This window comes from Tamandua tetradactyla, chromosome 7 (assembly GCF_023851605.1).
Source record: "Tamandua tetradactyla isolate mTamTet1 chromosome 7, mTamTet1.pri, whole genome shotgun sequence".
NCBI lineage: Eukaryota > Metazoa > Chordata > Mammalia > Pilosa > Myrmecophagidae > Tamandua > Tamandua tetradactyla.
Genome location: NC_135333.1, coordinates 163,826,973 through 164,115,330, shown reverse-complemented (window position 1 = coordinate 164,115,330; position 288,358 = coordinate 163,826,973). Strand labels below are relative to the sequence as shown.

General features: G+C 38.2%; 2 protein-coding genes, 1 long non-coding RNA gene and 1 pseudogene across 19 annotated transcripts in view; 3 read left to right on the top strand and 1 right to left on the bottom strand.

Annotated features, from left to right (window-relative positions):
• The window catches only part of TMCC3 (transmembrane and coiled-coil domain family 3), a 346,055-nt gene extending 337,826 nt beyond the window's left edge, over positions 1-8,229 (top strand). For 11 of the 12 annotated variants that reach the window (XM_077111616.1, XM_077111626.1, XM_077111622.1 and 8 more), the window contains 2 exons: positions 1,731-1,866; positions 6,170-8,229. In XM_077111616.1, coding sequence (XP_076967731.1) covers positions 1,731-1,866; positions 6,170-6,448 — 415 coding nt within the window. In that variant the 3' untranslated portion in view covers positions 6,449-8,229. The other variant, XM_077111627.1, reaches the window with a different exon arrangement.
• Positions 8,230-74,180: 65,951 nt separating this feature from the next.
• LOC143642798 (uncharacterized) lies at positions 74,181-104,883 on the bottom strand. Of its 3 annotated transcripts, none has more exons than XR_013155871.1 (3): positions 104,288-104,883; positions 102,500-102,559; positions 74,181-74,283 (listed from the first exon to the last, which is right to left on the bottom strand). It is a non-coding gene; the product is annotated as an uncharacterized LOC143642798 (long non-coding RNA). The 3 variants fall into 3 exon arrangements; XR_013155870.1 differs by lacking the exon at positions 74,181-74,283 and having other exon boundaries at positions 102,076-102,559; positions 104,288-104,416; positions 104,497-104,883; XR_013155869.1 differs by lacking the exon at positions 74,181-74,283 and having other exon boundaries at positions 102,076-102,559.
• A 41-nt stretch (positions 104,884-104,924) lies between these two features.
• On the top strand, positions 104,925-287,419 carry CEP83 (centrosomal protein 83). Of its 4 annotated transcripts, XR_013155868.1 has the most exons (18): positions 104,925-105,401; positions 168,771-169,044; positions 169,521-169,671; positions 191,687-191,779; positions 193,719-193,850; positions 227,116-227,367; positions 229,494-229,625; positions 235,081-235,195; positions 237,308-237,452; positions 237,564-237,713; positions 261,897-261,972; positions 265,114-265,271; positions 266,826-266,955; positions 281,628-281,731; positions 283,264-283,453; positions 283,963-284,157; positions 284,606-286,268; positions 287,252-287,419. XR_013155868.1 is itself a non-coding variant. In XM_077111613.1 (16 exons), the coding sequence occupies exons 2-16, from the start codon at positions 168,872-168,874 to the stop codon at positions 287,354-287,356; spliced, it is 2,106 nt and encodes a 701-aa protein (XP_076967728.1). In that variant the 5' UTR covers positions 104,926-105,401; positions 168,771-168,871; the 3' UTR covers positions 287,357-287,419. The 4 variants fall into 4 exon arrangements, 2 of the variants coding, with proteins under 2 accessions (XP_076967729.1, XP_076967728.1); XR_013155867.1 differs by having other exon boundaries at positions 283,963-286,268; XM_077111613.1 differs by lacking the exons at positions 283,963-284,157; positions 284,606-286,268 and having other exon boundaries at positions 104,926-105,401.
• On the top strand, positions 272,179-276,481 carry LOC143642796 (proline-rich nuclear receptor coactivator 2-like; annotated as a pseudogene).
• Positions 287,420-288,358: the final 939 nt, after the last annotated feature.

The window sequence follows — 288,358 nt, the reverse complement described above, 5'->3', positions numbered from 1 at the left end:
ACCACTTTGTATCTGATCTAGGATTTTTTGTATGTATTAATTTAAAAATGTAGCTTTTTTCCAACTTATTTTTTATGAAACTATTTTTTAAACTTTCCATGTACATCTTTGAGTTTGGTATCTTTGTCATATAAGATCTATTTTTTTTTTTTTTTAAAGGAAAGACAGAGAGAAGGAAGGAAGGATAGAAGGAAGGAAGGAAGGAAGAAAGGGAAACATTTTTAAACATTTTCTTGTTTTATTGTATTCTGTTTCTCCGTTTTTGTTACATGGGCTGGGGCCGGGAATCGAACCGAGGTCCTCCGGCATAGCAGGCAAGCACTTTGCCCGCTGAGCCACCGCGGCCCGCCAAGATCTATTTTTTTGAGTCATAGTTTTTCCATGGTGTATTGCCTTTAACACCATTTGAATAGTTTGGGATACAAGCACTTTTTAGATGCAAATTTTATCCCAAGTCACAAATACCCAATTATGTAAATTTAGGGCAATTTTTGTTTTCATTTATCTCCTGGAGTTATATTTGTGATCTCAAAGATATAGCTATTCACAATACTGCTTACTTAAGAGACCTTTAGAAGATTTTTTTTTTTTTTTTTTTTAGACAGAGAGAAGGAAGGAAGGATAGAAGGAAGGAAGGAAGGAAGAAAGGGAAACATCTTTAAACATTTTCTTGTTTTATTGTATTTTGTTTTTTTTTGTTTTTGTTACATGGGCTGGGGCCGGGAATCGAACCGAGGTCCTCCGGCATAGCAGGCAAGCACTTTGCCCGCTGAGCCACCGCGGCCCGCCCTAGAAGATTTTTTATACCTCTGCCACCATTTAGTGCCTGTGAGCTCATAGCTAAGAATAATCATGAATCTATATTGAATTATTTTGATTCCTTTTTTTTTAATGATTCTATCAGATGACTCATATAAGCAGCTAAAACTAGCACTGATCAAAACCATTCCAGGCTAATGCATCTTCCCCAAACAGTGTTTCCTGTTTCAAAATAGACATTATAAGATTTCAAATATAAGACAAATCTCTCTTCTCTGAATGGGGGTTGGGAGGAGATGGAATTGTAAACTTTGGCGAACAATAAACTTTTCGAAATGCTACTGGATAAGCCATCTATAATTTATAGCAAACTTAATTTTTTATTGGAACTTGAATTCCAAGAGCTAAAACATTTATTCAGTATTGGAAAATAGTAACATTGATGCCAGAATAGAAAGAGCTAAAACATTTATTCAGTATTGGAAAATAGTAACATTGATGCCAGAATAGAAGTTGATACTAAAAATTGGTTCGTTCCTCATGCACTGTCTTGTGCAGGAGACCCCTGGGCAGAACGGAAGATGCCACTGTGAATGCCAGTGGGTCCTTGACTGCATACAGCCCTGTCTTCTGGCTGGCCTGGTGAACGGTCAGCTGATGACATTGTCCTGTCTTCACCACAGTCAGATAGGGTGCTAGTTGGATGTGGACAGAAAAGCCAGATTTGATTTGCATGAAACCTCAGAGATGGGGACAGAGAGTTAAGTGTGGGACCAGTCCTTTACAGAGCTTGTACTCAGGATAATCCAAAAGTTTTTCCCACAGCTAGACCTTTGGGGAAAAAGCACTGCCAGGGAACGAAAACAAGCCCAAGGACACGGCAGCAGTCAAATAAAAAGGCTGTAATTCTAGAGGGCTGTTAGGAGACCTTTGAAATGCTTTTCTCAGAATTGCCTCCTGTCTTTGAAAAGGTACGAAAGACTGGAAGACCAGCTCCATGACCTGACAGATCTGCATCAGCATGAGACGGCCAACCTGAAACAGGAGTTGGCCAGCATCGAGGAGAAGGTGGCCTACCAGGCCTGCGAACGGGCACGGGATGTCCAGGTGCTGTTCCTCCTCTGATCAGATTCCCACGCCAGGTCTTCCCTGGCTTTAATCCATTCAACAAATATGTGAATTAGCCCTAACCCCTAAAGGAGTCCTGGCACATGGTACAAATGTTTTCTCTGCACAAACATTTCTTTTCCACCTTGTTTACCTCATTAGCTCATGTGATGTTATCTAAAGACACTATATTCTCGATGTACTTTCTGTCCAAATCAGTTAACAAATGCTTATTATCTTGCCCAAGCCCATTACTAGTATATTGCCCTCCCTACCACCACTAAAATTAAAAAAAATTAAGAGTATCAGACAAACCCTGTCTTCAAGAAGTTGACTGCCTAGTTGGGGAGTCAGAAGTAGTAGTTCAGCTGCCAGACAGCTCAAGGCAACATGAAGCTGTGCCATATTACATCGCGCAGGCTCTGAAAGATGCAGAAATTCAGAGATGCAAGCTTGGTAGTGCTGGGGGTTCCGCCATTTAGTGGCAAAAATTCCAATTCCAGTCCCGTGTCTGTCATTTACTAATTGTGAGGCCCTGAGGAGGTATTGAGTCTATTATTATTATAAAGCAATAGCTTTCATATTGTAAGAATGTCAAGCCTTTAAGTGCATTCTACCTGCCAAGTACTAAAGAAGCACTTTACATGTATTCCCCCCATCTGCTCTTCACAGCAGCATATGAGGTAGTTCCTATTATCCCCTATTTCTCAGGCATGGAGACTGACATACAGAGAGCTTAGGTGACTTGATCAAGTTCTCACAAAAAGTCCTTCGATAATGAATGTGCTTGAATATCCTAAAGAAGGTGGCAAAGGGGTGAGTAGGATCCAGGCGGCTGAGCAGTGTAGACGAAGGCACATGCCTGCGTTTCCCAGTGTGTTACTAGCACTGTAGAGAAGCAGCCTTGGACTTCTTAATCTCCCTGTTCTTCATAGAGTGCTCAGCTTCGTAGTCACAAATCTCCTTTGTAGGCAGCGGTTATTTTCTCCAGCTCTGTGAAGGCTGTCAGCAGTTCGCCCCACTGTACGAGCCAGAAAATTGAAACGTAAAGATAGAAATTTCTCCTGTGATCTGTGAGCTAGAGTCCCAACTGCCCCTGTTTTATTCCACTCTGTGTCTAGGACTGAGCCTGTGCTAATCCCAGATGTCTACTTGGACAATTCTGGGGAACCAAAGCATCAGAGCTGACGGGACATGTTTGTCTCTGGAGACCACTGACCTTCCTTTGGAGCAGAAGACCCTTGGAGGATTCCTGGCCCTGCTGTGGGTCAGGAGACTTAGCTTCACCACTGACTGGTTTGAAAACATGAACCCGTTTAAATGTTGTGTTGTCAGGACTGGTATGACGGTTTATTAGGTCATTCTATTTTAGACATGTCTGGGCTGTCCCGGGGCCGTGTCTGAATGTATGGCTCACAGTTGGTTGTCTCTTATTTGGAAGATAGTTTAGGTTACTGTTGTTACCCCCTTTTTAAGAAACAAATATTTTACCGGGGGTAGGGGTCAAATAAAGGGAGATACTATACAAGAGCAACCTAACAGAATTCAGGTAAGTTCATTTCACCATTTTCTGGTTTCATCTCAAACTTAGAAGTGCAAAGACGGCGTGGGTGGGAGTTTCTAGAGCGGCTTTCTTGTCGTGATGGTTGGAATCCTGGCTCTTCCGCTCACTCTGTGTGACCTTGGACAGGTTAGCTCCCTGTGCCTCAGTGTGCCCATCTATAAAATGGAAATATCAGCAAGCTCTGCCTTAAAAGATTGTCAGGAGGATTCAGCGGGGTAATACATGTAAAGTACTTAAATCTTTGCTTGGCACATAAGCAGTCAATAAATGTTGGCTGTTCTTTTTAGGATATTGGTGAATGGTTGTGGTCCTCAGAGCTTTAGGACTTGGGTCTGCCCAACTTCATCTTTATTTCTTGTTTGTTTGTTTTTGTTCTTATGGGTAGGATATACCAAGATCCACTAGGATATACCTAGTGGATGAAGGTAGCTATTGGCAACAGAGAAGCAGGAGTTTTGTTGTAGTTGCAAGGAATTAGAGGTTTTTGTCTATTTGTTTTTTAACCCTGACTGCCCAATTAAAAGTATTTAAAGGTACTACTTTCCTCTTCCTACATACCCGGTATGTTAAATACCGGAATACCGGACAGGAAGAGTACTAAAGTTTGTGGGGCTGAATATGTCTTGGGGCTGTGACTAAAATTCCTTGCAATTCAGGGCTTAATTTTCTTGGATTTTACTTTTGATAAAAAAAAATTTGATGGCAGTTCAAAAATCAGTCCATTTGTGTATCTCATTCCTCCACCTAATAGTAAATTAATGGATTTGCCTAAAAATGTGGATCTTTTTGCCTTGTTCTGTCACCTTTTCCGTGCAATACCTAAGGTAGAAGAAACCTTTGGCCCAAGTAGTTGAAAAGAAAGCATTACTTCTAGGGCACATGTCTGTTATTGTAGTAAGTTTAAGTTTATAATGAACCTGAAAAAGTGAGCTTTTTTTAGAATGTGAGGATCTGAGGACAGTTTACCATTTTTGGTGGTAATGAAAGTTACTATAGTAACAGAAAAACCTTTTCTTTGACCTATAAAGTATATTCAGCAGAGGAAAAACAAATTAATGTGGGAGCCATTGTGCTTGTTTAAAACCTGTAAAGAGGACTGCATTTCAGTTGAGCAAATCTCTGTTGGTAAGTGAACAACAAGACAATAGACATGAGAACTTAAAGGGGCACGTTGCATTGCCTCTGGTTAGGTCCTTTCTCCCAAGAGGCTTAGGGATTTTCATTCTCAAGCCTCATATCCTGTTACTGGCACCCAATCTCTTCAATATTCAACACATGTGAGTTGGACAGGAGTGTTGTGTGACCCTCCCAGCGCTAGGTTCCTAAGCCTCATGCAGCCCTGGGGCTGCAGGGGCTTGAGGAAGGCGTGACCTAGTCGGATGGGTCTAGGCAGGCTTCCCCCAGGAAGTGGTCATCCAGGTGAGACCTGAAGGATGCTCAGGAGTCTACAGGTGAAAGGAGAGGGGGTGGGGAAGTGACTGTTTCAAAGTCTGAAAAGCCCTGAGGTGGATAGGTGTACCCATTGAGAACTGGGAAAGCTAGCCTGGGCAGAGCCTGTGTGCGTGTGGAGAGGGGGTGTGGGCTGGTGCTGGCATTCAGGGAAGCTGGAGAGAGTGGCTGGGCCTGAGCCATGCAAGGCTTCAGGGCCACTGTGAGGAGGTTTTCAGGAAAGAAGTGACACAGATATACATTGTCAAAAGACCCCTTGGGCTGCATTATAGACAACGGACTCAAGAAACAAAAGGGTGTTTGGAGAATCTAGTTTAAGGTTATCGCAGGCAAAAAATTCTGGTGTCTTAGATTGGGGTGGTGACCAGGGTAGGAGAGAGGAGGACCCTGCGCTCATCGGCAGGGCTGGGGGGTGCGTCAGACGAGCGTCTCAGGGCGCACCTCCCAAGACGTCTGCTTTGAGGAATGGGGTAGATCATGGTGCTGTTTTCTGAGAAAAGGAACACAGGGGGGAAAAGGATGGATTGTGGGGGTGGGAAGGAGTTTCGATATATGACTTCACATTTGGACATGTTGAATTTGGGGTGCTTTTAAGAGGCTCAGATGGAGATGCCAAGGAGGCGTGTGGGTGTATGAGTCTGTCTAGGACGAGTAGGCTGGGCGGAGGGATGCTGCCGGTTGTCCGTGCCTTGGGATTGAGTCCTCTGTGTGAGCGGGATCTAGGGAGAGTGTGTAGTTTAGGAAGGTCATCGCTCAAAGAGCAGGTGACAGTGAAATCCCCCAACTTGGTCAGTCCCCTCCCCTTCCCTCTATTCTCCACCAGTCTATAAATGGATACACATGCACTCTGAGCATTGGAAGGACTTGCAATTGAAGATTCCACCCACCCCGTGGCTGAAGGTAGAGTAGTCAGCTGTCACAGGACGGGACCCAGCCCTTGGGCTTGTCCCTCATGGGCACCCACAGGTGCCGATATTTTGGGTCCCTGTGTTTCAAGTGTAGGTGGAATCAAAACACGTCACCATAATTCTTCATCTGTATGATTTATGTATTTGCCGTACGGTTGTATCCACATCCACAGTCTATCCGTGAATAATACAGTAAACTAGACCCTGCAGTTCTGGTGTTACCACTTTGTCTACCATCATCATCGTCATCATCAGTTTGGTATTTGAAGTGCCTGAGCCTTTGGCGTGCCGAGCGCGCAGGCTTCTGTGCACACCTGAACATGCTCTCATCCCCCTGTGACGTCAACAGATGATGATCTTCCACTGTCCCTCTTGCCCGCAGGAAGCTCTGGAATCCTGCCAGACCCGCATTTCTAAGCTGGAGCTCCATCAGCAGGAGCAGCAGGCTCTGCAGACGGACTCTGTGAACGCCAAAGTCCTCCTGGGAAGGTGCATCAACGTGGTCCTAGCCTTCGTGACGGTGATTCTGGTGTGCGTGTCCACCATCGCCAAGTTCATCTCGCCCATGATGCGAAGCCGCTTCCACATTCTTGGCACCTTCTTCGCTGTGACTCTCCTGGCCATATTCTGTAAACACTGGGACCCATTCTGTGTGCCATAGAAAGGACAGTCCTACCGAGATGAAGCCACTGGCTCCTGTCTTCAGGGCCTTTCAGATTTCTATTTTAAAGAAAACTTTGGGCATACTACCACTTTTTTAAATGAACAATTGCGCTGCCTGAAGATGATCAGAAAGACCAGACCTGTGTGGTACAAATAACTCCACTGTAACTCATTAGCGTGGCTGGTTCAGCCCCTGTCATCCCCTGTCAGTGTGGATCTGTTTCAGAAGTCTCCCCACTCTGCCTTAATCAGATCAGATTTCCTGCCCACTGACTAGCCCGGCATGGTAAACCTCCCTGTATTGAGCCGTTGGCATAATTAGTGACCCAGAAGAAAAGGGTTTTAATCGCTCTCTCTCTTTTAAATCTCTATCAGAATTTGGCTTCACGGTTGCTAGTGGTTGCATTTTGCCTGAGTCCTGTACACAGCAAGGACGTGGCATCACTTGGGGAAATGAAGAAGCACAGGAGGTGATGGTACTGAATACCTGTGACCTCTTAAAGTACAGGAAATCCCCATGTAATCCCTCCTGTCTGTCCACAGCTGACTGGAGGTTCTGTTATGTTCCGGTGTCCAAAGCAATTGATTGTAGGGGACGCTGTAACATGGAAATCTCAAAGCACTCCTGTTTATCCAACAGAAGTCTAACCTGGGCAGTCTGCTGCACGGATTTCTGAATGGAGCTTTCCCCTTCTTGTACCCAGGGAACGGCACACCTGGTTTTATCCTAACTGGCTGGTGAACACCCTGCCTCCAAAGCATGCAGAGATGCTTCCAAATATCATGAAACTGTGGCTTTAACATTGATTTGGGGTCCTGAAAGCAATGCTCCAGAGGTTTGTGTTTTGGCAAATCTGAATTGTGATAAACCCCTCTTGAGGATATGATTCACTTAGTGATTCACTTTATTCACGGGTCTGTGAGGGATTGCAAAGCTTGCTCTGACAAATGAAAACAAATGATGCTCCTTTTGCAGGGTTTTGTTATTTTTTCCCCCTTTAACAAAGACAACAAAATCATAGCTTGTACGGCTGAAGTGCACTGAGGAAATCAACACTGGAAATGTGAGGGAAACATGACATCTGGTGTAATTGGATGGTGGCGTGATTAGTGTGTGCACCGTTCAGGTGGATGGAGATGGAGAAGGTCCCCTTAGGGATGTGACAGACCAGCAGGAATAAAATAAATGTAGTCTAGTGTCTGAGCCAAGACTGCCATCTGTCTCTCGTGATCTTACTGAAAATAACTTCTAAGGAATAGGATGGCCCCATTTCCCCTGAGATAAAAACATTCAAAAAACAACACCTTTGGCCTGTTTAGGGAATGCCATTCACTGTTTCCAGCCCAGAGGATATTTTGCTTTAAATATTTCTCTGTATACATAACAAAAAGAGAAGACCTAGAAGGCTTTAATTGAAACCATTTTGTTCGGCCCCTCTTCTCACTGCCCCATCCATTCTCTGAAGGAGTAAGGAAGCATGTTAGTATACATTTTATTCCAAAAGACATCAATCTCCTGAGCTTAAATTAAGTGCAATATTTTGCAAACAGCTGTTCTTAGGGAAATCTCTGGGAAAAAAATGTGACATAGTGTGATACAGTTTGAGAGAATGGAATAGTTTAGCCTTTAGTGCAAATTTAGTGTTTCAGATTCATACGACTTATGTTTTAAAAAAGTGTACAATTCAGTGGTTTTTAGTATATTTACAAACATGTGCAACTGTCACCACTAATTCCAGATTCAGTATTTTTTAAATAATAAACATCATTTCTGTCAAACCTTTGGTTATAAAGTATTTTGATTCATGGTAGAGGGAATTACTAGTCCCACCCCATCTCTGCGTGTCCCTCCATCATCAGGACATCCTCCTGATCCCCCAAGGTGGCTGTCCCTGCACCGTGATCCATCACACCAGGGGACAGATAAGGCTTCCTGGTCTAGGGAAGGGAGGGAAAGAGAATGGTGTGCCTTCTTCCTTTTGTTTTTATTTATTAATGGCCATGTCCCCTTTGTCAGTCATCCCTTCCATGTGAGCTAAGGCCTGGGTTAATTCACACCCTTGAATCAAGCCAAAACCTGGGTGGACTCCTTTCAATAACTGAATCTTTCTGAAGAACACTTGAGACGTGTCTGGGATGGGTTGAGTACAACTGCTGCTAGTTTAGAGTGAGATTCCTAGCCCTTGAGGTTAAGGGCTCTGTAAGGATCCAAGACTTGGGCCCCCTCCTCATGCCACTGCCTTCCACCCCATCACAACCTCCAGGTTTGTTTCTGTTGACACTTCTCAGACCTGTGGTCGAGTCTTCGCCCGGATTAGAGAACTAGAGAAGAAATGGAAAGCAGCATACTTTACCCACCCAGCATGGACCTGTTAACAGATTCTGGTAGAAACTGGCTATATCCTGAATTTTTATAGGGTCTAAATCATTCCACCTAACCCTGAATCACTTTTAAAAAAATTATATTTCCAGTGACTCTCATTAGATCTCAACAATGTTTCACTTGAATCTGTTCAACCGACATGGCATATTTATTTTAGAGTCTTATTGAAAATTCGTGATACTTTTTAATAAAATGATATATTCCAAGATGTCTTACACTTTTCTTAAGGAATAAACCCTCCCACAACTTATCTCTTTGCTGTGTAACAGATAAAATAAAAGTTTTGTAAATACACAATTAAAAATAGTGATATAGTTATGACATATCTTGAAACTGGATATTTAATTTTACATGTAAGTCAACTAATCCTTTTTCCCACCGCTTCACTTGTACTAAACATCTGTGCATTCCTGAAGATGAAGCCAGTGTTTGGATGGGTAAGGACCTGGGCGCTCTAACAGTGTGAAATGATTAAAGATGCTCAGCATTCTCTTGTAGCACTGGGTTTTTCATTACGTATGATTTTCATGGCCACTAGGAAAATGATGGCTTGCTGAGGACAAAGCAAAAACCTAAAAATACTCTCCCATGAGTACTGAATCATTTTTTTCAGCTAATATTTTGAGTATGATTAAGTCAGAACAATACATTCCCCCCCTACAACAACAACCTAGAAATTGGACCCACAACAAAAGCAGTAACTAAAGCACACCGCTGCTGACTTTTTAACAGTGAAGGCAGGATTAGTCTCAAGTTTCTAGCATGGAACTTTAAAGTTTTTACCTACAGGATCATTATAATCTATTGATAGACTGAAACCAGCACCATCCTTCATTTCAACCCTCAGTATCCCTCTCTGTCAAAGAGCATTTGTGTGATTTTTGGTCCTTCTCCTGCTTTGTCACCGTGTTTTCACTTAAATATTGTCCCCGTGGTGTGTGTTTATTGTCCTGCCATTTCTCTAGCATATCAGGTTTAATTAGGAGTTGAGTAGCAGTGACTAAAACTAGCTTCCCTTTGGCAACTAATTCACTTTTGTCCTTTTGGTTGGGTTTAGATACTGCTGGATTTATTATACTAAATTATTATTTTGCATCTAGTGGACATTTTGTATTGAATTCTAATACAGTTGGTTTGGAAAACATTTAAACATACTTATTACTTTGAATATTTGTGATTCAACAACCTATTTTGCATATTTCTATAATTTGGGTGAATGGGCTAGTAGTAGGAAGAAGTAGCATTGAAAATTCAACGCTATCTGGAAAGAGGTCTTTCAAGTAGAAATTTAGCACATGCACTAAGGATGGAGTTGATCTAAAAGGATAAATCATTTTGAAAAGAATGAAATTGGCCTATTTACATCAAAAGCAATTAAGAAGCTAGAAAAAGGGTAGGCCACGGTGGCTCAGTGGCAAGAATGCTTGCCTGCCATGCCAGAGGACCCAGGTTCGAGTCCCGGTGCCTGCCCATGTAAAAAAAAAAAAAAAAAGACTGAGAAAAAAGAAGCTAGAAAAAATGTTGCAGTTAACAAGAGCTTGGTAGCCCATAAAATGTGAGAACAGAACGTACATTTTTCTGAAGTCACTACAATTCCCTCTGTTCTAAGAAGCTGGAAAGTAATGTACCTTGATTGTTTCAGGAATGATTTATGTGATACAATTTTAATTTATTAAATCGTGTCTGCTGTGTTTGCCCTAAGAAAACTGCTTCCGCAAGCCATGCTCTGTGTTTAATACGTTTAGGTAGCCGTTAGCAGCTCTGGAACTAGAAACTGGAAATGTTTATTGTGGCCTCTGTGAGGCCTGTTGCAGGATTTCCATTTTGTAGAATACTGTGTAGTGTTGTGTCAGCCTAGAGGCATAAATTCTCTGTAAAGCTTCACCCTATGTGGTGTCAGCAATGAATTCAAAGCAGGTGCTGTGCATTTTTTAGACAAACACTTAATGTTAGCTTTGGTGTTAAATAAAGAGTTTGTCATGTTTGTCAGAGCCCCTCTCAGTAGCATGTGTGTGTGTGTGTGTGTGTGTGTGTGTGTGGTGGTGGTGGTGGTGGTGCAGGAGGGTGAACTTTTAAACTAATTTCAAGTCTTCTTTTCCATAGGAAATTGGCAGTGTGATGCTTAGCCCATCCTTAGGCTGTGTGTGTGTGTGTGTGTGTGTGTGTGTAAGGGGGGGGGCTCTTATTTGAAGCCAGGACTTGGAATGCCCAGAAATGTCCCCCAGCATTGTGGAAGGCAAGGGGGGGTGGGATGCTGAGAAAAAAGGAGAAGCCAGCAAGGGCTGGAGCAGGGAGGAGATGACAGGGGAGCGCATGGCGACCTGGTGATGCATGCCCAGGTGGCAGAAGAGTGAGGCAGCAGGCCCCTTGGGTGCAGGCAGCCTTTAAGGGGGGTTCTCTTGTTTGCCTGGAGCACTTTGTTCCATAAACAAGCTCATCTGAACCAGTCTCCTGAAGGAGGCACCACCGCCCCCATTATCTGGAGGAAACAATCTCAGCACACGAGCTCTTCTTCCAGCGTCACAGCTAGTGAAGAAAGGATTCAGGGCTCCTTCTTTGCCTTTTCATGACTGTGCCTTTTTAATCCTGTTTCCAGCCAACTGGAGGTCCTGAGCAGTTTTCTCCATTGGTTGTCAGCACTCAGCCTGTGCAACCAAAATAAGTAGAATGCTTGGATGATAGAAAAATTCTCCAATTCCCTGCCCTGGAACACAGAGCGTATGTGAATCTTTGGAAATCTTGCAGGACACAACTGTTAATTCTGCACACCCTTTGTCATCTGATGTTCTGGAGATGCAAATACAGAAGATGGGAAAGATGGCATGAGAAGTGTGCCCAGCTCAGCGTATTCCCAAGTGTTGCTTTGGGGAAAACACTGAGTTTGTATTTACCCGAAAAAAAAAGATGGAGAGAAAGTGATTAGTTGGAGACTAGCTAATAATGAAGATATTGCAATGGAATATTGCTTTTCAGTTTTGAGCAATTCATGGACCCCCTAATATAAAAGAAAAAATTATCTTGGACACCTGAGAATATCTGTGGTCACAATGTTACAACATCTTAATAGCCTGTCCTAACACCTTTTTCTTAATTTGCCGTCACAAGATTGCAGGTGATCTAGAGACCCACGTACAGAGTTACTTTTAATAGTTATGACCGTGAGATGTAGAAATTTCTAGGACACACAAGGGCCATGGTGATACCAAACAGTGTATTTCTGGGCATTCATAGGTGTGAGATGACAGCTAACATTCTTTGAGCCTTTACTGTTTACCAGGTGCTGTGCCAAGTGCTTTGAGTGCATTATCAATTATTTTCACCCAATAACCTAATAAGACAGACAGTATTATCCTTGTGTAACAGATAAGGAAACTGAGGTTCAGAGTGGTGAGTAGGTATTTATTCGTCCCCAAGCTTGTTGGGCTCTGAAGCATACAGTAGTGCCACCACCCTACACTGTAATAGAAAGACTTGAGTGATTGGTTTTGTCACTTGGAGGCTCCCAAGCACCTGCAAGGTAGATAACTCTCCCCTGGAACCCTAGAAAGGGTCCCTGTTATTCTAGATCTGGAGCCATCAATGCGTGACTGCACTTGGTACATCTACACCCTTGCACTGCTTGCTGTGCCATGGGAAAGGCGGAGAGTCCTGACGCCGACATCCCGGATCCTCCAAGAGTAGATTTGCAAACGAAAAGAAATGGAAAGCTATTAATTAAAAGAAATTTTGACACCCTCCTGGCTTCCCAAGGTTCTTGGGGTATATAATTGGCAGTTGGCTTGGATGAGTATTTATCAGCTTTTTCGCTCAGCTCTGAGCCTGTGAAGTCCCTGGTGGCTTTTACTCTGTGCTGCATGACATCTGCCACCATCTGTGGTGGCTACCTATGCAGTTTCTCTCCTTGCTAACCCAGCCAGAATTTCTCCCTGCCAGGCCTTTAACTTGACTACAGCAGTTAACAGAAGCCATCCTCTGCCACGTGAACAGCTGCTTTGTTGTTGGGTGTTCTACCCTGCCCCAGGCACTGGGAATTAGATACCCCACTACCCCATTTTATTTTTTATTCCTGTTCTACTTAAAAATAAGCTGCTGAGTAGTAGAAAGCAAGCCAAGTTATGCATTGGTCTGTACTGGCAGTTAGGTACTATATATAGGTATATGTAGGTATATATATATATATATAAAGGATATAAAGGATATATATATATAAATGTATAAAGGATCCATATACCTACATATGCCTTTCAATGAATAAATTTGCTTTTTCTTGTTAGAATTGAGTTACCATGAATCAGTTTCACAAGCACAATCACCTTTTCAAAACTCATGGTTTCTAGGCTATTATGCAACTTGTCTGGAAGCCCAGTCTGAAACCATGGGGGTTCCCCTCACCCGCAATCTGATTAGCCTAGGGAACAGCATTTGACCTCTCCGAGTCTCTCTTTCCTAAACTGCTGGCTGCTCAGGGCTGAAAGGTTTACCCGCAACCAAGTGCTCACGCAGGGCCTTACTGAGCGCCTGCTCTGTGCCAGGCACTGTTCCAGGTACAAGGACACCGAACAGCATCATGATGGAGACCGCAGCCTGGTAGGAGGACACAGTGAACGGAGGTGTAACACTCAGCAGAGGTAAGGGCCATGCCCTGAACATCTTAACCCAAAACTAACCTCACCTCTCTTCTCACAAAGGAAACGAACTTGCTGAGCACGCCTAGGCCTGGCTGAGCAGAGCCCTCCAAAGGGGGAAGAGCTCTCAGCCAGGGAGACTTAGCGCAATAGCAGGGGCCCTGGGGAGATCTGGGCTGGTTCTGTTTGGAAAGAGGATGAGATGCTCCTGGAAGGTCTGCCGGTTTGGGCTTGAAATGAATAACATGCAAATGAGCACCTGGCTCTGAGTCAGCAGTGAGTAACCCCCTCCGTGGGAAGCCGAGGGGAAGCCAGCCCTGTCTGCTCCCTCTAGCCCCGAGGGGGATGCTTATGGGTGGCCCCTGCACCCTGCCAGGTCACCAACCTGGGGCAGCTCAGCTGCTTGCCACCCCTGCGCCCAGGCCAGCCTCCGCCCTCCCTGGGTGCTCCTTCCCCCAAAGCTCTCACTCCACAGAGGCCTCATCCTTCCCCGCTCCTCTCTCCCTGTCCACCTGAGCCCCTGCCCCCTGCCCCGGCTCTTCTGAGAAATTGCTCCTGCGTCATCCCTTCCTGAGCCATCAATGCCTGTTCACCTCCAGTTCATTTCAGCCCCCGCAAATGTCCACACTGCTGCTAGCTAGCCGCAGCCCACCTTTCCTCAACTCACTCCTCGACTCACTTCCCCTTGGCCACCACGTTTCTTAAAGGATCCATCTCCACTCCCTGCTCCCAGGGCTCCCTAATCCATGAAAGGCTAGTGTCCACTCCCAGCACGCCCCTGGAACATCCCTCGGTGGGCTCGCCCATGGGCAGGCCCTGTGCATACTTCACACCCTGTTTCCTCACTTAAATTCTACATCATTTACCATGGCAGCTCTCCCCCCAACCCCACCCTGAAACACTTTCCTCCCACTGCTGTTCCCACCTCTTTGGGTCTCCTGCCACCTCGCCACCAATCACCATCTGCTTTGGCTCCATCATTTCCGTTTCACCCTCTCTGCACTCACGCTCGTGAGTTCAGCCACCATCTGCATGGCTAACACCGTCCTCTCTGTGCAGTGAGCTACTGCCTCCTTTCTGAGCCTCAGACTCATGCTCCCAATCATCTGCCCCTCATCTCTACATGGACACCCTTAGAGCACCTCAAAATAAAAACCAAGCTCAGCATTTTGTCCTTGCATCCAATCTGCTCTTTCTGATGCGCCTCATTCTATTAATGCAATACCACCATCCACCCAAACTAGGAAACTCAGAGCCAACCTCCTCTTCCTCATCAGCACCGCCAAGTGGTGTCATTCTACCTTAGTAAATACCCCCCAGCCTGTCCATCTCATTCCATCCCAGCTGCTGTTGGGAGGTTTGGGCCTGGCTGTTTCCCCCCTGGCAAGCTCCTAAATGGTCCCCCGGTCTCTGGTTTTGCCCCCACTCAATCCATCCTCTGTGTGAAGGCCAGTGCGAGCTTTATAAGGTACAAATCGGATCACCTTGTTCCTCTGCTTGAACCGTCCAGTGATTCCCCTGCCCACAGAGTGGGTCTGAGGTCCTCAGCAAAGCCCACAAGGTCCTCCAAGTCCTGGGGCCGACCTGGCTCTTCAGCATGACCCCCGCCCCCGCCCAGATGTCCCCACATCTGTCCCTGAACCCCTCTGCTAGTCCGCACCCCTCCCTTCCACCTGCAGTTGCATCCCTCCTCCTTGCTCTTCAGGACCTCCTCCAGGGTCAGCTTTTGCAGCCTCCTCCCCTATTGGTCAAGGAAGTCTCTGTCTTAATACCTTAGTCTAGTGCTGGGGAACTGAATGTTCTGTGTCTGTTTCCTATGGTAGATAGTGAGGTCCGTGTAGCCGGAGCTGTATGATCCTTCTCCTCTGCTTCTCCCCGCAGGAAGGACCTCACAGAGAGATCCACATGGGTGGAGGTCAGAAGACGCAATGAGCCAACAGGCCATAAACTGGGGAATGACATCACCACTGGACTACTTTTCTTACCCACTAGATTATGAGCCGTGGGTGGGCTGGGTCCTTGTCTTCTTCCTCCTCATGTGCCATGCCCAGACAGTGGTGCCCAAGAAGTGCCAGTGAATTGGAATTGGAGTTACTCAACCTGCCCCCCATAGGCCTCCCAGTGCCCAGGGAAAGTCATCTGCTGGACCAGTGCCACCTCTGAAAGGCTTCCATTCAATTTCACTTTCCCTGATACTGGTCGTTGCCATTCTTCTCCCACCCCATACTAAAAGGAACTCTGGAGCCAGTAAAGCAGACCTCATAAATCCTTGCTGAGGTCCAAAGTCTACACTGGCTAAAAATAGAGCACACCTCAGAGCCTCGCCCCAGACTGGCTTTAGGAAATCTGCAGTTTTATCAAAGTGGTGATCTCATTTCTGGAATCAAAGCAAGGAAACATGATTTACAAGGGACTTTTAAAAGATAAAGCAAACCAGCTCCTGTTCTTTAACTGTGCTATTTGCCAGGTCCACTGCTCACAGTTTCGTGTATGCTCTCACTTAATCCCCTCAACAGCCCTAGGAAGAAGCTGCTGTCGTCTTCTCATTTTACACTTGGGGAAACTGAGGCACAGAAATGGTGAGGCTGGATGGCAAACCCTCGTCTGCCTGATTCCAAACCATCACGTTACTTCCAAGGGCACGAGGCAGCTGGTGACATGCCTTTGGCTTTAGGGTCCTGAAATAAGAGAATTTCTGTAATTTCAATGATTTGTGAGGACAGTGGGACAGAATATCAGAAACTTTTAGCTGTGGAATCCTGAATTTTCTAGGATGTTCTAGGATGTTCCATGATTTGGAACAGGTTTTACCTAGAAGTTAGAGGCAGCGGCTGGCCCTCCCAGCGGCCACCGAAGGCCCTCTTTGGAAACTGCAGGAGCTCAGCTCCATCCAGAACGAGAGACCAAGGTCTGCTCCCATGACCCAATACCATATCTATTTTTAAATGCAAACAAAGGAAATAATTTATAATCACATATGCTATATTTAGGGATATGTCATTCATAGATTTTAATAGAATTTATTGTTGTTTTTTACACTTTGAGACAATCACAAACTTAGAGAAAAGTTGGATGCTTTTTCATACTAAGAATTATTTATTTTTTCTGAATCATTTGGAAGTAAATGCCAACGTTATGAGCAATTACCCTTGAATACTTTATTGTGTAATTCCTGCAAGTAACGACACCCTCCTACACAACCACAGCCCAACGATCAGAATGAGGAAATCCACTCAATGTATTACTGGCATCCAACGCGCAGCCCCCTTCAGTTTCACCTGTTGTCCCGTACTGTCCTCGATAGCCAAGGGCCCAGCGCAGAATCACAGGTTGCATTTAGTTATCTTACCTCTTGTTTCTCCTTCCATCTCAAAGGGCGCCTCAATCTTTCCTCGACTTTCCTGATCTTGATGCTTTTGAAGCTGACAGGTCAGTTATATTGTATAATGTCCCCAGATCTGATTTCATCTTGTAGTTAGGCTCAGGTTGTGCGTCTTTGGTGAGGATGTCACAGAAGTGACGCTGTGTTCGCATTGTGCCTGATGAGACGGTGTGCAGTTTCAGGTTGTCCCACGAGTGATGATTCCACCTTAGTCACTTGAGGAAGGCAGCAGCTGCCAGGCCCCCGCACCGTGGGGTCATTTTCCCTTGGTAATTACTTGTGGGGAGGGACTTGGTAACGCTTGTCTCTCGTCAAACCTCCTGTTTATTTATTTACTTGTTGGTTTATGTAAGAGTGGATAATCCACGCACCATTGTTCATTTTAATGCCAAGTTGCCTCCCGTTGGCCCCCTGATGGGCAGCCACGTCCGTGTCATTCTTGGGTGAGCACCTCCTTGCTTTTTGGCACAAAGGTGTTCCAGGCTTGTCTGGTTCTTTCCCTCCCCCAGACCTGGAAGCGGCCATTTCTGCAAGGAGCCTTGCGCTTTCCTTTAGTCGAAAATGGGATTCGAAAGTCCAGCTCTGAGTAGTAGGTGTGGTCTTGTGAAGCCTGCTCAGTGGCCAGAGCTAGGGGACTCACACGGCGTCTGGGTATGGGTGTGTGTGTGTGTGTAAATATAATAATATGATATGATATGATGTAATATAATATAAAAATATATACTTATGTGTGTATTCATATGAATGCACATTTTCATCTATACGAATATGTGCATCTAGCTGTGCACTGAAAACACGAGTTCCCACCAGTATTTCCGATTCCAATCTAACACCTCAGCGCTCATTCACATTTCCTCGCTTCCCGTATTTGTAACCCCTTCTCCAGCGATGAAAACGCTGACTTCCATTGCCGCTATGCTGTTCACTCATTTGATCAGACCCTGTATGTATCTGATTTCCCATCTCTGTACCCTGCTCCGAGAGTGTGGCCCTTCCACCCCACGCCGGGCTGCCTGTTCCCCGCGTTACCCTCTGCACCCTGCCTGGGCCCTGGGGAACCTTGGGCTATGCCCCGCGGGGGGCCCTCTGCACCCTGCTGGGCTTCGGCACATGCTCTGGGCTTTCCACCCCCTTCAGGGAAGTTGAAAATGGAATAGATGCACAGGCTAAAAGTCCAGATGTCACGTTCCCTCTACCCAGATCCCAGGGCTGCTTGCAAGAGGCCCCTGTCATGATGGGTCTCACGTATCCCTCCAGCTATTTGGGGCATATGTCATATACGGGGAGGTGGGGGGGGGCCCTACATCAACCAAATTGGACTTTTATCTCTCTGACAGATTTCTAGTTAGTCTTTTTTGCTCTGAAAACATATATATAATTTACAAAATTATATGAATATTTTTCCTATGTTCCTCTATTTGGGCTCTTCCAAACTTATCATTTTAAGTGGCTGCATAATTTTCTGTCATTTGTATATATAATTTGTTTAATCTGTTGCTGGATATTTCTGATTTTTTACTAGTATAAATAACTAGCTTTTAGCTTTAAGGTGCCAGGGAAATCTTGGAGCCAGCTCAGAGTAGAGAAAGAATTTGGCTGCTTTCAACTGTTGGCAACAGAACATTGAGCTAAAAGTGACTAAAACAATGATAGAGTTTATTTTCCTCGCTAATAAGCATTCCAGAGATGGTGGTTCAACTGAAGTCCTGACCAAGACACCAGAATGCAGAAGATAACATTCCAAAGCCAGGCCCCTGCATGTGGATATTCCAAGGGGAGTGACAAGGACCTCTCTTGCGCTCTTGAGTTGACTTTTTCTCCAGCCATTTCTGCAGTGGCTGAGCTGGGCGCCCAGCACCACCCTTTAGGACTAGTCTCCACGCCAGCTCCGGACACTTTCCTTGATGCCAGGTGAGAAAACTGGCCACAGGCACAGGAGGGGGTGCTGGGAATGCCACAGACATGCTCACTGTTTGTTTCTAGAGACTTTGGCAGGGCCAGCACAGGAGGGAGAGGCTATAGGAGATGGATTGGGGCCAGAGGAATCCCAGCAAAAAAGAAGCCACAGATGGGCACAGAGTCCCTGTGGGGTGAGGAAGGAGGTTGCAGGAGAGATGTGTCCACTCAGGTCAAGGGGGTCCCAGGGGAGAATCATCCAGAGCCGGGATCCCCTAAGGGCCCCCAACAGCACTCGCAACTCATCGCAGAGCAGCACCAGTCAAAGGAGACTCTGCCCGTCATGTTAGCGCTCTGTCACCCAGCAGGCTGAGAGGGGTGAGCAGTGGTTGGAAGTGGGAGAAGCACGAGGCAGAAAGAGAGAGAAGCAGCCAGCCGCGCTCCCCCTTCCACTGCAGCCGTCCAGCCTGAAGCAGGCCTGACCTGGTGGAGGGGATGCTTGGTGCTAAATCATGTCCAGGGTTTTGATGCACCTTGGACCAGCCATTCCAATTCCAGAACTGAGACTGTGCTTGCTATTGAAAGTGACTTCTGACTGCCCATAGGAGAAGTTCTGGGCTGGCCAGAGTTTTCATCAAGGCACAGGGAGATCTTAGCAGCAAATAGTTTTCAAGAACGGAGGGAAACGAGAGCTCATTTTTATCACGTCTCATGAACTGTACAGTCAACATGACCGTTATTAGCAGAGTAGCAGCGTCTTAAATGACAGAGATTTAGTTCTCTCACCTGAAAAGTTGACAAGTGGGTGGCTGCATGGTTGGCTCATTAGGACCAAGTCCATCCAACTTTTGCTATGCCAGCTTCAGTCCATCCATGATGTCTCCTCTCCTGGCCACAAGCTGGCCGCCCCAGATCCGGACATCACGTCCTCACACAGAAAGGCAGGAGGTGGCTCACAGGTTCTCCCCATGCATTCTCACCTCTCACCGAGAGGAAGATCTCTTCCAGAAGGCTCCCAGCAAGGTCAGCTTCTGACCCTTAGGCAAGAACTGGGTCACATGACCACACCCCACCAAACGGCTTGAAGGAATCATCTTCACTTCCTTATTTCCCAAGACTTCTCAACCGAGGGTAAACTGGAACCAGTGCTCCCCCCCACTGGACCGCTGTCAGTGCTGAGGTCAACAAAGACCTCATCGCCAAAACCAGTGCGTGTATTTTGTAGCCCTGGTTGTACTTGGTGTCTGGACTGTGGGCGCCATGGTTCTCTCCTGCTCTCTGAAGCTTTCTTCTCCCCCAGAGCATTTCCTTAAACCACTCTGCTGCCTCTCTTTCTGCCTCTCAACTGCTTTTCAGGGTTCTATGACTTGAAGATCTCTATGGCTCCTTTCTCCACAGTTTGAGCTGACACCTGTATGCCAAACACTATCTTAACTATATATGTATAGCACCTACCTCTTTTCTGAGCTACTGATCCCTATGTTTAATTTCGTGTATAATGTCTGTACCTGGATGTCCCTAGAGCACCTCAAACTCAAACATCCTACTTACTGTTTTCCCCTTACACCAGATCTGTGTACGCTCCTCTGCCATTAATAGTACCACTGCTTCCTACCTAGCCCCCAAGCAACAAACCTCAGAGCCATCCTCCTCCTCCCATCATTGCCACTGTTGAGTCATGTCAATTCTCCCTTCTAAATATATCTCCAAACTATCATCTTCTCTTCCTCTTACCTGCCACTATCTTGGTTCAGGGTATGTCATTCTTCCCAAGACAGTTATGACAGTCTATTAACTACTAACTGTCCCTTTCCCTTTCTGCCTGTCATGTACAAGGATGTGATGCCTGGAACTGTGGCAGCCACCTTGCAAACATGAGGTAACAAGTGTGAAGGCCAACAATGGCCAATGTGAGTTGGCTGAGAAGAGCAGTTGGAACACAGAGACGCTGATTCCCTGTCAGTCTGGCTGAGCAGCTGAATGAATGCCTGGAACATCTGCCTCTAGGCTTCTTATGATAAGAAGTTACAAATGTTCTGTCCTACTTATGCCTCTGTTGATGATCGTTACTGTTCTGTTTCTTGCATCTGAAGATATTCCTAGCTGACTTGGGTGTGGGAAGAAGGATGAACAGTAAGAGCAAACTTGTGACATATTGACATAGGTGGTCTTAAAGCAGCTATTTTGGTGTGAGGGATATTTTTAGGTCACGGGAAAAAAATCCAAATTATTGAATATTTGGGTTTTTATTGTTATCAGTACAGAGTAATGTGTTCAACAGATGTCATACTTCATCCCTCTATTCAAGCCCTCACCCAGTCCCTACATGTTCTCTTTCATTTGGCACAGCTTTTCATTTTTAGTATAAAGCACTGTTTTGAGTAGCTCTGTGGAGGGTGTTTCAAAATGGCCACATCCAGTAGGCCTCCATCCAATGTACAACTTCACTTTGAGTAAAAGTACATGGAGGCAGGAATATGTGATGTAGGTTATGGGTGCAGGGCAGGGAGCTAATGGGGAGGAGATGGCGCAGAGCTCTGGCTCCTTTGGCTGCATCCCATGCACATCCAGAAGTGCACATTGGTTTGAGTACATATGGGTAGCAATTGCGTGCACGTGGGCAAGGCCACCGAGTAGCCTCCGGTCACCGTCGTCCTGCTCCCGACCGGGCCTGCAGAATTGAACCTCGTCCCCCAGCTCGACCCCGAGGCCCAGCTGTCCAGGAGTCACCTAGTTCTTACCAACCACAGCCCGTTCCAGTCCTCCCCAAGGCGCCCCTTCGGCGGAGCTCCTCTCACTGCAGTATTTCCCACCCAGTTTTCCGTAGAGGATTGTGAGATTTTACTAACTGTGGCCGGATGGTTGTGAAGAAGGCATTTCAAGCCTGAGTGCCGAAGCTCTGCCCTGAGGACACCAAGAGAGATGCATTTAATAAATGTTCTGTCATCACTGGCCACTGGAGGAAAGTTCTCTTTTGTTCCTATCACTTCTGCTAAGATGGCATTTTTCCCCTCTGAGAAGGGTGTTAGAGGAGTGGCCCTTTCGCCATCAGACATTGGCAGCACAAAGCTTTCCTGACTGCCCTGACAGTGGGTGGCTGCATCCCCGCCACTGGCCAAGCCTGTCTGGGGAGCCGCATGGTGGCACCTCCATAGCTGAGGTTAGAGCAGCCTCTAGGGGCTGCCGCGGGTTACAGGGGGCTCGCTGGGGCTTGGATCAGTCTAAAGCTGGAATTCTGGGCACAGAGAGGATCTGATGGCTGAACCCCCACCCCACATCCTTCCTTCACTCCCTCACCCACTCCAGCCCTGACCACCCTCTGGACATGTTAGTGAAGGTGTAAAGGAAGGGACAGGCTGGACCTGTGAAAGTGGGCTTCCCCTGCCCTACCTAAGAACTACTCCAACTGTCAGTGTGTGCACACATGGACACACATAGACACACATGCACACACATGCACACGTGCACACATGCTCACACATACACGTGCATGCACACACACGCACATGAACACATGTGCATACTATATGCGCACACATCATGCACACATATACTAACACACTCATATATGCATGCATACATAGGCTCACATGCATATATGTACACACATGCATGCATGCACACTCACACATGCACCCACCCACATACACGTGCATAGAATCATGTGCACACATATGCATGCACGCACATACACGTGCACACACAGGCACACACACATGCACACAGAAACCTGCTCTGAATGGAGCCCCCTCAGCATCCCCAGCCCTTCCCCAGGCTCTCATCTCCTCATTTCCCAAGCACAAGCTTCTGGGGCCCTGGAGAGCCATGGCTGAGGGCATTCTGCTTTCTCCTGAATCTGTTGGCCCAGGGAGCTCTAGGCTCTGCGTTTTTATGCTCTGTCTCACAATCCAATCTTGTTCTCTGCCCGAGTATCTTCAGCAATTTCCCAGGACCCCTGGGAAGAAGGCAAAACTCCTCACCACGGCCCCCAGGGCTCCTGGGGCTCCTGAGGCCCAGCTCAGCCCATGCTCTGCACCCTCCTGGCTCCAGCTGGGCTCCCTTCCTCGGGCAGGTGGATCCTGTCGGGCATCTCAGTCGTTGTGTCCTCTCCCCCCCGCAGAGCTTACAGGGCAGACCCCCTCATCACAGCCACACCATGTGCGCCACTTACAGTTCTAGATATTAGTTGTGCGATAGTGTCTGTGTGTTTGGGTTTCTGTGTCTCAGCAAACATTTGGCAGGGCACCAGCTCGCTGCCCCTGAGGGCCCTGAGCTCCTGCTCTGAAAGACACCAGAGAAGGCACAGGTCCTGCCCTCCTGGAGCTGCCCTGCCACGTGGGTGAATAAGCCATTGTTCTAGTTTGCTGGCTGCCAGAATGCGATATGCCAGAAACAGAACAGCTTTTAAAAGGGGGAATTTAGTCAGTTGCAAGTTTACAGTTCTAAAGCCACGAAAATGTCCCGATTAAAGCAAGGCTATAAAAATGTCCAAATTCTTCCGCAGAAGATGGCGGCTTAGTAAGACACGCGGGTCTTAGTTCCTCCTCCAGAACAGCAACTAAAGAAACAGAAACAATACGAAACAGCTCCCTGAGCCACGACAGAGACCAAAAAGACAGCGTACCCCATTCTGGAACGGCTGAACGGGCAGGGAGAATCCGCTGCAGTGAGATACCCGAGGGGTGTGCGCTTTCCCGGGCCGGGGCGGCTGGCGACCGGGGTCCCTTCCACACATGTGGTTTCCCAGTCCGACTGGGAACGTTGGATAGCAGGGCCCTCCCGCCACACTTGGCGTCTCGGGCCAGCTGTGCAGTTTGGACCGGCAACCCCCCAAGCTGCCATGGCTGGCGACCCCCCCTCCACGCGCTCTTTCCCGGGCCGACTGCGAGATTCGGATTGGCAAGTTAAAGGAGCCACAGCATCTTTTACTGGTGGGACCCGCAGACAGACAAGCGCCACAAGCGCCACCTACTGGGCAGGAAAAGAAAAACAGAGCCCAGAGATTTCACAGATAAACCTTTCAACCAGCTGGGTCCCACACCCAGGGAAATCTGATCAAATGCCCAGACACCAGCAGAAAATAACGGATCACGCTCGGAAAATTGAAGATATGGCCCAGTCAAAGGAACAAACCAATAGTTCAAATGAGATACAGGAGCTGAGACAACTAATGCTGAATATACGAACAGAAAAGGAAAACCTCTTCAAAAACCAAATCAATAAATTGAGGGAGGACATGAAAAAGACATGGGCTGGACAAAAAGAAGAAATAGAAAATCTGAAAAAACAAATCACAGAACTTATGGGAGTGAAGGACAAAGTAGAAAAGATGGAAAAAAACAATGGATACCTACAATGGTAGATTTAAAGAGACAGAAGCTACAATTAGTGAACTGGAGGATGGAACATCTGAATTCCAAAAAGAAACAGAAACTATAGGGAAAAGAATGGAAAAACTTGAGCAGGGGATCAGGGAACTGAATGACAATATGAAGCGCACAAATATACGTATTGTGGGTGTCCCAGAAGGAGAAGAGAAGGGAAAAGGAGGAGAAAAACTAATGGAAGAAATTATCACTGAAAATTTCCCAACTCTTATGAAAGACCTAAAATTACAGATCCAAGAAGTGCAGCGCACCCCAAAGAGAATAGATCCAAATAGGCGTTCTCCAAGACACTTACTAGTTAGAATGTCAGAGGTCAAAGAGAAAGAGAGGATCTTGAAAGCAGCAAGAGAAAAACAATCTGTCACATACAAGGGAAACCCAATAAGACTATGTGTAGATTTCTCAGCAGAAACCATGGAAGCTAGAAGACAGTGGGATGATATATTTAAAATACTAAAAGAGAAAAACTGCCAACCAAGACTCCTATATCCAGCAAAATTGTCCTTCAAAAATGAGGGAGAAATTAAAACATTTATAGACAAAAAGTCACTGAGAGAATTTGTGACCAAGAGACCAGCTCTGCAAGAAATACTAAAGGGAGCACTAGAGTCAGATACGAAAAGACAGAAGAGAGAGGTATGGAGTAAAGTGTAGAAAGAAGGAAAATCAGATATGATATATATAATACAAAAGCCAAAATGGTAGAGGAAAATATTATCCAAACAGTAATAACACTAAAAGGTAATGGACTGAATTCCCCAATCAAAAGACATAGACTGGCAGAATGGATTACAACCCAGCAATACCACTGCTAGGTATCTACTCAAAAGACTTAAGGGCAAAGAAACAGATGGACATTTGCACACCAGTGTTTATAGCAGCATTATTTACAATTGCAAAGAGATGGAAACAGCCAAAATGTCCATCAACAGACGAGTGGCTAAACAAACTGTGGCATATACCTACGATGGAATATTATGCAGCTTTAAGTCAGACTAAACTTATGAAGCATGTAATAACATGGATGGACCTAGAGAACATTATGTTGAGTGAGTCTAGCCAAAAACTAAAGGACAAATACTGTATGGTCCCACTGATGTGAACCGACATTTGAGAATCAACTTGGAATATATCATTGGTAACAGAGACCAGCAGGAGTTAGAAACAGGGTAAGATAATGGGTAATTGGAGCTGAAGGGATACAGACTGTGCAACAGGACTAGATACAAGAACTCAAAAATGGACAGCACAATAATACCTAATTGTAATGTAACTATGTTAAAACACTGAATGAAGCTGCACCTGAACTATAGTTTTTTGTTTGTTTGTTTGTATCTTTTGTTTTTGTTTTTTTCTTTTTCCTTTTTATATATATTTATTATTATTATTTTAATTTTCTTCTCTATATTAACATTCTATATCTTTTTCTGTTGTTTTGCTAGTTCTTTTCCTAAATCGATGCAAATGTACTAAGAAATGATGATCATACATCTATGTGATGATACTAAGAATTACTGAGTGCATATGTAGAATGGAATGATTTCTAAATGTTGTGTTAATTTCTTTTCTTTTTTTTAATTAATAAAAAAAAAAAGTTAAAAAAAAAAATGTCCAAATTAAGACACCAGCAAGATGTTACCTTCATTCAAGAAAGGTCGATGGTGTTCAGGGTTTCTTTCTCAACTGGAAAGGCACATGGCAAACATTGCGAAGTCTGCTAGCTTTCTCTCCAGGCTTCTTGGGTCATGAAGCTTCCCCAGGGGCATTTTCCTTCTTCATCTCCAAAGATCTCTGGCTCCATGGTTCTCGTGGCTCTCTCCCTCTTTCCAAAAATGTTTCCTCTTTTAAAGGATTCCAGTAAAGTAATCAAGACCCACCTGGAATGGGTGCAGTTAATCTCCCTCTCATCCAAGATTAATCCCCACAAGTGGGTGAGTCTCATCTCTGTGGAGATAATCAAGTTTCCAACCTACTGTGCTGAATAGGGATTGAAAGAAATGGCCGCCTCCACAAGTGGATCAGGAGTAGAGCATGGCTTTTCAAGGGTGCATAATCCTTTCAAACCAGCACATACGTGGACACACAAAACAACCAGATAAGGAGGCATCCACCTGGTGGTCCCAAACTGCAGGCCGAGTCCAGCCCTCAGACATGCTTTGCTTGACATGAACAATTTTGGCCCATATGGTGTTTAATATTTTTTAAATATTTGCCAAAGTTTAAAAATCAGATTTTGTGCTAAAAATGATTTCCGACTTCTTTTGAAAAACTGGAAAATTCTGCAAAACACTGGCCTGCTCTTGCCATGGAGACGGTGGGCAGGAGCTTGGCAGTAGCTGCTTCCTGGAACAGGGCAGGCCCCAAGCTCAGCTCACCTGGCTACCTTCCTGGGAGCCCTGCGGGGACACTGAGGACAAGGGCATGGGCCTGTCACCCTTGGGCATCGTTGCTCTCCCCGTAGCACAGTCAGGAAGAGAGGGAAATGTTTCTCGTACCCATCTTCTGTCCAGGGTGGGAAAACTAAAGGCCACGAGCAGGGTGGATCCCCTGGGAGGCTGGGCAGTGGGTCTCACTGTGACAGTGTGGTCACCTCTGGTCAGTCTGCAGGCCCTGTGCTTGTCACACTCAGCTTCGTCCCTTGCGTGGTTACCTCCCAGACCTTCCCAGGAGCTGACGCCTGATCGGCCTGAGGGAGGGGCTATTGCCCTTTGCCTTCTGGGGAGGACCGAGTTGTCTGGTGGGCATGTCGTGTATTTTCTCAGCATCTGTGTTAGTTTCCTATTGCTTCTATAACAAATCAGCACAAACTCAGTGGCTTCAAGCAATGCAAATGTATTATTTCATGGTGCTGGGGGGTCTGAAACCTAAAATGGGTACAAAGGGCTGTGAAGCTTTGGGGGTCCTGGGGTAATTGAGGAATTAGGATTTAAGGGAGGATTTTGATTACTGAATCATTATGTAGATATTCCTCTTTGCTTTTGGGATATTGGAGTAGACAGAGGGGAATACCTGGAAGCCCTGAGCTACACCACCGTCATCTGAAATGATTGTAAAAGCCCTTATCTCGTGCCGTTGTAGGAGCTGCGACACCCTTTACCGGGTCATTTTCTTGGAGGGCAAAGGCCCTAATGCTGACGGAGAATTTGGAGTCAGCCATAACCAGCTTCAGTACCAGACATTTGTAAATCCTGTCAGCTAGACTCTGCCAGTGAAAGATCACTAGTCTCCTTCCCTTTGGGCTCACACCTTTAGTACTGAAGTGACAGCTCTGCCTCCCCTCCTGACAGCCTCTGTTCCCTATTGAAGTGATGATAACACTGTCTCCTTTTCTGCTTTGAACTTGCTATTCGAATGACCTCATCTCCCTTTGCTGAAGTCCTTAAAAACCTTGAACCCCCTAAACTCAGGGAGACAGATTTTGGGTCCCTAGGCCGGCCGCTCTCCTACTACGGACATAGTAAACTCTTTTTGTACTCCCCGGGATCTCAGGAGTTGATTACTGAGCCCATCAGGCACAAAAGCCCATGGCCTTTGTCCTGTAACACCAGGGACAGTGTCTTTCCTAGCCTCTCCCACCTTCCAGCGACAGCTCCACTCCTGGGCCTGGGCCCTGCCTGTCCCTGGCCCAGGATGGCCTCGTCATCCTGTCTCCTTCTCTGTCTCTGACTCTCCTGCCTCCCTGTTGTAGGGACCCTTGTGACTGCACAGGGCCTACCCGATGACCTGGGACACGCTCCCCATCACAAGTCCCTTTACCATGTGTGCCATTGGGTTCAGGGGTCAGCTTGGCCAGGTGATGAGGCCCCGTTGTTCTGTTGCTGCAGACTTGAATCATCAGCATGTGACATTCATCTATGACTGATGACAGCTGCGGTCAGCTAAGGGCAGTGCCTTCCACAACGAATGACGTTTAATTTAATCCGTTGGAGGCTTAAAATGGAGAGGTCAGAAGAGAGCTCAACGCCACACAGCCCACGCAGCTGAGCACACCTCGTCTGAGCACTCGCAGCTCAGCCCAGACGTGTGGAGATGCAGGAAGGGACTGCCCAGGGAAAGCTGTTGGAACCCAGAAGCCAGAAGAGAAGCCGGCAGACATCGCCATGTGCTTTCCGTTGTAACAGGACCTCAGGGAAAGCTAGCTGCCTTTCCTCCCAAGAACTAGATATATACATATTTTTTTGGCATGGTCAGGCACCGGGAAACAAACCCGGGTCTCTGGCACGGCAGGCGAGAACTGTGCCACCGTGCCACCATCGCCCACCAGAACTATACATACTTAACTAGATAAGTCCCCTTTTATTAAAAGCCAGTCTGTCACTGGCGTGTGGCACCCTGGCAGCTCTGGCAGACTAGAACACCATGTAGGGCGACGTCCTTGCAGCTGCCGGGGGTCGGGGCACACGCACGCATCGGGCCTTGTTCTCTCTACCACTGCTTTCCCTTTAGGGGGTCTGTTGCTCCCCACTGCTGCCTTGCAGTCCATCACAGTGCCCACAGAGCAGCCACGTGGCCCTGCTGGGCCCATCTGAATCCTTAGGGGGTCTCCAGATTGGAGCGAGGGAGAGAAGAGGCTGGGCCTGAGAGGCTGGCAGTGCAGGCCGCGTGTGGAGGGGGATGGCGCCTTCTGTGGGGGGGCCACACGGGGACAGGGGGGACCGAGGGGCGGGGAGGAGACAGGGAAGGTCCCCACAGCATTTCAGCCACTACTTCCAGTTGTTCCTGAGGCCGGCAGTTTAGGAATCAAGACATTCTCCATTTCTCCCTGAAATCAAAATCACCTTGACACATGCAGAAGGGACCTGGAGGAGGGCTCAGCAGTGGGGTGGGGGCAGCGGGAGTGGAGAGGAATCTTCTGGAAGCTGAAGGAGCCTAAGCAGCAGGGTCGTCCCTTGCACGGCCCTGGGTGGGAATTGTGGTCAAAGGTTTTTGTCAAAAGTTCAGAAAATACTTGAACTGCATTTATTAAGACCCCAGGGGTCTCTTCTCCTTTCCCCTTCTCCTCTATTAAAGACCCCTCACCACCCCCCAGGCATTAGAGTGACCATGGATGGACATTTTTGAAAACCGACTTGGGGAAAATTGAGTTGGAGGCACTTTAGTTTGCAGGAAAGGGGTGTACTTCTGTGGTTCATGCTCATTGCATCAGGTTATTGCCAGCTCACTGCATCTAGGAGGCTATGCTAGTGTGCTAGCTGCCAGACTGCAATATACCAGAAACGGAATGGCTTTTGAAAGGGGGAATTTATTAGGTTGTAAGTCCACAGTTCTAAGATTGTGAAAACATCCAAATTAAAGCAAAGCTATAATAAATGTCCAATCTAAGGCATCCAGGGAAAGATCCCTTGGTTCAAGAAGGCCAGTGAAGTTCAGGGTTTCTCTCTTAGCTGGAAAGGCACAAGGTAAACATGGTGACGTCTGCTAGCTTTCTCTCCAGGCTTCTTGTTTCATGAAGCTTCCCCAGGGGTGCTTTCCTTCTGCATCTCCAAAGGTCTCTGGCTGCATAGGCTCTAAATCTTTTCCGAGTGGTTCCCTCTTAAATGCTCCAGTAAGCACCCACCTTGAATGGGTGGAGACGTCTCCATGGGAACCATCTAATCAAAGGTTAATATCCACAATTGGGTGGGTCACATCTCCGTGGGAACAATCAAAAGCTCCCACCCAGCAATGCTGAATGAGGATTAAAGGACATGGCTTTTCCGGGGTCCACCACAGATTCAAACAGGCGCAGAGGGCTTCCTGGGGGGGGGGGGGTTCCCTCCCATACCGCCTCCCCTCATGCCGGGAAGGACAGGGCTGGGGGTGGCGCACAAGAGGAGCACATCGCCCAGGCCTCAGTGCTAGGACACATGGCAAGAAGGGTGGGGAGGGGCGGCAAGCGTGAAATGTCTACAGCCAGAGGCTGGCGCGTTGGAGAAATTTTCTGATCATCAGGCACATAAAACTGTAAACTGGTGAATTGGATTCTTCACTTCTGATCAAAATTAAAATTCTCTCCTCTCAGGATTATATCCAATAAAGCTGTGTGAATACACTAGCCTTTTTTTTTCTTTATCAATGGGAATTGTGCAAAATTGAATTGATCATAATTCCCATGTCCATAAGAAACAACCTGCATTTTTAGAGTAAATAGTGAGTATGTGTGTGAAGTTGTGTGATTCAGGCATCCTAATGTATCAGACTACGTCTTAGCATGGCATTGCCAATTGGAGGTTGTTAGGCTAAAATAAACTTTCCTAAACTATCAACCATGCCATAAAAAAAAAGCCTGAAGTCTCTGTATCCCCTTTATGGATAATGACAGCTCACACTATTGTCATAGGAAGAGGTAATCAAAGAGCAAAAAGGAAGGAAGTGTGTTCAGACAATTAATTAACACAAAATGATATTTTTCCACGTTATGTGTTTTTGTGGTATTTGCCAGCTTTTAAAAATTTGTAACTCGTTATGATTTCTCTTCTCATCCTGAGTAGACACTCGTTTCGTTTCGTACGTGTGAAGTTGCACTCCTTTTCTTTAAAGCAGCCCAGTCAACCTTGGCCTGGTCCCACGCGTGGGCTATGGTGAAGAGGTGGGAATGACCAGCCCAAGTAAAACAGGGGCTGACAACTGAGGCATCGTGGCAAATGGAAGGGAGGCTGGGAGTCATGGTGGAGGAGGGTATGGAGAGCCAGGAGGGAGTTGGGGGTCGGCTCATTGAGGTGGGCGCGAGGCAGGCTCCTATCTGGGACAGTGGTGTGGCAAGAGAGGGCCTCCTTTGCTCTGGGAACAGATGCTTTCCAGCTGCTTCAACCTTCTGTACCTGTAATGAGTGGTGAGCCGATTAAACACTAAAACAGGTGGTACATTCCAGAATCCTGAAAAAAAGTCAAAAAAATGTCAGTCTCCGAAACAGAGATTTATAAGCATTAACATCAAATGGATGAGGGTTATCACAGTTTGGTTGCTTTCCAAATCTCTCAAGGGTCCTCAAGGAATAGACCAGCCCCTCAGTTTCATCAAGAATTAGGAGTGTATCCTAAAAGCCCATCAGGGAAGCAGCAATTTAGCTGTTAACTAACAAAAATACGATTTCCAAAGACATAGCTTAATAGATAATGTCACGTGAAAAAAGTATTCAAAAACCAAATTAAGGATGCACTGCTAGAGAAGTAGATTGGTGAATGACGATGTGTACTTATGAATGAAGGTTGTGCTGCTGCAAAAAGAAACAATGTCCTGAGGCATGCAACAATGTGAATGAACACGTGGGACACTTGGTGGGACAAAATAAGCCAGAAACAAAAGAACAACAATGGTATGGTCACCTTTAGAAAATGCTTATAAGAAAACAGGGCCTAGATTGTAAGCTTTTAGAGCAGACACATTAAGTCCGGAGTGGTGATTATTTTTTCTGGATTTTCTGTTTTATGTATATAACTTGATATTTAGAGATAAGAGCGAAGCCGAACACATTGGGATTAAAGTAATTCAGAACATAGGGGTAAGGAAGACAGTGTCTGTATTTAGAATCGCACATACTCTTTGAGACCAATGGAAGAAATATTTATTTGATCTGGAACTGAAATTTTCTGTAGTGCACAATCTAATTCAACCTATCTGCATAGCTCATTTGAACAACTGAAACACCGAGAGTACAGAATAAGAAAGAGGTCTTTTAATCCTGTATAGATTATCCTAATGCCTGTGGGGTAGTTAGATTTAGGTGTCAACTTGGCCAGGTGAAGGTGCCTAGTTCTATTGCTATGGACATGAGCCAATGGCATGTGCACCTCATCTGTTGCTGATTACATCTGCATTCGGGTAGGAGGTGTGCCTACTGCAATGAATGATGTTTGATTTAATTGACTGGTGCTTAAATGAGAGAGCTCAATGTAGGACAGCCCAAGCAGCTCAGCATACCTCATCTCAGCACTCACAGCTCAGCCCAGGCTTTTGGAGATGCAGAAAGGAATCACCCCGGGAAAGTTCTTGGAATCCAGAGGCCTGGAGAGAAGGCCAGCAGAGACCATCCTGTGCCTTCCCATGTAAGAAAGAACCTCATTGGAAAGTTAGCTCCCTTTCCTCTGAAGATCTATTAACCAAATAAATCCCCATATTATTGAAAGCCAATCTCTCTGATGTGTTGCATTCCAACAGCTAGCAAACTAGAACAGCCTGAAAACATCCTAGAGTATGTTAAGCAGATAATCAAAAAGTATTGGCAAAGTCCCCTGAGGGAGGGGAGAAAGACTATGGAACTATTAAACTTTACCATCAGGGAATCTCCTGGTACTGTGTCAAACTTTAGGGACACCCAAATCAATAGGCCATGCCCTCGTGAGGCTTACTCTTGTGAAGCTTGTGTAGGTAGCATAGGAAGCACAGAAGCATGCTTAAGAGTTACTTCCGGAGGACCTCTGTTGTTGCTCAAATGTGGCCTCAGTCTATCAAAGCCCAACTCTGTAAGTGAAATCATTGCTCTCCCTCCTATGTGGGACATGACATTCAGGGGTGAAATTCTCCCTGGCAACGTGGGACACGATTCCCAGGGATGAATCCAGCCCTGACACCGTAGGATCAACAGTTCCATCCTGAACAAAAGGGGGAAAAGAAGTGTAATTAATAAAGTATCAGTGGCAGAGAGAGTTCAAATAGCTGAGAGGCTACCCTGGAAGTTGCTCTTATGCAAGCTTCAGGTTAGGTAGATGTTGCTACCTATCATATCCTGCCAACCCCTAACTAGGAGCATTCCAGCCAATCCTAAGGAACACCTAGGGCAATATATAAGATTCCACAAGGGTTCCATGCACTGGAGTAACTTTCCAGAAACCTACACCCTCCAGATGGGTCCCTGGTCCAGATAAGTCCTGAAACCTAGCCCAGCCCCTCCAGTTCATCAGATAGTTCCATATCCCTACCCCATATTAGTGACAGACCCTTCTGATATCAAAAATTTAGAATTGCCATAGGCCAAACAACCCTAAAGAAAGGTATGGAAAAATCAAAGGTGATGGTGGAATTATACATAAAAGATAGGACTAAACAAATGGCTATGAATGCTGAATTATTAAATTGATATCTCTTTTAGTCTCCAGTGTTTTAGAGCAGCGAGAAGTAAAAACCTAAAATTGTGAAATTGTAACTCATGTCAAAGACTGAAATGTGTTCTACAACTAATTGTGGTGCAGTGATTTGAAATTTATAGCTTTTTTTGTATGTTTGTTAACGTTCACAAAAAAAGGAAGGAAAAAAAACTCGATTGTAATGCTAAAGAAGTATTTAAGCCCTCTAGCCTCCTATATTCTGGAGCAGCTAGAAGGAAAAATCTGAGAGGATCGTATGGTAGCCCATGACAAACTTTGGGACTGTCCTGTAACCACTTGTTGAAGAGTGCTTTGAAAACTATTGCTTTTTTATTTCTTTGTTTTGCATTTATGTTATACTATACAATAAAAAAAGTTAAAAAAAAACAAATTAAAAGGTGGCTGCCTCACACACATCTATACACAGAGGAATAAATTAGACTAAAATATTCTATATTAGAATATTAGACTAATATTCTAATTAGACTCAATATAATGGTTTTTAGCCAACGACATATGGAGACAATATTGTCACAAATATCACAGCTAAAGACTAATTTTCCTGATACATCAAAGATCCTACAAACTGATACTTTAAAGACCAACAAAATGAACAAAGAATATGAATGGGCAGTTCATGAAAAGGGGAATACAAACACCTCTTAGATATGTAGGAAAACACTAGACATCATTCTCAATAAGAAAATGCAAAAGAAAATTACACCGCAATATCACTTTTCAACTATTTGATTGGCAGAGACAAAGAAAAGTTTGGTAAAGCTCTCTCATACACTGTTGGTGGAAATGCAGATACAATTTCTGTGAAGCGCAGTTTGGCAATTTCTACCCAAATTACAAGCACATATACCCTTTTGACTTCTAAGAGTGTATCCTACGGATGCAGTACCATGCATCACATGGCATGTGATGGTTACGTTCAGGTGTCAGCTTGGCCAGGATCTGATGTCCAGCTATTGGGTGAAGCAGGCACTGGCCCGATTGTGACAGTGAGGCTTTTTCGTGGACTTAACTCATCAGTAAGTTGATTGCATCTGTGGCTGATGACATCTGTAATCAACTAAGGAAACTGCCTTCAACAGTGAGAGAAGCCTCGTGCAATCATTCGGAGGCCTGGAAAGGAGAGGGGAGTCAGAAGGGAGGGCTGCCACCTCTGCTTCTGCCAGCTTATCCCAAGGGAGTCATCTGAGACCTTCACTGGAGTTCCCAGGCCGCAGCCTGCCCTGCAGAATTGGGACTTCCACCCCCAGTCCCACGAGCCAGTGCCTAGAACAGAGCGCACAGTGTGCACATATGTATCCCCTGTCAGTCCTGTTTCCCTGGAGAAGCCTGACTAATTCAGTAAATAAACAGTGTTATTTGCAACACTCTTTGTAATAGCAAGTGATAGGAGACAGTCTATAGGAACATCTAGATGGTCCTAATAAGTAAATCACTGTAATTCATACACTGCAGTATCACTCAGCGGTGCAAAAGAATGGGGAGCTCTATTTGAGCTGACAGGAAACTATTTTCAAGATATAAGAAGTGAAAAGAGCAAGGTACAGGAGAATTGGAGGGTACTCTACTATTACTCTTTTTAAAAGGGGAGGTGGGAGGAATGTAACTATGTGTGTACATTTGTTGAATAAGCATAAATTTCTGTAAGGATGCACCAGAAAAGCATCACATCAGCTGCCTCTGGGGAGAGGGAACTGGCGTGTGAGGGATAAGGATGGAGGTAAAGGACCAAGAGACTGCCTGGTGCTGGTGGAATCACAGCAACGATAATCAACTCCGCCCCCGTCAGCTGCCTTATGGCAGGTGCCGGCTGGTGCTGGGATGCAGCAGGGAACAAACAGACAAGTGTTCTGCCCTCTTGGAGCTTACATCCTTGTCAATGAAATAGGCAACAAATAAGTGCAATGTATGGATGGAAGGAAGATGGATGGACAGATGGATTGTCAGACAGACAGACAGATGGATAGAAAGCATAAGAGAAAAAGAGAGAGAGAGAAAGGGTCAGGCACTTAGAAGGAAATTAAAAAGGACCAGTGATAGAATGAAATACTGGTGGTCAATGAGAGGGAGGGGTAAGCAGTATGGGATGTGTGAGTTTTTTCTTTATTCTTTATTTCTTTTTGGGAGTGATGCAAATGTTCTAAAAAATGAACATGGTGATGAATAGACAACTATATGATGATACTGTCAGCCACTAACTGTACACCATGAATGGACTGGATGTGTGTGCAGATTTCTCAATAATAACATTTTTTGAAAAAAAGGACCAGTGGGCAGAGAGTCAGTGGGGGTGGACAAAGGGGGTGCCACCAGGGGACGTGGACAAGGCCTGGAGTGGGTCCTTGCCTGGTAGTTTTGAGGAACTGCAAGGGGGCCCTGTGGCTCCAGCAGGCAGAGGGGAGGGGACAGAGATGGGGAGCTGCACAGCCTGCCAGGGCCTGCTGTGGGTGCCTCCGGAATTCCCAAAGGAGACAAGCCCCCTTTCTGAACTTCCCACTTTTGACCCAAACAGGGCAGCACCGCCTTTAGAACTGTGGGAGGTCAATGGCTTGGTGCATCAGCATTCTGGGGTAACGCCTGGCTTTTTAGCCAGGGCATGTAATGACTATTCCCTGAAATAACCTTCCAGGACCGACACACCCTTTGAAAGCTGCAGAACTACATCGGAACCGTGGTACTTGTCCCAGCAGCACGGAGCAGTCCCGGTTCTCCTAGAGAGTTTATATATCTTAGATTGAAGCAGATGCAAAGGACTGTTCTGACATCGGCTGTTCCTGGGCCTGTGCATTCGCGACATGGTCTCAGCTGGCCCAGACCTCCGGGCTTGTCTTCCAGAAGACGGTGGGGCCCCTGAGACCCGAGCTCCCCCAGCGTCTCTGCGCGCCACGCGCCGTATGAACTCTCTGGCCACGCCGGGCCGCGCTCTTTAAGACAGCAAACAGCGAGGGCGGCAGGGCTGAACCTTGCGTAATTGGGCAGCTAGCTTTCTCCAGAAAGAAGTGTTTGCAGAGCACATTGACAGCCAGCCCAGGGCCCCACGTGTTTACTCAGCATCCACTTGGCAAACAGCAAGAGCTCCCTGGAATGCAGAGTCAGAGAGGGATTTTCCTCGAATCCGAGTGGGCGTCTCGGGCAGTGTGCGTCCGGAAGGCTGTGGTGTCCTGGACCCCTGGTGCCAGGCCTCCCTCATCTGGGTCTTCACGAAGATTCTTTTCTCCCTCATTTTGCTTTCCGGTGGCAGAGCTGATCCGGGATGTGGAGCGGCCTGGGCTCTTAGAGGTCTGCGTGCCTGGACCGGGAGCCCAAAGGCCATGGTGGGGGCCGGGGTGGGAGAAGGCAGGGGGCCCGCCAGCTGTGCTGAAAATCAAGACCGAGGCTTTTATGCTCATGATTAGGGATGAAGAGCTAGTTGCCTGGCAACAGCGGCCCCTCCTCCTTCTATCCAGACCCCTCGGGCTGCATGGCCTGTTTGGTGACATTTTTCTTTTCATATCAGAGAAAAAGAGCCACCCCTTCATTAACTGAAGACCATCCCCTCCCCAACCCCATCCCCACTTTGCCGCTTATGGATCATCCCCCCTAAAGCAGCTAACTGTTGATTGCACAGCGGGCTGGATGTTGTGCCAAGATAACCCCTTGGCCAGCAGTTCATGTCAGTGAAATGCTTAGGACAAGACTGGGCACAGAGGAAGTGCCATGTAAAAATTCACAATGTATCTCTTTCTTCTAGGAGATCTGAGTAGTAAGACCTGCGCTGGGCAGACTTTTCTCTTTTCTGGGGGACTCTGAGAAGACTACAGCGGGAAGAGTCCTTGGAGATCCCAGGCACCTCCTCGAGCAGTTGGCGAAGCCCAGGCCTGGTGAGGGGCAGTGAATTTGCCAAGGGCTCAAAGCTCATGACGCCAGAGCTGGGCTGAAGCCAGGCCTCCTGGCCTCCTTTCTCTTACCACCGTGACACCCCTGGGCCTCAGAACTTAGTGTGCTTCAGAGCAGATTTATGCCACAACCAAATCCTTTCCTATGGTTGCAGTAATAAATTAGCTCAAATTTATTCTATGAGGTCAGAAGTCTGAAAATGGGTCTTCTGAGGCTAAAGCAGGGCATCTGCAGGGCTGGCTCTGCGCTTTGCCTCCCCGGCTCCTGCAGGCTGCCTGCATTCCTTGGTTAATGGCCGCGTCACTCCAGTCTTTGCTTCCATCCTCCCCTCTCCACCTTGCCTGCCTCCCTCTTTCCCTTTTGTGATGATGCCTGAGAAGCCGGGATAACCTTCTCATCTCAGCAGCCTCAGCTTAATCACACCTGCAACGGAAGGGGCCGTACCTGCAGGTCCCTGGGACTGGGGCATGAACATCTTCGTGGACTATTATTCTGCCACCGCGCCTTGTCCCGAGCCTCCCAGTCGGTCATCCCAGGTGGGACCCAGGAATCAGCGTTGTCAATAGCTCCCTCTGATGGAGGTGGCGCCCCGAAATGGACCCCGCACCTGCTGCCTCTCGGGCACTGGTCACAACAAAGTGATGAGATTGACGAAGTCGTTATTTCCATTTTATGGGACGAGAAATCAGAGACTGAGATGGCTGCACAGCTAGAGCCGGGATATAACCCTGAACCCCCCCAGCTCCGCATCAGGGTTCTTTGTACTGTTTTCTCCCCCTGCTCAGGTCACACAGCACTGCGGAGTCGGCAGCCAAGGCCAAGGTGAAGTGAGTGCTCAAGACCCCACTTGCCGGCTTCAGGCTTCCCTGCCACTCCCTCGGAGGGGCCGGGGAGATCAGAGCGTCTCATGCATTCCCCCTGCAGATTTTACCCCTAGCAGTCTGCTGAGAATCACTTTTTAACATGAAACGCGATGCATGAATTTCAAATACGCAGAACAAAAGCCCCTGAGCCCTCACCTGCGCAGACAGACTGGTGTGAGTTAGGGAAAGAGGGGCTGGGGGCAGACAGCCCTTTCCTAGGCGTCTGCCGGGAGGCGGAAGGATGAACAAAGGAGGCCCTCCGGGGCGGGGGCGCGCGAGCCAGCGCTAGGGGGCAGCATCTGCCCAGGAATGAGGAGGCAAACGCTACTTTCCCTTTGGTTTTTAAGGGTGATTTTTTAAAAGACGAGCTTTTTTGTAGTGTGAAGGGTTGCTGCCTTTAGGGCAGCCTTAGCCAATCTGTTTCTGATGGAGCTTTTAATCTGGGAATACGTGTGAAGTAAGAGCCCCAGAGGGTGCCGTGAGAACCGGGCAATGTGCATAGTGAGTGTCCCATAAAGGAGGCTTTAAGAGTCAATTGTCTCATAATCTTTGTTCTCCTTTAATGGGAATTGACTCCTGACCCAACTGCTTGACAATTTGTCACAAGCAGTCGGTGTAAGGATTCAGAAGCATCAGATAATATCTTAGGAGTTTTCTAGTAATAGTTTCTGCAGCCGGAAACCATAGAAACGGTAGGGTTTTGTGGTGGTGGTTTGGTTTGGCTTTTTTGGTTCTTTCACAAATGCGTGTGACTGCCTGCGCCTCCTTCTCACCCACTCGCACTCCCAACACCTAATTGGAGCGATGGCTGCAGGGTGGAGAGACCCAGCATGGTGCTGCAGCCCTGGCCTGGGAATTAACACCAAAAACGCACAATTCAAACCATCTGCAAGGCAGTGACATTTAGATAGATTTGAATGCCGCGGTGGCTGCAGGGCCCTCTCCCATTTAAAATAATGCCTTTAATGAAGACCCATTAGCCACCAGGCACTGGGCTTTTCTGTGGGATCTCATTTAAGCAATACCGCATAGCACCCCTCTATGATGGAGGCTGTTGTTTTTATTATCATGATATTTTTCTAGATTCTCAGGGCAGACCCAGCATCGCCACAACAGGGAAAGAAGGAGGCAGGTGAGGCGGAGAGGGGAGGATGGAAGCAAAGACGTGAGCGAAGCAGCCATGAGCCAAGGACTGCAGGCAGCGTCCAGAAGCTGAGGGAGGCAAAGTGCAGACCCTCCGAGGGCCCCCGCAGGAAGCCAGTCCTGCCAACGCTCTACTTTTAGCCCCAGGAGATCCATTTTCTGACCTCCCAACTCTCAGGTCATAAATTTCAGCTAATGCGTTACTGCAGCCATAAGAAACAATTGTCTTCTGTTCCTCAGATGAAGAAACTGAAACTAAGATGTTTGTCCAGGATGACCAGCTAGGAAGTGGGAGAGCTGGAACCAGGCTCAGGTCTGCCTGATGCCTAAGCCCAGAGGTCTTCCTGGAGGCCGAGGCAATCCTGCCCTACTGGGAAAAACCTGGGGCATAAATTCTGATATTTTCCATTCTGACCCGAGCTTGGTGCTGATTTATTGGGGGTGGTCTTAGAAAAGTGACCCCACCTCTCTGCTGAGTCTGAATAATTTATAACATGGCAAATAATAACTCCATTGACCAAAGTGAATATAATAGAACCCCAACATTAAAGATGCATGGAGCACCAAGGGCCCAAGTCAAATGCATGGAGTCAGGAGCCTATCACCAGCCCTGAAGCTGCAGGAACCTGGCGCTGGGGTCACAAGGAAGTGTTTTATCAAATGGAGATGTAACGGGATGGTGTAGGGTGTTGAGTGTGGGATTATCCCTTCCAGTTGCTGATTCCTGAAGGGTACAGAGAACGAAGCCTTCTGCTTGCAGGCCCCCAAGTTTGGGGACTGCACACTTTCCAGGGGAATGGTACACGTTGGGGCAAAGAGAAATCTGCCTGAGGTCAGCAGCTGCAGCTCAGCTGAAGGGAAGCCACGTTCTAAGGGTCCACGGATCCCAGGCTGGGTCCCAGCGCCATGTGGCCAGCCGTGGGGACCCACAGACCTGCTGCAGACAATCACAGGAGGGCAATTTTAATTTTTGTTTTCCCTTTTATTTTCTTCCCTCAAAGCCAGAAGGTAAGCAAAGGGGTGGAGAGGGGTGAAGAAGGGGGAAACCATGTCCCCATTCCCCCCCCAACCCCCCAGTACCCCAAGGCTCTATTCTGATTAAGGGCAAGGAGGAAAGCTTTGAATCCAACATAAGACTGAATTTTTAAATTGCACAGAGCTGCAGCCAAATAACTGGAGATAAAACTGATAACTAATATGATGAAAAGTTATAGAATCAGACTAGGCAAGAGCTAGCTGAGCCTGCTATCTGGGAGGAAAAGGGATTCCACAGAGCATAACTGATATTTTATTGGGGGGGAGCATTTCATGTTTATTCCCCCAAAGAACCGACAGTCTTCACTAATCCTGTTACTCAAAGGAAAATCAATAAATATTATCTATATGACACCACCAGCGACAGTCAGCAGCCTGCCATTTCCCGCCGAGCACGTCAGCTACTGCACATGTGGGATGGTCACTGGTTCTTCGGGCATAGACCTTGCAGAAGTGGCTTGGGCACCTTGAATAAAGGTGGAGAAAGCCAAGAGCTTCTTCTCAATCCAGCACTTCCAGCTGTGTCTTCTGCTCTTACAAGTGCTAGGCTAAGACACTCAGCTGGCGCTCCCTCCCTCTGCTCAGAATTTCTGTCCTCTCAGAGTATGCAATGAACCCCCTTTCCTTCCTCCCCAACTTTAGAGCTCAGCTTGAGCCCTGGGCTCCAGAAAGGCTCTCCAGTGTGGACTTTTTTTGCAGGCTTAGAGATGAGAATCTCACCATAACCCCGATTTCCTTCCACCTCTGAGCTGTAGATTTGGAAAGTGTGAAAACACATAGATGGACACATTAGTGGGACAAAGGAGACAGTCTGAAGGCACCCAAGGACTATATCATAATCAGCTCTGTGATAAAGGGGTCATCACCAATTCATGGGAAAAGGAAGGAATATTTCTTAAGTAGTGCGTGGGTAATTGATTACATGTGGGAAAAAATCAGTTTTAAATTCTCACTTTCACTTCCATCAATTCCAGATGGATTAGTGTTAAAGGCAATAAATGAAAGAATAAAGATTTAGAAGAAAATACAGGTGAATATTTATCAGATCTTGGGATCGGGGAAGAACTTTGTAAGCATAAAAATAATAAAGAAATCACATAGGATAGAATGATAAATTTGGGTACATAAAAATGTAATTTTATACCAGAAAGCAATAAAAATACAATCAAAATGTGATAGGTGTCATGGCCCATGACTCCCCTTTGCTCCAGATGACAGCAAGCCAACAGTAAGTGGAAATGAGATCCTCATAGATTGCCCATTCCCCTAGCTGTGTCACCAGCTGGCTGCAGATGTGTGCAAGAGCCCAGCAGAGATCAGCCAAGCCCAATCCAGGTCATCAGATAAATCCAGCTGACTCATATGGTCGTAAGCAATACTAAAATGGTTTTTGCTTTTGAAAGCTTAGTTTTAAGGTGATTTGTTTTGCAGAATTAGATAACTGATACAAAAGGGAGTTGACAAATTGAAACAAATATGTGCCATAAATATGAAAGATAAAGATTAAGATCTTTAATATGTAATACTGTCTTAAAACACCATCTGCCAGATAGAAGTGGATAAAGTCCCTGAGTATACAAATTGTTAAGAGACAAATTATTATAAACTAATAAAAAAGCACTAAGCCTCACAAAAATAAAAGGAGTACAATCTAAACATTAACTCACAATTAGATATTTTTTACCTACTAAATTAACAATGATTTAAAAATATCCAATAATAGATGAGTGTCATATGCGGTAGGCACTTGCATACTCTACAGGAGAAAGTAAAATTAATAAACCATCTCTGGGAAGCAATTTATCAAGATTGATAAAATGTCTCTGGGGAAGATGGAACTGGTTGGTGTAGAATATTGTATCGCTATTCCCAATTCTCCTCTGTTCCCTGAACCCGTGCTCTTTGCCATGTGACTTTATATTCCCTCCCACTAGAAGCAGAGTGTATTTTCTTGCACATTGATGTTCTGGTAGGACGTGTGGTGTTTTGGGTCAGTGGAATGTTAATGAACGTGTGCTGCAAGCAGACGCTTTAAGTATGCGTCTGGGTTCAAGCTTGTTTTTTTTTTTTGCATTTCTCCCTTTACTGCAAGAAGCACTTCCCCTGGGTAGTTCTGCCTCTTTAGTCTGTGCCCAGAATGAACACATGGATTTTGGGGAGATGGCAATGGAGTTGACAGCATGGTGTTTTAGAATGTGCCTAATCCCCACATAAAAGCAGAGCGAACAATTAGGTAGCAAACCAAAATCTGTAGACATTTCAAACAAAACCAGATGAGAAATTATTCCTATGAACCTTGAAATACAAGCAATTGTGGATAAACCATTGATAGTCTCAAGACTAACATGGTATCTGTATCTGCATAGAGCAGGATGGAAAGAAAAGTAACGGGGCATTTAACACACGTGAGAACAAGAAATGCCCAAAATATTCACCAGGTATTGACTGGAAGGCTTGACAGCCTAACTTAAGAAGAGCAGCTGAGAGCCCCCAGTCTTGGGGTTTGTTCTTATGAAACTTAACCCCACAAAGGATAGGTCAAGTCTACTTAAAATTTAGGCCTAAGAGTCACCCCCAAGAGAGCCTCTTTTGTTGCTCAGATGTGGCCTCTCTCTCCAGCCAACACAACAAGCAAACTCACCACCCTTCCCCTGTCTACATGGGACATGACTCCCAGGGGTGTGGACCTTTCTGGCAACGTGGGACAGAAATCCTAGAATGAGCTGAGACTCAGCATCAATGGATTGAGAAAACCTTCTCGACCGAAAGGGGGAAGGGTGAAATGAGATAAAGTGTCAATGGCTGAGAGATTCCAAACAGAGTCAAGAGGTTATCCTGGAGGTTATTCTTATGCATTAAGTAGATATCACCTTGTTATTCAAGATGTAATGGAGAGGCTGGAGGGAACTGCGGGAAAATGTAGAGCTGTGTTCCAGTAGCCATGTTTCTTGAGGATGATTGAATAATGATATAGCTTTCGCAATGTGACTGTGTGATTGTGAAAACCTTGTGTCTGATGCTCCTTTTATCTACCTTGTCAACAGACGAGTAGAACATATGGAATAAAAATAAATAATAAGGGGAACAAATGTTAAAATAAATTTAGTTTGAAATGCTAGTGACCAATGAAAGGGAGGGGTAAGGGGTATGGTATGTATAATCTCTTTTTTTTTTTTTCTGTTTTCATTTTGTTTATTTTTCTTTTTCTGAATAGATGCAAATGTTCTAAGAAATGATCATGATGATGAATATGCAACTATGTGATGATATTGTGAATTACTGATTATATATGTAGAACGAAAAAAAAAAGAAGAGCAGCTGAAACTGTTTTGCCTCCTCCAAGAAGTAGGTAAGTGCAAGGGTGCTAATTTCTTAAGCAGTTTGGCCCCTATAACTTCTCAAAACTCTCCGGCTTGCAGGCTCCTTTTCTGGCCAGTACCCTTACCTCTGGTTATTACTGGGAGTGGAATTAAAATTGAGTGCAGTGTACACCTCAGAGATGAAGGAAAGAAGGTTCAGATAAAAGTGAATGAGGAAACAGCCAGAAAATCTTACAAAGTAAGCTGCCATATATGCACTGCATGAAACACAAAAGAAGGGGTAACTTTGTTAAGTTAGAAAACTTATCCTGAACAAAGCCCCCTTGTAAAAGTTCAGGAAAATTAAATTCACATAAAAATGAGCAAAGTAAGTGTTGAGGTGAAATCTCATCCAAAGTTATTATAAAGAAAATAAGAATAAAGAATAGAATAATATCCCTACAGACAATGAAAACATCCCAGAATTATTTGATTAGAAAATCAAAACTATTTCAAAATGAGCTAAAGGATATTACAAAAATGGTATAAAACATGAAAAGACAATATAAATGAGAATTACAAAAACCTAGATGTGCAGTAACAGAATTCAAGATAAAAATAGAAATAAATGAAGACTAAATAACAAGGAATTCAGTGAATAACAACAGATAATGCCTTAAGAGAAGTAGAAGGTTAAAATGAGGGAAACATTTTAAAACAAAAATAAATTTAAAAAGGGGTAAAGATTTGAGGGAGAAGTGGCAACTATTGAATGAATATAGGCAAAGATTTAACACATGCCTAGATGAAGTACCTGAATAAGAAAACCAAAGTAAGAGATTAGAACAATATTAAACACTATAATTCAAGAAAATTTTCCTGCAATAAAATAGATTCGAAATACACATGGAAAGAATACACTACATACGTGAGAATATGGAAGCCAAATGACCAGAACCAAGACACATTCTAATAAAATTACTGAACTTTAAAGAAGAAAAATCTTTAGGCATCTGGACAAAAAGAACATGCGACTTATAAAGAGGAGGAAAATTACATTATCATTAGATTTTTTACTCTGACACCTTTTGCCAGAAGATAAATGGAATACCATATTTGGGGGAAAAATATGAGCCAGAGATAATATATCCAGCAAAGCTGAGTTTAGTATAAAGGGCCCCAAAATCTATTATGAACATGCAAGAACTCAGGTAATATCATTCCTATGAGCAATTCCGAAGGAATCTACTGAAAAACAAACTTGAGAAAATCAGAATGACAGTGTGACCTTGCTATTAGGACTGGTGGTAAGCATTACATATATAATGACTTATAGAACTTATACCAACTAAGGACAAAAAGAAGAGAACATAGTATGTAATGGTTATATGCCTTGACAATGTAGATATAATACAACAAAAAAAATGAGGTGAAAATGGAAATATTAAACTGCTTTTAGTAATTATAATTGGTGGTGATTATTCTGTGTGTTGTTATTCTGAAACTGTTATATGTATAAAACAATATAACAAATAATAAAACAAAAGAACATCATTGGATATCCTCACACTATCATTTCTCTTTGCTTTAAGAAGCAGGGTTCTTGGTATGGAAGAAAAGAGATTCTGAAACCATATAAAAGAGGTTAAAGAAAAACACGGCCACTGGGAATCGAAGCCAGGTCTCCAGAACAGCAGGCAAGAACTCTGCCACTGAGCCACCGTTGCTTGCCCTGGCCACCCTGAATTTGAATTGGAATGTCAGTATAAACTCATGAAATATTTTACCTTTAAAAATATTTGCTGTAGTTAATGCTTAATTTGTACAAAATTTCTATTTGGGTTCATTGTACAGTTTTGGAAATGGATGGTGATGGAAACATAATATTTTGAGTATAATTAACAGGACTGAATTATATATTTAAATGTGGTTAAAGGGGGGAAATTTAAGTCATATTGATGTTACTAGAACAAAAATTAAAAGATAAAACATAAGACCATACAACGCAGTGAATCCTATTGTAAAAGATGGACTACAGTTAATAGTACAATTATTAAAATGTTCTTTTATGAATTATAACAAATATACCACACTAATGCACAGTGTAAATAATAGGGTGGTAAATTGGGGGTAAAATACAATCTAACATAAACTATGGACTGTAGTTAATAGTACAATTATAATATTCTTTCATCAATTACCATGAGTTAGTGTGGTAATAAAGGTACTAAACTAATGCAAAGTGTTAATAATAAGAGAGTAAGGTATATGGGAACACTGTATTTTTTACAGGACTTTTCTGTAATCCACAACTTTTCTAATTAAGAGAAATGTTTTAAAAAATGAAAAATGCTTTCAGGGGAAAAATATTTATTAGTTCTGTTCACTGAAAAGGCCTAGAAATGCCAACCAACCACTCAATAGCATAGAGTATCTCTGGAGTCAGAGTGTGAACTGCCAAAATGGAATGCCATTTTCCACTCAAATAACCCAGAAATTCTTGGAGAAATGAATGATTACAAATCTATGTTAAAAAAAAAAATTGAACCTGGGTCATTTTATTATACCAGATAGAAAGAAGCTATCACAGACTACTAAGATTATATCAAAGTGGCTCAAAATCAACACAAAGAGGTTTTTCTTGTGGTCAAGATAGGAGAATTTGAGCTTCAGTAAAAACAAGAATTGCAACAGAGTGAAACACATCAAATATACTTATATTCATGAATTCATAATAATAAAAAACTAATTGGTCTCTTTTGGAGGATAACAGGGAATTGAAAAGCAGCCAATAGAAACAACCCCTCAGGAAGCCCAGAGAATCTACTTACTAGGAAAAGACTTTAAATAAGCTACTTTGAATTTGTTCAAAGAAATAAAGTAAACCATGTTTAAACGACTAAAGGAAAGTATGAGAATGATTTCTCTGCAAATAGGAAAAGCCAATAAAGAAATAGATATCATAATAAAAAAGAACCAAATAGAGATTCTGGAGTTGAAAAGTACAATAAGTGAAATACAAATACATTGGAGAAGTTCAACAGTATATTTGAGCAGATGGAAGAAATAATCAGCAAATTTTAAATAAGTTGATTGAAATTGTCCTATCTTGGGAACAGAAAGAAACAAGAATGGAGAAAAGCATACAGAGCCTCAGAGACCTGTGGAATCTGCCTGTGCAATCTACATATGCATAATGAGAGTCCTAGAAAGAGAAAGAAGAAAAAGGCAGAAAGAATATTTAAATCAATTATGGCCCCAAACTCCCCAAATCTGATGAAAAACATTGATTTACATATGCAAGCAGTTCAATGCACTTCATGTAGGATTAACTCAAAGAGGTCCATGCTGAGACACATCATAAACATACTATTAAAATACAAAGAGAATCTTGAAATCGGCAGGAGAAATGACTCAGCACCTTTAAGTGTTCCTCAATAATACTAACAGCTGATTTCTCATCAGATGCCATGACAGCCAGAAGGCAGTGGGATGATACATTCAAAGTGCTGAAAGAAAAATACTGTCAACTAAGAACTCTATATCCAGCAAAAGTACTCTTCAAAAAGTGAAGACCAAATTAAGTTATTCTTAAACTAACAAAAACTGAGAGTATTCACTGCCAGTAGGAAATACTAAAAGGAATCTTTGAGAATGAAAAGAAAGGCCCTTAGAGAGAAACTTGAATACACATGAAGAAATAAGGAAAACTGGTAAAGGTAACTACATAGATAAATGTAAAAGACAGTATAAATGTCTTTTTGTGTGTGTAACTATTTTCTCCTACCTTACTTTAAAGACAACTGCATAAAGCAAAATTATAAATCTGTGTTGGTGAGCATACAGTGTATAAAGATGTAATTTGTATGATATTAATAGCACAAAGGAAAGGGGAAGAAATGGAACAATATGAAAGCAAAATTTTTGTATATAACTGAACTTAAGTTGATATTAATCAGAACTAGCTTGTTATTAATTAGGATGTTAATTGTAATCCTCAAGGCAGCCATTAAGAAAATAACTTTTAAAAAGGCAAATAGCAAGGAATTAAAATTGTAAACTAGAAAATATTAACACAGCACAAAAGTAGCCAATAATAGAGTTAGAGAAGGACAAAAAAAGATATGACTTATAGAAAACAAATAGCATGATACCAATGAAAATCTTACTTACATTATATTACATTAAAAGTAAAGAGACTAAATACTCCAATAAAAGGGCAGACATTGACATATTTGATTTTAAAATGATCTTACTATATGCTGTCTAGAAGAGATACAATTTAGATTCAAAGACATAAATAGGTTAAAAATGAAAGGAAGGAAAAAGATATATCATGTAAACAGTAGCCAAAAGAGAGCTGGAGGGACTTCCGGAGAAGATGGCGGTTTAGAAAGATGTGCGGGTCTTAGTTCCTCCTCCAGAGCAGCTACTAAAGAAATAGAAAGAGTACAGAACAGCTCCCGGAGCCACGACAGAGAACAGAAACACAGCGTACCCCATTCTGGAACGGCTGAACCGACTAAGAGAATCTGCTGCGGTGAGGTCCCCGAGAGGCGCGCGCTTCCCCGGGCTGTGGCGGCTGGCGGCCGGAGCCCCTCCCTACTTCCTTCCCGGGCTGGCTGGGAGATTTGGATCGGCGGTCCCTCAAGCCGCGGCAGCTGGTGCCCCCATCCACACGCAGTTTCCCGGGCCGGCTGGGAGCTTTGGATCGGAGGTCCCCCAAGCCGCGGAGGCCGGCGACCGGAGCCTCTTCCACACACGTGGCTTTCCGGGCCGGCTGGGAACTTTGGATCGGCACCACCCCAAGCCGCGGTGGCCGGCGCCCCCCTCCATGTGCGGCTTTCCGGACTGGCTAGGAGATTTGGATCGGCACTCCCCCAAGCCGCAGGGGCCGGCGCCCCTGCCACGCGCGGCTTCCCGGGCTGGCTGGGAGCTTTGGATCAGCACTCCCCCAAGCCGCGGCGGCCGGCACCCCCCCCCCCACGCGCGGCTTCCCAGGCCAGCTGGGAGATTTGGACCGGCACTCCCTGAAGCCGCGTGGGCTGGCGACCCTCCCCCACAGCGAGAGTCTTACAAAGTTAAAAGAGCCACAGCATCTTTTACTGGGGGGACCCGCAGACAGATGAGCACCACATACTGGGCAGGATAAGAAAAACAGAGCCCAGAGACTTCACAGGAAAGTCGTTCAACCTGCTGGGTCCCACACCGAGGGAAATCTGATTAAATGCCCAGACGCCAGCACAAAATAACGGATCACACCAGGAAAATTGAAGATAAGGCCCAGTCAGAGGAACAAACCAATAGCTCAAATGAGATACAGGAACTGAGACAACTAATTCTGAATATAGAAACAGAAATGGAAAACCTCTTCAAAAACCAAATCAATAAATTGAGGGAGGACATGAAGAAGGCATGGACTGAACAAAAAGAAGAAATGGAAAGTCTGAAAAAACAAATCACAGAACTTATGGGATTGAAGGACAAAGTAGATGTTCTAGTTTGCTAGCTGCTGGACTGCAATATACCAGAAACGGAATGGCTTTTAAAAGGGGAATTTAATTAGTTGCTAGTTTACAGTTCTAAGGCCGAGAATTAAAACAATTAAAACAAGTCTATAGATATGTCTAATCAAAGGCATCCAGGGAAAGATACCTTGGTTCAAGAAGGCCGATGAAGTTCAGGGTTTCTCTCTCATCTGGAAAGGCACATGGTGAACACGGTCAGGGCTCCTCTCTCAGCTGGAAGGGCACATGGCAAATACAGCATCATCTGCTAGCTTTCTCTCCTGGCTTCCTATCTCATGAAGCTCCCCGGGAGGCACTTTCCTTCTTCATCTCCAAAGGTTGCTGGCTCGTGGACTCTGCATCGTGGTGCTGCAGCATTCTCTGCTCTCTCTGAATCTCTCTGAATCTCCAAAATATTTCCTCTTTTATAGGACTCCAGTAAACCAATCAAGACCCACTCAAATGGGTGGAGACATGTCATCCCCTAATCCAGTTTAACAACCGTTCTTAATTAAATCACATCAACTAGGGAGATGATCTCATTACAGTTTCAAATATACAGTACTGAGTAGGGATTATTCTACCTTTAAGTAATGAGATTTATATTAAAACATGGCTTTTCTTAGGGGGCATACTTCCCTTCAAGCCAGCACAGTAGAAAAGATGGAAAAAACAGTGGAAGCCTACAATGGTAGATTTAAAGAAACAGAGTATAGAATTTGTGAACTAGAGGATGGAACATCTGAATTCCAGAAAGAAACAGAAACTATAGGGAAAAGAATGGAAAAATTTGAGCAGGGGCTCAGGGAACTGAATGATAATATGAAGCGCACAAATATACATGTTGTGGGTGTCCCAGAAGGAGAAGAGAAGGGAAAAGGAGGAGAAAAACTAATGGAAGAAATTATCACTGAAAATTTCCCAACTCTTATGAAAGACCTAAAATTATAGATCCAAGAAGTGCAGCACACCCCAAAGAGAATAGACCCAAATAGGCATTCTCCAAGACACTTACTAGTTAGAATGTCAGAGGTCAAAGACAAAGAGAGGCTCTTGAAAGCAGCAAGAGAAAAACAATCTGTCACATACAAGGGAAACCCAATAAGACTATGTGTAGATTTCTCAGCAGAAACCATGGAAGCTAGAAGACAGTGGGATGATATATTTAAATTACTAAAAGAGAAAAACTGCCAACCAAGACTTCTATATCCAGAAAAATTGTCCTTCAAAAATGAGGGAAAATTAAAACATTTTCAGACAAAAAGTCACTGAGAGAATTTGTGACCAGAGATCAGCTCTGCAAGAAATACTAAAGGGAGCACTAGAGTCAGATACGAAAAGACAGAAGAGACAGGTATGGAGAAGAGTGTAGAAAGAAGGAAAATCAGATAGGATATATATAATACAAAAGGCAAAATGGTAGAGGAAAATATTATCGAAACAGTAATAACACTAAATGTTAATGGACTGAATTTCCCAATCAAAAGACATAGACTGGCAGAATGGATTAAAAAACAGGATCCTTCTATATGCTGTCTACAGGAAACACATCTTAGACCCAAAGATAAACATAGGTTGAAAGTGAAAGGTTGGGAAAAGATATTTCATGCAAATAACAACCAGAAAAGAGCAGGAGTAGCTATACTACTATCCAACAAATTAGACTTCAAATGTAAAACAGTTAAAAGAGACAAAGAAGGATACTATCTACTAATAAAAGGAACAATTAAACAAGAAGACATAACAATCATAAATATTTATGCACCGAACCGGAATGCCCCAAAATACGTGAGGAATACACTGCAAACACTGAAAAGGGAAATAGACACATCTACCATAATAGTTGGAGACTTCAATTCACCACTCTCATCAATGGACAGAACATCTAGACAGAGGATCAATAAAGAAATAGAGAATTTGAATATTACAATAAATGAGGTAGACTTAACAGACATTTATAGAACATTACACCCCACAACAGCAGGATACACCTTTTTCTCAAGTGCTCATGGATCATTCTCAAAGCTAAACCATATGCTGGGTCACAAAGCAAGTCTTAACAAATTTAAAAAGATTGAAATCATACACAACACTTTCTCGGATCATAAAGGAATGAAGTTGGAAATCAATAATAGGCGGAGTGCCAGAAAATTCACAAATACGTGGAGGCTCAACAACACACTCTTAAACAAAAAGTGAGTCAAGGAAGAAATCGCAAGAGAAATTAGTAAATATCTCGAGGTGAATGAAAGCAAAAACACAACATATCAAAACCTATGGGACGCAGCAAAGGCAGTGCTAAGAGGGAAATTTATTGCCCTAAATGCCTATATCAGAAAAGAAGAAAAGGGAAAAATTCAGGAATTAACTGTCCACTTGGAAGAACTGGAGAAAGAACAGCAAACTAACCCCAAAGCAAGCAAAAGGAAAGAAATAACAAAGATTAGAGCACAAATAAATGAAATTGAAAACATGAAAACAATAGAGAGAATCAATAAGACCAGAAGTTGGTTCTAGGAGAAAATCAATAAGATTGATGGTCCCTTAGCAAGATTGACAAAAAGAAGAAGAGAGCGGACGCAGATGAATAAGATCAGAAATGGAAGAGGAGACATAACCACTGACCTCACAGAAATAAAGGAGGTAATAACAGGATACTATGAACAACTTTACACTAATAAATACAGTAATTTAGATGAAATGGAAGGTTTCCTGGAAAGGCATGAACAACCAACTTTGACTCAAGAAGAAATAGATGACCTCAACAAACCAATCACAAGTAAAGAAATTGAATCAGTCATTCAAAAGCTTCCCAAAAAGAAAAGTCCAGGACCAGACGGCTTCACATGTGAATTCTACCAAACATTCCAGAAAGAATTAGTACCAACTCTCCTCAAACTCTTCAAAAAAATCGAAGTGGAGGGAAAGCTACCTAATTCATTCTATGAAGCCAACATCACCCTCATACCAAAACCAGGCAAAGATATTACAAAAAAAGAAAACTACAGGCCAATCTCTCTAATATAGATGCAAAAATCCTCAACAAAATTCTAGCAAATCGAATCCAGTAACACATTAAAAGAATTATACATCATGACCAAGTAGGATTCATCCCAGGTATGCAAGGATGGTTCAACATAAGAAAATCAATTAATGTAATACACCATATCAACAAATCAAAGCAGAAAAATCACATGATCATCTCAATTGATGCAGAGAAGGCATTCGACAAGATTCAACATCCTTTCCTGTTGAAAACACTTCAAAGGATAGGAATACAAGGGAACGTCCTTAAAATGATAGAGGGAATATATGAAAAACCCACAGCTAATATCATCCTCAATGGGGAAAAATTGAAAACTTTCCCCCTAAGATCAGGAACAAGACAAGGATGTCCATTGTCACCACTATTATTCAACATCATGTTGGAGGTTCTAGCCAGAGCAATTCGACAAGAAAAAGAAATACAAGGCATCAACATTGGAAAGGAAGAAGTAAAACTATCACTGTTTGCAGATGATATGATACTATATGTTGAAAACCCAGAAAAATCCACAACAAAACTACTAGAGCCAATAAATGAGTATAGCAAAGTAGCAGGTTACAAGATCAACATTCAAAAATCTGTAGCATTTCTATACACGAGCAATGAACAAGCTGAGGGGGAAATCAAGAAGCGAATTCCATTTACAATTGCAACTAAAAGAATAAAATACCTAGGAATAAATTTAACTAAAGAGACAAAAAACCTATACAAAGAAAACTACAACAAACTGTTAAAAGAAATCACAGAAGACCTAAATAGATGGAAGGGCATACCGTGTTCATGGATTGGAAGACTAAATATAGTTAAGATGTCAATCCTACCTAAATTGATTTACAGATTCAATGCAATACCAATCAAAATCCCAACAACTTATTTTTCAGAAATAGAAAAACCAATAAGCAAATTTATCTGGAAGGGCAGGGTGCCCCGAATTGCTAAAAATATCTTGAGGAAAAAAATGAAGCTGGAGGTCTCGCGCTGCCGGACTTTAAGGCATATTATGAAGCCACAGTGGTCAAAACAGCATGGTATTGGCATAAAGATAGATATATCGACCAATGGAATCGAATACATTGCTCAGATATAGACCCTCTCATCTATGGACATTTGATCTTTGATAAGGCAGTCAAGCCAAGTCACTTGGGACAGAACAGTCTCTTCAATAAATCGTGCCTAGAGAACTGGATATCCATATGCAAAAGAATGAAAGAAGACCCATATCTCACACCCTATACAAAAGTTAAGTCAAAATGGATCAAAGATCTAAACATTAGGTCTAAGACCATAAAACAGTTTGAGGATAATGTAGGGAGATATCTTATGAAACTTACAATTGGAGGCAGTTTTATGGACCTTAAACGTAAAGCAAGAGCACTGAAGAAAGAAATAAATAAATGGGAGCTCCTCAAAATTCAACACTTTTGTGCATCAAAGAACTTCATCAAGAAAGTAGAAAGACAGCCTACACAATGGGAGACAATATTTGGAAACGACATATCAGATAAAGGTCTAGTATCCAGAATTCATAAAGAGATTGTTCAACTCAACAACAAAAAGACAGCCAACCCAATTACAAAATGGGAAAAAGACTTGAACAGACACCTCTCAGAAGAGGAAATACAAATGGCCAAAAGACACATGAAGAGATGCTCCATGTCCCTGGCCATTAGAGAAATGCAAATCAAAACCACAATGAGATATCATCTCACACCCACCAGAATGGCCATTATCAACAAAACAGAAAATGACAAGTGCTGGAGAGGATGCGGAGAAAGAGGCACACTTATCCACTGTTGGTGGGAATGTCAAATGGTGCAACCACTGTGGAAGGTGGTTTGGCGGTTCCTCAAAAAACTGAATATAGAATTGCCATACGACCTAGCAATACCATTGCTAGGTATCTACTCAAAGGACTTATGGGCAAAGACACAAATGGACATCTGCACACCAATGTTTATAGCAGCATCATTTACAGCCAAAATGTCCATCAATAGACAAGTGGCTAAACAAACTGTGGTATATACATACGATGGAATATTATGCAGCTTTAAGACAGAATAAACTTATGAAGCATGTAATAACATGGATGGACCTAGAGAACATTATGCTGAGTGAGACTAGCCAAAAACTAAAGGACAAATACCGTATGGTCCCACTGATGTGAACTGACATTCGAGAATAAACTTGGAATATGTCATTGGTAACAGAGACCATCAGGAGTTAGAAACAGGGTAAGACAATGGGTAATTGGAGCTGAAGGGTTACAGACTGTGCAACAGAACTAGATACAAAAACTCAAAAATGGACAGCACAATACTATCTAATTGTAATGTAATTATGTTAAAACACTGAACGAAGCTGCATCTGAGCTATAGTTTTTATTGTTTCGTGTTCTTTGTTTTTTTCCTTTTTTACATATTTTTTTATTTTTTATTTTTATTATTATTTTTATTTTTTTCTCTATATTGTCATTCTATATCTTTTTCTGTTGTTTTGCTAGTTCTTTTCCTAAATCGATGCAAATGTACTAAGAAATGATGATCACACATCTATGTGATGATATTAAGAATTACTGATTGCATATGTAGAATGGAATGATTTCTAAATGTTGTGTTAGTTAATTTTTTTAATTAATAAAAAAAGAGAGCTGGAGTGGCTATACAAATATCAGATGAAACAGACTTTAAGGCAAAAATTGTTATTAGAGACAAAGGCATTTTATAATTATAAAACAGTCAATCTGTCAAGAAGATATAGCAATTATAAACATATATGCACCTAACAAAAGAGCCCCAAAATATATGAAGCAAAAAGTGACAGAACTGAAGGAAGAAATGCACTGTTTAACAATAATAGTTGGAAATTTCAGTACTCAACTTTGAATAGTTGATAGAACAACTATATAGAAGATCAACAAGGAAATTGAAGACCTGAACAAGACTTTAACCCAACTTGAAGTACCAGACATCTATAGATCACTCCACCCAACAAAGCAGGAAACATTCTTCTCAAGTGCACATGGAACATTCTCCAGGATATATCATATTATAGGCCATAAAACAAATTTCAATCAATGTAAAAGTTTAGAGGTCATGCAAAATACTTTCTTTGGGCCCAGTGGTGTAATTAGAAATTAATAATAAAAGAAGATTTGTGAAATTCACAAGTGTATGGAAACTAAATATCAAAATAAGCATTGGATCAAAGAAGAAGTCAAGAGAAAATTCACAAAATAAATTGAGATGAATGAAAATGAACACATAACATACCAAAATGTATGGAATGCAGCAAAAGCAGGGCTCAGAAGTCAATTTAAACCACTATGAAGCCCTATATTAAAAAAGAAGAAAGATCTCAAACCAAAACCTAATCATCCACCTTAAAAACAAAAGCAAACTAAACCAGAAGCAATAAGAAGGAAGGAAATTACAAAAATTACAGTAGGAAGAAATGAAGTAGAGAGTAGAAAAAACAATGGAACAAATCAACAAAACAAAAAAAGTTGGTTTTTTGAAAAGATCAACTAAATTGACAAACCTTTAGTTAGACTGACCAAGATAAAAAGAGAAGATCAACATACTAAAATGGGGAATAAATAAGTGGACATTGCTACTGTGCTGGTTTGAAAGGAAGTGTGCCCCCTAAGAAAAGCCATGTTTTAATATAAGTCCCATTTCATAAGGTAGAATAATCTCTATTCAACACCATATGTTTGAAACTGTGATTGGGTTGATGTGATTTAGTCAAGAATGGTTGTTAAACTGGATTAGGGGATGACATGTCTCCACCCATTTGAGTGGGTCTTGTTTAGTTTCTGAAGTCCTATAAAAGAGGAAATATTTTGGAGAAGGAGAGATTCAGAGAGAGCAGAGAATGCTGCAGCACCATGAAGCAGAGAGTCCACGAGCCAGTGACCTTTGGAGATGAAGAAGGAAAACGCCTCCCGGGGAGCTTCATGAAATCGGAAGCCAGGAGAGAAAGCTAGCAGATGATGCTGTGTTCACCATGTGCCCTTCCAGCTGAGAGAGAAGCCCTGAACTTCATCAGCCTTCTTGAACCACGGTATCTTTCCCTGGATGCCTTTGATTGGACATTTCTATAGACTTGTTTTAACTGGGACATTTTCTCGGCCTTAGAACTGTAAACTAGCAACTCATTAAATTCCCCTTGTTAAAAGCCATTCCGTTTCTGGTATATTGCATTCCAGCAGCTAGCAAACTAGAACAGCTACTGATGTTACAGAAATAAAAAGGAGCATTAAAAGCACATTATTAACAATTGCATATCAACAAATTAGATAACCTACATGAAATGGAAAAAATCCTAGAAAGACACAGACTACTGAAATGTACTCAAGAAGAAATAGAAAATGTGACTAGAGATATGAGTTGAAATATTGAATTAGCAACCAAAAAAAATTTCCAATAAATAAAGCACAGGATCAGATGGCTTCATTGGTGAAGTCTACAAAACAGTTAAAGAATTAACACAAGACTTCACCAGCTTTTCAGAAAAATAGAAGAGGAGGGAACACTTCCCAAATCATTCTGCACGGTCAGTATTATTTTGATACCAAAAGCAAAGACAGCACAAGAAAAGAAAACTACAGGCCAATATCCCTTATGACCATAGATGCAAAAATCCTCAATTAAATAACAGCAACCCAAACCCAGAAATGTAAAAAAAGGATTATACACAATAATTCTAGGAATGTGAGGCTGGTTCAATATATAAAAACCAATCAGAATACACCATTTTAATAGAATGAAAGACAAAAACTACATGATCGTCTCAATAGATGCAGAAAAAGCATTTGACAATATCTAACAGACTTTCATGATAATAATGCTCAACATACTAGGAGTACAAAGGAACTTCCTTGACCTGATAAAGGGCATATATAAAAATTCGCAGCTAATATCATATATAGTAGTGAAAGGCTCAAAGCTTTCCCCCTGAAATCAAGAACAAGCCAAGAATGTTCACTGCTTTTATTCAACATTGTACTGGAGGTACTAGCCAGGACAATTAGGGAAGCAAGATACGTAAAAGGCATCCAGATTGGGAAAGAAGTGAAACTATTTGCAGATAACATAATCTTGTGTATAGAAAATTCTAAAGAGCACATTAAAAAAAAGTATCAGGGATAATAATTTCATCCAGCCTGCAGTATACAAACTCAGTATTCAAAAATCAATTTTATTTTTATACACTAGTAATGTACAATCTGAAAATGAAATTAATATTTATAATGGGATATCAAACAATAAAATAATTAGGAATAATTTAACAAAAGAAGTGCAAGATTTGCACACTGAAAACTATGAAATAAATTGAAAGAAATGAAAGAAGATCTAAATTAATGGAAAAGCATCCCGTATTCATGAACCGGAAGAGTTAATATTGTTAAGATAGCAATACACATGAAATTGATCTACAGATTGACAAGTTTATCCAAAAATTCACATGGTAATGCAAGGGGCCCCAAATAGACAAAAACAATCTTGAAATAGAAGAAAAAATTTGGAAGGTTCAAATTTCCTGATTTGAAAACTTACCATAAAGTCACCATAAACAAATTGTACTGGCATATAAATAGACATATAAATCAATGCAATAGAATTAAAAATCCAGAAATAAACCCAAACAACTATGGCCAATTGATTTTTTTTTGTCATCATAATCTACTTTATTTTTCTTTTTTGTGAAAAATAACATATATACAAAAAAGCAATAAATTTCAAAGCACAGCACAACAGATTTCAGAGTTTAGTATGGGTTACAATTCCTCAATTTTACTTCTAGCTGCTCTAAGATATTGGAGACTAAAACAGATATCAATTTAATGATTCAGCAGTCATATTTGCATGTTAAACCTTACCTTCTCTGTATAGCTCCACCATCACCTTTGATCATTCTATTCTACTCTTTAAAGGTATTTGGGCTATGACCAGTCTAACTTTTTCATGTCGGAAGGGGCTGTTGATAATATAGGGTAGGGAGATGGAACTAGCTGATGTTCTGGAGAGGATGGGCCCTTTAGGTTTTAGGACATATCTGGTCCAGGGATCCATCTGGAGGTTGTAGGTTTCTGGAAAGTTACCCTACTGCATTGAACCTTGCACTAAGATATATCTTATATATCTTATATATTGACCTAGATGTCCTTTAGGATTAGTTGGAATGGTTTGGGTTGGGGTTTGGCAGGTTATGATAATAGCAATGTCTAACTGAAGCTTGTGTAAGAGTGACCTCTAGAGTAGCCTCTCGATTCTATTTGAACTCCCTCAGCAAGTGATACTTAATTATAATGGCCAATTGATTTTTTATAAGAGTGCCAAGACAATTCAATGCAAGGAAGAATCATTTTTTCAACAAATGATGCTGGGACAGCTGGATATCTATAAGCAAAAGAATGAAATTAGACCTCAACTTCATACCATACACAAATAATAACACAAAAAGGATTAAGAACCTAAATTTAAGAGCTAAAACTATAAAACTTTGAGAAGAAAGCATAACTGTAAATGTTTATGACCTTAGATTAGGCAATGGTTTCTTTGTTATGACACCCAAACCACAAACAATCAGGAGAAAACAAAGGTAAATTGGACTTCACCAAAAATTAAAACACAGAATGGTAGAAGATATTTGAAAAATATATATAGGATTAGAATATAGTATTCAGAATATATAGAGAGCTCTTCTAACTCAAACATAAAAAGACAAATGACCCAATGGAAAAATGGGAAATGGATTTTTTTCTTTTGAAGACAGGTCTCCAAAGAAGATATACAAATGGGCAATAAGCCTGTAAAAGACGCTTATCATCACTGGTCATTTGGAAAATGCAAATCAAAGCCACAGTTTGATCCACTTCACACCTGCTAGGATGACTATAATCAATAACATGTTGGTGAGCACCTGGAGAAACCAGAACTCTCATACATCCCTGCTGGGAATGTGAAGTGGTACAGCCACTTCAGCAAACAGTTTGGTATTTCCTCAAAAAGTTAAACATGAAATTACCATATGACCCAACAATTCCATTCCTTTCTTATTAGGAAGGAAACCTATCTTAGACCCTATCAACATTCAGTTGCCTGGAATTAGGTCACATGCCCAGACTGGGCTGAAGGGAAGCTGAGAAAGGTATTGTCAGGCTCTATTATGGGAGTTTGACTTTGACAGCAAGAAAGAGAGGGAAGGGTGCTCTTGGCATCCTTATCATCATCTGCAATAGGGTCTTAATTTAAATACTTAAAGCAACACTCTGATATTTGTTCTCCTCCAGGTCAGGGAGAAGGTTGAATTTAAATAACTCCAATTCATAGCAGTTAAGCAATATAGGAAAGTTGACTTTGAGATTTGCCAAATGGGTCACGACTATTTGCAGCTTTAAAAAGGCCTGAAATCAGAGCCCTGATACAAAGCTGCAGGAAGCGGCAAGTGGCGGGTTGCTGGAGAGCAGTCTACAGCCCTCCCCTCCTATCAACTGCATCAAGTAAAATGTTACAACAAAAAGATTCATTTTCCTCTTCCATATTCCAGCCCAACATTTGGACCTAGACTCCTCTTGCACAGTGGACACATCACAGCTGTGCAAGATGGGAAAAGGAGAGGAGCCAAAGATTTTTGAATGCCATATTTATGAACAGAAAGGGAATGTGATAAAAGCTGGAAAAGGGAAAAGTGCAGGCAGTAGGAAGTAGCCAGAAAGCTTCTGATGTGTTTAAGGCTGTGAAGAAGCCACGCTAGACAGAAGGGCAGGAGAGGAAAAGGCCTATGACTCAGGGAGAGAAAAGGGCAAGGCTGTGGGTCAAGGATGGCCTTGGTATGTCAGAACCACAAGGGAAATGCTTGCAAAAAGCAGCAGACGTTTTATAATAGCATTTTTGGAGCCCTGGCTCTGTGCTAGGCAGCACTGCACTAAGTTCTTTGTGTATATTATCTCTCTTACTCCACAGGTCATCTTATTTTTCTTATGTTACAGATAAAGACGCCGCAGCAGACAGTGGTTAGACATTTGCTCAAGAGAAAGCCAGGGTTTAGTAAAGACAGGCTGTCTGTGGTTTGCACTCTTGAACCACTGCTAATTGCTTCTGCTTTGGGCCATTTGCCTTCCTTACTTTTGGCTGTGGAAGGGCAGTGAAAAGTGAGCAGTTCTTTTTTCATATCAGGCGAGAGCTGATGCTTTACACACATGATCTCACCTAAAAATATATTGGTTTACATCATTAGTTGTACCTCATTTCATCCCAGACAGTATTTGAGGCAGAATTATTTCATTCAGTTCTTACCTCTACCATGTAAGAATTGATTTACAAAAGAGGAGATAGACGCTCAGAGAGCTTAAGTGATTTGCTGCTGAGAAGTGGCACATTTGGAATTTGAACACAGAGCTGGCTGGCTTCAAAATCCGCGTTCTTTCTACTGTGTCACACAACTTGCAATCTTGGAGACCAGATGGGGCCTGCTCATTTCTGTAAGACTTTCTAGAAGAGTGGGTCATCTTTATGTGTATCTGATGGACCCAAGTCAGAGTTTAATTCAGTGGGAGGTGGCAGGGAGAGGAAAGCATCTTCCTGTCATCCTCCATGTTTCTAGCGAAATTCTCAAAAGTGAAACCCTGGAGTATGGCAGGGAATGTTTTTAATGGATACTTTTTCTTTTTTTTACTTATGTATAGCATATAAAGTAGAGAGCATACAGTAAAACCAACAAAGAACTAATTGTAAGTATAGAGCATGATCAATTTTTACCTAGTATCCATCAAGATATAAAGCATTTCTTGTACCCCAGAAGGCAGATGTAAGAAAATCAAGCTTAGCTTTCACACAAGATGGTGCAGGAAAGGGCTACAGGACAGCTCAAACCAGTTTTGCAGGCAGGGAAAGAGAGAGCTCTGATGTAAGCCTAGAATTGGTGCCAAATAGGTAGAAACAAGTTTAAACAAGTAACAGCCAGGGTCATTAAATATGAAGCATAATCAAAAGGGGGAACCTTCCGTGGGAAGTTTGGAGTAGTTAGACTAGCTGGATAGGCTGTAACCTCTGGGGTATCCAATCAGCAGAGAAACAGGGGAGGGTCCCGTAGGTTAGGCTTAGGAGATGAACGTAACTGCTTTCAGTGGCCCAGCATGCTAGCCACCGATTTTCAGCTAGGCGCCCGTTCTTGCAAGATGGTGAATAAATTCCTTTCTCCTCCACAATCAGGTGAATGTTTATCCTCTTTCAAGTATGGTGTTCTTTTTAACAGCAGGCTCATGCCCCTTCCCAATCAATACCACCACCTCCCCAAGGGTGACCTCTATTCTGATGTCACCATCAATTCATTTTACTTATTCTTGAATTTTATCTAAATAGCAATGCTGGTTAATTTTTTTGGTTCATCCCTTTTCTAAACCAAACTTACACAGTTGTATAGAGTGATAGATGAGATCTTCCTCTATGCCTACCCCCCAGTCTCTCTTCCTAGAGGTGAATACTGGCAGCAGCTGGGCACAGATCATTCTGATCTGTTTTAGAATTTTGTGGGCACCCAAAATTAGATGAGAAACAGTGCTTGAGATTAAACTTGTGGCTTTTTTTCTCCCTCTTCCTATAGGAAGAGAATCACCAGGTACGGTACATATAGATGGGAAACCACAAAGGTAGCCTCCCTTAAAAAAGAAGGTGCTGGATGAGACACCCTAATTGTCCCGGGAGGTAAAAGGGATCATTTTTAGGGAGGCAAGGAGGGCAAAGTGTCTGGTTCATGTAACAGAGACAAAGATTCCTGATACCTGAGAGCTGTTGCTGGAAGCAGCAGCCCAGCCAGAGACAAGATTTCCTAGCTCCTGCCTTGCATCAGAAGATGCCATAGCTCTCATCAGGTGGTCAAGGAGCTTAAGGTAGGGGATGCAGAAGACTGCAGGCTGGATGCAAAAGACTCGAAGGTCTTAGAGGAGCCCAGGATGGAAGGAAGGAGCCAGGGCCCTGGAAGCACCCCTTGTATGGCTGTATGCCAGCTAGGCATGGAGGCTGGGAGATAAACCTTTATTGTGTTAAGCCACGGAAATTTGAGGGTTGGTTTGGTTAAGCACTAACATTACCCTAAATAATGCAGAGCATAAGGAAATGCACTCCGGGGGCCAGTTATGCCACAGTTTTGTGCCTCGGAAGGGTCTGGAGTGCAGATGGAGAGGCCTGAGGGCTACTGTGTTGGTACTTTGGGCTCTGGCCCAGATATAAATGAGGATCCCCAACTCTCTCTGACTTGTGGCCACTGGAGCCCAGGAGAGGGAGCAGCTCGCTGCAGCAGACAGGCCGCCCTCTTCAGGTCTTTGCCATCCTCGTTTGCAGACGCTGCGCCCTCTCCTGCTTCCTGAGCCACCGTGTGCCCAGTGAGCAGTGCCATGTGCTCAGTGACAAACGTCCCCTGCTGCCTGCATTTCTACCACAGCCCAGTTCGAGAAGACAGGGAATCGAAATAACTTTAATTCAAAGGGCTTGGACTATTTCAGCTGGACTCTCTCTGCAAGCTATAGTATACGTGAGAGTGCCAAGAACCTAGAGACGTTCCCTCCTCCGGGAAATGACACTGCCTGAGCATTGGGGCTGCTACTAAAGCTGAGGGCCTACCCTAACATTCTCATTTGGGGCACAAATCACCCGCAGTGCACCCCCCTGCAGTAACGAGTGCCCTGTGATAGTAGGGTCTCTGCCCCCATGACTTTCAAAATCATTAACAGATCTGTGAAAACATAATGGGGGAGGGCTGACATCCTTGGAGAAGGGATGCGTCGGACTTCTAGCTTTTGGTTTTCTTGAGCCTTTGTCCTCTTGGAGGTAGATTAGGGTAGTAGCGCTAAACGTTTTGGAACTTGATACACAGTAAGAAATATAACTTACATCAGGACCCAGTACATATATAAACACACATAGCATTCACACACACAGACATACAAAGTGGCAAAAGTTCCACAAAACAATATTTATTCTAACTATGTAGAATGTACTCTGATATTTTCCACTGCCTTTCATTCCATTCCATCCCATACCCTTGCATCCCGTCCCATACATTTCTATTCCATTTTCTAAATGCTGGTCATCATACATTAAATCCTTCCATGACCCACTAATGAGCTGTAGGCTTTGCTTTGAAAGTCGTTGGTCTAGGGTGTGCTTACTATTTACCAGCTGTGTGGAGCAGCAGGGGGGTTGGGTCGTGGGCTTTGGGGCAGCCTGATCAGGTCTGAATTCTGACTCCACTGCTTCTTCATTGTGTGCCCTTGAGCAAATTCCTTAACTTCCCTGTGCTTCAATTCCCCATCTGTAAAACTGGGTTCATAATAAAAATGTCTGCCTTGTAGGGTTAGAACCCTATAGGGTTCTTGGAGGATTGATTTCATGTGTCTGTGTGTGTGTGTATGTGTATGTGTGTGTGTGGTGTGTACATTAAAACAAGACCTAGCACACAGTGAATGCTGAATGTGAGAATGAGTTAGGTAGCTTTCCCTCCTCTTCAATTTTTTTGAAGAGTTTGAGCAGGATTGGTACTAATTCTTTCTTAAATGTTTGGTAGAATTCACATGTGAAGCCTTCTGGTCCTGGTTGGGACCGATTCCATTTAATGACTGATTCCATTTCTTTACTTGGATTGGTTTGTTGAGGTCGTCTATTTCTTCTCATGTCAATGTTGGCTGTTCATGACTTTCTAGGAAGTTGTCCATTTTGTCTACATTGTGGAGTTTATTAGCATAAAGTTGTTCATAGTATCCTCTCATTACTTCCTTTATTTCTGTGGGGTCAGTGGATATGTCACCTCTTCCATTTCTGATTCTTTTATTTGCATCCTCTCTCTTCTTTTTGTCAGCCTCGCTAAGGGTCCATCAATCTTATTGATTTTCTTACAGAATCAATTCTGGTTTTGTTGATTTTCTTGTTTTCATGCTCTCCATTTCATTTATTTCTGCTTTAATCTTCTTTACTTCTTTCCTTTTGCTTTTTGCTTGCTTTGGGGTTAGTTTGCTGTCCTTTCTCTAGTTCCTCCAAGTGGACAGTTAATTCCTCAATTTTTGCTCTTTCTTCTTTTTTGATATAGGCATTTAGGGCAATAAATTTCCCTCTTAGCACTGCCTTTGCTGCGTCCCATAAATCTTTTTTTTTTTAACCTGGGCAGGCACTGGGGATCAAACCCAGGTCCTCTGGCATGGCAGGCGAGCATTCTTGCCTGCTGAGCCACCGTGGCCCACCCCGCATAAATTTTGATATGTTGTGTTTTCATTTTCATTTACCTCGAGAAATTTATTGATTTCTCTTGTAATTTCTTCCTTGACCCACTGGTTGTGTAAGAGTGTATTGTTGAGCCTCCACATATTTGTGAATTTTCTGGCACTCTGCCTATTATTGATTTCCAACTTCATTCCTTTATGATCTGAGAAAGTATTGTGTATGATTTCACTCTTTTTAAATTTGTTGAGACTTGCTTTGTGACCCAGCATATGGTCCATCCTTGAGAATGATCCATGAGCACTTGAGAAAAAGGTATTTCTTGTTGTTGTGGATATAATGTTCTATAAATGTCTGTTAAGTTTAGCTCATTTATTGTATTATTCAAATTCTCTGTTTCTTTATTGATCCTCTGTCTAGATGTTCTGCCCATTGATGAGAGTGGGGAATTGAAGTCTCCAACTATTATGGTAGATGTGTCTGTTTCTCTTTTCAGTGTTTACTTCATATATTTTGGAGCATTTTGGCTTGGTGCATAAATATTTATGATTCTTATGTCTTCTTGTTGAATAGTTCCTTTTATTAATACATAGTGTCTTTGTCTCTTTTAACTGTTTTACATTTGAAGTCTAATTTGTTGGATATTAGTATAGCTACTCTTGCTCTTTTCTGATTGTTATTTGCATGAAATATCTTTTCCCAACCTTTCACTTTCAACCTATGTTTATCCTTGGGTCTAAGATGTTTTTCCTGTAGACAGCATATAGATGGGTCTTGTTTTTTAATCCATTCTGCCAGTTTGTGTCTTTTGATTGGGGAGTTGAATCCATTAACATTTAGTGTTATTACTGTATAGGCAGTACTTTCTTCTACCATTTTGCATTTTGTATTTTATATGTCATATCTAGTTTTTCTTCTTTTTATTTTTACTGATAGTCTTCATTTCTGTACTCTTCCCCACCCCTCTCTCTCCTATATCTTCCTATCTATCTCTAGTGCTCCCTTTAGTATTTCTTACAGAGCTGGTCTCTTGGTCACAAATTCTCTCAGTGATTTTTTGTCTGAAAATGTTTTAATTTCCCCCTCATTTTTGAAGGACAATTTTGCTGGATATAGAATTTGTGGTTGGCAGTTTTTCTTTTTTAGTAACTTAAATATGTCATTCCACTGTCTTCTCGCCTTCATGGTTTCTGCTGAGAAATCTACGCATAGTCTTATTGGGCTTCCCTTGTATGTGATGGATTGCTTTTCTCTTGCTGCTTTCAAGATTCTCTCTTTCTGTTTGACCTCTGACATTCTGATTAGTAAGTGTCTTGGAGTACATCTATTTGGATCTATTCTCTTTGAGGTATGCTGCACTTCTTGGATCTGCAATTTTAGGTCTTTCATAAGAGTTGGAAATTTTCAGTGATAATTTCTTCCATTAGTTTTTCTCCTCCTTTTCCCTTTTCTTCTCCTTCTGGGACACCCACAACATGTATATTCATGCGCTTCATATTGTCATTCAATTCCATGAGTCCCTGCTCATATTTTTCAATTTTTTCCCTTGTATTTTCTTTTGCTTCTCGGATTTCAGATGTTCCATCCTCCAGTTCACTAATCCTGTCTTCTGCCTCTTGAAATCTGACATTGCTTTTTTTCATCTTTTCTACTGTGCCTTTCATTCCCATAAGTTCTGTGATTTGTTTTTTCAGACTCTCAATTTCTTCTTTTTGTTCATTCCTTGCCTTTTTTATATCCTCCTTCAATTCATTAATTTGACTTTTGATGAGGTTTTCCATGTCTGTTCGTATATTCTGAATTAATTGTTTCAGCTCCTGTATCTCATTTGAATTGTTGGTTTGTTCCTTTGACTGGGCCATATCTTCAATTTTCCTAGTATGATTCATTATTTTTTTCTGGTGTCTAGGCATTTAGTTACCTTAGTTGGCTTATTCTGGAGATTGTTTTCACTTTTTTTTTACCTAAGATTTTCTTCCTGGATGACTTTTTTGTCTATCTGTTCTTTTACATTCAGTTTAGCTTATTCTAGACCTCCAGCTTAGTTTTTGTCTAACAGATCAGAATTTTTCAGTTCTTGTTTTCTTATTTCTTGCCCTGCCTGTATGGTGCCTTTTCCCCCCCTTACGATGGTCTACTTAGGTATTATAAGCCCCAGCCAGATTTTCCCAGACCAAACTGGCTTCTTGTCAGGAGGAAAGAGTCACCTGGGTCAGTTTTCCCTGAGGGTGAGACCCAGCAGGTTGAAAGACTTTCCTATGAAGCCTCTGATAGTTTTTCCTATCCTGCCCCGTATGTGGCACTTGTCTGCCTGTGGGTCCCACCAGCATAAGGTGATGTGGTACCTTTAACTTCAGCAGATTCTCCCTGCTGGGGCATGGTGGAGACGGAGAAGAGGTTGTAGGCTGGTTTTAATTGCTTCAATTTTCCAGACCCTGGGGTCTGAATTTCTTGAGGGAAGGATTCCACCTGAACTGGGCCCCACCCCTCTCCTGGGAAGGGACAGGCTCCAGACAAGCTCTCAGACAAACTTAATTCTGCCCATGCCTGGGGCAGTTGGAGCCTGAGAAGCCTTAGAGTTGTATGCAAAGAGCAGTCCAGCCATAGAAACACAGCCACAAAAATGACAAAGAAAAATCTTTTTCAGAGAAGGACCCCTGTTCCTCGGGTTTGCCATACAAGAGCTTAATTTGATATGTTTCTTTGTGTATCTTCAGGTCCTATGTGCCCCCTCCTTGCCTTCAGGGCCCAGACCCTTTCAAGTATTATGTGTACTGATCAAAAAAACCTTTTTATTGTTTTCCTTTTTTCTTTTTCTGTCAGTCCTGCCCATCTGCACCAGGGCAAAAACCAGTAACCTCAGTTTTTTTACTTGAGGTTCAGCTGAGCTGGGGTTTTTAGTAGTTAGAATTTGTTGATTCCACAATTGGATCTTGGTTACACTCAGCCACTTTCTGCTAGTAAAGTCTCTTTCATATCTCCTCTGGGAAGCAGCCTGTTGGGGGAGGGGTGCTGGCTTCCGCAGTGGGGGACTTAGGGTTCTGGGTGGGATCACAGCTGGTCCAGCTTGTCCAGACTGGTGTACAATGTGTGTCCAGTCACTGATGTGGCCCCAGCAGTTGTTCTGTGCTGTTCCTGACTATTTACTAACTGCTCTGGAGGACAAACTAAATGGCACACCTCACTAAGCTGCCATCGTGGCCCTTCTAATCCCCATTCCCCTTTTAAAGACATTTGGTTGGTTCCAGTTTGTAAAGATAGCAACCAAACATTTAACATAACATATAAACATTATAACATTTCTGTATAGGGTTCCCTGTGAATATATGACTTTGTTTCTCTTGAATAATTCCTTGGAGTAGAATTGCTGGATCATATGGTAAGTGTATGTTTAACTTTTTAAGAAACTGTCAAACTCTTCTCCAAAGTGGCTGTACCATTTTGCATTCCTACCAGCAATATCTGAGAATTTCATTTATTCTGCATCTTCACCAGCACTTAGCATTGTCAGCTTTCTTTCTTTTCCTTCCTTCTCTCCCTCCCTCCCCACCTACATCCCTCCCTCCCTCCCCTCCTTCTTCCCTTTTATGCCATGCAAATAGGTGTTTAGTGAAGTAAGTTATTTGTTGAAGTATAATATACATGTAGAAGAGTGCACAAGATTTGTGTCAAACTTGATGAACTTTTATAAAGTAAATGTACCCATGTAACCCCAACCCAGACCAGAAACTAGAGAATTACCAGTACCCCAGAAATACCCCTTGTCTCTCTCCCAGCCAACATGCCATTCCAAAGGTAATCTTCTTCTGATTTCTATCCCCATAGATTGGTTTTTAAGCCCTATATAAATAGAACCATGCAGTATGTGCTCCTTTTGCTCAATACAACGTTTCAGATATTGTTGCATCCATATTGTTGCATGTAGTCATAGTTTATTTTCTTGTTGCAGCATATTCCATTGTATTAATATACCACAATTTATCTTTTCTGTTGTTGATGGACGTTTGGCTTGTTTCCAGTTTTTGTCTATTATGAATAGTGCTTCTGTGACCATTCTTGTATATGTCTTTTCTTGATGAACATATATATGGATTTCTGTAGGATACATACCCCAGATAGAGTTGCTGTGCCATAGATTATGCATATGTTCAGCTTTAGTAGGTATTAGGTTTTCAAAGCAGCTGTACCAATTTGCATTCTTACCAGCAGTGTATAAAAGTTCCAGTTGCACTGCATCCTCTCCAACACTTGGTATTGCCAGAGGTCTCATTTTGTTTATTTTAGTTATTCTGGTGGGCGGATAGTAAAATCTCAGTGTGCTTTTAATTTGCATGTCCCTTTGAATAATGGTTTTGAGCACATTTTCATGTGCTTATTGGTCATTTGGCTATCATTGGCACTTATTATCAACTTCCTGTATTCTAATTTAATTCGATGCAATTCAACAGAGCCTTATTAAGTCCCTGTCATGTGCCAGATCCTGAGCTGAGGCAATGAAGAATGCAATAGTGAACAAAACATAGGTTCTTGCCCACAAACAACAACAGCAAAAAAAAAAAAAAAAAAAGAGATCTTTATGTATTGGTATGGAAAAATCCCCAATACATGCTAAGTGAAGAAAAGTGCATTAAAGTATGTATATAATATGCTGCCATTTGTGTGAAATCGTTGGGGGGGTAAATATATAACATATATATTATATATAGTCTTGAATAGGCATAAACATTTTTCAGATTAATAAACAGCTATTGCATAGTTACTCACAGTTCCACAGTTACTAAATGAATGGGGAATGAAAGGAAGGGGAAGGAGAATTTTCACTGTATACCTTTTTATTCTCTGATATGTGAGCATTGTAAACCTTTTTGCCTACTTAAATAATTGTATACTATAGTTAAGAAAAAAGAAGCACTGTCTCTATCCACAAAATGATTTCATAGTCTGGTTGGATGTGTTGGACTACAGTGTGATGACTTCTGGGAAGGAGAGATTGCAGGTTGTGCTGGAAGAACTTGAAGAGCTATCTAATCCAGCTATTTATGCATTTATTTATTTTGAGGAGAAGGTGGAGGAGGTGGGTTTCATGCATAGCTTCCCAGCAGTGCTAATGTCTAAGCTGAGACTGACGGGTTAGCGGGACTTAGTCTGGGAAAGACAGAAGGAAGTGGGAGGGTGGTCTTGATGGAGGCTGCTGGGTGTGAAGGTGGGGGGGCATGGTGGACTCCTGAACCATGGGCAGGGGCAGGGGGGCGGGGGGAGGCTCAGCAACCGCTAACTGGGGCAGGTCTTGAACGCTGAGTGTGTTCTGGTGCCTAAATTTCGGGAGGCCACTGAAAAATGTTTAAGCAGATGTTTAAGAACAGATTTGCCATTTGGAAAGGTCACTTTTGACTGCAGAGAGGAGAACGGATTGTAGGACTCCGTTCTGGAGGCGGCGGGGGAGGGGTGGGATTTGGCGTCATGGAGGAGTACATGGACTTTGGAGACAAACCCCCTTGATCTCTGAGGGGAGAGATTAGTACCCCCCCCATAGAATTATTGGGAAAGTAGAATAACAAAATGTATGTAAAACCATTATCACTTTGCCTAATTCAAAGTAAAACTTTCAATAAATAGATATGTCATTTACCCTGAATCTGACCACTTCTCACCATCTCTTTTCTATGGCTCTGATCCTGGCCACCACCCTCTTTCATCAAGACCATGTAGGTCTGCTTAGGTGAGCCCCCTGCTGCCTGTTGCCCCCTCCAGTCTACTCTGCATAGAAAGAATGCATACAGTGATTCTTTCAAAATGTGACTCAATCACACAAAGCCTAATTTTCCTGTTATGTGAAGAATGAAAAAAAGATTGACAACCCGAGAGAAAAATGGGCAAAGGAGATAAATAGGCAGTTCACAGAAAAGAAATACTAATGGCTCTGAAACATATGAATTGAATAATTGCTCAACTTCATTCTTATAAAAGACATGCAAATTAGAACCAATTTTTTTCACCTCTCAGATTGGTAAAGACTAAACAGTTTGATAATACATGGATAATTGTAAGTAACACATTACTGGTGGGATGGTAACTTGTTTCAACCATGATGGAAGGCAATCCGCCAATCCTATCAAAATGCTAAAAACACAAGCATTTTTACATAGTCCTTTAATTTCTATGAATTTACCCTACAGTTATAAGGTACCCTAACGCCACTCATGTTGAATGATATCTGTAAAAAGTTATTAATTTAGCAGGATATGACTTGCCCCCAGCCATGTCTCTGAGTTCACTACTTAACACTTTTTCACCTTGAATTGAAGTCACTCTGACCTACTATTTCTCAAACACATTGAGCAATGTCTCTTTCTCAAAGCAATGTTCTTGCTCAAAAGCACGTGCTGTCACTCTGTCTGGAATGTTGTCCCTCCACCTAGAATGCTGTTTGTTCAGGTTGTCAATGGTTCAGTCCCTCTCTCCATTCAGTTCTCTGCTCAGATGTCATCTACTCACAGAGAACTTCTCTGACTACCCCCACTTAAATAGAAGCTCCTCGGTTCTCTCTGTTCCATTATAATGCTCTATCAGTTAGCTTACACTATGTAACAAACCACCCTAAACCATCACCTGGTGGCTCAAAACATGTTATGAACATTTATTATTTTTTTACCATTGGTTGGGCTGGCTTGGCTGTGGCTGTATAGTCTAGATGGCTGTGTAGTTGGGACAACTGAGACGGCTGGGACAATTGGTGGCTTGTTCACATGGTAGCAGTCACAGGGTTCCAAAGAGCAAGAGAAAATAAACCCAATGCAAAAGCACTGTGCAAGTTCCCGTTTGCACCACATTTGCTAATGAAGCATTCGCTAACACATGTCATTTGGTTGAGCCAAGTGATCATTGGAGAGGAATACCCAAGGGTTGGGATTCTGTAAGGCACAATTCTTTGGGGACCATTAATGCAACATTGTACCACAGATTCTTCCTAGCACTTATCACTATTAGACATGATATTATTCATTTTGTTTATTAACTGTATCTTTCCACAAGATTAGAATCCTCATGAGAACAGGAGCTTTGTTTTGTTCATTGCTTGCCTCTCCAGCACCTAAAAAGTCATTTGGCACATCTGGGGACTCAATAAATGTGTATTAAATAATAATGGTTAGGAGGCTGTTAAAAAAACAAGATTAAACAAAAAAAAGGAGAGCAGGAAAGGATGGTGATCTAAGCTAAGGCAATGGTAGAGGAGATGGAAAGAGTGGATAAAGTGCTGGATTGGAAAGGTATTAAGGAGGGAGTTATAAACAAAAGTTGGTGATTGGTTTTATATGGGAGATGAAAGGAAGACATCAAAGATAATACTAGGTTTTCGGCTAACATTAATCAATGCCCTTAATTGCACACAACACAACCCCAACTCAAAAAGCTTAAGCAATAGGGCAATGTACTGGAAAGATACTGGAGTAGATCAGACATTTGAAGGAAGGGCTGCAAAACAAATTGGTAAAAGGTTGTACAACCAAATTGTCAAAGGAAAAGCAACTGGGTCTCAGGAACAATTGGGTCCAGTCTCTACTGTGGCTATGACTGTAATTCATTCTGTGTCTTTTTGAGTGTTGGCTTTATTTTTCTCCCACTGCTAACTTGTTTCCTACCTCTACCACCACTTTTACTGCAACCCTTTTTCTTACGTTCAGTTTAAAAATCTAGGATAGAATTCTTATTGACCATTCTTTAACCAGTGAGCTGTGTCTGGTGGGGTGGGGTACCATGAAGGTCCAGCTGAATTAGGTGTCCGTTCTAGACCAACTGGCAAAGGACAGGGTGTAGGGAACCTGAAGAACTTGGTAGTGATGGCTGGAAAAAGAGAGGTTCTCAAAAGATGGGGGTGTCATTCACAGACACAGGGAACTTGGAACATTTGGGGTGACTATGTACTTAAAAAAAATCTACATTATAGGACTGTGTGTGGACAGGGTCTTTATCAGATTCATCCGTCACAGAGCCATATACGCAGTGCACACTCTTAATGTTTATTGGATGAGTAATGAGTGTTACTGAAAGGAATTCATGAGGCAGCCTCAAACCTGTCTTACTAGGTCACATGATCTCCAGGGTGCGCTCACAGGAGGCAGATAGGCGCAGCAGTCCTTTGCAGCCCTGCCTGCACATATTACTTTGTCTAGCCTTGCCTTGACAACAGCTATTTTACTAGTCAAAAGACTACTGCTGGAAAAATAAAAAATAAAAAAATAAAACGAAATAAAAAAGACTACTGCTGGAACTCCTGTAGCAGCAAGTTGATAGATGCAGAAAGTCTTGACTGTGTTTCAAGATCTGATCTGAAATTGGGCTTTTAAAAAACAAAACTAAACTAATATATCTACATTGTAGGAAATACAGAAAAATCAAAAAGAAAAAAATAAAATCAACCATAATTCAACCCCTATTCCTATTTTTGGTATAGGTATAGAAATATTTGGCTATATTCCTAGAGTATTTTCTGTTTAGAAAAAATATATATACATATATATTCATACATATATATGTGCATTTTACTGAAAAAGAAATCCCATTTTTTAGTACTTGTTTCAAATACTCTTCTGTAGGATTTTAATGACGAAGTATGGCTATACCAGAATTCATTTAACCAATCCGCTATTGATAGACATTTAAGTGATTTCCAAGGTCTCATTTGTTATGCTATTCTAATATAAATATGTATGTAATATATATAATCCTGTGAGTTTACCTTTTTTAAGGTAAACTTAAAACTAGCCTATTGTCTTTATAAAAAGGGTCACATTGTTCTTTGTCAGAACAAAACAAACCTAGTAAAGTAAAATGAGGAGAGTAAATCAGCCCAAATTAAGTCACTGGTTGATAATAAGGATCACTACATCAGTTCAAGTCTTTGCAAATATCTCTCTATGCTATTTATAAATATTATAGGTATAGAGTTTTACATACAATCATTTGATTTGTGTTCATTTATATCTGGTTTGGGGCATTAAATTCTTTATTACGCTTTCATTAGACATTAACTGGATAGAAAAATATTTATTAAGTAGAAAGAAACACATGTACAACCAAATACCTTTTCACTAACCACCAAATTAAAGGAATACAACCCATTATTTTTACCTTTAAAGTCCCCTGTGTTCCCTTTTCCAATCCTATCCTCTTTTCTCTTCCTCAGAGATAACCATTATACTGAATTTATGTCCATCATCACCTTGCTTTTAGTTTTACCATATATATTTATTTCCCTAAACAATATATGTTTTACCACCTATATGAATTTATGTTTTACTTGTTTTTGGACTTTATACAAAATAAAATAATACCATATGTATTACCAAGTTGCTTTATCTCTCAATCTTCCTTTCCTAATCATCCATTTTGTTGTGTATAACGGTAATTCATTCATTTTCATGGCTGTGTTTAATTGTCTGCAGAACACTGATGAACAATTGGGATTGGTTTTGTTTTCTTGTTCTTACCAACAGTGTGGGTATGAACATATGTGCAAGAGTCTCTCTAGAATACATACCTGAGAGTGGAACTGCTAGATCATAAGGCATGCACGTCTTTAGCCTTACCAGGTAATGCCAAATTGTTTTCCTAAGGGGCCTCACCAGCTTTTATATTCCCATTAGCACTGTGTAAGGATTCTAGTAATTCTCATTCCTGCCCACACTCGATAGTGTTTATGGCTTTGTGTACTACCGTGCTACTGAAAATGAAATTCTAGACTTGTGATACATATTGCCAAATTGTTCCTCAGCAATTCATATTACTATACTGTTACCAATTCATATTACCGCTAGCAGTTTTTTAAGTGTTTCTTTAGACTGTAGTCAACAATGAGCATTTTATTTTTTAATTGTCAATTTTAATATTCACCAAGTGGCTAAGCAGAAAAGATGTCTGACTTTACTTTGCATTCTTTGTTTACTAGAGAGATTGTATATTTTTTATGTCTTGTTGTATTTCTTCTCTGTAAAATACCTTTCCATATAAAATGTGGTGTTTGTAGGTCTAAGGTCAGAGGCATGAGATGGAGCATCAAGTAATCAAAAGAGAACTTTTCAGACACAGTAGCGAGGTATGTCTGTGCAGAATAAGAAAAGACAAATTTAACTCGAGAGATTATATCATTTCAATTTTACCATGGCTCTTTCATTCCATTAACATAAAAGAAACTCGAGATATTAGATTTTGATAAACAATCAAATTCTGTTTTTACTGTATGAAACTTAGATATCATATAGTACAGAATTCTATGTTTAAAAATAGCACTTACATAATAGGATGCGATATAAGTACATCTACAAATAACCACACTAGGCTTCTCCATTTTTCCAGTGATCTCAATATAATGTCCATTTTATTTTTTATGTTTTATAATGAAAAATATGAAACTGCAGGAAGAAAAATGATCTTTGTATGCCAGGTCACACAAGTCAACATCAAGGTCAAGAGTAAAACTAATTTTCCATTTTCCATTGTGGCCCAAACTCCCCACATTCCCTGCAAGTTTCTTACTGGTTAGGAATTTAAGTGTTTCAGAGAGGAAAGACTTCAGCCAAATAATTGTTATTTAAGATACAAAACAAAAACATTAGCATTGCGAGTTTCCAGAGTGTTGAAAGCTAAGTGTTTTAATGTTAAAATACTTGACATTTAAAAGGCTCGGGAGCCAAGCCTACTGAAGCCAACTAACATGCAAATTATAACAATTTATTTCTCTCAGGCCTTGGCATGCTATTTTTTTGGTGCCAGAAGTAGAGAGAGTTATTTGAGATTCAAATTCTTTGTATACTTGTATAACGCAGAACTATATTCCATGTGGAAAAATATCCTTGTATCCTCCTTTCCCTATTCCTTTCCTTAGGAACTGCCTAGACTTCCCCACTAATTTTGGGTCAGTCTGAAGGAGGTCAGCTGTGAGAGGCATCCAGTTCTTTCCTCGTGCTATCTTTTGCCCTTTCTGGTTTCAGGTGTTGGTGTGCTGTGCCTTCCTTCTGTCTTCCTTCTTCATGAGTTGTTTAGATCCCATTTCAACGTCAATAATTAAAGAATAATGAAAGAATGAGTGGCAATGGGCTGTATGGTTGTCAATTGCACTCCCCAAATTAACATTTTGGAACAATGTTCTTTGTGAAAACAACTACCTAGTTACCTTGTGTTCCAGCTCAGCACAACCCAGAGACTAAAGAACATACTAGAAGATGGCATGAGTTTAATTAGGGGCTTATGGACAGGAAGATCTTCCCCAAAGGTGGCTGTTTGGGAGATGAAAGTCTACACTCTTCCCAAAGCGAAGAGAGGAAAAGGGAGAGGGAGAGGCGTGCCCAGGAAAGGCTTATAAAGTTTGTCCTGTGAGATTTGGTTATAATAGAGTTTCAGCAGACTCTTGTGGTTATTAGAGGAGGCGGGTTGCATTCTTTGAACTGGAACGTCTGTCTGGGTCATGTAGGTGGCTGTGAGACTTGCTCTCGAAATGGAGGAGGGGTCAGGCAGGGGCCCTGAGTCTTTAGACCTTGGGAATTTGGTTGGGGAGGCAAATGACGATGGGGAATATTTTGAGTTCCTTCAAGGAATTTAACCCTTGTTTCTGAAGGAATAAAAACTGCACTATAGTGTATTCCCTCCCTTAGCCCAAAAAGATTTTGCCAGCTGAAAGGGTAGGTGCACAGATATTTGGAAGTCCTTCAATTTCAGTCTACCACAGCTCATCTACTCTCATCCCCTTCTCAAACTTAGGGTGTTGAGAGATTCAGGCATCAGTCTAGAGTTAGAACAAAGAAACATGACTAAAATCATTCTGTAGATCTGAAAATACGGAGTTACAAGCATAGTTTTGGAATAAAATAATAGCCCTGGGATCAGATCCTGGCACTGTTACTTCTCTTTAACTCTTTCTTTCCTTCCTTCTAATATTTACTGAACACCTCCTATATGCTCCTAGGCTTTGAAAATATAATAAAAAAGACAGTCTGTTCCTGGCCCTATGGGGCTTAAGTTAGTGAATGTAGGGGGAAATAGTAAAGATTTCTGCTTCTGATAAACACTATGAAGAAAACAAAGATAAGGTGACGGACTGACAGCTCAACAGAATATCACTTTAGATGGGATAATTTCTAAGCTGATATTTGAGTTGAAACTTGAAAAATGAAAAACAGCCAATTGGGAAAATGAACTGAGGCATGTTTGAGATAGTTTATATTCTTTATAAGGCAAAATCCCAGAGATAAAAAAGAGCTTGATGTGTTTGAGGGAAGGAAAAGAGAACATTGTAGCTATAGCAGAATGATGGAGGGGGAGAATCATAGATGAGACTGGAGCAGAAAGCAGGAGCCAGACCAGGTAGGGACTTCTAGGCCACAGTAAGGAGGTCAGATCTTATTCTAAGAGTGATAGGAAGCTATTAAAGGCTTCAAAGTTAGCATCATCTGATTTTGGTCTCAAAAGTTCATTCTAGGGCAGTGTGACAGTGGCTCAGTGGCAGAATTCTCACCTGCCATGCTGGAGACCCGGTTTTGATTCCCATTGCCTGCCCAGGTGAAAAAAAAGTTCATTCTGGCTGTTCTTTGGAGAGTAGAAGCACGGGGCTTGATTAAAAAGTTACTGGTAAAAAAAAAAGAGTTACTGGTTAGGCAAAGCTATAGGCTGAGCCCCCAGTCTTGGGGGTTGTTCATAGGAAACTTAACCCCACAAAGGACAGGTCAAGTCTACTTAAAATTTAGGCCTAAGAGTCACCCCCAAGAGAGCCTCTTTTGTTGCTCAGATGTGGCCTCTCTCTCCAGCCAACACAACAAGCAATCTCACCACCCTCCCCCTGTCTACGTGGGACATGACTCCCAGGGGTGTGGACCTTCCTGGCAACATGGGACAGAAATCCTAGAATGAGCTGAGACTCAGCATCAAAGAATTGAGAAAACCTTCTGGACCAAAAGGGGGAAGAGTGAAATGAGACAAAGTGTCAATGGCTGAGAGATTCCAAACAGAGTCGAGAGGTTATCCTGGAGGTCATTCTTATGCATTAAGTAGATATCACCTTGTTAGTCAAGATGTAATGGAGAGGCTGGAGGGAACTGCCTGAAAATGTAGAGCTGTGTTCCAGTAGCCATGTTTCTTGAGGATGATTGAATAATGATATAGCTTTCACAATGTGACTGTGTGATTGTGCAAACCTTGTGTCTGATGCTCCTTTTATCTACCTTGTCAACAGACAAGTAGAACATATGGAATAAAAATAAATAATAGGGGGAACAAATGTTAAAATAAATTTAGTTTGAAATGCTAGTGATCAATGAAAGCGAGGGGTAAGGGATATGGTATGTATAATCTTTTTTTTTCTGTTTTCGTTTTATTTCTTTTTCTGTTGTCTTTTTATTTCTTTTTCTGAATTGATGCAAATGTTCTAAGAAATGATGAATATGCAACTAAGGGATGATATCGTGAATTACTGATTATATATGTAGAATGAAATGATCACATGTTAATGTTTTAGTTCGTTCGTTGTTAAATTTTTTTAATAAATAAATAAATTAATTTAAAAAAAGTTACTGGTTAGGAATCCATGAAGAAGACAGTGACCTTCTCTAAAAAGGAGGCAACGGAGGTGGACAGATGTAGAGAGATTTTAGATTTCGTGGATAAATCTGACATGAGTTGTTTATAAATTAGGAGCAGTGGGGGCATGAGGGAAAGGAAGAAATCAAGGATGACTCAAGGATTTTGGCTTGAACTGGGTTAGACAGTGCTGTCATGTACTGAAATAGGGAAAACTAAAGAAAGGACAGCTATCTTTGAGATTACCCATAAGATATTTAAGTGTTTAAGCAAGCACTTGCATATATGTGTCTGAAATGCCTGTGGGATATCTGGGCAGGAGACACATTTGGGAATTATCAACACATAGAGGCATTTAAAGCTGTAGAACTGGAAGTTATCAACTGGATAAAGAAGAATGTACAGGTCTAGGTCAACATTTACAGATCAGGCAGAACTACAGAGGCCAACAAAGTGGTCAGTAAAGCAGGAGGAAATACAGAAAAGTGGAGAATGGGTAAAGAGGTGGTTAACTTTGTTGAAAGCTGAGCGGTTGAGCACTTATCATGTGACTTTGGATAAACTACTTAATCTATCTAAACCTCAATTTCCTCATCCATAAATTGTGGGCAAAAATCATGTCACACTTAATATGTATGTATTTTAAAAAGATAATGTATATAATGTTCTATGTGTCTGGTATGTAATATGATGGATAAGTGGTAGCTATTATTAGTCTATTGCTATTGAGTTCAGAAATCTATATGTATCAGGGGAACTATAAATATGTCAGGGGAAAATTGCCCATACATTTAGTGAAAAAGTTCTGAATAACAGCTAGCTTCATCACATCTTACAAATTATCCTTTAATGTTCATTTTACTCTTTGTAATTTTTTTAGCTCTTCTGGATTCAGGGCTTAAGAGACGAGAATTCCTTCTCTGGATAGTCAAAAGTTGCTATGACAACTGACTGGAAATGAAAATCCTCTGCTTTATTTATTTATCTGAGGGTGATATGCTGCAGAAACAGAAATGTAATAGCAGCAAATGTTGCTTCAGAACTTTTAGAAGTGGCATGCAAGGGCCATGTTCTCTCCCATCTGTCAATATTTTTTATTATTTCTCATTTATTTTTCCATGGTCATTGACAAAATCAAAACATATGTAAGTTTAGTCAGTCTAAAGGAGATAAATTAGAAGATTAAATATCATTTGAAGAACAAGTAAAGCATAACAAACCCACAATAAAGTTATTAACACCATGCAATAACTTTAAAAGTATTTTGGAAATCAAATAAAAAAGGAAAACATGATGATTTAGGGAATTCTCAAAAGTCTGTTTAAAGATTTCAGATAGGTTCATTGAGAGAAACTTCTGAACTGATATATATGATATATATGTTGAACTCTGTAATAATAATAATAGTGGCTAACACTTGCACATCACTTTACAGTTTATAAAGCATTCTCAGGCTTTATAGAAGGTGATATTACAATTATTTCTTTTTTACTTTTGCCCCAAATCTTACAACAGGCTAACACAGATATAGAATTTGAATCATGGATCTTTTTCTAAAACTTTTGCTCTTTCTATGGCACTAAGAGATAACTCCGTTAATTGCATTTTTTAAAAAATCATTGTGAAATATGACATTCACATAAGTACATAAAACTTGTACCTCTTAATAAATAACTTTAAGACTAACATCTTAAATGTTCGGATTTTGTCATAGACAACAAATGTCATCAGCTGTTTTCTTGGACTAGTTCACTATGTATTTTTGAGAAAATTATTCCTGAATACCCAGGTCTGATAAACCATAGTTGGTCAAATATTCTTTCAGATGTAATTGGTGTTTCATTAAAAAAAATGGTTAGGGGGTATGAGGGTAGTTCAGTGGTAGAATTCCCGCTTGCCATGCAGGAGACCCAGGTTTGATTCCCGGTCCATGCACTTCTCCAAAACAAACAAGCAAAGAAACAAACAAAAAACCAAACAAAACCAAAAATTCAACAAATGGTACTGCAGTAAGGGGATACTCACATGGAAAAAGAATGAAATGTGACCCCTGCCATACAGCATACAAAGAAAAAAAAGTGGCTAATTCAGCAACTCAAGCAACAGCATAATGCTTTTCCTTGAGAAAACCATTTCATGGAGGGTGTGCAGAAGTGCTGTACGTTGTCAAAGTGTAGTTTCCAGACCAGCAGCATCAGCATCAGTAGGGAACTAGTTGAGAAATACAAAGTATTGGACCCCACTCTAGATCTACTGAAACAGAAATTTTGAGAGTGAGGTCCAGTGATCTGTGTTTTAACAACCCTCCATATTCTTCTGATTCCATCTAAAGTTTGAGAATTACTTCTTCAGACTTAAGAACAATGGTTCTCAGCCTTGGTTGTACATTAGAATCACCTGCAGAGTTTATTATTTCCAACGCCTAGTTACTCTTGATTAATTAAACCAGAATCTCTGAGGGTGGGACTCAGATATCAGCATTTTAAAAAGCTCCCTTGTTGATTCTAAAGTACAGCTATGCTTAGGCTTTCTTTTTCAAACAGCTTTCAGTTCTGCTGTTCTCTGGTGCTGGACAGCAGTCTATCGAAAACAGAGTTCTCTCACAAGTTCATGGAGGTCAGTACCCAGTCGGCTGCTGGTTGAAGAAACATTAATTGTGCTTTCAGAATCATTTTTCCATCTTGAATATGGTGAACTAGAAAATGTCCCAGGACGACTCAAGAATATTTCAGATTAGTTAAACCTCTTTTAAGAAAGAGAAAATGGTGGAGGATCTGGTGAAGCCTCTGCTTTTATTACCAGTGAAATCCCCACTCTTCAGCTGTCCGAGCTTGCTGTTCTCCATAGTCTTCATTTCTCTACACTACCTTAGATCAGCAGTTCGCACCCTACCAGACTCAACATTCCCATTTTATAAATAAAGTCTTAATAGGCCTTTACCATCCTAAAGTGAAATACATACATAGTGCAACCTATCTATATATATAATTAAAAAAATCAGTATAACATACTAACTGTACTATAAAGGATAAATAAAATGAGATTAATTAATAAAAATATATTGCAATATGCGAATGTTTTGGAACTACACTGGCAGGCATAATGAATATCTCAGAAATTGGCAAATGCTTTTTATAAAAAAATTTTATTATGAAAAATTTTAAATATATACTAGAGAGAAGAGTATAATGAACTAGATCTTTACTAAGTACCCAGTTTCAATAATTATCATTTATCAATGCCCAATCTTTTTCATCCTCATCAATGCTACTTAAAATGTGATCCCTGGACCAGTGGCATAGGTGTCACCTAAGCTATGTTAGAAATGCAAATTCTGGGCGGGCCACGGTGGCTCAGCAGGCAAGAATGCTTGCCTGCCATGCCAGAGGACCCGGGTTCGATTCCCGGTGCCTGCCCATGTAAAAATAAAAAAAAGAATGCCTAGAGCAGGGACAAGGATGGTGAGCAAATGTACAAATAAAAGAATGTTTAAAAAAAAAAAAAAAAAAGAAATGCAAATTCTTTGGTCTAATTCCAGACCGCTGAGTCAGAATTGCCAGTGTAGGGTCCAGGAATCTGTGTTTTAAAATCCCCAGGTGATTTATAGGTTCACTAAGGTTTGAGAACCTTGATCTATGTAACATCTCCACCTTCTCAGATTATTTTAAAGATAATCCCACAGAGCGTCTAGGTATCATATTATGTCATCCATAAATACATCAGTATATTTCATTAAAAGAATCATTTTAGAAGAAGCATAATTGCATGTTTTAACTATAATTCCTTAATATCATGATATACCCCGAGTTTAAAATTTTCTCAAATTTTCATTAATGTCTTTATATATTTGATTTGTTTGAATCCTGATGCAAATAAATCCATACATTACATTAGGCTGATAGGTCTCTTAAATCTCTCAAGCTATGATGATTCTCTTTTTTATTTTCTGTCATTTATTTGTTAAAGAAACTGGATCATTTGTCACATAGTTTCCCACATTCAGGATTTTTCTGATTGTGTATCTGTGGTCTCAGTTTTAACGTGTTTCTCTGACCCCAGTATTTATTGTAATTGGGTGTTAGATCTAAAGGCTTAATTGGATTTGTTTTTTGGGCAAGCATAGTTCTCAGGTGGTACAATGGCCATCTCATTGGAGCACAGCAGAAAGCGTATACATATCTGGCTATGTCTTTCTCTGACAGTAATGTTGATTAGTGAGTTCCAGTGTTGTCAGCATGATCTATAAAGTTTAAAATATAAAGTTTCCCAACAACATTCCCCCAATAGTTTTAGTAGCCACTGATGATCACTCCCCAGCTCCATTATTTCATTAAAAGATACAACATAGTGACAGCCTAATATTTATTACCCTTTCTGCATTTATTATCAGGAATATTACTTTCCTTAATTGTTTATACAAAAAAAGTAAATACAAAATTTATGTTTATTAACTAGTCTTCAAATAATGAATTTGTACTCCAGCATCCTCCAGATTCTTTTTGAATATCATTATGCACTCAAGGATTTTAATATATTTGATATCTTTAATTTATTTCAGTCATCATTCATTATACACAAATTGTCTCATCTTTGGCCAGTTGGCACTTCTTCAATTTGGCTTCTGAAATCTTCTAACACAACTCATCAATGCCTTCCTTGCTTTGAGGGTATTAGAAGATATTTCAGGTTCATCTTATACATTTTCTGCCACAATCCTGAGGGCAAGTATTTCTCTAAGGAGTCTTGGTTCTTTTTACTGGGAAATGGTTTTTAGAGACCATAATCTGGATGGTATGGGTGCACATTGCCATGGGACTGATCGTTGTTCCTAGGCCTTTTCAGTGGAAAGAGCTAGGAAGTATATTTTTAAAGATAAAATTACTTCTATAGAATATCCTAATAGTTATGATTTTTACTTAAATTCTTTGATTTTATATTTGTATATCTTTCCTCTTCTAACAAAATTCTTGGGTTCCTAACATAATCACTTATTTGCTTTATTCATATAAACATATATAAAATACTTTCAAAATAATATCAGTATTGCTAATAACACTATGATAAATGAATAAAGTTTAAGATTTCCTTGTAGTTCTTTGTTTTTGTCCTTAGGCTATATTCAAGTAGGGGGGTACAGTCAAGTTTACTTAAAGTCTTAAAGTTACTTAAAATATTATTTCTGTGTAGTGAGATCGCCAACTTGATTTTCAGTTAGATTCATTTGTTTCATTTTATGTTTAATTTGGGGAATTTTTATTTCATTTAACTTTGTTTCTTAATTTTGTTAAACTTTCACTGGATCCAGAGGCAAAACTGTTAAACAAGATACACTCAGGAAGGGCTTGCTTTCATCCCTCTCCCTTTCACTCTGCTCTCCCCCATGGCTAACTATTTTCATAGCTTTTTGTGTATACTTCCATAATTTTTTTTATAATATGAGCATGTAAGTCTATATTATATATGTGTTTGCTTGTATTCCTTCCTTTCTTACCTAAAAGTGACATATGTACTCTTTGTACCTTGCTTTTGTTTTTAAGTTAATAATATATCCTCAGATTCTATAGCAATATACATAGATATTACTTGGTTCTTTTAATAGTGGTGTAGTATTCTACTATATGGATGTATACAATACATTCAAATCAATCACCTATTGATGGCCATTTGGATTGAAAGCAGTCTTATATTACTTACAAATATTGCCATGAGTCCTTGCATATTCTGTTTTTGATATTTTTGTCATATTGTCATTGAGATATGTTCCGAGAAGTGAGATTTCTGGGTCAAAAATAAATGAATTTTTAGTTTTTTAGCTATTGCCAAATTCTCTCTATAGAGATGGTACTGTTTTATATTCCTGTAATCAATGTGTGAGAATTCCACATGCTTAAAATTATTGCTTGGATGTTATTTTTCTTTATATCTCTATTTTGGAATAAGGGTAAAAGAGGTTATGTGGGTGTGGGGAGAGAAAGAATATAATTGTATATGAGATGAGACAGGCACACATAGATATACTGCATTAGTACCTCAATTAAGTATTATGGCAGTGTTGCTGCGAGTGATGTTGTAAGAAATTAGGATTTAAGGGATGATTATGGTTGCTGAATCATTATATAGATATTTCTTTTTGCTTTCTGGTATATTGGAGTAGAAAGAGGGAAATATCTGAAATCTTTGAATTGGAATCCAACTGCCTTTATCTCTGATAATGATTGTACAGCCGTATCTTGTGCCTTTGTCCTTTTTTTTTTTTTTTTAACTTTGGAAGTTCTAAGCGCAAAGGATCTAATGCTAATGAAGGAACAGGAGTCAGCCATTAACTGCTTCTAGCCCCAGTTTCACTCCTTTACATTTGTAAATTGTTTCTGCTTAGGCTATTGAAATGATAACTCTGTCTCCTTTCCTTTTGGCTTGAACTTTGCTATTGAAATGATAACTCTGTCACCCTTTCTTTTTGCTTAGACTTGCTATTTGAAATTGTAATGAGTGCATTTCCCCTTGTTAGAATCCATAAAAGCCTTGAGCCCCCTAGACTTGGGGAGACAGATTTTTGGGCTACTAGGCCATCTGTTCTCCTGCTTCTCTTTGAAATACCTCAGGAATTGGTCATTTGAGCCACTGAGCAGAGAATTCACTGCCTCTGTCTGGTATCAATGTAATTTTTCAAAATGGCAGACAATAGTTGGTAAAGTTCAAAGCAAAACAAACTATAATTTTCTCTTGATTTACATAGCATTTGCACTTATGAAAAATTCAGTATATATTAAAACTGTATGAAATCATTTTTTTGTTGTTGTTTCTTCTTAAAACAGATGAGGTTCTAGACCTGGGTAACTATAAAACATTTTTTTAAAAAAGCATTTATGAATGTCTGGCTGGACATAAGAAAATCATGAGGGATAGAGGACAGTTCTTTGTTACATGGGGGTGTACCCCTCAGATCTTTCTTCAAGAGAGAATCTGCAGAGTACTCTAGTTAGCTGATGGCCCCTTAATGCACAATTTCACGAGTCATTGCAGCATTCATGTCTAGAATACATTCTTTCTAGGCTGCTCTAAGCCAATGATTGAGTCAGATCATTCTGCCCAATATGAGCCTCCTCTAATGGGCAATCTTTTCTGTGGGGGGCTATTTTCCCCAATAATATTGGGGGATATTGTCCCCAATAAATTTCTTGCAACTCTAATTCTGTTTTGATGTCTTCTTTAGAGAAGACTAAAACTGAAAGCTGGTACTTATAGTGATCTGAGAAAGCAAGTGGTAAGATGGGGTCTAGGGACTAATCACTCCACCAGATGGTAAAGAAGACCCCCACACTGAATGGAATGTATGGCACAGAAAGTAGACATAAGGTACCCTGACATAAGATAGTGCCCTAATTGCTGAAGATTTCACTGATAATATTTTGGGAAAAAAGTTCAAGTGTTGAGGAACATTCTTGGAATGATTTAGGCATTTGAAAGGGCAATGGAGTTGGTTGGTTATTACTGAGTTGTATTAATGCACAACAGAGAGATAATAAGGAACTGAAGGCTGTTTACAAACAGTTAAAACTTAAGTGTGAAAGCTAAAGGATCTCTCTGGTTGCTTACAAAGAACTGTGACAAACTGGTCAATTTACCTCAAGGACAAATGAGGTTGCTGCATAACATCTACAATCAGAAGGCGAGAGTGGAGGGGCAGGAAGCTGAGGAAAGTCATATCAATAGACAGTCATAATCTGTTGCTCCATTCCTGAATCTGGGCAATTACCATATCTGGAACCCTTTACTGAAGAGGTGTCTGTGTCCCTAAGACAAGGACCCTGCAACATTGTGGCAAGTATATATAATGATTCCTCCAGTCATTCCTCAAAGGGACCTAAGTCATTTAGGAGGGTAAAGAATTTACAGTGGGGACAGAAGATATTACTGAGTCATTTCAAGGAGCTTTAGACCTATGATCTGAGTAGACTTTGCTATCTGGAAATCTGAAGTGTCACCATGGTTCCCTGTTAGAGCGGGGGCCTAGGAGTAGGAGCCCTCAGCCAAGTCTGGTTTACAGTGAATTCACTGGGTCTGCAGACTTCTCTGGTGACATTTCCCTGGTCTCTAAGAGTATAACTGCAGTCGACATACTTGGCAGTTTAAGTATTGGATCCTTGAGCTGTTAGATAAGAACTATTACAGTAAGGAAAACTAACTGGAAGCCTCTAACTGTCCCTTATCCCAGCCATGAGAGAAACTAAAAAAAGTTAATTTTGTGTTCCTGAGGGGGTAGTAGTGATTAGCGCCATTCTGGATTAGCGCCATTACTACCACAGCAAGTTTAACCTAGTAGTAGTTCCCATTGCTGCTGTGCTGGGCATGATATTGTTGGTTGGCAGACTAATAAGGCCTAATGTACATGGTATGTGGTGTTGATTTTGTGAATATATTCTCTGATATTCCAACCAGAAACGAGAATCAGAAACAGTTCATATTCACATGGAATGGCCAAGATTTATTTACAGTTTTGCCAAAGGCCTATGTTAACTCTTCCACCGCCAACTCTTTTTTTCTCGCATGGGCAGGCACTGGGAATTGAACCCAGGTCTCTGGCATGGCAAGCAAAAACTCTGCCACTGTGCCACCACTGCCCACCCCACCCCTAACTCTTTTATAGTTTGAAGAGATCTGGCTGTCTGGACATTTTGTAGGCTCTCACATTGATATATTGATAATATGCTGATTGAGCAAGACAAGTAAGAGGTGGCTTGTATGCTAGAGGCCTTTGGTGGAAGCTAGAGGGTAAAATATAAACCCTAGGAATATTAGGGATCTGCTACTTCTGTAAAGTTTTTAAGGGTCCAGTAGTCAAAGGCATGTGGAGATATCCCTTCCAGAGTCAAAGATATATTTCTGTAACTTGTGTCTCCAACTGTAATGATAGAAGCACAATGCTTGGTGGGCCTCTGGAGGCAACACCTTCCACACATGGGACTCCTATTCTGACTCATACACTAGGTACCATGGAATGCTGCAAACTCTTGATTGGAGCCTAGAGCAGCAAAGACTTCTGCAGCAGTCAGTGTGGAGTTTAGCAAGTCCAAGCGGGAGATCACAATATAGGCCCCTGGTGTTTTGGGCAAAGGCCATGACATCTGTAGTGGAGAATTTTACTCCTTCTGAGAAACAGCTCCTAGTGTTGTACTGTGCCCTGGCAGAGTTTAAAAGCATGACCATGAAGCACCAACTGACCATACATCCAGAAGGAACCTTTATGGCTGAATTCTGTCACATGTGCCAAGTTATAAAGTCAATGGGCCCAGCAGTAGCTCATCATAATATTGAAATGATGCATCCAGAATCAAATCCCAGTAGAACCAGAGGGCATGAGTCAAATGCATAAGTAGTAGCCCAGACCCCCATGGCATCCACTATGGTGGCATCAGCGCTGCCTTCTCAGATTGTACTGGCCACAGAGAGGGTCATATTTGGCCAACTTTGGGAGGAGAAAAAAGCAGATTTGGTTTATGAAAGTATGTGGTAGAAGCTGAAAATGGATGGTGAGACATTACAGCCACATTCAGGGGTGGCTCTAAAACACAGTGGAAAGGAAAATCTTCCTAGTAGACAAAGCTACAACCAGTGCTCCTAGTCCACCACTTTGTGTGGAAAGAGAAGTGACCCATGGTGAGAATTTATATAGATTTCTGGGCAGTGGCAAAGTCTGGCAGGAAAAGGACTGGAATATTAGAGATGAGAAGGTCTGGAGAAGAGGCATGTGAATGGATATATGAGAGTGGATACAAAGGTTAAAGATTTTTTGTATCACATGTTCACTCTGACCAGAAGCATTCATCATGGAAAAGAACTGAATTAAGTAGACAAAAAGATTTTACCAGTTGGTGACAGCCAAGCTTTGTCATAGATCACCTAAAATTATCACAATGGATACATGAATGGAGTAACCATGTTGGCAGAGATGGAGGCTACACAGGGCTCAACAGCATGAATTTTTGCTTCTTAAGGTCATTCTAGTTACCTCAGTTTCTTAAATTCTAACCTGCCAGCAACAGAGACCAATGTTGAGTTCCTGATGTGGCATTATTACTTGAGGAGATCAACTAGACACTTGGTGGCAAGTCAACAATATGGGCTCTTTCCATTCTGGAGTGGCCCATTGTTCATTCTCATAAGGATAGTTACCTATTTTGGATTTGTGTTAGCTTTTCTTGCCTGCAGAAACTTAGCCAGCACCACTATCTAGATGTTTATAGAAGGCCTGATCCACAGACAGGGGACCCACAGTCAACAAAGCATCCAAACACAGAATGCATTTCACAGTAAAGTGGGATGGGTGTCAGCTCATGACCAAGGTATCTACTGGGTATATTATATCCAGAATCACCATCCAGAAGCAGCCAGCCAGATAGAGCACTGTCCTACTGAAGGTACAGCTGAAGTGACAGTTCAGAGTCAATATTCAGCAAGGATGAGTACCATCCTTCACGATGCAGTATATACACCAAATCAGAGACTTATATATGGTATTGTCTCCAGTAGGAAGAACAAATGGGTCCAGGAACAAAGGGGAGGATGCACAGTGGTTCCACTTGACTTTACTCTCACTGACTCACTGGAGCAATTTGTACTTCTACTCCTATAACTCTGGGCTTTGTAGGTTTAGATGGTCCTGTCCCCAAAGTGGGGAGAGGAGATGCATTCTTGTCAGGGAATACACAAGCTATAGCTCTCAGTGAGCTACAAGCTATGACTGAGGTCTGGGCACTTTAGACTCTTTGTGTCTAAACAACAAAAGGAATCACCATCTTGACAGGGATAGCTGACCCTGATGAGCAGGAAGAGGAAGGGTTGCTTTTATATAGTAGGGAAGGGAAAAATATATGTGGACCCTAGGTGATCCACTTGGGACCCTTCTTGTCCAATTGTAACTGTGAAAGGACATATGTAGCAATCCCAGCCTGAAAAGCATATAATTATCAATAAATATACATTCCTCATTAGGAATAAGGATTTGGGTCACACCACCAGGTAGCCACTGAGAGAGGTGAAGGAAACTGGAATTTGAAATGGAGAGTGGAGGAGGAGGAAGAAGATGAGTAGCAGTTGTAGCTCTGAGACCAACTTAGTGATAGGGCTGTAGTTTGCCCAGATAATCTCCCTCTGAGTTTTCCCTTAGCAAATGAGATCCAGAGGAGTTGTAGAGGAGCTGCTCCCAAAACATGTGTGGAGAAGTAGATCAGTGTTGGGAAAGGAGAGTTTTATGATGCCATTGAATGTACTGCTAAGCTTTTCCTTAGAGAGGAAAAAAGAGGATTGAAGAAATAATGAAAGGACAAAATAGATTCAAATGCTTCTAAAGTTGCAGAAATATCAGGAAATGACACTTATAAAGAAGAAGAAGCAGATGAAGATGAAGATGAGACTGAAACTGAAGATGAATCCTTTGATGAACTATCTCCAGCAGCAATTTATAAATGGCATTGTTTATCTCCAAAAATCAAGATGCAAATTTAAAATAACACCAAGAAAATGCCTCCCAAGCTGGCCTATTTAGTCGCAGCTGCTGGGAAAGTAAATAGAGACCACTAAAAGCATTTATTAATGGTGATATGAAGTTTCAAACAGAAAAACGTGACTCCCTCAGCCTATGAGTCAGTCAAAGGATTCCAGACCACCAACTAAAAAAATGGTTAGCCATGATGCCAAAACCACGAACATGAATGAAGCCTGGAAATACAGAGGGACCCTGAAAGAGTCTAAGTGAGAAATCACAGGGGAGAATCTATGATAAGGTCAGTGATAATTATAGGGCAGGTAGAGTCACCTCTGTTAAATTCTGATGCTATCCCTCCTGATAGCCATAAGTAAAACTTAAAAGATGCTATGAAGTTTCCATAAATTTAAGAAGAAACAGACCTGTTGCAACTCTGCAACTCAATCAGAAATGTGAGCACTCATACATTTAGAAAGTTAATTCATCTTGTTTTCCATGCTGGATCTTAATTCCCAGACCTCATCTCCCAGAACTTCTTAATTTGCATCCAACTTTAACCTGGCAAAGAAAGTGACCAAAAGAAAGTGAAAACATCAAAATAATCACCTTACAATAACATCTAAAAGAAAAAAAAAATCTAGGAATAATTTTAACCAAGGATATAAAGCCAATCATAAAATGTATAAGGAAGGGGCAAGGAGCCCCAAAAGCTAAACCTATTTTGAAAAAGAAGAAAGTTTGAGGACTCACACTTCTTGATTGCAAAACTTACTAGAAAGCTACAGTGATCAAAAAAGTGTGGTGCTGACACAAGGACAAATATATAGACCAAAGCAATTAATTGAGAGTTCAGAAGTAAAACCACATATTTTTTTACATATTTTGACCACTCAATGGGGAAAGAAAAGTCTCTTCAACAAATGCTGTGTATCAAAATGGTTCAATAATCTAAGTATTTAAGCTAAAACCATAAAACTCCTAGAAGAAAACATAGGAGAAAATCTTCAGGACCTAGTGTTAGGTAATGGATTATCAGACTTTGTACCCAAAGTATGAGCAACAAAAGAAAAAAATTAGGTAAATGGGACTTCATTAAAATTAAGCCATTATCAAGAAAGTGAAATGACAACCTGCAGATTGTGAAAAAAAATTTGAAATCATATATCTTTTAATATATCCGGAATACACAAAAACACAAATAGCCCAATTAAAAATGTGCAATAGACTTCAACAGAAATTTCTCCAAAGATATACAAATGTCCAGTAAACACATGATAAAATGCTCAAAATCATGAGTCATTACGGAAATTCAAATTAAAACTGCAATGAAATGCCATTTCCCACCCATTAGGGTGGCTGTTATTAAAAAAAATAAAAAAGAAGTGTTGGTGAGGATGAGAAGGAATAGGTATCCTTGTGCATTGCTGGTGGAAATGTAAAATGGTGAAAAAAATCTGGTGGTTCCTTAAAAGAGTAAACATGGAATTACTATATGATTTGGTATTTCCACTTCTAGTATACAGCCAAGAGAACTGAAAACTGGGATTTGAACAGATATTTGCACACAAATGTTCATATTTATAGCAGCATTACTCACAATAGCTCAAAGGTGAAAGCAACCCAAATGTCTATCAACAGGTAAGTGGATAAACAAAATGTGCTACATACATACCTTGCGATATTATTCAACAATTAAAAGGAATGAAATTTGGATACAAGGCACAACGTGGATGAACTCTGAAGATACCATGTTGAGTGAAATAAGCCAGATACAAAAAGACAAATTTGTATGATTTCATTTATATGAAATACCTAGAAGGAACAAATACATAGACAGTAGATTATAGGTTACCAGGGACTAGCGAGTGGGATGGGAGTGGCAAGTTGGTTATTGCTTGATTTGTAGAGTTTCTGTTTGGGGTGATGAAAAAAGTTTTGATAATGGATGGATGTGTTAGCAGCACAATAATGGGAATATAATTATTATCACTGAATTGTATGTAATAGCAGTTAAAATCGGAAATTTTGTGTTGTATATATATGTATATATAAACACAATAAAAAATAATCACCTTGTCGTGCATGTTTTAGTTTATATCACCTTGTCCTTATGTTGTACAGGCAGAAGTTTCTGAGTAAAATGTAATTTTTGTTTTTTCCTTTAAAAAACAAGAGAAAGAGTGAACCTATGGGGATGATTGTGGTTAGATGACAGTTTCTACTGCCATACCTTGGGGATCCACCACCACATTTATGATAGGCTCCATCATTCCTGGATTGCTCCCACCAATGGCTGACACATCAGGGATACTACAGCCAGGCCATGTCTATTCGAATTGGGAGCACTGAAAAGGACATTTTTTGCACTGGGGCTCCCTATTGGCCCAGTACTGCAGCCTGAGGCTCTTCTTATCTCTCCTTCCTCCTCTTTCCTTTTCATGTGTGTCAGATCTGCATTGTGGCCTGAAGACTTTTCTGGCAAACTGCCTCTTCTCTCCTTTATTCTTGACAGCCATTTTTTTCCCAGTAATTCTCTTGCATATATAATTCTATTTTGGTGTCTACTCTTCCAAGCACTCTGACCACAGTCTCACATATTGCAGGATGGCTAACATCTCTGATCTCTCTCTCACAAGTGCTGGTACACTGTCCCCTTGAATCTTGAGACAATTAAATGTTATCTCCAAAGTTTTTTATAATGCTTCTCTTAAGAACCACTTATGTATAGCATAATTGTCAAGATCATATAACTTTACAGCCAGAAGAGATCTTACAGATAAAAAAAATTAAACAGAAAAGTTTAATGACTTCATCTATTTCTTCTCTTTCCCTTGTCTCTCAGCTTCCGGTAATTTTCTAAACTAATTTTTGTACATCAATCAAAAATGATAAACTTGAATAGTGATATATAAGTACAGATAGGCTATATGGCCTCAGAATTTGGAGACAAGTTTAAGAAGTGATTATCCTCTGAAACTGAAGCTAGAAAAAGAATCAGTATATGGTAGATGAACTTAGTCATCTGTATAAGTCACCTAACTGGTATTGGCTCTAAGTGTATTGCTTTTGTGATGAGGGTATTTTCCAGGTTTCCATCAAGTCACAAAGGTATATTCTCAGAAAGACATTCTTGAATGTAGAGGTATTGTGCCCTAGAAAAGCCATGTTCTTTTAATTCTGATCCAATCTTGTGGAGACAGGCATGATCTTTTAATCCTGATTCAATACTGTAGGGTGGGACCTCTTGATCAGGTTGTTTCCATGGAGATGTGACATACCTACTTGTGGGTGTGATTTTTTATTAGATGGAGATGTGACTCTGCCCATTCAAGGTGGGTCTAACTTAGTTTACTAGAGTCCATAAAAGACCTTGTGGAGAGAAGGACAGCTCAGAGCTGACAAAAATACAGATATTTAGAGATGCAGAGGATGCAGAGCCCAACAGATGCTGGCCATATGCCTTCCATGAGAAAGAGGAAACCTGGATACCATCTGGCCCTTTCTTTGGAGTCAAGGTATCTTTATCTGGATGCCTTAGTTTGGACATTTCTATGGATTTAGAATGGTAAACTTGTAACTTAGTAAATCCCCTTTATAAAAGCTAACCCATTTCTGGTATACTGCATTCTGGAGCCTTAGCAAACTAAACATTTTCTAGATCATTTATTCATCTTTAATTAAAAAATATTCCTCTACCACTTACTTATTGATTGCCTACTATATGCCATGCATTACATTAAGCACTGAGGATACAAAAAATATTTTTTGTAACAGTAAACAGGACATGAGTCTTCACCTCAAGGAGCTTATTATATGGACAATACTTTCTCATTGGAAGTGATATTACCCCAAAATGATGAAGATTGGTCAGTCGGGCAAAAAAAACCCTCAACAAAACCCTTTAGCTATTACAATTATTTGTGGTCCTCCTAAGAGCCACATATGTAAATAGATACACAGTATGTCTGTGGTATTAAAATTTTATGGATGAGGTTAGCGATCAAGAGAAAAAGTATCAAAAAGGCTCCTCAGGGGGTCAATAATGAAAACAAGGTTGAGAAATTTGGTCCGGAGGAGGAAAAACAGAGAATAAAAGGATAAAAGAAAAAAAGAGCAGAAGGGAAAAGTAAAATGATAAGAGAAATGGGAGAGAAGAAATGAGAAAAGGAGAAGGTATGTGAAATTTTACTCATGTAGATGAGTACTGAAATTTTAAACAAAAATTTCACTGAGCCATATGACATATAATTTTCCCTCCTAACATTCTGAAATACAAACTTCCTCTTACATTATTTATGACACTGGCAACTAAGTATTAAATGTGAAAAGCAATGCTGGGATGCGGCTTTTTATTAAAATAATTCCCACATCCTAAAGCATAGTATTAGAAGCTCAAATATCCCAAAGGCATTCTTTTCCTCACTTAAACTTAGAAATGTAAAAGAAATTTCCATTTTGTTTCTAAGGATTCCATATTTCATTTGATTTTTTTAAAATATTAATTACTGTCTATTTTCAGCACCCTGCAGTAATGCCATTCCTTTGTTCTTCCTCATGCACAAACATTTTTAAAATTTGTACATTTAGTCACTATTTATACAGTCTAGGCATTCCTAGATTATACCATCTCAATTGTTATCGTCTATCTTTCCTTCTGATTTCATTTATGCTTCCAGCCCTCCTCCCTCTATCATTCTCACATGCAGCTTCATTCAGTGTTTTAACATAATTGTATTACAGTTAGGTAGTATTGTGCTGTCCATTTCTGAGTTTTTATATTCAGTCCTGTTGCACTATTTGACTTTTTAAAAATTTATTTATTAATTAAAAATTTAACAAATGAACTAAAACATCAACATATATAATCAGTAATTCACAATATCATCACTTAGTTGCATATTCATCATTTCTTAGAACATTTGCCTCAATTCAGAAAAAGAAATAAAAAGACAACAGAAAAAGAAATAAAACGAAAACAGAAAAAAAAATAAGATTATACATACCATATCCCTTACACCTCACTTTCATTAGCATTTCATACTAAATTTATTTTAACATTTGTCATTTGATTTTAAAGTGACTTTCGTTAACTCCACAATAATGAAGCCTTCAATTTTGCAGCAATTATTTCATTTATCTTCCATAGTTGATAAACCCATTTGTTCTTGTTTGATAGCTCATCAAACCTTCTGTAATTTGGATTTATCCCTTAGGACCATCTATTTTCCATTGATCTGAGTCTGGGCTCATTTAGCAACTTTCTGATTACTTGTTAGATTACTCAGGTCTCTTAATGTCAGGAAGAGAGTGAACTTGCTAGTAGAAATGATTATTAGAGTTAATGGAAAGGTATAATCTCTATTAAGTACTTTAAATTATATATTTTATTGTGGTATAATTAAGGTAGAATAAAATTCCCACACCTTAGATGTTCAATTTGATGAGTTTTGTCCATTGTATAGACGTATATAACCACATTCAAAACAAAATACAGAACTTTCCATCATTCCAGAAAGTTCTTTCATATTCCTTTCCAGTAAATTCCCATCCCTGCCCTGTGACTACTTTCAGATTTCTATAACCAAATTAGTATTATCTTTCTCAGATTTCACATAAATGGAATAATACAGTTGGTACTCTGTTGTGACCAGCTTCTTCTCTAGATCAATACATTTGTGAGATTTATCCATGTTGTTTGGTATTATCAGTAGTTAATTCCTTTTTATTGCTTAATTATATTCTATTGTATGAATATTTAATAATTTATCTATGTTCCCATTGCTGGACCTTTGGGTGGTTTCTAATTTTTGTATTATGAATAAATTTGCTCTAAATTCTTTGTACATCTTTTTGTGAACTTATATTTTCCTTTCTCTTAAGTAACTAAGAGTGACATAGCTGTGCTATAGTGTAGATGAGTACTGAACTATAAATAAATTGTCAAGTAGTTCTTCAAAGTGATTCTACCATTTTACACTAACATCAGCAATGGATAAGAGTACCAGCTGCTTCACATCCATACAAATATTTGGGTTATTAGAGACTTTTTGATTTTTACCACTTTAGCAGTTTGAAGTAGAATTTCGTTGTAACTTTAATTTGCATTCCCCTAATGAGTAAAGATACTGAGCACCTTTTCATATGTTGATTAGCTATCCATATATTTTTTTAATGAAGGATCTGATCAAGTCTTTTGTTACTGTCTTAACTGATTGTTAATAACAATTTTTATTGTTAATTTGTGTGAGTTATTTACATATTCTGGATACAAGTCCTTTGTCAGATACATGTGTGGTGAATATTTCCCTGTCTGTGCAACTTCCCATATAAATTTTAGAATTATCTTGTCTATTTCTTCTAAAAGAGCCTGGTGGTGTTTTGATAGGAACTAGGTTGAATCTATAAATCAATTTAGGAATAATTAAGCTTAGTGATACTGACTTTTTCATAAATGAATATGATATATCTTGCTATTTATTTAGGTCTTCTTCAATTTCCTTCAGCCATGTTTTGTGGTTTTCAATGCAGAGAATGTACACATCACTTGTTCCCAGATACATTACAAATGGTATTGATTTCAACTTCAATTTTCCAAATTTTTGTTGTTAGTACATAGAAATAGAATTGATTTTTGTATACTGACTGTGTAGCCATGACCTTCTAACTTATTAGTTCTGGTCATTTTGCATAATCCATAGGTTTTTCTATGTATGCATTTATGTGTATATATGTATGTGAATAGTTTTACTTCTTTCTTAACAGTTTTTTTTTGAGTTACAAATTTCATCTCATGAAAGTCACCCTTTCAAAGTACATAACTAGTTTAGTATAGTCCCAAAGTTGTACAACCATCATATCTATTTCCAGAAACTTTTCATCACCCCCTAAAGAAACCCTGTAATCATTAACAGTGTTAAGTAAAATAAAATGGCCACCTGCATTAAACATTTCTGGAAGGAACCACTTTCTGAAAGGATTTTCCAGAAGACAAAAACAACTAACCTGCAGGGGCTTTCCAAGAAAATGGAATAATGGAACACATTCTACAGAACTGGATAAACAACACCTGGTGATAAACCAGTTTGGTCCAGGAGAACTAACATAGATTGGAGCTACCACACTAAGCAATGTATATCTCTCTTCAGGCTATAGAAAACCCTCCTCACTATGTAAAATGGAAACTTAAAGTTAGCCAATCAGAACATTTCCTCATTTGCTTCTGTTTTCACCTTATATATGTTTCCTTTTCCATTCCCTTGGGGGAGCTCTCTTCTATTTTCTCAATGAGAGGCTGCCCAATTCATTGCTCAATAAATAATTGCTCAATGAAGGAGTGAGAAGCTAAACTGCATGAAAAGTTTTCCTGACAGTTTTGTCGACAAGGACAGGATCTGAAGGTGACTGCTGACAATTTGAGATGAGAAAGACTGGCAAAGGCACCTGCTAAACCCTTTGAGTTCTCTCTCCTCCTTGCCATCTCCAAGGGTCATGGGTGAGTCCTTCTCAGATTCGAGCTCCACTCTCTTTGTATTCAAGTCCTCCAATCATACTTTAGTTCAAAGTAGTGGGCAAATCTCATTGATGAGAAGGCTCAAAATTTCGAGTCCAAGTCTCTAGCTTTTTAGTTACAGTCTGCAGTTTTGTTTTTGCTAACTGCTGGTTTCTTTGACCTGTGCACAAGGTAAGAAGTGAGCAGATAAAGATGGGATCTTTGAACTCTAAAAGCTTTGAATCGCTACCCTCTAGCACCCTAGCATATTACATGTTCAAAAATTACAGGGCCAGAATCAGTGCCCATTAACAAAATGGCAAAATTCCACTACAGACAATGTAGAGTTGCAATGGCCATTATGGGGGAATGTTCCAATTAGATAAACTAAAATAATCGCACAGGCACACTCAAGGAAAAGGGCTCCCAAAGTAAATAGGTTGATTGGGATACCTACTTTAACTGGTACTCAGAGTCTACTAAGAAATTGCAACTCTAAAATAGCTTTTATAAACTAGTGAGCTTTATATTTTTGTTTTCTGTGTTCATGTTTTTATGTCTAACTCATTCCTAAAGGTTTTCAAATTGAAGCTGAAAGTGCTCTATTTATATATGTGTGTATGTTTGTGTGCCAGTTTGAATGTGTGGTGGACCCTAGAAAAGCCATGTCCTTTAATCCTCATTCAATATTGCTGGCTGGGGACATTTTGATTGTTTCCATGGAGATGTGACCCACCCAATTGTGGGTGGTAACTTTTGATCAGATAGCTTCCATGGAGTTGTGACTCCACCCATTAATCCTTTCAAAGAGGAAACATTTTAAAGAGAGTCCTTTTCTTAGAGTCACGAGAAAGCCAGCAGATGCCTCCATGTTCATCATGTGCCCTTCCAGCTGAGAAACACTGAATGCCATTGGCCTTCTTGAACCAAAGTATCTTTCCCTGGATGCCTTAGATTGGACATTTCTATCGACTTGCTTTAATTGGGACATTTTCTCGGCCTTAGAACTGTAAACTAGCAGCTTATTAAATTCCCCCTTTTAGAAGCCATTCCATTCCTGTATATTGCATTCTAGCAGCTAGCAAACTAGAACAGTTTGATATATATTTTCTTATCTCCAGATGGTATTACCAAATTACCTTATAACTCATTAAAAGAACTCTACTCAAATTGGCTTTAAGATAAATAAGTGCTTCTATATAAATTAATACTCCTTAAGGTCCCAGAAATTAAGGAAACATCAAACTTCTTAAATTGCCAATGAAAAAAAAGAATATTGGTAGAATTAAACCCAAATATTTTTAAAAATCCAAAGTCACATAATTCAGATCAATCTTTGACAAATGGGACTAGTTTAATATTGTTAATTAAATAAAAACAGCTATGTCTTCTGAGATATCGAATTAAGTACAAGGCAAACACACAATTTTATTCTACTTGCCTGAATTCTTCCTAAATTTATACAGGTCTACTGTATAAATGGGCTCATCACTAACATGATGAAAATGTAAATGTGTTTAACCAAAGTGGGTTATTATTCTAACAATTTTATTTCAAGCGTAATTGTGCTTTGTTAGGATGTTGGTTGTTGAAGACAGTTTCCAAGATCTTTTGGTAACTTAAATATGTAAGATATACAGGACGTGTTTTTAAAGAAAAAGTAGTTTTGTCCTAGAGTAAAATGACTGGTTGTTGTAGAATGAGAAACACAAATGCATAGGAGAAAACCTAAATAGACATACAGTTGTAGGTTTGCAGAATTTCAATAGCCATAGTCAAGGATGGCTAAGGTTTAATAGGTTTTAAGATGTTTAAGAGTTTTCTTATCAGAAAGTATCTTCATGAAAAACTAGAATGTGGCTTTCTCTCCGTTAAAATAACAGAGTTTTTCTTGGGTTATTAGTCTGCTCTTAGTAAAAGCCTTTTAAAAAATTTTTTAATACCTGGGTAATCAGCCTCGAAAGCAAAGATTTTGTATCTTATCAGAATAATCTCCTGTATTTTCTATTGACCTTATCCTCCTTTATTGCTTTAGGGAACAAGTCGTCTCACTTTTGAAAAGACTTTTTTCTTCTTACGATCATGTTAACTCCTCAATTTACTTTTAAAATCTTTTAATGTCACCTTGGTTAGAGAATCAAATATTGTTTTAGTGACCCATTTTCCTATTTAAAAAATGTTCAAATCTGACAACTTTTGACATTTCGTATTCCCCAAATCAAATCCTAAATTATGCCTTCTTGTTCTCAACTTATCTTTTATATATTCTAGAGAAGCCCTGGAAAATCATAAAGGATTTGTCCTTTCACCTTGTAAAAAGAGAGGTGCTAGAAGTAGGTTTATTGATATGAGTTGTCTGGTGTGGTGGTTTGAAACTATATATACCCCAGAAAAACAGGTCTTTAAATCTAATCCATTCCTTTTGAGTTTATATTTGTATAGCTGTAAGGTAAAGGTAGTGTTCCAACTTCATTTTTTGCATATGGATATCTGGTTGTCCCAGAACCATTTGTTGAAATAACTTTTCTTTCCCTCACTGAATTTCTTGGCATCTTTGTTGAGGGTCAATGAACCACAAATGTAAGGGTTTATTTTGGATACTCAATTCTATTCCATTGATCTATGTATATACTTATGTTAGTATAGCACTGCCTTGATTATTATAGTTTGTAGTTTGGTACTAAGTTTTGAAATAAGAAAATGTCTTTCCAATCTTTATGCTTTTTATCTTATTCTTGCCTTATTGCATTGATTAGGCTCTTCTGTATAGCTCTGAATAGAAAAGTGAGAACAAATATTCTTGTTTTACCTTGTTCCTGATCTTAGGTTTTTTTTTAAAAGATGATTACTAGCAGACTGAGGAAGTTCTCTTCTATTTTTAGCATGCTTAGAGTTTTAAACATGAATGCTACTGAACTTTGTCAAATGTTTTTTAGGCACTTATCGAGACCATTATTTTGTTTTTCTCTTTCATTCTTTTAATGTGGCAAATTATATTGCTTTTTCAGTATTAAATCTTGATTTCCTTGGCCATGGTATATTATCCTCTATATTGCGATATTTGATTTGTTATTTTGTTAAGAATTTTTGTATCTTTGTTCATGAAGGATACTGGTTGTAACTTCTTATAATGTTCCTGACAGCCCCGCCCCTTCCAACATGAAAGTCAGAATAGGCATAGCTCAAATACCCCTAAAGAGTGGGAGAAAGACCAAAGGTGATGATGGTGGAGTTATACAGAGTAGGTAGGGTTTGAACAAATAAGTATGACTGCTGAATCATTAAATGGATATTTCTTTTATCTTAGAGCATCTAGTAGTAAAAACCTAATATTGTGGCATTGTAACCCATACCAAAGTCTGAAATCTGTTCTACAACTAATTGTTGTGCTGTGCTTTGAGATTTATTGCTTTTTTGTATATATGCTATTTTTCACAAAAAATAAAAAGTCTATTTTGATGATAAAAAAATATTTATTCCTTCTAGTCTACAATGTTCTGGAGCAGCTGGAAGGAAAAATCTGAGATGATGATATAGTAGCCCATGACAAACTCTGGGATCTGTCCTGCAACTATATATTGAAGAGTGCTTTGAAAACTATTGTTCTTTTTTTCTTTGCTTTGTGTATATATATATTATACAATAAAAAAGATTAAAAATAATAGGGGGAGTTAATGGGTAAAAATTGTGTAGATTGAAATACTGTGGGTCAATGAGAGGGAGGGTACAGGGTATGGGATGTATGAGTTCTTTTTTCTTTTTATTTATTTCGTTGGAGTGATGCAAATGTTCTAAAAATGATCATGGTGATGAATATACAACTATGTGATGATATTGTGAGCCAATGATTATATAATATGGTTGGATGGTGTGTGTGTGGATATCTCTCAATAAAAATATTTTAAAAAGAAAAAAGATGAGTATTCTATTATGTGCATGTGCCATAACTTACTTAGTGTCCTTGTTATGGGTGTTTATGTTGTTTCTAGTAGCACCCACTGTAAGAACAGTGTTTGGGGAACATTCTCTTTTTCAGTTATTTTCCTTGAAGTAAATTCTAGGTGATGGGATTGTTGGGGAAAAGGCTGATGTGCTTTTTTAATTTTGGAAAAAGGTTGTGCCAATTTAAAGTGCATACCAATTGTACAGGACAGAAATTGATTTCTGTACCTTTATCAATACTAATAGGCCTGTTTTAAAGTTGAAAACTTTTTCATCTGTTAATTAGACATTTGTTTTTCTTGGTTAAAGAAGATATATTTTTGCCTATTTTTCTATCCTATTAATATCCTTTGCCAATTTTATTGATTGGGGTATTAAGTTTTAAAAATGATTTTTGAAGAGTTATTTGCTTATTAGGGATATTTTTCTGACTTTTGCCATATGGTACAACACTTATTTTCCCCTTTCATAATTTGCTTTCCTATGTTATCTTTATGTGTAGATAATGATTTTTATGTGGTTAGATTTACAAGTATTTTTCTTTTATGGTAACTGGGTATAATTTTATATTTAGAAAATGTTTTCCTCATCTCAAGATTATAAACATATTCACTGCAATTTTCTTGTATTATTTTTATGGTTTCACCCTTTAGGTGTAAATTCTTGATCCATCTGGTATTTGTTTGGTGTGAGATATTAGACATAAAATCTGTCCCTCAATGGCTAGTCTTTTCTCTAAGATCATTTTTCCCCCACTGATTTGTAATGTATGGTTTACAGGCTTGAAGGATTATGTACCCTAGAAAAACCATGTTTTAATCCTGATCCATCTTGTGGAGGCAGCCATTTCTTTTAATCCCTATTCAGCACTGTTGAAGGAATTGGAAACTTGATTAGATTATCTCAATGGAGGTGTGACACAACCAATAGTGGGTATTAACCTTTGATTAGAGGGAGATGTGACTCCACCCATTCCAAATGGATCTTGATTATTTTACTGGAATCGTTTAAAAGAGGAAACATTTTGTGTTAAAATAGATTTATTTTAAAATGCTAGTGATCAATGAAATGGAGGGGTAAGTAGTATGGTATGTATAATTTTTTTTTTCTGTTTTCATTTTATTTCTTTTTCTGAATAGATGCAAATGTTCAAAGAAATGATCATGATGATGAATATGCAACTATGTGATGATATTGTGAATTGTTGATTACATATGTAGAACGGAATGATCAAAATAGGAATGTTTGTGTTTATTTGGTGTTTTTTTGGTACTTAAAAAAATTAAAAAATTATAAAAAAAAAAGTGAATGGTTAAACTATAAAGTTATTGGAAGAAAATGTGGGAGATTATCCTTGGTCCTAAGGGCAAAGAAAGACTTCTTAAATAAAACTTAAGAAGCACAAACCATAAGGCAAAAGACTTATTAATTTTATTACATATGAATCAAGGACTTTTGGTTAACAAAGGATACCACTGACAAGATTAACACATACCAGGATGGGAGAAGAGAGTTGCAATATCTAAAACTAACAAGTGAGTAATAATGAAATAAAGTTAACAATCCTAAAAGAAAATTAAGCAAAGGACATGTACTGTAAGTTTACAGAAAAGAAAACTCAACATTCTAACAAACACATGAAATGCTGTGCAAACTCATTTGGAATCAGAGAAATGTGACTTATCACAACAGTGAGATATCACAACAGTGTGATGTACACTGTGAAGTATCATACAGCACTTAAAAGCACTGTGCTTAGCAAAATTTTTTTTAAGTAGTATATATAAGGAGATACATTACATAATACTTTTGCATAAGTTAAAAATACAATACCATAGATTTGTTGAATCTTTACGACCTTTCATCCCTTGTCCCACACTGTATCAAGCAAACCTATCAAGATATAAATTATTTCCATTAATCCAGAAAATAACCCCTGTACCCTCCAATCAATAACCACCCCCATTATATGCACCTCTGTTTGATTTCTATATTTCAATTTTTCCAGTTCTTAAAATTTTACAAATGAAATAAATCAGAATGCACTCTTTGGTGTCAGCAACTTTTGCTCAAAATACTGTTTTAAGATTCACCCATATCATTGTGGATCAGAAGTTCAGTTGGTTTTGCTTCTTGAATTTGATATCACTTATCTGTGCCACAGAATGTTAATCTATTTTCCTCTTGGTGGACACTTAAAATTTGGGCTATTGTGAATAAAGATGATATGAATATTCATGTTCTAGTTTGCTAACTGCTAGAATGCGATATACCAGAAATGGAATGGCTTTTAAAAAGGGGAATTTAATAAACTGCTAGTTTAAAGTTCTAAGGCCAAGAAAATGTCCCTATTAAGTGTATAGAACTGTTCGATCTAAGGCATCTGGGGAAAGATATCTTGGTTCAAGAAGGCCAACGACATTCAATGTTTCTCTCTCAGCTGGAAGGGCACATGGCGAACATGGTGGTGTCTGCTGGCTTTGATGTGGCTCTATCAAAAAGGGACTCTCCAAAATGTTTCCTCCTTTTTAGGACTCCAATAAACCAGTCAAGACCCACCCAAAAGGGTGGAGACATGGCGTCACCTAATCCAGTTTAACAACCACTTTTGACTAAATCACATCATCCAGGGAGATGATCTGATTACAGTTTCAAACATACAGTATTGAATAGGGAAGTGGGATTTTGATTAAAACATGGCTTTTCTAGGGGGCATACTTCCTTTCAAACCAGCACAATGTACAAAAAAATAAATAAATAAAAGAGAAACATTTTGGAGAGAACCAGGAGGGCCCACACAGCCAGAGACCTTTGGAGATGAAGAGGGAAAACGCCCCCAGGGGAGCTTCATGAAACAAGAAGCCTGGAGAGAAAGGTAGCAGACACTGCCATGTGCCTTTCCACTGAGAAACCCTGTACTTCATCAGCTTTTCTTGAGTGACGGTAACCTCTGCTTCGTGCCTTTAATAGCCTTGCTTTAATTGGGACATTCTCACAGGCTTAGAACTGTAAACTTGCAACTTAATAAATTCCCTTAATAAATAAATAAAAATAAACAAACAAACAAATAAATAAAAGCCGTTCAGTTTTTGGTTTATTGCATTTTGGCAGTTAGCAAACTAGAACACTGGTTATCACTGAGTATTTTGGAGTTGGCGAGTCCAACCAATAAAGGCTCTGGGTAATTTCCTAACATGGAGATGATAATTCCACCATTTTTACAGTGCTCTGAGGATGCAATACCCTGAAAAAGTGCTCCAGTGCCTAAAACATGTGCTGGATAAATGTGAGCTACAATTACTAAACAACTTACATTCCCTAGAATGTATTTCTGGATTCTCTATTCTGTTCTACTGATATATCTTCCCTCTTCTCATATCTTTAAAATCCAGTGCACTCTATCAACAACTTACTTTCTCATAGCTCTTTTCCCTCATTTCACCCAAAAAGTAACATCTCAGCCTTCCCAATCATTGTTGGAGACGAAAGATGTTACTTTTGGGGACAGAAATATGTCTCACGTTATAATGTGAGAATCAGACCAAAACGAATGCACTGAACACGGTTGGAAGGGGCTTGTTAATTCCCGCGACCACCTATTCTGAACTGCTGGAGGCCCACCTTATTTCCGCTCTCGGCACACGGCTGACGTTCGGGACAGACCCTCTCTTCCAGCCCTCGTGCACAACCTGAAGTCACGTGGTTCACAATCTGAAGTCACGTGGTTCACAATGCTATCCCGGGTAAGACCTACATGCGACAGATCCGTGAGGAGATTGGCAGACGGTGCGGGGCGGAAAGGGATTCTTCCCTGGGCCCTTGATCCTGACCTGACTTTCCTTGACGCAAGCTCAGCAGACTCCCCACTCCTGGGCTGAAGCCCCAAACCTGACGTCGTAGGCAGGCGCTTCAGGACCCTCAAGCCCGCAGGCCCGGGCACGACGGCACGCAGGCCCCACCACCGCAGCCCTCGCTGAAGAGAGAGGCAGAGGAGGGGGAAGAGGAGAGGCGCGAAAGGGGAAAAAAGAATTGGGCGGTGACAAGAGAAATCGGTTTCCCCCTAACGACGAGCGTCACTCCGGCCCCTTTGAGGACCTTGGTCCTGGACCTGGACTTAGCATTCCCTTCGGTTCAGAAGGTGTCCGCCAGCCAGCTTTCCCGCTGCCCCCGCCGCGCCCGCCCGACCGCCTCCCCCCTCTAACGGCTGCCAGTCTCGGCCCGCGTCGGCGGCGTCGGTGACGTTGGCGTAGGGGCGGGACTTCCTGCCTCGCGTGCTGCCGAGTCTGGGGACCTAGTCGGCCGTGAGGGGCGGCGGGTCGAGGTTGGCGTGTCGTCCAGACGTCTGCACACGGCTGGCGCCGCACGCCCGAGGAGACCCCGCAGCCGAAGCAGAGCTGGGACTCTTCGCCGCCGCCGCCGCCGCCGCCCTCGCCACGCTCGGCTTTCTGCCTGGGAACCTCTGAGAGTTCCCCAGGGTCGGTAGCCCGGGAGGCCGCCCAGCCTTCCTGCTGCTTCATTTAGCCTGCGCGGCGAGCTGCCGCCCGGACCTCGGCAGCGTGGCGGGCAGGGCGAACAGTGCAGGGGTAGGACGGTAGCCTATAGCCCCAATGCTTCGGCGACCGGAGTTGAGTGGGTGCCGGTGGTTGGAGCGGTGGTGTCCCCAGTGGTGAGTGCGGCCAAACACCGGTCACCGCTAAGTTTTGTGTGCATGTTGCAAGGACCGTGTGTAAGTCTGGTACGTAACCTCTGCCTCTGGAGATGGTATCTTGACCTTGTTTGGGGAGACTCGCTTTTTTCCTTCACAGCCTGCCCCGGAATCCTTATTTGTTATTATTATTTTTTAAGTAGTTGACGCTCGCGTTGGAAAAGTAGGCAGCGAGACGGGCTGTGCAACCACGTACAGGCACGTGAGACTCTCCCGGGAGCTTTTGGGTGCACTCCGGCATGGTGGGCTTTTTATAGCCAGTTTAGGAATTGGATGAACGTACAGTTTAGTGTGTGATGCGGAGACTATGCATTTTGGCCTAGAAGGCAATTTTAACAGCGATGTAGCCTCTCGTTACTGTGCTAACATCTGAAATATTCTAAGTGTATGCCGGCTATAAATGAGCACTTTGGTAAACGGTGTCCAGCCCTAGATCATAATAAAAGGGCAATTTGCTCTTAAAAACGTCCGCTGTCAAATATCTTAAAAGCCTGTGGCCGCCTTGGTTGCAATAATGAAACTAGTTCAATAACATCTCTAAGATATGTCTAGAATAAGAAGAGACTTGTGTGAGTTTTTAAAATATGATGTACTTCATAGTCAGACTGAGCACAAAATGCTTGAGTAGGTCTGAAACTGAGTAGGTTAAAGCAATGCTTCTGTTACCAAGCAACATCTCCGTAAACAAGTCTAATATTTGGCTAGGATATAATTAAATGTATGTATCCTACAATTATCTGGATTCAGAATTATCTTAAATTCATGGGTTTAGCCTGTAGGTGGTTACAGTTAATACTCACCTTTCTTCGATTTTGAAGTTTGATTTCAAGCTCATTTTGGGTAGAATTACTAGAATGCTTTAAATTTCAGTGTCACACCAAACTCTCCTGAGAGCTGCAAATGGATTTGAGTTGCCCTTCGGTTACTTAGGACAAAGTATGCTCCTTATTCCTCGTACTTTGAATATCTTATTTTCTGATCAGAGTAAGTGTGCAGGCTATATTCACAAATATTCTCTATATTCCAATACAGTCACACAGAACTTTGGGTGATTGAAACACTTATGATTGATAGATAGTTTAAAAATCTTGATTTAGCTAGTAACTGTACTCAGTCTCAACTCATTGAACCCCATTTTTTTTTTTTTTTGAATGCATGGGCAGGCATGGAGCCTGTGTCTTTAGCGTGGGAGGTGAGTATTCTACCACTGAACCACTAGGGCACCCCCTTATTGAAACCTTAATCATGTAGTTTGTATGGCAAACAAATTTTCAGGGCACTTTTTCATGATCTTTTAAATGCAATAACTTCTCAAGTAAGAAAGTAGGTATGGAAATTTGAGACACAGTGTGACTGATTGAGTTCTTAAAAATCGAACTACTAGTAACTGAAATTGGAATTTGTAGTTTGATATTGTTTACTTCATGCCATTGCTGTGTTGCTAAATTCTGTAAAATAGACCTCATTTCCCTCCTCTTTCCTCTCCTCCCCTCTTTTCTTCTCTTGTGCTAATGTTGAAGTAATGACATATTCAAAAATTGAGCAAGACAAGTGGAGAAGAAAAATCAAGAATGGCTCATTTTGTGATAAACTCCTTAATAATGAGAAGTCAGCATTATGAGATTTCTAATTCAAGGAGCTTAGAAGGATGAAATTTTTAATGAAAGGATTAGTGACTTGTCAGTTTTTTCTCTTTTTTAAAATTTCTGGATACTGTCATAACTCAAGTAAATAAGTTTTAACTTTATTATACATAATGTACTAGATCCAATAGGTCATTTTTTCAAATAGTTCAATTTCTGCTTTTAGGGAAAGTGTGTATCTATATGAAACAATTCCTGAGGTACTCTTTCCTATTGAGTGCAGTTCAAATTCCTTAGCTTAATCTGAACTCTTTAAAATATCCTCTCACCTTACCTTTTCAGATTTATCTTTATAGAAAATCTGTGTTTTTGCCAGATTGGTTTCTTCCCTATCCTCTAAACCTGCTATGTGCTCCCCCATCCCCTTTCCATACCAATCATTCTGTTATATCTGACTTGATTTCTTCCCTTCTCTCTTAAAATCTGAATTGTACCCTTTCAGGTCCAACTTCACCACAACCTCTGAAATCATATAGTCCATATTTGTCACTCACACTCATATAATACTTACACTTTATACTGTCTTGTTTTATCTTTTTAATGCTTATCTTGACTTCTCGACTAGATTGTAAGCTCCTTAAGGGCAGGACATGAGATTGCAATATACTGTATCTTTAGTCTTTTCCATATAGAAATTCTTCAATAAATGTTTCTTAAAGATGAAAAATGTGCATTTCTACTTTTTTTTCCTTCTATAGTATAGAAGAAATAATAGAAGATTGTTGAGAGAGGAAAAGCAAATGAAGGAGGAAGGGCAACTGTAAACCTTAAGCAAGAAATTGAAGAGTGGGAATTCATTAGAATTGAAAGGAAAGGTTCTGTTTCTAGAAAGTATAAGTATTTGAGAATTTCCCATGACAATATCAGCAGTAAGGACTCCCTCAGGGATGCTGCTACTACTCTCAAGAGGACTTGGGGAGTTTGGTCAATTTCCTGGTTCTTCCTTGGAATCTTAGTTTTAAAAATACTTTCTGCTTCTCTTCTCTTTCCCCTTTTTCTCTCCCCCTCCTCCTCTCTCCTTTTTTCCCTTCCTTCCATCCTTATCTCCCTATCTCCTCATCTTACCCCTTTGTATCTTACTTTTTGACTTGGTCAAGACTAAATTTATGAACTTATTTCAATACTTTAATCTGGCCCTCATAAATTACCAAGTCTCTTAAGTTTATTAAATGTTTCTCAATCAGGACTGCCCTCTCTCTATCATGGAGATCATCAACTGTCTAGGACTATTTCATTTGTATTTAATTGAGCAATTTTCAGGGTGAAAGAAGTTCAGGTTAGGAAATGCCCAAGTATTTGCTTTCTATAAATTGTGACTTTAAGTCATTTTCGGATTAAAATTCATATTAAAGGAACCCAAACCTAGCCACTCCTCTTTGGGAATGCACCTAACATTCTCAAAATAAGTCTTTCTTTAAATATTCTAGGTAATTTATTTAGTCTGGCTGTAAATCCTGCAACTGATGCAGATAATATAGTTACGTTAGTTGGAGATATAAAAAGTGAAGTTAAGTCTCTGGTACTTTTATAAACCTGGTTTGATTGAGCTATTTCTTTGTCAGCTTTCTATTCTGAGTTGTTGCCCAGTAACATAATTGCAACATAACATAGCAACCATTGAAAACAGCTTTGAACTAGAAGGATTTTCCTGATGAAGTTGCAGTGGCCTCCTCTAGCGTTCACATTCAGTCTCTCAAATGAATCACATTTTGGTTTTTGGCAGACTTTTGAGGTAATGTTAAAAGAGTGTACAGTATATGCTGTTAAGTACATTTTTTGGGAGTGGCGCTAAATTATAGTTTCCTACACATTGTTTTTCATATAGAGATACATGATAAATATGTATTGAATTGAATTATAGTGTGCATGAACAACATATTAAAAGATGGGTTCAATTAAAGCTCGGTTTATTCTGGGCAGAAGAGCTATTAAGTAATAACAAACATTACGGTTCTCTACAACTGATAGAGCCACCCAAAACTGAAGTGGATGAAGCTGAAATGTTTTTTTTTCTTAATAACATTTTCGATTGTTTCTGGAGGTCCATGGATAGCTTAGATTAATAAGCATGATTTAATAGGCACCATAATTTTGTGGAAAGAGAATTCTGATTCAGGAGACCAAGGCTTGCCTGGGTGTATCATTTAACCTTTCTTGACTTGTTTTTTGTTTGAAAAAATGCCTTAAGGTTCCTTTCAGAAATTGTATGCTTTCAATTTAAAGCAATTTTTATTTCTCCTGTTTTTGGTCTAGTCAATATTTGAGTGCTTATTTTGCGTCCTGTACTACCATAGGAACACTGGGAAGTTACTGAATAAGACATTGAATAAGTCTCAAGCAGTTTACTGTCTGTGGAAAAATGGGTAAAATAAATAGTTGACTGTCATATAACATGGTAAATGTTATAAGGATAAATACGGGTATTATGGGGCATGTAATTATCGGGGTGTTTTATAGAGCTGCTGGATCTTGAAAGGCTGTTGGTGGAGAATACCTAAACTCAGTATATCTGTCTCTATATATCTATATATCTGTATATATATAAGCTGAGTATATCTAAACTAAAGTATTATAAGTGTTTACTAAGTGAAAACGGTTATGAACCCATATATAGAAAAGAAGCAACAGAGGATGGTGGGTTTATGGGACTGCAAGTAGTTAAGGATAAATAGAATAGATGAGACTAGAGCATAACCAAGGGAGATCAGATCACAAGGGTCTTGTTTGTTATTTTGAGGAGTTTGGACATTACTCCTTAAAATGACTTACAAGGATCTTTGTTTGTTGATGAGTATATGTATATGCATATAAAATATATATTGTGTGTTGTCTTCATGTATTTGAACTCGTACTATGGACCAGGTACTATGGTAGGCATTAGGGTTAGCAGTAAGAAAGACACATTAGACCTTCCATATTGCGGCTTACTCTAGTGGGAATTTGACTAAATCCTTTACATGTTTTAACATAACTCCAAGTTTTTGCTTCACTTTCTTGCTCCAACTGAAACATGGTATTCTTGGGAACATTACTTCCCTTGTAACCACTTCAAGTGAGCACTTTTTTCCCTCTTGCCAAATATACCAGGACTCAAAGGAGGGGTTTTTGTGAATCTGATTCTTTGAAACTTGTTTCATCAGACTTCGCTATGTTATTCTTTCTTACTGTGATCTGCCAGCTTTCCAGTCACTCTCATTCAGTGAACACTTATCACCTTCCTCATAGTCTTTCTATCTACTATTATTGTAGATCAGAGGTTGGTAAACTGTGACTCCTGTGGCCAGATCCACTCTGCTACCTGTTTCTGTAAATAAAATTTTATTGGAACACATTCGTGATCATTCATTATGCGTTGTCTATGGTGGCTTTTGTGTTAAAAGTGACAGAGTAGAGTAACTGTGACAGTGACTATAGGGTCTGCTCAACCTAAAGTATTTACTGCCTGGCCCTTTATAGAAAAAATTTGCTTATCCCTGGTTTATGTGATTTATTAAAAAGGCACCTTGGTTGGTACATAGCACTAGTGATTTTGCTCTTTACCCTAACTCAGAAACTTATGTAGTCAAATCCCAGACCTTGGATGTTGCTACTAAACAGCACCACCTTTGAAATCTCAACTTCAGACGTCTCTAATTCTCACCATTTATCTTTCCCAGTACTCCCATTACAGTAATTCTCTGATATCAACATGACTTCAAATTTATTGACCTTACTGCTTTTTCATTGTTACCCCTCACTAAGCCTCTCTTTCTGTTTACCTACTTAGTTTCCATGGTTCAGCACTTTGACTACTCCCCATCAAAATCCCATAACTCCTTTACCGATCCTCTTTAAAACCCCAGTCCTGGGTAAACATATATATCTTCCTACTCCATGCCTGGGCTCCAAGTAGCTGAACCTTGTTGGACAAATTATTGAATCTTGCTAACTGGACTCACTTAAGATTTGTGACTAAAAGTCTCAACACTATCAAAGTCCTATATTTCTAACTGTTCTGTAAGGCCATTTCATTCCTTGTCTTCAGATCTCTAGTATTTCTTCTTTCTGTTCTCAGCTGATGACTTGCCTTATAAGAGAAAATAATTTCAGTCAGATGAGAACTCACCTTCACTTTACTAACCAGCCTGCATTTGTGCCCACACATTAGCTTCCCGTGTTACAATGAAGAAGTGGCTGTGCACTCTTCTAAGGCCCTCTCATCTACTTTCGTATGGATTATTTTTCCTCTTTCTTACTAAATTTGATCTTTTCCCTCTTGTATCATCAATTTCTTTTCTTTTTTGAGTTATTTTCATTTGGCATAGAAGCATTCCTTAATATCACGCATCTAAATAAAAGCTAAACGCTTTCCTTGATCCCATTTCTCTCTTTAGATACTACCCCATTTCTCTGCCTCTTCACAACTGAGCTCCTAGGAAGAGTTGCTGTCTCGTATGCCACACTTCCCCATTCTCTCTTTGACCTACTCTATTCAAGCTTTTATTTCCACCACTTATCTGAAAGAGTTCTTTTCCAGGTCCTCTAAAACTTGTAGCTTGCTAAAGCCATTGGTCAATTCTCTATCTCCATATTATTTTACCTTTTAGCAGTATTGATGTAGTTGACCCATTTCTTCCCTTGTTGAAAAAACTTTTCTCCTAAGCCAAATTCTCCTGGCTTATCTCCTATCCTTGTTATGGCTCCTTTTCAGTCCCTCTTTAGGATTCTACTCTTCTAAATGTCGGCATATCTCAGGGTTCAGCTGTATTTACATTTCTGAGTGATCTCATTTGGTCTCATCCATGGCTTTATATCCCAACTTTATTTGTGCTGTTTAATATGGTCATCACTGACCCCAAGTGGCTATTGAGCACTTGAATTGTGGCTAGTCCGAATTGAGGTGTGCTGTAGGTGTAAAATACATGTCGTATTTCAAAGACTTTGTAGGAAAGAATAAAATACATCAATTTTTTACATTGATTAAATGTTAAAATTATAGTATCTTGACTATATTGGATTAAGTGAATCATTAAAATTACACCTGTTTCTTTTTACTTCTTTTTAATGTCACTACTGGAAAATTTAAGCTTACATATGTGAATAGCACATTGTATTTCTATTGGACAGCATTGATTTCTGTATTATTATGCTCCAATTTATTTGTACTGTGTGTCAGATGCTATTCTAGGGTTGGGTATCTAGGAATAGATAAAGTCCCACTATGCAAAGAACATGGATTTTAGTGGAGAAAGAGTAAAAATCTGTATGAAAGATTAGTTAGGGATATACAATTAGGGCAAAGTGAATAGAGATTGGTGTTGGGAGAAGGGTACTATGTTAAGGAATGTGCTGATTTGAAGCTATTATATACACCCCAGAAAAGCCATGTCTTTTAATTGTCGTTCAGTATTTCTGGGTGTGATCTTTTTGATTGTTTCCATAGCAATGTGATCCACCCAGTTGTGGGTGGTAACTTTTGATTAGATGGTTTCAATGGAGATGTGTCTCCATTCATTCAAGGTGGGGATGCTTATTGGAACCCCCCCTTTTTTTTTTTTTAATATTTTCACATGCCATCCAATCCAACCAAAGTGTACAATCAGTGGCTCACATTATCATCACATTGTAATGTATTCATCACCATGATCATTTTTAGAACATTTGCATCACTCCAGGAAAAAAAATAAAAAGAAAAAAAAAACCCTGCATCTCATACCCCTTCCCCTCCCTCTCATTGGCCACTAGTATTGCAATCTACACTTATTGGAGCCCTTTAAGAGGGAACCATTTTGGAAAAAGCTGAGAGCCAACAGAGCTCACACAGCCAGAGACCTTTGGGGATGCATAAAGAAACCGCCCCTAGGGAAGCTGTTTAAGAAGCCTAGAGCAAAAGCTGGCAGATGTCCCCATGTGCCTTTCCAGCTGAGAGAGAAACCCTGAACATCATTGACCTTCTTGAACCAAGGTATCTTTCCCTGGATGCCTTAGTTTGTATATTTTTATAACCTTGAAAATGTCATGGCCTTAGAACTGTAAACTTGCAACTTAATAAATTCCCCTTTTTAAAACTTGTTCCATTTCTGGTATATTGCACTCAGCAGCTTATAAACTAATACAAGGAGTGTGGTCAGGGAAGGGCTTTTGGAAGAGATATTTGAGCAGAGAACTATATGCAATGAAGGAGCAAGCCACTCAATTTCTGGCTATTCTGTATCTTCACTTGGCTGTTCAGTAGGTTTTACAAACAAATGCTAGTCATCTCCCCACTAAATATCATCCCTTTTGTCCCTCTCTGTCCTCTCTGCTTTCAGCATTTCAGTAAATGGCATTAACCTGTTGCTCAGGTTAAAAACCTTGGAGTTATCTTCTCCCTTTTTGTACTCTAGTTCTAACTCATCTTTAGTCATTTCTGTCATCCATACTACCGAAGTATATTCAGAATCCTCTTACCAGTTCCACCGCTCCAACTTTTGTTCTAGTTTGCTAGCTGCTGGAATGCAACACACCAGAGATGGATTGGCTTTAAATAAAAGGGAATTTATCTAGTTAAAAATATATAGTTCTTCAGAGGAAAGGTAGCTAACTTTCAACTGAGGTTCTTTCTTATATGGAAAGGCACAGGGTGATCTCTGCTGGCCTTCTTTCCAGGCCTCTGGGTTCCTACAACTTTCCCCAGGGTGATTCCTTTCTGCATCTCTCAAGGCTTGTGCTGAGATGAGGTAGGCTGAGCTGCTTGGGCTGTGCTATGTTGAGCTTTCTCATTTAAGCTTCCAGCCAATTAAATCAAACATCATTCATTGCAGCAGGCACCCCTCCTAGATGACTACAGATGTAACCAGCAACAGATGAGGTTGGCTCATGTCCACAGCAATAGAACTAGGCAGTTTTTCACCTAGCCAAGTTGGCACCTGAACCTAACTACTGCACTTTGCTTCAGCATTTCTCACCTGTGTTACTGCAGCTGCCTCCTAGTTGAATTTCCTGTCCACCCACCCACATAATCTTCCAGAGTCAGAGTTGCATTTCTAAAGTATTAATCAGATCAGTGTCAATCATCTGCTTAAAACCCTTTTTGTTTTAAGAGTGGACAGAATAAAATCCAGACTTCTTGCCATGTCTTCAAGACTACCTGATCTGATTCTGCCTATATCTTTAACCTCATTTCCCTCCATTCTTCCCCTTATTCACTATGCGTCATCCATTATCACCCCTTCTTTTTTTTTTTTTTTTAATTTCTAGCTTGCTAAGCTTTTCCTTCTCTTAAATTCTTTAAAGTTGTTGTTTCTTCTGCTTGAAATGCTGTAACCTTTGATCATCAGCTGGCTATCCTTGTCCTCATTTTTTGGGGTCTTAACTCAAAAGTTATCTACCTTTTCAGAAAGATCTACCCTGACAACTTCTAGTTAAAGCAGTCAGCCCCTAAGTCCTGTTGATTTTTACCGTATTACTCTTATTTCCTCTGTAGTACTCATATCTGAGATTGATTTCCTTTTATTAATGTATCATATCTACCCACACTGTTAACACAAGCTCCTTGAGGTCAGGGGTTTTTTTCTCTTGGACACTTTTTTATCCCTGGTAACTAAAACGGTTCCTAGTACGTATTAAGCAGTCAATAAATTGTTGACTCATTCACATTAAACAAACAGAACAAACTTGATAATTGCCATAGAAATAGAAACATAGTTGTGCTCTGAAGATGCATAACAAGAGAAGTTGAAGGATCCCATGAAAATGATGTTTAAGTCCAGACCTAAAAGATGATTAGGAACCAGCCTGGCAAAATATGTGGGGCATAAAGTAGGCATGTTTGACCAATATGTGAGCAGGCGCATCCCCTGCTGAGTGAGCAGTGGATCAGAGGGATGGGAAGGTGTGAAGTGACTGGATTTGTGTTGGGAATGGCATAAAATTTGGCATGGCTGAAGTGAATTATGAGTCCTAGATCCAGTGGTCTTGTCAGCCTTTTAAGGAATTAGAGTTTTGTCCTCTAAGATTTGTAAATTCAGAATTCTCTTTAACCTAGCATTCGACATTATTTGTCATTTGGAGAATTTACTCATAATATCAATATCAGATAGGAATATGCAAAGAAATACCTTGATTAAGTTTAAAATTGTGATGGGATGAATTGCTCCTTTGTATACATCTGCAGCAATTCTGTATTTAAATTTGGTCATAGGTAGGGAGCTTTTTATTTTCTGTATTTTTGTTCATTTATATGTTGATCAAACATTTTGAGATCTTCCATATTAGAAGAATGCTAGGAACTAGAAGGGATCAGGGAAGATATTGGCACATAGTAAGTGCTCAGTAGTTTTGTCAAAGACTAAATATTACCTGCCTTTGTGAAGTTTATACAAGGCAGAATTGAATAAGCGCTTGAATAATAGCTAAAATATATGGAACTGTTAAATGTACCAGACGTATTATACAAGCTATCTCAATGTGCTATAGAAAAACATTGGAAGAAGTGATTAATTCTGATTGAGTACATCAATCAATGTTTCTTACAGGAATCGTCATTGGACTGGACTTGTGAGAGAGGATTTTGGTTGTCTGAAAAGAGTAAGATGGTATCCCAGGATGAAGGAACACAATGAACAAAGACATAGATTTGTTAAACTGAATATTGCTAAGTTCAAATTTCATATTCCTACTTTTGATAGAGACCCTGGACTTAACTAACCCAAGGATCTTTGTCACCCAGTTTAGTTTATTCTTTCATTATTGGCATTTCCATTTTGGTAATGTCTGGAGATTTCTCCCTTAATGTAGCAAATGAAATTTCTTTTTATGCTTTGTTTTCCATAGCATCATCTCCAGAGACAAAATAGTACAGTTGTAAACATAAAGACTCTGAAGCCAGATTTGTAGATTTGAAAACTGATTTTACCATTTCTTAGCTATGGGGACCTTAGCCTCTGGGCCTCAGTTTCCTTATTGGCAAAATTAAGATAATAATAATAGTTAACCTAGTATTACTGTCATCATTACCATGCCTGTTACTGTGGATTTTTTTTCTTCAAACTACTGGAGTATCCTGATGCTCACGTAGGTTCTATTTGTCTGTGGAGAGAATAACTGGACCTCAACCTAAAGAGACCATTTAGTGCTCTTTACATGGTCTCATGAATCACTTTGGGGGCTTTTATCTTTGTTTCCTTGGTCATGTATGGTATGATGATGAAAGAGTGTTGTCTCTACTTGGTGGTACTTGGCTGCAGGTGAAATATCTCTGATGTTATGGTAAGACCTCAAGGAAACTATTGGGTTGAGTGAAATTTTCATCCCCTAATTAAGTTCCTTAGGTATTCTGAGTACCAGCACTTTTAACTTTATGACTAGCAAGGGATAGCACCTGAAGGTAAATAGTCTTTGAAGTTTGCTTAACAGCAGCTTTATTTTCCCCTTTACCTTCTTCCTTCCAAACTGGACCTAGAGAGGGAAAGGGATAATGGAGAAGGGAGAGAGGGAAGGGAATAAAACCAGTTGTTTCAGGCTGAGTCATTTGAGGTAAGTGAAGAAAGGAGTACTTTTGTGAGTGGCAGTACAGGGCAGGAGGTACTACGTCCGTGGGAGGATGAATAGAGAGTAGGGGCACTCCTTATAGGCCAGTGATGGGTCTAAGTGGTCTTAAGAATGACTCAGTTTCTGCTTTTATTCATTTAGTTGATGTGAAGTGATAACCAGTAGCTTGCACTATTGATGTAAACTCTCATACCCTCTGACCAGTGTAGAGGTCCTATGCTTCCCACCTGCTGATAGTGTATACTGTACTTACACAAAGTCAAGGAAACCATTTAAACAGTTATTGCAGTATTCTAGGTCAGAAATGAAGACTAATTGAGATGGTAGTAATGGGGATGAAAATGAGGGAGTAGATTTAAAGATACAATGATTTCTAGGCTTTTGTCTTGAGTGACTAATAGATGGTAGTGTCATTGACTGATTTAAAGACTACAAGAGGAACAGATTTGGGGAGTGGGGACAAAAGGTTAGCTGAATGGGCTTGATGTATTTGTAGGACAGCCAAGAAGATATGTATATGGATTTGGAGACTTTAGTGACGTTTGGTTCTTATTAATGAGTACTTGTTTAGTACCTCCTAAGTTCCAAGTTCAGTTCAGGTACCAAAGATGAAGGGACACAGCCACCCTGCCATCAAAAGGAGACAGACAAATGAACAGGCAGTTAGAATACACTATGATTGAAGAATGCCTCATTAGAATCATGTGACTGTACTTTGGAGGGAGTTAGAGAAGGGAAACAAGGTTGAAAATGTTTCCGAGTTGGAGAGAATCAGCAGTCATCAACAATAATGGTAGTTGAGATCCAGGCATGGATTAAATTCTTAAGAGTGTGTAGAGTCAAAAGAGGACTAATGGGGCAGGCCGCGATGGCTCAACAGGTAAGAGTTCTCGCCTGCCATTCCAGAGACCTGGGTTCGTTTCCTGTTGCCTGCCCATGCCAAAAAAAAAAAAAAAAGAGGGCCTGATGAACATGGAACATCAACATATAGTGGGGTAGGTGGAGTAAGAGTAGGAAGTAAAAAACAGCAGGGTAGTGTCTTGGAAGCCAAGGGAGGAATATCTATTAAATTCAGTTTATTGATTAAATAAAAACTGTTGGTTGAGAAACATTGTGTAGCACTATAAATATATACTCATCTATACAAAGATGCTTCCCCATAAAGATCTGAACTTGCAGATGGGGTTAGCTTAAATCTTTGGTAAGCAGCATATAGAGGAAAAGAGTAAATATTTTGAAGCCTTAGTTCTGAGATTGTAGTTAGAATTTGGCTCTTACCAATTTGCTAGCTGCTTAATGCTTGGGACCAGTTACTTGTCCTCAATTTCTTCAAGTATAAATATGATACTTGTTTTACAAAGTTGTATGAATTAAAAGGTATAAGATACGTTATAAAGCCTGTTTCAATCATATTGGTACTCTTTAAATGATAGAATTATCATTCTGCTGTTCCTGTCTGTTCCTCCAAACTAAGTACCTTTTTCCCTCCTCTTCTGACCCTTCCTCCTCCTCATGTTCTTCTATCCTTCAAGAAACACGAGAATTCCTACCTTCTCCTTGATGCCTCCCCATACAGATAATATTTCAGATTTTCCAGAGTGAAATGAACATGGTCTGATATTCTTTAGAATTTCAGCACTATTTTATTTAACCTTCAGAAGGAAAATTTATCATCTCATAACAAGAAGTTGGGAGGCATGTGGTTCTAGGATTGTCAATTCTGTGGCTCAATAATATCAATAAGTACTTGAATTCCTTATCTTTGCTTGGCCATTCTTTGGTCTTAGGCTTGACCCACATGGCCACAGGGTGATTACGGTAGTCCAGTCATCACATATTCTAAAGTTCAAAAGAGATAACTTCTGTCTTCTACTTTTCTCCACACATTTTAACAGTTTTATTGGTTATAATTTATATAGGATAAAACTCACTCATTTCAAGATATGATTCAGTGATTATTAGTAAATTTATAGGGTTGTACAACCATCATTACAAGATAGATTCAGAATATTTTCATCAAGCCTTTTCTCCTTATTCCCCTCCAATTCTCTCAAGCTCACTTGTGGTCAATCCCAACTCATACCCCCAGGCAGCAAATCACTATCTACTTTCTGTCTCTACAAATTTGTCTTTCTCAACATTTCATATAAATAGAGTCAAACAATATGTATACAGTCTTCTGTATCTGGCTCCTTTTACTTAAATGTATTTTAGGTTCATCAGTGTAGCATGTATTATTATGTTTTTTTAATTAATGGATTTATATAGCTGTGTCATGTGTTTATCTATCCACCAGTTGATGGACTTTTGAATTATTTCCAATTTTTAGCTATTATGAAGAATGCTGCTGTGAATCATAGTCCTTTGTTACAATTGATGAAACAGTAGTATTTTTATGATCATACTATTATTAACTCTTGTCTACAATTTACATTAGGACTCATTCTTTGTGTTCTTGTTTTCTTTTTAATTTTAATTTTAACTTTGGGAAGTTGAATACAATCTCAAATTTCCCATTTTAATCACATTCAAACATACAAAGCAAAGGTGAATTACATTCACAATGTTGTACTACCATCACCACCATCCATTACCAAAAATTTTCCCATTAAACAGAAACTGTACAAGTTAAGCATTAACACCCCATTCTCCACTCCCACTCCAGCTCCTGATAACCTGTATTCTAGTTTCTGACTATGAATTTGCATGTTGTAATTATTTCATATAAGTGAGGTCATACAATGTTTGCCCTTTTGTGTCTAGCTTATTTCACGCTATGTGATGTCATCAAGGTTTATCCATGTAGTCACATGTATCAGATCTTCATTCCTTTTTATGGCTGAATAATATTCCATTATATTTGTATACCACAAGTTGTTAATCCATTCATCTGTGGGTGGTTACTTGGTGTTTTAGTATGTAAATGCTGCCGGAAAGCAGTACAACAGAAATGGAATAGCTTTTAAAAAGGGAATTTAATAAGTTACAAGTTTAGAGTTCTAAGTTGGATAAAATGTCCAAACTAAGGCACCAACAAGAGGTTACCTTTACTCAAGAAAGGGTGATGCTGTCCAGAACACCTCTGCCAGCTGGTATAGCTTGTAACTGGCATCAGCTGGTCCCTTGCTCCTGGGCTCTGTTGCTTTCAGCCTGTGCGTTTTCCATGGGGTTCCTCACTTGGCATCTGTGGGCCCTCACTTAGCTCCTCTGGGACACAACTCTGGGTTCTGGCTTGCTTAGCCAGAAGGGCTCATGGAAAGGCACGTAGCAATGTCTGTTGGGCCCTGCATCTCCAAACATCTGGGTCTCATCAGCTCAAAAGCAACTGTTCTGTAAGTGTCTGCATCTGCATTGGCTGTGAGCTTTCTCCCAAACATTTCCTCTTTAAAGGACTCCAGTAAACAAATCAAGTCTGCTCTAAATGGGCAGAGCCGCATCCCCATCTAACCAAAAGGACACACCCACAAGTGGGCACACTACATCTTCCTGGGGATAATCTCATCAAAAGGCCATGCCCACAACTGTCAGGGCTCCATCTCCATGGAGATAATCTAATCAAAATGGTTTCCGCCCTCAAGTACCGTATCATGATTAAAGAACATGGCTTTCAAACCAGCACACTTGGTTCCATCTTTTCAGCAGTTGTGAATAATGCTGCTGTGAAAATCAGTGTGACTCTCAGTGTGCAAATACCTGTTCCATTCCCTGCTTTCAATTCTTTTGTATAATACTTAGAAGTGAAAAAGTAGTGAATGGTAATTCTGTACTTCACTGAGGAACTGCAAGTGTGTTTTTCATAGAGCCTGTGCCATTTAGTATGCCCACCAATGATGTACAAGTGTGCTTATTCTACACATCCTTTCCAACACTTGTTCTTTTCCATCTTTTTTAAATAGTAGCCATTCCAGTGTGTGTGAGATGGAATCTCATGTGGTTTCAATTTGAATTTCCTTAATGACTAATGACACTGAGCATCTTTTCATGTGCTTTTTGACCTTTTGTATATCTTATTTGGAGAAATAGCTATTCATGTCTTTACCTCATTTTTTAAAATATCTTTTATTGTTAAATATAACATATACAAAGAAAAGAAAAAAAAGCAGTTATTTTCAAAGTACACTTCAATAAGTAGATACGGAACAGATTTCAGAGTTTATTATGGGTTACCATTCCACTATTTTAAATTTTTCCTTCTAGCTGCTCCAAAACACTGGGGGCTAGAAGAAATAATATTTTTACTTTTTTGTGAAAAATAACATTTATACCAAAAAGCAATACATTTCAAAGCAAATCTCAACAATTAGCTGTAGAACAGATGTCAGTTTCAGTTTCACAATTTTAGCTTTTTGTTTTTAGCTGCTCTGAGATACTAGAGACCTAAAGAAATATCAATGTAATGATTCAGCCAACATACTTGTATGTTAAACCCTACCTTCTCTGTATAAGTCTACCATCACCTTTGATCTTTTTCCTACTCTTTAGGGGTATTTGGGCTATGCCCATTCTAACTTTTTCATGTTGAAAGGGGTTGTCGATAATATGGATAGGGTGACGGAACTAGTTGATGTTCTGGAGAGGCTGGCCCCTCTGCATTTCAAAACTTATCTGATCCAGGGACACATCCTGAGGGTGTAGGTTTCTGGAATGTTACCCTAGTGCATGGAACCTCTGTAGAATCTTATATGCCTTAGGTATTTTTTTTTAAATTTATTTATTTATTAAAAAAATTAACAAACCAAATAGAACATCAACATATATAATCAGTAATTCACAATATCATCACTTAGTTGCATATTCATCATTTCTTAGAACATTTGCATTAATTCAGAAAAAGAAAAACACAATAGAAAAAGAAATAAAACGAACACAGAAAAGAAAAAAAAGATTATACCTACCATACCCCTTGCCCCTCGTTTTCATTTACCACTAGCATTTCAAACTAAATTTATTTTAACATTTGTTCCCCCTATTATTTATTTTTATTCCATATAGTCTACTCATTTGTTGACAAGGTAGATAAAAGGAGCATCAGACACAAGGTTTTCACATTCACACAGTCACATTGTGAAAGCTGTATCATTATTCAGTCATCCTCAAGAAACATGGTTACTGGAACACAGCTCTACATTTTCAGGCAGTTCCATCCATCCAGCCTCTCAATTACACCTTGAATAACAAGATGATATCTACTTAATGCATAAGATTAACCTCCAGGATAACTTCTTGATTCTGTTTGGAATCTCTCAGCCATTGACACTTTGTCTCATTTCACTCTTCCCCCTTTTGGTCAAGTAGGTTTTCTCAGTCCCTTGATGCTGAGTCTCAGCTCACTCTAGGATTTCTGTCCCATGTTGCCAGGAAGGTCCACACCCCTAGGAGTCATGTCCCATGTAGACAGGGGGAGGGTGGTGAGATTGCTTGTTGTGTTGGCTGGAGAGAGAGGCCACATCTGAGCAACAAAAGAGGCTCTCTTGGGGGTGACTCTTAGGCCTAAATTTTAAGTAGACTTGACCTATCCTTTGTGAGGTTAAGTTTCATATGAACAAACCTCAAGACTGGGGGCTCAGCCTATAGCTTTGGTTGTCCACACTGCTTGTGAGAATATCAAGAATTCAACTTGGGGAAATTGAATTTCTCCCCATTCTCCCCATTTCCCGAAGGGGGCTTTGCAAATACTTTTCCACTCACTGATCAAATCACTCGGATTCATCGGGGCATCACTCTGGACAAACCAACAAAATCTCATGGCCTACCTGTTATTCCAATTACTTATGGTGCTCCATAAAACTATCTACATAAGTTATATTAGTTAATGCACTAGTTAAAATATAAATTTTGTAACAAATCTTTTTTGCTTTAGTCTCACACATAAGGTGAAATTTCAAAATATTAATTACCATCTATTTTCAGCATCCTGCAATAATGACATTCTTTTGTTCTTTCTCATGCAAAAACATTTTTAAAATTTGTACATTTAGTCACTATTACTATACACTCTAGGCATTCCTAGCTTATACCATCTCAATCTTTAACATCTGTCTTTCTTTCTGATTTCATTGATGTCCCCAGCCCTCCTCCTCTGTCATTCTCACATGCAGCTTCATTCAGTGTTTTAACATAACTGTCTTATAGTTAGGTAGTATTGTGCTGTCCATGTCTGAGTTTTTGTATTCAGTCCTGTTGCACAGTCTGTATCCCTTCAACTCCAATTACCCAGTATCTTATCCTTTTTCTATCTCCTGATGGTCTCTGTTACCAACGAAATGTTTCAAGTTTATTCACTAATGTCAGTTCATATTAGTGAGACCATACAGTATTTGTCCTTTTGTTTTTGGCTAGTCTCACTCAGCATAATGTTTTCAAGGTTCATCCATGTTGTTACATAGTTCATAAGTTTATTCTGTCTTAAAGCTGCATAATATTCCATTGTATATATAAACCACAGTTTGTTTAGCCACTCGTCTGTTGGTGGACATTTTGGCTGTTTCCATCTCTTTACAATCGTAAGTGATGGTGCTATAAACATTGGTATGCAAATGTCCATTTGTGTCTTTGCCCTTATGTCATCTGAGTAGATACCTAGCAATGGTATTGCTGGGTCATATGGCAATTCTATGTTCAGCTTTTTGAGGAACCGCCAAACTGCCTTCCGCGGCGGTTGCTCCATTTGACATTCCAACCAACAGTGAATAAGTGTGCCTCTTTCTCCACATCCTCTCCAGGACTTGTCATTTTCTGTTTTGTTGATAATGGCCATTCTGGTGGGTGTGAGATGATATCCCATTGTGGTTTTGATTTGCATTTCTCTAATGGCCAAGGACGTTGAGCATCTCTTCATGTGCCTTTTGGCCATTTGTATTTCCTCTTCTGAGAAGTGTCTGTTCAAGTCTTTTTCCCATTTTGTAATTGGATTGGCTGTCTTTTTGTTGTTGAGTTGAACAATCTCTTTACAAATTCTGGATACTAGACCTTTATCTGATATAACATTTCCAAATATTGTCTCCCATTGTGTAGGCTGTCTTTTTACTTTCTTGATGAAGTTCTTTGATGCACAGAAGTGTTTAATGTTGAGGAGTTCCCATTTATCTATTTCTTTCTTCAATGCTTGTAAGATCGAGGAAACAGCCTCCAATTATAAGATTTATAAGATATTTCCCTACATTTTCCTGTGTTTTATGGTCTTAGACCTAATGTTTAGATCTTTGATCCATTTTGAGTTAAGTTTTGTATAGGGTGTGAGATATGGTTCCTTTTTCATTCTTTTGCATATGGATATCCAGTTCTCTAGGCACCATTTATTGAAGAGACTGTTCTGTCCCAGGTGAGTTGGGTTAACTGCCTTATCAAAGATCAAATGTCCATAGATAAGAGGGTATATATCTGAATACTCTGTTCGATTCCGTTGGTCAATATATCTATCATTATGCCAGTACCATGCTGTTTTGACCACTGTGGCTTCATAATATGCCTTAAAGTCAGGCAGCGTGAGACCTCCAGCTTCGTTTTTTTTCGTCAAGATACTTTTAGCAATTCAGGGCACCCTGCCCTCCCAGATAAATTTGCTTATTCATTTTTCTAATTCTGAAAAGTAAGTTGTTGGGCTTTTGATTGGTATTGCGTTGAATCTGTAAATCAGTTTAGGCAGAATTGACACCTTAACTATATTTAGTCTTCCAATCCATGAACATGGTATGCCCTTCCATCTATTTAGGTCTTCTGTGATTTCTTTTTTTTTTACCAGGGTGGATAACCGGTCCCGGGAGTTCTTTTTTTTTTTTTTTTAATTTTTTATTAATTAAAAAAAAAATTACAAGAGACACAAACATTCCCAACACATACACTCAGCAATTCACATCATCACATAGTTGCATATTCATCATCATGATCATTTCCCAGAACATTAACATCAATTCAGAAAAAGAAAAAAAAAACAACAGAAAAATATAACAAAGAAAAAAGAATTTTACATGCCATACCCCTTACTGATCCCTTTCATTGATCACTAGCATTTCAAACTAAATCTATTTTAACATTTGTTTCCCCTATTATTTATTTTTATTCCATATGTTCCTCTCATCTATTGACAGGGTAGATAAAAGGAGCATCAGACACAAGGTTTTCACAATCACACAGTTAATTGAGAAAGCTATATCATTATACAATCATCATCAAGAAACATGGCTACTGGAACACAGCTCTACATTTTCAGGCAGTTCCCTCCAACCTCTCCATTACATCTTGGATAACAAGGTGATATCTACTTAATGCATAAGAATAACCTCCAGGATAACCTCTTATCTCTGTTTGGAATCTCTCAGACATTGACACTTTGTCTCATTTCACTCTTCCCGCTTTTGGTCTAGAAGGTTTTCTCAATCCCTTGATGCTGGGTCTCAGCTCATTCTAGAGTTTTTCTCAATCCCTTGATGCTGAATCTCAGCTCATTCTGGGATTTCTGTCCCACGCTGCCAGTAAGATCCACACCCCTGGTAGTCATGTCCCACGTAGACAGGGGGAGGGTGGTGAGTCTGCTTGCTGTGTTGGCTGGAGAGAGAGGCCACATCTGAGCAACAAAAGAGGTTCTCTTGGCGGTGGCTCTTAGGCTTAATTTTAAGTAGGCTTGACCTATCCCCTGTGGGGCTAAGTTTCCTATGAACAAACCCCAAGACTGAGGGCTCAGCCTATAGCTTTGGTTGTCCACGCTGCTTGTCAGAATATCAAGAATTCAACTTGGGGAAGTTGAGTTTTCCCCCGTTCTCACCATTCCCCGAAGGGGACTTTGCAAATACTTTTTTACTCACTGATCAAATCACTCTGGGATTCATCACGGCATCATCTGGACAAACCAACAAAATCTCATGTCCTATACAAAGTTCCATGTACTTAAGGTGTTCAATCAACTATCTACATAAGTTATATTAGGAGATGCATGAGTCAAAGTATAGATTTGTACCAAATAAACATTTTTTGCTTTTGTCTCACACATTAGTTGAAATTTTAAAATATTAAGTACCATCTATTTTCAGCACATTGCAGTAATGACATTCTTTTGTTCTTCCTCATGCAAAAACATTTTTAAAATTTGTACATTTAGTCACTATTATTATACACTCTAGGCATTCCTAGATTACACCATCTCAATCTTCATCGTCTATCTTTCTTTCTGATTTCATTTATGCCCCAGCCTCCTCTCTTTATCATTCTCATATGCAGCTTCATTCAGTGTTTTAACATAATTGTATTACAGTTAGGTAATATTGTGCTGTCCATTTCTGAGTTTTTACATTCAGTCCTGTTGCACAGTCTGTATCCCTTCACCTCCAATTACCCAATATCTTACCCTATTTCTGTCTCCTGATGGTCTCTGTTACCAAGGAAATATTCCAAGTTTATTCACTAATGTCAGTTCATATCAGTGAGACCATACAGTTTTTGTCCTTTTGTTTCTGGCTAATCACACTCAGCATAATGTCCTTAAGGTCCATTCATGTTGTTACATACTTCATAACTTTATTCTGTCTTACAGCTGCATAATATTCCATCTTATGTAAATATCACAGTTTGTTTAGCCAACTCTCTGTTGATGGACATTTTGGCTGTTTCCATCTCTTGGTAATAATAATGCTGCTATAAACATTGATGTGTAAATGTCCATTTGTGTCCTTGGCCTCGTGTCCTTTGAGTAGAGACAGCATATAGATGGGTCCTGTTTTTTAATCCATTCTGCCAGATTATGTCTTTTGATTGGAGAGTTTAATCCATTAACATTTATTGTTATTACTGCATGGGTAGTACTTTCTTCTACTATTTTGCCTTCTGGATTTTATATGTCATACCTAATATTCCTTCTTTTTACCTTTACTCATAGTCTTCCTTTGTACACTCTTCTCCACACCTCTCTCTTCTGTCTTCGTTTCTGTCTCTAGTGTTCCCTTTAGTATTTCTTGCAGAGCTGGTCTCTTGGTCACAAATTCTCTCAGTGATTTTTGTCTGAAAATGTTTTAATTTCTCCCTCATTTTTGAAGGACAATTTTGCTGGATATAGAATTCTTGATTGACAGTTTTCTCTTTTAATAATTTAAATATATTATCCCAGTGTCTTCTCGCCTCCATGGTTTTTGCTGAGAGATCTGCGCATAGTCTTATTGGGCTTCCCTTGTATGTGATGGATTGCTTTTCTCTTGCTGCTTTCAAGATCCTCTCTTTCTCTTTGACCTCTGACATATTGATTAGTAAATGTCTCGGAGTACTTCTGTTTGCATCTATTCTCTTTGGGGTATCCTGTACTTCTTGGATCTGTAATTTTAAGTCTTTCATAAGAGTTGGGAAATTTTCAGTGATAATTTCCTCCAGTAGTTTTTCTCCTTCTTTTCCCTTCTCTTCTCCTTCCGGGACACCCACAACACGTATATCCCCGTGTTTCATATTATCATTCAATTCCCTGAGTCCCTGCTCATAGTTTTCGATGTTTTTCCCTATAGTTTCTGTTTCTTGTCGGGTTTCAGATGTTCCATCCTCTAGTTCACTAATCCTATTCTCTGTCTCTCGAAATCTACCATTGTAGGTTTCCATTGTTTTTTTCATCTCTTCTACTGTGCCTTTCATTCCCATAAGTTCTGTGATTTGTTTTTTCAGACTTTCCATTTCTTTTTGTTCATTCCTTGCCTTCTTCATATCCTCCCTCAATTCATTGATTTGGTTTTTGATGAGGTTTTCCATGTCTGTTCGTATATTCTGAATTAATTGTTTCAGCTCTTGTATCTCATTTGAACTATTGGTTTGTTCCTTTGACTGGGACATATCTTAATTTTCCTGGTATGACTTGTTATTTTTTGCTGGCATCTAGGCATTTAATTACCTTAATTTGTTTATTCTGGAGATTGCTTTCACTTCTCTTACCTAGGGTTTTCTTGCTGGATGAATTTGTTGTCCATCTTTTCTTTGACATTCACTTCAGCTTTTTCTGGGCCTCTAGCTTAGGTTTTGTTTAACAGAGGATAATTTTTCAGTTCTTGTTTTCTTGATTCTTGCCCTGCTTGTATGGTGCCTTCCCCCACCCCCACCCCCACCCCCACCCCCACTTAGGAGGGTCTGTGTAGGTATTATAGACTCCAGCCGGTTTTCCTGGACTAATCTGGCCTCCTATCAGGGGGAAGGGGTCACCTGTGTCAGTTTTCCCTGAGGGTGAGACCCAGCAGGTTAAAAGACTTTCCTGTGAAGTCTCTGGGCTCTGTTTTTCTTATCCTGTCCAGTACGTGATGCTTGTCTGCCTGCAGGTCCCACCAGCATAAGAACTCTCCTTGCTGGGGGCATGGTAGAGACAGAGGAGAGGTTGTAGGCTGGTTTTAAATTACCAAGCCCTGGGGTCTGAATTCCTTGAGGAAGGGATTCCATCTGAGTTGGGCTTCACCCCTCCCCTGGGGAAGGCACAGGCAGGAGAGAAGCCCTGAAACAGCTTGTTTCTGCCTATGCCTGGGGCATGCTGCCTGAGAAGTCCTGTGGCTTAATCCAGGGGCAGTCAAGGCTTTGTAGAAACACAGCCAGAAAAACCCTGTTTCTTTTCTTTTTTTCTTTTTCCGTTAGCCCAATGAGCGACCTCTGCTTTGACCAGGTTCACCTGAGCTGGGGGCCTATTGTTAGTAGCCAGAATTTGTTAATTAATGCCATAATTGGTATTTGGTTGACTCAGCCCCTGCTGCTGGTAAAGTTCCTTTCCTTTCCTCTCTGGGATGCAGCCTGTGGGGGAGGGGCTCCAGCTGCTGCATCTTGGGGAACTCACAGTTCTGGGGAGGCTCGCAGCCAGTCTAGCTGGCCCAGACTGGGGTATGCTGTGTGTCTGGTCACTGACGTGGCTCTGGGAGCTGCTCTGTACTATTTCTGGTTATTTAGTAGTTGTTCTGGAGGACGAACTAAAACGCTTACATTGCTAAGCCACCATCATGGCCACACACCCCTCTTGCCTTAGATGTTCTTTATTTACTTCTTTTTTTTTTTTTTTTTTTTTTTCCACGGGCAGGCACTGGGAATTGAATCCCTGTCTCTGGCATGGCAGGTGAGAATTCTGCCACTGAGCCACCTTCACACCACCCTTCATTTACCTAATTTTAAATTGGGTTGTTTGTCTTTTTTGCTGTTGAGTTGTCTGGGTTCTTTATAAATTCTGAATATTAATCCTTTAACAGATAAGCGGTTTCCAAATGTTTTTTGCTCCCATTCTGTAGGTTGTCTTTGTACTTTCTTGATAACATCCTAAGCTGAACAAGAGATTTTTAACTTTGGTATGTTCCTCTTATCTACATTGTCTGTTATTGCTCATGTTTTTTGGTGTAAATTAAAAGAAACTATCATTTAGCATGAGGTCCTGAAGATGCTTCCTTGTGTTCTTGTATGAGTTTTATAAGTTCGGATTTTTACATTTTTGTTTATGATGTGATGTAGTGGTCCACTTTCATTCTTTTGTATGTGGAAATTCAGTTTTCCCAGAACCATTTGCTGAAGAGACAATTTCTTCCCAATTGATTTGGCACCATTGTGTAAAACTGATTGGCCAGGACTTCCGGAGAAGATGGCGGCTTAGTAAGACGCGCGGGTCTTAGTTCCTCCTCCAGAACAGCAACTAAAGAAACAGAAACAATACGAAACAGCTCCCTGAGCCACGACAGAGACCAAAAAGACAGCGTACCCCATTCTGGAACGGCTGAACGGGCAGGGAGAATCTGCTGCGGTGAGATACCTGAGGGGCGCGTGTTTTCACGGTTGGGGCGGCTGGCGACTGGGGTCCCCTCCACGCACGTGGCTCCCCGATCTGACTGGGAACGTTGGATAGCGGGGCCCTCCCGCCATGCTTGGCGTCTTGGGCCAGCTGGGCAATTTGGACCGGCACTCCCCCAAGCCGCGGTGGCCGGCGACCCCCCCTCCACGCGCGGTTTCCCGGGCCGACTGCGAGATTCGGATTGGCAAGTTAAAGGAGCCACAGCATCTTTTACTGGTGGGACCCGCAGACAGACGAGCGCCACGAGTGCCACCTACTGGGCAGGAAAAGAAAAACAGAGCCCAGAGATTTCACAGAAAAACCTTTCAACCAGCTGGGTCCCACACCCAGGGAAATCTGATCAAATGCCCAGACACCAGCAGAAAATAATGGATGACGCTCAGAAAATTGAAGATATGACCCCGTCAAAGGAACAAACCAATAGTTCAAATGAGATACAGGAGCTGAGACAACTAATGCTGAATATACGAACAGAAATGGGAAAACTCTTCAAAAACCAAATCAATAAATTGAGGGAGGACATGAAGAAGACATGGGCTGAACAAAAAGAAGAAATAGAAAATCTGAAAAAACAAATCACAGAACTTATGGGAGTGAAGGAAAAAGAAGAAAAAATGGAAAAAACAATGGATACCTACAATGGTAGATCTAAAGAGACAGAAGCTACAATTAGTGAACTGGAGGATGGAACATCTGAAGTCCAGAAAGAAACAGAAACTATAGGGAAAAGAATGGAAAAACTTGAGCAGGGGATCAGGGAACTGAATGACAATATGAAGCGCACAAATATACGTGTTGTGGGTGTCCCAGAAGGAGAAGAGAAGGGAAAAGGAGGAGAAAAACTAATGGAAGAAATTATCACTGAAAATTTCCCAACTCTTATGAAAGACCTAAATTTACAGATCCAAGAAGTGCAGCGCACCCCAAAGAGAATAGACCCAAATAGGCGTTCTCCAAGACACTTACTAGTTAGAATGTCAGAGGTCAAAGAGAAAGAGAGGATCTTGAATGCAGCAAGAGAAAAACAATCTGTCACATACAAGGGAAACCTGATAAGACTATGTGTAGATTTCTCAGCAGAAACCATGGAAGCTAGAAGACAGTGGGATGATATATTTAAATTACTAAAAGAGAAAAACTGCCAACCAAGACTTCTATATCCAGCAAAATTGTCCTTCAAAAATGAAGGAGAAATTAAAACATTTATAGACAAAAAGTCACTGAGAGAATTTGTGACCAAGAGACCAGCTCTGCAAGAAATACTAAAGGGAGCACTAGAGTCAGATACGAAAAGACGGAAGAGAGAGGTATGGAGTAAAGTGTAGAAAGAAGGAAAATCAGATATGATATATATAATACAAAAGCCAGAATGGTAGAGGAAAATATTATCCAAACAGTAATAACACTAAAAGTTAATGGACTGAATTTCCCAATCAAAAGACACAGACTGGCAGAATGGATTATGACCCAGCAATACCACTGCTAGGTATCTACTCAAAGGACTTAAGGGCAAAGACACAGATGGACATTTGCACACCAGTGTTTATAGCAGCATTATCTACAATTGCAAAGAGATGGAAACAGCCATAATGTCCATCAACAGACGAGTGGCTAAACAAACTGTGGCGTATACCTACGATGGAATATTATGCAGCTTTAAGACAGACTAAACTTATGAAGCATGTAATAACATGGATGGACCTAGAGACTATTATGCTGAGTGAGTCTAGCCAAAAACTAAAGGACAAATACTGTATGGTCCCACTGATGTGAACCAGCTTGGAGAATCAGCTTGGAATATATCATTGGTAACAGAGACCAGCAGGAGTTAGAAACAGGGTAAGATAATGGGTAATTGGAGCTGAAGGGATACAGACTGTGCAACAGGACTAGATACAAAAACTCAAAAATGGGCAGCACAATAATACCTAAGTGTAATGTAACTATGTTGGAACATTGAAGCTGCACCTGAAATATAGTTTTTTGTTTGTTAAAAAAAAAAAAAAAAAAAAAAACTGATTGGCCATAGAGGAGACTGAAACTGAAATGTGAGTTTGAATTTATCAGTCTATATGTCTGTCCCTGTGCCATTTACATGCCATTTTGATTACTGTAGCTTTATAATAAGTTTTAAACTTGGGAAGGGTAAGTCCTTGAATGTCTTTCATTTCTTTCAAGATGGCTTTGAGTATTCAGGGTCCCTTAACTTTTAGTTTCAGTTTGATCACTGACTTTTCCCTTTCTTCAAAAAAGGCTGTTGGAATTTTGATTGGTATTGCATTGAGTTTGTAAATTGCTTTGGGTAGGATTGTCATCTTAACAATATTGAGTCTTCCAATCTGTGAACATGGAAGATCCCTCCATTTAGTTATGTCTTATATGATTTCTTTTAGCAGTGTTTAGTGGTTTTCTGTGTACAAGTCTGTTTTAATTTCCTCATTGCTAAAATAAATACCATACCATTGGGTTGGATTAAACAATGGGAATTTATTGGCTTGTGTTTGTGAGATTAGTAGAAGTCCAAATCAAGGCATCATCAAGGCAGTGCTTTCTTCCCTAAGACTGGCCTTCGCTTACTAGCTGCTTGTGGTCCTTGGGTCTTAGCTTCTCTGTCACATGGCAGTGCACATGGTGGCCTTTCCATTCTCTTCCAGGTTCTCTTATCTTCAGCTTCTTGCTTTCCATGGTTTTCTCTCTGTTAGCATTTCATTCTGCTTATAAAGGACTCTAGTAATGTGATTGAGACCCAACCTGATTGAGTTGGGCTACAAGTTAACTAAAGTAACCTCATTAAAAGGTCCTACGTAAAATGAGCCTTACACACACAGGAATGGGTAACGTTTAAGAACGTTTTTCTTGGGGGCATACAACTCCAAACCACTATAAATTTTTTTTCCATCTTTGTTTAAATTTATTCCTAGATAGTTGATTCTTTTAGTTGTATTGTAATTGGAATTTTTTCTTAATTTCTTCTTCATATTGTTCACTACTAGTGTATTTAAACACTACTGATTTTGTGATTTGGTCTTGTACCCTGCCACTAGTAGCTTTGCTGTGGCTGTGTCAGCTTTTTCTGTATGTGAAATTATGTCAACAGTAACAGGGAGAGTTTGACTTCTTCCTTCCCAATTTGAATGCTTTATATTTCTTTTCTAATTGCTTTGGCTAGAACTTCCAGTATAATGTTGAATAATAGTGGTAACAACAGACATCCTTGCTTGTTCCTGATCCTAGAGAGAAAGCTCTTAGTCTTTCACCAATGCGTATGATGTTAGCATGTGTTTTCATATATACCCTTTATGTTGAGGAAGTTCTTTTCTATTCCTAGTTTTCTGAGTGTTTTTATCAAGCAAGGGTGCTAGATTTTGTCAGTTGCCTCTTATGTATCAGTTGACATGATGTATTTTTTTCCTTTGTTCTGTTAATGTGGTGTAATACATTAATTGATTTTCTTATGTTGAACCACTCTTGCAAAACTGAGATACATTCCACTTGGTCATGGTCTAGAATTCTCTTAATGTGTTGTTGGATTCATTTTAATAGTATTTTGTTGAGAATTTTTGCATCTAGGATAAGAGATAATGGTCTGCAGTTTTCTTGTCTTCGATTTCTGGCTTTGGTATGAGAGTAATGTTGGCTTCATAGAGTGAGTAAGATAGTACTTCTTCCTCTTCAGTTTTTAAGAGTTTGAACAAGATTGGTGTTAATTTTTCTTGGAATGTTCGGTAAGATTCACCAGTGAATCTTGTTGGGACGTTTTGGATTTCTGATTAAATCTCTTGTTACAGGTCTGTTGAGATCTTATGTTTATTCTTAAATCAGTGTAGGTACTTTGTTTATAGGATTTTTTTCCTTTTCATCTGGTTATCTAATTTGTTGGCATACAGTTCATAGTATCCTCTTGTAAAACTTTTTTATTTCTGTGGGTCTTTAGGGTGCGTCCCCCCCTTTCATTTCTGATTATCGTATTTGTGTCCTCTTTTTTCTTTTATCAATCTAGCCAAAGGTTCATCCATTTTTTTTTTCCGCTTTGGCTACATGGTCTGGGAATGGAACCCAGACCTCCCGCATGGAAAGTGAGCATTCTACCACTGAACCACCTGTGCACCCAGGTTTGTCCATTTTATCAATCATTTCAGAGAACCAGTTTTTGCTTTTGTTTAGTCTTTCTCTCCCTCCCTCCCCTTTTTTCATCTATCTCTACTCCAATAGTTGTTATTTCCTTCCTTCTGCTCACTTTGGGTTTATTTTGCTCTTCCTTTTCTAGATCCTCTAGATGTAAGGTTAGAGCTCTGATTTGAGATCTTTTTTTTTTTTTTAATGTAAGCATTATAAATTTCCTCTCAGCACTGCCTTTGCTGCATCCCATAAGTTTTGGTATGTTGTGTTTTTGTTTTCATTCACTTCAAGAAATTTTCTGATTTCCATTGTGACTCTTCTTTAACCCATTGGTTGCTTAATTTAAACATATTTGTGAATTTTCATTTTCCCTTTGTTATTGATTTCCAGATTCATTCTGTTGTGGTCAGAGAAGATACACGGTACAATTTTGATAGTTTTGAATTATTGAGACTTGCTTTCTGACCTAAGGTGTGGTCTATCCTTGAGAAAGACCCATGTGTACTCGAGAAGAATGTATGTTCTGCTGCTGTGGGGTGAAGTATTTTATATATGTCTGTTAGGTCTGGTTGGTTTAGAGTATTGTTCTAGTTTGCTAGCTGCTGGGATGCAACACACCAGAAATGGATTGACTTTCAATAAAAGGGGATTTATTTAGTTAACATACAGTTCTTCAGAGGAAAGGCAGCTAACTTTCAACTGAGGTTCTTTCTTACATGGGAAGGCACAAGACAATCTCTTCTGGCCTTCCCTCCAAGCCTCTGGGTTCCAACAACTTTTCTCCGTGTGATTCCTTTCTGCATCTCCAAAGGCCTAGGCTGAGCTGCGAGTACTGAGATGAGGTAGGCTGAACTGCTTGGGCTTTGCTATGTTGAGCTCTCTCATTTAAGCACCAGCCAATTAAATCAAACATCATTCATTGCAGCAGGCACGCCTCCTAACCAACTGCAGATGTAATCAGCAACAGATGAGGTTCACATGCCATTGGCTCATGTCCACAGCAATAGAACTAGGCACCTTCACCTAGCCAAGGTGACATCTGAACCTAACTACCACAAGTATCATTCAAGTCTTGTATTTCCTTATTGGTCTTCTGACTAGATGTTCAATCCATTATTGAAAGTAGTGTATTAAAGTCTCTAATTATTAATGTAGATCTGTCAATTTCTTCTTCCAAATCTGTCAGTATTTGCTGCATGCATTTTGGGACTGTGCTGTTAGGTACACACAAATTTATAAATGTTGTATTTTCCTGTGGGATTGTCCCCTTTATCAGTATAGTGTGACCATCTTTGTCCCTCATAAATGTTTTTTTACTTAAAGTTTATTTTATTTGATATTAGTATAGCCACCCCAGTTCTCTTGTGTTTATTATTTGGATAGTATATATTCTTTCACCCTCAACCTACGTGTATCTTTGAATTTAAGGTGAATCTCTCTTGCAGACAGCATATAGTTGAATATTGCGTTTTTGTCCATTCTTCCAATCTCTGCCTTTGACTGGAAAGTTTAATCTATATTCATTTAAAGCACTACTAATAATGGAGGATTTTTTTCTGCCATTTTGCTGTTTAGCCTTCTTAAGTCTTTTTTCGTCCCTCAGTTTTTCCATTATTGCCTATTTTTATTTTTATTTGTTTTTTTGTGTTGTATCGTATTGAATGTCTTCTCTCTTCTATCTGGATATGTTTCTCATCTGTTTTCTTCCTAGTTCCCACAGGGTTAATATTTAGCATCCTAAATATGTAATAACAATCATATTTGATTGATACCAACTTAAGTTCAATAGTATGCACATATGCTTTTCCTGTACCCCTCTGTCCATCTACAATTTCTTTTATACTTGTTATCACTTATATCTTTCTACACTGTATGTCTAAAAACACAGATTTATCATTGCTTTTTTTATTAATTAAAAAAATTAACTAACACAACATTTAGAAATCATTCCATTCTACATATGCAATCATTGCTTTGTTTTTTACATCCTTTTTAGCCCCCGTAGGAAGTAAGAAGTGGAATTACATACCTAACAATACAATACAATAATACTGGCATTTATAATTACCCAAATGGTTACTTTTATTGCAGGTCATTATTTCCTTATGCTACTTTGAACTGCTGTCTAGTGGCCTTTTCTTCATGTGAAGGAGTCCTTTTAGCATTATAGGGCAGATCTGGTGGTGATGAATCCCCTCAACTTCAGTTTATCTGCGAATATCTTATCTTCTTTATTTTTTTAAAGAGACTTTCTTGATGGATATAAAATTCTTGGCTAGCGGTTGTTTTCTTTCAGCACCTAAAATATTTCAGACCCCTGCCTTGTTGCCTCCATGGTTTCTGATGAGCAATCAGCACTTGCTCTGATTTGGACTCCCTTGCATGTAACATGTTACTTTTCTCTTGCAGCTTTCGGACCTCTCTTTCTTGTCCTTTGCATTTAATAGAGTAATCAATATATGACCGGACATATTTTACTTCATGTTCATCCCATTTTGTGTTTGAGCTTCTTGGATGTGCATATTCACATATTTTGCTAAGTTTGGGAATTATTTGTTTGACAATTCCCTCTACCCCGTCTGTCTTTCTTTAGGACTCCCATGATGTGTATACTGTTGTACTTGATGGTGTTCCATAGATGTCAGGCTATTTTTGTTTTCAATATTTTTCTGTTCTTTCTTCTCCTCAGCCTAACTCATTTCAAGTGTCTTGTCATCACATTCACTGATTCTTCCTTCTGCCAACTCTATCCTGCTCTTAAAACCCTCCTGGGAATTTTTCAATTTAGTTATTGTGGTCTTCAATTCCAGTAGTCTTGTTTCCTTTTTAAAATTTCTATCTCTTTGCTTATGTTTTCCATTTATTGTTTTCCTGATATCCTTAGTTCTTTCTCTGTAAGAATTTTTTTTGCAGCAATGTTTAATTTATAAGAATTTTTAAGATCTTATTTTTGAAGGCTTTGTTCAGTATGTGCATATTCTCTCTTCATTGATTTTTTATTTTTATTTTTATCCTCTTCTTATGGATGTACTGTCTTTTCCTGTTTCTTTGTTTGTCTTGCATCCTTTTGTTGCACACTGTAGAGTTTGATGTTTTAAAATGTTGACTCTCAAGTTTACTCCCTGGAATGTCTGTTTCTTGGTTTTGTAACCAGCTGGTGATAAGATAGATCTTCTTGAGTTTCAGTCCTCCTGTCAACAGGGTCAGTCCAAGGTGAATCCAGGGCACAGGGTTTTCCCTGTATTTCTGTGCCTCTGTCATGTCCATTGAGTTTACTTTTTAGTTGTTTTGGAGTTCCGCTCTTTATAGGTCTTTGATTGTCCCCTCTTTCCCTCTCCTGGGTATCTGAAGCCTTTGTCCCAGAATCTCTGCCTCTATAGTTTTTTTATACTCCTTTTGTTGTCCCATGCTGTTTTTATCTGGAAGGCAAATTCTGGGAGGAGGGGCACTCCCAAGATGATTTTCCCAAGTCAGTCTTTCCCAGCCAAAACATGGCTAGGGACTGGACCACAAAGGGGGCACAACCTCAATCCAGAGTTTCCTGGAGAGGGGAGGAGCATGCTTAAAGGTTCTCCAACAGCTGAGCATTGCTGGACTGCACAGCAAATGCTAACTATCTCCCACAATCCTGAAGATACATTGTGTCTTTAAATCTCCATTGCCTTACTCCCCTCCCCCTTTCAAGATGGGTTGAAACAATGGCTGCTGCTGCCTTTGTCAGGGTGGGGTTGAAATAATAAATGCTTCCCCTTTTATCTGGGGCAGGTTCAAATAATAACTGCCTTTAAAGCTGGGACCCAAGTGATCCTAATTCACTCATCAAAAGCTTTGATCAGCAGTGGACTCTGCCCACCCCTGTTATTGGGGAAGAGATTTTTACATACCTTGCTGTTCACCAGCAAGTCAGGGACTGGAGTCTATGGGGAACTTGCTGTGATAGTGTGGGATGGGTGTCAGTACTTGCACATTGCAATTCTTTACCGTAATTTATCTATCTCTTCTGCCCATCCCTGGATGCTGTACTGTGCTCTTCTGGCCTCAGAAATGTCAAAATAGTTGTTTCAGACAGTTCCTGCCTGTTTAATAACTGTTTTGGAGGGAGGACTTAGTCCTGGAGCTCCCTACTCCACCATCTTCCCCGGAGATCTTCTAAGACAACTCTCATTTTTAAATGCATTGTATCTTACCATCTGTAGGAAGTAAGAAGTAGAATTTCATACCAAAAAATACTATAGTATTGGTATTTATAAGAAACAAAATGGTTACCTTTTCCATGGGTCTTCATTTTATTTATGGTGCTTTGAAACACTTGTCTAGTGTCCCTTCCTTTCAGTCTGAAGAACTCCCTTTATAAATGTAAGTGGCTGAGAGATTTCATACAGAGTCGAGAGGTTATCCTGGAGGTTATTCTTACACATTATATAGATATCCCCTTTTTAGTTTAACGTGTATTAGAGAGCCTAGAGGAAAGTGCCTGAAGTTGTAGAGCTGTGTTACAGTAGCCATGTTTCTTGAAGATGATTGATGATATAGCTTTTGCAGTGTGACTGTGTGATTGTGAAAACCTTGTGTCTGATCCTCCTTTTGTCTACGATATGGACAGATGAGTAAAACATGGATTAAAAATAAATAATAAGGGGAACATTTGAGTAGATTGAAAAAGTCCTACTTAACAATGGGATTTACACCCACAGGAATGGATTAAATTTAAGAACATGATTTTAGGGGGTACGTACAGCTTCAAACCACCACTGTTTATTGTTAATAAATTATGATTGCCTTATACTGTCTAGCCATAACAAAAATTTCTAACTCAAAGGTCAGACATTCTGGAGAACAATCTGGTAGTCAAAAGCCTTAAAAATGAACTTATCCTTTTACCTAGCAATTCCACATGTCCAAACATATTCTAAGAAATTTATCAGAGATGTACGCAAATACCTATATTCAGGGATCTCCTTCATTATTCAATAAATGCTTACTGAGGACTTCCTAAGTGCCAGGTGAAAGTGGGAGACAGAATTAGGGTCCTACTTTCATGGTGTTTATGTCACAGTGCTGTTTATAATGGAGTAAGAGACTATTTTAAAAAGGTTTTAATAGAAATAATCTCTTTTTTGTCATTAACCAGTTTTACTAGAATTGAGAGCTATGGAGATGACTGAAGAAGTAGAAAATTGTAGTGTTTCCTTTTAGGAGCTCATAGTTTCTTTGGAAAAATAGTTTGCATAAAAGAATAAGAGGGGAGAGAAGTACAGATGAAATAGAACGTAGAATAAACATCCTGAGGCAAGCACATGGAGGACAGAAAGTTATAGAGCAGAAAGGCAAAAGCTATTTTTGACTTTGACTTTTAGAGTGACTGCAAACTGTGAAAATAGTTTCATGATTCTTGAGACTTGGGATTTTAATTTTGACTCTCCTCTTGAGCTGTGGATTAATTGAAAAGATTTTAAGAAAGTATTTCATTTTGACATAACTGTATCAACAAAGTTGTGAAGGTAAGAATAAGCAACATGTGAGATGGAGTGCAAACCAAACTCACTTGACTCTAACAAAGGTGCTATGTGGAGTTGGAAAAGGAAATATTTACATTAGTATAGGGTAGGAAGGTGGTTAATGCAGGACTTTGAGTCTTAGAATGAGAAGTTTAGATTTGATCCAGTAGGAACATTTATTATAATATTGGGTGTTATAATGATGGAGATAGTATATAGAAAAGATTGTCCTGATAGATATTTGTAGCTGTAGAAGAATGAGAAACACTAAAATTAGGGACACTATGTAGGAGGTGTCAATTAAATAATTATGTGTTAAATATTAGAGGGTTTCTACTGGAGTCCACAGTCCATCCACCTTCTCAATTTTAGATAATTTCATTGTTCCGAAGAGAAAGAAAGCCAAGAAAGAAAGCCAATAAACAAACCCTCGCCAAATTGGAAATCTAAACCTCTATAGCTCTTGTCCCTCCCCCTATTATTTACCTCTGCTGTTGCTGTGGTCATGCCGATGGTTTCCTTTTGAACATAGCTTATAGCATACAATAACAGTTTTCCCCCTGTACCCTGGACTTAAACACTCTTTGTATAAGAATCATATCTTTGAAGTAATTCTTGTGAGAACTAATTCATATTTCTAGTGTGAATCAGTGGGACACGTGGGTCTATACAACCCCTTTCAATCTTACTCATCTTCAGTATGATAATATTACTTATAGACCCCCTAGAGAATCACCTTTGCTCCTGTTTGTTCCCTTACATTGGAGTTCAACCTCATTAGCTAATGGTTCACCCATCTCTAGCTTCTATGTATTTCTAAGCCCCCTATATTCTGTATTATAAGCCTCTGATTATACCTTTATGCTGGTCATAAAAGTAGAATCATACAGTATCTATCCTTTTGTGTCTGGCTAACTTCACTCATCATTATGTCCTCAAGGTTCATCCATTTTGTCATGTGCTTCAGGACATCATTTTGTCTTACTGTTGCATAATATTCCATCATATGTATATATTACGTTTTGTTGATCCACTCGTCTGTTGATGGGTATTTGATTTGTTTCATCTTTTGGCGATTATGAATAATGCTGCTATGAACATCAGTGTGCAAATGTCTGTTCATTTTTGTGTAGGGTGTAAGATAGGGGTTCTCTTTCATTCTCTTGGCTATTGATATCCATTTCTTCCATGCCCAATTATTGAAAAGACTATTTTGTCCCAGTTCAGAGGATTTTGGGGCCTTGTCAAAAATCAGTTGACCATAGATTTGGTGGTCTATTTCTGCACTCTTGATTCAATTCCATTGAATTCCGTTGGTCAATACTTCTGTCTTTGTGCCAGTACCATGCTGTTTTGACCACTGTGGCTTTATAATACGTTTTAAAGTCAGGGAATGTTAATCCTCTCACTTCGTTCTTCTTTTTTAAGATGCTTTTTAGCTATTCAGGGTCTCTTTCCCTTCCAGATGAATTTGGTACGTTGCTTTTCCAAATCTTCAAAGTAGGTTGTAGGAATTTTGATTGGCACTTTGTTTAATCTGTAGATCAACTTGGGGGAGAATTGACATCTTAATTACATTTAGCCTTCCTATCCATGAGCAGGGAATGTCTTTCCACCTATTTAGATCTCCTTTGATTTATTTTAGTAATGTTATGTAGTTTTCTGTGTACAAGTCCTTTACATCCCTAGTTAAGTTCATTCCTAAGTATTTGATTCTTTTAGTTGCTATTTTGAATGGAATTCTATCCTTAATGACTCCTCAGCTAGGTCATTCCTTATGTATAGAAATGTTACTGATTTTTGCACATAAATTTTATATCCCACCACCTTGCTGAATTTATTTATTAGTTCAAGAAACTTTGCTGTAGATTTCTCAGGATCTTCCAAGTATGGTATCATATTATCTGCAAATAACGAGAGTTTCACTTCTTCAGTTCCAATTTAGATGCCTTTTATTGCTTTGTCTTGCCTGATTGCTCTAGCTACAACTTCTAGCACAGTGCTGAATTATAGTGGTGACAGTGGGCATCCTTGTCTTGTACCTGATCTTAGGGGGAAGGCAATCAATCTCTTTCCATTGAGTATTACACTTCCTATCAGTTTTTCGTACATTCCTTTTATCCATATTGAGGTAGTTACCTTTGATTCCTATCATTTGGAGTGTTTTTATCAGAAAAGGATGCTGAATTTTGTCGAATGCTTTTTCAGCATCAATCGAGATGATCATGTGACTTTTCCCTTTTGATATGTTAATGTGCTGTATTACATTAATTGATTTTTATGTGTTGAACCATCCTTGCATTCCTGGTATAAATCCCACGTTGTCATGGTATACAATTCTTTTAATGTATTGTTGGATTCAACTTGCTTATGTTTTATTGAGTCTTTTTGCATCCATGTCCATTGGAGATTGGCCTGTAGTTTTCCTTTTTTATAGCATCTTTACCCAGATTTTCTATTAAAATGATATTAGCTTCATAGAGTGAATTAGGTAGAGTTCCTTTTTCCTCAATTTTATAGAGAAGTTTGAGCAGGATTGGTGTTAGTTCTTTCTGGAATGTTTGATAAAATTCCCCTGTGAAGCCATCCGGCCCTGGGCTTTTCTTTTTAAGAAGATTTTTGATGATTGAGTGAATCTCTTTACTTGTGATTGTTTTGTTGAGATCTTCTATTTCTTCCTGAGTCAGTGTAGCTTATTTGTGTGTCTCCAGGAAGTTGTCCATTTCATCTAAATTCTCTAATTTGTTGGTGTATAGTTGTATCCTCTTATGATTTCTTTTATTTCTTCAGGGTCTGAGGTAACTCACCCTTTCTCATTTCTGATTTTGTTTATTAGTATCCGCTCTCTTTTTTTCTTTGTCAGTCTTGCTAGTGGCCCATCAATTTTGATTTTCTCAAAGAACCAACTTTTGTTTTTATTGATTCTTTTTACTGTTCTTTTGTTCTCCCATTCATTTATCTCTGCTGTAATCTTTGTTGTTTCTCTTCTCCTATTTGCTTTGAGGTTAGCTTGCTATTCTTTCTCAGGTTCCTCCAGGTTTGCTGTTAAGTCTTCGATTTTTTCCCTTTCTTGTTTTTTAATTTAAGCGTTTAAGGCAATAAGCTTCCCACTCAGCACAGCCTTTGCCGCATCCCATAAGTTCTGATAAGTTGTATTCTCATTTTCATTCATCTCCAGATAGCTACTGATTTCTCTAGCAGTTTCTTCTTTGACCCACTGGTTGTTTAAGAGTGTGGTATTTAATCCCCATATATATGTGAATATTCTCATTCTTTAATGGTTATTGAGATCCAGCTTCATCCCATTGTGATCAGAGAAAGTGCTTTGAATAACTTCAGTATTTTAAAATTTAAAAAAGACTGTTTTGTGCCCCAGTGTGTGATGTATCCTGGAGGATGTTCCATGAGCACTAGAGAAGAATGTATAGCCATGTGCTTTGGAGTGCAATGACCTATATATATATGTCTGTTAGGTCTAATTCATTTATCAAGTTATTTAATTTCTCTATTTCCTTGTTGATCTTCTGTCTTGTTGTCTATCTATAGAGGAGAGTGGTGTATTAAAGTCTCCTACTATTATTGTTGAAACATCTGTCGCTCCCTTCAGTTTTGCCAATGTCTGTCTCATGTACTTTGGAGCTCCTTAATTGGGAGCATAAATATTTATAATTGCTGTATCTTCTTGATGAATTGACCCTTTAATAAGTATGTAGTGTCCTTCGTCTCTTATGATGTCTTTACATTTAAAGTCTATCTTGTCTGATATTAGTGTAGCTACTCCTGCATTCTTTGGTTACAACTTGCATGGAAAATCTTTTTCCATCCTTTCGCTTTCAGTCTGTTTGTATCTTTGTGTCTAAAATGAGTCTCTTGTAAGCAGCATATAGCTGGATTATGTTTCTTAATCCATTCTGCCAATTGTATCTTTTAATTGTAAATTTAGTGTGTTAACATTCAAAGTTATTACTGAAAAGGTGTTTCTTGATTCCACCATCTTATCTTTTTTTATTTTATTTGTCAGATTTATATATTCTTTTCTTTCATTTTGTATTCTTTGTTACCCTTAATGGTACTCTTCAATTCTGTGCCCTCCTCCAGACCTCCCTCTCCTGTCTTTTTTTTTTTTTCAACCAGCAGAACTTGTAAGGGCTGGTCTCTTATTGACAAATTCTTTCAGGACTGCTGTGTCTGTGAAAACTTTAATCTCTCCCTTAATTTTCAAGAATAATTTGGCTGGGTACAGAATTCTTAGCTGGAAATCTTTCTCTTTCAGGATCTTGAATATATCATACCACTGCCTTCTCACCTACAGGGTATTAGTTGAGTAGTCTGAACTCAGTGTTATTTGATTTCCCTTGTTATGTAGTAGATGATTTTTCTCTTGCTACTTTCAGGATTTTCTGCTTCTCTTTACCATTTGACAGACTGATTAGTATGTGCCTTGGGGAAGGCCTATTTGAATTTATTCTGTTTGGAGTTCTTTGGGCTTCTTTGACTTGTATATTTATGTCCTTTATGAGGGTTGGGAAGTTTTCCTCATTATATCTTCAACTACTCTTCCTAGCCCTTCACCCCTCTCTTCTCCTTCTGGGACACCAGTGATTCTTGTATTTGTGTGCTTTGTTTTGTCTGTCGTTTCCCTGAGTTCCCATTCAATTTTTTTTCCATCTTTTTTGCCATTTGCTGTTTCGAGTCTTTGAAGTCAATTATCCTGTCCTCTGTATCACTTATTCTTTCTTTTGTCTCTTCAGATCTGGTGTTGTGTGCCTCTAGTATGTTTTTTATTTGGTCAACAGTCTTTGATCTCTGTGATTTCCCTATTTTTTCTATTTATTCTTTCAAATTCCTCTTTGTGCTCTTCTACTGTCTTCTTGATCTCCTTTATGTCATTTGCTATCCCACTTATTTTATTAAGCAGAGTTGTATGGACATCTTTGATTAGTTGTTCCAATGTCTGTGTCTCCTCTGGTGTTTTAATTTGGTCATTCGGCAGGGCTATGTCTGTCTGCATTGTGATATGCTTAGTGATCTTCTGCTGTCTTTGTCGCATGTAAATATCTTGATTGATTTACTTTGGGAGTTGATTTCTTTCAGTGGTCTAAGGCCTTGTGTTTGCAGGATGGTTGTACAACAGGGAGCAGGGCATGGGGTGGAGCACTGAATATGGTGATTTGTTTCATGGCAGGTATGGATTTAGGTTGGGGATGTTAAGCTGATGTTTGTGAGCATGGGTGCCCATTGGCCAGGTAGGGTGTAACTGCAGGTGCGCTGTTCTGGGGGCGTAACCCTGGTGTGTGCTGGTTACGGCATGGGGCCTTTTGTGCGCATGTATAGACCTGTGGCAGCAGGTTGACGTTATACCTTCATAGACTGAGGGCAGATATGACCTGGCTGCGCATGTAGGCACTTTCTCCCAGCTAGGTAGTGAGGCTGAGAGCTGTGCGCATGCACAATTCTAGGAGGGCTGTAAAGCGCGGTTCCTGGAGGTGAATGATGTGATTGGGGGCCGTGCACATGCACCGACCTGCGAGTGCATAAAGAGATGCCTTGAACTCCGGGAGGGCAGGGTAAGGCTGTGTGACACTGTGGGCTGGTGGCGGGAGTAGCGTAGGTATGGAGGTTAGTCCCACAACCTTTATGCACTGGGAACAGCCTGCAGGGAACAGGGAGGGGGAAGTAGTCCTTGGGAAGGGTTCAGTAGAGGTGGGTTGGCCTGCCCTTGTGGTGTGGGTGTGGGGCAGGTATGTCCACTGGGGGCTGGTGGAGTGGGGTCGCCTGGAGCACGAGGAATGGGAGAGCCTGACGGTGTTCAGGTGTGTGGGTTGTGGGGTGAGTCTCCTGTCACGGGGCTGCACTGGTGAGGGTAGCGCACCCAAGGAATACAGCCTGGTTTACTTCCTAATCCCAGGCTCCTGTCCATGCACTCCCGTGGACTCCAAGGCTCTATGCTTCCACTCCAGGCTCCAGCTTTCTGCGTCTCAGTTCCTTGGCCTCTGCAACCAGGACTGCCACATGTGGTGCACAAGGCTCTCCCAGGTCAGCTGCACTCCTGAATTGGCATGTCTGTGTGTTGCCCTCCTGCCCCCTCTGCAACCTTTCCGTGAAGCAGGTCTAATTTTGAGCCACTCTAGTCGGCCATCTTCGTGGAAGTCTCTTTCTTGTTTTTTAATATAGGCTTTTAAGGCAGCAAATTTCCCTCTCAGCACTGCCTTTGCTGCACCTGATAAGTTCTGAAACGTTGTATTCTTATTTTCCATCATCTCCCTATAGCTACTGATTTCTCTAGCAGTTTCTTCTTTGACCCACTGGTAGGTATTTTTTCCTTAGCTTTTTTAATTGTATAATATGACATATATATAAAGCAAAGAAAGAAAAAAGCAATAGTTTTTAAAGCACTCTTCAACAAGTCATTATAGGACAGTTCCCAGAGTTAGTCATAGACTACCATACCGTTATTTGGGATTTTTTCCCAAATATAGGAGGCTAGAAAGAATAAATGTTTTTCTGTCATCACTATCAACTTTTTTTTTTGGTGAAAAATAACATATATACAAAAAAGCAATAAATTTCAAAGCACAGCACAACAATTAGATGTAGAACAGATTTCAGAGTTTGGTATGGGTTATAGTTGCACAATTTTAGGTTTTTACTTCTAGTTGCTCTGCAATACTGGAGACTAAAAGAAGTAACAGTTTAATGATTCAGCAACATTCATATTTATTTGTTAAATCCTATCTTCTCTGTATAACTCCATCATCACCTTTGAATTTGCTATCCTACTCTTTAGGGATATTTTGACTGTGACCATTCTAACTGTTTCATGTTGGAAGGGTCTGTCACTAATACGGGGTAGGGAGACGAAACTATCTGATATTCTGGAGAGGCTGGGCCCTCTAGGTTTCAGGACTTACCCGGATCAGGGACCCATCCGGAGGTTGTAGATTTCTGGAAAGTTACCCTAGTGGATGGAACATTTGTAGAATCTTATATATTGCTGTAGGTGTTCTTTAGGATCGGCTGGGATGGTTTTGGTTGGGGTTTGGCAAGTTATGATAGGTAGCAATGTCTAACTGAAGTTTGTGTAAGAATGACCCGCAGAGTAGTCTCTTAACTCTCTTAGCCACTGATAGTTTATTAGTTACACCTCTTTTCCCCTCTTTTGCCAGGACAGAACCTCTGATCCCATGGTGCCAGGGCTGGACCCATCCCTGGGGGCCATCTCTCACGCTGCCAGGGAGTCACCCACCCCTCGGTGCCATGTCCCATGCAGGGAGGAGGGCAGTGACCTCACAGAGTTGGGCTGAGAGAGCGAGGCCACACCTGAACACCAAAAAACGTCTTCAAGAAGTAACTCCCAGGCACACTTACATAAGCTTCACAAGAGCCAGCCTCAGGATCAAGGGCCCAGCCCTTTGATCTGTGTGTCCCCAGTGTTCGGCACAACATCAGGGGATTTCTTGTTGGTAAAATTTAATCGTTCCATGTTTTTTCTCCCATCTTTCAAGGGACTTTGCTAAAAGTTTTTGCTTATCTGCTTAATATATTTTAGGATGTATCCAGGCATTACATTAAGGTATACAGGATTAAAGGACCTCTTTCTTATTCTGTACTCCCTGTATTTCACTTGTTCAAATGAGCTATGTAGATAGGTTGAATTAGATTATGCTCTAAGAAAATTTCAGTTCCAGATAAACCTTTCTTCCATTGGTCTCAAAGAGTATGTGTGGTTCTAAAATATAGACACTGTCTTCCTTATCCCTATGTTCTGAATTATCTTAATCCTGACCTGATCAGCTTCATTCTTATCTCTAAATACCAGGTTGTAGATTTATAAACATCCTCTCAAAGTCCAGAAATAACAACCATTCTGGACTCAACCTGTCTGCTATAAGAGCTTACAATGTGTCTGCTCTAACAGTTTGCAGTCTAGGTCCGTGCACTCCTGAGGGTACTGAGCTGGTGTTTGGACTAGCTGTATGGTCTCTGGTTCTCTGTGTCTCAGTTCTTCATTTTTTGCAACCAGGGCCCCCCTGTGTAGTGTAGAAGACCCTTCCAGGTCACTTAGACAATGGAACTGCTGTTTCAGTTGCCTTCCTGTCACTTCTCTAGCTGTTTCTACAAGCAGGTGTGAACTTGACCTATCCTATTCCACTGTCTGTCTGGAATTGCCTATTTATGCCATTTAACTAAAATTCGACTTTTCCCCCTCAGCTTTCCAAATGGATTATTATACATATCCATACACCTTGACATTGTGGTTTTGATCTTTCCTATTTCCTGAACCAGTTTTCGTATATCTCTGTTGTAAAAATATTTTCCATGATAACTTATATAATTTAAAAAGTTTTACCACAAGGTGTCATTGCAACCTGTAAAAATACTTTTTATGTAAAAATGTGCAAGACCAAATTTGAAATATTTACACTTCCGTGTGTTTTTGCTGTAAAGTATATCTTTTTCTGCTTCATATCTGTTTCATATATTGTAGTTATTTCTTAAGATATATTGTGTATCTCTAGTACTAAAGGGAAAAATAAAGTAGCTGCTGTTCTTGCGTTCTTTATATTCTTGCAAAAACATATGCTTTCTACCCATAAATTTCTTAAGAGTGTGTTGCTATAGAGATGATTGTTTGAAGAATGAGGAGTAGCAGCTGCAGGTGGAGACCTAAGGAAAGCAAAATGCTTATTTATATATTTGTTCCTGACACAGCCAGCTTTAGAGTTTACCCCTCTGCTTGTAAAATCCCTATGGAAGAAAGGTGGATGTGCAGATGTTTTACTGTGATGATATTTGCAGTTTACTAAGATGCTATTGCAAGGGTCCCTGTGCTTGATTCTTGGCTTTTGTGGAGGATTAGTGTTCTTTGAAACTACTTTCTTACTCTTTAACTGGATTCCATTTTATTATTTTTAATTGTATTGGTTTCCTGTCTTTTTGTGTGAAGACATTAAAATGGTGGTCTTGTGTGTGTGTGTGTGTGTGTGTGTGTGATGTCGGTCCAAAATTTAACTATTAACACTTCTTGCTTCTGCCTCGCATTCATTTTCAAGATCATTCTCTCTTCACTACTTGCTGCCATTTTCTTAGTTCAGGCACTCATTATCACTTTCCTGAACTTTTGTTCTACTTGCTGCCATTTTCTTAGTTCAGGCACTCATTATCACTTTCCTGAACTTTTGTTCTCCTTTGCTCTTTCTCTCTCTTCTGCTGTGCCCCGAAACTATTCTCTACTTCTTGGATAACCGCGTTGTATTTCTGAATTGCAAACCTGATTTTACGCTATACTGTCTGTGTCCACCCTTCCTGCCCCCAAGAATGAAACCTTTCATTGACTGTCTTATGCTCCAGGATTGCCTTTAAGGCCTCTGTGCCTTTCCCTCCCTCTCCAGTCTGCTCTGGCACCTCCTGCCTCCCACTCTTTTCCCACATGCACGAACCATGTTCTTCTCTTCCATCTCTATGCCTTTGAACTTGATGTTCCTTCTGCACCTACCCTTTTAGTTTTAGCCCAGGGTTACCTTCTTTGGGAAATACTCTCTCATAGCTTCTCTGGCAGAATTAGACCTCTCCTCTCTGTGTACCCATACCATCTAAAAATATATTCTAATATTTTATTATTTAAAAGCTGTCTGCATTTATCATTTTAGATAGGTGATATATGTATTTGACAAAAAATTTAAAAGATACAAAAAAGGGTTTTTCTCATCCTTTTTCAGCCAGCAGTTTTTGTTTAACATGTGTTTCACTGGCTACTATAAACTCCTTGAGGGCAAGAATTTTCTTTTATTTCTGTTTTCCTGTAACTAGCAAGTTTCTTGCACTTAGAAAATATTCATAATCCTCTGAGTGTGGGCTAGCTCTTCCTTGCTGAGGAGATGTCTGCTTGATTTGATGGTGTGCTTATTTCCATACTTCTTTATATCCCTCACAGTCGTCTTAGCATAAATGGACCACTCAGTTAGTATGGTATAGTAACTACCCAGTAAGTACTGGTTATTTAGTCATTTAAAAAAACAGAAACATGATTTCAAACCTAACCCATATATCTTTTTGGGCTCTGGAAAATTTTATAGTTTCTTTCTGGCAGATTTTCAAAGATGGAAAAAATAATGCTTGAGTCATTTGCAATAAAAATATAATTTGAATTCTTAACTATCAATTTATTTTTATTTAATTTAACTTTTTAAATCAATCCATAAATCTAATGGAAGTAGTATTAAATTAGGATTTATTTATAAAACAAATAGTTTCCAGGAAATGTTGTTGGGTCAGTATACAATTTTTGTTGTATGTTAAGAGCCACATGGCAGCTTTTCTCTTTCAGGAAAAAAAATGATACGGTGAACAAAGAAGACTCTTGAACTCACATAGAAGTACTAAGTGCTCTAAATCTTTTGGAAAGTCCCCATGTTATAACAGTCTATGCTTAGAAATACTAAAATGAATTTGAAGTATATTCTGGGAAAAAATCATCTTTGTCTTTCAGATCACAACTTTTCAGAGACTTTTATAATTTACTTCTAAACATTTGAGACTGACTGGTTACTATTTCCTCCTTTCCAGGATTCTTTTGTGCAAATTAAGCTGTACGGAAGCAGACAGTTAATTATAAGAACAGAATAACATTTTAATTCAGAATGCTTGGTAGTTGATTGCTAACCACTCTAATATATATCTTCTTTCCTTCCTCTTTTCTTGCCCTCCCTTGCTTCTTTCTAAGTCACAATAATGGGGCCTGGCATCTTACCAGAGCTTTGAAGGGTCTGCTCCCAGCTGTAGTTCAGGTTCTGGCAGGATGTCAAAGTGTGTCATTTTTTTGTACACAAGACATCCTGGAATGGCCATCCAAAGATTTTGGGTGACTTGTAGGATTATCTCTGGATTTTAAAGAAATTTATTTCTAATGTTTTTCTTACAAATGAATTAATATCTGACATAGATTCTCCCAGATTTTTAATGTTGTTTTAAAAAATATTTACTTTATGGCCATGTAGTATTTAAAGCGTTGTTTTGAAATGTTCAAAGGCATAGCATGTGCTTTTTAATGGAATGTGTTTTGGAAGCTTTCCATGAGCATCAGCAGCTGTGCTTTTAGGATATTCTGAATTACCATACTTTAGGGCAGACATTGTACCACTGCTTAAGAAATGCAGCTCCTGTGCAAAAGAAAGTGCCATATATAGGTGCCTGTAGAGTGGGGCTGGTCAAATGAGGTAATAAGAATATGTGGACTGGTTAATGATAGTAATAGTTGCAAAGAAAAGAAGATGAAGAATTTGGAGCAGGAGGGTGCTGAATCTCTAAAATTTCCATTCACAGAGACTAGCCCATCTCACAAGAGCTCACTGATGAACAGGCTGATCGAGATAATGTTTCACGTTTTTGTTTCTTAATACATCCTGTACTATGTACTAACTTTTAAAAATGTGTACTGTGAGTTTCTTCATTTAGTAAACTGCAAACTGAAATTGTTGCTTACTTTTATTGTGTATTCAAGTGCCTAATACATGTTTAGGTTTTCTGTGGGTAACTGATAATGGTACATTGTCATTGGATATCAGAGAAGCCTGACCTGAGTTTTGAATTGTCATAGAAATTTTGAGTTTGAGTAAAATCCGCTATGAACAGACTGAGGAAAAAGGCCTGTGTTCTAGTTACCTGCAGCTACTGAAATGATTTACCACAAACGGGATAACTTAACAGGACAGAAGTTTGTTGTCTCACAGAAACCAAAGTCAAGGTGTAAGCAGGGCATTGCTCCTTCCAAAAATTCCAGGGGAGAATCCTTTCCTTGCCTCTTCCAGCTTCTGGTGGTTCAAGACATTGTTTGGTTTGTGGCTGCAGCACTCCAGTCTCCTTAGGCATATTGCCTCCTCTTCTGTCTCACTACTCCTTCTCCCTTTCTCTTATAGAGATACATGTGGTGGTTGCATTTAGGATCTCATAATCCAGAAGGCGTGCCCTCTCTTAAAATCCTTAACTTAATCACATTTTATGACATATAATATTCACAGGTTCTTAGGAGTGGGATGTGACATATCTTTTTTGGGTCCAGGCTTTACCCCACTACAATATGGAAGTCCCAGTTTCTGGTCGTGGATAAGAAGGTGAATCAAGGCTTAAGCAGTGTTAGATTGTTGAGCATATTTGTTTCTTCATGTGATTTTTTCAGCTCCTAATATATACTTGTGGTTATTTTAGGTCCTGGGTATATAAATATGTAAAGATTGAGTAAGACTTGTTTCTTGTCTTGAAGAAAGTTATGCTGTATATGTTATATATACTAAAATATAAGATACAATTAACTATATTTATTTGGGACGACCATGGAGTACTTAATGAAGGAAGTAATAACAGCCTTTTGAAGAATTCACTTGCTCAGAGTCCAGAGGAATGGAAAAGGCCTTTTGGACAAATGAATTACATTTGCAAACATTTGAAAATGGGAAACAGGATGTGTCCAGGAGTTACCATCAATTAGTTTACTGAAATAATTTAAAAATTGGTTTTCATTTCTAATATAAAAATTGATACCTCCCATATTACGAGTTAAAAAGTAAAGCACACACTTTGTGTGACAGTTCTTTTTTTAAAATACTTTTTTAATAGAAAAATTACAAGTTTATTGAAAAATCATGCATAAAATATGGAGGTCTCATATATCCCACTCCCCCCATTATTTTTTTTAATGCAGTTTTATTGAGATATACTCACATTCCATGAAAACTATCTGAAGCGTACAATTACTGGTTCACAGTATCATCATATAGTAGTGCATACAACCCCATGATCAATTTTAGAATGTTTTCATTATTCTATGAAAGACATAAAAGTAAAAATGGAAATCCAAATCCTCCCAGACCCTTTTCCCCCCTTATTTTAGTTGGTTAAAGCTGCCAGAATACAAATACAGAAACAGAACGGCTTTTTTTTTGTTTTTGTTTTTGTTTTTGGGTGCATAGCCCAGGAATTGAACCTAGATCTCCTGCATGGAAGGCAAGCATTCTACCATTGAATGAACCATCCATGCATCCAGAACACCTTTTTTTTTTTTTTTTTAATCATAACGTAGTTGTGTATTCTTCACCAGGATAATTTTTTTAGAACATTTGCATCATTCCAGAAAATTTAAAAGAAAAAAAAATCCATACATCCCATACACTTACCCCTCCCTCTCATTGACCTACAGTATTTCAGTCTACCAAGTTTTTACCCTTTGCCTCCCCCATTATTTATTTATTTGTTTTTATCCTTATTATTATTATTTTTTAAACATCAGACACAAGGTTTTCACAATCATACAGTCATATTTTAAAAGCTATATAGTTATACAGTCTTAAAGAATTGAGGCTACTGGAACACAGTTCAACAGTTTCAGTTACTTTCCTCTAGCCACTCCAATACACCATGAACTTAAAAGGTGTTCTAGTTTGCTAGCTGCTGGAATGCAATATACCAGAAATGGAATGGCTTTTAAAAGAGGAATTTAATAAGTTGCTAGTTTACAGTTCTAAGGCCGAGAAAATGTCCCAATTAGAACAGGTCAATAAAAATGTCCAATCAAAAGTACCCATCCAGGGAAAGATACCTTGGTTCAAGAAAGCCGATGAAGTTCTCAAGTGAGAAGGCACATACATGGTGAACACAGTCAGAGCTTCTCTCTCGGCTGGAAGGGCACATGGCAAACACGGCATCATCTGCTGGCTTTCTCTCCTGGCTTCTGGTTTCATGAAGCTCTCCGGGAGGCGTTTTCCTTCTTCATCTCCAAAGGTCTCTGGCTGGTGGACTCTATGCTTTGTGGTGCTGCAGCTTTCTCTGCTCTCTTGAATCTCCTTCATTCTCCAAAGTGTTTCCTCTTTTATAGAACTCCAGTAAACCAATCAAGACCCATCCAAATGGGTGGAGACATGTCATCACCTAGTCCAGTTTAACAACCACTCTTGATTAAATTACATGCTCCAGGGAGACGATTCCAATCACGGTTTCAAACATACAGTATTGAATAGGGATTATTCTACCTTTATGAAATGGGATTTTGATTAAAACATGGCCTTTTCTAGGGGGCATACTTCCTTTCAAATGAGCACAAAGGGATATCTGTGTAATGTCTAAGAATAACTTCCAAGAAAACCTCTGGTTCTGTTTGAAATCTTTCAGCCACTGAGACTTTATTTTGTCTTACTTCTCTCTTCCCCTTTTTGGCCAAGAAGACTTTCATTCCGATGATGCCAGGTCCTGGCTTATCCCTGGGAGTTCTGTCCCGTGTTACCAGGGAGATTGACACTCCTGGGAATCATGTCCCATATAGGGGGAGGGCAATAAGTTCACTTGCCAAGTTGGCTTAGAGAGAGAGACACATTTGAGCAACAAAAGAGGCTCTCTGGGGGTGACTCTTATATGTAACTATCAGTAGGCTTAGCCTCTCCTTTGCAGGAATAAGCTTCATAGGGGCGAGCCCCGAGATTGAGGGCTCTGTCTGTTAATTGGTTGTCCCCATTGCTTGTGAGAATATCAGGGATTCCCCAGATGGGGAAGTTGAATATTTCTTCCTTTCTCCCCAATCCCCAAGGGGACTTTGCAAATACTTTTTTATTTTCTGCTGAAATTACTCTGGTATATATCAGGGCATCACATTAATCTGTACAAACCAACATGATCTCATACCCTATTTGAGATTCCTTGTAATCATGGTGTTCAAGTAAACTGACCATGCAAGGTAAATTAGATAATCTGCTATCCAAAATACAAATTTTGCACCAAATAAACATCTCTCCCTTTGATCTCGCATAGAGGCTCAAGTTTGAAATATTGGCCATATTATCCTTTACCAGTATTCTGATTTACCTTAGTCCTCTCCAGAGCAGCATCATTCATATCTCTAGATGAAGTCTGATCACTTTTTCAGCATTTTAAACAATTGCTGAATGGGGTAGTGCTGATTTTCATATAGCTTCAGTGCTCTAACTCTGAGTCTCAGGTGTCACATAAACATCTGAAGTTTCAGGTTATATACAAATAGCTCAGTATCTCAGAGCAGAATGACTTTTAAGAAGAGTATTTATTAAATTGAAACTTTACAGTACTAAGGCCATGAGAATGTCCAAATTAAGGCACCCAGAAAAAGATACCTTAACACCAAAGAAATGGCCAATAACGTTTGGACTTTCTCTCTCAGCTAGAAAGGCACATGGCGATATCTGCTAGCTTTTTCTCCCGGCTTCTTGGCTTCTTGTTTCGTGAAGTCCCCCCGGGGGCATTTTTTCCTTCTTTATCTCCAAAGGTCTCTTGCTATGTGACCCCTGTTGGCTCTCTGGGCTCTTTTCCAAAATGGCTCCCTCTGAAATGGCTCCAATAAGCAACCCCACCTTGAATGGGTAGAGGCACTTCTCCATGGAAACCATCTAATCAAAAGTTACCAGCCACAACTGGAGGTCATATCTCCATGGAAACAATAAAAAAGATCCCATCCAGCAATATTGAATGTGAATTAAAGAACATAGCTTTTCTGGGGTATATGATAGTTTCAAACTGGCATACCCTCCTATTATTGACCCATAGTATTGACATGGTACATTTGTTACTAGTGATGAAAGAGTATTAAAATATTAATGTTAACTTTAGTCCATCGTTTGTAATAGGTACATTTTTTCCATATACCTATTTATTATTAATTCCTTATAGTAGAGCCATACATTTGTTCTGTTTCATGAAAGAACTTTTAATATTTGCACAGTTAATTACAGACATTGTCCACTATAAGAGTTGCTGTGTTACACATTTCCATATTTTAACCTCCAACTTTCCTTTTGGTGACATATATGACTCCAAACTTGCCCTTTCTACCACATTCACATACCATTCAGTGCTGTTATTCTCACATTAAATGCTACTATCACCTCTGTCCATTTCCAGACTTTTAAGTTTAACCTAGTTAAACATTTTGTACGTGTTAAGCAGCCATTCCTCATTCTTTAGCCTCATTCTGTAACCTATATTCTAAATTTTATGTCTATGAGTTTATATATTATAATTAGTTCATATCAGTGACATAAAATTTTTGCTCTTTTGTGTTTGACTCAATTCACTTAATGTCCTCAAGGTTCATCTCTGCCATCTTTGTACTGTTGAAGAATATTCCATTGTGTGTATATGCCACATTTTGTTCATTTATATGTTGCCATTAATTTTACTAGCAATAATGTGCTACTATCCCCACTGTCCATTTCCAAACGTTTACAATCAACTTAAAATAGAAATTCTGTGCAAATTAAGCATTAGCTCCCCATTCTTTACCCCTATTCTATCTCCTGGGAACCTATATTGTAGTTTCTGACTATGAATTTGCTTATTCTAATGATTTCATGTAAGTGAGACCGTACACTATCTGTCTTTTTGGGTCTGGCTTCTTTCAGTCTACATGATGTCTTCTAGGTTCATTTAGGAGTAGCCCATATCAGAACTTCATTCCTTTCTGTGGCCAAATAATATTCCATATATATGTGTGCCACACTTGGTTTATCCATTTGTCTGTTGATGGGCATTTGGATTGTTTCTGTCTTAGCCTTTGTGAATAATGCCACTTGAACATCAGTGTGCAAATATCTGTTTGGGTCCCTGACTTCAATTCAAGTGAGTAAATACCTAGAAGTAGGATCACAGATCATATGGTAATTCTATGTTTAACTTCCTTCCAAGAACTTTTCCTTTGCTTTTACTATTTGGCTAACTGGCACAAGAGACCTAGCTTTCAGCCTGTCTTGACTTTTGACGTGTCTTCCTTACTAAGCTTAATCATTTCTAGCTTTTGAATTAAAGTGAGAGACATACAGTACTTCTTTTTACTTGAACACTTAGGAGATCATTATTGGTTATTAGTTGTCCTAATTTCAATTTTGTTGTATCTCAGGGAATAGGGAGATCTTGCTGGGGCTTGGAAAGCATAATGTATTGTCAATAAACTCTAGTAATACAGAGAGAAGATGTGGGGAGAGTTTTGAGGTGATTTGATGGAGTTGAATCTAAGCTTGCTGAGGTTCATCCACAAGAGGTTTGCAGCTGACAGAGAAATGCTGATCCGGAGCCTTGAAGGGAGGCCTTGGCTAGATGTCCAGATTTCACAGCATGACAAGGTCACCTTTAGTGATGTTTGTTAGGAGGGAGTTTGGTTTTCATCTCAGGAAAAGTTCTCCAGCCAGATGAACACTTCGAGCCCCTCCTACGGCTTCCCTCTCCTCCTACGGCTTTTGAAGCTGCATTTTCTTGATTTGGCACTCTCCCAATTACTGCAGCTGATTGTTTTGAGTAAGGTTGCTGTTTTTGAGATTCTTCTACTTTTGCCTGAGGAGAATTGGAACATTGGCTGCCCTCAGAGCCAGCTGGCTCCCAGCAATCTGAAGTTCTGGTCATAAACCATGATCAGTGATAAGACCACATACCTCCTGAGTTTGGAGGACTAGTAGGCCTTTATATTCCACCCTGGCACCAACAAGCTGTATTCAAGAGCCCGGGCTGTTCCTACTACTACCTGCCATGAAGCTGAGGTTGGGGAATTGTAGGCATGGCAGGGAGGGTGAAACTTATTGGTATTTACTGCAGTTTTACCAGCCGCTTCCTCCTTGGATGTTGCACAGTATTCCATTAGACTCTGGAGTTTCAAAGCAGTAGTTTCAGATAAGTTCCTGACTGATTCCTGGAGGCTTTACTGTGCCGTCTTCCCACAGGACCCCTATGTTCCTTTTTCTCTCCCTTCTTACCCTCTTTTAGACTAGTGGCTCTCAATGGTTTTGATGGTGGTGATGGTAAGGGCAGCAGTGGGGAGAAGTTGGCACGAATTTTGCCTTCTAGGGTCTGTTTAGTAACGTATGAAGACTGTGGTTGTCACAACTAAGGGTGATGGTGCTACTGACATCTAGTGGGTGGGGACTAGGAATGTTGCTAAACATCTTACAGTGCACAGGAAAAGTTCCCCATACAGAGTTATCTGGTTCAAAATGTCTCTAATGCCAAGATCGAGAAACCCTTTTTTTTTTTTTTTTTTTTTTTTTTAATTAACTTTTTATTTTTCAAAGTAGTTATTAATTAGTTCAAAATTAAGAATTAACCAAATACATTTTAACATAAATAACATACTTTTATGAACAATAACCGTATTTCCTAAAACAAAAAAAAATTTGGTGAGGAAAGCATTGCTGACATTTTTGCAAATATCTTTAATATCTGGCTTAATGGATATCTACTTCTGCAATTAGTCTATTATGATATATTGCCTTTGTTGAGTTCTTTCTTTGGGTCAGGTATCCAGAGAGGGCACAGCAAAATGGCTTATCTGCCACATCTTAGTTCGCTGCTGTCTGGGTCCTCAGCTGGAGGCTGGGGCTGGTATCTTTGGAGGGTCTTTCACTCATGTCTGTGGATTGATGCTGGTGTCAGCTGGGGGTCTAGATGAGTTGTCAACTGGAGCACCCACAAATGGCCTCCTCGGGTAACCTGGACTCCCTCACAACCTGGTGCCTGGGCTCCCAGGGTGAGCATCCTTTTTTAAATAGTTGATGAAAACTAAGAATTAAATTCAATAAGAAGTCTGGAGGTTGACAAAAAGCCTTTATCTCCAACAGTCAATGACTATGCAAACATGTAAATGGGGAACATTTCCAAGTCTTGCATTGAATTTCTTATTTGTGATGTTGTCTTATTTGTTGTATTGCTCTGATAAACACCACACGGGGTTGGCTTGAACAACAAGCATTTATTGGCTCACATTTCAGGGGCTAGAAGTTCAAAACCAAGACATCAGTAAGACCATGTTTTCTGTCTGAAACTTGCAGTGTTTTGGTGCTGTCTTGTCACAATCTGTGGGGTTCCTTGCTTGTATCTCTGCCTCTTGTCATATGGCGATCTCTCCTTGGGTCTCTAAATTATTTTTTCCATTTTTTATTATGGTAAAATATACTTAACTTAAAATTTACCATTTTTAAGTATACAATTCAGTGGCTTTAATTATATTCACAATGTTGTATAAAACCATTATCACTGTTTCCAGAACTTTTTCATCATTCCAAGCAAGAACTCTGTACTCAACAATAACTCCCCATTTTCTCTTCCCCGTAGCCCCTGGTAATTTCTGTTCTACTTTCTCTCTCTATGGATTTGCCTATTCTTTTTTTTTTTTTTTTTTTTTAATTTTTTTTATTAATCAAAAAAAAGAAAAGAAATTAACACAACATTTAGAAATCATTCCATTCTACACATGCACTCAGTAATTCTTAGTATCATCACATAGATGTATGATCATCATTTCTTAGTACATTTGCATCGATTTAGGAAAAGAACTAGCAAAACAGCAGAAAAAGATATAGAATGTTAATATAGAGAAGAGAATTAAAATAATAATACTAATTATATATATATATATATAAAGGAAAAAGAAAAAAACAAAAACAAAAGATACAAACACACAAACAAACAAACAAAAAACCATATTTCAGGTGCAGCTTCATTCAGTGTTCCAACCTAGTTACATTACACTTAGGTATTATTGTGCTGTCCATTTTTGAGTTTTTGTATCTAGTCCTGTTGCACAGTCTGTATCCCTTCAGCTCCAATTACCCATTATCTTACCCTGTTTCTAACTCCTGCTGGTCTCTGTTACCAATGATATATTCCAAGCTGATTCTCGAATGTCGGTTCATATCAGTGGGACCTTACAGTATTTGTCCTTTAGTTTTGGGCTAGATTCACTCAGCATAATGTTCTCTAGGTCCATCCATGTTATTACACGCTTCATAAGTTTAGTCTGTCTTAAAGCTGCATAATATTCCATCGTAGGTATACGCCACAGTTTGTTTAGCCACTTGTCTGTTGATGAACATTTTGGCTGTTTCCATCTCTTTGCAATTGTAGATAATGCTGCTATAAACACTGGTGTGCAAATGTCCATCTGTGTCTTTGCCCTTAAGTCCCTTGAGTAGATACCTAGCAGTGGTATTGCTGGGTTGTAATCCATTCTGCCATTCTATGTCTTTTGATTGGGAAATTCAGTCCATTAACTTTTAGTATTATTACTGTTTGGATAATATTTTCCTCTACCATTTTGGCTTTTGTATTATATATATCATATCTGATTTTCCTTCTTTCTACACTTTACTCCATACCTCTCTCTTCTGTCTTTTCGTATCTGACTCTAGTGCTCCCTTTAGTATTTCTTGCAGAGCTGGTCTCTTGGTCACAAATTCTCTCAGTGACTTTTTGTCTATAAATGTTTTAATTTCTCCTTCATTTTTGAAGGACAATTTTGCTGGATATAGGAGTCTTGGTTGGCAGTTTTTCTCTTTTAGTAATTTAAATATATCATCCCACTGTCTTCTAGCTTCCATGGTTTCTGCTGAGAAATCTACACATAGTCTTATTGGGTTTCCCTTGTATGTGACAGATTGTTTTTCTCTTGCTGCTTTCAAGATCCTCTCTTTCTTTTTGACCTCTGACATTCTAACTATTAAGTGTCTTGGAGAACGCCTATTTGGGTCTATTCTCTTTGGGGTGCGCTGTACTTCTTGGATCTGCAAATTTAGGTCTTTCATAAGAGTTGGGAAATTTTCAGTGATAATTTCTTCCATTAGTTTTTCTCCTCCTTTTCCCTTCTCTTCTCCTTCTGGGACACCCACAACACGTATATTTGTGCGCTTCATATTGTCATTCAGTTCCCTGATCCCCTGCTCAAGTTTTTCCATTCTTTTCCCTATAGTTTCTGTTTCTTTTTGGAATTCAGATGTTCCATCCTCCAGTTCACTAATTGTAGCTTCTGTCTCTCTAGATCTACCATTGTAGGTATCCATTGTTTTTTCCATTTTTTCTTCTTTGTCCTTCACTCCCATAAGTTCTGTGATTTGTTTTTTCAGATTTTCTATTTCTTCTTTTTGTTCAGCCCATGTCTTCTTCATGTCCTCCCTCAATTTATTGATTTGGTTTTTGAAGAGTTTTTCCATTTCTGTTCGTATATTCAGCATTAGTTGTCTCAGCTCCTGTATCTCATTTGAACTATTGGTTTGTTCCTTTGGCTGGGCCATATCTTCAATTTTCCGAGCGTCATCCGTTATTTTCTGCTGGTGTCTGGGCATTTGATCAGATTTCCCTGGGTGTGGGACCCGGCTGGTTGAAAGGTTTTTCTGTGGAATCTCTGGGCTCTGTTTTTCTTTTCCTGCCCAGTAGGTGGCGCTCGTGGCGCTCGTCTGTCTGCACGGCAGTCGGCCCGGGAATCCGCGCGTGGAGGCGGGGGTCGCTGGCCGCCGCGGCTTGGGAGAGTGCCGGTCCTAATTGCCCAGCTGGCCTGAAACGCCAAGCGTGACGGGAGGGCCCCGCTATCCAACGTTCCCAGTCAGACCGGGGAGCCACGTGCGTGGAGGGGACCCCAGTCGCCAGCCGCCCCGGCGGGGAAAACGCGCGCCCCTCGGGTATCTCACCGCAGCGGATTCTCCCTGCCCGTTCAGCTGTTCCAGAATGGGGTACGCTGTATTTTTGGTCTCTGTCGTGGCTCCGGGAGCTGTTTCGTATTGTTTCTGTTTCTTTAGTTGCTTTTCTGGAGGAGGAACTAAGACCCGCGCATCTTACTAAGCCGCCATCTTCTCCGGAAGTCCCCTTTTTTTTGAGTGTTTGAATTATTTTTATTTTTCTATTCTTTAAATGGTTATCCCAGAGCAGAGTTCAGCAAACTTTTATTGTAAAATGCCAGATAGTAAATATTTTAAGATTTCAAGCTACATACGATCTCTGACACATGTTGTTTTGGTTTCTTTTTTTATTTTTTTTTCTATATACCCCTTTAAAAATGTAAGGAAAAAATTGCAAGGCCAGTTAGGCTCACGGGCTGTAGTTTACCATCCCCTTTCTTAGAGATTACGACATGTATCCTTTATTTATCAAAGTGTAATAGTAATACTTTTACTCTCTCTCCAAACAGCGCAAGGTCCTTATAACACTTAAATTCCATTTCTCCTGACTTTATACCATTGATACTATGTTTTTTAATTCTATATATTTTAATTACACATAAGATATGTTTTCTTATGCAGTTAATTATTAGGGACTTATTTTTAAATATGGTTTCCCATCCTTTATTTCTGTATTTTTGGAGTATCATCTTAGGTCTTGGGAGCCTTGGATATGTATATGAAGTCTATGAAGAACCCCTTTGCTCTTTTCTTTGACATGTGCATCTTCTGGAATGAATTCTCTCAGTTTTTATTTGTCTGAAAATGTCTTTATTTTAATACTGTTCTTTAAGGATATTTTTTTCTGTATCTTTAGAATTTTAGATTGGCAGTTACTTTCTTTCAGCACTTTGAAGACAGTCTTACATTGTGTTCTGGCTTTCACTGTTTTGTTTTGGAAGTTGGTTCTCAGCCTTTTCTTACTTATAGGCAATTTGTCTCTTTTTCTGTCTGATTTTAAGATTTTCTCTTTGTTGTTGTTCTTTAACTATCTTACTATGATGTGCTTAGGTGTGCATTTCTTTTTATTTATGTGCTTGGGGATTGTAGGACATTTTTGAATTTGAGATTTGATATCTTTTGTCAGGTTAATTTCGTACTTCAAATAGACTAGGTTATGGTATCCAGTTGATTGGACAAGCAAGCACTGGCCTGATTGTTAATGTGAGGGTATTTTGTAGATGAATTAGAATGTGAGGGTATTTTGTAGATGAATTAGCATGCTTATCAGTTGGTTGCATCTATGGCTGATTGCATCTGTTGTCAACAAAGGAGATTGCCTGTAGCAATGAGGGAAGTGTCCTCATCCAGTTAGTTGGAGGTCTTAAAGCCCAACTGAGAATTTCATAAGTTAGAGTCAATTCCTACCTCTAGTTTAGCCAGCCAGCTTCTCATGGGGAAACCAGTCTTTCCTTCATTGGAGTTTCCAACTTGTATCCTGTCCTACAGAATTTGGATTTGCCAATATGAACAGTTGTGTGAGCCAGTTCCTATAATAATACTCGCAGATCTCTCTCTATATATATATATCCTTTCAGTTTAGTTTTTCTGGAGAACCCTGACCAATACAGTACTTTGGGGAAGTTGTCAACCATTATTTTTGCAGATACCCGTTCTGCTCTATAATCTTTCACTTTTCCTGCTCAGATTTCCATTGCATGCCTATTTAGTTGCACAATATGTTTATTTTATTCTCTGTCTCTTTTGTATTTTCCATCCTTTTTTTACTCTCTCTTATCTATCCTGGTTATATTCGTTTTTTTTTTTTTTTTTTAAATTTTTTTAAAATGTTGATTGTGAAATAAAACATAAACAAAAAAGCAATAAATATCCGAGTACATTTTAACAAGTAGTTATAAAACAGATTTTAAAGTTTGGTATGGGTTATAGTTCCATGAGTTTTTGTTTTTCCTTTTAGCTGCTCCAAGGCACCAGAGAAAACTCAGTATAATGATTCAGTTAGTCATATGCATCTGTTAAATCCTTTCTTCTCTGTTGTACTCCTCCTTCTCTTTAAATAACATATATGCATAAAAACAATAAATTTCAAAGTGCATCACAACAATTAGTTGTAGAACACATTTCAGAGTTTGGTATGGGTTACAGTTCCACAATTTTAGGTTTTTATTTCTAGCTCCTCTAAGGTACTGGAGGCTAAAAGAAATTATCCCAGATATATTCTTTTAATATGCCTTCCAATTCAGAAACTTCTTTTTAAGCTACATCTAAACTGTGTGGTTGTACTTACTCACTGAGCTATATATTTTGGTTATTGCATTTTTTTAGTTTTAGAATTTCTGTTGGTTCTTTTTATGGTTTCTAATTTTCTGCCAGAATTTTCAATCTCGTTTTCTATCTCCATGGACATAACAACATTATGTTTTTTAGAATCTCTGTCTGATAGCTCGAACAGTAAGACCCCTGTGGCTTTAACTCATGTGGCCTATTTCTAATGGGCTTGGTAATTTTTATTGTGTCATATTTATTTGAAAAGTGTTTTTCTTTTTAAAAAACAATTTGAGGCCTAGTTTGATATCTTTCTTCTGAATTACCCTGCTTATTAAAAGGCAGCCTTTAAAAAGTCCCTGCTCAAAATGGAAGTGAATTCACCAGTGCTTCTCTACTCCTTGCTTATCCAGTCTCTCTTTGAATTTAAGGGCTGTCGGAAAGCATTCACCTTACCAGGCATCTGCTTTGGAACTGCCAAATGTTCCCAGGAGAAAGGTGATCCCAAATACCATTTCATCTTTCTGTATCTCTATACCCACCCCCCCATCTGATCTCAGTAAATATTTCTCTTTTGCTAGATTTCCAATGCCTTCAAATAGAATTTTAAAAATTTGGGCTCAGTGGGAGGTTTAATCCAAATTACCTAGCCCATCCTTACCTGAAATAGAAGACAATCTCCAGATTTCTTATTATAAGATATAGATAATGTTTTCCATTGTGTGTTTTGACACTTGAATTATGGTTTTCTATTTTCAGTAGAAATCTCCTTTAAGCATTAGTTTGAAAAATAGAAGTTCTTTCTCTGCAACCCTGAGTATAAAATGATAAAACATTTTTGAAGGTCAGAGAGAGAATTATGCTTATGAGGCCTTTTTTTTTTATCTCTGACACCATTTTAGAGGACACCATAATTTTATTTCCAAATTTACTATTGATTGATTAAATCTGAAACTAGAGAACTAAATCTATTATGTGTAGTTTAATGTGCAAAAATACTTAAAAACAGGTATAGCATTCATTCTGGCTTTGGTAAGATTTTCAGAAATCCTGTTAGTCATCTTAGAGAGTTTTCTATGATTCTAAAATATCCCGTTTTAGTTTGCTAAAGCTGCTGGAATGCAATATACCAGAAATGGGTTGGCTTTTATAAAGGGAATTTATTGTTACAAGTTTACAGTTCTAAGGCCATGAAAAATGTCCCAGCTAAGGCACCCAGAGAAAGATACCTTGATTCTGAAGGCCAAGGGCATCTAGGGTTTCTCTGTCACATGGGAAGGCATATGGTGACATTTGCTGGCATTTTCTCCCAGCTTCTGGTTTCAAATGGCTTTCCCAAGGGCATTTTCTTTGCGTATCTCCAAACATCTCTGCCTGTGTTGGCTCTGATGTTTTCTTCCAAAATGATTCCCTTTTAAAGTGCTCCACTTAGTAGATTAAGACCCACCTTGAATGGGAGGAGACATATCTCCATGGAAACCATGTAATCAAAATGTCCCACCCACAACTGGGTGAATCACATCTCCATGGAGACAATCTAATCAAAACTTCTGCCCTAAACATTAGGTCTGTCCCCACAAGTGTGGATTAGGATTGAAAGGAGATGGCTTTTCTGGCTTTCACAACAGTTTCAAACCAGCACATATCCCTGGAGGGAAAGTGCTGGAAAAGGGTGTTGACAAATGCAACACAGAGGCTTATATCTTTGTTTGCATCAGAAAGTTCTTTCTAATATCTAATCCAAAATTTGCCAACTACAGTTAAGCCTATTTGTATTCACTCATCATAGAAATAGAGAACAGTTAGTAATTACAGTCTATACTGTGGTCTGTTTTCATTATGTAGAACTCATAAACAAAGACAAAAGCTGTGTGAACAAAGGCATGATGTGTATGTTTGTTCAGGGGGTAGTGAGGATACTGTTTTAGCTGCAGTAGGATATTACTGGCAGATGGTAGAAAATAAGACTAAACAAAGCAAGGCAGGTTGGAACTGATTTTGTGGGGCTGATTGCAAAGTGCTAGAGGGTTTTGACCTTATCACATATGCAAGAGCTTTTGAGTTAGTATGAGAAGTCAAGTAAAAATTTTTGAATATTTATCTCGTAGTGCTTTGTGGGAATTGGAAACAGGGAAAATGAAAGCTCTTATAGTGGTCTAGTTATGAGACAATAAGGGCCTGACTTTTTGTAGTAAGTAGAGATGAAGAGAAGAAAGATTTTAAAAGAAAAGTGTTGTGTGCTTATATATGGAAGGTTAAGAGTGCAACAGAAGGCTTTGGGATTATAAGTATGAATGAATGGTAGCATAGTACTAGTGTATTACATATTTTAAGAAACTGGAAATTCAAGAGGGTGTATGTGGTTTTATTTTATCTATTATCTATCTATCATCTATCTATCTGTCTGTCTGTCTGTCTGTCTGTCTGTCTGTCTGTCTATCTATCTATCATCTATCTATATCTATCATCTATTTTTACATGGGCAGGCGCTGGGAATCAAATCTGGATTTCCGGCATGGCAGGCGAGAATTCTGCCATGAGCCACTGTCACATTGCCCTGAATGTGGTTTTGAAAGTAAGGGTGGTGGATTTGGTTTAAGTCAGTTTGAATATAGGGTGATTGTAGAAGTAAATGTTTATTGGCAAGTGTAGATACGTGTTTGGAAGATGGGAATGAAAGTATCTTAGGTGTTTGCTAATTTTATTATCTGAAAACTTTTGAATAATTATTTTTTAAAACAATTAATAAAATCTTGATAGTCCAATGTCCACCTTGTCCTTGAAGGTCCTGCTGTTATGACTTCCCCAGAAGTTACCACTATTATCAGCTGGTGTATGTTATTTGATTTTTAATGTGTATGTAAAATTATGTGTGTATTTTATTCATATTCTCATTCATTGTGCTGTGATGTATTGTTAATACATCTTCCCATTTCAGTAGGAGTTGACTTATCCTTTTTAATGCATAGCACTGGTATACCTTTATTTATGGAAATTTAGGTTATTTCTGATTTTTATTTTCTATTGTTAAAAACAGTGTTGCAGTGAATATTTTATGTAATTGTCTTTGGGCACTGGTCAGTTTTTTTCATAGACTAAGTTCTTTGAATTGGATCAGAGGATAAGCAGATTTATCATTTTGATACGGGTAAGTTGAAGAAAGGTGGTATTCATATGTGTGTTTGCCCAAATTAATTTTTTTTTTAAAAAGGAGATTATATCATGTGTTTGTTATAGTGAGGTGCAGTAGTGTAGTCAGCTATATTAGTCAGTAGAAGTCACTTATAAAAAGGAAATGAAATTGCAAATATCTTCTTTGAACAGAACTACTCTTTGCATAGGAATATAAAGTTGGGATATACACATATGTATGCAAAGGAATGACAGTTGGAGATGTGGCAGTTGTGTAATGATTGCGAAAGGGATATCCTGAGATAGATGAAGCTCTTTAAAAGTACTTCTAGTATATTTTAATGCTAACTGGAAAGGAGATATAGCATTTTAAGTTCATTTTCCAATATATTTAAATTCTTAGTCAATATCATTTCTAACGGATTTGAATCCTATTTTAATTTAAGAATTTATGGAAAAATTTACTACTAGAATAAAAACTAAAAAATATAAATATATTCATTTTAACTTGGAAGTCTTTTACTAGTAGTGGGACTAAAAGGGTACTTCTTGAATTTTCTAATGTAGTTTAGGCTTTTCTAGTTAATTGAAATTAAAACCCTATAATGCTCTTAGTTGGTATTTGTTCTGGTTTGCTAGCTGCCGGAATGCAACACACCAGAGACGGATTGGCTTTTAATAAAAGGGGATTTATTTTGTTGGTTCTTCAGAGGAAAGGCAGCTAACTTTCCACTGAGGCTCTTTTCTTACGTGGAAGGCACAGGATGGTCTCTGCTGGTCTTCTCTCCAGGCCCCTGGGTTCCAACAACTTTCCCCGGGGTGACTTCTCCAAAGGCCTGGGCTGAGCTGCAAGTGCTGAGATGAGGAATGCCGAGCTGCTTAGCAGCGCTACGTTGCAATCTCTCATTTAAGCACCAGCCAATTAAGTCAAATGTCACTCATTGCAGCAGACACGCCTCCTAGCTGACTGCAGATGTAATTGGCAACAGATGAGGTTCACGTACCGTTGGCTTATGTCCGCAGCAACAAGACTAGGTATGCTCACCTGGCCAAGTTGACAACTGTATCTAACTAACACAGTATTATTGAAAAGTAATGAAATACATTCCTTTGATATTTCTGACTCTTAAAAATTACTTTGACCCAAACAACAGAATCAAAATTACATGCCAGTTTTATGATCCAATTCATTAACTCTGTGGTAAATGTATTTCCTTGACAGGATAATCTTTTGGCAGCTTCTACAAAAAGTACACTCTGTATTTGAAATACTAGTGTGTGTTTGAGATAAGAGCAAGGACTAAAATGTTCTTGAAGGCTTCTCCCCACACCATTAAAAGATAATTTGACAGGAAACCAACCCCAATTTTAGTTTAAATGTCTTCTTATATAATATACAGATACCACAGTAATTTATCAGAAATGGTGTATTTCAGGCAAGACTGATTAATAATTAGTTTACATAGGCAGGCTAAAGATCTTTTCTTGTAGTAAGAAAAGGTAATTCGTGATAACCCATGACTAAGGAAAAAAATAACATATAATGGCCTAGAGAAAGATTAATGAAGTTAAATGTGTTCTAGTTTGCTAGCTGCTGGAATGCAATATATAAGAAACAATGATTTTTAAAAAGGAGAATTTAATAAGTTGCTAGTTTACAGTTCTAAGGCTGAGAAAATGTCCCAATTAAAACAAGTTTATAGAAATGTCCAATCTAAGGCAACCAGAGAAAGATACCTTGGTTCAAGAAGGCCAACGAATTTCAGGGTTTCTCTCTCAATTGGAAGGGCACGTGGCAAACATAGTCAGGGCTTCCCTCTCATCTGGAAAGGCACATGGTGAACACAGTCAGGGTTCCTCTCTCATCTGGAAGGGCACATGACACAGCGTCATCTGCTAGCTTCTACTCCTGGCTTCCTGTTTCATGAAGCTTCCCGGGAGGCTTTTTCCTTCTTCATCTCCAAATGTCACTGGCTGGTGGTCTCTGCTTCTTGTGGCTATGTCATTCTGCTCTGCTCTCTCTGAATCTCCTTCATTCTCTGAAAATGTTTCGTCTTTTATAGGACTCTAGAAACTTATCAAGACCCACCTAAATGGATGGAGACACGCCTCCAGCTTATCCAGTTTAAGAACCGCTCTTAAGATTAAGTCTCATCTCCAGGGAGATGATCTAATTACAGTTTCAAACATACAGTGCTGAAGAGGGATTAGAAGAAACGGCTGTCTTTATAAAATGGGATTAGGATTAAAACATGGCTTTTCTAGGGTACATGCATCATTTGAAACCAGCACAAATGGGATACAATTGTTTTAATTAAATTTTTGTTTTTAATTTTTTGCAGTAAGAACCTTTTTCTTCATTTTTACTTCTACATAAAGCAAAACATTAAGTTGCTTTCATAATACTGGGTTAGTGCTGTGGAGGATAATTGAGGAGATTTAGTTTTCTGTTCTTAGCACAGTGCATGACACATAGAGGTGATCATTATTATATGTTGAACGATTTCTCATCAGAATCTGCATCCTGAGTGCAGTTCACCTTATGTCAAATAAAAGACCCTTTGTGGCATTGTGCAGTTAAATCTTTGTGAAGACTTTGAGTTTCCTCAGGCACATACTAAATTATAAATGACTTTTCTCCTAATTTAGTATTATGAATGTTAAGATCCATCCTTGAAGTTTACCCAAGTAGCCTGAGGAAACGTGACTCTGTGCTTTGTGAATCCAGCAGTATCTGTACTGGAAAAATAGGTACTTCTAGTTAGGGTTAATGTTTGAACATGTGACCTTGACTTTGATGGTCCCATAACCTTGATGGTTTTGTCACATTTGCAAGAAAATAAAGAAAATTTTTTTAAGTTGTGATTCAATGTTGTTCTTGAGTTTTATCTTATAAGCAGTTGAGAATCCGAAAAGTGAGTTTTAATATAGAAATGATAAAGTTATCAGTGATAAAAATATATAGCACTAAAGGAAGCTTACTGATCACTAATTGAGTGTATTTCTCCCTGCAGGTATAATTTAGCCTCCTGAGATTCTGTCTTAGGAAGAAGGCAGTGGAAAACACTCTTGGAAAGAAAACTAAAATCATAGGGAAGCCAGAATTTATTTTTACATGGTTGTCAGCGCACTTACCAATATGGATGCTTTTCCCAACCTTTTTCCTCCTGGTGGAGACAGTGGGCTGACAAGTTCTCAATCTGAGTTCCAAAAAATGTTAATTGATGAAAGGTTACGATGTGAACACCATAAAACCAATTATCAGACCCTGAAAGCTGAACACACGAGGTAAATTGCTTAAATATAGAGGTGAGGGGGCTTGATAAGGAGTTTCAAATTGTAACTCTTTTGGCTTAGTGTTTACTTGGGAACGTATAGTATAATTTTATTTTGTGGTGTATTCATTTACAACTTTTTTAATACAGTAAAGGTTTTGCTTTAAAATTCCTTTGCACAAAACTAAGCATGTATCAAGGAGATTGTGAATTGTATAGAAATTTTTATTTGAAAGTAGCACATTATATCTGATTAAATGTATATAAATGAGTTAAATGTGGTTTTTTTTCACCTCTTGAAATAAAGCTGCATTCAGAAACTATAACATTAATAATGGAATGAAACTCAGTAAAGAAAACATATTTGCCAGTTTAATGGAATGTCTATCAGTCTTGTTGTTTTATGAGTATTTGTTAACTTGACATAACGTATTGCAATTAGAAAGCAAAAGATAAACTTAACATTGAATTCTTTTTATTTGAAATCAGGTTGCAGGATGAGTATATAAAGTCACAAAATGAACTCAAACGATTGTTAAATGAAAAGCAAATCCACCAAGAAAAATTTCAGCTGCTACTTGAAGAGTTAAGAGCGGAATTAGTAGAGAAAACTAAAGATTTAGAGGAAATGAAACTACAGGTGAGAAAATGTATTTGAGTTATCATAAAAATTGTCAGATGTTTAGTGAATATAAGTATTAGTTTTGGCATATTTGGTAAATTCTCTTAATAATCTTAATGTTTATTTTGCCATATCTCCAGGTGATATAATTTACTCTTCTTTTATATATTTTTTAGTATTGGCTTACCTTGTAGGGTAACCATGAGACTGTTATTTTATGTAATTTGACATTATATTACATACTCTGATTTAATAATATTTCATTTTTCTGATTTAGGGGAAGGGCCATTTTGAATTAATGTGAGTTCAGGATTAAAGAATATTTTTAAAGAAAGGCTTATTAATTTTCCTGTAAGTAATGTAACAAAGTTAGGCTAAAAAAGACTGTATCAAGGAGTTTCTTAAAACACCTTGTAAAAATAATGTGTGCATAATTTATGTGCAAAGTTTTAATTTGCCTTCAAAGTAGAGTAAAGCTAAACTTCAGCACCAAACTTACCATAAATTTCAAATTAGTGAATATTAGCGAATGATATTTTCTTATATTCTTTTAATCTGAATATCTTTTCCTGAGGAGGAATGTACTTGGTATGAAATATAAGGTCTTATTAATAGTGGAGTCATAATTTCATAGAGTAAGAAGGTATCTTTCAAGTGATCTCATTTGGCATGACACTCAACTCATGGATTTTTGACAGTAACCCTGGAAATTTGTCATTTAGTATCTTTTTAAAGTCTTCCATTGTTTGGAACACCACTAAACCTGTGTTGAAACCTCCAGCTTATCTCAAGTTTATTTAGGACATTTAAACAAACAGGTAAAACCTCGGAAATGTAATTCAAGCCTCTGTAATCAGTGGATTAATTTTTTTGCCATAATTGAGAGCCCAAATGAATGGAATGAAAGCTGAACTTGAGGTGTTCTTTAGATATTGCAGGTTTAATTTTTCTGTTTTAAAGTTTAATGTTGCAGATTAAAGTGAGCAGCTTTTTTTTCTGCAGTTGTTTAGGATACATTGGGTCTAAAACCTAAATCAGGAGTTAATGCTAAGAATAACCTCCAGGAAAACGTCTCAACTCTTGATTTGTAGTATTTCTGTGGATAAATGCCTTCCCGGAGTACCTATCTTCTGTTCCTTTGCTCCTTGCCCACTTTTGTTTACAGAAAAATAAAATTTTATTGTTTTTTTCAGCTTTTCAAATATATATCTATACCATTGTACTAACAGTTCATGAAATTTAAATGGAAAGTTACTAATCGTTTAGAGCCTATCTTATAAGAACAAGGCATAATACCCTTTTTTATCTATTGATTCTTTCTATGTACTCTTACGCTAGGCTGGGATATCTTTGCTATTTTTATCTTATTTTGTAGAAATATAAATTTCTATAATAACTTTGCTTTAACAAATCCTCTTGTTTCTTGTTTCAGCATTCATATGTGATTCTGATTTTTAGATATAATAATATAAATTTCATATACAAATACAAGTTTATTTGCGTTTAATCATGATTTTTTCCTTTGACAGTGCCCTAAGTTGCAGCATGTTCTACTTTGTTAACTGCTGGAATGCAGTATGCCAGAAATGGATGGCTTTTAAAAAAGAAGAATTTAATAAGTTGCTAGTTTACAGTTCTAAGGCTGAGAAAATGTCCCAATTATAACAAGTCTATGGATATGTCCAATCTAAGGCATCCAGGGAAAGGTACCTTGGTTCAAGAAGGCTGATGAAGTTCAGGGTTTCTCTCTCAAGTGGAAAGGCAGATGGCAAACACAGTCAGGGTTTCTTTCTCAGCTGGAGGCACATGGGGAACACGGCGTCATTTGCTAGCTTCCTCTCCAGCTCCCTGGGAGGCATTTTCCTTCTTCATCTGCAAAACTCTCTGGCTAGTGGATTCTCTGCTTCATGGTGCTGTGACATTCTCTGCTCTCTCCGAATCTCCCGCTTTCTCCAAAATGTTTCCTCTTTTATAGGATTCCAGTAAATTAATCAAGACCCACCAAAATGGGTGGAGACACGTCTCCACCTAATCCAGTTTAACATCCACTCTAGATTGAGTCTCATCTCCAGGGAAATGATCTAAATTACAGATTCAAACATACAGTATTGAATAAGGATTAGAAGAAACATTTGGATTTATAGAATGGGGTTAGGATTAAAACATGGCTTTTCTAGGGTACATACATCCTTTCAAGCCGGCACACAGCATAAGGATAGATTTACCTTTATAAAAAAATTTTATGGACAGATAGGAGATAAGTGAAAAAAAACCTGAGAAAACTATGAAAACCCAACATGAAGACGATCCTTTTTTTTTTTTTTTTGGTCAAATACCTCATAAGACACAAAAACTCAGTCTAATTTTTGCTCTTTTTGGCTGTTTGGCATATTTCTGAACCTATGTTCCTAATATTTAGGTTGTTCCTGGGGTGCTAAAGAATATTAGAGTCATCTACCATAGTCTGAAGCTTGCCTGAGAAATATGATCTGTTCAGGTCCAGGTTGACCCTACTATTTGAAAGGCATTAAAGCTGTGTTGGGTGTGACATCCCATCTACCATGTGTGGGGATTCTGAGTTAAACTGACTCTGATGCTAAGATTTGAGTGAGGTGCCCCCAAATTAACATGAGTTCTGATACCATAGGAAGTTTTTTTGTCTTTACTGTGAAATAGGACTGTTTGCCCTTTTCATTATCTTTATCTTTCCTCCTCCACCCACTGCAGTTTAAATTGTTTTTGCTGTACTTCCAAATCATAAGAGCTTTGATTTTTCTCATTTCTGAAGTAGATATTCTAAGGATATTTTTTGGATAAATGGATGAAAAACCCTCCTATTCTCTATTTCTGCCTGGCAAATAGGGTATTAAATTTGTTGATATTTATAATTCCTATTGGAACTATGTATAGTTTCTTCAGAAATGTGTTGTTTAATTTCCAAATGTTTGAGATCTTCCTAGATATATGTTACTGATTGCACGGTGACTGGAGATCATATTCTGTATGATTTTTTCCTTTGGGAATTGCAGGTTCAAGGAAAGCAAACCTAGTGCATGAAACCTTTATAGAGCCTCAGTTTCTGAGTACTAGGTGTTCTTAAGAGTTAACAGGAGTGATGTTGGTTGGGGTTTAGCAAATCATGGCAATTAGCACTATCTAACTGAAACTTGCATAAAAGTAGCCTCTAGAATAACCTCTTGACTCGATTTGATCTCCCTCTCTCTTTTTTTTAGGCACTTCCCTCCAGCCTCTCCAATATACCTTAACTAAAAAGTGTTATCTATATAATGCATAAGAATAACCTCCAGGATAACCTCTGGAATCTCTCAGCCATTGACACTTTATTTTGTCTCATTTCCCTCTTCCCCCTTTTGGTCGAGAAGGTTTTCTCAATCCCTTGGTGCTGAGTCCCAGCTTGTTCTAGGATTTCTGTCCCATATTGCCAGGGAGGTTTACACCCCTGGGAGTTATGTCCCGTGTAGAGAGGGGGACGGCAGTGAGTTTGCTTGTTGTGTTGACTGAGAGATAGAGGCCACATTTGAGCAACAAAAAAAGTTCTCTGGGGGTGACTCTTAGGCCTAACTTTAAATAGTTGTTCTAGTTTGCTAGCTGCCAGAATGCAACACACCAGGGACAGATTGGCTTTTAATAAAAGGGGATTTATTTTGTTAGTTCTTCAGAGGAAAGGCAACTAAGTTTCAACTGAGGTTCTTTTTTACACGGGAAGACTCAGGGTAATCTCTGCTGGCCTTTTCTCCAGGCCTCTGGGTTCCAACAGCTTTCCCCGGGGTGATTCCTTTTTGCATCTCCAAAGGCCTGGGCTGAGCTGTGAGCACTGAGATGAGGTATGCCGAGCTGCTTGGGCTGTGCTACATTGCACTCTCTCATTTAAGCACCAGCCAATTAAGGCAGCAGACATGCCTCCTGGCCGACTGCAAATGTAATCAGCAACAGATGAGGTTCACATACCATTGGCTCATGTCCGCAGCAACTTAAACTAGGTGCCTTCACCTGGCCAAGTTGACAACTGAATCTAACTACCACAGTAGTCTTAGCCTATCTTTTGTGGATATGAACAAACCCCAAGATTGAGGGCTCAGCCTATGGTTTTGGTTGTCTCCACTGCTTGTGAGAGTATCAGGAATTCTCTACATGGGGAAATTGAATTTTCCCCCTTTCTTGCTATTTCCCCCCCAGGGGACTTTGCAAATACTTTTTTATTCACTATTCAAATCACTCTGATATTTATTGGGGCATCACTCTGGAAAAACCTACAAAATCTCATGCCCTACTTAAGGTTCCATGTACTTACGGTATTCAGTTAAACTGTCCACATAAGTTACTATTAGGAAATGCGCTAGTCAAAATATAAATTCTGTACCAAATAAACATTTTATTTTGCTTTAGACGCACACATAAGTTAAAGTTTTAAAATATGAATTACTATCTGTTTTCAGTACCCTGCAATATTGACATTCCTTTGTTCTTCCTCATATAAAAACATTTTTTAATTTGTACATTTAGTCACTATCATTGTACACTCTAGGTATTCCTAGATTATATCACCTCAGTCTTTATTGTCTGTCTTTCCTTCTGATTTCATTTGTGCCCCCAGCCCTCCTCCCTCAATCATTTTCACATTCAGCTTCATACAGTGTACTAACAATATTGTCTTACAGTTAGATAGTATTGTGCTATTTCTGAATTTTTATAATAGTCCTGTTGCACAATCTGTATCCCTTCAGCTCTGTTGGCCACTGATACCTTATTTTATATCTTTCCCCCCTTTTGGTCCAGAATGAGTTGTTGATCCCATGGCAGGGCCAGACTCATCCCTGGGAGTCACACCCCATGTAGTTAGGGAGATTTTCATCCCTGAATGTCATATTCCATGAAGGGAAGAGGGTAATGATTTTCCTTGTGGAGCTGGGCCTAGAGAGAGAGAGAGAGAGAGAGAGAGAGAGACAGAGAGACAGAGAGACAGAGAGAGAGAGAGAGACAGAGAGAGAGACCACATCTGAGCAACAAAAGGAGTTTCCTAGATGCAACTCCTAGGCCTTGTTATGGGTAGTCTCAGCTTCTCCCCTACAGAAATAAGTTTCATAAGGGCAAACCTCAAAATCATGGGCTTGGCCTATTTTCTTGGGAGTCCTCAATGATTGAGAAGTTATCTGGGGTTCCCTAGATGGGAAAATTTAATAGTTCGCATTGGATCCTCAAGGGACTCTATACCAGTACTTTTTAACTTATCAGCCCGACAGTCTGAGATGTATCTTAGCATTACACTAAGCTATGCAGAATTACAAGGCCTTGTTCCCATTCTGGACTCCAGGAGTTTGGGTTGTTGAAATGAGCTATCCAGGTACCTTTGGTCTCATAGTAGGTAGAGGTCTAGATTATAGTACATAATGCTATCATCTTTTACCCTGTATTCTGATTTACCTTAGTCTCAGCCAGATTGGCTTCATTTTTAACTCTAATTGAGGCCTGATCTCTTTTTTGCTTACTTTAACTGATGTTATATATAGCTATGCTAACTTTTAGGGCTGCAGCACTCCATTTCTGGGTCTTAGGTGTCACAGAGTTACTCAAAGTTCCAGGAAAATACCAGTTGATATACATATAGCTCAATGTCTCAGAATCTAGAAATAATTTACAACTTCAGATTAAATATGAATGCTATAAGGTCTTACAATCTAGGCTCCAATTTTCTTGTAAGTATTTTCTGGAAGAGACCTTGGCATATTTGTTCTTTAGTTTCTGGCTTATTTTGCCCAACACGTTGTGCCCAAGGTTTATTCAGTTCATCGTGTGTGTCTCTCAACATTGTTCCTTTTTGTAACTGTACCATATTCCATTGTATAAACATATAACAGTTTCCCATTCTGCTTCTCATCACTGTATCTTTTGGCTCCTTCCATCTATTGGGGCGCATGGATAAAAAAATAAACCATGGTTTACAGTATCCTCACTTGGCTGTACAATCAGCAGCACTCTCACTTTCAGACAGTTTTCATTGGTCCATAGTGACAAAGAACTGACAAATACAGTGTCACCATCTATCAAACCAAAACTACCCCTTACCACCTGTCCCCGCCCCCCTCACCCAGTTATTTGCCCCTGGTAGTTCTGTGATACTGTTGAAGTTTTCCTTTTAACTATTGGCCATAGCATGCATTTTTAGTTTTCCCCTTATACCCCTCTACTATTGATTCTTTGTTCATTATTGAACCTTTCAAGTTTTTTGCCCTCTTCCGTCTAGAACTTAGAACCCCTAGGGAATTATTTTGTTTTTGTTTTATATTTTCTCGATACTTTACAGTTGTTACCTATCAGTGGAGGACTGGTGTTTTGGAGCCTTCTTCCTTCTGGAGCAGAACTGCCGTTTTTGTTTTCTATATGCTATGGTGGTAATGGTTTAATGGGTGTTTAAAGAATATTGCTTTCTGTTTTAAATTTAGCTGAAAATCATAATTTAATGTTTTATCAGAGTTGCTAAACTTGATAATATTTTTGACACTAAATATGCATTTTATAAAGAAAATGGACTTTATTTTTTTCAGATGGGGCAGGTTTTACAATGACAGTTTTAAGAAGCTGTGCAAATTCTTTAGTTGTATTGGATTGCATATAAAGATTGCTTATGATTAATGGACTTTAAGACTTTGAAATGTTTTTGTTTAGAGGTTTTTCTTGTAGTCAGATTTAGTTTTCATAAATAGTCTTGAAAGTAACATGTTTCAGTGAATTCAGAATTATTTTGAATTCCTATTATGTGGAACAAACACTGATAGATGTTTTAAGTAATAAAAGAATGAATAAGACCTAACCCTTGACTTTGAGGAGATATTTCAGGTAAGGGGGGTGGGAGTGGGAGGAAACTAATGATTATGAAGCAACGTAGGTACTGAAAAAAATTAAAATGCAAGACAAGGTAATAGAAACATATGAAGATTTTAAGATGGTATGGACTTTAGAAAGGGGACAGATCCTATCCCATTGGAGAAATTAGAAAGTTTCACCAAAGAGGAGGTAGCCAAAAATGACTAAAGGATAAATAATTGATAAGAAGAATGGTGAGGCAGCCTGGTATAAATCATAGACTTTGCTCCGAAAACGAATCTGTCTTTCAAATCTTATTCTGCTATTTAACTAAATCTATTGACCCTCAGTAAGTAACTGTCCTTGTGCCTTGTTTTTTCATTTGTTAAGGGGATAAAAGTTTCTATCTAACAGGAATTATTGTGAGGACTAATGAGATAACATAATTTTTTTAGTATGGTACTTGGTGTGTAGTAGATACTAAAAATAATGGCTATTTTTTATTCTGTTTGAATGCAGGCGCCATGAGGGTAAGAACTGTGGTCTGTTTTCCTTTTTTTCCACAGTGTGTTCCAGTGCTCAGAACAGTGCCTGCCAAATGCATCCTTATTAAAAGAATGACATGATGAATAAATGGAATAAAGAATGAATAGGGATTGTTGTTCTGTTTATATGTAGAATAATGTTGTACTTCCTGTTTACAAACCTAGAGCCTCAGCATCTTAGAGCTGATAATTATCTAGTTCTCCCCATTCAAAGCAGGATTCCCTTTTAAAACATCTGTGGCACATGGCTGTTCATTCCCTGCTAAGTGTTAGAAAATCTAGTAAACTTATAATTCCATTTGTGGATTGGAGTAAATTAAACGTATCTCTCTCTCTTATTGACATGTAGTCATCCCTGCCTTAACCCTCATGTTGGTTCTGGTACTATTCATTGGGGTCCAGAATATCTTTGGATTTTATCCTCCATGTGGTAACTTTCCAAATGATTACTATTGTCTATAATTTATCTAGTTAGTCTTCTTTTTTTTTAATTAATTTTTAGATTTAAAAAAAATATATAACAACAAAGGAAAACATTCTTGACTAATGTTCTTTCCATTCTACATATATAATCAGTAATTCACAATATTATCACATAGTTGCATAATCATCATCATGATAATTTCTTAGAACATTTGCATCATTTCAGAAAAAGCAATAAAAAGACAACAGAAAAAAATTCATACATACCATACTCCTTACCCCTCCCTTTCATTGATTGCTAGCATTTCGATCTAAATTTATTTTAACATTTTTAAAAATTTTTTATTAATTAAAAAAAATTACAAGAAGCACAAACATTCCCAACACATACACTCAGCAATTCACAATATCATCACATAGTTGCATATTCATCATCATGATCATTTCCCACACATTTGCATCAATTCAGAAAAAGACATAAAAAGACAACAGAAAAATAAAACAAAAACAGAAAAAAAAATTTAACATACCATACCCCTTACCCCTCACTTTCATTGATCACTAGCATTTCAAACTAAATTTATTTTAATATTTGTTCCCCCTATTATTTATTTTTATTCCATATATTCTACTCATCTGTTGACAAGGTAGATAAAAGGAGCATCAGACACAAGGTTTTCACAATCACACAGTCACATTCTGAAAGCTATATCGTTATACAATCATCTTCAAAAAACATGGCTATTGGAACACAGCTCTACATTTTCAGGTAGTTCCCTCCAGCCTCTCCATTACATCTTGACTAACAAGGTGATATCTACTTAATGCGTAAGAATAACCTCCAGGATAACCTCTTGACTCTGTAATTTCTCAGCCATTGAGACTTTATTTTGTCTCATTTCACTCTTCCCCCTTTTGGTTGAGAAGGTTTTCTCAATCCCTTGATGCTGAGTCTCAGCTCATTCTAGGATTTCTGTCCCATGTTGCCAGGAAGGTCCACACCCCTGGGAATCATGTCCCACATAGACAGGGGGAGGGTGTTGAGTTTGCATGCTGTGTTGGCTGGAGAGAGAAAAATCTCTCTCTCTGAGCACCAAAATAGGTTCTCTTGGGGGTGACTCTTAGGCCTAATTTTAAATAGACTTGACCTATCCTTTGTCGGGTTAAGTTTCATATGAACAAACCCCAAGATTGGGGGCTCAGCCTGTTGCTTTGGTTGTCCCCACTGCTTGTGAGAATATCAAGAATTCCACTTGTGGAAGTTGAATTTTCCTCCATTCTCATCATTCTCACTTTGCAAATACTATTTTATTCACTGTTCAAATCATTCTGGGATTTATCGGGGTATCACTCTGGACAGACCAACAAAATCTCATGCCCTACTCAAGGTTCCTTGTACTTATGGTGTTCAATTAAGCTGTCTACATAAGTTATATTAGGAAATGCATTAGTCAAAATATAAATTCTGTACCAAATAAACATTTTTTGCTTTAGTCTCACACATGAGTTAAAATTTTAAAATATTAATTACTATCTATTTTTAACACCCTGCAATAATGACATTCCTGTATTCTTCCTCATGCAAAACATTTTTTAAATTTGTGCATTTAGTCACTGTCATTATACATCTAGTTAGGTTTCTGATTTTCTAAACAAATATATCTGGTTTCTGTGTGGTATTTATCTAGCAAAAATAAGCTAAAGAAATACATAATTTATACATATTCACACACAAATTGAAGCATTTTAGCTATTTGCTTTAGTGAAATGTGTACAAATATGAATTAAATAAATTCAACCAAGCAAGATAAGCAAGAGGTATATCAATGAAAGTTTATAAAAGTTGGTTATTTTTGAAATACACATGTATTACATTATCTTCTCTACCTGCAAAAATGCCTTTTCTGTCTTAAGATTTAATATCATCCCTTTGGCTTTTAGAGAAGATATTAAAGACATTCATTTGAAAAGCATTTCTGTATCACTTGTGTACAGTGATACCCACCAGAACTGGTGGGTGGGAATGTTCTAGTTTGGGTGGGAATGTTCTAGTTTGCTAGCTGCCAGAATGCAACACACCAGAGATGGATTGGCTTTTAATAAAAGGGAATTTATTTTGTTAGTCCTTCAAAGGAAAGGCAGCTTACTTTCCACTGAGGTTCTTTCTTACGTGAAGGCACAAGATGTTCTCTGCTGGTCTTCTCTCCAGGCCCCTGGGTTCCAACAACTTTCCCCGGGGTGACTTCTTTCTGCATCTCCAAAGGCCTGGGCTGAGCTGCAAGTGCTGAGATGAGGAATGCCGAGCTGCTTAGCAGCGCTACGTTGCAATCTCTCATTTAAGCACCAGCCAATTAAGTCAAATGTCACTCATTGCAGCAGACACGCCTTCTAGCCGACTGCAGATGTAATTAGCAACAGATGAGGTTCAGGTACCACTGGCTTATGTCCGCAGCAACGAAACTAGGTATGCTCACCTGGCCAAGTTGACAACTGAATCTAACTAACACAGGGAATAATAGTGGTGTCCATCTCATTGAATAATTGGGGGATGAAATGAGACAATGCCTGGAAATTGTTAGTACAGTACTATGATGTACTAAGTGGTCAGTACATATTAGCTATTAGTGTTATATTATTATTTCTTATATATCATGTTATCAAAACTTTCTTTTTAATATGGAGACTCATTTGATATATTTTTGATAGAAATAAAAAAGTTTAATTTACCAAATAGTTTTATACTGTCTTTTCACCAGGCAATGAAAACTATTGAACTCAGTAGACTTGGACTTCTAGGAAGCTCAGAGCAACATTTATTACTCAGTTTTAGTCATGAATTTATTTAAAATTTTGACACAACAATATTTGTCCTCCTAAGTTAAAACTTTTTTTCTAAAACATTTTTCTATTTTTTATTAATATGGCATATGTTGTAGTGTTGAAGATTTATATTTTATAGATTTAATATATGTCGTGACATACAGACTAATTGTGGTGCTGTGCTTTGAAATTTATTGCTTTTTTGTATATATGTTATTTTTCACAAAAAAAGGAAAAAAGTGCTGTTTAAAAAAAAGGCAGAATAAAGTACTGTTATTTCTAAGAGGTTTCTATGATGTAATTGAACATATTTAGGAACTGAATAGATTCTACTCAGTTACCTCAGCTGAACAGGGTATTTTGAACACTGTACAGTGAGCACAGGTATTTCAGTTTGCTAAAGCCGTTGGAATGCAATATACCAGAAATGGATTGGCCTTTATAAAGGGGATTTATTAGGTTACAGAGTTATAGTTCTAAGGCCGTGAAAATGTCCAAATCAAGGTACCAGTAGGAGGTTCCTTTCTTGAAGAAAGGCAGCATTTGGTTCCTCACATGGGAAGGTGCATGGCGATATCTGCTGGCCCTCGTGGGGTGCTTTCAGAGTGACTCGGCTCAGTGGGTCCTTCTGGCTTCTGCCCAGGAGTGGGGTGGAGGGAAGGGGTGGAAGAGGGGTGGCTTTCCTTCTGCATCTCCAAACCATCTGTGTTTGCTCTGATCTTTCCCTCTCTCTCTCTCCATGAACTTTTACAGACTCCAGTAAACTAATTAAGACCCACCTTGAATAGGCAGAGGCACATCTCCATGGAAATAATCTAATGAAAAGGTCCCATCCACTATTGGGTGGGCCACATCTCCATGGAAGCAACCTAATCAAAAGATCCCACCTACAACAAATCTGCACCCACAAGACTGGATTAAAAGAGCATGGCTAGGGGGTCATTCAGTGGTAGAATTCTCACCTGCCATGTGGGGAGACCCAGGATCGATTCCTGGCCCATGCACTTCCCACACAAAGAAACCAACAAAAACAAACAAAAAATTCAACAAATAGTACTTCAATAATGGGATACTCACATGGTAAAGGAATGAAATGTGACCCTGCCATACAACATACAAAAAAAAAAAAGAGAGCATGTCTTTTCTGGAGCGCGTAGTTTCAAACCAGAGCAACAGGTCAGCAGATTTCTGCTTGCTTAGTCTTTTCTGCACATTATTTGGCAGCAAAGTTTTCAGGAGATCAGTTACCTTGGCAAGACAGAGCCCTTGATAGTAAGTTCCTTTTTTGGGGGGGTGGAGTCAGTGTTCGTGTTTTTAATCTGTAAAATAAGATAACCGCTGTAAAAATTAGGGAAAAATAAACATAAAACACTCAAGTACAAGATTCAACATAATTGATAAAGTATGATTCTTAACCTTTTAAGAGCTCATAATTAGTGCAGCGGAGCAAAATGGTAGAATATGAATGGATGGAACTTTTTCTTGCAAAAAATATCCTAAGAGATCCATTTAAGTGTGTTCATATTTATTAAAAATACAGTAATTGGTATGGTAAAAATGATATGTTGTCATTAATTTAGTTTAAGGTTTAACTAGAGTTAATTAGATAACTCTTTGTGCTTTGATCTGTATTTCATTGTTCTAAATATTGAAACCTCAAGCAAAAGCAAGCTATAAAAGCATGTGAACCAGGGCCGCGGTGGCTCAGCGGGCAAAGTGCTTGCCTGCTATGCCGGAGGACCTCGGTTCGATTCCCGGCCCCAGCCCATGTAACAAAAAACGGAAAAACAAAATACAATAAAAACAACAAGAAAAAATGTTTCCCTTTCTTCCTTCCTTCCTTCCTTCTATCCTTCCTTCCTTCTCTCTGTCTTTCCTTAAAAAAAAAAAAAAAAAAAAAAAAAAGCATGTGAACCAAAACAGAATCCTTCTTTGATACAAATGTATCTTACATATACAGTGCCAACATTTTCATTGTATACAACTGCATATGTAGAGGATGCAGGTGATTTTAGCGCATTTTTAACCGAGGGCATTCCTTATAGGTAATTTTTTTAAAAAGGTAAATCTATTTTGTGAACTTAACTAGGCATAATTAAAAGCTTACTTAGTGTATCTAGATTATTCCTGGTTCTGATGACTTGAATACTTGGTAGTTCGAAGTGTGCATGGTCCTTGTTCTCTGATGTACAAATTTTTATTTAATTTGCAGATTTACTTGGAATTTATAAGAATATTACCTTATTCATTCCAGTAGACACTCAAATACATATTTATTTAAATGTTCTTTGGGAAAATATACTGTTTATTCCTCTGTCATTTATTCTCTCCAAAACTGATAGAAAAAGGAGATAGAAAAGCAGTCATTTGATTTAAAGCTAATAATGTATGACCTGAGAAAAGAAATGTCTTGTTATCTGTGACCTTTTATTATAATGTTGTTCATTTTATATCTGAAAAATTAGATGTAAAAACAGATGACTGGGCAGGACATGGTGGCTCAGTGGCAGAGTTCTCACCTGTCATGCCAGAGACCCAGATTCGATTCCTGGTGCCTGCCCAGGCAAAAAAAAAGGACTGAATTTTGTACAAGGGGTTAAACATGAAAAAATTTAAAATGAGTCTCTTGACAATAAAGAATTGTGGAAAATCCACATGCCATCGGAGAGGAGCTGGAATAAGTTTACTCCATATCTTCCTGTTAACGTTTTTTTTTTTAAACAGCCTTATTGATGTGTAATTGATGTTCAATAAACTATATATATATTAAAGTTTACAAAGTTTACAGTTTGATAAGGTTTGACATATCTTATATATCTGTGCCACCATTAGCACATCAAGATAACGAATATATCTGTCACCTCCAAGGTTTCCTTATGCCCCTTTGTAAGCTCCCTTTTGCTCCTCTCTGCCTCTCCTGCCCTGTCTTTCTGTCCCTGTCTGTAGGCAACTATTTGCTTTCTGTCACTATAGATTAGGTTGCATTTTTAAAAATTTTATATAAATTGAATCATACATTAAGCGCTTTATTTGATCTCAATTCTTTCAGTCAGCATAATTATTTTGTATTCATCCATGTCGTGTGTATCAATCAACAACACATTTCTATTTATAGTCCAGTGCTATTCTATTGTATGGATGCACTACAATTTTCTATCCATTCCTTCTATGGAGGACATTTGGGTTGTTTTTAATGTTTTACATTACAGATAAAGCTGCTTTGAACATTTATGTACAGATGTTTGTATGGACCTATACTTTGTGTGAACCTGTACGATATGATTGGATTATGTGGTTGCTATATGAATAATATTTCAGAAACTGTCAGAGTGTTTTCCACTGTGGTTGTTCCATTTTACATCCCATCAGAAATGTCTGAGAGTTACATGTCTTCTACATTCTAGCTAATGTGTGGTATGCTCAGTCGTTTAAATTTTAGCTATTCCAATAGCTGTGTAATAATTGTTTTTAACTTGCATTTCCCTAATGGCTAGTGATGTTGAGCATCTTTTCATGTGTTCACTTGCCTCTGAATCTTCTTTGGTGAAGTGTCTTTTCAGATCTTTTGCCCATTTTTTTTTTATTGAATTGTTTTTCTTACTGAGTTTTGAGAATTCCTTATATATTTTACATAAAATTCCATTATCAGATATGTAATTTGCAAGTATTTTCTCCAATACTGAGGTTTATCTTTTCATTTACTTCACAGTGTCTTTCATACAGCAGAAATTCTTAATTTTGATGAATTTTACTTTATCAAAGTATTCTTTTATGAATCATACTTTTACAATTGTGTTCTGAGAAATCTTTGCTTAAACCAAAGTAACAATAATTTTTCTTTGTTTTATTGTGATGCTTTATAGCTTTAGGCTTTACATTTATGTCTTAATCCGTTGTGAGATAATTTTTACATATGTTTTGAGGTTTGGATTAAAATAGTTTTTGTTTTTTGCATTTGGACATCTAATTGTTCCTTCTTTTCTCCACTAAATTAACTTGTGACTTTGTCAAAAATCAGTTGTCCATGTATACATGTATCTATTTCTTACTTTCTGTTTTGTCCCACTCATCTAAATGTCTATCCTTATGCCAATCCCATACTGATTACTGTTTCTGTTAAAATCTGAAATCATGTAGTGTAAATCCTCCCACTTTATCTTTTTTCAAAAGCGTTTTGGCTATTCTAGGTACTTTGCATTTCTACATGAATTGTAGAATCAGCTTGTATATTTCTATTAAAAAACCTGCTGGATTGCATTGAATCTATAAATTATTTGTGGAGAGTTGATATCTTAACAATATTGAGTTTTCCATCCCATTAACATGGTATATCTTTCAGCTAATTTACGTCTTTAATGTCTCTTAGCAGTGTTGTGTGGTTTTCAGTGTACAGGTCTTCCACATCTTTCATCAGATATTTTCCTAAGTATTTCATATTCTTGATGCTATTGCAAGTAGTATTGTTTTCTAAAATGTTGATTTCTCATTGTTCATTAATAATAGATGGAAATATAATTGACTTTTGATCTCATATTCAGCAATCTTGTTAAATTATATACCCTGATAAGGGTTTGTTTTTTTTTTTTGGTAGATTCCATCAAATTTTTTGCCTTATTATGTTGCCTAGAACTTCTTGTACAGTGTTGAATGGTGAGAACAGACATCCTTACTTTGTTATTTATCTTAGGGGAAAAATATTTGGTCTTTGACCATGAAGTATGATAGGATCAGTAGATTTTTTATAGATGTACTTTATTAGAGTTGAAGATTTTTTTTTTCTATTTCTAATTTGCTGAGAGTTATGAGGAATGGATGTTGGATTTTGGATTTTGTCAAATACTTTTTCTGCATATATTAAGTTGATCATACGGTTTTTCTTTTTTAATCTTTAATCTTATGAATCACATTGATTGATTTTTCAAATATTAAACCAGACCCATATGATCATGATGTATTATCCTTTTCATGTGTTAATGGATTCAATTTGCTAAAAAACTTCCATTGTTTAGAATTTTCACATCTATTTCTTGTAATGTCTTTGCCCCATTTTTTGTATCAAGTTAATGCCAGCCTAATAAAATTAAGTGCAAAATGTTCTCTTTTCTTCAGTCTTCTGAATGAATTTGTGAAGAATTGGATTACTTCTTACTTAAATGTTTGAAGTAATTTCCGAGCAAAGCTGTCTGGGCATGGAGCTTTTTTTGTGAGAAGACCTGTAACTGAAAATTCAGTTTCCTTAATAAACCTAGAAATATTCAGGTTATCTGTTTCTTTTCGAGTGAGCTTTGGTAATTTGCATCTTTCAAGGAATTTGTCTATTTCATCTACATTTTAAAATTTATTGGCATAAAATTAAAATTTATTGGCATAAAATTGTTCTTAATATTCAGTCCTTATTATCGTTCTAATTTCTGTGGACTGTGTGTAGTGATGTCACCTCTCATTCCCAATATTGGCAGTTTGTGTCTTTTTTTTTCTCATCAATACAGCTACCTATTTACCTATAATCCTCTCAAAGAAACAGATTTTGATTTCATTAGTTTAGTCTATTGTTTTTCTATTTTATTTCTTTTGTTTCCACTCTGATCTTTATCCCCTTCTTTTTCTTCGAGTTTAATTGCTCTTCTTTTTCTGGTTTCTTAAAGAAGAAGCTAAGGTCATTATGGAGACTTTTCTTCATTTCATCATTTTAATGCAGGCATCTAGTACTACAACTTTCCTTCTAAGGTCTGATCTTGAGACATCCCACAAATTCTTAAGATATTTTGCTTTCATTTTCATTCGGTTCAAAGTACTGTCTTCTTTGATGAGTGAGTTAGGTTGAAGTGTGTTTAGTTTTCAAGAATTTGGGGATTTTCCAGAGTTACTTGTTATTTTCTAATTTACTTTTGTGTTTTTATTAATTATTGAGAAAGATGTATTGAAATCTGTGATTATTATTACAGATTTTTCTCTTGTCCTTGGAATTGTATCAGTTTTTGCATAGTGCTTTTTTTTTTTTCTTTTTTTTAATGAGCAGTCACGGGGAATCGAACCTGGGTCTCTGGCATGGCAGGTGAGAACCACCATGGCTCACCCTAATTGCATAGTGCATTTTGAAGCTATTAATTTGGTGCCGAACATTTAAGATCATTTAATGTCTTAATTAATTGGTACTTTTTCTTATGAAATTGATAAAATTCATATTTTATGAATTATTGATAAAATTATTTACTTTGAAATCTATTGTCTGATATTTGTATAGATATGCAAGCTTTCTTTTGATTTGTGTTAGCTTTTATCTTTTTCTCTTTTACTTGTAAGCTATTTGTTTCCTTTTATTTGAAGTAGGTTCCTTGTAGGCAGCATATAGCTGGATTGTGTTCTCTTTTATACAGTGTGACAGTCTCTGCCTTTTAATTGAGGTATTTAGACCTTTTACATTACTGAATGTATCAATATAGTTAGATATAAATTTACCAAGATGGTTTCTATTTCTTTCCTCTGTTCTTTGTTTCCTGTTTCCTTTTTTTCAAACCTTTTGGATTAATTCAATTTTTTTTTTTAACCTGGGCAGGCACTGGGAATTGAACCCACATCTCCAGCACAGCAGGCGAGAATTTTGCTACTGATCCACTCTTGCCTGCCCTGGATTAATTCTAATTTATGGTTCTAGTTTATCCCCCACATTGCTTTTGCCTTTATTGTTTATGTGTTTAAGTTTAGGGTTTATGGACTATAACTTCTCTTTGATGAGCCCTGTCATAAACCCCACAGTATCATTTTGTTTAGAATGTCAAGTATCTTTAAAGTTATTTAAATAACAAGAGAAATATTATGTTTATCCATGTAGTTATCAATTTCTATGTTCTTTATTGCTTTGTTTATATCTATATTTTCATCTGATATCATTTTCCATTTTCCTTCTGTCTTAAGGACTTTCTTGAACATTCCTTTTAGCACAGATCTTATTGTGACAGTTTTGCAGCTTTTGTATGTCTGAAAAGGTTGTTTGTTTTTTTCTTGTTTGTTTGTTTTGGGAAGTGCATGGGCCAGAAATGGAAGTGAATGGACTAGAAATTGCTTGTTTTTTAAAAGAGATTTTTGTTGAGTATTGAGTTTGATTTTTTTACCCCCAGTACTTGAAAGATGTTGCTCTACTGTCGTATTACAACATTACATGTAAAAATTCCTGTTACCCATCTTTGCTGTTTATATGCAATAGTGAGTCTTTTCTTAGGGCTTTGTCTCTATTACTGATTTGAGCCATTTGATTGGCATGTCAATAATTTTATGTTTCTGATCCTTGGGGCATATTGAGCTGCTTGGGTCTATGGATTTATAGTTTTCATCAGATTTAGAAAATTTTCCAGCATTATTTCTCAAAATATATATTTTTCTGTCATCTTGTTTTTGCTCCTTTGGAAACTCCCACACATATATTAGGCCACTTAAAGTCCCCCCATAGCTCACTGATGTTCAGTTTGTTTTTGTTCATAGTCTTTTTTTTCTCTTTCGCTTTGGATAGTTTCTGTTGCCGTATTTTCAGTCAAGGTCACTAATCTTTTCTTCTGCAATGTTGACTCTCCTATTAATCCCCATGCAGTGTATTTTTCAATTCAGAAATTGTAATTTTCATCTCTAGAAGCTCAATTTCGGTTTTCTTAACATCTTCCTTGTCTTTTCTTAACATGGTCCATATATTCTGAGCTTTTTTTACCATATGGAATTCAGTTAAAATAACTGTTTTCATGTATTTGTGTGCTAATTCTAACGTCTGTGTCCTTCTGAGTCAGTTTTGATCTGCCCCCGCCACACACACACACTCACTATGGGTCATATTTTCCTGCTTCTTTTCATGTCTGACTGGATGCTGGACATTGTTAATTTCACTTTGTTGAGTGCTAGATATTTTTATATTCTAATAAATTCTTCTTGAGCTTTATTCTGGAACAGTTATCTTACTTAAAAGCAGTTTTATCCTTCTAGGTCTTGCTTTTAAGATGTGTTAAGTGAGACCAGAGTAGCATTTAGTGTAGTGCTAATTATTTGCCATTGCTGAGGAATGGGAAGTACCTCAAGAGGCAAAAGTACCCTTCTGAGTACTTTTCCACATTTCTCTATGGAGTTTTCAGTCTGGCTTTTGGGAACGCTTCATAGCCCTGTGTGAGTACTTTTGCCTCTTGTTCTTTCTGGTGGATCTTTTCCTGGCCTCAGGCAGTTTCCTCATGTGTATGCACTGATCGTTTTCTGCTGAATACTTTTGCAGGTCTTTTTAGTTCTCTTTCTGTGTCACTCTCCTTTCTGCTATTCTAGCTGCCCTGGTGTCTGGATTCTTGGTTCCGTATCCTTAAATCAGTGAGTCCATTGGTTTATCTTCCTGTGCCATGCCTGGAAACTTTCTCAAAGCTCACCTTGTTTGTTTTCTGTCTCCCAGGGATCTTTGTACTTTGCTTTCTTATGTCCAGACTGTTGGAAACCATTGTTTAATTTTTGTTCTGTGTCTGTTTGTTTCAGACAGAAGGGTAAATCTCGTTTCTATTAGTCCTTTTGTTTTTAATTGACAATGGAAATCTCAAACATGTATAGAAGTATGGAGTGGTATCATGAATCCTCATGTACTAATTACACAGCATCAATAATACCATCTCTTTGCCAGTCTAGTTTGATCTACTCCTCCCTCTCTCACATTCTTCCTCAACTCTGGATTATTTTGAAGCAAATAATATTATTTCAATTGTAAATATTTTTGTATCTGTCTCTATTATATACCAAGACAATGCCTCTTTTAAAAGCATGACCACAATACCATTATCATACCTAAAAGTATTTATTCATTAATGTCTTTTAATATCCCTTTTTAGATTGCTTCAGTTTTATCAGAGTTTTGCGTGGTTTTTTTTTTTTAATTATCTTTTTTGTACGCTGTATGGTGGGGTCACAGTTCATTAGTTTTCTCTGTCAGTATCCTGTTACTGCAGCACCATTTGTTGAATTTTTGTCTGTTTGCTTGTTTTTCTGTTTATTTGTTTGCTTTTGGGGAAGTGCGTGGGCTGGGAATTGAACCTGAGTTTCCTGCGTGGCAGGCAAGAATTCTTCCACTGAACTACTCTTGCACCCCCTGTTGTTGTTTATTTTTAAAGTTGGTTTGTTTGAACTGGGATCTTAATAAAATTTGCCTATTAATCTCTTCCTTTTAATTACCACTCCTTCTTCGTTTGGACTCTTGATACTATTACTCAGACTCTTGATACCACAATTTGATTATTATAAGAGCTTTCTATTTGGTTTCTGTAAGCCCATTCACTGCCTGTCTCTTCCCCACAGCCACCACTTCCCTTACCTTTGATCCATCCTACTTCTTTTTAAACTATAGATATGGTAATGGTATTCCTAAGTTTTAAAGTCATCAACAAATAAAGTTGGTACAGAAAAACACTTTTGTTTAGGTAAAAATGAAAGGTGGGTGAATATGCTCTGTTTCTATACATTGAGGAAAAACACGTGTAAAATTTTTAACGGTACTTGCCTCTGTGGAGGGAAACTGGATGACTGATGTGAGAGGAAGACTTATAATATTGCATTTTATTTATTTGTTGAATTATTTTATATATATAATTATTTTTTTCATTTTAAATGAAATGATTTAAAAGTAGATACTTCAGCGCTGGCTTCCTATTGAATGGTAAGTAAAATTTCAGAGTCTGAACATGGTGTTCGGCTCTAATCTTTCCCTTTTGTTCCCAGCCAGGCTGCAGCCCTCCTAGGTGGCATTTGGAAATGTGTCAGCATGTTCTTAATTGTCACAGCATATAGGGGGTTGCTGCCAGCATTAATGCACAGGGACCCAGGATTCTTAATTAATTGTCTGCAGTACTTAGTGTGGTCCCATGCAAAATGCCTTTAGCTCACCTTTAAGAATCACTTTTCTCCCATATATTCCCTAGAACCCCAGCAAACTAAACTTTTAACTGTTCTTTGGATTTGTGTTGTACCTAAGCCTCTGTTTTCCTGTTCCTTTGATGTTTTGTTCTCTCTATCCTGAATAACTTTTCCCTTTGTCTTCACTTGTCTGGTAGCCTGTATTGCCTATTTCTAAAGTTATTTGTGGTTATGAGTTATTTCAGTATTTGAACTTCTTATGGGGAAAGATATGATTTATATGAGTCTTTGTGATCTTTAAAAAGTTATTTACTCTTTTTGTGCCTTAATTTCTATAAAAAGGGAATGATAATATAAATACATTATAGGTTATTATGGGTATTAAACAGATTGATACATGTAAGGTGCTTATAACAGTGTGTTACAAAATGCTCATTGCAGGGCGGGCCGCGGTGGCTCAGCGGGCAAGAGTGCTTGCCTGCCATGCCGGAGGACCCCGGTTCGATTCCCGGCCCTAGCCCATGTAAAAAAACAAACAAACAAACAAAATATAATAAAACAAGAAAATGTTTAAAGATGTTTCCCTTTCTTCCTCCCTTCCTTCCTTCTATCCTTCCTTCCTTCTCTGTCTTTCCTTCCCTTCCTCCCTCTCTCTTTAAAAAAAAAAAAAAAAATGCTCATTGCAAAATGCTTTTTATATTGTAGGTAGTCAATAAAATATTTGAAATAAAATATTTGAAATATTGATGAGTAAATGAATGAATTAAACTGAACATTATTCTCTGTTTTCATAGTGATCAGTATAAATACAGATTGTAGATTTTTCTGCAGCCAGATTTGTGTACTTGTTCACTCATTCAAGAAGTAATAAGGGGCAGGCCACGGTGGCTCAGTGGCAGAGTTCTCACCTGTCATGCTGGAGACCCAGGTTTGATTCCTGGTGCCTGCCCATGTGGAAAAAAAAAAAGAAGTAATAATTGAGTTCTTCCTGTGTTCTGCACTGGTGTCAGGTGCTTGGGATATAGTGGGGACTAAACTGCCTGTGTTTTTAGTGTTCCATAAGGAGTTTATATAAATATTTGATTACTAATTGGAGAGTAGAAGAGGAAGGAGACTATATTAGTTTTAGTGGTCAGAGTAAAAATCAGCCTTTTCTGAATGAGAATAGTTTGAAGAATATCATTGGTAAGCAAAATTATGGCATCTTTATTTTGCTTTCTTTAAAAATAATTAGAATATCAAACATTTTATTTTAACATGATAGCCTTAGCTACCAACATTGTTATTCTTAATAATAATAATCAGTGACTGTCTTTATCTCATATTAATAGAATTTTTGACATCTCTGAAATCTGAAATTTAAGTATTAATTAAAATAAAGTATTTCAAATTTATGGTTCTGTTTATATAGTAGTTATTGTAAAATTAGCTAAATTATGAAAACTTCTATGAATTGAATTTCAGTGTCATAACTAGGAGGAAGGCTTTGAAATTTGATGAATTCTTGATTTTAATATTCATGATTTCGTAGGTAAACTTGTTTGTATTTCTCCACGCATTAGGTATTAACGCCACAAAAATTGGAATTGTTAAGAGCCCAAATACAACAAGAATTAGAAATGCCAATGAGAGACCGTTTTCGGAATCTGGATGATGTAAGTAATTTATATAGAAAAATATGCATCTATCTACAGCTATTAAAGCTTGATAAAAAGCCCCATTCCCCTACTCAAAAACCCTACAAAAAACCCCCCTCTCACTCGGAGTCCTTACAGTGAGTGGTCTTTAATACGCCACACATCAGGCCCAGTACTCCTCGAACCTGCTTTCTTTCATCCCTGTTGAGCTCCTTGATGTTTGCCAGAAGAGGTGCAGTTCAAGAGCCTTTACTCAGGTTGTTACTTTTGTCTTGAACATTTTCCCCCAGGTATCTGCTTGGCTAACTTCCTTATCTCTTTGAAGTGTTTGCTAAAATGTCTCCTTCTCCATGAGCCCTACTTTTGACTCCCCTATTTAGTATTGCAACCTGCCTTTTCTATCACTTCTGAGACCTCTGGATCCATTTTACCTGCTCTACTTCTAATTTTTACTCTAGTGCTTATCTTCTATATGCTATATAGTTTATTTATTATCTTTATTGTTTATTTTCTATTTTACCCTTCTAGAATGTAGGCCCAATGAGAGCAGGAACCTGTATCTGTTTTGTTTACTCTTATAGTCCAAGTTCCTAGAACAGGTCTTGCTGTACAGTAGTAGGTGCTCAATTAATATTTGTTGAACAAAGGAATGAATTTCATGTCCTCTCAAATAAGTAAAACTTTATTAGTTTTATTTCAAGTTGAGACCAGTCTCAACTTGAAGTGTTAGTTTACTATGACTGAGTATTTAATTAAGGGGATAGGAAAAGATTGCAGAGGTACTACGGTGCATTTTATGTATGTTACTGTATTTAACAAGTATGCCATGCCTTATACATATAAATGAGTATTGTCCACTTTAAAGTGGACCCCTTTGGGAGGTTGTAATCTAATGATACTGCCATTGTACAAAACAGTTGTGAAATTCCTCTTTTATAATAGCATGCTGTACTTGTTGGATTGGTAATATCTCTTGAATATCCCCCATGGTGACAAAGCATCATCCTTTGGGAGTGGGTTTTATTTTTGGACAGTAGCAGAATCACTCAGGGTTATTGTACTGGCAAGCTAGATAAAAACTGGCAAGCTAGATTAAAAACTGTTTTTTTTCCTCAAAACAAAGTACGTCTCTATTAAAAACATGAAAAACATTTTCTTGGTTTGTAAAATGGCTTAGAAAAGATCTCTTTCAACTTAAAGTTTATGGTGACTAAGTATTTTAGGAGACGTGCTATCCTCATTACCTCATTTCCTGATGTATGTTGAAATAGTGTCCCTGCTGCTGAAATAGTGTCTCTGCTGCATCTTCCTATATTAACTAGGTTGTCTTCTTAACCATTCAGGATATGAGCAGCTTTTGAGAGTGTTAGGGAACAGGAAACGAGCACCCCAGGGAATCGCATGTGACCCTGATTAGTCAGAAGAGTAGCTGATATATATATTCTTCAGGCTGGTGTGTTAAGTGGAGTACAGTTATCATTATAATATCTAATTGAACAGTTACTGTACTAAGTAATTCAAATAATCCTTTACTTTGAATTCGTCTTGCCCAATTTTGGGGGAAGTATTTCATACTTTATTATAAAATTATTTTGTGATCTAACTGTATAATTTCAAAAGGTGTGCTGCATTCTTAAATATTATTTTGTTAGGCTCAGGGGTCAAAACTTTTGGCATGCTTTGTCTTTTTATTATAATTAGAATCAGTGAAGAGGTAAGATTAATTGTATAGTAATTTGCTTTGGTAACTTCTGAGGAATGTACTAATTCTGTATGTAGGATACTTGTTATGAGAAGTTTTCCAAGGTTTATTTATGTTTCTGTTAAATTTATTTTTTCCATTTAGAATGACTCAATATAGTGTAATTTGAAATTGTATTTGCAAAAATTATTTTTGGAGCAAGTACGTATTTTTTTTAATAAATTTGTGATAAACTGCAATCTCCTTTTAATTTAGGAAGTTGAAAAGTATAGAGCTGAATATAATAAGCTTCGCTATGAACATACATTTCTCAAATCAGAATTTGAGCACCAGAAAGAAGAATTTGCACGTATTTTAGGAGAAGAAAAAGTAAAATATGAATCAGAGGTAAGTGATAATACTAATCTAGTTTTTAATCATGCCAGTCAATAAAATTTTTTATTATGTATTTTTGCAAATTCCAAGTTAGACTTAATTGCTTACCAAGCTTTATTAAATAATAGTGAACTATTTGTCATGATTTCCATCTGCTCAATAGCTGCATTTTTCTTGTGAATATTCTTTTTTTGGCTGTTAAATTTTCCTGTTCCTTTCCTCCTTTATTTTGCCTTAGCCAATGGTAACAGATGATTGAGGGCATTTTCATCATATAAAGTCTCTTTTCTCCCATAGTCACAGAGGCACATTTTCCTTTGCAAATGTAGTCTGTGCAACTTCTTACATATTGAACAATCATGGAACAGTTTACTCACTTATGGTAATAAATCAGTCTGATCCACATGATGTCTGAACCACTATAAATATTTAGTAGCTGTTAAAAGAAGGTCAGGAGAAGATGGCGGCTTAGTAAGACGCGCGGGTCTTAGTTCCTCCTCCAGAAAACCAACTAAAGAAAGAGAAACAATACGAAACAGCTCCCGGAGTCACGACAGAGACCAAAAAGACAGCGTACCCCATTCTGGAACGGCTGAACGGGCAGGGAGAATCCACTGCGGTGAGATACCCGAGGGGCGCACGTTTTCCTGGCTGGGGCGGCTGGCGACTGGGGTCCCCTCCACGCACGTGGCTCCCCGGTCTGACTGGAAACGTTGGATAGCGGGGCCCTCCCATCACGCTTGGCATCTCGGGCCAGCTGGGCAATTTGGACCGGCACTCCCCCAAGCCGCGGCGGCCAGCGACCCCTGCCTCCACGCGCGGTTTCCCAGGCCGACTGCCCCGCAGACAGACGACCACCACGAGCGCCACCTACTGGGCAGGAAAAGAAAAACAGAGCCCAGAGATTCCACAGAAAAACCTTTCAACCAGCTGGGTCCCACACCCAGGGAAATCTGATCAAATGCCCAGACACCAGCAGAAAATAATGGATGACGCTCGGAAAATTGAAGATATGGCCCAGTCAAAGGAACAAACCAATAGTTCAAATGAGATACAGGAGCTGAGACAACTAATGCTGAATATACGAACAGAAATGGGAAAACTCTTCAAAAACCAAATCAATAAATTGAGGGAGGACATGAAGAAGACATGGGCTGAACAAAAAGAAGAAATAGAAAATCTGAAAAAACAAATCACAGAACTTATGGGAGTGAAGGACAAAGAAGAAAAAATGGAAAAAACAATGGATACCTACAATGGTAGATCTAGAGAGACAGAAGCTACAATTAGTGAACTGGAGGATGGAACATCTGAAGTCCAAAAAGAAACAGAAACTATAGGGAAAAGAATGGAAAAACTTGGGCAGGGAATCAGGAAACTGAATGACAATATGAAGCACACAAATATACGTGTTGTGGGTGTCCCAGAAGGAGAAGAGAAGGGAAAAGGAGGAGAAAAACTAATGGAAGAAATTATCACTGAAAATTTCCCAACTCTTATGAAAGACCTAAAATTACAGATCCAAGAAGTGCAGCGCACCCCAAAGAGAATAGACCCAAATAGGCGTTCTCCAAGACATTTACTAGTTAGAATGTCAGAGGTCAAAGAGAAAGAGAGGATCTTGAAAGCAGCAAGAGAAAAACAATCTGTCACATACAAGGGAAACCCAATAAGACTATGTGTAGATTTCTCAGCAGAAACCATGGAAGCTAGAAGACAGTGGGATGATATATTTAAATTACTAAAAGAGAAAAACTGCCAACCAAGACTCCTATATCCAGCAAAATTGAACTTCAAAAATGAAGGAGAAATTAAAACATTTATAGACAAAAAGTCACTGAGAGAATTTGTGACCAAGAGACCAGCTCTGCAAGAAATACTAAAGGGAGCACTAGAGTCAGATACGAAAAGACAGAAGAGAGAGGTATGGAGTAAAGTGTAGAAAGAAGGAAAATCAGATATGATATATATAATACAAAAGCCAAAATAGTAGAGGAAAATATTATCCGAACAGTAATAAAAGTTAATGGACTGAATTTCCCAATCAAAAGACATAGAATGGCAGAATGGATTACGACCCAGCAATACCACTGCTAGGTATCTACTCAAAGGACTTAAGGGCAAAGACACAGACGGACATTTGCACACCAGTGTTTATAGCAGCATTATCTACAATTGCAAAGAGATGGAAACAGCCAAAATGTCCATCAACAGACGAGTGGCTAAACAAACTGTGGCGTATACCTACGATGGAATATTATGCAGCTTTAAGACAGACTAAACTTATGAAGCATGTAACAACATGGATGGACCTAGAGAACATTATGCTGAGTGAGTCTAGCCCAAAACTAAAGAACAAATACTGTATGGTCCCACTGATGTGAACCGACATTCGAGAATCAGCTTGGAATATATCATTGGTAACAGAGACCAGCAGGAGTTAGAAACAGGGTAAGATAATGGGTAATTGGAGCTGAAGGGATACAGACTGTGCAACAGGACTAGATACAAAAACTCAAAAATGGACAGCACAATAATACCTAAGTGTAATGTAACTAGGTTGGAACACTGAATGAAGCTGCACCTGAAATATGTTTTTTTGTTTGTTTGTGTGTTTGTATCTTTTGTTTTTATTTTTTTTCTTTTTCCTTTTTATATATATATTTTTTATTAGTATTATTATTTTAATTCTCTTCTCTGTATTAACATTCTATATCTTTTTCTGCTGTTTTGCTAGTTCTTTTCCTAAATCGATGCAAATGTACTAAGAAATGATGATCCTACATCTATGTGATGATACTAAGAATTACTGAGTGCATGTGTAGAATGGAATGATTTCTAAATGTTGTGTTAATTTCTTTTCTTTTTTGATTAATTAAAAAAAATTAAAAAAAAAGAAGGTCAGTATATTTTAAGTCAAGAGAGAGGATGACTCCCCCTCTGCTTCTTGGAACGAAACCACATCCAAGAGAGCTCTAGGTGTTAGCCCCCACTCTTTGTTTCCATTCATAGACTGTAACTGCCACATTTTCTCCTCTGCTGTCTAATATGTGTACCCCTATTCCATCTTCACTACTTTTGGTGGCCTTCTACCCATTTGGTGATTTGCCTAGTTTTGTTAGAACAGAGTTTAAGTTTTTATTTCTCATTCTTCATTTTGCTTTTGGATGATCAGGACAGAAAGATAGAAATAGCAATTTTGTCTTCCTGTATTCAAATCAGAAATCTAACACTAGATTTGAATCTGTAAAAATTGTCTCAATGTCTGTAGCTGTGTGATACATTCTATACAGAAACACATCTACATTGTATTTTTATTTATTGTTGTTATTTGGAATTAAATAAAATATACTCACTGTAACAGTTACTAAATATTATAGTATTTTAGATATCTATTAAAAACTAAAATTGTGGTGTTTGGATCAGACTGATGTATTTTCATCAGTGATTAAATTGTTCCATGATTGCTTGATGTGTAAGAAGCTATATAAACTTTGGAATAATACATTACTGCTAAATTATAAATATTTATGAGTCTTTTGCATTTAAAAATTCTCTAAGCTCTAAGTGCTTTATTCACATATTCTCTCACTTCTTTTATAATAGTCATTGAAATGGGGCAGCAGTGTCTTATTTTCTCTATTTTAAGTGAGGAAAACTGAGGTGCAGGAGAAATGTCTTGCCTTAAGTCTCACCCAAAGTTAACTGTCAAATTAACTAGAACTGTGATATCCCAACTCTCAGTCTGTGGTTGAAATTACCAGTGATTTGAAATTCCCCCTTCAATTAGGGGCCATCCAACAACCGCAATTTCGTTGTGAGGTCACTCAATCTGTACTACATGCAATTGTAAAAAAGTCTTTGAATCTGTAATTATGACAAACTTAAAGGAACTACATGTAAAACATTTTCTTGTGGAAAAGAGGAATGATAAAGATGTCCAGCCTAAAATGAAGAGTAGATGTAGTGTATTGAAGAGTAATTATGAGGTTCATTATAGTGGTGCTTTATTTTATACTTTGCTTTTAAAATCTAATGGTGATGCTTATCTGGTAATGGTTATTTTTATTCTCTAGTTTGGTTGTGTGTGTGTGTGTTTTATGAATGAAATCTACATTGGAAATCTGATTGCTAATCTGTCATTCCCTCATGAAAGACAAAATGTTATTCATTAAAATTTGTAAGAGGTTAGTAGCATTATTAATATTCATAATTAAAATCTATTATGGTATTCTTAGGAATCCAAAGATAAACTGTTAATTAAGAAATCATAATTAGAATAGGCTAGAAAAGTAAGCCTTTTTCTGATAAGACTGAAGTTCTTTTTCTTCTACTTTGCAATTGATTATGCAGAAACTGTATTAATTAGTGGACATTTGAAGATTTGCTTTCATTCTATGACTTATCGCCATGTTTCACTTTCTATACACAACAGTAAAACTAGTGAGGTGATGGTGGATCAGGGAACAGTAGTAAAACTTCAGAGTAGAGCCAGTAGGTGCTGTCTTCTGCTTTTACAATTTATACTGGTATAGAATATATTAATTTGATATAATAAAAATAATTGGATTTTCTTGCATTAATTAAAGACTCCTAATACTTGTACATTTTTACTTCTACAAATAACAGAAAATCTGTCTTAAGATTACTTTAGTGTATTGGTTCTTAGACTACTTTAAGGAGATTTCATTAGTGTTTTCCTGAGAAGCAATCCAGGAATTCATGTCTCTCTCATGATATTCTGAATTCAAAAGTATACATGAAAGAATATATTCTTATCATATGGAAAATATAATGTAATAATTTTACAATGCATCTGGCTCTAAGAACATAATAAGGCTGGGAATTTATACATGATGATATGCTGAACTTACATGTATGTTCATTATTCAGAGGTAGTATTGTTACGTTTTCTTTATGTTATTAGGACTGTTATTTTGCATTATTCTGAAAAAAAGTAATGAAGAATAATACATTAGAGCATTTTAGGTACAACTGAGTATACTGGTAGACTGAGAGAATGAAGGAGAGGTAATTCAGTAGGGAAATGTTAAAATCTCAGGGAAGAAGGGCAAGGAACACTGCATCATATGAAAGATTGTTAGAGTGGCAATCCCAAATGACAAGTCCATGATACCCTTCAGAACTGGCTGAGCTTTAGTGGTGTGTTGGCATGGGGTAGGCGTGAAGCCAAAGTTGCCATGCTGAAAAGGAGAACTTTTCTGGGTTCCTGTTCCTGCAGGCTATTTTTTTCTTATCAAAGATCAAGGCAGCTGGAATACAGTTCAGAGGTTTCAGGTATTCCCCTCTGTTCAGCCTAACATATCAGAAAGTAAAAAGGAATATCTGTATAATGATTCTGCAATCATAATTATAATTCTGATTTCTCAGTTGCAACTCCTCTGTCTCATTTGATAGTTTTCTTAATCTTGAGGAGAATCTTGGGCGATGATCATTGTAACTTCTTTATGCTGAAAAGGAGCATCGACATTATGGGTTAGAGGAATGAACTAGTTGTTGTTCTTGCAGATGGGTACTCCTGGGTTTCGGGGTTTATCTGGCATAGGAGCACTACAGAGGTTTTTAGTCTCTGAAAAATAAATTTAATGAGTAAAGCTTTTATAGAGCCCAGTGTATTCTTTAGGATTTCCAGGAGCAGTGTTGGTTGTGGCTTGCCGTACTGTGGCAGTTTACAACATCTGGCTGAAATCTGCTTAAGAGTAACCTCCAGAATGACCTCTTGACTCTTTTTGAAGTCTCTTATCCATTGAAACTTTATCTCCCCCTTTTGGTCAACTAATCCATGATGCCAGGACTCATCCCTGAAAGTCATGTCCCACATATGACCCTATGTTTGTTTGCAGAGTTTTACTTAGAGATTGAGGCTACTTCTGAGCAACAAAAGAGGTTTTCTGGTAGTGACTCTTAAGCATTAATTATAAGTAGGCTTAGCTTTGCCATTAAAGAAATAAGTTTTATAAGGGCAAGCCTCAATACCAAGAGTTGGCTTATTAGAGAATAGCGAGAATTCCCCAGGTGGGAAAGTTAAATAGTTCTGCTTTTTTCTCCAGTCCCTCAAGGGACTTTGCAGTGCTTTTCATTTTCTGCCAAAATACTCTGAAATGCAACAGGGTATTACATTAACCTGTATGGAACATCAATATTTTATTCTGTATTCTAAGTTCCATGTCAAATACAGCTGAAGTAGGATTTTAAATAAACTGACCAGACAGGTTAGATTATATAGTGTGCTACAGAAAACTTAAATTTTGAACAACATAAACTTTCATTTCCCACAGAAGTTAAAGTCTTAAAATAAAGGCAGTATCATCTTTTACCTGTATTTTGATTTACCTTGGCCCTAAGAAGATTAGCTTCATTTACATCAAAGTCTGGTCTATTTTTCAGCTTTTTAAATAGTTGCTGGATGGAATAATGCTGACTTTCACAGCTGGAGAACTCTGAGGCTCAGGTGTTGCACAGATACCTAAAGTTCCAGGGAAATACATGTTTAACAAAGAGCAAACATTTTAGAATTTAGAAGTAACAGTTAAAGCTCAGGAGTAAACGTGACTGCTGTAGAGCTTACATTGTAAGCCCTAATTTTATTATAAGCATTTCTAAATGAAGTTACTTTCAGAAATACAAACATTTGATAGTTGTCTTATATCAGGGTCATCAGCCACAAACCATAGCAGAAGTTTTGTCCTGTTTTACCTTTATGCATTTACCAGGGTTATGCTAATTAATAAGTAAAACATAATTTATATATTTGTTATGCTTCTCTTTTAAAGTCCTTATTTGTTGTAGATGAAGTTCTGACTTATAGCTGACCACATATACTTTTTTTTTTATAAATTAACGGAAAAAAAATTAACCCAACATTTAGAAATCATACCATTCTACATATGCAATCAGTAATTCTTAACATCATCACATAGATGCATGATCAACGTTTCTTAGTACATTTGCATCGGTTTAGAGGAACTAGCGACACACCAGACAAAGATATAGAATGTTAATATAGAGAAAAGAAATAAAAGTAATAATAATAGTAAAAAAAACAAAAAAACAAAAAAACAACAAAAAACAAAAACAAACAAACAAACAAACTAAACCTATAGCTCAGATGCAGCTTCATTCAGTGTTTTAACATGATAACTTAACAATTAGGTGTTATTGTGCTGTCCATTTTTGAGTTTTTGTATCTAGTCCTGTTGCACAGTCTGTATCTCTTCAGCTCCAATTACCCATTATCTTACCCTGTTTCTACCTCCTGCTGGACTCTGTTACCAATGACATATTTCAAGTTTATTCTCGAATGTCCGTTCACATCAGTGGGACCATACAGTATTTGTCCTTTAGTTTTTGGCTGGACTCACTCAGCATAATGTTCTCTAGGTCCATCCATGTTATTACATGCTTCATAAGTTTATCCTGTCTTAAAGCTGCATAATATTCCATCGTATGTATAGAACAACGTGTTTACCATTTGTTTTAGTTTGTAAGCTGCTGGGATGTGATATACCAGAAACAGAATGGGTTTTAAAAAGGGGAATTTTTAAAATTGCAAATTTGTGGTTTGAAGGCCTTGAAAATGTCCAAATTAAGGCAAGACTATAAAATCGTCCAATTTAAGGCATCCAGGGAAAGATACCTTGGTTCAAGAAGGCCAGTGATGTTAGGGGTTTCTCTCTCACCTGGAAAGGCACCTGGTGATGTCTGCTAGCTTTTGATCCAGGCTTCTTCAACAGCTTCCTTGGGGACATTTTCTTTCTTCATCTCCAACAATTTCTGGTTGTGTGGGCTCAGGTGGCTCTAGTGGCTTTTTCCAAAATGGTTCCCTCTTAAAGTATTCCAGTAAACATCCCTACCTTGAATGGGTGGAGACATATCTCCATGGAAACCATCTAATCAAAAGTTACCACCCGATTAAAAGTGCTTCTGGACTTCCTGGAAGATGGCGGCTTAGTAAGACGCGCGGATCTTAGTTTCTTCTCCAGGACAGCTACTAGGGGAGTAGAAACGATACAGAAAGCGCCCAAAGCCACAACAGAGATAAAGAAGACAGCGTACCCCATCCTGGAACGGCTGGCTGGCTGAGAGAAGCAGCTCGGGTGAGATCACCGAGGCGCACGGGCCTCACCGGGCGGGGCAGCAAGCGGCCGGAGTCACTCCCATCCCCCTTCCCGGGCCGGCTGGGAGAATTGGAGAGGCGGTCCCCTGAAACCAAGGCGGCTGGCGCCCACACCACGCACGGCCCCCCGGACCAACTGAGAGAATTGGATCGGAAATCCCCAGGCCGCGGAGAACAGTGACGGGTGGGGGAGGCCCCTTCCAAACCCGTGACTCCCGGGGAACGTGCACTCTCCCGGGCGGGCCGCTGCCGCTGGCGCCCTCCCGCCACGCTTGTACCCCAGGGCCGACTAGGAAACTCGGACGGGCTCTTTCCCGGGCTGCGGCAGCCAGCAACCCTCCCTGCGTTCGGACCCCGGGCCGGCTCAAGCCGCTTCGGCTAGCGAACCTCCCAGACGGCGAGAGTTTTCCAAAGTTAAAGGTCCCACAGCACCTTTTACTGGTGGGACCCGCAGACAAACGTGTGCCACGAGCACCACCTACTGGGCAGGATAAGAAAAACAGAACCCAGAGATTTCACAGAAAAATCTTCCAAACTTTTGGATCCAATACCCAGGGAAATCTGTCTAAATGTGCAGACGCCAACAGAAGATAATGGATCACACTCAAATAATTGAAAATATGGCCCAGTCAAAGGAACAAACCAATAGTTCAAATGAGATACAGGAGCTGAGACAACTAATGCTGAATATACGAACAGAAATGGAAAACCTCTTCAAAAACGAAATCGATAAATTGAGGGAGGACATGAAGAAGACATGGGCTGAACATAAAGAAGAAATAGAAAAACTGAAAAAACAAATCACAGAACTTATGGAAGTGAAGGACAAAGTAGAAAAGATAGAAAAAACAATGGATACCTACAATGATAGATTCAAAGAGACAGAAGATAGAATTAGTGATTTGGAGGATGGAACATCTGAATTCCAAAAACAAACAGAAACTATCGGGAAAAGAATGGAAAAATTTGAACAGGGTATCAGGGAACTCAAGGACAATATGAAGCGCACAAATATACGTGTTGTGGGTGTCCCAGAAGGAGAAGAGAAGGGAAAAGGAGGAGAAAAACTAATGGAAGAAATTTTCACTGAAAATTTCCCAAATCTTATGAAAGACCTAAAATTACAGATCCAAGAAGTGCAGCGCACCCCAAAGAGATTAGACCCAAATAGGCGTTCTCCAAGACACTTACTAGTTAGAATGTCAGAGGTCAAAGAGAAAGAGAGGATCTTGAAACAGCAAGAGAAAAACAATCCATCACATACAAGGGAAACCCAATAAGACTATGTGTAGATTTCTCAGCAGAAACCATGGAGACTAGAAGACAGTGGGATGATATATTTAAATTGCTAAAAGAGAAAAACTGCCAACCAAGACTCCTATATCCAGCAAAATTGTCCTTCAAAAATGAGGGAGAAATTAAAACCTTCTCAGACAAAAAGTCACTGAAAGAATTTGTGACCAAGAGACCAGCTCTGCAAGAAATACTAAAGGGAGACTAGAGTCAGAACCGAAAAGACAGAAGAGAGACGTATGGAGAAGAGTGTAGAACGAAGGAAAGTCAGATATGATATATATAATACAAAAGGCAAAATGGCAGAGGAAAATATTATCCAAACAGTAATAACACTAAATGTTAATGGACTGAATTCCCCAATCAAAAGACATAGATTGGCAGAATGGATTAAAAAACAGGATCCTTCGATATGCTGTCTACAGGAAACACATCTTAGACCCAAAGATAAACATAGGTTGAAAGTGAAAGGTTGGGAAAAGATATTTCATGCAAATAACAACCAGAAAATAGCAGGAGTGGCTATACTAATATCCAACAAGTTAGACTTCAAATGTAAAACAGTTAAAAGAGACAAAGAAGGACACTATATACTAATAAAAGGAGCAATTAAACAAGAAGACATAACAATCATAAATATTTATGCACCGAACCAGAATGCCCCAAAATACGTGAGGAATACACTGCAAACACTGAAAAGGGAAATAGACACAAATACCATAATAGTTGGAGACTTCAATTCCCCACTCTCATCAATGGACAGAACATCTAGACAGAGGATCAATAAAGAAATAGAGAATCTGAATATTACTATAAATGAGCTAGACTTAACAGACATTTATAGGACATTACATCCCACAACAGCAGGATACACCTTTTTCTCAAGTGCTCATGGATCATTCTCAAAGATAGACCATATGCTGGGTCACAAAGCAAGTCTTAACAAATTTAAAAAGATTGAAATCATACACAACACTTTCTCGGATCATAAAGGAATGAAGTTGGAAATCAATAATAGGCGGAATGCCAGAAAATTCACAAATACCTGGAGGCTCAACAACACACTCTTAAACAACGAGTGGGTCAAAGAAGAAATTACAAGAGAAATTAGTAAATACCTCGAGGCAAATGAAAATGAAAACACAACATATCAAAACTTATGGGATGCAGCAAAGGCAGTGCTAAGAGGGAAATTTATTGCCCTAAATGCCTATATCAGAAAAGAAGAAAAGGCAAAAATGCAGGAATTAACTGTCCACTTGGAAGAACTGGAGAAAGAACAGCAAACTAATCCCAAAGCAAGCAAAAGGAAAGAAATAACAAAGATCAGAGCAGAAATAAATGAAATGGAAAATATGAAAACAGTAGAGAAAATCAATAAGACCAGAAGTTGGTTCTATGAGAAAATCAATAAGATTGATGGGCCCTTATCAAGATTGACAAAAAGAAGAAGAGAGAGGATGCAAATAAATAAGATCAGAAATGGAAGAGGAGACATAACCACTGACCTCACAGAAATAAAGGAGGTAATAACAGGATACTATGAACAACTTTACGCTAATAAATACAACAATGTAGATGAAATGGACGGGTTCCTGGAAAGGCATGAACAACCAGCTTTGACTCAAGAAGACATAGATGACCTCAACAAACCAATCACAAGTAAAGAAATTGAATTAGTCATTCAAAAGCTTCCTTAAAAGAAAAGTCCAGGACCAGATGGCTTCACATGTGAATTCTACCAAACGTTCCAGAAAGAATTAGTACCAATTCTCCTCAAACTCTTCAAAAAAATCGAAGTGGAGGGAAAACTGCCTAATTCATTCTATGAAGCCAACATCACCCTCATACCAAAACCAGGCAAAGATATTACAAAAAAAGAAAACTACAGACCAATCTCTCTAATGAATATAGATGCAAAAATCCTCAATAAAATTCTAGCAAATCGTATCCAACAACACATTAAAAGAATTATACATCATGACCAAGTAGGATTCATCCCAGGTATGCAAGGATGGTTCAACATAAGAAAATCAATTAATGTAATATATTAACATTCTATATCTTTTTCGGTTATGTTGCTAGTTCTTCTAAACCAATGCAAATGTACTTAGAAATGATGATCATGCATCTATGTGATGATGTTAAGAATTAATGATTGCATATGTAGAATGGTATGATCTCTAAATGTTGGGTTAATTTCTTTTTTTCCGTTAATTAAAAAAAAAAAAGAGAGAAGGGATAATTGGAGCTGAAGGGATACAGACTGTACAACGGGACTGAATATAAAAACTCAGAAATGGACAGCACCCAATTGTAATGCAATTATGTTAAAACACTGAATGAAGCTGCATGTGAGGTATAGGTTTTTTGTTTTTGTTTTTTTTTTTCTTTGTATTATTGTTTTAATTCTTATTCTGTTGTCTTTTTATTTCTTTTTCTAAATCGATGCAAATGTACTAAGAAATGATGAATATGCAACTATGTGATGTTATTAAGAATTACTGATTGTACATGTAGATTGGAATGATTTCTAATTGTTTTGTTAATTCTTTTTTTAATTAATAAAAAAAAAAAGTTACCACCCACAATTGGGTGGGTCACAATCTCTATGGAAACAATAAAAAAGATTCTACCCAGCATTATTGAATGAGAACTAAAGGCCATGGCATGTCTGGGTTACGTAATAGTTTCAGACCGGCACATTGCATCCTTTGGACTCCTGAAAGACATCTTCTTTCCAAATGTAAAATATATTCATTCCATAACAATATCAGAAAGCTTTGAACCATTTCAGTAGCAGTACAAAGTCAGAAACAGTATGAAAATATCAACAAAGTCAGCTACAGGTACGTTCTTCCCTAAGGCAAAATTCTCCTCTGGCTCAGGACCTGTAAAAACTCAGAAAAAGTCATCTACTGCCAACATGCAAAGGAGGAACAGTCATAGGATAGATGTTCCTATTTCCATAGGGAGAAATTGGAAGGAACACGGGGGTCACCAGACCCAAACTATTCCAAAAACATGCAGGGCAAACTCCATTAGATTTTAGAGTCTAAGAATGACTTATCCTCTGGGTGTTGGACAATGGCAGTCCTACCCTTTACACAGTGGACTATGCAGCAACCAGTTCTGTCCAAATGCAACCTTGGGGGACACTGGGAAAATCATCTTTTTCTTGGCTTCACCCACTCCAAACATCAGGGCCTTATCTGAGTTCTCTGCCATCTCCGGGTCACACACTCAACCCCTCCAGAACAATGGGGTGTCAGCCAGGCTCTCCGCAATCCCCAAGGAATGTGTTCCACCCTCTCTAAGGCCTGAGGTGGCACAGCTCTTCCTAAGCAATGAGGTGGAAAGCCCACCCTTTGCCTTTGGGACATACTTACACTCTCTGCATGCTTAGGTAGATCCACTCTCCTTGCTGGAGGTTTCTTGACATTAAATCTTAGCTTCCATAGTTCTGCCTCTGAAGTTCTTTTTCCTCCAATCTGTCTCTTTTAGTCCAGGCTGGCAGTGGTTCCATTTATACAGATCCCACAATGCTCTTATTGGTTTTCTATGTAGTACACTGGGATCATGCCCTCCAGACAGTAGGACTTTCCACAGACCCTTCCTGGATAACTCCATCTCAAATCCTTGATTGTCTTATAATGGTTGACTACTTCCTTGTTTGGTTAAGTCCTCATGTGGAGCACTGTTTTCTGGGGTCTCCTTTTCTGAAAGCTCAGTTTTTTAGTCTGTAAATTTCTGGTTTCTTTATACCTAAGAGTTCAGTTTTCAGCTTACTTCTTTCCTGTAGCATTTCACTATAAGCTGCAGGAGAAGCCAGGCTATACTTTACACATTTATTTTGGAAATTTCCTCAGCTAAGTATCCTGTGTGGTCTCCTTTAAATTCTAACTTGCATCCAACAGCAGTAGTCAATTTGGACAAATTATTTGCTGTTTTAAAACAAGTCACCACCCTTCCAGTTTGCAATTACACATTCCTCATTTCTGTCTAAAGCCTTGTCAGAGGTATCTCTAGAGTCCGCATTTCTATCAACAGTCTCTTCAGAGAACTGTAAGCCTTCTCTATCAAACTCTTCACAATTCTCCCAAAATCTTCCCCTTATCCACTTAAAAAGCAGTTCCAATATGTTTGGTATTTGCAAACCACAGCAGCACCCCACTTCACTGGTACCAAAATTTGTTTTAGTCTGTAAGCTGATGAATGTGATATACCAGAAATGGAACAGGTTTTAAAAAGAGCAGTTTATTAAGTTGCAAGTTTATAGTTCTAAGGCTGTGAAAATGTCCAAATTAAGGCATCCAGGAAAAGACAACTTGGTTCAGGAAGGCTGATAATGTTTACGGTTTCTCTCTCAGCTTTCTACTAGTTTTCTCTCCAGGCTTTTCTAACAGCTTTCTGGGGGTGTTTTCTTTCTTCATCTCTAACAGTCTCTGGATATGTGGGCTCTGATGGCTCTGGTGGCTCTTTCCAAATTGGTTCCCTCTCAGAGGGCTCCAGTAAGCAACCCCACCTTGAGGGGGTGGAGACACATCTCCATGAAGCCATTAATCAAAAGTTACCAACCACAATTGGGTGGGTCACATCTCCATGGAAACAATAAAAAAGATCCCATCCAGCAATATTGAATGAGGATTAAAGGGCATGGCTTTTCTAGGGTACATAATAGCTACAAACCAGCACATTATTAATTTAAGAAAAATCAATTTTAGTATATATAGGGGAAAAGGGGGCAACTTATAGCAGAATAGTGTTATTGTTTTTCAAGTTTTTAAAAATCAAGATTTGACAACTTGAAAGTTTTTGTGCAAAATGTTTACCTTAATGTCTAAGGTAATAAATGCTCCAATACTGAGCATTCAGGATGGAAAATGAGTGGACATTGCTCAAAAAGATTGTTAAGCAAAAAAAAAAAAAAAAACACACACACACACAAAAAACCAGCTATAGCCATGTGGGCAAAAGATCCCAGTTAAAACATCCAATATATAGCCTGAGGCCTAACAGGAAAAGCCAAGGGGAGAGTTCCTTTGGGAAAGTAGGGCAATCAAAAGTCCTTGTGTATACTGGGGAATTTAGAAAGCATGTCCATACCTAGACAGGACATTTACTCAGGAAAAACTTGAGAAGACTGTAAGCTTTAACTGGCTGATTTGTATATCTCAGTGCAAACATGAAATGAAGTCAGGGGAAGAATTGTGAACAGCTTGGCTAAGTGTTAAGGGTGTTGACCAGAACAGAAACTCAACAAATGCCAAGCAGCATAAATTTAAAGAAAGAAGAAACCAAGACACATTGTATTCCCAATGTCGAATGCCAAGACAAAGAGAACCTTGAAAGCAGCAGCAAGAAACAACTCATCATATACAGGGGATCCTCATTTAGATTAACTACTGATTTCTCATCAGAAGCCATGTAAGTCAGAAGGCAATGGGCTGACATATTTGAAATGCTGAGAGAAAAAAAAATCTGCCAAAGAATTCTATATTCAGCCAAATTATCTGTTCTAGTTTGCTAACTGCTGGAATGCAATACACCAGAAACGGAATGGGTTTAAAACGGGAATTTAATAAGTTGCTAGTTTACAGTTCCAAGGCTGAGAAAATGTCCCAATTAAAACAAGTCTAAAGAAATGTCCAATCAAAGGCATCCAGGGAAAGATACCTTGGTTTAAGAGGCCGATGAAGTTCAGGGTTTCTCTCTCAAGTGAAAAGGCACATGGCAACAGTCAGGGCTTCTCTCTTGGCTGGAAGGGCACATGATGAGTACGGTGTCATCTGCTAGCTTTCTCTCCTGGCTTCTGGTTTCATGAAGCTCCTCGGGAGGCATTCTCCTTCTTCATCTCCAAAGGTCATTGGCTGGTGGACTCTTTGCTTCGTGGTGCTGCAGCATTCTCTGCTCTCTCTGAATCTCTCTCTCCAAAATGTTTCCTCTTTTATAGGACTTCAGAAACTAATCAAGACCCACTCAAATGGGTGGAGACATGTTGTCACCTAATCCATCTTAACAACCGCTCTTGACTAAATCACATCATCCAGGGAGATGATCTCATTACAGTTTCAAACATACAGTATTGAATAGGGATTATTCTACCTTTATGAAATGGGATTTATATTAAAACATGGCTTTTCTTAGGGGGCATACTTCCTTTCAAACCAGCACACTATCTATCAAAATTAAGGGGAAATGAATCATTTTCACATGGAGAACTTGGAAAGTTTGTTGCTAGTAGGCCTATCTAAAAAAAATGTCTAAAGAAAATTCTCCAAATATTAAAAAAACAACAAAAGAAGGAGCCTCAAAACACCCGGAAGGATGAAAGAACATAATAAGCAAAACTGTGAGTGTTGGGTATTGATTCATAACCCCACTCCTCCCAAAAAATAAAAGGTCCTGTGGGTAAGAAGCATTTGTAAATGACTTATGAATATGTTATTAGATGTGCTCACACTGAATGGAGATGTGCCTGACTTCAGTATGACTGAAGTCTTTATAAGCAAAGAAAATTTGACACAGAAAGAGAAGCCATGGAGAGTAGCTAGAAACTGGAAGTCAGTGGAACCAAGAAGAGGAAAGGGAAGATGCTGGCATGTGACAGAAATGCTAAGGAATTCCAAAGATTGACAGCCAGCCAGAAAATACTGACACTGGGAGGAAGCAGGCTTTCTGGTCTGTGAAACCGTGAACCAATAAATTTCTGTTGTTAAGCCAGCTCACTTTGTGGTATTTGATATAGCAGCTAGGAAACTAAGACATTGGGTACATACAATAGAATTTACTTTGTCTCATGAGTTTTCTAAATTTTGTTCAAAGGTTAAAGCAAAGCTTAGAACACTGTCTGATGTGGTTCTTTAAGGGTGTTGGTTTGAAGCTCTTATGTACCCTAGAAAATCCATGTTCTTTTAATCCAATCTTATATGTGTAGACTTACTGTGTGTGGCTGGGATCTTTTTTTTTTTTTTTTTAACTTTTTTATTGTATAATGTATATACAAAGCAAAGAAATAAAAAAAGCAATAGTTTTCAAAGCACTCTTCAACCAGTAGTTACAGGGCAGACCCAGAGTTTGTCCTGGGCTACCATATGATCCTCTCAGATTTTTCCTTATAGTTGCTCCAGAATATAGGAGGTTAGAAAGCTTAATTATTTTTTTATCACCACAGTTGACTTCTTTTCTTTCTTTTTGTGAAAAATAACATATATACAAAAAAGCAATAAATGACTGGGATCTTTTAATTGCATTGTTTCCATGAAGATGTGACCCACCCAACTGTGGGTGGGGCCTTTTGATTAGATTATTTCCATGGAGATGTGGTCCTACCCATTCAAGTTAGGTCTTAATTAGTTTACCGGAGTTCATAAAAGAGCTCATGGAGAGAGAGTTTAGAGCCGGCACAGAGATCAGAGAGATGAAACCAAGTGACAGACATTTGGAGATGGTAAGCTAAGAGATGAAACCCAAAGTCTGTCCCAGAGAAACAAAGTTAGGAACCACAGGCGCTTAGAGTGAAAGCTACTGTCAACGGGAACTGAGAGAGCCATTTGAAATCAGAAGCCCAGAGAGAAAGACAGCAGTGTCACCATGGGACCGAGAAACACCAGATGCCATCAGCTTTTCTTAAGAGTCAAAGTACTTTTGTCTGGATGCCTTAATTTGGACATTTTCATGGCCTTAGAACTGAAAATTTGTTCCTTAATAAATCTCCTTTGAAAAAGCCGATCTGTTTCTGATATGTTGCATTCTGGCAGCTTCAGCAAACCGAAACAGTACATAAAGAAAATATGTATGACAATTATAAATGAGGGAAGGCAAAAGGATATAATGAGGTTAAAGTTTCTACACATCACACAAACTGGTAAAATAATGACCCCAGAAAAATGTGATGTTATGCATACGTAATATAATATTTGCTATACAAAAAATTACATTTAAAATGATTAAAATCAATGAAAATGGCATCCTAAAAAAAAGTTCAGATAACTCATAGGAAGGTAGGAAAAAGAAACAAAAACTAAAAACAGAAAGAACCAACCGTCTTGAAAAACTACAGACTTAAGCCCTAACATACCAATAGTTACTTTAATATAAGTGGTTCTAAAATAAATTACAGGATGGATTAAAAACATGACCCAACTATATGCTATTTTCAAGAAACTTCAAATATAGTTCAAAGAAAGCAGGATTGGCTATATTAATATTCAGATAAAATAGATTTCAGAGGAAAGAAAAATACAAGCGTTAGAGACATTACATAATGAAAAAAGTTCAGTCCACCAATTTAGGAATCCTAAATTTGTATGCACCAAACTGTGCAAAATATGTGAAGTAAAACCTGACAGAAGTAGAAGGACATCTAGACAAATATTCAATAATTGTTGTAGACTTCATACCCCTCTCTCAACAATTGAGGGAACAAAGAAACAGAATATCAGCAAGGATATAGAATTCAATGTCATCATAAACTGGTAGGCTCTAATCAACAATCATACAACACTCCACCCAGCAAGAGTACTGAAAGACATTCTTTTCAAGTGCCTCTGGAACATATGCCAAAATAGACCATATTCTGGGCTATAAAACAAACATAAGCAAATTTATAAGAATTAAAATTATGCAGAGTTTGTTTTCCAACCACATCAGAATCAAACTAGAAATCAGTTTGATCATATGACAGGAAAATCTTTAAAGACTTAGAAACAAAATGACACACTTATAAATGATTCATAATTCAAGTAGGTAGTTTCAAGGAAAATTTAAAAAATACATTGACCTTAATGAAAAGGCAGTATGTGAAAATGCATGCTGTATATAGCTAAAGCAGTACCAAGAGGAAAATTTATAGCACCAAGTGCATACATTCTAAAAGAGGGAAAGTCTCAAATCAATAATTTACATTCTTACCTCAAGAACCTAGAAAGAGAAGAGCTAGCAAGCAGAAGGAAGGAAAAAATAATTATAGTTGTAGAAATAAAAAATAGAAAATTAGAGAAAATCAGTGAAACAGCTGTTTTTCTGAAAAGATCAATAAAATTGACAGCCCCCTAGAAAGATTGACAATGAAAAACTGAGAAGGCACAAATTATATATGCCAGGAATAAAACAGGATATCACTACAGATGCTAAGGACATAAGAAGAATAGTAAGAGACTCCTATGAACACCTCTACACAAATAAATTTGATAACATATCAAATGGACCAATTCCTTGATAGGCACAAACTGCTACAATTCACCAAATATGAAATAGATAATTCACAATTAAGGGCATTGTTCTATTTTGCTAGCTGCCAGAATGCAATATACCAGAAACGGAATGGCTTTTAAAAAGGGGAATTTAATAAGTTGCAAGTTTACAGTTCTAAAGCCGAGAAAATGTCCCAGTTAAAGCAAGTCTATAGAAATGTCCAGTCTAAGGCATCCAGGGAAAGATACCTTGGTTCAAGAAGGCCGATGAAGTTCAAGGTCTTTCTCTCTCAAGTGATAAGGCACATGGCGAACACAGGCAGGGTTCCTCTCTCATCTGGATGGGCACATGGTAAACACAGTGTCATCTGCTAGCCTGTTTTCCTGGCTTCCTGTTTAATGCATCCCTGGGAAGCATTTTCCTTCTTCATCTCCAAAGGTTGCTGGCTGGTGGACTCTGATTCTCATGGCTATGTTGTTCTGCTTTGCTCTGTCTGAATTTCCCATTCTCCAAAATGTTTTCTCTTTTATAGAACTTCAAAAACTAATCAAGACCCACCCAAATGGGTGGAGACATGTCATCACCTAATCTAGCTTAACAACCACTCTTGATTGAGTTGTATTTCCAGGGAGTTGATCTAATTACAGATTCGAGCATACAGTATTGAATAGGGATTAGAAGAAACAGCTGCCTTTACAAAACGGGATTAAGATTAAAACAGGGCTTTTCTAGGGTACATGCATCATTTCAAACCACCACAAGCATTGAATTAGTAACTTATGAACTCCTGAGAAGAATGGTTTCACTGAAGAATTCTACCAAGGGTAAAGAGAAAAATTTACACCAATTCTACATAATCTTTCCCAGAAAGTAGTTGAGGAAGGATATTACAATTGGGAGAAAGTGGGCATAGCATATGCAGGATCTCCGAATATTATTCTTTACTACCTCATGTGAACCTATAATTATCTGAATATAAATAATTAAATTAAAAAGAAAGTAACTAGAGGGAAAATCTGTTTTGACTGTTTTGTACAGAACAAAGATCAGAATGGCAGCAGAGTTTTGTTGGAAATAATACACATCAGAAGACAGTAGAGCAGTGTCTTTAAAATATGAAAGAAGAAAGAAATCTAGGGAGTCTAATTCCAGAACTTGTTCTCTGAACCATTTCACCATACTGCATCATAAAGTATGATGAAATACTTAAAAAAAAAAAAAGGTGAATGTAATAATTAGATGTACTACCTTTCCGTTGTTTGTGTTGTGGATTTAGAATAGCACTATCATCCTTTGAAAAACAGATCAACCGCCATTCCTAGTTCCCGATCTTTTTCTATTGTTTCCTGTCCTTCAACAGACTTATTTTTTGTAAGTAAAATTGATTAAAACGATGACTTCCAGAGAAGATGGCGGCTTAGTAAGGCGCGCGGGTCTTAATTCCTCCTCCAGAACACCTAATAAAGAACTAGAAACAGTACAGAACAGCTCCCGGAGCCACAACGGAGACCAGACACACAGTGTACCCCATTCTGGACCGGCTGGACCGGCTAAGAGACTCCGCTGCGGTGAGGTCCCCAAGAGGCGCGCGCTTCCCCGGGCCACAGCGGTTGGCGGCTGGAGCCCCTCCATCCCTCCTTCCCGGGCCGGCTGGGAGCTTCGGATCGGCGGTTCCCCAAGCCGCGGTGGCCGGCAACCCCCCCCACGCGCGGCTTCCTGGGCCAGCTGAGAGCCTAGGATCAGTGGTTCCCCAAGCTGCAGTGGCCGGCGACCGGAGCCCCTTCCTCACACGTGGCTTCCCGGGCCGGCTGGGAGCCTCGGATCGGCGGTTACCCAAGCCGCGGCGTCCCTCCCACACGCGGCTTCCTGGGCCGGCTGGGAGCCTTGGATCAGCAGTTCCTCAAGCCGCGGCGGCCGGCACCCCTCCCCCACAGACAACTTCCCGGAGGGAAAGGAAACAGTCTCCAACAGTAGTAGAGACTGAGCCCAACCTAACACCAATAGTGGCATTAATGAACAACTTCTGACTACTAAAAATAAGCACTCAGCTCAGGTGAAACTGATCAAGGCGGAAGTCGCCTATTGGGCTAACTGAAAAAGAGGAAAGGGGGTGAAACAGAGCCTTCTGCGGCTGTTTCTACTGAGGCTTCGTTGCCTCTGGGCTCAGCGCTGGGATTACACAGGTTGCAACTCCCCCGAACGCAGAAACAGGCTGCTTTCAGGGCTCTCTACCACCTGAACCTTCCCCACGGGAGGGGTGAAACGCAACTCAAGTGGAATCCCTCTCTCAAGGAATTCAGATCCCAGGACTTCACAATTTGAAGCCATTAAAACCAACCTACAACGTTTCCTCTGTCTCCACCACACACCCAGCAGCGAGAGTCTTCCAAAGCTAAAGGAGCCACAACGTCTTTTGCTGGTGGGACCCACAGACAGACAAGTACCACATACTGGGCAGGATGAAAAAAAAAAACAGAGCCCAGAGACTTCACAGGAAAGTCTTTCAACATGCTGGGTCCCACACTCAGGGATTTCTGATTAAATGCCCAGACGCCAGCAAAAAATAACAAATCACACCAAGAAAATTGAAGATATGGCCCAGTCAAAGGAACAAACCAATAGCTCAAATGAGATACAGGAGCTGAGACAACTAATTCTGAATGTACGAACAGAAATGGAAAACCTCTTCAAAATCCAAATCAATGAATTGAGGGAGGACATGAAGAAGGCATGGGATAAACAAAAAGAAGAAATGGAAAGTCTGAAAAAACAAATCACAGAACTTATGGGAATGAAAGATACAGTACAAGAGATGAAAAAAACAATGGAAACCTACAATGGTAGATTTCAAGAGACAGAGGTTAGAATTAGTGAACTGGAGGATGGAACATCTGAAATCCAAAAAGAAACAGAAACTGTAGGAAAAAGAATGGAAAAGTTTGAGCAGGGGCTCAGGGAATTGAATGATAATAAGATGCGCACAAATATACATGTTGTGGGTGTCCCAGAAAGAGAAGAGAAGGGAAAAGGAGGAGAAAAACTAATGGAAGAAATTATCACTGAAAATTTCCCAACTCTTATGAAAGACTTAAAATTACTGATCCAAGAAGTGCAGTGCACCCCAAAGAGAATAGATCCAAATAGGTGTACTCCAAAACACTTACTAGTTAGAATGTCAGAGGTCAAAGAGAAAGAGAGGATCTTGAAAGCAGCAAGAGAAAAACAATCCATCACATACAAGGGAAACCCAATAAGACTATGTGTAGATTTCTCAGCAGAAACCATGGAGGCAAGAAGATAGTGGGATGATATATTTAAATTACTAAAGAGAAAAACTGCCATCCAAGACTTATATATCCAGAAAAATTGTCCTTCAAAAATGAGGGAGAAATTAAAACATTTTCAGACAAAAAGTCACTGAGAGAATTTGTGACCAAGAGACCAGCTCTGCAAGAAATACTAAAGGGAGCACTAAAGTCAGATACGAAAAGACAGAAGAGAGAGGTATGGAGAAGAGTGTAGAAAGAAGGAAAATCAGATATGATATATATAATACAAAAGGCAAAATGGTAGAGGAAAATATTATCCAAACAGTAATAACACTATATGTTAATGGACTGAATTCCCCAATCAAAAGACATAGACTGGCAGAATGGATTAAAAAACAGGATCCTTCGATATGCTGTCTACAGGAAACACATCTTAGACCCAAAGATAAACATAGGTTGAAAGTGAAAGGTTGGGAAAAGATATTTCATGCAAATAACAACCAGAAAAGAGCAGGAGTAGCTATACTAATATCCAACAAATTAGACTTCAAATGTAAAACAGTTAAAAGAGACAAAGAAGGATACTATCTACTAATAAAAGGAACAGTTAAACAAGAAGACATAACAATCATAAATATTTACGCACCGAATCAGAATGCCCCAAAATACGTGAGGAATACACTGCAAACACTGAAAAGGGAAATAGACACATCTACCATAATAGTTGGAGACTTTAATTCGCCACTCTCATCAATGGACAGAACATCTAGACAGAGGATCAATAAAGAAGCAGAGAATTTGAATATTACAATAAATGAGCTAAATTTAACAGACATTTATAGGACATTACATCCCACAACAGCAGGATACACTTTTTCTCAAGTGCTCATGGATCATTCTCAAAGATAGACCATATGCTGGGTCACAAAGCAAGTCTTAACAAATTTAAAAAGATTGAAATCATACACAACACTTTCTCAGATCATAAAAGAATGAAGTTGGAAATCAATAATAGGTGGAGTGCCAGAAAATTCACAAATACATGGAGGCTCAACAACACACTCTTAAACAACCAGTGGGTCAAGGAAGAAATTACAAGAGAAATTAGTAAATATCTCGAGGCGAATGAAAATGAAAACACAACATATCAAAACCTATGGGACACAGCAAAGGCAGTGCTAAGAGGGAAATTTATTGCCCTAAATGCCTATATCAGAAAAGAAGAAAAGGCAAAAATTCAGGAATTAACTGTTCACTTGGAAGAGCTGGAGAAACAACAGCAAACTAACCCCAAAGCAAGCAAAAGGAAAGAAATAACAAAGATCAGAGCAGAAATAAATGAAATTGAAAACATGAAAACAATAGAGAAAATCAATAAGACCAGAAGTTGGTTCTATGAGAAAATCAACAAGATTGATGGACCCTTAGCAAGATTGACAAAAAGAAGAAGAGAGAGGACGCAAATAAATAAGATCAAAAATGGAAGAGGAGACATAACCACTGACCTCACAGAAATAAAAGGAGGTAATAACAGGATACTATGAACAACTTTACGCTAATAAATATAACAATTTAGATGAAATGGACGGGTTCCTGGAAAGGCATGAACAACCAGCTTTGACTCAAGAAGAAATAAATGACCTCAACAAACCAATCACAAGTAAAGAAATTGAATCAGTCATTCAAAAGCTTCCTAAAAAGAAAAGTCCAGGACAAGACGGCTTCACATGTGAATTCTACCAAACATTCCAGAAAGAATTAGTACCAACTCTCCTCAAACTCTTCAAAAAAATCGAAGTGGTGGGAAAGCTACCTAATTCATTCTATGAAGCCAACATCACCCTCATACCAAAACCAGGCAAAGATTTTACAAAAAAAGAAAACTACAGACCAATCTGTCTAATGAATATAGATACAAAAATCCTCAACAAAATTCTAACAAATCGAATCCAACAACACATTAAAAGAATTATACATCATGACCAAGTAGGATTCATCCCAGGTATGCAAGGATGGTTCAACATAAGAAAATCAATTAATGTAATACACCATATCAACAAATCAAAGCAGAAAAATCACATGATCATCTCAATTGGTGCAGAGAAGGCATTTGACAAGATTCAACATCCTTTCCTGTTGAAAACACTTCAAAGGATAGGAATACAAGGGAAATTCCTTAAAATGATAGAGGGAATATATGAAAAACCCACAGCTAATATCATCCTCAATGGGGAAAAATTGAAAACTTTCCCCCTAAAATCAGGAACAAGACAAGGATGTCCATTGTCACCACTATTATTCAACATCGTGTTGGAGGTTCTTGCCGGAGCAATTAGACAAAAAAAAGAAATACAAGGCATCAAAATTGGAAAGGAAGAAGTAAAACTATCACTGTTTGCAGACGATATGATACTATACGTCGAAAACCCGGAAAAATCCACAACAAAACTACTAGAGCTAATAAATGAGTACAGCAAAGTAGCAGGTTACAAGATCAACATTCAAAAATCTGTAGCGTTTCTATACACTAGCAATGAACAAGCTGAGGGGGAAATCAAGAAACGAATTCCATTTACAATTGCAACTAAAAGAATAAAATATTAGGAATAAATTTAAGTAAAGAGACAAAAGACCTATAGAAAGAAAACTACAAAAAAACTGTTAAAAGAAATCACAGAAGACCTAAATAGATGGAAGGGCATACCGTGTTCATGGATTGGAAGACTAAATATAGTTAAGATGTCAATCCTACCTAAATTGATTTACAGATTCAATGCAATACCAATCAAAATCCCAACAACTTATTTTTCGGAAATAGAAAAACCAATAAGCAAATTTATCTGGAAGGGCAGGGTGCCCCGAATTGCTAAAAGTATCTTGAGGAAAAAAACAAAGCTGGAGGTCTCACGCTGCCGGACTTTAAGGCATATTATGAAGCCACAGTGGTCAAAACAGCATGGTATTGGCATAAAGATAGATATATCGACCAATGGAATCGAAAAGAGTGCTCAGATATAGACCCTCTCATCTATGGACATTTGATCTTTGATAAGGCAGTCAAGCCAACTCACCTGGGACAGAACAGTCTCTTCAATAAATGGTGCCTAGAGAACTGGATATCCATATGCAAAAGAATGAAAGAGGACCCGTATCTCACACCCTATACAAAAGTTAACTCAAAATGGATCAAAGATCTAAACATTAGGTCTAAGACCATAAAACAGTTAGAGGAAAATGTAAGGAGATATCTTATGAATCTTACAATCGGAGGCGGTTTTATGGACCTTAAACCTAAAGCAAGAGCACTGAAGAAAGAAATAAATAAATGGGAACTCCTCAAAATTAAACACTTTTGTGCATCAAAGAACTTCATCAAGAAAGTAGAAAGACAGCCTACACAATGGGAGATAATATTTGGAAAAAACATATCAGATAAAGGTCTAGTATCCAGAATTTATAAAGAGATTGTTCAACTCCACAACAAAAAGACAGCCAACCCAATTACAAAATGGGAAAAAGACTTGAAGAGACACCTCTCAGAAGAGGAAATACAAATGGCCAAAAGGCACATGAAGAGATGCTCAATGTCCCTGGCCATTAGAGAAATGCAAATCAAAACCACAATGAGATATCATCACACACCCACCAGAATGGCCATTATCAACTAAACAGAAAATGACAAGTGCTGGAGAGGATGCGGAGAAAGAGGCACACTTATCCACTGTTGGTGGGAATGTCAAATTGTGCAACCACTGTGGAAGGCAGTTTGGCGGTTCCTCAAAAAACTGAATCTAGAATTGCCATACGACCCAGCAATACCATTGCTAGGTATCTACTCAAAGGACTTAAGGGCAAAGACACAAACGGACATTTGCACACCAGTGTTTATAGCAGCATTGTTTACAATTGCAAAGAGATGGAAACAGCCAAAATGTCCGTCAACAGACGACTGGCTAAACAAACTGTGGTATATACATATGATGGAATATTATGCAGCTTTAAGACAGAATAAACTTATGAAGCATGTAATAACATGGATGGACCTAGAGAACATTATGCTCAGTCAGACTAGCCAAAAACTAAAGGACAAATACTGTATGGTCCCACTGATGTGAACCGACATTAGAGAATAAACTTGGGATATGTCATTGGTAACAGAGACCATCAGGAGTTAGAAATAGGGCAAGATAATGGATAATTGGAGCTGAAGGGATACAGACTGTGCAACAGGACTAGATGCAAAAACTCAAAAATGGACAGCACAATACTACCTAATTGCAAAGCAATTATGTTAAAACACTGAATGAAGCTGCATCTGAGCTATAGTTTTTTTGTTTGTTTGTTTCTTCTGTTTTTTTATATATATTTTTTGTATTTTGTATTTTTATTTTTTTCTCTATATTATCATTTTATTTCTTTTTCTGTTGTCTTGCTATATCTTTTTCTAAATCGATGCAAATGTACTAAGAAATGATGATCACACATCTATGTGATGATATTAAGAATTACTGATTGCATATGTAGAATGGAATGATTTCTAAATGTTGTGTTAGTTAATTTTTTTTAATTAATAAAAAAAAATTGATTAAAACAACATCTTTCCTGTCAAGCATGTTTGTGGTCTAGAAGAGAATAAAGTTAATGTGGAGGTAACCTTAATATGAGGCAGTCTTGTATAAATGCCATAAACAGTGTTCAAGCAAAGCCCTTTGAAAATTTAAAATAAGGATTTAGAGAACAACAGATTGAGAATATTAAGGAATAAGATGCCATGTGAATTTGATTGAGAGTGGAGGAAAAGGGAATTGCTGAGAATGTGTCTTAGATCTAGGCCTAAATGTCTGGGGCAAGAGTAGTGTCATGGCCGTGACTAAATGTAAGTTCCTTAGAAGAACGAAGCTGATCCGTTCAGGATTAAGGTAGTTAGAATAAAGGGATAAGGAAGACATTGTCTATATCTTAGAACCTCATCTGCTCTTTGAGACAAAAGGAGGAAAGATCTACTTTTCCCAGAACTGAAAAAAATTTTCTATAGCACATAATCTAACTCAGCCTGTCTGGATAGATCATTTAACCAGTCTAAACACAAGGAGCCCAGAATAAGAATGAGGGCCTTTAATCCTGTATGGCTTAATGTAATACCTAGATACACTCCAGAGTATATATATATATATATTTTGTCACTTTTTTATTATAAACAACAAACAAGTACACAAATTAGTTCTTGACATACAAACATTCTTGACATGGTTACAATCAATGACTCACAATATCATCACATAGTTGTGTATTCATCACCATGATCATTTTTTTTATTTGCATATCTCCAGTAAAAGAAAGAATCCTTCCAGGACAAACTCTTGACTGTGTTTGAAATCTCTGTGCCACTGACACTTTATCTCATTTCTCTGCTCCCCCTTTTGATTGAGAAGGTTTTCTCAATCCCTTGATGCCAAGTCCGATCTCATTTTCGGATTTCTGTCCCACGTTGCCAGGAAGGTCCATACTCCTGGGAGTCATGTCCCACGTATTGGGGCGAGGGCAGTGAGTTTGCTAGCCGTGTCAGCTTAGGGAAAGAGACCACATCTGAGCAACAAAAGATCTCTGGGGGTGACTCTTAGACTTATTATTATTATTATTATTATTATTTTGCATGGGCAGGCACTGGGAATCGAATCCGGGTCTCCAGCATGTCAGGTGAGAATTCTGCCACTGAGCCACCATCGCCCAATCCTAGGCTTAATTTCAAGTAGGTTTAGCGTATTCTTTGCTGGGATAAGTCTCACAGGGGCAAACCCCAAGATTGAGGGCTTGGCCTATGATTTGTTGTCTCCACTGCCTGCTAGAATGTCAGGAATTCTCCAAATGGGGAAATTGAATTTCCCCCCCTTTTTTCCCATTCCCCCAAGGAGACCCTGCAAATAACTCTTTATTTAATGTTCATATCACTCTGGGATTTATTTATTGGGGCATCACACTAAACTGCGTAAACCAACAAAATCTCATATCCTATTCAAGGTTCCATGTACTTATGGTGTTCAGTTAAACTGTCCATATAAGTTAAATTAGGAAATACACTAGTCAGAATATGAATTTTGTACTAAATAAACATTTCTTGTTTTAGTCTCACACAGAAGTTGAAGTTTTAAAATATGAATGACTATCTATTTTCAAGACCCTGCAATATTGATATTCCTTTCTTCTTCCACATGGAAAAACATTTTTTTTATTTGCACATTTAATCACTGTCATTGTACACTCTAGGCATTCCTAGATTATACCATCTCAATATTTATTGTCTATCTTTCCTTCTGGTTTCGTTATGTGCCCCCAGCCCTCCTCCCTGTATTATTCTCACATTCAGGTTTATTCACTGTACTTACATTATTGTGCTAGAGTCAGGTCGTATTGTGTTCTCCATTTCTGAATTTTTACAATCAGTCCTGTTGCACAATCTGTATCCCTTCAGCACCAATTACCCAATGTCTACCCTATTTCTATCGCCTGAAAACCTGTATTCTTAACTGAAATTCTCCAAGTTCACTCATTAATGTTAGTTCATATTAATGAGACCATGCAGTATTTGTCCTTTTGTTTCTGACTGATTTTACTCAGCATAACGTCCTCAAGGCCCATCCATGTTGTTACATGCTTCCTGACTTTATTCTGTCTTAACAGCTGTGTAACGTTTCGTTGTATATACTGTATATACTGAGGATATACTGCAGCTGGTTAGCCACTCATCTGTTGATGGATATTTGGACTGTTTCCATCTGTTGGCAATTGCAAATAATGATGATATAAATAATAGTATGAAATGTCTGTTTGTGTCCTTGCCTGCATAACCTCTGAATAGATACCTAGCAATGGTATTGCCAGATCATATGGCAATTCTATAATTAGCTTCCTGAGGAACTGCCAAACTGCCTTCCACAGTGGTTGTACCATTTTACATTCCCACCAACAGTGGGTAAGTGTGCCTCTTTCTCCACATCCTCTCTAGCACCTATCATTTTCTTTTTTATTGATAATGACCATTCTATCAATGAGATGATATCTCATTGTGGTTTTGATTTGCATTTCCCTAATACCCAGGGAAGTTGAGTATCTTTTCATGTGCCTTTTAACCATTTGTGTTTCCTCTTCTGAGAAGTGTCTGTTTATGTCTTTTGCCTCTTTTTTAGTTGGGTTGTTTGTCTTTTTGTTGTTGAGTTGAACAATCTCTTTATATATTCTGGATACTAGACCCTTATCTGATATGTGGTTTCCAAATATTGTCTCCCATTGTGTAGGCTGCCTTTTTACGTTCTTGACAAAGTTCTTTGATGCACAGAAGTGTTTAATTTTGAGGAGTTCCCATTTAGCCATTTCTTTCTTCAGTGCTTGTGCTTTGGGTATAAGATCTAAGAAAATGCCTCCTATTACAAGTTTTATAAGGTATCTCCCTACATTTTCTTCTAGAAGTTTTATGGTCTTAGCTCCAATGTTAAGGTCTTTGATCCATTTTTGAGTTAATTTTTGTATACGGTATGAAATGGATCTTCTATCATTCTTTTGCATATGGATATTCAGTTCTCCGAGCACTATTTATTGAAGAGGCTGCTCTGTCCTAGGTGAATTGGCTTGATTACCTTATCAAAGATCAGTTGAAACTGTTGCCCTTCCCACTACGTGTAACATGACATCCAGGGGTGAAAGTCCCCTTGGAGGCATGGGAAATGACTCCCAGGATGCACCTGGCACCTAGAATCAACAATACCATCCTGACCAAAAGGGGGAAAAGAAGTGTAACAGCTAAGGTATCAGTGGCTAAGAGAGTTCAAATAGAGTTAAGCGGCTATTCTAGAGGTCAGTTTTATGCATATTTCAGTTCGACATTGCTACCTAACATAACTTGCCAACCCCCAACCTAAACCATTCCTGCCAGTTCTAAAGAGTACCTAGATATAAGGTTTTGCAAAGGTTCCATGCACTAGGGTAACTTTCCAGAAACCTACAACTTCCCGATGGGTCTCCGGACGAGATAAGTCCTAAAATGCTAAGGGGCCAGCCTCTCCAGAGCATCAACTAGTTTCATCCCCCATCCCATATTATTGACAGCTTCTTCCAATGTAAAAAAGTTAGAATGGGAATAACCCAATTATCCCTAAAGAGTAGTAGAAAAATCAAAGGTGATGGTGGAGTTATACAGAGAAGGTAAGGTTTAACAAATGAGTATGATTGCTGAATAATTATATAAATATCTGTTTTAGCCTCCAGTGTCTTGGATCAGTTGGAGGTAAAAACCTGAAATTGTGGAATTGTAACCCATACCAAGCACTAAAATTTATTCTTCAAGTAATTGTTGCAATGTGCTTTGAAATTTATTGTTTTTTTAAATATATATTGTTTTTCACAAAAAAGGAAAAAATGTTGATTGTGATAATAAATGTACAGCTATATAATGATATTATAAACCATTGATTTTTCACTTTGGATAATTACATGGTATGTAAATATATAATATATATCAATAAAAATAAATAATTTTTTAAAAGTTCAAAAGAGAAGGTGGATGTAGAAAAGAGCAAATGGAATTTAACAAATGAATGTGACTCCTAAATCATTACACTGATATTTTAGCCTCTAGTGTTCTGGAGCAACCAGAGGAAAAACCTAAGATTGTGGCACTGTAATGCATACCAAACTCTGAAATTTGTTCTGTAACTAATTTTTGTTTGATTTGAAATTTATTGCTTTTTTGTATATATGTTTGCTCTAGTCTGCCAAAGCTGCCACAATGCAACACACCAGAGATGGATTGGCTTTTAATAAAAGGGGATTTATTTAGTTAAAAATGCATAGTTCTTCAGAGGAAAGGTAGTTCTTCTTCATCTGAAGTTCTCTGTTATTGGGAAGGCACAGGGAGATCTCTACTGGCCTTCTCTCTAGGCTTCTGGGTTCTAGCAGCTTTCTCTGGGGTGATTCCTTTCTGCATCTCCAAAGGTCTGGGCTGAGATGAGATATTCTGAGCTGCTTGGGCTGGTGCTGCATTGAGCTTTCCCTTTTAAGCTTCCCATGAATTAAATTAAACATCACTGATTGTGGAAGGCACGCCCCTTAGAGACTGCAGATGTTATCAGCCGTAGATGAGTTTCACAAACTAATAATTTAAATCCACAGCAACAGAACGACACACCATCACCTGGTCAGGTTGACAGCTGAACTTAACTACCACATGTTATTCTTCACACACAAAAAATAACTCAGAACCCCCCCCCCAAAAAAAATAGAGAGGAAAAAACAATTTAAAAACAGACATTAAAAAGAAGTAAAAGTAAGCTTCTTGAGAGCAGAGGTTTTGTGTTTGAATGTCTACTGTATTATCACGGTCTACTTGTGTGCCTGGAACATAGCAAGAACTCAGTGGATATTTGTTGCATGAATGATTAAATGAATAGAAGAGTTAGGAGAAGGCAACAATCACTGGTTTTGATGGTAACAATTTGAGAGTGAGCTCTGCAATTTAATCCTGGCGTCCAGTCCTGACTCTGCCTTAGCTACCTGCCATCCATTCCCATAGCTTCAGCTATCACTTCTACATAAATACCTGTGAAAACTACTAGAGAAAGCAAAAACCTAGGACTCACGCTGGTCAAGAACATTAGCTATAAAATGGGGACAACAAGAGATAATTTTATTAAATGCAATTTTGCATGGAAAGCACTTAGCTTAGTACTTGTTCAATAGTAACTATTCATTAAAGAGCATGTTTATCTGAACTTGGGTTACACATTGTCTCTTGACCTAGATGAACTGCCGACACCTCTGATATAGCACATCAAAACCATATTCAAGTTATCGCTTTTGAAAGCTGAAAGGGATCCTAAAGATCATCCAGCTCAAGCTCATCATTTTAACTGAGGCCATAGTAGAAGAGCAGAGTCCCCCAGCTAACTGAAGAAAAGAAGATAAGAAGAATAAAATGTAGTCAGGGACCAAACCCAGGAATAAGGTTTATATAGGGGCAGGAGGAGAAATAGCAAAGAGACAGTGATTTGCTGGGTTTTGGAGGACTTGACTCTGAATATTGCAGTTGCCTTTTAGGATGAATTTTATTTTTTGGAAAAAATGATATTAATTTGCCTGCTAGATAGCTCTACCTGATTTCCCATTGGCATCTTTAATTCAGCATGTCTAAAACAAATTGAAATCACTACATGCCAAAAGGAATTTAATGGACCTCCAGTCTAGTTTCTTATTTTACAGATTAAGAAATGTAGTACCCACATTCATTGATAGCTCTGTAAGGCAATCCAGTTGGTTTTTTGCGCCTCTTTTGCCTGGGTTGCAGAGCATTGCTTTAGGGTCCTTTTTGACTTAGGCTGGACCTTTTAAGTTTATCCCAGCTATGAACAACCCCTGGTGTTGTTCATAGTGGTGGTTTTCAACTTTTTTTTTTAAACAGTTGAATCCCTTCCTTAAACTGAAACATATGAAAGTATGTATATATAACAAAAGAGATTAAAAAGAGGACCCGTTCTGGTTAACAATAGAGATTTGATGGTGGTGGTAGTGGGTAGGTACTTGGGACAATCAGGAAAGAAAAGCGAGTTCTACCCTAATTGCTTGGACCATCTCATCCCCAGAGGTGAAAGTGAGCGGCTTGTGAAGTGCCTGAGAAGCTAGGAAGCAGTTTGGAACCCACTGATTTATCAGCCCACAAGGTCTGGCAGTTATATTTAGCATGAATGAGAAGACCAGCAGTGTCTCTGCAAGTTCCTGTGACTTTTTTCGATATGCCTTGGAGTAAATAAAGATTATCAGTTTTTTCTTGAACCTAAAACTGCGAATGAGGCCATCACCATAACCCAGACTATAATGAACTCTCAGCTGTCATTTAAAAATGACTGTCAATCACATTTGTATTTATTTACAGACAAGCAGCTTTCGTGTAAATTAAATCACCTTGAATAGATAATTTTATTAGTATAGATATAACCCATAAATTGCTGCCACATGAGGCAAAGCTTAGCAGTAGTCAACATATTGATCTTCTATAACCCCCATAATCTTCTGATGACTTTTTAAATGCTTGACATATTTTTAATAATTATTTTATGGTATGATTTATAATTTTGAATTTTAGTTAGCAACTGATTAAGCATCATCCCTATACCTTTGGGAGATAGAAGAAAAATAGGGCAATGTCTTTGCCCCCACCTCTGAGTCAAACAGAGTACAGAATGAAGAACGTGACATTTTAGATTTTTTTTCCTTCATATGCTCCATTTTACCACCTGTGCTTTCATATTATGTAGTTGTTTTATTGACCTGTAAAGCTTGTTCATGACTGAAAATTCAGTAATTTAAGGTCTGTGCTTTTCTTTCAAATCATTATTAGATTGCAGGATTGGAGAAAGATAAAGAAGAACTACATAACCAGCTCCTTAGCATTGATCCTACAAGAGACAGCAAACGAGTAGAGCAACTTGTTCGAGAAAAAGTCCATTTGTGTCAGAAATTAAAAGGTTTAGAAACTGAAGTAACAGAATTACGGGCTGAAAAAGAGAATTCTGGTGCTCAGGTAGAAAATGTCCAAAGAATACAGGTACGGCAGTTGGCTGAGATGCAGGCTACAATTAGATCCCTGGAGGTAAGGTTTTAATTGCTTCCCGGTAGAGTATGGCATACTTTTTAAAAGTGCAGTTGACAAGCTTTTGATTTTTCATAGCATAAATGTATGCTTACCAATGTAATGCTGACGCATTTGTGGAATCCCAAGAGTATTTATTCTTTTTGTAAAGATGAAAGCTATTGATTCATAAGCAGTAGCTATGCTACCAATTTACAAAGGGGTTATTTATTCTTTGGGAGTCAAGTCACCTATCTAAAGTGATTTAACACTTATAATGCACTGGTTAGGATATGTAGGATCCTCCCAAAAAATGGGTTTTAGTCTCTGAAGACTGATGTCATTTCAAACTGGACAGGACAATTTCTTCCTATTAGTAATTTCTTTATACTGGCATTTGAATACCTAAAATCATAAGTCCTGTTTGCTTAGAAATGTCATACTTATTTTTGTTATAACAGCTTTTTGCCATAGTAATAAAATTCAGCTTGGCCATTGAATTAGTTCCTTGAGTTCACTTGAGAAAGATAAGAGTTGACAGAGCCAGGCTGTTCTACCCAGAAATAGTCCCTTAGGAAAATTCTTGGTTTCCATTTTTTTTAAGATAGGCTTACTCTTAAAAGTTCTTAGTGCCTAACATTACTGAACATTAAACACATTTTTCTTTACTTGAGTAATAAAACATATTTTTCAATTTGGTAGCAGTAGTTTTGAAATGATTTGGGTTGGAGGGAAATTAGTGGGCACCTCATGGGTCATTAAAATCCAATATCCAGATCTAAATGGTGAATTTTTTTCCCAGCCAGCAAGTTAGCATAGTGAGTTCATTGATATGTTTTGAAGAGTAGAAGTCATCTTTTTATGTCTTGGATGAAGCTTTTGACAGTATTTGCTAGATTCTTGAACCAAAGTTGTCAGTATCATTGGACCTTAGACATGAGGCACTTCAAGGTGAGACTGTCTATGTCCCCAACCTTCCATCCTTAATGGATTCCCACTGTGACAGAGTAAGTGGGATGGTTGTTGTGGAATATAGTATATGTCCCGATGTGAAATGTGCCATTGAGTCATTTAGAGTAATCACAGATGGTCCATTTTTGACAGTTTCAAAAGAGCCTCTTTAATTTTAAAACATACCAGATAAAATGAAAATAAGCAAGTAACAGCACACATCTTTGAGTTTCTTGGCTATCATTGTGCCCAGATAATAGCATTTTACTTTTGAAGAAAATAGTTTTTCTGAATTATTTGTTGACTACACTCCTTATCATATTTAAGATATATAGGAAATAAGATGTTAAAAAAATGAAGCCTATCCTTTAGATGCCAAAGTTTTTTCATTTAACTGTTTTGAGGAGAAATATCTTTTAAAGCTTTTCATTTTCCTCCTTAATTTAAGAGTAGTATGGATATTACCAACCAGAAATTTTCTTGACAACTTACAACTTCATCAAGAATCTTAATTACGTGATGAAGTCAAGAACTATTGAGCTGTTTGCCTGTACTTCAAGAGATGCCACAATAGCTGCGGTTTTTAAATTCTTTGTACATTTAAAAAAAAAAAATCTTCTTTGATCTTAGACTTCCTTTTCTCACTTCTTACTAGTATCAGTGAGCCCTCTTTTCTGTCTTCTAAAACGTCTTTTCATATCTGCTGTAAACTCAAAACCCCAGAACATGGTTATTGGAATTATGTCAGTAATAAGAGTAAATAGATATCAAGGAAATGCCTTTGGTTCTCGCTCTCATGAGAGAAGTGTATGGGTTTTATTGTGTTGGTTGCTATTATGTGGTTTGTCCAGATCTTTGTTGCATATTTCCTGATTCTCCCGAATCTTCTGGCAACTACACTGCCAGGTAGGTAAGCTTTAAGATGAATCCAGTGCTACTGTAGTTTGATGATAGAACTTATTTCTGGATCTAACTTACTATTTTTTCTAGTTTGGTGTAACAAATATCTTTCATTTGAATTCTACTGTATAGTTTGAGAAAACGCTTGTTACTTTGGTATATATACATTGTTGAGGTTTTAAATGACAGTTGGTAGCATGATTATACATGTGTTTTTAAATAATGCTTATTTTGTTTAGATATAATTGTAAAAAATTATGAGCAAATTTTAAAATGTCATTTTGTTTTAATGAAAGGCTGAAAAACAGTCAGCTAAACTACAGTCTGAACGCTTGGAAAAAGAGCTACAATCAAGCAATGAACAAAATACTTTTTTAATAAGTAAATTGCATAAAGCTGAACGAGAAGTAAATACATTGACCAGTAAAGTAAGTTGTTTAGTGCTTCTCCTTTATTCTTTAGAAATCTTGATGATGTGTAAGGCAAAGAAATTTAGTGTTTTAAATAGCTTAGTTTCCTATATTGAAATCTTTTTTTTTTTAGCCTACTTTCCAAATCATGAAAAATCTGACTGCTTGTCACCATCTCCAGTATGACCAGTTTCATCTAAGCCATAATCTCTCCAAGTTCAATTTTTAGAATATCTTTCTAATTGGTCTTTCTACTTTCTACTCTTGACCACATAGAGGCTTTTTCTGCATAACGGCAATCGTGTCATTCTTCTGTTTAAAATCTTCCAAAGAGTTCTCATCGTATTTGGAATCATTTAGAGCTCCAAGTGATCTGGCTTCTCTCCCTTTCTGAGGTCTTCACCATCGTTTTCCGTCTCGCTCACTTTGCTCCAGTCTTACTGGACTCCTCACTCTGCCCAAGCGTACATCTACCTGAGGGTCTCTGCATATGCATGCAGGGCGTGGCTCCTCCTTCGGATATTACTTATCAGAGAGGTTCTTCTCTGTCTCCACTTTATAAAATAGCGTCTTCTCCCTCCCTTTTCCCTACTCTCTATCTTCTTTATCTGGTTTATTTTTTTTCATAGCTCTTAACACCATCTGATATATTTATAAATTTATTCATTTGTTTGTTTATTTGTTTCTTCATTTCTCCTCATACTCCCAATTAAGCTCCAAGACAGGGAGGACATTACTTTCATCACTGTTGTATCTCCAGCTCCTAGAACAGTGCTGACACATAGTAGGTACTCAGTAAATACTTTTTAAATGAATAAATTAATATCAGCATGATATGCATTTACATTATTTTTTTAAAAGAAATGTAATGTTTTCAGTATTCCAGAAACATCTTATAATACACGTTTATCCAGAAGCTTGTAGGATTTTCCCCCTCAAATGCAGTGTATGTATAAGGAATCCAGAAACCAGAAATAAGATAGCTGTAAAAGAAGTATTTTATAGAATACTGTAGTAAATAAGAATACCAGCTGTTGATTCAGGCAGATTGGACCCAAATTCCAGTTCTTCCGCTTATTAGCTGTGTGACCTTGGGCAATTTACTTTATCTCTGAGAATTTTAGTGTCTTCCTCTATAAAATTGTGCTCATACCCACCTTATAGGGTTATGGCAAAAATTAAATGAGATGCATAAATCACTTAGCAGGAGATCTACCATATAACCACTCAAATGTTAGCTATTATTATTATACAGCAGTATAATAGCAATTGGGGCATCTCTATGAATTTGGAACTAAAACCGATTTCTGAGTCAGTGAAATTATTGCATTTTCTGTCAGTGCAGGGTATGTAATGTCACCTTAAAAACAGAATGGCTCCCAGACCAGTCAGAATTTACTGTACAGAAGAATATGGACTTCCTAAAGAAACAGTGTGTTCATCATAGTGTTGGTGACGGAATTGCTTGAGACGAAGCAGAGAGGAGAGTGAGCTCTAGTCAGAAGAACTGAAGTATTCTGGTCTCATTGAAAAGATTATCTTTATTGTGAGATGAATCCACCAATCTTTTTAAGTCTGTGGCCATTAAACAGTCAATTCGCTTCATTCCTTTCATTTTGATTTCATGATCATCAGGCAACTTCTAACTTTTATTTGACTCCCATGTAGTTTTGTCTGTATAGAGAGAATACACTGGTCCTTTAGACTTAGAGTGTTCCAGTTACTGTTCTAGTTTTTTTCTCATAATTAATGTATTGTCATCTTGATTTTATAGGTCATCATTTCTTATAAGCCTTACTAATGTGAGTCTAACCTTGAGAGTCTTCTTTAAATGGCAACAGAATTGGACTTCTGTGCCTGTAAAGCTAAAACCATAGTATGTTCATCACGTATTACTGCCCCCTTTGGAGATAGTCTGTGCTCTTTTTTCTGTGGCAGACATATACTCCTAAATTTGCAGGTGGTGATGCTTTTAACTTTTGTTTTAATTTCTATACTTTACACTTTATAAAGTGGGTTTGTAGCAGTGTCTCATTTAATTCAGTAGGCATGGCTGTCATTAGAAAGAATAAATGCAAATTAAGCAAATAAGATTTTTCATTGTAAAAAGATTTAATTTCAAATACAGTCTTCTAGCTTATAGGTTGAAATCCAGATATATTTTAGAAATTAAAAACTTCCATTTTGGAGGAAATAGTGAAGTTCAGTGGAATAATTCATGGGCTATGAATCAGATGAATTTATCTTTGAATCCTGACTCATTCACCTCAGGCAGCATTCACACAGAGTTGTATGACTCTGGTTTGCTTAACTGTTAAATGAGACACTACTTATCTTTTTAAGATTTTTGTGAAGATTAAAGATAGTACTGAACACAGTGAATAGTAGCTGGTGATAAAAATGATGATTAAGATGGCAGTGATTTATATACTAGTGATAGAGTATATAAAATGAGAAAACAAAGAATACAGGACTTTGAGCCTGTAGACTAGTTTGGTTTCTTACTGTAGCAGTAAACTGTGTATGTATCCTTCAGGCAAGTCACTTTAATCTTTGGGGTCCAATTTCCTCATAGGTGAAATGAGGCATTATTTTAGCTGAAACCTAAGATCTCTTTTAGCCTGCTAAAATTATGTAAATTATACTAGAAAATAAGTTAAAAGTATGATTGCTTACCAGTTAATGGAAAGTAGGTTATTTATTCAACACACAACACACACATATATATTTTGAATGCCTACAATTAAAGAATATACAAAGGAATAGATACAAAACAACAAAGAAGTAAATTCAAGATACAGGAAATTTTCTCATGTTTTTCTTCCAGTTCTAGTATGAGTTGTTTTCAGTTTTGTAAAAAAATTATTAGATGCCCAAAAGTATTGGTTCTGTACCTGAGTAGCCAGACAGATACTGCTGTAATAGCCTGAACCTTACATACAACAACAGAACACTGGATTTGGTGGGCTCCACTGTGGCGTCTGACTCTCCTAGAGGCCACCAAGTATGCCCCTGCTCACTTTTTACCTGAGTTGTCTAATCCACCTGTTTCCTGATCCCAATTTCTCTTTTCCCATCTATATTCTTTTCTATTGCTGTTTATTTTTAGAGTTAGAACATTTAAAATGTCTGTTTATCCCATACTCTGCTGAAGGAGTAAGTGCAATTCAGTATATTATTTATTTCTCTTGCACTTTCTCAACACGCATTGAGTTGCCTTTTTAAAGCCACACTTGCATTATTTTGCATATAAATGGAGTATTAAAAACCATCCTACAACTTTAGAGAACTCAAGTGTTCATTTGAAATCTTGCATGTAAAAAGATTCCATTGGAAGGATAAATTTTAAAATAATATTTCAAAAATGACTGTCATAGATTTCTCTGTAACTTGAAATTTTGCAATTGCAACAAAGGATTGTTTGCATTGCAAAGGAACACCTGTATGTTTGTCTAAGTTATTCAAATTTAGTAAGCATTTGTTTTAGAACAAAGCTTTATAGCTTTGTTGATTCTCAATATCTTAGATTAAAAGGGACTGCCAAAGATGACCTGCAATGGCTGACCTTAAAGATGTTTTACAGTCAATGTGATAAAATTCTTCAAGTAACCTCATAAGGTATTTGATCTTGAGAACTCCATTAAAAGATACTGTTTTAAGGAATCCATCCCACCAGACTTCATCTTTTTAGCTAAGTAAGTTAATGTGGTCATACCATCTTAAACATTTCCAAAAGACTAGAACAGAATTTAAGTGCCACCTCATTGGTATTTGCATCCAGAGCTTCTTGAGTGATATATTTTTTTCAGTTGTATTTCTGTTCTTTGTTTGTACTTGTTGTTTGTGTGTGTGTATGTATCTGTTTGTAATCTAACAGCTTCTGAACCCCCGGGAAAGGCACAGTATTGCCATCTTTGATATTTTAACATTGAAGTTTTGTTGGTAGTACTAGGTATTAATCTCTGAATACTCGGTGCTCTTGTGTCAAAGGAAAGTTTTAAATGTAAAGGCCTGAATCTACATGACATTTTGTGAAAAACAGCATTGCTTAGCCCAAAGAAGCTAAAGGAGAATATGTGTCTCTTGAAATTATATGCAGCATTTTAATATTTTATTTAGGAAAAGGTTCCATGTTTTTTTAGGATTTTCAAAAGGCCTAATCACAATAAAGATTAAGAACAGGGATCTGGAAGCAAAAGCAACTTTATTATGTCTATTTGAGATTTGGTCCACGGTACTCATAGAAAAGCACTACTGTTTTGTCATTTTCTGTGTAAATAATTTCCTTGTACATTTTTCATTTTTAATAAATGAAACAGTTCCTTTGAATGTATTTTTGAAATTTAGCAGTTACTTTACTACCAGTTTAAGTACACTCATTTTCTAGAATTGTAGAAATTTGGAATTGAAGAAAAATGTAAAGATCTTCTAGATTCATAGATTAGTAAATCTCAGTGCTGAAAAAATGTAACTTGCTTAAGCATATATTACTGATATAATAGCAATGATGCCTGGAAGTTAGTTCTCAGTTGTCTGATTTCTTGTCCAGTGTTCTTTCCATTTCAGTTATTATTGTTTATCTAAAAATGTTTTCTCATTATAGTAAATTTGGAAGTTGAATGAATAAGAATTGTTTTTTTTTTTTTTTTTTTTTTTGGTAGTTATACTTCAAGTTACCATGAAATGAATCAACTTTCTGTAAAATAAGATGTCTCTAACTTTCCACATCATATTCCACATCATATTTAAAGCAGCTACTGTGTGGTCTGTTAATGAACAGCTATGCCATTCTTAACCTATTACAGTTAGTATATAATAGCAGGTTATAATTACATTTGTCATGGATTTTCATTGTTGTATTTCTTTAAATTTTTAAACCATTTTTAGTTTAAATTCTGTCCGTCCATGAAATTATAATGTAGTAAAACTCGAGCTAAAGAAAGTTTAAATTATTAAGATAAATACAATTTCTTAGCTGCTTTTATGTACTAAAACATTGTTCCGTGAACTTGCTTTAACAGAAAAGAACTTCAGAAAAGAGATTTCAAAATGTAAAACTGATGTCAGTGCAAGGTAGCCATTTTATATAGTGTCATTTTAAAATCTACAATTTAATTTAGGAGGATACATCTTTTGTAGTTAGTAGTACAAAGGCAGCACAGTCTACGCCTTTTTTTTTCTTTTTTTCTTTAAGTGAGGATTTTGAATTAAACTATTCCTTGCAAATTTTCAGGACCTTTCATAAATGGAGCCTCATCTAATAAGATACTCCTGTTTCCCATCCTTGCTCTCTTTAGTTCTTGGACCTAATTTGTTTCTAATTCCTAACTCCAATTTTTATATGATTTTGCTGGATTCTGTACACTGTACTCTCCACTGAAGCATTTTCCCATTTCTACCTATGTTTTTGGGTAACCACTGTTCGATGGCAAGAATATGACCAATAATTACTTCAATTTCTAATTATTAACAGGTAAAAGAACTTAAACATTCAAACAAACTAGAAATAACAGACATCAAACTGGAAGCAGCAAGAGCTAAGAGTGAGCTAGAAAGAGAAAGGAATAAGATTCAAAGTGAATTGGATGGTAATATGTGATTTTTCATGCTTCTTAATATTATAGTTGGTTCTCCTTATTCGCAGTAGTTTTGCTCTATAAATTTGCTTTGAGCATTGAATTAGCAAAGCTGAACGATTGCCCCTAGGGCAAATACAAGATTAGTTTCCTGTAAGTCTGTCACAAAATTTCCCTACCCATCAGTTGTTTTATGTGTATTTAAAGATACCCTATGTCTTTTGCTTCCTCCTTAAATGTGCAATGCAATCATTCTCTAGGAATGATTGTTTTGCCAGCCTTTTAGCTATCCCCCTTTAACCTCATCTAGAAACACTATAATTACATTCAGAAATTTTAAAGCAACATTTAAACAAAGCATAAATTTAAGCAAGTTTAATCTTAAATCACATTAGGGGGCATGTAATTGAAGTTCATTAAATAAGGTGTTGGTTCATTAACATTGAACTCAGAGTCAACAGTACGTAACTCATGAGGCACATTTCAGCCTTACTGCAGTTAGGACACAAGTGGCACTTTAGCATTACACTTGAGGGGCATTTTAAAAGGTGAAATCACTAACAAAAAACACAAAAATAGAAAATACCTGGCACTAAATATACCACGGAAAGGTAGACAGTAATAGACCTCAAATAAAATGGCATAGCATCACCTATGTTCATTCTCAGCTGGGATGGTGCATGTCAGACAAATCAAATTTTTCTCCACTCTGTGCATGTCTGCCAATAACTGAAAGTGCCAGAAATATTGATTTTGGGTTTACAGGTTTATTTGCATATAGGCAAATTAACTGATAGGGAATCTGTGAGTAATGAGGATTGACTGTATTTTCAGATGTAAACTCCAAAAAAAATAATTGAAATCAATCAACCTGAATTTTTATTTCCAGATTTTCAGCTTAATTGAATTTAATCTTATATATAGAATGTTTTTGTTTATATGTTGAACGTTTTATTAATTCTGTGATTTTAAACTTTTAAAAAAAATCAATTTTCTGTATAGTCATAGTTACTTGATTAATATATAAATATAAAAATGCAATACCATACTTCCTGGGTTTATAAGTTTTAAGTCTATTTGGAGCATGTGGTTATTAGTCCCAGATCATTTTTTAAGTTTAAAACATAGGTGGTTTCCTGGCCCCCCTTTTTTAGATGTATAGCCTACCCAGTTATTGAAACCTAGTTCAGCCTAGGCTTATTTTCAAGTCCCAGTTTAGTCTTAAAATGTTCATCTCATCAAGATTCTTTAGAAATTAAATTGCTTCTATCTTGTTCCTAACCATCTTAGAAGTATGATTAACTAAGCTGCCCTTGTCCTCTAACTGTCCTCAGGTTGGTCTGTAATTCAACTGGCTTCTGGAGTTTCAAAGCAGAGCTTATGATGAATAATTGTTTTCATTATTAATTTCTACTTGAGGTAGAAATGGGTTTGCATAGAGTTAGGGAGTACTTTTTCTTAGAAACTTAAAAAGATAGATTTCTGCATTCTGTTTTAACTTTGTGTTAGATGTTAACTTTTTTGCTTTAGTGATTCCGTCTGTAAAATATTTGCTACTGCCTCACAAGGAAGCAAAAGATTTTTTAATTCATTGGAAAAAATTGAGGTGTTCATGTTATTTATATGTTGTTCTGCTAGAATCATGGGTTTTGAAGGGTTCTGTGATTTTATTCATTCTGCTTCCATCCAGCTTTGTTATGATGCTGTCTGGGGCCTATGCCACAGAACCCTTTTCTTCTGGTGAAGTCAGTGTTTAAATGTCTTTGGATGGCATCCAAATGGATCTCTCCAGCTCTCAAAATTCAAATGAGTCATAGTTATTTAATATATAAATCTAAATATAATTTTTATTAAAGTTTTTGTATATATTTTAAATACAATCTCGACAGAAGAATTAACTCTGAGTTTTAGTCTGTTTGATTCTTATTTTAAGAAAAGTTTTTCTCATTTTAAGGAAAGTTTATCAATATTGTAAGAATCTTTGAGAGTACATATCCAGAGGGACTTATTTTCTATATTCTTTTGTCTTACTAGTTTATGAATGTTTACTGTTAATTGTGGTTTTTCTTCTTGATGATAACGTTGAATACAGTACATTTGTCTCCTTGACAAAAAAAAAACTAGGATTGCAGTCAGACAATGAAATACTCAAATCAGCTGTTGAACACCACAGAGTACTCTTAGTAGAAAAGGATCGTGAATTAATACGTAAAGTACAAACTGCTAAGGAAGAAGGTTATCAAAAACTTGTGGCATTACAAGATGAAAAGTAAGTACTTAATTACCTTACTTTGTGTTAAATCTCCTTGCATATGAAAGCATTTTTGCTGTCATGTCATCCTTATTGTAGTTCTTATAACATAATTGTCATCTGTTTTAGGCTAGAACTTGAGAACAAATTAGCAGATTTAGAGAAAATGAAAGTGGAACATGATGTCTGGAGGCAATCTGAAAAGGATCAGTGTGAAGAGAAATTGCGGGCTTCACAGATGGCAGAAGAGTCGGCCAGAAGGGAACTTCAGAGTATTAGGTTATATATATCTATACATATATATGTTTTAACCTTTTCATTTTGAAATAATTTCAGAATTACCAAGGTGTTGTAAAAGTAGTACAAAAAAATTCCCTTATAACTTCACCCAGATTTCTCAAATGTTAACATCTTTCATAGTAATAGTATGATATTCAAAACCAAAAAATGAAAAACAATCGGGAAATAAAATAAACATCACTATTATCAAACCTATAGACTTTACTCATATTTTTTCAGTTGTCCCATTGGTATACTTTTTCTGGTCCAGGGTCCAATCCAAATCACGTGAGGCCTTTATTTAGTCTTCTTTAATCTGAAATATTTGTATTCTGCTTTGTCTTTCAGGACCTTAATACTTTCAAAGAGTGCTGGTCCATTGTATTCTAGAATGTCCTTCGATTTGTCTTATATTCTACGTGATTAAATCAGGCCACGTACTTTTAGCAGAAATAACACAGAAGTTCTGTTATGTCCTCCTCAGCCTATCAGGAGGCTCATGATTTGTCCCCTTATTGGACTGTTAACATTGGTCACTTGGTTAAGGCAATGTCTCCCAGATATTTTCATCATAAAATTACTTCTTTTTTCCTTAGAAATATATAATTATAAATATATAATCCTTTGAAATATGTAGTATTATACTTTCTCATACATTCTTCCGTGAATTTTAACATCCATTGATAATTCTTACCTGAAACAATTACTGTGGTATTTGCCAAATGGTGATTTTTCCATTGGTTGAAATACTACTGAACGAGTTTTTTTTCCTCCTTCTCTAGGTGTTATATTTACTTATATCCCAGTATGGGTCATAGATTCTTTATGATGGTTCTTATTTTATTCTATGTGTTATAATCTTTTACGGTAATTTATTTTGTTGCTCAAATTGTCTCATATTTGCCCATTGGGAGCTCTTTCAAGTTAACCTATCCCTATCATTTTTTGAGCCCTTCTTTATTTTGTGGCACCACGAAATGGTCTAGGTTCATCTTTTGTTTTCTCTTCATAAGCCCTGGAATCAACCATTTCTCCAAGGTGCTCTGATTCCTTTTATCAGAGAATAGTATTTAGAAACCAAAATCTCAGCTCTAGGTATGCTTATTGAAGCTGGTGTCATTGCTTCGAGGCCCTCTCAGTGGACTGAGCTAGGAAATATATTTATGTATACAGAAAATGCATAGTTTATATGTATTTATATATTTCTCTATATTCAAATATATTAATAATCTTGAGTTTTTATTCATAACTCCCCAATGTCATGAAGTTCATTCTAGCCTTTCCTCTTTTCTTATTTTAAGTCCTTTCTTTGATGGTAAGAAACCTGATTTTCTCATTATCTATAATATATTTTACTTATTTCCTCAGTCTTAGACCACCCATAGTTTTGGAATTGCTAATTCATTACTCTGAAAAACAAACCTGTTAACTAGTGTATAATATTTGTGTGCAGTTCATTTTGTCTTTAGCCTTATACTGTGTAATCAAAGTACTGTTTTCCGGTTAGGTCTTCTCTCACCCAAGCTCTCTTAATTATGGTTATTTATTAAAACAAGCTCATTTGTTTCTGTTTTATTCCATTTTGTGCCCCCACCTCGTTGTTGAGTTTATTTATTAATATATTTGACCACGTGAAATAATCGTTAAAAGTATATTCCAAAAGTGCCACCTCCCTCACCTATTCTATCCCATTCTCATTTCCTCATCCTTTCTTACCCACCTGCCCTACTCCCTGTAACCAATCTAATTCATTTCTGTCCTTCCACCTCTCCCTCCTACAAATAAGTAGATGCATGTTATGTTTTATTTCTTTTATGAATTGTCTGCTCATTTTTTCCCTCTGTTTTCTTTGGTTCTTTTTTCCTTGTTTTTCAAGAGTTCTTCATATATTAAGAATATTATTTCTTTGTTTCTGATAGACGCTACAAATATTTTCTTCCAATTTATCAGTTGTCTTTTTTTCTTTCATAATTGGGATTTTATTGATTGTTTTGAAGATCAGCACACAGACATTATGAACAATATGCACACAACTCTTAAATACATTCATTCTTACATATGTACAAAAAATGAAAATTCCATGGGATTGTAATTCTTTTCAAAAATTATTCCAGTGACTTTCCTGCTTAAAATTTGGAGGCAAGTTTCTTTAGGAGGATACCACATACTGGTATCTTCAACTGTTGATAAGTTGTTACATTGTAAGTCCCAGTAATTCACAATTTAACATAACACACACTGCACACACATTTCCAGTCTTTCAGAGCATATAACAAAGTCATTAGGAAAACTGCATGACCACAGTCAAGGATATTGAGCGCACACAGTTCTGACAGGGAGAGCCATGATTTGGGGAGCAGTTTTAAGAATTTAAATTCATACAAATTTGGTATGCTTTGTATTTAGGGTAGAAAACTGCCACCCCCAACCTCCACCCTATGGAATGTTAAATTGACATCTAAGACAGCCAAAGCCTCTTTTAATGTAATAGCCCACTATATTGTTTGTACCAACAATAAACAACGAGCAAATGACCTCCCCTCTTAAAAGAAAAAAATTGTACTTAAAACATGAGATGAGGTGGGATTTCAATCTCCTTCTTAAAAATGTTTTTTCTAGCGCTTCTAAAAATCTTTAGTTTTTGTTTAGCCACTTCGGTTTGTTTCCTCTTTACTCCCCTTTTCCCTTTTAGTTGTACTTTTTTGTCTGAAGGTATATCCTTTCCACTACCTTTTTTGGCTTTCTTTCCACTTTCGCAGGAGCAGGGTTAGCCGACAGCCTACCACCTCCTCTTGCTCCTCCACTCCCCTTCCTCGGAGCTGACCGGTGGTGCTGGCGGGTGCTGCGGGCCGGTGGTGCCAGCCGGTGGTGCAGACCGGTGCTGCGGGCGGGTGGTGCGGGCCGGTCCTGGGGGCCGGTGCTGCGGGCGGCGCAGCCAGAGCCCTGGGAAAGCTGGGTTGCTACCAGTTGCAGCGACTCCCGACGCTGGAGCTGTTGGGACCTGCCTGGTCAGTTGTCTTTTACTTTGTTTACGGTGTTTTTTGCCATGAAAATTTTCTAGTTCTATAATCAGATATATCCGTTTCTTATTACCTCTGGGTGTTTGAGTTTTTCCTGGCACCAAAGAGGAATTTGCTTTTCTTCTGGTACTTTATGTGGATTAATTTTTTTCAGTTAGATTCCTGATCCATCTGAAGTGTATTCTTGTGTAGCGGTGTGGATTTAATGTTACCTGTTTTGACATGACTAGCCAGTTGTCTCAGTTTTATTAAAAAAGCATACTTGCCTCGATTTTCAATACCACTTTTATCATATAAATACATTTCCATATATATACTCTCTATTCTATTCCACTGGTCTCTTTGTCTATTCATGTGCCACTACCACAATGTTTTAGTTTTAGAGGCTTTATAGCATGTCTTAATGTCATTGGACAGTTCTTCTATTTCTGTGTTTTCCTGGCTGTTCTTGTATGCTTGCTTTTCTATATGAACGTGAATATCAGTTTGTGTAATTCCGTTAAAAAAGTTTGTTGTTTTTATTAGGATTGCATTAAATTTTTTTAAACTAACTTAGGGGTAACTGACATTTATGATGTTCAGTTGTCCTATCCAAGGAGGGAGATGTGTTTCCATTTGTTGAAGTTTCCTTTTGTGTCTCTCAAGAGTGTTCTAAAACTTTCTTCCTACAGTTTCTTTTTAACTTTTTGTTTTGAAATACTTTCAAACTTACAGGACTGTTACAAAAATAATACAAACTACGAATAGAGAACTCCATGGCACCCCTATCTTCCCCTGCCCTGAGACCTAGATCCAACAATTTAAAATTTTGCTACATTTTCTCTATCATTCTACGTGTCTGCTTGTCGGTCCATCTGTCTGTCCATCCATCCATCCATTTATCTATCAATCAATTTTCTGAACACTTTAGGTTGTAGGCATCATCCTCCTTGTTGTACACTTTAATATTTGTTTCTAAGAACAAGAATATTTGTATAAACACCTTAAGTGTAGTTATCCAGTTCAAGAAATTTAGCTTTGATATAGAGCTTGCTGTCTGTATTCCACTTTTTTCATGTGTCCCAGTAATGCCTTTTTGAGTCTTTTTCTCTTCCTTGTTAGATCCCATCCAGGATCATGTAACCATGTATTACATTTCATTGTCATTGTCACTTCAGTTATTTTCTTTCATTTTATTTTTTCTTTTGTTTCCGTTACCTTTCCTCCCCTTCCCTCCCCTCTCTCTGTGGGAACATATGTACAACATAAACGTTGCCATCTCAACGTCTCCCAGATGTACTATTCAACAGGATTAATTATATTCACAATCATCACCTTATATTACTAAAACTTTCTCATTTGTTCAAACAGGAACCTTATAGCCATTATACATTAACTCTGCATCTCCTCTGCTCCCTGCCCCTGTAAGCCTGTACTCTCGTTCCTATCTCTATAAATAAGCTTGCATATTCTCTGATATTTTCTTTGTAGTTACCATAAGGCTTAAATTGGACATCCTAAATGTTTTTCATTTGCTTCTATATCAAATTACTTCATATAGTTTTGACACCTTTCTTGTTCATTTTAATTTCTAAGTATTTACTCTTCTTTGTTGCTATTGTAAATATGTTTTTTCTTCCATTTTGTCCTTTAACTGTCTTTATTTATAAAAACTATTAATTTCTGTATGTTAATTTATATCCTGCTAACTTACCGAATTCTTCGTTTGTTTGAGCTTGTTTTATTATGAGTTGTCTAGCGTTTTCCAGGTAGACAGTCTTATCATCTACAAATGGAGTTAAATTTCTTCTTTATCAATTCTTATGCTTCTGATTGATTTATCTAATTGCACTGGCTTGTACCTCCAGTACAATATTGAGTACAACTGGATATGGTAGGTATCCTTGCCTTGTTCCTGATTAATAGAAAGTCTCTAGTATTTCCTCATTAATTAGTATGCTAGCTTTATAACTAAGGCATATGCATATTTTATCATTAAAATTTTATCCATTAGCTTTTATTTTCTTCAGTGTTTTTATCAGACATGATGTTTGTTTTTCAACATCTCTGGAGATAATCTTATGATTTTTTTCCCCTCAGATCTATTAATATGGTATAATGGATTTCCTAATATTGAGCCAGGCTTCTTTTCTGGAATAAATCCTGTGTGGCCTTAGTGTGTTCTTTTTTTCTTCTCTTTCTTTCTTTCTTTCTCTCTCTCTCTCCCTCTCTCTCTCTCTCTCTCTCTCTCTCTCTCTCTCTCTCTCTCTCTGTCTCTCTCTCTGTCTCTCTCTCTCTAAGTGTTGGTGTATTCTCTTTCTAATGCTTTTTTTGGTACTTGGTCTGTACTTTCCTTTTATAGTAATATCTTTGTCAGGTTTAAGTACCTGTGATACGTTTAATCATAAAAAGAATTAGGAAATTTTCTTTTTTTTTTTTTTTCAGTGCTCTGGTATAGATAGGGTATAGTGGGAATGATCTGGATTTTGAAGGTTTGGTACATTTTTCTTGGGTGGTTTCTTTCATAACTTTATTTCTTCCATGGAAATTAACCTATTTCCCCCCTATCTTTAATGATAAATTTGATAATTTGTATTTTCATAGCAAATTATTAATTTCATCTAGGTTTTCAAATTTATTTGCAAGAGGTCTGCTGAAGAGTTTTTTTATTTAAGAAAATAAACAGTTCACTTAGAACCACCAACAATGGATATCTTAGTTAGCTTAACCATAAACATATTTAAATAAGGTATCCATATAATCATTGTAAAGCCTGTGTTTGTGCAGTAAGTTTCATAAACTAATTTAAAATTAAGACAACAAAGAAAAAATCTACATATTCATATAGCAAGGTTCTTAATTTCTAAGTATTAAACATTAACTTAAATACTGTTTGATCAGCTGTCAAAACTGTGAATCTTCTCATAATATCAAGTAGAAAGTTCTTACAAATATCTGCATTGCTATAGTAATGACCTATGTTACTAAATATTTACCTGATTTCAGGAAAATATAAAGATACAAATATTTTTACAATTAACATATGGAAAGCTTAACCACCTAAAATGGATATCTGAGTTAGCTTATCCATAGGCATTTAGAAAATATGTATCTAAGTAATCATTGTAAAGCCTGTTTGTACAATATGTTTCATAAACCAATTTAAAATTAAAGCAAGGAAGGAAAAAAAATCTATAAATACAGATATCAGAGTTACTTGAATCCTAAATATTAAACAGTATCTTAAATATCATTTGATTAACTATCGAAACTGTGTGCGTTCTCAAAATATGAAGTAAAAAGTTATTACAAATATCAACTCTGCTATAGTAGTGAGCTATGTTACTAAATATTTTCCAATTTTTGATTTCAGGAATTTATTTTATCTAATATTACTATAACTGCCTATAGTTTTTTTAACTGTTTTTTAGTTGTAAAATATAACATATATATATATATGCAAAATAAAGAAAAAAGTAATAATTTCAAAGCACACTTCAACAAACAGCTGCAGAATGGTTCCCAGAATTTGTTGTGCGCTATCATGCCCTCAACTCAGCGTTTTCCTTCTAGCTGCTCCAAAACACTGGTGGTTTTATCAGAGTCATGATAATAGAATCATACACTATCTGTCCTTTTGTGTTAACTTATTTCACTCAGCATTATGTCCTCAAGGGTCATCCACATTGTCATATATTTTGGAACATCGTTTTGTCTAAATTCTGAATAATATTCCGTCATAGGTATACTACATTCTGTTTATCCACTCATCTTGATGGGCACCTGGATTGTTTCCATTTCTTGGCGTTTGTGAATAGTGCCGCTATGAACATTGGTGTGCAAATGTCTGTTTGTGTCACTGCCCTCAACTCTTCTGGGTGTATAGTGAGTATTGGTATTGCTGGGTCATAGGGCAACTCAATATTTAGTTTTCTGAGAAATCGCTGAACTGATTTCCACAGTAGCTGAACCATTTTACATTCCCACCAACAGTGAATAAGTATTCCAATTTTTCTGCATCCTCTCCAACATTTATAGTTTCCTGTTTATTGTTTCCTATTTGGAATAGCAGCTATTCCAACCTTACATTCTGTATAGGGTGTAAGGTAGGGATCCTCTTTCATTGTTTTGGCTATTGAAATCCAGTTCTCCCATGCCCATTTATTGAAAAGACTATTCTGTCCCAATTCAGTGGATTTGGGGGCCTTATCGAAGATCAAATGTCCATAAATTTGGTGGTCAATCTTTGCACTCTCAATTCTATTTTGCTGGTCAGTCCTTCTGTCTTTGTGGCAGTACTATGCTGTTTTGACCACTGTGGCTTTATAGTAAGCATTAAAGTTAGAAAGTTATAGACCTCCCAGTTTGCTATTCTTTTTTTAGGATACCTTTAACTATTTGACGTCTCCTTCCCTTCCACATAAATTTGATAACCAGTTTTTTCAAGTCTTCAAAGTAGGTTGTTGGGATTTTTATTGGTATTGTATTGAAAGTGTAGATCATTTTGGGTAGGATTGACATCTTAACAATATTCAACCTTCCTGTCCGTGAGCATGGAATATCTTTGCATCTATTTAGGTCATTTTAAATTTCTTTTAGCAATTTTTTGTAACTTTCTGTGTATAAGTCGTTGACATCCCTGGTTAGGCTTAGTCCTACATACCTAATTCTTCTGGTTGCTATTCTGAATGGAATTTTTTCCTTAGTTGTCACCTCAGATAGATCATTGTTTGTATATAGAAACATTACTGACTTTTGTACATTAACCTTGTATCCTGCCAGTTGGCGGAATTTGTCTATTAGCCTTAATAGTTGTTTCAAGATTTCTCAGGATTTTCTTGGTATAGGATCATGTCATCTGCAAATGATGAAAGTTTTACTTCTTTCCTTCCTACCTGGATATCTTTTATTTCTTCCTCCTGTCTAATTGCTCCAGCTAGTACTTCTAATATAGTGTTGAATAATAGTGGTGACAATGGGCATCCTTGTCTCATTACTCATCTCAAGGGGAATGCTTTCAATTACTCACCATTAAGTAAGATACTCGCAATGGGTTTTTCATATATGTCCTTTATGATATTAAGAGTTTCCTTTGATGCCTAACTTTGGAAGTGTTTTTATCAGGAAAGGATGCTGGATTTTGTTGAATGCTTTTTCAGCATCAATCAATACGATCATCTGATTTTTTTTCCCTTTTGATTCATTAATGTGCTGTTTTACATTGACTGATTTTCTTATGTTGAACCACCCTTGCATTCCTGGTATGAATCCCACTTGATTATGTTGTATAGTTCTTTTAATGTGGCATTGGATACAAGTTGCTATATTTTGTTAACAATTTTTGCATCCGTGTTCCTTACAGAGATTGATCTGTAGTTTTCTTTTCTTGTATCATCTTTATCCAGTTTTGGTGATGTTAGTGTCATAAAATGAGCTAGATAGTGTTCCTTTTTCTTCAATTTTTTGGAAGAGTTTGAGCACGATTGGTGTCAATTCTTTTTGAAAACTTTGATAAAATTCTCCTTTGAAGCCATCAGGTCCTGGGCTATTTTTTTGTGGAAAGATTTTTGATGACTGATTGGATCTCTTTACTTGTAATTCATTTGTTGAGATCTTCTTTTTGTTCTCGAGTCGGTAAAGGTAATTTACGTGTTTCTAGAAATTTGTCCATTTCATCTAAGTTATCTAGCTTGTTAGCATATAGTTGTTCATAATATTCTCTTTAAGATTTTTTAAATTTCTTCATGGTCTGTGGTAACAACCCCCCTCTCATTTCTAATTTTATTTATTTGTGTCCTTTCTCTTTTCTTCTTTGTTAATCTAGCTAGGGGACTATCAATTTTTATTAATTCTCTCAAAGAGCCAACTTTTAGTTTTGTTGATTCTTTCTATTGTTTTGTTCCCCAGTTTATTTCTGCTTTAGTCTTTTATTTGTTTTGGGGTGAGGTTGCTATTTTTTTCCTCTAAATTCTCTAGGTGAGCAGTCAAATCCTCAAGAATTTGCTCACTTTTTTTTTCTAATATAGGCATTTAGGGCAAAAAAATTTGCCTCTCAGCACTGCCTTTGCCGCATTGCATAAGTTTTGATATGTTGTATTCTCATTATCATTCGTCTCCAGAATCAGAAATGTACTGATTTCTCTATCAATTTCTTCCTTGACCCACTGATTATTTGAGTGTGTTGTTAATTTCCATATATTTGTGAAAACTCTGGTTCTTTGGTGGTTATTGATTTCTAACGTTATTCAGTTGTGATCAGAGAAAGTGTTTTGAATAATTTCAGTTTTGTCAAATTTATAGAGATGCAATTTATGTCCCAGTATATGATCTATCCTGGAGAATGTTCCATGTGCACTAGAGAAGAATGTGTATCCTGGTGTTTGGTGATGTAATGATCTATATATGTCTATTAGATCTAATTCATTTATCTTATTGTTTAGGTTCTCTACTTCCTTGTTAATCCTTGGTGTGGTTGTACCGTCTATAGCAGAGAGTAGTGTATTGAAGTCTCCCACTATTACCATTGATATGTCTATGGCTCCCTTCAGTTTTTCCAGTATTTGCCTTATGTACTTTGGAGCTCCTTGATTGGGAGCATACAGCTTTATGATTGTTATTTCTTCCTGGTGAATTGTCCCTTTTATTAATAGGTAGTGTCCTTCTTTGTCTTGTGATATCTTTACACTTAAAGTCTATTTTGTCTGATATTAGTATACCTACTGCTGCTTTCTTTTGTTTATACTTTGCATAGAAGATCTTTTCCATCCTTTCACTTTCAATCTAACTGTGTCCTTGAGTCTTAAATGCATCTCTTGTAAACAGCATATAGATGGATTATGTTTTTTGATCCATTCTGTCAGTTTATATCCTTTAAGTGCTGAGTTCAGTCCACTGACATTCAAAATAATTACTGTAAAACTGTTCTTGATTCTACCATCTTTAAGTTGTGATTTAGTTTTTATTTGTCAGATGTGTATATGATTTTCCTTCTCTCTGTCTTTTCGTTTAAGTTACCTTTACTCATATTCTTCAATTCTGTACCCTCCTCCAGACTTCCCTCTCCTGTCTTTTTTTATGAACTGACAGAATTCCATTTAGTATTTCTTTTTTTTTTAATTTTTTTATGAATTAAAAAAAATTAACAAACAAAACATTAAGATATCATTCCATTCTACATATGCAATCAGTAATTCTTAATATCATCACATAGTTGCATATTCATCATTTCTAGAACATTTGCATCGATTTAGAAAAAAAATTAAAAAGACAACAGAAAAAGAAATAAAACGATAACAGAAAAAAGAGAAGATTATACATGCCATACCCCTTACCCCTCGCTTTCATTTACCACTAGCACTTCAAACTAAATTTATTTTTAACATTTGTTCCCCCTATTATTTATTTATTTATTTATTTATTTTTTATTAATTAAAAAAAATTAACACAACATTTAGAAATCATTCCATTTTACATATGCAATCAGTAATTCTTAATCTCATCACATAGATGTATGATCATCATTTCTTAGTACATTTGCATCGATTTAGGAAAAGAACTAGCAAAACAACAGAAAAACATATAGAATGATAATATAGAGAAAAAATAATAATAATAATAATAATAAATAAAAAATATATATATAAAAAAACAAAAAACACAAACAAGCAAACAAACAAAAACTATAGCTCAGACGCAGCTTCATTCAGTGTTTTAGCAAAATTGCATTACAATTAGGTAGTATTGTGCTGTCCATTTTGGAGTTTTTGTATCTAGTTCTGTTGCAGTCTGTAACCCTTCAGCTCCAATTACCCATTGTCTTACCCTGTTTCTAACTCCTGATGGTCTCTGTTACCAATGACATATTCCAAATTTATTCTCTAATGTCGGTTCACATCAGTGGGACCATACAGTATTTGTCCTTTAGTTTTTGGCTAGTCTCACTCAGCATAATGTTCTCTAGGTCCATCCATGTTATTACATGCTTCATAAGTTTATTCTGTCTTAAAGCTGCATAACATTCCATCGTATGTATATACCACAGTTTGTTTAGCCACTCGTCTGTTGATGGACATTTTGGCTGTTTCCATCTCTTTGCAATTGTAAATAATGCTGCTATAAACATTGGTGTGCAAATGTCCATTTGTGTCTTTGCCCTTAAGTCCTTTGAGTAGATACCTAGCAATGATATTGCTGGGTCGTATGGCAATTCTGTATTCAGTTTTTTGAGGAACCGCCAAACTGCCTTCCACAGTGGTTGCACCATTTGACATTCCCACCAACAGTGGATAAGTGTGCCTCTTTCTCCGCATCCTCTCCAGCACTTGTCATTTTCTGTTTAGTTGATAATGGCCATTCTGGTGGGTGTGAGATGATATCTCATTGTGGTTTTGATTTGCATTTCTCTAATGGCCAAGGACATTGAGCATCTCTTCATGTGCCTTTTGGCCATTTGTATTTCCTCTTCTGAGAGGTGTCTCTTCAAGTCTTTTTCCCATTTTGTAATTGGGTTGGCTGTCTTTTTGTTGTGGAGTTGAACAATCTCTTTATAAATTCTGGATACTAGACCTTTATCTGATATGTCGTTTCCAAATATTGTCTCCCATTGTGTAGGCTGTCTTTCTACTTTCTTGATGAAGTTCTTTGATGCACAAAAGTGTTTAATTTTGAGGAGCTCCCATTTATTTCTTTCTTCAGTGCTCTTGCTTTAGGTTTAAGGTCCATAAAACCGCCTCCAATTGTAAGTTTCATAAGATATCTCCCTACATTTTCCTCTAACTGTTTTATGGTCTTAGACCTAATGTTTAGATTTTTGATCCATTTTGAGTTAACTTTTGTATAGGGTGTGATATATGGGTCTTCTTTCATTCTTTTGCATATGATTATCCAGTTCTCTAGGCACCATTTATTGAAGAGACTGTTCTGTCCCAGGTGAGTTGGTTTGACTGCCTTATCAAAGATCAAATGTCCATAGATGAGAGGGTCTATATCTGAGCACTCTATTCGATTCCATTGGTCGATATATCTGTCTCTATGCCAATACCATGCTGTTTTGACCACTGTGGCTTCATAATATGCCTTCAAGTCCGGCAGCGTGAGACCTCCAGCTTCGTTTTGTTTTCTCAAGATACTTTTAGCAATTCGGGGCACCCTGCCCTTCCAGATAAATTTGCTTATTGGTTTTTCTATTTCCGAAAAATAAGTTGTTGGGATTTTGATTGGTATTGCATTGAATCTGTAAATCAATTTAGGTAGGATTGACATCTTAACTATATTTAGTCTTCCAATCCATGAACACGGTATGCCCTTCCATCTGTTTAGGTCTTCTGTGATTTCTTTTAACAGTTTTTTGTAGTTTTCTTTGTATAGGTTTTTTGTCTCTTTAGTTAAATTTATTCCTAGGTATTTTATTCTTTTAGTTGCAATCGTAAATTCATTTCTTGATTTCCCCCTTAGCTTGTTCATTGCTGGCGTATAGAAATGCTACAGATTTTTGAATGTTGCTCTTGTAACCTGCTACTTTGCTGTACTCATTTATTAGCTCTAGTAGTTTCGACGTATAGTATCATATCGTCTGCAAACAGTGATAGTTTTACTTCTTCCTTTCTAATTTTGATGCCTTGTATTTCTTTTTTTTGTCTACTTGCTCTGGCTAGAACCTCCAACACGATGTTGAATAATAGTGGTGACAATGGACATCCTTGTCTTGCTCCTGATTTTAGGAGGAAAGTTTTCAATTTTTCCCCATTGAGGATGATATTAGCTGTGGGTTTTTCATATATTCCCTCTATCATTTTAAGGAAATTCCCTTGTATTCCTATCTTTTGAAGTGTTTTCAACAGGAAAGGATGTTGAATCTTGTCAAATGCCTTCTCTGCATCAATTGAGATGATCATGTGATTTTTCTGCTTTGATTTGTTGATATGGTGTATTACATTAATTGATTTTCTTATGTTGAACCATCCTTGCATACCTGGGATGAATCCTACTTGGTCATGATGTATAATTCTTTGAATGTGTTGTTGGATTCGATTTGTTAGAATTTTGTTGAGAATTTTTGTATCTATATTCATTAGAGAGATTGGTCTGTAGTTTTCTTTTTTTGTAAAATCTTTGCCTGGTTTTGGTATGAGGGTGATGTTGGCTTCATAGAATGAATTAGGTAGCTTTCCCTCCACTTCGATTTTTTTGAAGAGTTTGAGGAGAGTTGGTACTAATTCTTTCTGGAATGTTTGGTAGAATTCACATGTGAAGCCGTCTTGTCCTGGACTTTTCTTTTTAGGAAGCTTTTGAATGACTGATTCAATTTCTTTACTTGTGATTGGTTTGTTGAGGTCATCTATTTCTTCTTGAGTCAAAGTTGGTTGTTCATGCCTTTCTAGGAACCCATCCATTTCATCTACATTGTTGTATTTATTAGCGTAAAGTTGTTCATAGTATCCTGTTATTACCTCCTTTATTTCTGTGAGGTCAGTGGTTATGTCTCCTCTTCCATTTCTGATCTTATTTATTTGCGTCCTCTCTCTTCTTCTTTTTGTCAATCTTGCTAAGGGCCCACCAATCTTATTGATTTTCTCATAGAACCAACTTCTGGTCTTATTGATTTCCTCTATTGTTTTCATGTTTTCAGTTTAATTTATTTCTGCTCTAATCTTTGTTATTTCTTTCTTTTTGCTTGCTTTGGGGTTAGTTTGCTGTTCTTTCTCCAGTTCTTCCAAGTGAACAGTTAATTCCTGAATTTTTGCCTTTTCTTCTTTTCTGATATAGGCATTTAGGGCAATAAATTTCCCTCTTAGCACTGCCTTTGCTGTGTCCCATAGGTTTTGATATGTTGTGTTTTCGTTTTCATTCGCCTCGAGATATTTACTAATCTCTCTTGTAATTTCTTCCTTGACCCACTGGTTGTTTAAGAGTGTGTTGTTGAGCCTCCATGTATTTGTGAATTTTCTGGCACTCCGTCTATTATTGATTTCCAACTTCATTCTTTTATGATCCGAGAAAGTGTTGTGTATGATTTCAATCTTTTTAAATTTGTTAAGACTTGCTTTGTCACCCAGCATATGGTCTATCTTTGAGAATGATGCATGAGCACTTGAGAAAAAGGTGTATCCTGCTGTTGTGGGATGTAATGTCCTATAAATGTCTGTTAAGTCTAGCTCATTTATAATAATATTCAGATTCTCTATTTCTTTATTGATCCTCTGTCTAGATGTTCTGTCCATTGATGAGAGTGGTGAATTGAAGTCTCCAATTCTTATGGTATATGTGTCTATTTCCCTTTTCAGTGATTGCAGTGTATTCCTCACGTATTTTGGGGCATTCTGGTTCAGTGCATAAATATTTATGATTGTTATGTCTTCTTGTTTAATTGTTCCTTTTAGTAGTAGATAGTGTCCTTCTTTGTCTCTTTTAACTGTTTTACATTTGAAGTCTAATTTGTTGGATATTAGTATAGCTACTCCTGCTCTTTTCTGGTTGTTATTTGCATGAAATATCTTTTCCCAACCTTTCACTTTCAACCTATGTTTATCTTTGTGTCTAAGATGTGTTTCCTGTAGACAGCATATAGAAGGATCCTGTTTTTTAATCCATTCTGCCAGTCTATGTCTTTTGATTGGGGAATTCAGTGCATTAACATTTAGTGTTGTTACTGTTTGGGTAATACTTTCCTCTACCATTTTGCCTTTTGTATTATATATATCATATCTGATTTTCCTTCTTTCTACACTCTTCTCCATACCTCTCTCTTCTGTCTTTTTGTATCTGACTCTCGTGCTCCCTTTAGTATTTCTTGCAGAGCTGGTCTCTTGGTCACAAATTCTCTCAGTGACTTTTTGTCTGAAAATGTTTTAATTTCTCCCTCATTTTTGAAGGACAATTTTTCTGGATATAGAAGTCTTGGTTGGCAGTTTTTCTCTTTTAGTAATTTAAACATATCATCCCACTGTCTTCTAGCTTCCATGGTTTCTGCTGAGAAATCTACACATAGTCTTATTGGGTTTCCCTTGTATGTGATGGATTGTTTTTCTCTTGCTGCATTCAAGATCCTCTCTTTCTCTTTGACCTCTGACATTCTGACTAGTAAGTGTCTTGGAGAACGCCTATTTGGGTCTATTCTCTTTGGGGTGCGCTGCACTTCTTGGATCTATAATTTTAGGTCTTTCATAAGAGTTGGGAAATTTTCAGTGATAATTTCTTCCATTAGTTTTTCTCCTCCTTTTCCCTTCTCTTCTCCTTCTGGGACACCCACAACATGTATATTTGTGTACTTCATATTATCATTCAATTCCCTGAGCTCCTGCTCAAATTTTTCCATTATTTTCCCTATAGTTTCTGTTTCTTTTTGGATGTTCCATCCTCCAGTTCACTAATTCTATCTTCTGTCCCTTTAAATCTACCATTGTCCGTATCCATTGTTTTTTCCATCTTTTCTACTTTGTCCTTCAATCCCATGAGTTCTGTGATTTGTTTTTTCAGTTTTTCTGTTTCTTCTTTTTGTTCAGCCCATGTCTTCTTCATGTCCTCCCTCAGTTTATTGATTTGTTTTTTGAAGAGGTTTTCCATTTCTGTTCGTATATTCAGAATTAATTGTCTCAGATCCTGTATCTCACTTAAGGTGTTGGTTTGTTCCTTTGTCTGGGCCATATCTTCAGTTTTCCTAGCGTGTTCCGTTATTTTCTGCTGGCGTCTGGGCATTTAATCAGATTTCCCTGGGTGTGGGACCCAGCAGGTTGAAAGATTTTTCTGTGAAATCTCTGGTCTCTGTTTTTCTTATCCTGCCCAGTATGTGGTGCTCATGGCGCTCGTCTGTCTGCGGTTCCCCCCAGTAAAAGATGCTGTGGCTCCTTTAACTTTGGAAAACTCTCGCTGTGGGGGAGGGTTGCCAGCCGAAGCAGCTTGGGTGAGTTCCGAATCAAATCTCCCAGCCGGCCCGGAAGTCCGTGCGTGGTGGGGGGGGGGCGCCGGCCTCCACGGCTTGGGGGAGTGCCGGTCCAAATCTCCCATCTGGCCCGGGAAGCCAAGCGTGGCGGGGGGGCGCTGCTGCCGCGGCTTGGGCGAGTGCCGATCCAGCGTTTCCCGCCGGACCTGGAAGCCACGTGTGTGGAAGGGACCCCGTTTGCCGGCCTCTGTGGCTTGAGGGACCTCCTACCAAATTCTCCCAGCCGACCCGGGAGGCTGCGCGTGGGCAGGGGCGCCAGCCGCTGCGGCTTGAGGAGACCGCCTGTCCAATTATCCCAGCTCGCCCTGGAAGGAGGGAGGGAGGGACTCCGGCCACCAGCAGCCCTGGCCCGGGGAAGCGCGCGCCCCTCAGGTATCTCACTGCAGTGGATTCTCCATGCCAGTTCAGCCGTTCCAGAATGGGGTACGCTGTCTTTTTGGTCTCTGTCGTGGCTCCGGGAGCTGTTCTGTACCGTTTCTATTTCTTGAGTAGCTGTTCTGGAGGAGGAACTAAGACCCGCGCGTCTTACTAAGCCGCCATCTTCTCCGAAAGTCTCCCTTTAGTATTTCTTGTAGGGCTGGTCTCTTGTTGACTAGTTCTCTCAATCTTTCTTTATCTTTGAAGATTTTAATATCTCCCTCAATTTTGAAGGCTGATTTGGCTATATAAAGAATTCTTGGTTGAAAGTGTTTCTCATTCAGGATCATAAAAATATCATACCACTGTCTTCTTGCTTCCATGGTACCGGTTGAGTAGTCTGAAGTCAGTCTTATGTGTTTTCCTTTGTATGTAGTAGATTGCTTTTCTCGTGCTGCTTTCAGGATTTTCGGTTTCTCTTGGATGTTCTGTTTCTGTTCAACACCTGCCAGTCGATTAATATGTGTCTTGGAGAGGGCTTGTATGGATTTATTCTGTTTGAAGTTCGTTGGGCCTCTTTGATGTGCATATTTATGTCTTTTATAAGGGCTTGGAAGTTTTCTCTGATTATATCTTCAACTAACTTCCCCAACCCTTTACTGTTCTCTTCTCCTACTGGGACACCAGTAATTCTTAAATTTTTGTGCCTCTTTTTGTCCATCATTTCCCTAAGATCCAGTTGCATTTTTTCCATCTTTCTTGCTATTTGTTCTTTTGTGCAATTTAGTTTTAGTGTTCTATCTTCTAGCTCACTTATTCTTCCTTCTGCTTCTGCAAATTTACTATCGTGTGTCTCCCATATATTTTTTATTTGGTCGACTGTATCTTTCATTTCTGTGAGATCTGCCATTTTCCAATTTACCCTCCCAAATTCTTCTTTATATTCTTCTAGTGTCTTCCTGATATTCTTTATATCCCCATAAATATCCTTGAGTAGTTGTTACATATTCTATGTCCGCTCTGGAATTTGGATTTGATCATTTGGCTGGGCCATTTCTGCTTGGATCTTCGTGTGTTTTGCAATTTTCTGTTATGTTCAGGGCATTTGATTATCTTGATATGGTTATTATGCAGGTTGATTTCCTTCACTCTTTTAAAGTTTTGTATTTACTTAGTTTTTTCTGATTGTTTCTTTTGTGCTTTGTTTGTTGGTTATTCTCTGCCAAATCAAGGTCCAGATCACATGTAAGGACTACAATTCAGCATAAGCGTCTGTTTTAAGGTAGGCTAGGGTGCATAGGTACTCTGGTAGCAGAATGGCTGGCTGCCATGCAGGAGACCCAAGGTGAACTCACCCCCAGGAAGTTCTGGACATTTTCTCCCTATCTTCTATCTTGTTTCACAGAGCAGGAATGAACTCACTTCACTCCAATCTGCCATCTTCCCAGGAGCTCTGCAGATTTTTTTATTTTTAATTTCTATTGCAATGCTTATTTCCCTCTTTAAATTTTATTATTATTTGTTATTAGAAAGGTTGTAGTTTTACAGAAAACCATGGAAAAAATCCAGAGGACCTGTAAACCTCCACCCCCACACACAGTTTTCCCTATTATTAATACTTTTCAGTAGGGTGGTACCTTTCATACAATTGATGAAACATTATTGTCATCATTATAGTGTTAACCATACACTGTTGTTTACGTCAGGGATCACTGTTTGTGTTGGCAAGTCCTAGATAGTTGGATAGTTTTTATTCTAGAAACATGTATGTAACCAAAAATTTCCCCTTTAACCACACACAAATATATAATTCAGTAGTATTAATTATGTTCACAATGTTTTACTACCATCACTACCATTTGTTACCAAAACTTTTCTATCAGCACAAATAGAATCTCAGTTTGGTCCATTTGAGCATTAACTCCCCATTCCCTACCCCAACTATCCCCTGGTAACCTGCACTCTAGTTTCTGACTCTATGAATTTCCTAATTCTAATTATTTCCTATCATTGAGATCATGCATTATTTGTCCCTTTGTATCTGACTTCGCACATCATGATGTCTTCAAGGTTCATTCCTTTTTATGTTTGAATAATATTCCGTTATTATTCTATACCCTATTTTGTTTATCTATTCATCTGTTGGTAGATATTTGGATTGTTTCTGTCTTTTGGCAATTGTGAATAATGTTGCTGTGAACACCTGTGTGCATATATCTATTGTTCAAGTCCTTGCTTTCAATTCTTTGGGTTATATACTTAGCAGTGGGAAGAAAATATAAACTGTTTCTTATAGGGACTGTGCCATTTTCCTTTCCCATCAACAGCGGACAAGTATTCCTATCTCTCCACATGCTCTCCAGCACGTATTTTCTGCTTTTTTAATAGTAGCCATTCCAGGGGGTGGGAAACCTTACTATTTTTCATTTTGTATATGAGCTTACTTTCTTTCTTGATCAAGTTAGCTAGCTATTTTATTGGGTCTATTCTTTTTCTGTTTTCTACCTCATTAATTTCTACTTTTATCTTTATGTCTGTGTGGTTTTTTTTTTTATTTTGGCTATTAAAAAGTTTTTTTCTGTTTTATTGACGTTTAATTTACATGAAGTAAAATTTTTCCATTTAAATAGTGTACAGCTTGATCAATTTTGGTAACAGTATGCAGCTTTATAACTTCACCACAATCAAGATATAGAACAGTTTTCATCACCCTGTAAGTTTTCCTATGTCTTTTGGAAGTTAATTCCTTTCCCCAATTCTTATTCTTAAGCAAAATTAATTTATCTGCATTATTGCATGTATCATTAGCTCTTTCCTGTTTTCTTTGTGTGTGTGTGTGTTTTTTTATTTTCTTTGCATGGGCAGGCACTGGGAATCAAACCCAAGTCTCTGGAGAACTCTGCCTACTGAGCCATGGTGGCCTGCCCAGTAGCTCTTTCCTTTTTATTACTGAATAATATTCCATTGTATGGAAATAACACAATTTCTGTTTCCTCCATTCTTCTGATGATAGAAGAATATTTGGATCCCTTGTAATTTAGAGCTCTTATGAGTAATGCTGTGATAAATATTCACAAAGAAGTCTTTGTGTGGACATTCTGTTTTTATTTTTCTTGGCTAATTACCTAGGGATGGGATTGCTGGTCATATGGGATTGCTGAGTCATATGGTAAGTGCATGTATAGTTTTATAATATACAGCCATACTGTATTTCAAAGTGGTTGTACAGTTTTTCATTCCCATTAAGTATATATGAGAGTTTCAGTTGTCCCACAATACTTGGTAATTGTCAGATTTTCTAACTTTTTAACTTAATGATTCTAGTTGATATATAGCGACATGTAATTGTGGTCTTAATTTGCGTTTCCCTGATGACTAGTAATGTTGAGCATCCTTTTGTGTACTTACAAAAACAATTCCTTTTTGTCAAATTCTTTTTTCTCCTGTGAATGGGCCATACTTTCCTGTTTCCTTTTGTGTGTTATAATTTTTTGTTGAGATCTGGACATTCTGAGTTTCATGTTGTTGTAACTATGGAAATCTAGTTCTCTCACACCTCTGGGTTTGGTAGAATTTTTTGTTTTTGTTTTGATTTTGAATGTTGTTGTTGAGGGCTAGAGCCGTAAAAAGTGGGTCTTCCAAACTATTTTGCTCCCACATGGAGAATAGAAAGTGACAAGAGAAAAGGAAAAAAGCAGGTACTGACTCTTAAGATTCCTCTGCCACTTTTCCCTCAGTGAGGTTGGAACAATGGCTACCTTCAGGGCTTGCCTCGAGTGATCTGAAATAGCTAATCCAAAGCAGTGACCAGTGATCAGATCACACTCCTTTGGATTTTGCTGGAGTAGGTTGTTGTAGCCCAGCCTGGGACTGATAATGTGTTCCCGGAGTCTGGGTTGCAGTCTTCACTGTTGCCTGCCCCGTGGTTGGGGGTGGTTGGTAGCCATTGCACAAAGGGTGAAATTCACTGATGGTTACTACAGTTTATGAGCCTCTTTCTCCAGGTTTCTCTTGGATGTGCACAGTGTTCCACTATACTCCAGAATTCGAGAATTGTTGAGTCAGACAGTTTATGGTTGTTTTGGTAGGGGGACTGATTCCTTTAGCTTCCTACTCCATCATCTTCTCACAGTCTTCCCCAAGATTTATTTTCTTATGACCAGGACAAAAGAAGGAATAGGACTGACCCTCTTCCTTTAGGGTTATTGTTTCTGGCATTTGTGTGTAAATATCTCAGAAAGCAATGGTTCATATTTTCTGTTTTCTTCCATATTATATTGTCTAACCATCTGTTCTAGTTTGCTGCCTGCTGGAATGCAATATACCAGAAATGGAATGACTTCTAAAAGGGGAATTTAATAAGTTGCTAGTTTACACTTCTAAGGCTAAGATAATATCTCAATTAAAGGAAGTCTATAGAAGTGTTGAATCTAAGGCATCCATGGAAAGATACCTTGGTCCAGGAAGCCCCCTGAAGTTCAGGGTCTCTCTCTCAAGTGAGAAGGCACATGGCGAACAGGGTCAGGGTTTCTCTCTCATCTGGAAAGGCATATGGTGAACCTGGCATCATCTGCTAGCTTTTTCTGGATTCCTGTTTCATGAAGCTCCCTGAGAGGTGTTTTCCTTCTTCATTTCCAAAGGTCGCTGGCTGGTGGACTCTCTGCTTCTCATGGCTATGTCTCAGAACCAGAATCTCCAGCTTTCTCCGAAATGTTTCCTCTTTTATAGGATTCCAGTAAACTAATCAAGACCCATCCAAATGGGTGGAGACATGCCTCTACCTAATCCAGTTTAACAACCACTCTTGGTTAAATCACATCTCCAGAAAGATGATCTAATTACAGTTTCAAACATACAGTGCTGAATAGGGATTAGGAGAAACAGCTGGATTTATAAAATGGGATTAGGATGAAAACATGGCTTGGGTATATACATCCTTTCAAACCAGCACACCATCTTACACATTTAAATGTCTGATCCAGAATTAGGTTGCTCCATTCAGTCCATAATTATAAATACTGAGTTCTTACTGTGCTTCAAGTGCAGCTTTAGGCCCTGAGAGTATTGTGGTCCCTGTAAACACATTCTAGTTGAGCAGATAAGACATGCTAATAATTCCAAGCTATAAACAAATGCATAATGAATTATACTTGAGATACATATTTGAAGAATTTAAAAAGGGAAAGGTAGAGGGGTCCATTTGTGACAAAGTTAATTAGCGTGAAGTTTTCCTCATGAGATTAATCATTTGGTCTCCAGAGATGTTATGCATAAGGCTCTGGCTTAGGATGGATTATTCACTTTGAAGAGGACAGAATTGTGTAGGTATTATTCATCTCTATAATATAGTTTGATCCCCTCTACTAGTTAGTTTTCTTTTAAATCCTGAATTTAAAATCAGTAAAACTATAACATAATGAACTATAGGAAAGGGACTTGGCTGTTAGAAGACCTGGATCCTATCTTGCTTTGGTTGCTTGGTTGTTTTGTGATTTGGGCCTAACTTCTCTAAGTCTCGATTTCCTTATATGTAAAATAAGAATAATAAAGATTACTCTGTTTACTTTTACAGAATTATTGTGAGGAATTAATACAATTCAAATTGGCCAACCTTAGTTAAATGTCTGTTATACTATAGGCATAATGATAGGCTAAGGATGCAAAGATAAACACGTTCCCTATCATTTAGGAGCTCATAGCCTAGCAGAGTGAAAGTGAAATAGCTGTGTCTATGAACACATTCTGTAAATTGAAAAATACTATACAGACGTTAAGATGTCTTCTCCTAATTTTGTTTTCTGATGCCTTAGTAACACAATCTGCACTTTCTCACCAAGGCTATTTGTTCTGCCTATTCCCTGTTATTGTCAAAATCCTAACCATCAGATTTTTAAAAATATATTTTTATTGAGAAATATCCACACGTATACAGTCCAACCATATTATATAATCACTGGCTCACAGTATCATCACATAGTTGTGTATTCTTCATCATGATTATTTTTAGAACATTTGCATCACAGCAAAAAAAGAAAAAAAAACAAAACTCATACATTCTATACCCCTTACCTTTCCCTCTCATTGACCCACAGTATTTCAGTCTACCCAATTTTTATCCTTTATTTCTCCCTATTTATTTATTTATATTATTATTTTATTATTATTATCCTTATTTTATTTTATTTTTTACTCATTTGTCCATACTCTGCATAAAAGGAGCATCAGGCACAAGATTTTTACAATCACACAGTCACATTGTAAAAGCTATATATAGTTATGCAGATACAGTCTTCTCCAAGGATCAAGTCTACTAGAACACATTTCAGCATTTCAGGTTCTTCCCACTCGCTACTCCAATATACCATAAACGAAAAAGGAATATGTTTATACTGCATAAGAATAACCTTTAGGTTGATCTCCTGACTCCATTTGAAATCTCTCATTTATTTTGTCTCATTTCTCTCTTCCTGCTTTTGGTCCAGAAGGCTTTCTCATTCCCACGATGGTGGGTCCTGGCTCACCCTCAGGAGTCGGGTCCCACATGCCAGGGAGATTTACACCCCTGGGAATCATGTCCCATAGAGGGGGGGAGGCAGTGAGTTCACCTGCCGAGTTGGCTTAGATAGCCCACATCTGAGCAACAAAAGAGGCTCTCCAGGGGTGACTCTTGCACATAATTATTAGTAGGTTTAGCCTCTCCTTTGTAGGAATAAGCTTCATAGGGGTGAGCCCCTAGATGGAGGGCTCAGCCTATTGAATTGGTTGCCCCCACTGCTTGCAAGAATATTAGGAATTCCCCAGATGAGGAAGTTGAATATTTCCTCCTTTTTCCCCAATCCCCCAAGGGAACTTTTAACATCTTATTCAAGATTCCATGTGATTATGATGTTTAAGTAAACTGACCATACAAATTAAATTGGATATTGTGCTACCCAAAATATAAATTTTGCACCAAATATCTCTCCCTTTGGTCTCACATAGAGGTTCAAGTCTAAAAATATGGGCCATATCATCCTTTACCCACTATTCTGATTTACCTTAGTCCTATCCAGATCACCTTCATTCATATCTCTAGAACTCTGATCACTTTTTCAGCTTTTTAAACAGTTGCTGAATGGGGTACTGCCGACTTTCATAGCTTCAGAGCTCTAACTCTGAGTCTCAGCTGTCATATAAATACCCCAAGTTTCAGGAAACAACCAGGTTATATACAAATAGCTCAGTATCTCAGAATTTAGAACTATCATTACAACCTAAATATATCTAACTGCTATAAGGGTTTACAATCTAGAAACCTTTACAATAGGCCCCAACCAGATAATTCATGCTCTCGACTTCACTTCTCTGAGTTTGTTTATTATAGTTAATCTGTATGAGTGAGGCATGATAATATTTATCTTTTTGTTTCTGGCATTTTATTCAACATACTCTCCTTAAGGTTCATTCACCTAGATGCATGCCTCACAACTTCATTCCTTCTTGTGCTGCTTAGTGTAGACCATTATATGTATATACCACAGCCCACACTTCCTTCCCTCAGTCCTTGTACCCTTAGCCCACTTACATCCTTTGAGAATTGAGGACACAGCCACCATAAACCCCAGTGACCCATCAGATTTTTAGCCACAAATATTATTCTTGAGAGAGAAGTTGAGACCAACTTGGCTTCTCATCTTCTATATGCCCATATTTGTAGATTTTCATAGAGTGAAACCAGTAATTTATGTTACCTTTTATTTGTGAGTACAACCAAAGTGCTTGATGCCTGAGTTTATCATTGTAACTGCCATTTTGTGTAGCACTATGCCTGGTATAAGTAGGCTCTCAGTAAGATGATTGCTTAATTCAGTGAATTCTCAATAATCTCTTTAGTTGTGTTGTCATTTATAGGTTAAAACTTCAACAACAATTTGTGAATATTGAAAATGCAGAGAAAGAAAAAAATGAAAATTCTGACCTGAAACAGGTATGATTTTGGCAAATATTTTGCCTTTATTTTTCTATCTGTTTTTTTAGAGATCTGTATTTTGCATCTGTTTGAAATTTGCCTATCAGTATTCTGAAAATTTAATCACCACAATTGTTAAAAGTATTGAGGTTAATTTGTAAATATAAAATGTTTAAAATCTCTTTATGAATAACAAAGAGAAAAGTAAGATAACTGTTGTTTTTCTTACTTTTCCTAAGATATTTATGTACTGAGACCAACAAAGAATTTTTTAAATTATAGTTTAAGGACAGTATTTTGATATTTTGAATTTTAAAAATTTGAAAGAACATCAAGGTTCTAAGTTACTTGTGCAGTTGATTTGTAACTTTTCATTTCTTATTCTATGAGATATTTCTCATTTCATCCCTGTGAAGTTGAAGAGTTATGTGTTTGGAAGGAAATTTCTGTTTTAATTAAAGTTACTTGGCTTCAGGAAAGAAGATTTATATAAGGTTGAACAGAAAATGGTAGAGTGTGCTTTTCTGAATTTTATTTTTTTTGTTGTTTAAAATCCTTTCCTTTTAGGTTACAAAGTAATAAGAATTCCATTTTTAGGGTTTATATTTACATGCTAGCTGGTACTACCTTTCAAATGCGTTTTGACTTCTAAATCTTAACTGGGAGGGTATAATGTTTGGTGCCCTGAATTATCTGGCACCGTTAACATTGGGCTTTCTGGACACGGTGAGGTAGTAAGCGCTTCGAAGTTTGCTTGCTCAGTCAGCTGTATAGATTTAATATTTGTACCTCTAGTTAAAAATAAAGAATGAATCATTCTTCTTGGAGAAATTCATTATAAAATGAAGAGAAATACTGTAGGAGTCATGCCATTTTACTTTATTCTGCTGGCAATTGCCCTTTGATATACACAGCCCTACCTTATTTGGCTTTTCTGCTTAGTTGATTTATTGTATAAAGCACCTGGTTTCTTTTGACCGTTGGGTCTCTGACTTTCTTTGTTCCCAATCTTCTTTCAGAGAATGGTTGGGAGAGATAAAGGAAAATGAAAGAAAAATGAGAATTTTATAGCTTATTAATTAATAAAATGACTTGTGGGAAAAGTAGGCGAAACTGTGTCCCAAATGATAACTATTTGTATATAACTTAAAAGCAGTGTGAATCTTTCTAGCCTGTTATTCTCTAACTAGATAATTAGTAACTTCATATGAGAAAAATATGCTTCCAGATAAGGGTAAATTAGGATGGAAAAAAAGGCTCAGTGATATTATGTGGTAATAAGTTGCTCTAGAGACCAGGGATTCCCTGCCTTCATTAGGTTTTTCAAAACATCTTCTGCCCAATATTGGAGTATAGACTGCTTGTTAACCTCTTAAAGATGCTGTGCGAATGAACCTTCCCATATTCACAGTTATTCCTGACTGTTCAAAGAGCAGAACTCCTGGAGGTCTGCTGATCATAGGATATACAGGAGTGAGAACAGATTTCCCTAGGAGCTTTCCCAGCTGACCTGCTTTAAAAGTCTGTTCTTTCCTGGGAGGCTAGAGAAAGTCAGACAGGAAACTCAGTCCAATAGTTGGCTTTTCTTACCTCCCTACTCTCCTGATACTAAGCCTATTCTACTCCCAGTACCTCTTTTGCCTTGCTTATTTTGGGAAGAGAAAGGATTAGTGGCAAGTTGAGGAATGTGGTTCATTTTTTTAAAAAAATATTTTTATTGCAAATTGTAACACATATACAGTCCATACATGGTGTACAATCACTGGCCCACAATATCATCACATAGTTGTGTATCATCACCATAATCATTTTTTAGAACATTTGCATCACTCCAGAAAAAGAAATAAAAAGAAAAAACTCACACATCGCGTACCCCTTACCCCTCCCTCTTATTGACCACTAGTATTTCAGTCTACCCAATTTATTTTACCCCTTATCCCCCCTATTACTTGCTTATTTAATTTTACTCATCTGTCCATACCCTGGATAAAAGGAGCATCAGACACAAGGTTTTCACAATCACACAGTCCCACTGTAAAAGCTGCATCGTTAAATAATTGTCTTCAAGAATCAAAGCTGCTGGAACACAGGTCAGCAGTTTTCAGGTACTTCCCTCTAGCCACTCCAATATACCAACACTAAAAAGGAATATCTATATAATGTATAATAATAACTTCCAGATAACCTTTCAACTCTGAAATCTCTCAGCTGCTGAAACTTTATTTTGTTTCATTTCTCTCTTCCCCCTTTTGGTCAAAAAGACTTTCTCAATCCCTTGATGCCACGCCCCAGCTCATCCCGGAAGTTCGATCCCACGTTGCCAGGGGGATTTATACTCTGGGAGTCAAGTCCCATGTCGTGGGAAAGGCAGTGAGTTCACCTGCTAAATTGGCTTAGAGAGAGCGGCCACATCCAAGCAACAAAAGAGGGTCTGTGGAGGTGACTCTTATAATTAGGTATAATTATAAGTAGGCTTAGCCTATCCTTTGCAGGAATAAGCTTCACAGGGGTGAACCCCAAGATCAAGGACTTAGCCTTTTGAATTGGTTGTCCCCACTGCTTGCTAAGAATATCAGGAATTCTCCAAATGGAAGAATGTCCCCCTTTCTTCCCAGTGCCCCAAGGGAACTTTGCCAGTACTTCTTTATTCACTTCCTAAATTACTCTGGGATATATTGGGGCATCACTCTAACCTGGATAAACCAACAATTTCTCACTCCCTATTGAAGATTCAGTATAATTTTGGTGTTCAAGTAAACTGGCCATACAAGTTAAATTAGGTAATGTGCTCCCCAAAATATAAATTTTGTACCAAATAAACATCTCTCCTTTTGGTCTCAAACAGAAGTTGAAGTTTTAAAGTATGAACAGTATCATCCTTCACCCTGTATTCTGGACCTTGGTCCAGATCAGCCTCATTCATATCTCTAGTCTGCTCCCTTTTTCAACAGTTCACGATGTGGTTCTTAATAACCCCTGACTGTATTAAGAAATAATCCTGGCTTCTGCAATTTATTATTTTACTTAAGGGTATTCTCAAGGGCATAGCGTTCGGGTGGGCATTTGTAAGGGATGACGCGTAGTGTCTTTTGCCTCCCTCACAGCTTACTGCTTATTGCGTTTATGGCATTATGTTTCTCTTCTTTCTTCTTTTTAAAGCAAATCAGTAGTTTGCAGATCCAAGTGACCTCGCTTGCACAGTCAGAGAATGATTTGCTGAATTCAAACCAAATGCTGAAGGAAATGGTGGAGAGGTTAAAACAGGAATGCCGGAATTTCAGAACCCAAGCTGAAAAAACACAACTAGAAGTTGAAAAGTAGTGTTTCTCTTTTTTATGTATAAATATTTTTTCTTTCAGCTGTAGTATATGTATTGTGTTTGGCATTGTAGTTACAAATACCCTCTGATAGGGTGTAATGGTATTAGGTAATGTATACTTTGTATTTCTATAGAATAAGCTTTATGGACTCTTGAATTAAAAAAAAAATAAGTCCTTTAGAGAAGAATGTCTTTTAAAATTCTGTCTGAACGTAGTATTCAGAAAATCCTCAGAAAAACTTCTTTTACACATTGAGTAAACCAACATATTTCTTACTTCAAATATTTCGTCCATTCTTCTGAATGGAGAGAGCACATTTTTTGTTGTGTTTGTATAAAATGTCTCAGAATTAGAAAGATAATCTCTTGGACCTTCCCTTTAAAAAGCTCATTTCTTGGGTTATATTTTTGGTCTTGAAATTGTTAATCATCGGTGGTATAGTAAACTAATAGGTAGTAGATCATTTTGGTGATGTTCAAGATCTTAGAAAACTATTGTTTGGGTGTAGTAGAAAACTACCTTTTTTAATTTACTTTGTCTTTATAGCATGGTATTATAAGATTTCATTTTAATTTACAGAACATTATTATTTTAAAATGTGTTCTTTTGAAAGCTTGCCATATAAAACTTTTTTTCATTCAGTGTTTCTGGGTTTTTTTTTTTTTTCTTCATATTTTAAGGCTTATTCATGGTTTCATATATAGGATTGAATTTCTGAAAAATGAAGTAAGCAAAATATTTGCCTGTAATATGCGGTGTCATTCCCCAAGCTCTAACTAATTTTGCAAAAAGTAGTAATTTATATCTTGGAACCCTCAAGTATTTGATTGGCATGTACTTAAGAATTCTAATGATAAGAGGAGCTAGAAATCTAAATCACTGGTTTCTGAATTTTATTCCTAGGCTTATATAGAAGAAAATAACCAGATATGGGTCTAGAATGTCTAGATAGGGTTTAGTTCCAGTTGGTATACCAAAGTGTGTGTGACTGTAGGGAAGTAATCTGACTCCTCAAGGTTTGTTATTCTCATTTGTACTGCCTATAATAAAGATATTAAAAATCATATAAAGTATGCTGAACTTTAAAAATATAAGTTGTTATAATATCATAAAATATCATTTATATGAATTTTACTCTTATGTGAAACAAACTGCATTAATACTTGATAACAGGGTTGATTCTCAACCAGCTTTATTTTATAGCTTGGTGGTTATCATAGGTCAGCCCTGATTATCAAGTTTTTGCCCTGCCAATAACTAGGTGTGAGTCCTTGGGAGTTAGTTAAGTACTCTAAGCCTCAGTTTCCTCACTTTTAAAATGGAGGTGATGGAAGTCCCTAATTCAGAGAGTGATGTGAAGACTGAATGATGTAGTACACTTATTCTAAGCACAGACCTGGATCAGAGGAAATGCTCAGTAGTCATAATGTTAGCAGCTGTGGGGCCATGCCGGAGTGTCTGCAGTTGGATAATGGATATGGTCAGGCAGGTTGTGATTTAATCCTCAGAGTCTGTGTTAACTTCCACGTTTTGCTTACATTCTTCTGGCAGGACATTGGAAGAGAAACAGATCCAGTGGTTGGAAGAAAAGCATAAGCTTCAGGAACGTATCACAGACAGAGAAGAAAAGTATAATCAAGCCAAGGAGAAACTGCAGCGAGCTGCAATTGCCCAGAAAAAGGCAAGTGGTTGTTATTAAAGTGATTTCTGTAGGGTAAAACATAATTACATATTTTAGGAGAATAAAATGTATAATTAAAACAGATTTTAGTGATATGTTTGATATTTAAATATGACATTTTTGCTGTCAACCTTGTAGAGATAAATTGGGAGAAATCCAAACTGCTCAACAGGTTTATTTCTAAATTTTGTTTGTAAGTCAGTTGTTCAGAGGTAGCATGAGGCTGTTTTTCATAGTGATAAAGTTTCCAGGCCAGCCCATACAAGCCATATTTAACTCCTGCACCTGAATCACAGTGTGATTCTTTCAACAACACCTAGCTAATACCGACAGCATTACTTTGGTGTTAAAATGCTTTCTTATTTCCACATCAGCAATGTGTATGGCCTTGCCCCAGCAGGGGAACAAGTCCTCCCACGGCTTCTGAGACAGCCGTGATTGTTCCTATAACCATGATTCTTTTGTGGTTCTCACCATTGTAGGCATACTTTTCCAGCACCTAAAAACTGTTTTCTTGGAAACAGTCCAAGAAAACAGATTAATCAAAGCCAGTGGTTTACTACTTTTTTCCTATTGCAGTAAACCCAGTGAATGTCGCATGGTCATGGTCCCATCAGTAACCGTGACTTACTGTGGTAGTGATTCAGCAGTTATTTTTTAAGAGTATTTTGCTTTGTGGGGAAGGAACATTGCAGTAAAATCTTGTAAGTGACTTCAGTAATACCCGTTTGATAAGTTCCTTTTGTAGTCATATTGGTTGTGGGGAGGTGAGAACACCTGAGTTGAGAGAAAGGTGCTTCTAAGCATAGATACCAGTATCTTAATGGTCTGGTATGTTTTTTGGAAAGATTAACTGTTCACATTTGCGTAAGAGAAGATAGCTGTCTATCACTTACATATTCTGAATTTGAAATTGATATAACTGACAAATGTGTCTGATAGTTGGCCACTGCAAGTCAATACTTTCCCACTTTGTTGGTTTCTGACTACTACTTTTCTCTTCCCATAATGCTAGAAATAGTATAGCATTTATATTAGATAAAGGAGATTTACTTTATGGGAATCCAAATGTTTTATACCCGAATATAAATACTTGATTGTTCTGTGGCATTGTTTCCTGTGCATGGCTCTTTCTTCCGTTCTTTCCATATGAGTACTAAGCAGTATGTGGGTATTGATGGTATTTCAGTAAATTTTTTTATGACTAGGGATGATTTCAGAAATCCCACTTATGTTTCCTTATACTGTTTTAACCCTAGAAGCATCTGAAGCCAGATTTCAGATCAAGTTATAAGAGCTGATTATATCTTTTACAGAGAAACTTTTATGTCCGGATTTCAGAGATAAGTCATCTTACAGATCAGATTTTAATTACTGAGGTTAGTTTAGGTTGACATCTTTTGGAGCAAAAGTGACATCCAGTGGTGAGAGAGATTATCAGTGAATTATAGGTATACCAGAAAGAGAGATGTAAGGTGATATTTTAAGAAGGCTGCAAAGAAAGTCCCCTTGGGGACTGGGAAAGGAGGAAATATTCAACTTCCCCATTTGGAGAATTCCTGATATTCTTGCTCTTGCAAGCAGTGGGGACAACCAATTCAAAAGGCTGAGCCCTCGATCTTGGAGTTCACCCCTATGAAACTTATTTCTGCAAAGGATAAGTTATGCCTACTTATAATTATGCCTAAGAGTCACCCCCATAGACCCTCCTTTGTTGCTCAGATGTGGCCTCCCACTCTAAGTCAACTCAACATGTGAACTCGCTGCTCTCCCCCCAGTGTGGGACATAACTCCCAGGGGTGTAAATCTCCCTGGCAACATGGGACATAACTCCTGAGATGAGCTGGGATGTGGCATCATGGGATTGAGAAAGTCTTCTTGACCAGAAAGGGGAAGAAAGAAATGAAACAAAATAAAGTTTCAGCAGCTGAGAGATTTCAAACAAGTCGGGTGATTATCTGGAGGTTCTTATGCAGTATATACATATCCCTTTTTAGTTTTTGGTATATTAGAGTGGCTGGAGGGTAGTACCTGAAAACTGTTGAGCTGTGTTCCAGTAGCCTTGATTCTTGAAGATGACTGTTTAACAATACAGCTTTTACAGTGGGACTGTGTGATTGTGAAAACCTTGTGTCTGATGCTCCTTTTATCTAGGGTATGGACAGAAGAGTAAAAGTAAGTAAATAAATAATAGGATAAGAGGTAAAATAAATTGGATAGACTGAAGTACTGGTGGTCAATGAGAGGGAGGGGTAAGGGATATTGGATGTAGGAGTTTTTTCTTTGTTCTTTTTATATCTTTTTCTGGAGTGATACAAATGTTCTAAAAATTGATCACGGTGATAAATACCCTGCTGTGTGATGATATTGTGGGCCATTGATTGTACACCATGTATGAACAGTATGTGTGTGAAGATTTGTCAATTAAAAAAAAAAAAAAGAAGAAGCCTGCAAAGTAACATTTCATTAGTATTGTGACCTAAGATAATTTTTTTCTCTATTGAAATACATGACAAATGATAAATGTGAACATAGTAAATATTCATTTCACCTTTTAAAAATTCCCTACTTTCTATGGTTCCACGTACTTTACTGCTTTTCTCTTTATTAAGTCCATGGTCCACAAGTCATATTTCCTGTGGGACAATAATCTTTATGAAATTGATTTCTGTAATGCAAACCCTTTTTCCATTCAAGTTAAAGATAATATTTCTGTATGAAAATGTGGCCATGAGATTACATAAATATAATTCATAAGAGTGCAACAGACCTTTTAAGTTCTTTAAGTGAAAAAAGTACAACTTTCTTATGCAATAAGACTTAAAACAAGTCCCAGAATTTGAACTCTAAGGCAGAAATAGTAATCCTTTAGAATTATTTTCCTGTGAGAGGTTCTTATTACCGGGGAGTAGCAGCTTTGTTTTCCCCCCTAGCTGAATAAGAAGGTTCACTGTCATCTGAGTATGCTTAATTACAGCTCCAAGCTCCTAAGCGCAAAGTGTATGTTATTTCTGGTTAAGTGAATGACCAGACTACTTTAAGTAGACTCTTTGGTGTAAATGATATTTTGCTTTGTTGATTTGTTTGGAACGCTTGACCAGGGATCTTGAGTTGCGATGCCCTTCTGTGATTGATGACTTACTTCCCTGTATACATTTCCCCCCACATTGTTGAATTATGAGTATGAAGAGACATCTCTTGGAGTGAGCACTGTGAGCTATGCTTTTCTTTTTGAGGCAGTTGGAGTAACAACTTGTAACTTTCATTCTAAAGTCTATTGCTCAAAACTAATTATTGGTTAGATACTATTATGAGTGTTTTTGGAAAAGAAATGGACAGTGGCCTTGGAATTGTTAAGTGTCTGTTGACTATGTTGTGTGACTAGCGTTATGGTATATACCGAAGGGAAACTAGAAGTCATGATTAATCTCTCCCCTTGACGAACTATAATCTAGTTGGAGAAATAACATGCTAGAAATATCTAAAGAATACTATATTAGCCAGGGTTCTCCAGAAAAGCAGAACTGGATTTATTATAAGAGTTGACTCTTGTAACCATGGGATTGGTGAATCTGAATTCCTTAGGGCAGGCCACAAATTGGAACTCGATGGTGATATTAAATTCCCCAGGAGAAACTGATTAGCTAAAGTAGAGATAAAATTCTTCTTTTTAATTCTTGAAATCTTTACATCTCCCTTTAGGCCTCCAACTGTTTAGATGAGTCTTGTTTCTCTAGGGAAACAGAACCAACAGGAAATCTCTAAATATTATGGGATTTTATAACATTGTCTTACGGAACTGTGGAGATGCTCAAGTATGTATTCTCTAGGGCACGCTGCAGGCTGGAAACTCCGATGAAGGTTTTCAACGAATTCCCCACAGAAGCTGGCTTGCTGAAGTAGAAGTGAAAGTTTTTTCTTCTAACTGCTCAAATGATCACTTCTCATTTTAAAGCCTTCAACTCATTGGATGAAGCATCTCTCATTGCTGAAGGCAGCCTCCTCTATTGATTGTAGATGTAATCAGCATAGATGCATTCAACTTACTGATAGTTCATTTCCATGAAATGTCCTCATGATAACAGTTATGTCACTGCTTGCTTGACCAAGCAACTGGTCATCATTACCCGGCTAAGTTGACACATGAACCTAACCATCACAAGGAGATTCTTCTCATGTTAAAGACATTCTCCTTAGCTGATTCAACATAGATATAATCAGTTATAGATGTAATCAACTAACAGTTTAAATCCATGAAATACCCTCACAGTAACAATCAGGCTTGACCAAACATAGCCTAGCCAAGTCGGCCTTTATCAGCCATCACAAATACTATTAGTCATTTCCAGGTGTTTCTTATGGGCATGAAAATTTGAGAGCCAGAGAGAAGAAAGCCTGAAGGACAAGGGGATCGGTTAGGAGACTCTTACGGTGAACTTAAAATGAAATAAGTCTGGAATTGGGGATTAGAGCGTAGGAATGAAGATGAAGACCCAGAGATATTCTAAAGGGGAAAAAATTACAGAATATGATATAAGTAAGAAGAAAAAGAAAAACGAGAAGTATCTTAGCTGTGAGGGGATATAAATGGATTTACACTAATGAAATGAAGAATAAACATGTCAGTTTAAGGGTAGAAAGAGAAAGTAAATTTGACTAAACACATTCAATATGAAGTGATGGCAGGATGTCTGAGAAAACTTGTCCTACACTCTTAAGTGGAAACATTGTATATAGCTAAGTAGGAAAAATGGAATGTAAGGCATAGGATGGGTACATGGGTGGTTCAGTGGTAGAATGCCCGCCTTTCATGCGGGAGACCCGGGTTTGATTCCCAGACCATGCACCCAAAAAAAGACACCATAAAGCATGGGGATGAGTAATTCAGATTAGAGTTGTGAAGTTAGAAACTGGAGATTTTTGGAGATGATTGAAGAATACAAGGACTGAGGACTAAGTTTACTTGGAAAGAGGAGCTGTGGCAATGGGCGAATGTTCATTGCAATAGAAGCTGTAGTGTGATCTTGTAGAAGCTGAGAGAAAAGAAAGGTATCAAAGATAAATCATTGGTCGGTAGAGGTAGAAAGGGGTTCTCTCAGCGGACGCTGGGGTGGTCAGCAGGTAGTGCGTCGGTGCTCTCAGGATGGACTCATTCCCTGCCTGGTCTCTCCCTGGACGGGGAGGGAGGTTTCAACGTCGAGTAGGATCCACTGCTGTCCAGTTCATAACTTGGAGTCGCTGGGACTGCTCTCAGACTTGTGTGCTGAGGCAACTTAGATGTTGGCCTCAGCTACTAGGCTGAACTCAGTAGGTCAGCCCATAAAAAGTCCTGTATCCAAACAAAGGAAAGGATCTATCAGGAAGGAATACCTATTATCTTGAGCTTGGCAGCAAGCAGGAGGGCTGGTAGTGGAAATACTGCAATCTAAAAAGCAGAATGAAAGGCGACAAAGAATCTGAAGATGAGTGGTGGAGGGCGATATAATATTCCTGTTCCCCAATCTAGAGATGTCAGGAAGAACTAACAACAGCTTAATAACCAGAAGACCAAAGACCGGAGTTCCCAGGTGAAGGCTGTTCATGAGAAAAAAGACAGAGGACATAGTTATAACTTATCAGCAGCTGCATGACAGGCCATGCAAAATGGGGAGAAGAACAAAGGATATTTTCCAAATAATCAAAATTGGAACTGTAGCTTATCAAGTTCTAGCTTAATTTTTTTTTTCTAGCTTAATTTTTAAGTCTCAATCTAGTCAGAACTATGCTAGCCAAATTTAGTGAGCTACCATCACCAAGTGTTCTTCCTAAACCACCAAAGCACTGGGTTCCTGTTTCTTTTAATCCTTCTGATAAGAAAACATTGACATTTCAACTTAAAACCTTACTTAATGTTCAGGTATAGGAGGAAAATACTCATGTTTAAATGTAGGCATCACATTTAAGGTAAGTTGTCAATTGGTCTGAAACAAATTAATTAGAGTATTATCTGTGTAAAACTGCTAATGTAGAAAATATTGTTAGACTTCATTTCACTTGTTTTAACTGTTCTGGACACTTTGAGGTAACAGTAGTATCAGTGCATCTTAAAATAAAATTATTAATGATTGTACTTGATACTTACTGTTCTTAATTGAATAACTTAAGTGAAACAGTTCAAGTTTAGATTTGGAGAACAATTAAGGAATCTTTTTCTAATGCTTGTTGGGGGAAACTACCAATTTAAAATGATCATTCATGGATCAGTAGATTTACTTGTTGAAACTAATGAATCAGATTACACAAATCTAGCTGAGACAGCAGGATTGAAAACCAGTTGAACATTTAAAAGTTTAATGTCCAAAAAACACTGAAACAAGTAATATGCCAAGCACTTGACACACTGCTAAGAGAAAATATGAATTTTCCTTAATGAAAATTAAGTACATTTTAATAAGTTTTACAGTGATTCACGTGGAAAGGGTGCTAGAGCTTACTAGAATGAGGCTCACTACAACCCCATGGGCCTGTTCTTACGCACAGTGAGTAGGTGTCTGCCAGTAAATGCTCCAAAACCAATTTTTTAGGAACAGTATATGGTGATCACCAAGTAGCTTTCAAACTACATTTTCTGTATTCTAGCACTGCACAAGCCATTGACAGTGATCTGGCCTCAAATTATCCATATAGAGGTTAGCATTAAGTTGGGAATTATATAATGTGAAAGTTTTGTATTCCTAGGGAAGAAATGGCCATGTAAATACATTTAATAATTTGCAGCATATGTAAAATTTTGTTGGCCTTTATCCTATAAAAATAGAGTATTTTAGTATGAATTTGTTGAATGTGAGTCCATGGACTTTTTAATACTATAGTCTGATTTTCAGATTAATTTGCTTAAGTTTGCCCTTGTGCTAAAGTGCCAGTGTATGCATGGTGTAAGAAGTTTTATATTGTAATTGAAAAGATTTAAGCTGTTAAAACACTTCCTATTTTTAAGCGATGTGAAATGCAGTACAGGAATGTTTTTTTTTCCTTATGCCCAAACATGACTATTAAAGGATCCCTCCAACTTTCAAGATCCATTCTGACTTCACCAATTTTTGTAACCGGTGATCCTAGTTTATTGTATGACCAGTGTATTTTCTTTTCTGTCATAAGTGCAGGGAACCAGGAGACCACTTATGCAAAATGGTAACATGTTTAACCTATCTTCAGGATAAATTTTAAACAACAGTTAACCCAACAGTGAGTTTAAAAGTGGGAGAGGAGGTTAGATTAAAAGTTATTGACATAATTTTAAAGACAAGTTTATATAGTACTTATATACCTATAAGAATTTGAAGCAGGAAGTTACAAATATTTTTTTCTCCCCTCCCCCCCAAATTGCGTCATTGGGTATAATTCTTGAAAAAAGTTCATTGGATTTCGCTAGAAGGTAGTCAAAGGAGAAGACCAACTTCAGTATTCTTCTGATTTTTTCTGTTGCTCCTTTGTGTCATAATGTTTATAACACTAAGATATCTATTTGATTATCCTATGATTGTAACAGACTGCTAAAATCAAAGTTAAAATAATTCTTTTCAAACAGTTTCACCTCTGGACTTTCCAGTTCTTCAAGTAGAACTTCATTCTCACAGTCATTTAGGTTTTAAAACCTTGATTCATCCTGATAGCTCTTTTCCCTCCAAATCTGGTCAGATACTAAGGCCTATGAATTATTTCTTTATAATGTCTCTGACTTTTTCCCTTGCCCCATTCTTTTCATTCCTACTGTATATTCTATCTCAGACTCTCTTTACTATGAGGTTGCTCTGTATTTATTTAACCAGTTTACTCACTACTAATTTATTAAGTACCTACTATGTACCAGGTATTATTTTATTCACTGGAATACAAAAGTAAATAAAGACACTGCACTGAAGGAATTTACATTACAGTGAATGGGAGACTTGGAGTAAAGAAACATATGTATATCAGGTGGAGATATGTCCAAAGAAAATTAAGGGGTAGAGGGAGCCAGGTAGCTGGAATGGAAAGTGAGTAGTAAAAGACCAGATGTTGTAACGATTTCGGATTATCTTTTATGTGAGGTAAGAATGTCCTAGAGAGTTTTGAACTGATAAATGATAGATGTGAATTATATTTTCGGATAATCACTCTGGCTGTTACATAGAGAGGTAAAAGAATACTCAGGGAGATACCACTTAGGGGCTAGAAATGATGGTGACTTGGAGTAGAGAGCTAGTAGTGGAGTGGTGGTTGAATTATATGTTTTAAGGATAGAGCTGACAGTGGATGTTAGTTATGTAAGAGAGATGAGTCAAAAATGACTCAGGTTGAGCAACTGGTAGAATAGAGTTTGATATTTACTTATATAGGGAGGACAATGGAAGGAACATGTTTGGGGTAAAATAAAGATGCCTTTTTGGACACATTAAATTAGAAGATGCCCATTGGACTTCCAAGTGGAGATGTTCAGTAGTCAGTTGGATACATGAACCTGGAGTGCAGGGGAGAAAACTGGACTAGAGGTAAAGATTTGGGAGCCATTAGCATATAGCCGAGGGATTAGATAAGGTCACGTAGGTAATAAAGGAAGAGAAGAGGTCTCAGGATTGAGCTTTGAGGAATTCCAAAGTTTATGAGTTGAGAAGAAAAGGGAGAAACTCAGAAGTAGTAGACAGTATGAAAGGAGGAGAATCAAGATAGTCCTGGATCCCAAGGGGGTGGGGGATGCTTCAGGAAGGATCAGCTCTGTCAAAATGATATAGTTGGTAAGAGAGTGTGCTGGTTGAAGGCATTATGTCCCCCAGAACAGCCATATTTTAATCCTAATCCAGTTTTGTGGAGGCAGCCTTTCCTTTTAATCCCTTTTCAGCACTGTCTGTGGGAAACTTGATTAGATTATATCCATGGAGATGTGATGTGCCCAATTGTGGGTGTGACCTTTTAATTACGTGAAGATGTGACTCCACCCATTCTAGATGGGTCTGGTTAAGTTTACTGGAATCCTTTAAAAGAGGAAACATCTTGGAAAATAATAGGTGCTTAGTAAATAGTTATTTGCTTTTATAATGACAAGGATGAGGACAACAATGATTAAAAACCCTGTCTTCAAGATGTTCGTTTCCAGATTAGCTGCCTACAGTTTATTGTACATACTGATGCCATATTAATCTTCTCAAAACAAAGCTTTGTAATCCACCAATCCCTTGCTAAATTCAGGTGACTCCACATCCTTCTACAATTATAGAATAATAAAGCTTAATTCATATATTACCCTTTCTAAGAAGCCTTCTCTCATTTTGTATTCCTGTACTGGAATCCCCTGCAGAAATCCCTTTATATTTTTATTACCTGTAGTTAATATTGGGCCTTATTAAGTACTCAGTTAAGTTAAAAAAAAAAAAGTTAAGATTTGTGATAAAGAAAGTAATAAATTTTACATCTTACAACAGATTTAAATAACCATTACCATGGAGAAATATGACTAGATTTTAATATTGCATGTTTATATAATTATATGTAATTATGAAGTATTAAGCATTTCTGTCTTTAAAATATCTGCTCTTAATTGAACTAAAATACCTAAAAGGAGCATCTGCTTTTGATAATGACATACTGGGAAATATATGGACCAGGTCCCCCAACAAGAACAACTAGAGAAACCCACAAAATATGTTTTAAAAATATCTCCTGAAGAGCTATCAAGACAGTGAAGAATTAGGGAACCAAGATCCTGGAGAAGTAGGAAACAGGTCATCATGGCATCTGGGGTTGCTTTTCCCTTAGGGGAAACTACCTATTGCAGAAGAGATTGCTTAGAGGTTGAGAAGTTGAGCAAAGCTTTTGACAACCTTGTGTGATTTGGGGAACAAATCCAAAGATGGATGAATGGATGGATGGATGGATGGATGGATGGATGGATGGATGGATGGATGGATGGATGGATGGATGGGTAGCACAAATGTACAGCATCATGAATGATAAAGGGGACATCACTAAATACCCTGTGCGTATTAAAACAAAGGGAAGATATTATAAAAACAGCAAATTTATTCTAATAAATTATGCAATTTAGATGAAATGAACAAACTCCTTCAAGTCTCAACAAAATGAATACAAGAAGAATTAGAAAATCTGGATAGTCCTATATCTATTAAAGAAATTGAATTGTAATTAAAAACCTTCCACAAAAGATTCATATGGCTTCACTGATAAATTCTTCCAAAAATTTAAGAAATAATTCCAGTCTTAACACAGACCCTCCTAGACAGTAAAAAAAGAGAGGAACACATTCCTACTTACTTTATGAGGTGAGATTCTGAGATGATCATTATAACAAAATACATTTATTTCATATAATTTGTGTTTTTTTGGCAGTAATGCCCAATTAGACCTTTCTTGAGTTGTAGTTTTTTCCCTTTTTTTTTTACCCACTGTGAATCACAACATATATACAAGAAAGCAGCAAATCCCAAAGTTCATCACAAAAAGTAATCACAGAACAGATTTCAGAGTTTGACATGGGTTACAGTTTCACAATCTTAGGTTTTTTCCTTCTAGCTGCTCTAAGACACTGGAGACTAAAAGGATTATCAGTAGAATGATTCAGCAGTCGTACTCATTTGTTAAATACTATCTTCTCAGTTATATATCCTCATTCTTCTTTAATCTTTCTCCTAATCTTTAAGGGTATTTGGGCTATGCTTATTCTAACTTTATCATTTTGGAAAGGGCTGTTAATAATATGGGATGGAAGATGGAATTATTTGATGTTCTGAAGAGGCTGGCCTGTCTAGGTGTCAGGACTTCTCTGGCCTAGGAACTCATCTGGAGGTTGTAGGTTTCTGAAAAATAATTATAGTACATGGAACTTTTATAGAATCTCAGATAAAGCCCTAGGTGTTCTTTAGGATTGGTGGGATTGGTTTTGGTTGGAGTTGGCAAACTGTAGTAATTAGCAATATCTAGCTGTACGAGAGGCCTCCAGAATAGCCTTCTGACTCTTTGAATTCTCCCAGTCACCAATACATTATTTTGTTGCAATTTCTTTTCCCCCATTTGGTCAGACAGGTATTGTCGATCCCAGTGTGCCAGGGCCAGGCTCATCCCTGGTATTCGTATGCCACACTGCCAGGAAGACTTTCATCCCTGAATATCATATCCCACGTATGAGCTAATGATTTTCCTTGCAGAGTTGAGGTTAGAGAGAAGCCAAATCTGAGCAACAAAAGAGATCCTCTCTCTTTTGTTTATCCTCTGGAAGTAACTCTTGGGGATAATTATAGGTAGGCTTAACTTCTCTGCTACATGATACAGCAAAAGAAATTTACATTCTGAATATGGATGCAGAAATCTTAAATGGCAATATTAACAAACTGAATCCAGTGATATATAAAAATAATATTTCATGACTATGTAGGATTTATCTAGAAATGTAGAGTGATTTAACATCCAAAATTGATCAGCATAATTCCATACCGTAACAACAAAGAAGGAAATGCATTATGATCATTTTCATAGATGCAGAAAAATAATTTGACAAAATTCGCACCCTTTCATGATAAAAAAAAAAACAACTCATCAAACCATGGGTAGAAGGAAATTTTCAACCTGATAAATGTTCTCTACAAAATTCCTATAGCTAACATCATTATTGCTGAACTTATTGCTGAAATACTGAACACTTCCACCTACCCAAGTTCAGGAATGAGGCAAGTATGTCCCCTATCACTTTCTTGCTCAATATTTTTCTGGAGGTTCTAGCTTGTGTAATAAGGCAAATAAAAGAAATAAAAATATATAAAGATAGCAAAAGGAGTAAATTTTACATTCATAATGAAAAATTCATAAATGACATGATTACATATCCATAAAATCCAAACAAATCTATCTATAAACTATTAAAGTTAGTATCTATTTTTAATATTTACTAGATACAAGGACAAATAACAAACATCAGTTTTATGTGCACAATAAACAATTGGAAAATAAAATTTTAAATATGATTTATAAGACCATTAAAAAAACAAACAGAAAATACCCAAAAATAAATCTAATGAAAACTAGGCAAGATTTCTGCATGAAAACTACAAATATTCCTAAGGAAAAAATGAAGACAACTTGAAGATAAAACTAAGCCATATTCATGATTTGGAAGAGTCAGTATCGTTAAGGTGCCAATCCTTCACAAACTAATCTGTGGACTGAACGCATTCCTCATCAAAATCTCATGAGGTTTCTTTATGGAAATTAGAAAGTAGAGTCTAAAATTTACATGAGAATGCAAAGGTTCTAGGAGAACCAAGGCAGTCTTGAAGAGGAGTAGAGTGGGAGGAGTTGCCCTAGTAAATGTCAAGAATTATTATAAGCTATAGTAATTAAAATAGTGTGGTATATGGCATAAGGGTAGACAAATGGAACAGAACAACAGCTATGCCCACAATTGACTACCAAGGTAATGTTGCATTTCAGCAGGGAAAGGATGGTCCTTCTTATAAATGGTGGTGAGTAGTTGGTTCTCAACCCAGTCACAGAGCACATGTAAAAATGAATCACAGACTTAAATGTGAAGGGTAAAAAATAAAGCTTCTAGAAGAAAACTTAGAAATTTTAGGCTCTTGGGATAAGTAAAGATTTCATAAACGACGCAAAAAGCACTAACCATAAAAGATGTGATTGGTGAATTGGATTTTATTAAAATTAAGAACTTATATTTGTGAAAAACTACTCTTAAGAGAAGGAAAATACTGCCACAGTCTGGAAAAGGGTAAATCCTATATTACATATATATGACAAAGGATTCAATATCCAGAATATATTAAAAAAACAAACTATAAACTAGTAAGAAACGGTTTACTAAAAAAACAAAAAAGCTAATGGACAAAAGAGTAGAAAGACACTTTACATACAAAATTGATATCCAGATGTCCAATATACATATAAAAAGGTGCTCAAAGTCCTTAGATATCAGAAATACGCAAATTAAAACCACAATAACATACTGCTATACCCCCACCAGAATAGCTAAAATTTAAAAGACTGACTATACCAGTCTTTTATACATCTTTATTGGAAAAGATGTAGATGAACTGGAAATTTCATATATTGCTGACAAGCATGTAATTGTTCAAACCACTTGAATAACCTAGCAGTATCTGTTAAAGCTAAGATATATGTAAACCCAAGATCCATTGAAGAGAAATGAGTACTTACATCCACCAAGAGACATGTTCAGGAATGCTCATAGACACCTTATTCATAATTGTCCCAAACTGGCAACAATTCAGATTTTTATCAGGGGAATAGATAAGTTGTGGTATATTCATACAATGGGTAATACCATAGCAACAAAAAAGAGCTGACATGCAATAACATGGTTTAGTCATTAGATAAAATGTTGAGGCAAAAAATCTGGATACAAAGGATCTATATTATATGATTTCTTTTCTTTTATGCGGATAAACGGATGGATAGTCTCTTAAATTACCTGTAAATATGTGCACGTGGTGATAAAGGCCGGGAGGGTGGTTCCTTTGCCATGGTAGGTGTGTGGAGGCACAAGGTTGCCTTCTAGGGTGTGGAGGAAGTGAGCGGTGGCAAGGTGAGAAGAAATGCCGTAGCATTGTAACCCACATGACCCTTAGCCGCAGACTCAGATCCCATACATGGCAACAAATGAACGATACTGATAAGCAGTAACTCATCTCACAAACATGATTCTGAATGAAAGAAAAAAGCCATTTGTAAAAAATGCTATGATCTCATTTGTAAGAAATTCAAAAATAGGCAACATGAAACTATAGTTTTAGAAGTAAGTTAGTTGGTTACCTTTTCAGAGAATGGAGGGGCTAGTGTTAGAAGTGAGGAAGGATAGGGATGTTTCCTGCATGGCAGTTTTCTTGGCCTGTGAGATAATAACACCAGCATTTGCCTTGTGATTTTTCATTGAGCTTTATATTTAAGTTCTTTGCATTTTTTAAAAGTCTGTTGTACTTCAATAAAAAGTAAGGAAGCAAATACCTAAAAGGTTTTGTAGGTACTAAATGAGTTCTAATATTGAATGCCTTTTTATAAAATTGAAAAAATATTTTTCATATACTCCATTTGCATTATACGTGGATTTTCACAATTAAAGAAAATACATTCAGTGTTTACATTTAGAAATTTTTCTCTTAATGCATTGTAAAATTTAATATTTTTCTTTTTAATATTTAGAAAAGCATACTTTAAATTGAGATGCATCAATATACTACTTTAACTTCTTGATCCTTTAATTTCCTGCTTTGTTGCAATTTATCAGTTGCAAACCTGCTTTAAATTTTGAATTTCGTTTCAGTTCTTTTAAACACATGATTATCTTCTGGTGAAACAAGTAGATTATGTTTCCTTAGGTGGCAGAAGACTCATTAGTGAAATTTGACTCCTCCCCTTTTATGTTTTATTTATAGAATGTAGTTACCAACAGCAGTTTTCTGGTTTGGCATTCATAATAGTTCTATTTGTCATGTTGAGGATATGAGATATATCTTTGACTTTATGAGTCATAGCTATATCCTTTGTTCCTAATAATCACTGAAAATACTAATCTAGATAAAAGCATCTTAGTAAAATATTCACTATATAGGTTCGTTCAAATAGGAAATCAATGTATTAACATTTTTTCATAATAATTGTTTCTCTTTTTCTAGAGAAAATCGCTGCATGAAAACAAATTAAAGAGACTACAGGATAAAGTAGAACTCTTGGAGGCAAAGAGAGAAGAATTGGAAACAGAAAATCAGGTGTTAAATAGGTAATTTCTTTGTATATATATACATATACCCATGTGGTTACTTTGACTTTATAGAACTTGTGTCTGGGTTTAATGCACTGTATGTTTTCTTTTAAACCATAGATTTAAAAAATTTCTAAACCTATTTGATAATCCCTAATGCATTGTCTTTCTCCACTCCCACCCCCATCTGAAGATTCCTTTAAACCAAAAAGTCTCTGTTGTGTGTTATGGTTGGGATTGGCAGGAGTCCAGCATCTGCTACAGTAACTAGCTTTGGTAGCTAGGAGTGATGTGAGTTCCTCCTGCTGAGTCAGCAGAACAGTTGTAGCTGTTCCATAGTCCTTTAAATTGGTGTCCCTACATGAATCAAAGATCAGTTTTTGGATGTCTGGTATGGAAAATATTATTGAACTACAACTTCTGGTTTTGCAGTCACATCCAAGCACAGCTAATAATCAGCATCATTAAAATTTTTGAACAGAGATTACCGTATTCAGTTGAAATTTTAAAAGCTACATATTTCTAAAGGGATTGAGAAAATGGATAGTGGCATTGTAGGACCCATTTGATTCAAGTTAATAAAAATTCTTTTCAAATCGAGCTAATTAGTGGTAACTTTCAGCACTTTAGCTATTTAAGTATTGGATTTTTTGGTATGGAAACTGCCTATAATATCAAGTAGTAGTGTTTTTCAGTGTTCTTGGGCATAATTATCACCATATTGTGAACAGTTGCTTTTAGAACACTCAGGTGCCTTATAGATGTGGAATTAATGGCAACTTTACAAAACTCTTTCCAGAGTAGAAGACCACCAAATACATTCTAAGTCAAAATTCAACTATCTCTTCCATAATCATTAATATTGAAGTATTATCAGTGCAAGACTGGGAGCTACGGCACAGATCTAAACTTTGAGTGGTTTTGAAACTGTATTTGTTTACCAGTGTGACTGAGAGTCAGGAAAGTCATGTTATGTCCAATAAGATAATGATCTGTGAAAGCCTGACAAGTTGGCTTTGTTTTTCCATCTCATTTTTTCCTAACATCGGGTAGCTTCACTTTTGTTTATGATAAGCTCCCTGTTTTACTAGATCGAACCATATGGCATTCCCTCTATTTGGCCATATTTCACCTACAAAAATGGCAGTTTATTAAGGTTAATTTAGTATTTCTCACTGTTGATTCTTTCTGTAAGATTAGGATCCGTTTTGATTTAAAGGATTTCCTCAATTTCAGGATTCATAGTTGGGGCAGAGGAATGAAAATAATATAATCAAAAGATTTTTAATCCATGATTAATTGACAAATAAAAATTTTAAATGAGTCAATAACCAGCAATGTTAGTAATGTCCACATATGATTAGGATATATCATGTTTCTGTTTATCTTTCTAGATAAAACAGAATTTTATCTATATATTATCTATAGGTAAATTTTCTAATTTCAAAATCCTTTTCTTCCAGTTTAAAACTGTATTCTGTGAATCATACGTTCTTCAGTAAGATGTAACTGTATTAAAGATCAGTAACATGATTTTTTGTCTTTTCAAGACAAAATGTCCCATTTGAAGAATATACAAGACTTCAAAAAAGACTGAAAGAAATACAAAGAAGACATAATGAATTTCGAAGTTTAATTTTAGTTCCTAACATGCCTCCAGCAGCATCCATCAATCCTGTTAGCTTTCAGTCGTCAACCATGGTGCCAGGCATGGAACTATCCTTTCCTCCTCATCTTCAGGTATGAGCATTTATCTTAGGAGAAAAAATTAGGGAGAGATTTCTGTAGGTATTTACCTGTTTAAATAAAAAGTTAAAAACTCAAATTATGAATATGGTCAGTACTTAGAATTAGCCAAAAATATGGTTTACCCCATCTGTATCAGTTTGAAAGTGTTATGTACCCCAGAAAAGCCATGTTTTAATCCTGATCTCATCTTGTGGGAGCAGCCGTTTCTTTTAATCCCTATTCAGCACTGTAGGTTGGAAACTTGATTAGATTATCTCCACAGAGAATGTGGCATGCCCAGTTGTGGGTGTTACTTTTGATTAGATGGAGATGTGACTCCACTCATTCCAGGTAGGTCTTGATTAGCTTACTGGAATCCTTTACGAGACAAAACATGTTGGAGAAATGACAGAAATGACAACAGCCTCAGAACCAACAGAAACTTCACAACAGAGCTGACACAGATGTGGACACCTGGAGAACAGAAACACTAATGTTTGACAATGCTTGGAACCCAGCAGATGTTGCCATGAGATGTTAAGCAGGCCAGGACCTGGAGAGAGCCAAGGGAAGCCAAGAGATGAAAGCCAGCCCCGGAGAAGTAAAGTGAGGAACCCCCACAGGAAGAGACTGAAAGCAGTGGAACCCAGGAGCAAGGGACCAGCAGATGCCAGCCACGTGACTACTCAGCTTACAGAGGCTTTTCTTGAGTGAAGGTAACCTCTTGTTGGTGCCTTAATTTGGATACTTTCACTTCCTTGGAAACTTATGTAACTTATTAAATTTCCCTTTATAAAAGCAGTTCCATTTCTGGTATACTGCATTCCAGCAACTTGCAACCTAACACAGATTTTGGGACTGAGAGAGTGGGGTGCTGCTGCAGTTTGCAAATACCAAATGATTTAGATGGCTTTTTAAATAGATAAGGGGACGATTCTGGTGGAGTTGTAAAGATCTTGAGAGAGAAGGCCTAGAATGCTTTGAAGAGACTTGGTAAGAATGTGAACTCTAAATACCTCTGATGAGGCTTTAGACAGACCCCAAATTGGAAGGAAGGCATTCGTTGTAGGTAGAAGGCAGAATTTGAGAGTGATTAACTTAGATATTTAGCAGAAGAAACTTCCAAACTAAATCTGTAAAATGCAGTCTGGTTTCTCCTTGCAGCTTATAATAAAATGTGAGAGGAAAGAGAGAGATTGAGAACTGAACTGTTGGGTACAAAGAAAACAGAAATTATGATCTGGAAGATTCTGAGTTCCTAGAAAGTGAGACCCCAATGAATAGGGCCCCATGTGAGGATGTAACCAAACATGGAAGCAGCCAGCCATTTCAGAAAAAACCAGGTTCAGAAATTGAGGTATCCAGAATGGATTTATGGAAAGTCCTTTTGTCTGATGGGCATGATCCCAGCCTATTGCATAGAAAACCAAGACTGTTATGGGATCTGTATAAATGGAACCACTGCCAGTCTGGACTAAAAGCACCATAAAAAGGACAAAGTGAAGGAAACATGTCTTCAGAGGCAGAACCATGGATCTAAGATCTGGAGCCAGGATGCCTCGGGCCAGGAGAGCAGACTGATCCATACGTGTGGAGAGGGTGTTTGCCTGGAAACAAGGTGGGTCTTCCGCTTCGTTGTTTAGGAAGAGTTGTGCCACCTTAGGACTTGGAGAGGGTGGAGCACATAAACCGGGGACTGGGTGTGGGGGTGTGTTTTGGTGTAGCGCTGGCTGCCACCCCATAGTTCTGGAGAGGTTGTGCATGTACCATCGAGATGGCAGTGAGCCCCAGTGTTGCAGCATACCCCAGCATTTGGAGAGAGAGCAAGAGCACCGTGTAAGCCCTTGGGAAGGGTGAGATTGCCCCTTTCTAAAGCCCCAAGGATAAGACCCTCAGACTTTGAAATCCAACGAAATCCAATCCATTGGAGTTTTGCCCTGCAGGTTTTAGGAACTGTATGGGTCCAGTAACCCGTTTTCCTTTCAGTTTCACCCTATGGCAATGGAAACACGCATCCTATGACTGTTCTTCCTTTGTATGTTGGCAGCAGATAACTTGTTCTGAGTTTCGCAGGTCCAGAGCAAGAAGACCAGGCTTGTAGCTGACTTTGATGAGATTTTGTTCTGGTATTAACTTGTGTTGTATTGGTATTGTTACTGAAATGGATTAAGGCTTTTATGATATTGTGATGGAGTATATGTATTTTGCATGTGGAAAAAACATGATTTTGGGGGTTTCTAGATGGTGGATTATGCCAGTTTGAAAGTATTATGTACCCCAGAAAAGCCAAGTTTTAATCCTCATCCCATCTTATGGGAGCAGCCGTTTCTTTTAATTCCTATCCAGCACTGAAGGCTGGAAACTTGATTAGATTATCTCCACAGAGATATGACATGCCCAGTTGTGGGTGTGACTTTTGATTAGATGGAGATGGGACTCCACTCATTCCAGGTGGGTCTTGATCAGCTTTCTGGAATCCTTTAGAAGAGGAAACATTTTGGAGAAATGACAAAAACCTTAGAACCAACTGAAACTTCACAGCAGAACTGACACAGATGTGGACATATGGAGAACAGAGACACAGATGTTTGGCACTGCTTGGAGCCCAGCAGACATTGCCATGAGATGTTAAGCAGGCCAGGACTTGGAGAGCGCCAAGGGAAGCCAAGAGATGAAAGCCAGCCCCGGAGAAGTAAAGTGAAGAACCCCACAGGAACAGAGGCGGAAAGCAACAGAGCCCAAGAGCAAGGGACCAGCAGATGCCACTAGCCATGTGACTTCCCAGCTGACAGAGGTGTTCCTGATCGTTGGCCTTTCTTGAGTGAAGGTAACCTCTTGTTGGTGCCTTAATTTGGACACTTTCACTTCCTTGAAACTGTAAACTTGTAACTTATTAAATTTCCCTTTATAAAAGTAGTTCCATTTCTGATATACTGCATTCCAACAACTTTCAAACTAATATACCATCTAAGCTCTGTTAGTTTTACCTTCTTTTCATTTACTAGAGAAATATGAAGAGAAGCAAAGGAGATATCTTTGACTGTCCATTAGTGATGATGCTGGGAATGAAATCTCCTCACGGGGCAAAGAAAAGAATAAGCCTGATTGATCAGTCCTTGAGCAACCTAGAATTTGAAAGTCACCCATATAGTACTAACTACTATTGAGTATTTGCTAGGTGCCGTGCACTGCATTGCATTTTTCATGCAGTATTTTCTTTAATCCTAATGAAAACTGCTTTGAGGCAGGTATTATCATTCTCATTTTACAGATGAGGAAATTAAGCCAGAGCCATGAAGTGCCTTGTCTGAAATCCTGTCTACTAAGTGACCGTTAAATCACTTCAAAACTAAATCTGAGGATAAAATCTGAGCTCCTTTTTTTGTATTATCCCACTGAGATATTAAAGGAATCACATTGACTGGATGGTCATTATGTTTTATAATATAAGCACTGAAGGATTTTGTCACCAAACTGAATCTCAGACCAGGTGCTTTGTTTATAATAAACGGCTGCTGAACTCATCCTGTTAGAAAGTCGTATTTAAGTACACCAAGTCCCTGCGTTAGTATTTTATAATTCATTCCCTCCTGAATTTTATAGCTGGAGAAGAACAGCCTTGCTTACGGCTAGAGCCTGAGGCAGAAGAGAAGCAAGGACTGGTTAGTAGTCCAGCCCACGCTGCTGTGTTCAGTGCTAAAATGGTCATCGTTTCCCTGCCAGATGTTGCAGGCCTGTATAAAAGAGGTAGGCTGAGTCCAGTTTTGCTAACAGTTATTCTTTTCTGTGCTTTCTCTGCATTATTTTAAGGAGGAACAACATCAAAGGGAACTCTCTCTCCTTCGTAAAAGACTAGAAGAACTAGAAACAACACAAAGGAAACAGCTAGAAGAACTTGGATCTCCTGGGGAATGACGTTCTTGGAAAAGGCAGATCAAAAGGGTGAAATCAGTGACCGAATAAAGCTTGAAGTTTGAACATTGTTTGGCATTAGGATACTTTATTACTGTTTGCTAGAACACTTGAATGTACCTAAAGGAAAGGTACCACCTGCACGCGCTCAGGGTTTTTAGATTCTGTGGATGACGAAGCATTAAAAAAAGTTTCAGAGATGTTAAGAATAATTATTTTAGAAAGAATAATTATTGACAGGTCTTTGAGAAAATTTTTTTAAAAAGGGAATTAGGAATCAAGTTTCAAATTCATTTTATTTACTTCACTGAATTTTTTTTTTTTTTTTTTTTTTTTTGCCATTTTGCCTAAAATATGCCCATGTTAAATTTCCTCTTCCTCATCATTGAGATGCTTGGCAGTAACAGAGTCAGTAAGGAAGTATCTCTGGTTTACTACATACAAGAGTTGTAAACCTTTAGTTCTTGGAAAATAATGGCAGTTTAAAAGTCAGCAGAAATAAATGAAATTTAAAATATCTATTCTTTGCAAACTACTACCTTTTCTAAAAGCCATGTGCACATAATTTATTAAAGAGCTTAATAAATATTTTTCTATTTAATTATATTGTCTTGTGTTTAATTGCACTTTGACCATACACTTCATATTTAGAATGTAGATCTAATTATGGCTTTTGAGTTAGAATTAATAGAAAATCAAGTATAAATAATTAAATCCTGTGGATAGATATATTTAAAATTAGAACCCAGTAAGATCAATCTAGAAGTGTTTTTGATATTTTGGTATTTAATCTTGCTTCCTAGTGTTTGGACTACCTAATTATAAATATTTTATTTCTCAGCATCCCCAAATATACCATCATTTACTTCTTTTGCACCCAGTAGAAGTTTTTTAATACAACATCTTTTAGAGGAATTCTGCTGTAATAATTCTCTGTCAGCAAGGCAAAGACAAAGCAGAGTGTTAATGATCCAGATGTCTTCACAATCAAAAGTCTGTGGTGAT

Coding starts and splice junctions, on each gene's coding strand:
- CEP83 (XM_077111613.1), top strand. CDS start 168,872: ATGGTTGTCAGCGCACTTACCAATATGGATGCTTTTCCCAACCTTTTT. Junction 191,780..193,718: donor GTTTTCGGAATCTGGATGAT/GTAAGTAATTTA, acceptor CTTTTAATTTAG/GAAGTTGAAAAGTATAGAGC. Junction 266,956..281,627: donor CTGCAATTGCCCAGAAAAAG/GCAAGTGGTTGT, acceptor CTCTTTTTCTAG/AGAAAATCGCTGCATGAAAA.